Consider the following 279,650-nt stretch of genomic DNA (forward strand, 5'->3'; position numbering starts at 1 on the left):
GGCGTATTGGGGTTACATCCACTAGCGGGGTATCACAGTGAGCGGGAGATCACAGCGGGCAGTACTGGAGGGGAGCACAGGGGCGAATTGGGGTTACAATCACCAGCGGGGTATCACAGTGAGCGGGAGATCACAGCGGGCAGTACTGGAGGGGAGCACAGGGGCGTATTGGGATTACAATCACCAGCGGGGTATCACAGTGAGCGGCAGATCACAGCGGGCAGTACTGGAGGGGAGAACAGGGGCGTATGGGGGTTACAATCACTAGCGGGGTATCACAGTGAGCGGGAGATCACAGCGGGCAGTACTGGAGGGGAAAACAGGGGCGTATCGGGGTTACAATCACTAGCGGGGTATCACAGTGAGCGGGAGATCACAGCGGGCAGTACTGGAGGGGAGCACAGGGGCGTATTGGGGTTACAATCACCAGCGGGGTATCACAGTGAGCGGGAGATCACAGCGGGCAGTACTGGAGGGGAGCACAGGGGCGTATTGGGGTTACAATCACCAGCGGGAGATCACAGTGAGCGGGAGATCACAGTGAGCAGTACTGGAGGGGAGCACAGGGGCGTATCGGGGTTACAATCACCAGCGGGGTATCACAGTGAGCAGGAGATCACAGCGGGCAGTACTGGAGGGGAGAACGGGCGTATTGGGGTTACAATCACTAGCGGGGTATCACAGTGAGCGGGAGATCACAGCGGGGCAGTACTGGAGGGGAGAACAGGGGCGTATTGGGGTTACAATCACCAGCGGGGTATCACAGTGAGCGGGAGATCACAGCGGGCAGTACTGGAGGGGAGAACAGGGGCGTATGGGGGTTACAATCACCAGCGGGGTATCACAGTGAGCGGGAGATCACAGCGGGCAGTACTGGAGGGGAGAACAGGGGCGTATGGGGGTTACAATCACCAGCGGGGTATCACAGTGAGCGGGAGATCTCAGCGGGCAGTACTGGAGGGGAGAACAGGGGCGTATTGGGGTTACAATCACCAGCGGGGTGTCACAGTGATCAGGAGATCACAGCGGGCAGAACTGGAGGGGAGAACAGGGGCGTATGGGGGTTACAATCACTAGCGGGATATCACAGTGAGCGGGAGATCACAGCGGGCAGTACTGGAGGGGAGAACAGGGGCGTATTGGGGTTACAATCACCAGCGGGGTATCACAGTGAGCGGGAGATCACAGCGGGCAGTACTGGAGGGGAGAACAGGGGCGTATTGGGGTTACAATCACCAGCGGGGTATCACAGTGAGCAGGAGATCACAGCAGGCAGTACTGGAGGGGAGCACAGGGGCGAATTGGGGTTACAATCACCAGCGGGGTATCACAGTGAGCGGGAGATCACAGCGGGCAGTACTGGAGGGGAGCACAGGGGCGTATTGGGATTACAATCACCAGCGGGGTATCACAGTGAGCGGCAGATCACAGCGGGCAGTACTGGAAGGGAGAACAGGGGCGTATGGGGGTTACAATCACTAGCGGGGTATCACAGTGAGCGGGAGATCACAGCGGGCAGTACTGGAGGGGAAAACAGGGGCGTATCGGGGTTACAATCACTAGCGGGGTATCACAGTGAGCGGGAGATCACAGCGGGCAGTACTGGAGGGGAGCACAGGGGCGTATTGGGGTTACAATCACCAGCGGGGTATCACAGTGAGCGGGAGATCACAGCGGGCAGTACTGGAGGGGAGCACAGGGGCGTATTGGGGTTACAATCACCAGCGGGAGATCACAGTGAGCGGGAGATCACAGTGAGCAGTACTGGAGGGGAGCACAGGGGCGTATCGGGGTTACAATCACCAGCGGGGTATCACAGTGAGCAGGAGATCAAAGCGGGCAGTACTGGAGGGGAGCACAGGGGCGTATTGGGGTTACAATCACTAGCGGGGTATCACAGTGAGCGGGAGATCACAGCGGGGCAGTACTGGAGGGGAGAACAGGGGCGTATTGGGGTTACAATCACCAGCGGGGTATCACAGTGAGCGGGAGATCACAGCGGGCAGTACTGGAGGGGAGAACAGGGGCGTATGGGGGTTACAATCACCAGCGGGGTATCACAGTGAGCGGGAGATCACAGCGGGCAGTACTGGAGGGGAGAACAGGGGCGTATGGGGGTTACAATCACTAGCGGGGTATCACAGTGAGCGGGAGATCTCAGCGGGCAGTACTGGAGGGGAGAACAGGGGCGTATTGGGGTTACAATCACCAGCGGGGTGTCACAGTGATCAGGAGATCACAGCGGGCAGAACTGGAGGGGAGAACAGGGGCGTATGGGGGTTACAATCACTAGCGGGATATCACAGTGAGCGGGAGATCACAGCGGGCAGTACTGGAGGGGAGAACAGGGGCGTATTGGGGTTACAATCACCAGCGGGGTATCACAGTGAGCGGGAGATCACAGCGGGCAGTACTGGAGGGGAGAACAGGGGCGTATTGGGGTTACAATCACTAGCGGGGTATCACAGTGAGCGGGAGATCACAGCGGGGCAGTACTGGAGGGGAGAACAGGGGCGTATTGGGGTTACAATCACCAGCGGGGTATCACAGTGAGCGGGAGATCACAGCGGGCAGTACTGGAGGGGAGAACAGGGGCGTATGGGGGTTACAATCACCAGCGGGGTATCACAGTGAGCGGGAGATCACAGCGGGCAGTACTGGAGGGGAGAACAGGGGCGTATGGGGGTTACAATCACCAGCGGGGTATCACAGTGAGCGGGAGATCTCAGCGGGCAGTACTGGAGGGGAGAACAGGGGCGTATTGGGGTTACAATCACCAGCGGGGTGTCACAGTGATCAGGAGATCACAGCGGGCAGAACTGGAGGGGAGAACAGGGGCGTATGGGGGTTACAATCACTAGCGGGATATCACAGTGAGCGGGAGATCACAGCGGGCAGTACTGGAGGGGAGCACAGGGGCGTATGGGGGTTACAATCACTAGCGGGATATCACAGTGAGCGGGAGATCACAGCGGGCAGTACTGGAGGGGAGAACAGGGGCGTATGGAGGTTACAATCACCAGCGGGGTATCACAGTGAGCGGGAGATCACAGCGGGCAGTACTGGAGGGGAGCACAGGGGCGTATGGGGGTTACAATCACCAGCGGGGTATCACAGTGAGCGGGAGATCACAGCGGGCAGTACTAGAGGGAAGAACAGGGGCGTATTGGGGTTACAATAACCAGCGGGGTATCACAGTGAGCGGGAGATCACAGCGGGCAGTACTGGAGGGGAGCACAGGGGCGTATTGGGGTTACAATCACTAGCGGGATATCACAGTGAGCAGGAGATCTCAGCGGGCAGTACTGGAGGGGAGCACAGGGGGCGTATTGGGGTTACAATCACCAGCGGGAGATCACAGCGGGCAGTACTGGAGGGGAGAACAGGGGTGTATTGGGGTTACAATCACTAGCGGGGTATCACAGTGAGCGGGAGATCACAGCGGGCAGTACTGGAGGGGAGAACAGGGGCGTATTGGGGTTACAATCACCAGCGGGGTGTCACAGTGATCAGGAGATCACAGCGGGCAGTACTGGAGGGGAGCACAGGGGCGTATGGGGGTTACAATCACCAGCGGGGTATCACAGTGAGCAGGAGATCTCAGCGGGCAGTACTGGAGGGGAGAACAGGGGCGTATTGGGGTTACAATCACCAGCGGAGTATCACAGTGATCAGGAGATCACAGCGGGCAGTACTGGAGGGGAGCACAGGGGCGTATTGGGGTTACAATCACCAGCGGGGTGTCACAGTGATCAGGAGATCACAGCGGGCAGAACTGGAGGGGAGAACAGGGGCGTATGGGGGTTACAATCACCAGCGGGGTATCGCAGTGAGCGGGAGATCACAGCGGGCAGTACTGGAGGGGAGAACAGGGGTGAATTGGGATTACAATCACCAGCGGGGTGTCACAGTGATCAGGAGATCAGAGCGAGCAGAACTGGAGGGGAGCACAGGGGCGTATCGGGGTTACAATCACTAGCGGGGTATCACAGTGAGCGGGAGATCACAGCGGGCAGTACTGGAGGGGAGAACAGGGGTGAATTGGGATTACAATCACCAGCGGGGTGTCACAGTGAGCAGGAGATCACAGCGGGCAGTACTGGAGGGGAGCACAGGGGCGTATGGGGGTTACAATCACCAGCGGGAGATCACAGCGGACAGTACTAGATGGAAGAACAGGGGCGTATTGGGGTTACAATCACCAGCGGGGTATCACAGTGAGCGGGAGATCACAGCGGGCAGTACTGGAGGGGAGCACAGGGGCGTATTGGGGTTACAATCACCAGCGGGAGATCACAGCGGGCAGTACTGGAGGGGAGCACAGGGGCGTATTGGGGTTACAATCACCAGCGGGGTATCACAGTGATCAGGAGATCACAGCGGGCAGTACTGGAGGGGAGCACAGGGGCGTATTGGGGTTACAATCACCAGCGGGGTATCACAGTGATCAGGAGATCACAGCGGGCAGTACTGGAGGGGAGCACAGGGGCGTATGGAGGTTACAATAACCAGCGGGGTATCACAGTGAGCGGGAGATCACAGCGGGCAGTACTGGAGGGGAGCACAGGGGCGTATTGGGGTTACAATAATCAGCGGGGTATCACAGTGAGCGGGAGATCACAGCGGGCAGTACTGGAGGGGAGAACAGGGGTGAATTGGGGTTACAATCACCAGCGGGGTATCACAGTGAGCGGGAGATCACAGCGGGCAGTACTGGAGGGGAGAACGGGTGAATTGGGGTTACAATCACCAGCGGGGTGTCACAGTGAGCGGGAGATCACAGCGGGCAGTACTGGAGGGGAGCACAGGGGCGTATTGGGGTTACAATCACCAGCGGGGTATCACAGTGAGCGGGAGATCACAGCAGGCAGTACTGGAGGGGAGAACAGGGGTGAATTGGGATTACAATCACCAGCGGGGTGTCACAGTGAGCAGGAGATCACAGCGGGCAGTACTGGAGGGGAGCACAGGGGCGTATGGGGGTTACAATCACCAGCGGGAGATCACAGCGGGCAGTACTGGAGGGGAGCACAGGGGTGTATTGGGGTTACAATCACCAGCGGGGTATCACAGTGATCAGGAGATCACAGCGGGCAGTACTGGAGGGGAGCACAGGGGCGTATTGGGGTTACAATAACCAGCGGGAGATCACAGCGGGCAGTACTGGAGGGGAGAACAGGGGCGTATGGAGGTTACAATAACCAGCGGGGTATCACAGTGAGCGGGAGATCACAGCGGGCAGTACTGGAGGGGAGCACAGGGGCGTATTGGGGTTACAATAATCAGCGGGGTATCACAGTGAGCGGGAGATCACAGCGGGCAGTACTGGAGGGGAGAACAGGGGTGAATTGGGGTTACAATCACCAGCGGGGTATCACAGTGAGCGGGAGATCACAGCGGGCAGTACTGGAGGGGAGAACAGGGGTGAATTGGGGTTACAATCACCAGCGGGGTGTCACAGTGAGCGGGAGATCACAGCGGACAGTACTGGAGGGGAGAACAGGGGCGTATTGGGGTTACAATAATCAGCGGGGTATCACAGTGAGCGGGAGATCACAGCGGGCAGTACTGGAGGGGAGAACAGGGGTGAATTGGGGTTACAATCACCAGCGGGGTATCACAGTGAGCGGGAGATCACAGCGGGCAGTACTGGAGGGGAGAACAGGGGTGAATTGGGGTTACAATCACCAGCGGGGTGTCACAGTGAGCGGGAGATCACAGCGGGCAGTACTGGAGGGGAGCTGTGAGGTAAATCCTGGGATATGAAGAGGAATTATGACTAGAAGTCATAATTGCTCTCATCACTCCCTGGCAGTGCCCCCCTCCCTTCTTGTGCTCAAATGTCCAGCATCTGTGAAGGTGTCACATCCCACTTACACCTCCAACAGCCATCTCCTCTGATATGGAGATGAGATGATGTGCGGACAATGGACACAGGATGGCTCCCTGCCGTCACCCTGTAACAAGAGTTGTATCTCATTAGCAAGGCTTGGAAGTAGCCAGACAGAACGACTCCAGTAAAAAATGGTTCATATCTCGCAAGCCATATCTCCGATAAATATGGCAACCATAAAAATGGTGTTTGCGCAGGCGGACGATGCTGGCACACCTTTTTTATGGAAGGGGGAGCTTGGGAAATACCCCAGGCGTGATATCAGCCATATGGGAACTCGTAGACAGGTCATGAGTCCCCTCGTTCTGTGGCTAAATTCATAACTGTCACAATGAGAGCATTGGCGTCCGCCTACGACGCTCCCAGGCAAAGTTATGGCCAATATCCCCTTTGCTGGATAATTCTGATCCATGCAGGGGGAGTGGCAGTGCTTCCCTGTGAGGTCACTAAGGTAGGAGGGGACCTGGATCTGCCCAGGTTGATAACCCTACTTCGGCCATTTTCCAGTGTTCTTCTGCTCGGGGGCCTGGTTGGGAAAGACCTGTGAGGAAGAATCCTAGAACCCTGGTCTACAGCGCCCCCCTGTGGCCAGACACACAAGGTAACTGATTGAATTTGCATACCTGTTTGTAAACCATGCTTTATCTGTAACTGTACTCTGACATAACTGTATATTCTGTAGATTCCCTATTGTATATATTGTAGTTTCTAGTGTGCTTTAGGCGATTAAATTATATAATTAATCTTGGGCTGTTCTGTTATCTCGATCTTGAATCCCACGTCTGTGTGTTCGGCTAATAGTTACCGTGAAGCGGTTGGTGGCAGCGAGTTGTGCCAAGGATTATTGTGGGGAGGCCAGTGAGATTCGGGAAGATATTATATATTCCGCCCGCGGAGGTCGGGGGAATATATACCTTACTCTCACCGGGGACCCTTCAATAATCGGCATAAGTAGTATAGCGGCCTCCTTGCTTATTGTCGGGCAATTCCATAATTGGCCTGACTATAAGAGGGGCGCTAGAGAGCGCGTCACGTGCTCTGTCTGTCGGTCGGGAGGTATAAAGTAGGGGTGACCCCCACTTGTTACCCCCCGATTGTGACGTACTGGTAGCCAGCGCGGGGGATTTCTGAGTGACCCCCCCGGTGGTTCGTGACATATTGGTGGCAAGCGGTGGGATCGAGATAATAGTGTGTGTGAGTGTGAGACCCATACTCCCAGACACTAAAGACTGCCTGCAGCAGCTGTGGCTGCTGGGGTCTTCAGACCAGCTCAACACTAGAGTGTCAGAGTGCAGATACTGTAAGGTGTGTGGAGGCATCAGGTGTCAGTTCTGTGTCAGTGACCAAAGTCTGCAACAATGGCTGATAGCACCAGGAGCAAAGCCAAAGGAATGGCCGATGTTGAGGCCAGAGACGATGAGGAGGTTGTCCACGAGCCCTCCAGGAGCTCGACGCCAGAAAGCCGTTCTGCCGAGGACATTGCACAACCTGGCACTGCTGGACAAGATGAGGAGGAGCTCGCCCAAGGTTCCTCAACGAGCCAGATGCCAGCCCTCCGCTCTGCAATGGACAGTGAAGCACCAGGCTCCGCAGCGGGCCGCAGATCACCACGTGCCATTCCACCGAGCCTGGGAGGCTCGGATAGCCTTCTTCAAATGGCTATGGCCCTTCTCCAGGCTGGAGACCGGGATACCTACGAGATACTCATGGCAGAGCGCAGGGCAGAGCGGCAGGCAGCGCGTGAAGAGCGCCAGGCAGAGCGTGAGGCTGCGGAGCGACGGCAACAGGCAGACCGTGACCACCAGCTGCAGCTAGCTCAGCTCCGGCCCTCATCAGCCACACGTGACCTTCAAGACACCAAACTTCCAAAGGTCCGTGTTGAGGACTTCCTAGTGCTGGAGAAGGATGGAGACTTGGACTCTTTCTTGACTGCTTTTGAACGGACTTGCCTGCAGCACCATCTGGACAAGGACCAGTGGGCCAAATACCTGACCCCCCGTTTAAGGGGTAAGGCCCTGGATATCCTTGGGGACTTGCCTGCTGAGGCAGATCAGGGCTACGACACCATCAAGCGGGCCCTGATCCAACAGTACAACCTCACCCCAGAGTCCTACCGCAAGAAGTTCCGGAGCCTACAGAAGGGACCAAAGGACTCCTGGGCTGACCACCGGCGGGCACTTGCCCGAGCTGCCGACCACTGGACCCAAGGCCTGCAGCTTTCCACCGGACCGGAGATCCTGGACTTGTTCATCACGGAGCAACTCTTGTGGAACTGCCCTGAGGATCTCCGCCAGTTCATCCGAGACCAGAAGCCAAAGGGGTCCACGGCTACAGCTGCCCTTGCCGATGACTACACCAACAACCGGGCCCCTGAGGCCAGGAGAGCGGCCACCAGCAGCACCTGGAGAGGGGGTAAAATGAATTCTGCGACTGCCCCACCTGCCCCTAGACTGCAGGGGGTGTCCCCCTCAACTCCCCTCTCCAGGCCCGTGGCGGAACCAAGACGGTGCCACCAGTGCAACCTACCTGGACACTTCAAGGCCATGTGCCCTCAGCGTCCCAAGGCCCCGGCTCCGTCCCCGTCCCAAGGGCCGCCCAAGGTGTATTGTGTGGGTGGGGGTGGTGGTAGGTCCCTGGACAGCTTCCAACCTGTCACCGTCGGCCAGTCTGTGACCATAGGACTGCGAGACAGCGCCTCGGAGGTGACTCTGGTGCGGCCTGAGATGGTGTCCCCCCAAGACTTGATCCCTGGAAAAACCCTTGCTGTCTCCGGGATTGGAGGCACTGACCCGGCGCTGCCTGTTGCTGACATTTATGTGGACTGGGGCGCAGGGCGAGGGGTGAGGGAGGTGGGGGTAACTGATCGGATCCCTGCAAACGTGCTACTTGGGACAGATTTGGGGCAAATAACCTCCCAGTTTGGCCCCGCCCCAAAGGCTGAACCTTCAGCCAGTGCTGACGTGCCTCCGGACAATGTTAATGTGTTATCTATGAATGATGTAAGGGAGGAGGGAGTGAACTCTGATATTTCTGCTTGCATAGACACCATAGACACACACTCAGCTGCAGCTGTGACAGGGGAGGGGGTCAGAGGAAGGTGTGACCATGCCTCTACAAGTAACCAGCCTGTGAGCTGGGATCTGTTGCCCTCTGCAGGGATAAGCAGAGAGCAGGGTGCTGCAGGGGGAGGACCAGTGTGTGGGGTGGGGGCTACCACAGCAAATGTGGGGTCCCCAGAGATTTCACAGCGGGGTTCTGTTGCTGCAGAGGGGGAACAGGCAGGTGAGATTGGGGCCGGTCCAGGAGCGGAAGTGCTCCCAGGTAAGATCTCGGTGCAGGGTTCCCCCACAACCGGGGTGTCAGGAAGCCAGGTAGGTCTGCCTGAACCGGCGACTTGGTCAGGAACGGAGGAGGAGCAGGCACGACCCACGGTCGCAGCGGCTGTGGCCGCTGTCACCCGCAGTGGGAGTGCTGGAAGCCAAGGGGCCTCCCGGAGGTCCGATAGCTCTTCCCCTTCTGACCAAGTGGCAGCCGAGTCAGGTGGAGGCCAGGACACAGGTCCCGGGGTACTGACCGAAGATGTGACAGTCTCGTCGATTCTGGCCACATCTGGTCAGGGGTTTCAGGCAGCGTTAGAAGCTGACGACAGCCTGAAAGCTCTAAAGGAGCAGGCGGCACAGCCTCCCTCGGACTCGGACCCGGAGCGAGTGGTCTGGGACCAAGGACGGCTGTACCGGGCCACGGTCCAGCAGGGTTCACCGGAGGCGTGGCCCAGGGACCGACAGTTGGTGGTACCCTATCCGTTCCGGACGGAGTTGTTGCGGATCGCACATGAGATTCCGATGGCCGGACACCTAGGGATCGCTAAGACCAAGGCCAGGTTAAACCAGCATTTCTACTGGCCAAAAATGGGGGCCGATGTGGCTGCCTACTGCCGTTCGTGTGAAACCTGTCAGAGAGTGGGGAAGGCGGGGCCACACCCCAAAGCCCCACTAGTATCTCTGCCAATCATCGATGAGCCTTTCAGGAGGGTGGCTGTGGATCTGGTCGGCCCGCTGGCCATCCCCAGCAGCTCCGGGAAACGCTTCATACTGACGGTAGTTGACTATGCCACCCGGTACCCAGAAGCAGTGGCCTTGTCGTCCATTCGGGCTGACAAGGTGGCCACCGCATTGCTGGAGATTTTCTCCCGAGTGGGTTTTCCCCAGGAAATGCTCACCGACCGGGGGACCCAATTCATGTCCCAGCTGATGGAGACCCTCTGTAAGCAAGTCCAGGTGCGACATCTGGTGGCCAGCCCGTACCATCCACAGACTAATGGCCTGTGCGAGCGGTTCAATGGCACCTTAAAGCAGATGCTTAAGATGTTGGTCGACTCCCATGGGCGTGACTGGGAGCGGTATCTCCCACACCTGTTATTTGCTTACCGGGAGGTTCCACAGGCCTCAACAGGATTCTCACCGTTTGAGCTCCTGTACGGGCGACGTGTGCGGGGCCCCCTGGCTCTGGTGAAAGAGGCTTGGGAAGGGGATTTGGCCACCCCTGGAGTGTCGGTTATCGAGTATGTCATGCGCTTCCGGGACAAAATGCAGGCCTTGACGCAACTGGTACACGACAATATGGCTCAAGCCCAGGCCGATCAGAAGCGTTGGTACGACCAGAACGCTTGTGAGAGGACCTACCAAGTGGGTCAAAAGGTGTGGGTACTGGTCCCCGTACCACAGGACAAGCTTCAGGCAGCCTGGGAAGGCCCATACCTCGTGTACCAGCAGCTCAACCCTGTAACGTACCTGGTCACCCTGGACCCTGCCCGTGGAAGGCGGAAGCCCTTCCATGTGAACATGATGAAGGCACATCATGAGCGGGAGGCATGTGCGCTCCCCGTGTGCAACCTGCCCGAGGAGGGAGAAGCGGAAACCCTCTTGGATATGCTAGCCCAGGTTAGGGCAGGCGGATCCATTGAGGATGTGGAGGTTGGCCACCAGCTCTTGGAGGACCAACGGTCCCAGCTGTGGGCCACCCTACACCCCTTCCGGGGGTTGTTTACCAACCAGCCCGGAAGGACTGACTTGGCTGTCCATCACGTGGACACTGGGGATCATCCCCCGATCCGGCGTTCAGCATATCGGGTCTCCCTGGAGGTGCAGCAACACATGCGCCAGGAGATTGACGAGATGCTGAACCTGGGGGTGATCCAGGCATCCAACAGCGCTTGGGCCTCGCCTGTAGTCCTCGTCCCTAAGAAGGACCGAACCACTCGGTTCTGCGTGGACTACAGGGGGCTCAATGCTGTCACGGTCGCCGATGCGTACCCAATGCCACGCATCGATGACCTGCTCGATCAGTTGGCCGGGGCTCAGTACCTGACCATCATGGACCTGAGCCGGGGATATTGGCAGATCCCCCTGACTCGCAAGGCCAGGGAACGCTCTGCCTTTATTACCCCATTTGGACTGTACGAGTCCACGGTGATGCCATTCGGGATGAGGAATGCCCCTGCCACTTTCCAGCGGATGGTCAACACCCTGCTCAAGGGACTTGAAGGGTACGCGGCCGCGTACCTGGATGACATTGCCGTCTTCAGTCCCACCTGGGAGGACCACCTAGAGCATCTAGCACAGGTGCTCAGGCGGATCCACCGGGCAGGTTTGACCATCAAGCCGGGAAAGTGTCAGCTGGCCATGAGCGAGGTCCAGTACCTCGGTCACCGGGTAGGTGGGGGAACGCTGAAGCCCGAGCCTGAGAAAGTGGAGGCCATCGCATCCTGGCCCACCCCCAGGACCAAGAAGCAGGTGATGTCCTTCTTGGGGACCGCTGGGTACTATAGGAGGTTTGTTCCATGCTATAGTAGCCTGGCAAAGCCCTTGACGGACCTCACCAAGAAGAAGCTGCCCTCTGCAGTCGATTGGACAGTGGACTGCGAGACAGCCTTCCGGGCCCTAAAGGACGCCCTGTCCAGCCCGCCCGTGCTACAGGCAGCCGACTTCACGCGGCCGTTTGTAGTACAGACCGACGCCAGTGACTTCGGCCTCGGTGCGGTGCTCAGCCAGGTGGACTCTGCGAGCCAAGAGCACCCAGTCTTGTACCTGAGCAGGAAGCTGTTACCAAGGGAAGTGGCCTATTCTACAATGGAGAAGGAGTGCCTGGCCATAGTGTGGGCCCTGCAGCGTCTGCAACCCTATCTATACGGGCGCCACTTCATCGTGGAGACGGACCACAATCCCCTCAGCTGGTTGCACACCGTCTCTGGGACGAATGGGCGATTGTTGCGATGGAGCCTTGCGCTCCAGCACTACGACTTCACCATTCGCCACAAAAGGGGCCGTGACCACGGTAACGCAGACGGGCTGTCCCGACAAGGAGAGGTCGCGGACGGGCGCACGGGGGAACACCGGAGTGTGCTGCCCCCTAGCGCCCTCAAAAGGGGGGAGGTGTGAGGTAAATCCTGGGATATGAAGAGGAATTATGACTAGAAGTCATAATTGCTCTCATCACTCCCTGGCAGTGCCCCCCTCCCTTCTTGTGCTCAAATGTCCAGCATCTGTGAAGGTGTCACATCCCACTTACACCTCCAACAGCCATCTCCTCTGATATGGAGATGAGATGATGTGCGGACAATGGACACAGGATGGCTCCCTGCCGTCACCCTGTAACAAGAGTTGTATCTCATTAGCAAGGCTTGGAAGTAGCCAGACAGAACGACTCCAGTAAAAAATGGTTCATATCTCGCAAGCCATATCTCCGATAAATATGGCAACCATAAAAATGGTGTTTGCGCAGGCGGACGATGCTGGCACACCTTTTTTATGGAAGGGGGAGCTTGGGAAATACCCCAGGCGTGATATCAGCCATATGGGAACTCGTAGACAGGTCATGAGTCCCCTCGTTCTGTGGCTAAATTCATAACTGTCACAATGAGAGCATTGGCGTCCGCCTACGACGCTCCCAGGCAAAGTTATGGCCAATATCCCCTTTGCTGGATAATTCTGATCCATGCAGGGGGAGTGGCAGTGCTTCCCTGTGAGGTCACTAAGGTAGGAGGGGACCTGGATCTGCCCAGGTTGATAACCCTACTTCGGCCATTTTCCAGTGTTCTTCTGCTCGGGGGCCTGGTTGGGAAAGACCTGTGAGGAAGAATCCTAGAACCCTGGTCTACAGCGCCCCCCTGTGGCCAGACACACAAGGTAACTGATTGAATTTGCATACCTGTTTGTAAACCATGCTTTATCTGTAACTGTACTCTGACATAACTGTATATTCTGTAGATTCCCTATTGTATATATTGTAGTTTCTAGTGTGCTTTAGGCGATTAAATTATATAATTAATCTTGGGCTGTTCTGTTATCTCGATCTTGAATCCCACGTCTGTGTGTTCGGCTAATAGTTACCGTGAAGCGGTTGGTGGCAGCGAGTTGTGCCAAGGATTATTGTGGGGAGGCCAGTGAGATTCGGGAAGATATTATATATTCCGCCCGCGGAGGTCGGGGGAATATATACCTTACTCTCACCGGGGACCCTTCAATAATCGGCATAAGTAGTATAGCGGCCTCCTTGCTTATTGTCGGGCAATTCCATAATTGGCCTGACTATAAGAGGGGCGCTAGAGAGCGCGTCACGTGCTCTGTCTGTCGGTCGGGAGGTATAAAGTAGGGGTGACCCCCACTTGTTACCCCCCGATTGTGACGTACTGGTAGCCAGCGCGGGGGATTTCTGAGTGACCCCCCCGGTGGTTCGTGACAGGAGCACAGGGGCGTATTGGGGTTACAATCACCAGCGGGGTATCACAGTGAGCGGGAGATCACAGCAGGCAGTACTGGAGGGGAGAACAGGGGTGAATTGGGATTACAATCACCAGCGGGGTGTCACAGTGAGCAGGAGATCACAGCGGGCAGTACTGGAGGGGAGCACAGGGGCGTATTGGGGTTACAATCACCAGCGGGGTATCACAGTGAGCGGGAGATCACAGCAGGCAGTACTGGAGGGGAGAACAGGGGCGTATTGGGGTTACAATCACCAGCGGGGTATCACAGTGAGCGGGAGATCACAGCGGGCAGTACTGGAGGGGAGCACAGGGGCGTATGGGGGTTACAATCACTAGCGGGGTATCGCAGTGAGCGGGAGATCACAGCGGGCAGTACTGGAGGGGAGCACAGGGGCGTATTGGGGTTACAATCGCCAGCGGGAGATCACAGTGATCAGGAGATCACAGTGGGCAGTACTGGAGGGGAGCACAGAGGCGTATTGGGGTTACAATCACCAGCGGGAGATCACAGTGATCAGGAGATCACAGTGGGCAGTACTGGAGGGGAGCACAGGGGCGTATTGGGGTTACAATCACCAGCGGGAGATCACAGTGGGCAGTACTGGAGGGGAGCACAGGGGCGTATTGGGGTTACAATCACCAGCGGGAGATCACAGCGGGCAGTACTGGAGGGGAGCACAGGGGCGTATTGGGGTTACAATCACCAGCGGGAGATCACAGTGAGCGGGAGATCACAGTGGGCAGTACTGGAGGGGAGAACAGGGGCGTATGGGGGTTACAATCACCAGCGGGAGATCACAGTGAGCGGGAGATCACAGCGGGCAGTACTGGAGGGGAGAACAGGGGCGTATGGGGGTTACAATCACCAGCGGGAGATCACAGTGAGCGGGAGATCACAGTGGGCAGTACTGGAGGGGAGAACAGGGGCGTATGGGGGTTACAATCACCAGCGGGAGATCACAGTGAGCGGGAGATCACAGCGGGCAGTACTGGAGGGGAGCACAGGGCCGTATGGGGGTTACAATCACCAACGGGGTGTCACAACCACCGGGGGGTCACTCAGAAATCCCCCGCGCTGGCTACCAGTACGTCACAATCGGGGGGTAGCAAGGGGGGGTTACCCCTCCTTTATACCTCCCGACCGACAGACAGAGCACGTGACGCGCTCTCTAGCGCCCCTCTTATAGTCAGGCCAATTATGGAATTGCCCGACAATAAGCAAGGAGGCCGCTATACTACTTATGCCGATTATTGAAGGGTCCCCGGTGAGAGGAGGGTATATATTCCCCCGACCTCCGCGGGCGGAATATATAAAATCTCCCCGAATCTCACTGGCCTCCCCACAATAATCCTTGGCACAACTCGCTGCCACCAACCGCTTCACGGTAACTATTAGCCGAACACACAGACGTGGGATTCAAGATCGAGATAACAGAACAGCCCAAGATTAATTATATAATTTAATCGCCTAAAGCACACTAGAAACTACAATATATACAATAGGGAATCTACAGAATATACAGTTATGTCAGAGTACAGTTACAATCAAAGCATGGGTTACAAACAGGCATACACAGTTCAATCAGTTACCTTGTTGCGTCTGGCCACAGGGGGGCGCTGTAGACCAGGTTTCCAGGAACTCCCACAGATGTTTCCTACACGTGCCCCCAGCGAGAAGAACCCTGGAAAATGGCCGAAGTAGGGTTATCAACCTGGGCAGATCCAGGTCCCCTCCTACCTTAGTGACCTCACAGGGAAGCACTGCCACTCCCCCTGCATGGATCAGAATTATCCAGCAAAGGGGATTTTGGCTATAACTTTGCCTGGGAGCGTCGTAGGCGGACGCCAACGCTCTCATTGTGACAGTTATGAATTTAGCTACAGAACGAGGGGACTCATGACCTGTCTGCCAGTTCCCCATTGGCTGATATCACGCCTGGGGCATTTCCCAATGTCCTGTTCCCATAAAAAGGGGGTGCCGGCATCGTCCACATGCGGAGACACCATTTTTATGGTTGCCATATTTATCGGAAATATGGCTTGCGAGATATGAACCATTTTTTACTGGAGTCGTTCTGTCTGGCTATTTCCATAGCCTTGCTAACTAGCTAGCAGCTCCTACTACAGGGTGACGGCAGGGAGTCATCCTGTGTCCATTGTCCTAAAGCCACCTAATTTCCATATCACAGGACATGGCCATGGATTTGTTGCTAAACCAGTTGTGTGAAGGAAAGGGGGGGTGACACCAGGAGAGGGCTTCCTGACATGACTTGAATGTCATGATTTATCGTCATATCTCCGGATTTACCTCACACGGGGTATCACAGTGAGCGGGAGATCACAGCGGGCAGTACTGGAGGGGAGCACAGAGGCGTATTGGGGTTACAATCACCAGCGGGAGATCACAGTGAGCGGGAGATCACAGTGGGCAGTACTGGAGGGGAGAACAGAGGCGTATTGGGGTTACAATCACTAGCGTGGTATCACAGTGAGCGGGAGATCACAGCGGGCAGTACTGGAGGGGAGAACAGGGGCGTATTGGGGTTATAATCACCAGCGGGAGATCACAGTGAGCGGGAGATCACAGCGGGCAGTACTGGAGGGGAGAACAGGGGCGTATGGAGGTTACAATCACCAACGGGGTATCACAGTGAGGGGGAGATCACAGCGGGCAGTACTGGAGGGGAGCACAGAGGCGTATTGGGGTTACAATCACCAGCGGGAGATCACAGTGAGCGGGAGATCACAGTGGGCAGTACTGGAGGGGAGAACAGGGGCGTATTGGGGTTATAATCACCAGCGGGAGATCACAGTGAGCGGGAGATCACAGCGGGCAGTACTGGAGGGGAGCACAGGGGCGTATGGAGGTTACAATCACCAACGGGGTATCACAGTGAGGGGGAGATCACAGCGGGCAGTACTGGAGGGGAGCACAGAGGCGTATTGGGGTTACAATCACCAGCGGGAGATCACAGTGAGCGGGAGATCACAGTGGGCAGTACTGGAGGGGAGAACAGGGGCGTATGGAGGTTACAATCACCAGCGGGAGATCACAGTGAGCGGGAGATCACAGCGGGCAGTACTGGAAGGGAGAACAGGGGCGTATTGGGGTTACAATCACTAGCGGGGTGTCACAGTGAGCGGGAGATCACAGCGGGCAGTACTGGAGGGGAGCACAGGGGCATATTGGGGTTACAATCACTAGCGGGGTATCACAGTGAGCGGAAGATCACAGCGGGCAGTACTGGAGAGGAGCACAGGGGCGTATTGGGGATACAATCACTAGCAGGGTATCACAGTGAGCGGGAGATCACAGCGGGCAGTACTGGAGGGGAGCACAGGGGCGTATTGGGGTTACAATCACCAGTGGGGTGTCACAGTGAGCGGGAGATCACAGCGGGCAGTACTGGAGGGGAGCACAGGGGCATATTGGGGTTACAATCACTAGCGGGGTATCACAGTGAGCGGGAGATCACAGTGGGCAGTACTGGAGGGGAGAACAGGGGCGTATGGGGGTTACAATCACCAGCGGGAGATCACAGTGAGCGGGAGATCACAGCGGGCAGTACTGGAGGGGAGCACAGGGCCGTATGGGGGTTACAATCACCAACGGGGTATCACAGTGAGGGGGAGATCACAGCGGGCAGTACTGGAGGGGAGCACAGAGGCGTATTGGGGTTACAATCACCAGCGGGAGATCACAGTGAGCGGGAGATCACAGTGGGCAGTACTGGAGGGGAGAACAGAGGCGTATTGGGGTTACAATCACTAGCGGGGTATCACAGTGAGCGGGAGATCACAGCGGGCAGTACTGGAGGGGAGAACAGGGGCGTATTGGGGTTATAATCACCAGCGGGAGATCACAGTGAGCGGGAGATCACAGCGGGCAGTACTGGAGGGGAGCACAGGGGCGTATGGAGGTTACAATCACCAACGGGGTATCACAGTGAGGGGGAGATCACAGCGGGCAGTACTGGAGGGGAGCACAGAGGCGTATTGGGGTTACAATCACCAGCGGGGTATCACAGTGAGCGGGAGATCACAGCGGGCAGTACTGGAGGGGAGAACAGGGGCGTATGGAGGTTACAATCACCAGCGGGAGATCACAGTGAGCGGGAGATCACAGTGGGCAGTACTGGAGGGGAGAACAGGGGCGTATGGAGGTTACAATCACCAGCGGGAGATCACAGTGAGCGGGAGATCACAGCGGGCAGTACTGGAAGGGAGAACAGGGGCGTATTGGGGTTACAATCACTAGCGGGGTGTCACAGTGAGCGGGAGATCACAGCGGGCAGTACTGGAGGGGAGCACAGGGGCATATTGGGGTTACAATCACTAGCGGGGTATCACAGTGAGCGGAAGATCACAGCGGGCAGTACTGGAGAGGAGCACAGGGGCGTATTGGGGATACAATCACTAGCAGGGTATCACAGTGAGCGGGAGATCACAGCGGGCAGTACTGGAGGGGAGCTGTCACAAACCACCGGGGGGGTCACTCAGAAATCCCCCGCGCTGGCTACCAGTACGTCACAATCGGGGGGTAACAAGTGGGGGTCACCCCTACTTTATACCTCCCGACCGACAGACAGAGCACGTGACGCGCTCTCTAGCGCCCCTCTTATAGTCAGGCCAATTATGGAATTGCCCGACAATAAGCAAGGAGGCCGCTATACTACTTATGCCGATTATTGAAGGGTCCCCGGTGAGAGTAAGGTATATATTCCCCCGACCTCCGCGGGCGGAATATATAATATCTTCCCGAATCTCACTGGCCTCCCCACAATAATCCTTGGCACAACTCGCTGCCACCAACCGCTTCACGGTAACTATTAGCCGAACACACGGACGTGGGATTCAAGATCGAGATAACAGAACAGCTCAAGATTAATTATATACTTTAATCAGCCTAAAGCACACTAGAAACTACAATATATACAATAGGGAATCTACAGAATATACATATGTCAGAGTACAGTTACAGATAAAGCATGGGTTACAAACAGGTATGCAATTCAATCAGTTACCTTGTGCGTCTGGCCACAGGGGGGCGCTGTAGACCAGGTTTCTAGGAACTCCCACAGATGTTTCCTGCACGTGACCCCAGCGAGAAGAACCTTGGAAAATGGCCGAAGCAGGGTTATCAACCTGGGCAAATCCAGGTCCCCTCCTACCTTAGTGACCTCACAGGGAAGCACTGCCACTCCCCCTGCATGGATCAGAATTATCCAGCAAAGGGGATATTGGCCATAACTTTGCCTGGGAGCGTCGTAGGCGGACGCCAATGCTCTCATTGTGACAGTTATGAATTTAGCTACAGAACGAGGGGACTCATGACCTGTCTACGAGTTCCCATATGGCTGATATCACGCCTGGGGTATTTCCCAAGCTCCCCCTTCCATAAAAAAGGTGTGCCAGCATCGTCCGCCTGCGCAAACACCATTTTTATGGTTGCCATATTTATCGGAGATATGGCTTGCGAGATATGAACCATTTTTTACTGGAGTCGTTCTGTCTGGCTACTTCCAAGCCTTGCTAATGAGATACAACTCTTGTTACAGGGTGACGGCAGGGAGCCATCCTGTGTCCATTGTCCGCACAACATCTCATCTCCATATCAGAGGAGATGGCTGTTGGAGGTGTAAGTGGGATGTGACACCTTCACAGATGCTGGACATTTGAGCACAAGAAGGGAGGGGGGCACTGCCAGGGAGTGATGAGCGATTATGACTTCTAGTCATAATTCCTCTTCATATCCCAGGATTTACCTCACACCTCCCCCCTTTTGAGGGCGCTAGGGGGCAGCACACTCCGGTGTTCCCCCGTGCGCCCGTCCGCGACCTCTCCTTGTCGGGACAGCCCGTCTGCGTTACCGTGGTCACGGCCCCTTTTGTGGCGAATGGTGAAGTCGTATTGCTGGAGCGCAAGGCTCCATCGCAACAATCGCCCATTCGTCCCAGAGACGGTGTGCAACCAGCTGAGGGGATTGTGGTCCGTCTCCACGATGAAGTGGCGCCCGTATAGATAGGGTTGCAGACGCTGCAGGGCCCACACTATGGCCAGGCACTCCTTCTCCATTGTAGAATAGGCCACTTCCCTTGGTAACAGCTTCCTGCTCAGGTACAAGACTGGGTGCTCTTGGCTCGCAGAGTCCACCTGGCTGAGCACCGCACCGAGGCCGAAGTCACTGGCGTCGGTCTGTACTACAAACGGCCGCGTGAAGTCGGCTGCCTGTAGCACGGGCGGGCTGGACAGGGCGTCCTTTAGGGCCCGGAAGGCTGTCTCGCAGTCCATTGTCCAATCGACTGCAGAGGGCAGCTTCTTCTTGGTGAGGTCCGTCAAGGGCTTTGCCAGGCTACTATAGCATGGAACAAACCTCCTATAGTACCCAGCGGTCCCCAAGAAGGACATCACCTGCTTCTTGGTCCTGGGGGTGGGCCAGGATGCGATGGCCTCCACTTTCTCAGGCTCGGGCTTCAGCGTTCCCCCACCTACCCGGTGACCGAGGTACTGGACCTCGCTCATGGCCAGCTGACACTTTCCCGGCTTGATGGTCAAACCTGCCCGGTGGATCCGCCTGAGCACCTGTGCTAGATCCTCTAGGTGGTCCTCCCAGGTGGGACTGAAGACGGCAATGTCATCCAGGTACGCGGCCGCGTACCCTTCAAGTCCCTTGAGCAGGGTGTTGACCATCCGCTGGAAAGTGGCAGGGGCATTCCTCATCCCGAATGGCATCACCGTGGACTCGTACAGTCCAAATGGGGTAATAAAGGCAGAGCGTTCCCTGGCCTTGCGAGTCAGGGGGATCTGCCAATATCCCCGGCTCAGGTCCATGATGGTCAGGTACTGAGCCCCGGCCAACTGATCGAGCAGGTCATCGATGCGTGGCATTGGGTACGCATCGGCGACCGTGACAGCATTGAGCCCCCTGTAGTCCACGCAGAACCGAGTGGTTCGGTCCTTCTTAGGGACGAGGACTACAGGCGAGGCCCAAGCGCTGTTGGATGCCTGGATCACCCCCAGCTCCAGCATCTCGTCAATCTCCTGGCGCATGTGTTGCTGCACCTCCAGGGAGACCCGATATGCTGAACGCCGGATCGGGGGATGATCCCCAGTGTCCACGTGATGGACAGCCAAGTCAGTCCTTCCGGGCTGGTTGGTAAACAACCCCCGGAAGGGGAGTAGGGTGGCCCACAGCTGGGACCGTTGGTCCTCCAAGAGCTGGTGGCCAACCTCCACATCCTCAATGGATCCGCCTGCCCTAACCTGGGCTAGCATATCCAAGAGGGTTTCCGCTTCTCCCTCCTCGGGCAGGTTGCACACGGGGAGCGCACATGCCTCCCGCTCATGATGTGCCTTCATCATGTTCACATGGAAGGGCTTCCGCCTTCCACGGGCAGGGTCCAGGGTGACCAGGTACGTCACAGGGTTGAGCTGCTGGTACACGAGGTATGGGCCTTCCCAGGCTGCCTGAAGCTTGTCCTGTGGTACGGGGACCAGTACCCACACCTCTTGACCCACTTGGTAGGTCCTCTCACAAGCGTTCTGGTCGTACCAACGCTTCTGATCAGCCTGGGCTTGAGCCATATTGTCGTGTACCAGTTGCGTCAAGGCCTGCATTTTGTCCCGGAAGCGCATGACATACTCGATAACCGACACTCCAGGGGTGGCCAAATCCCCTTCCCAAGCCTCTTTCACCAGAGCCAGGGGGCCCCGCACACGTCGCCCGTACAGGAGCTCAAACGGTGAGAATCCTGTTGAGGCCTGTGGAACCTCCCGGTAAGCAAATAACAGGTGTGGGAGATACCGCTCCCAGTCACGCCCATGGGAGTCGACCAACATCTTAAGCATCTGCTTTAAGGTGCCATTGAACCGCTCGCACAGGCCATTAGTCTGTGGATGGTACGGGCTGGCCACCAGATGTCGCACCTGGACTTGCTTACAGAGGGTCTCCATCAGCTGGGACATGAATTGGGTCCCCCGGTCGGTGAGCATTTCCTGGGGAAAACCCACTCGGGAGAAAATCTCCAGCAATGCGGTGGCCACCTTGTCAGCCCGAATGGACGACAAGGCCACTGCTTCTGGGTACCGGGTGGCATAGTCCACTACCGTCAGTATGAAGCGTTTCCCGGAGCTGCTGGGGATGGCCAGCGGGCCGACCAGATCCACAGCCACCCTCCTGAAAGGCTCATCGATGATGGGCAGAGATACCAGTGGGGCTTTGGGGCGTGGCCCCGCCTTCCCCACTCTCTGACAGGTTTCACACGAACGGCAGTAGGCAGCCACATCGGCCCCCATTTTTGGCCAGTAGAAATGCTGGTTTAACCTGGCCTTGGTCTTAGCGATCCCTAGGTGTCCGGCCATCGGAATCTCATGTGCGATCCGCAACAACTCCGTCCGGAACGGATAGGGTACCACCAACTGTCGGTCCCTGGGCCACGCCTCCGGTGAACCCTGCTGGACCGTGGCCCGGTACAGCCGTCCTTGGTCCCAGACCACTCGCTCCGGGTCCGAGTCCGAGGGAGGCTGTGCCGCCTGCTCCTTTAGAGCTTTCAGGCTGTCGTCAGCTTCTAACGCTGCCTGAAACCCCTGACTAGATGTGGCCAGAATCGACGAGACTGTCACATCTTCGGTCAGTACCCCGGGACCTGTGTCCTGGCCTCCACCTGACTCGGCTGCCACTTGGTCAGAAGGGGAAGAGCTATCGGACCTCCGGGAGGCCCCTTGGCTTCCAGCACTCCCACTGCGGGTGACAGCGGCCACAGCCGCTGCGACCGTGGGTCGTGCCTGCTCCTCCTCCGTTCCTGACCAAGTCGCCGGTTCAGGCAGACCTACCTGGCTTCCTGACACCCCGGTTGTGGGGGAACCATGCACCGAGATCTTACCTGGGAGCACTTCCGCTCCTGGACCGGCCCCAATCTCACCTGCCTGTTCCCCTCCTGCAGCAACAGAACCCCGCTGTGAAATCTCTGGGGACCCCACATTTGCTGTGGTAGCCCCCACCCCACACACTGGTCCTCCCCCTGCAGCACCCTGCTCTCTGCTTATCCCTGCAGAGGGCAACAGATCCCAGCTCACAGGCTGGTTACTTGTAGAGGCATTGTCACACCTTTCTCTGACCCCCTCCCCTGTCACAGCTGCAGCTGTGTGTGTGTCTATGGTGTCTGTGCAAGCAGAAATATCAGAGTTCACTCCCTCCTCCCTTACATCATTCATAGATAACACATTAACATTGTCCGGAGGCACGTCAGCACTGGCTGAAGGTTCAGCCTTTGGGGCGGGGCCAAACTGGGAGGTTATTTGCCCCAAATCTGTCCCAAGTAGCACGTTTGCAGGGATCCGATCAGTTACCCCCACCTCTCTCACCCCTCGCCCCGCGCCCCAGTCCACATAAATGTCAGCAACAGGCAGCGCCGGGTCAATGCCTCCAATCCCGGAGACAGCGAGGGTTTTTCCAGGGATCAAGTCTTGGGGGGACACCATCTCAGGCCGCACCAGAGTCACCTCCGAGGCGCTGTCTCGCAGTCCTATGGTCACAGACCGGCCGACGGTGACAGGTTGGAAGCTGTCCAGGTACCTACCACCACCCCCACCCACACAATACACCTTGGGCGGCCCTTGGGACGGGGACGGAGCCGGGGCCTTGGGACGCTGAGGGCACATGGCCTTGAAGTGTCCAGGTAGGTTGCACTGGTGGCACCGTCTTGGCTCTGCCACGGGCCTGGAGAGGGGAGTTGAGGGGGACACCCCCTGCAGTCTAGGGGCAGGTGGGGCAGTCGCAGAGTTCATCTTACCCCCTCTCCAGGTGCTGCTGGTGGCTGCTCTCCTGGCTTCAGGAGCCCGATTGTTGGTGTAGTCATCTGCCAGGGCAGCTGTAGCCGTGGATCCCTTTGGCTTCTGGTCTCGGATGAACTGGCGGAGATCCTCAGGGCAGTTCCACAAGAGTTGCTCCGTGATGAACAAGTCCAGGATCTCCGGTCCGGTGGAAAGCTGCAGGCCTTGGGTCCAGTGGTCGGCAGCTCGGGCAAGTGCCCGCCGGTGGTCAGCCCAGGAGTCCTTTGGTCCCTTCTGCAGCGTCCGGAACTTCTTGCGGTAGGACTCCGGGGTGAGGTTGTACTGTTGGATCAGGGCCCGCTTGATGGTGTCGTAGCCCTGATCCGCCTCAGCAGGCAAGTCCCCAAGGATATCCAGGGCCTTACCCCTTAAACGGGGGGTCAGGTATTTGGCCCACTGGTCCTTGTTCAGATGATGCTGCAAGCAAGTCCGTTCAAAAGCAGTCAAGAAAGAGTCCAAGTCTCCATCCTTCTCCAGCACTGGGAAGTCCTCAACACGGACCTTTGGAAGTTTGGTGTCTGGAAGGTCACGGGTGGCTGATGAGGGCCGGAGCTGAGCTAGCTGCAGCTGGTAGTTACGCTCTGCCTGGCGCTCTTCACGCGCTGCTTGCCGCTCACGCTCGGCCATGAGTTCCTTGTAGCCCTCCCGGTCTCCAGCCTGGCGTAGGGCCATAGCCATTTGAAGAAGGCTATCCGAGCCTCCCAGGCTCGGTGGAATGGCACGTGGTGATCTGCGGCCCGCTGCGGAGCCTGGTGCTTCACTGTCCATTGCAGAGCGGAGGGCTGGCATCTGGCTCGTTGAGGACCCTTGGGCGAGCTGCTCCTCATCTTGTCCAGCAGTGCCCGGTTGTGCAATGTCCTCTGCAGAGCTGTTTTCTGGCGTCGAGCTCCTGGAGGACTCGTGGACAACCTCCTCATCGTCTCTGGCCTGAGCATCGGCCATTCCTTTGGCTTTGCTCCTGGTGCTCTCAGCCATTCTTGCAGACTTTTGGTCACTGACACAGAACTGACACCTGATGCCTCCACACACCTTACAGTATCTGCACTCTGACACTCTAGTGTTGAGCTAGTCTGAAGACCCCAGCAGCCACAGCTGCTGCAGGCAGTCTTTAGTGTCTGGGAGTATGGGTCTCACACTCACACACACTATTATCTCGATCCCACCGCTATGCCACCAATATGTCACAAACCACCGGGGGGGTCACTCAGAAATCCCCCGCGCTGGCTACCAGTACGTCACAATCGGGGGGTAACAAGTGGGGGTCACCCCTACTTTATACCTCCCGACCGACAGACAGAGCACGTGACGCGCTCTCTAGCGCCCCTCTTATAGTCAGGCCAATTATGGAATTGCCCGACAATAAGCAAGGAGGCCGCTATACTACTTATGCCGATTATTGAAGGGTCCCCGGTGAGAGTAAGGTATATATTCCCCCGACCTCCGCGGGCGGAATATATAATATCTTCCCGAATCTCACTGGCCTCCCCACAATAATTCTTGGCACAACTCGCTGCCACCAACCGCTTCACGGTAACTATTAGCCGAACACACAGACGTGGGATTCAAGATCGAGATAACAGAACAGCCCAAGATTAATTATATAATTTAATCGCCTAAAGCACACTAGAACTACAATATATACAATAGGGAATCTACAGAATATACATATGTCAGAGTACAGTTACAGATAAAGCATGGGTTACAAACAGGTATGCAAATTCAATCAGTTACCTTGTGCGTCTGGCCACAGGGGGGCGCTGTAGACCAGGTTTCTAGGAACTCTCACAGATGTTTCCTGCACGTGCCCCCAGCGAGAAGAACCTTGGAAAATGGCCGAAGCAGGGTTATCAACCTGGGCAAATCCAGGTCCCCTCCTACCTTAGTGACCTCACAGGGAAGCACTGCCACTCCCCCTGCATGGATCAGAATTATCCAGCAAAGGGGATATTGGCCATAACTTTGCCTGGGAGCGTCGTAGGCGGACGCCAATGCTCTCATTGTGACAGTTATGAATTTAGCTACAGAACGAGGGGACTCATGACCTGTCTACGAGTTCCCATATGGCTGATATCACGCCTGGGGTATTTCTCAAGCTCCCCCTTCCATAAAAAAGGTGTGCCAGCATCGTCCGCCTGCGGAGACACCATTTTTATGGTTGCCATATTTATCGGAGATATGGCTTGCGAGATATGAACCATTTTTTACTGGAGTCGTTCTGTCTGGCTACTTCCAAGCCTTGCTAATGAGATACAACTCTTGTTACAGGGTGACGGCAGGGAGTCATCCTGGGTCCATTGTCCTCACATCATCTCATCTCCATATCAGAGGAGATGGCTGTTGGAGGTGTAAGTGGGATGTGACACCTTCACAGATGCTGGACATTTGAGCACAAGAAGGGAGGGGGGCACTGCCAGGGAGTGATGAGAGCAATTATGACTTCTAGTCATAATTCCTCTTCATATCCCAGGATTTACCTCACAGGAGCACAGGGGCGTATTGGGGTTACAATCACCAGTGGGGTGTCACAGTGAGCGGGAGATCACAGCGGGCAGTACTGGAGGGGAGCACAGGGGCATATTGGGGTTACAATCACTAGCGGGGTATCACAGTGAGCGGAAGATCACAGCGGGCAGTACTGGAGAGGAGCACAGGGGCGTATTGAGGATACAATCACTAGCAGGGTATCACAGTGAGCGGGAGATCACAGCGGGCAGTACTGGAGGGGAGAACAGGGACGTATTGGGGTTACAATCACCAGCGGGGTATCACAGTGAGCAGGAGATCACAGCGGGCAGTACTGGAGGGGAGCACAGGGGCGTATTGGGGAAACAATCACCAGCGGGGTATCACAGTGAGCAGGAGATCACAGCGGGCAGTACTGGAGAGGAGAACAGGGGCGTATTGGGGTTACAATCACCTGCGGGAGTTCACAGTGAGCGGGAGATCACAGCGGGCAGTACTGGAGGGGAGAACAGGGGCGTATTGGGGTTACAATCACTAGCGGGGTATCACAGTGAGCGGGAGATCACACCGGGCAGTACTGGAAGGGAGAACAGGGGCGTATTGGGGTTACAATCACTAGCGGGGTATCACAGTGAGCGGGAGATCACAGCGGACAGTACTGGAGGGGAGAACAGGGACGTATTGGGGTTACAATCACCAGCGGGGTATCACAGTGAGCGGGAGATCACAGCAGGCAGTACTGGAGGGGAGAACAGGGGCGTATTGGGGTTACAATCACTAGCGGGGTATCACAGTGAGCGGGAGATCACAGCGGGTAGTACTGGAAGGGAGAACAGGGGCGTATTGGGGTTACAATCACTAGCGGGGTATCACAGTGAGCGGGAGATCACAGCGGGCAGTACTGGAGGGGAGAACAGGGGCGTATTGGGGTTACAATCACCAGCGGGGTATCACAGTGAGCGGGAGATCACAGCGGGCAGTACTGGAGGGGAGAACAGGGGCGTATTGGGGTTACAATCACTAGCGGGGTATCACAGTGAGCGGGAGATCACAGCGGACAGTACTGGAGGGGAGAACAGGGGCGTATTGGGGTTACAATCACCAGCGGGGTATCACAGTGAGCGGGAGATCACAGCGGGCAGTACTGGAGAGGAGCACAGGGGCGTATTGGGGATACAATCACTAGCAGGGTATCACAGTGAGCGGGAGATCACAGCGGGCAGTACTAGAGGGGAGAACAGGGGCGTATTGGGGTTACAATCACCAGCGGGGTGTCACAGTGAGCGGGAGATCACAGCGGGCAGTACTGGAGGGGAGCACAGGGGCATATTGGGGTTACAATCACTAGCAGGGTATCACAGTGAGCGGGAGATCACAGCGGACAGTACTGGAGGGGAGAACAGGGGCGTATTGGGGTTACAATCACCAGCGGGGTATCACAGTGAGCGGGAGATCACAGCGGGCAGTACTGGAGAGGAGCACAGGGGCGTATTGGGGATACAATCACTAGCAGGGTATCACAGTGAGCGGGAGATCACAGCGGACAGTACTGGAGGGGAGAACAGGGGCGTATTGGGGTTACAATCACCAGCGGGGTATCACAGTGAGCGGAAGATCACAGCGGGCAGTACTGGAGAGGAGCACAGGGGCGTATTGGGGATACAATCACTAGCAGGGTATCACAGTGAGCGGGAGATCACAGCGGGCAGTACTGGAGGGGAGAACAGGGGCGTATTGGGGAAACAATCACCAGCGGGGTATCACAGTGAGCAGGAGATCACAGCGGGCAGTACTGGAGGGGAGCACAGGGGCGTATTGGGGTTACAATCACCTGCGGGAGATCACAGTGAGCGGGAGATCACAGCGGGCAGTACTGGAGGGGAGAACAGGGGCGTATTGGGGTTACAATCACTAGCGGGGTATCACAGTGAGCGGGAGATCACACCGGGCAGTACTGGAAGGGAGAACAGGGGCGTATTGGGGTTACAATCACTAGCGGGGTATCACAGTGAGCGGGAGATCACAGCGGACAGTACTGGAGGGGAGAACAGGGGCGTATTGGGGTTACAATCACCAGCGGGGTATCACAGTGAGCGGGAGATCACAGCAGGCAGTACTGGAGGGGAGAACAGGGGCGTATTGGGGAAACAATCACCAGCGGGGTATCACAGTGAGCGGGAGATCACAGCGGGCAGTACTGGAAGGGAGAACAGGGGCGTATTGGGGTTACAATCACTAGCGGGGTATCACAGTGAGCGGGAGATCACAGCGGGCAGTACTGGAGGGGAGAACAGGGGCGTATTGGGGTTACAATCACTAGCGGGGTATCACAGTGAGCGGGAGATCACAGCGGGCAGTACTGGAAGGGAGAACAGGGGCGTATTGGGGTTACAATCACTAGCGGGGTGTCACAAACCACCGGGGGGGGTCACTCAGAAATCCCCCGCGCTGGCTACCAGTACGTCACAATCGGGGGGTAACAAGTGGGGGTCACCCCTCCTTTATACCTCCCGACCGACAGAGCACGTGACGCGCTCTCTAGCGCCCCTCTTATAGTCAGGCCAACTATGGAATTGCCCGACAATAAGCAAGGAGGCCGCTATACTACTTATGCCGATTATTGAAGGGTCCCCGGTGAGAGTAGGGTATATATTCCCCCGACCTCCGCGGGCGGAATATATAAAATCTCCCCGAATCTCACTGGCCTCCCCACAATAATCCTTGGCACAACTCGCTGCCACCAACCGCTTCACGGTAACTATTAGCCGAACACACAGACGTGGGATTCAAGATCGAGATAACAGAACAGCCCAAGATTAATTATATAATTTAATCAGCCTAAAGCACACTAGAAACTACAATATATACAATAGGGAATCTACAGAATATACATATGTCAGAGTACAGTTACAGATAAAGCATGGTTTACAAACAGGCATACACAGTTCCAGCAGTTACCTTGTGCGTCTGGCCACAGGGGGGCGCTGTAGACCAGGTTTCCAGGAACTCCCTCACAGGTCTTTCCCAACCAGGCCCCCGAGCAAAAGAACACTGGAAAATGGCCGAAGTAGGGTTATCAACCTGGGCAAATCCAGGTCCCCTCCTACCTTAGTGACCTCAGAGGGAGCACTGCTCCACCCCTGGCTGGAGTTATGGACAAAATCCACAACATGGAATATGGCCATAACTTTGCCTGGGAGCGTCGTAGGCGGACGCCAATGCTCTCATTGTGACAGTTATGAATTTAGCTACAGAATGAGAGGACTCATGACTTGTCTACTAGTTCCCCATTGGCTGATATCACGCCTGGGGTATTTCCCAAGCTCCCGCTCCCATAAAAAGGGTGTGCCAGCATCGTCCGCATGCGGAGACACCATTTTTATGGTTGCCATATTTATCGGAAATATGGCTTGCGAGATATGAACCATTTTTTACTGGAGTCGTTCTGTCTGGATACTTCCAAGCTTGCTAATTAGATAGCAGCTCCTACCACAGGGTCACGGCAGGGAGTCCTCCTGTGTCCATTGTTCCCACATCATCTCATCTCCATATCACAGGAGATGGCCATGGAGGTGTAACACCTTCACAGATGCTGGACATTGAGAACAAGAAGGGAGGGGGGCACTGCCAGGGAGTGATGAGCGATTATGACTGGAAGTCATAATTCATCTTCATATCCCGGGATTTGCCTCACACGGGGTATCACAGTGAGCGGGAGATCACAGCGGGCAGTACTGGAAGGGAGAACAGGGGCGTATTGGGGTTACAATCACTAGCGGGGTATCACAGTGAACGGGAGATCACAGCAGGCAGTACTGGAAGGGAGAACAGGGGCGTATTGGGGTTACAATCACTAGCGGGGTATCACAGTGAGCGGGAGATCACAGCAGGCAGTACTGGAGGGGAGAACAGGGGCGTATTGGGGTTACAATCACCAGCGGGGTATCACAGTGAGCGGGAGATCACAGCGGGCAGTACTGGAGGGGAGAACAGGGGCGTATTGGGGTTACAATCACTAGCGGGGTATCACAGTGAGCGGGAGATCACAGCGGACAGTACTGGAGGGGAGAACAGGGGCGTATTGGGGTTACAATCACCAGCGGGGTATCACAGTGAGCGGGAGATCACAGCGGGCAGTACTGGAAGGGAGCGCAGGGGCGTATTGGGGTTACAATCACCAGCGGGGTATCACAGTGAGCGGGAGATCACAGCGGACAGTACTGGAGGGGAGAACAGGGGCGTATTGGGGTTACAATCACCAGCGGGGTATCACAGTGAGCGGGAGATCACAGCGGACAGTACTGGAGGGGAGAACAGGGGCGTATTGGGGTTACAATCACTAGCGGGGTATCACAGTGAGCGGGAGATCACAGCGGGCAGTACTGGAAGGGAGAACAGGGGCGTATTGGGGTTACAATCACTAGCGGGGTATCACAGTGAGCGGGAGATCACAGCAGGCAGTACTGGAGAGGAGAACAGGGGCGTATTGGGGTTACAATCACCAGCGGGGTATCACAGTGAGCGGGAGATCACAGCGGGCAGTACTGGAGGGGAGAACAGGGGCGTATTGGGGTTACAATCACTAGCGGGGTATCACAGTGAGCGGGAGATCACAGCGGACAGTACTGGAGGGGAGAACAGGGGCGTATTGGGGTTACAATCACCAGCGGGGTATCACAGTGAGCGGGAGATCACAGCGGGCAGTACTGGAAGGGAGCACATCTCTGGAGTATAATACTGGAGGAACTCAGGATCAGGAATGTAATATACTCGAGAGCTGCACTCACTATTCTGGCAGTCACCAGCAGAATAGTGAGTGCAGCTCTGGAGTATAATACAGGAGGTAACTCAGGATCAGTAATGTATGTACACAGTGACTGCACCAGCAGAATAGTGAGTGCAGCTCTGGAGTATAATACAGGAGGTAACTCAGGATCAGTAATGTAATGTATGTACACAGTGACTGCACCAGCAGAATAGTGAGTGCAGCTCTGGAGTATAATACAGGAGGTGACTCGGGATCAGTAATGTATGTACAGAGTGACTGCACCAGCAGAATAGTGAGAGCAGCTCTGGAGTATAATACAGGAGGTGACTCGGGATCAGTAATGTATGTACACAGTGACTGCACCAGCAGAATAGTGAGAGCAGCTCTGGAGTATAATACAAGAGGTGACTCGGGATCAGTAATGTATGTACACAGTGACTGCACCAGCAGAATAGTGAGTGCAGCTCTGGAGTATAATACAGGAGGTAACTCAGGATCAGTAATATATGTACACAGTGACTGCACCAGCAGAATAGTGAGTGCAGCTCTGGAGTATAATACAGGAGGTAACTCAGGATCAGTAATATATGTACACAGTGACTGCACCAGCAGAATAGTGAGAGCAGCTCTGGAGTATAATACAGGAGGTAACTCAGGATCAGTAATGTATGTACACAGTGACTGCACCAGCAGAATAGTGAGAGCAGCTCTGGAGTATAATACAAGAGGTGACTCGGGATCAGTAATGTATGTACACAGTGACTGCACCAGCAGAATAGTGAGTGCAGCTCTGGAGTATAATACAGGAGGTAACTCAGGATCAGTAATATATGTACACAGTGACTGCACCAGCAGAATAGTGAGTGCAGCTCTGGAGTATAATACAGGAGGTAACTCAGGATCAGTAATATATGTACACAGTGACTGCACCAGCAGAATAGTGAGAGCAGCTCTGGAGTATAATACAAGAGGTGACTCGGGATCAGTACATCTGTTCTCATCTTCTTATCTGTTCTCCTCTTTCTCCCTAAGTCTCTCCCACTTTCTTTTCCCTTCTCTTTCTCTGGCTCAGTTTCTTTTTCCATCCCTTCTTCTCTCGGGGGGATTCTTAAATTTTTTGTCTTTCCCAGTTCTCATCTCTCTTTCCCTCTCTTCCGCTCTGGCAGTCTCTTGCATTCCCTATTGCTCCCACTCGGGAAGTGTCTTATATTTCCGGTCCCTCTCACACCTCTGGTCTCTCAGTGCCTCTCCTATATTTCCGGTCTCTCTCTCACACCTCTGGTCTCTCAGTCCCTCTCCTATATTTCCGGTCTCTCACACCTCTGGTCTCTCAGTCCCTCTCCTATATTTCCGGTCTCTCTCACACCTCTGGTCTCTCAGTCCCTCTCCTATATTTCCGGTCTCTCTCACACCTCTGGTCTCTCAGTGCCTCCCCTATATTTCCGGTCTCTCTCACACCTCTGGTCTCTCAGTGCCTCTCCTATATTTCCGGTCTCCCTCACACCTCTGGTCTCTCAGTGCCTCTCCTATATTTCCGGTCTCTCTCACACCTCTGGTCTCTCACTCCCTCTCCTATATTTCTGGTCTCTCTCACACCTCTGGTCTCTCAGTGCCTCTCCTATATTTCTGGTCCCTCTCACACCTCTGGTCTCTCTGTCCCTCTCCTATATTTCCGGTCTCCCTCACACCTCTGGTCTCTCAGTGCCTCTCCAATATTTCCTGTCTCTCTCACACCTCTGGTCTCTCTGTCCCTCTCCTATATTTCCTGTCTCTCTCACACCTCTGGTCTCTCAGTGCCTCTCCTATATTTCTGGTCTCTCTCACACCTCTGGTCTCTCAGTCCCTCTCCTATATTTCCGTTGTCTCTCTCTCACACCTCTGGTCTCTCAGTGCCTCTCCTATATTTCTGGTCCCTCTCACACCTCTGGTCTCTCAGTCCCTCTCCTATATTTCCGGTCCCTCTCACACCTCTGGTCTCTCAGTGCCTCTCCTATATTTCCGGTCTCCCTCTCACACCTCTGGTCTCTCAGTCCCTCTCTTATATTTCCGGTCTCCCCCTCACACCTCTGGTCTCTCAGTCCCTCTCCTATATTTCCGGTCTCTCCCTCACACCTCTGGTCTCTCAGTCCCTCTCCTATATTTCCGGTCTCTCTCACACCTCTGGTCTCTCAGTCCCTCTCCTATATTTCCGGTCTCTCCCTCACACCTCTGGTCTCTCAGTGCCTCTCCTATATTTCCGTTCTCTCTCTCACACCTCTGGTCTCTCAGTCCCTCTCCTATATTTCCGGTCTCTCTCTCTCTCACACCTCTGGTCTCTCAGTGCCTCTCCTATATTTCCGGTCTCTCCCTCACACCTCTGGTCTCTCAGTGCCTCTCCTATATTTCCGTTCTCTCTCTCACACCTCTGGTCTCTCAGTGCCTCTCCTATATTTCTGGTCTCTCTCTCACACCTCTGGTCTCTCAGTCCCTCTCCTATATTTCCGGTCTCTCTCACACCTCTGGTCTCTCAGTCCCTCTCCTATATTTCCGGTCTCCCCCTCACACCTCTGGTCTCTCAGTCCCTCTCCTATATTTCCGGTCTTTCCCTCGCACCTCTGGTCTCTCAGTCCCTCTCCTATATTTCCGGTCTCTCTCACACCTCTGGTCTCTCAGTCCCTTTCCTATATTTCCGGTGTCTCTCACACCTCTGGTCTCTCAGTCCCTCTCCTATATTTCCGGTCTCTCCCTCACACCTCTGGTCTCTCAGTGCCTCTCCTATATTTCCGTTCTCCCTCTCACACCTCTGGTCTCTCAGTGCCTCTCCTATATTTCCGTTCTCTCTCTCACACCTCTGGTCTCTCAGTCCCTCTCCTATATTTCCGGTCTCTCTCTCTCTCACACCTCTGGTCTCTCAGTGCCTCTCCTATATTTCCGGTCTCTCCCTCACACCTCTGGTCTCTCAGTGCCTCTCCTATATTTCCGGTCTCTCCCTCACACCTCTGGTGTCTCAGTGCCTCTCCTATATTTCCGGTCTCTCCCTTACACCTCTGGTCTCTCAGTCTCTCTTCTATATTTCCGGTCTCTCTCTCTTACACCTCTGGTCTCTCAGTGCCTCTCCTATATTTCCGTTCTCTCTCTCACACCTCTAGTCTCTCTGTGCCTCTCCTATATTTCCGGTCCTTCTCACACCTCTGGTCTCTCAGTCCCTCTCCTATATTTCTGGTCTCTCTCACACCTCTGGTCTCTCAGTGCCTATCTTATATTTCCGGTCTCTCTCACACCTCTGGTCTCTCAGTCCCTCTCCTATATTACCGGTCTCTCTCTCTCTTACACCTCTGGTCTCTCAGTGCCTCTCCTATATTTCCGTTCTCTCTCTCACACCTCTTGTCTCTCTGTGCCTCTCCTATATTTCCGGTCCCTCTCCTATATTTTCGGTCTCTCTCACACCTCTGGTCTCTCAGTCCCTCTCCTATATTTTTGGTCTCTCTCACACCTCTGGTCTCTCAGTGCCTATCTTATATTTCCGGTCTCTCTCACACCTCTGGTCTCTAAGTCCCTCTCCTATATTACCGGTCTCTCTCACACACCTCTGGTCTCTCAGTCCCTCTCCTATATTACCGGTCTCTCTCTCTTACACCTCTGGTCTCTCAGTGCCTCTCCTATATTTCCGTTCTCTCTCTCACACCTCTGGTCTCTCTGTGCCTCTCCTATATTTCCGGTCCCTCTCCTATATTTTCGGTCTCTCTCACACCTCTGGTCTCTCAGTCCCTCTCCTATATTTCTGGTCTCTCTCACACCTCTGGTCTCTCAGTGCCTATCTTATATTTCCGGTCTCTCTCACACCTCTGGTCTCTCAGTCCCTCTCCTATATTACCGGTCTCTCTCTCACACCTCTGGACTCTCAGTCCTATTACCGGTCTCTCAGCGCCTCTCCTATATTTCCCATCTCCCTCTCACACCTCTGGTCTCTCAGTCCCTCTCCTATATTACTGGTCTCCCTCTCTCACACCTCTAGTTTCTCTGTGCCTCTCCTATATTTCCGGTCTCTCTCACACCTCTAGTTTCTCTGTGCCTCTCCTATATTTCCGATCTCTCTCACACCTCTGGTTTCTCAGTGCCTTTCCTATATTTCCGTTCTCTCTCACACCTCTGGTCTCTCAATGCCTCTCCTATATTTCCGGTCTCTCTCACACCTCTGGTCTCTCAGTGCCTCTCCTATATTTCCGGTCTCTCTCACACCTCTGGTCTCTCAGTGCCTCTCCTATATTTCCGGTCTCTCTCACACCTCTGGTCTCTCAGTCCCTCTCCTATATTTCCGTTCTCTCTCACACCTCTGGTCTCTCAGTGCCTTTCCTATATTTCCGTTCTCTCTCACACCTCTGGTCTCTCAGTGCCTCTCCTATATTTCCGGTCTCTCTCACACCTCTGGTCTCTCAGTCCCCCTCCTATATTTCTGGTCTCTCTCACACCTCTGTGTTATGATCCGGAACCATGGAAGACCACCACAAATCATTGGCAAAAGGTGACAAGAGCATTGGCAACTAATCTGGCCGCCATCCCCTTACTAACCATCACAACTAGAAGTAGCCGAGGGGTGAACTAACATCCTGGGCACCGCGAACCCAGCCGGAGAACTAACTATTCTAATGGTAGGAAAGATGAATAACTCTCTGCCTCACAAAATAGACAAGAATAGCAAGCCCCCCACATTCAAAGACTGCGATGATATAGGAAAAACACAATACACAGGTAGATGACAGGATTAGCAAAAGGTGAGGCCCCCGCTGACTAAAATAGGAAAGGACAGGAAAGGGACTGATGGTGGCCAGAGAAAAACCCTGCAAAATACCAACTTCCTGATAGTACAAAAGGCCCTCAGACCGCACGATCTGAACTCCGTCCTATACCAGGTGCCCTTGTCATACCAATGAACAGAAAACAAGAATCATAACAAAGTCAACAAGCCACAAACACATGGACCCAAAGGAGCTATACTCCACACAGAACTGCAGGGAGTTCCTCAACAATCCACTGAGGGGGAAAATCCCTGCAAGCAAATAAACTGAAACCAACCACAGCAAATGACAAACCCAGATAAACAAAAGAACCAGACAATAAATAAAGAGCAAGCACTTATCTGGGGAAGATGTGGTGTAGAGCAGGATTAAGCAGGCTGGAGATACAAAGAACAACTGACATCCGGCAACAGCCTGCAATCAGACCAGGATTTAAATAAGCAGAGAGTTAGCAAAGGAAACACCCACTGCACAACACACCTGGTCCAAGTCCAAACCATTCCTGGCCACCAGAGGGAGCCTCCCAGCAGCCAAAACATAACTAACATTCACAACACCTCTGGGCTCAGTCCCTCTTCTATATTTACGGTCTCCCTCTCACACCTCTGCTCTCAGTCCCTCTCCTATATTACTGGTCCCTCTCACACCTCTGGTCTCTCAGTCCCTCTCCTATATTTCCGGTCTCTCTCACACCTCCGGTCTCTCAGTGCCTCTCCTATATTTCCGGTCTCTCTCACACCTCCGGTCTCTCAGTGCCTCTCCTATATTTCCGGTCTCTCACACCTCTGGTCTCTCAGTCCCTCTCCTATATTTCTGGTCTCTCTCACACCTCCGGTCTCTCAGTGCCTCTCCTATATTTCCGGTCTCTCACACCTCTCCTATATTTCTGGTCTCTCTCACACCTCTGGTCTCTCAGTCCCTCTCCTATATTTCTGGTCTCTCTCACACCTCCGGTCTCTCAGTGCCTCTCCTATATTTCTGGTCTCTCTCACACCTCTGGTCTCTCAGTGCCTCTCCTATATTTCCGGTCTCCCTCTCACACCTCTGGTCTCTCAGTGCCTCTCCTATATTTCCGGTCTCTCACACCTCTCCTATATTTCTGGTCTCTCTCACACCTCTGGTCTCTCAGTGCCTCTCCTATATTTCCGGTCTCCCTCTCACACCTCTGGTCTCTCAGTGCCTCTCCTATATTTCCGGTCTCTCTCACACCTCTGGTCTCTCAGTGCCTCTCCTATATTTCCAGTCTCCCTTTCACACCTCTGGTCTCTCAGTCCCTCTCCTATATTTCCGGTCTTTTTCACATCTCTGGTCTCTCAGTCCCTCTCCTATATTACCGGTCTCCCTCTCACACCTCTAGCCTGTCAGTCCCTCTCTTATATTACCGGTCTCCCTCACACCTCTGGTCTCTCAGTCCCTCTTCTAGATTTCCGGTCTCTCTCTCTCACACCTCTGGTCTCTCCGTCCCTTTCCTATATTTCCGGTTTCTCACACACCTCTGGCCTCTCAGTCCCTTTTCTATATTTTTGGTCTTTCTCTCCCATACCTCCCAACCGTCCTGGATTCTGCGGGACTGTCCCAATTTGAGGGCTCTCTATTGCAGTCCTGCGGCTCACAGCTGATGTCCCAGCTCCCCCACTCAGTGCAGTGAATAAATTAAATTAAATTCTCAACCAGACCGGGACTCGAACTCGTGAACTCATTGTCCATAGGCAGCAGCTCTACCTCTGAGCCACTGCTTCTAATGAAAGACATAGGCTGATTTGGTAATCTTAACCTCTGTATTGCAGTAGAGAAACTAGAAGCAAATTATTAAGCTACAAGGATGAATAAATGAATGAATGGATGGATTCATGATAGATAGATGCTAGATAATAGACAGTGGGATAGATATATAATACAGTCATGGCCAAAAGTTTTGAGAATGCTACAAATATTAATTTTTACAAAGTCTACTGTTTAAGTTTTTCTAATGGCAATTTGCATATAGTCCAGAATGTCATAAAGAGTGATCAGCTTAACAGCAATTACTTGCAAAGTCAATATTGGTAAGAAAATGAACTTCAACCCCCAAAACACATTTCAACGTCATTGCATTCCTGCCTTAAAAGGAGCAGCTAACATTGTTTTAGTGATTGTTCCAGTAACACAGGTGTGGGTGTTGATGAGGACAGGGCTGGCGATCAATCAGTCGTGATTAAGTAAGAATGACACCACTGGACACTTTAAAAGAAGGCTGGTGCTTGGTATCATTGTTTCTCTTCAGTTAACCATGGTTCTCTCTAAAGAAACACGTACAGCCATCATTGCTCTGCACAAAAATGGCCTAACAGGGAAGAGTATCGCAGCTACAAAGATTGCACCTCAGTCACCAATCTATCGCATCATCAAGAACTTCAAGGAGAGAGCTTCCATTGTTGCCAAAAAGGCTCCAGGGTGCCCAAGAAGGACCAGCAAACGCCAGGACCGTATCTTAAAACTGTTTCAGCTGCGGGATGGGACTACCAGCAGTGGCGAGCTAGCGCAGCAATGGCAGCAGGCTGGTGTGAGGGCTTCTGCACGCACTGTGAGACGGAGACTGCTTGACCAAGGCCTGGTTTCAAGGAGGGCAGCAAAGAAGCCACTTCTCTCCAGAAAAAACATCAGGGACCGACTGATATTCTGCAAAAGGTACAGGGAGTGGACTGCTGAGGACTGGGGGAAAGTCATTTTCTCAGATGAATCCCCTTTTGGATTGTTTGGGACATCTGGAAAACAGCTTATTAGGAGAAGAAGAGGTGAACGCTACCACCAGTCTTGTCTCATGCCAACTGTTAAGCATCCGGAAACCACTCATGTGTGGGGTTGCTTCTCAGCCAAGGGAATCGCACCACTCACAGTCTGGCCTAAAAACACAGCCATGAATAAAGAATGGGACCAGAATGTCCTCCAAGAGCAACTTCTCCCAACTGTCCAAGAGCAGGCGCCCAACAATGCCTTTTCCAGCATGATGGAGCACCTTGCCATAAAGCAAAGGGGATCACTAAATGGCTCATGGAACAAAACATAGAGATTTTGGGTCCATGGCCTGGAAACTCCCCAGATCTTAATCCCATTGAGAACTTGGGCAATCATCAAGAGACGGGTGGACAAACAAAAACCAACAAATTCTGGCAAAATGCAAGCATTGCTTATGCAAGAATGGACAGCGATCAGTCAGGATTTGCTCCAGAAGATGATTGAGAGCTGCCGGGGAGAATTGCAGAGGTCCTGAAGAAGAAGGGTCAACAGCTCAAATATTGACTTGCTGCATTAACTCATTCTAACTGTCAATAGAAGCTTCTGGTCTCATAATATGATTGCAATTATATTTCTGTATGTGATGTAAACATCAGACAAACACAATTAAAAACCAGAGGGCAACAGATCATGGGAAAGAAGGGAATTTTGTTACTTACCGTAAATTCCTTTTCTTCTAGCTCCTATTGGGAGACCCAGACGATTGGGTGTATAGTACTGCCTCCGGAGGCCACACAAAGCATTACACTAAAAAGTGTAAGGCCCCTCCCCTTCTGGCTATACACCCCCAGTGGGATCACTGGCTCACCAGTTTTAGTGCAAAAGCAAGAAGGAGGAAAGCCAATAACTGGTTTAAACAAATTCACTCCGAAGTAACGTCGGAGAACTGAAAACCATTCAACATGAACAACATGTGTACCCGAAAAACAACCAAAAATCCCGAAGGACAACAGGGCGGGTGCTGGGTCTCCCAATAGGAGCTAGAAGAAAAGGAATTTACGGTAAGTAACAAAATTCCCTTCTTCTTCGGCGCTCCATTGGGAGACCCAGACGATTGGGACGTCCAAAAGCTGTCCCTGGGTGGGTAAAGAAATACCTCATGTTAGAGCTGCAAAGACAGCCCTCCCCTACGGGGAGGCAACTGCCGCCTGCAGGACTCTTCTACCTAGGCTGGCGTCCGCCGAAGCATAGGTATGCACCTGATAATGTTTGGTGAAAGTGTGCAGACTCGACCAGGTAGCTGCCTGGCACACCTGTTGAGCCGTAGCCTGGTGTCGTAATGCCCAGGACGCACCCACGGCTCTGGTAGAATGGGCCTTCAGCCCTGATGGAACCGGAAGCCCAGCAGAACGGTAGGCTTCAAGAATTGGTTCTTTGATCCATCGAGCCAGGGTGGCTTTGGAAGCCTGCGACCCTTTGCGCTTACCAGCGACAAGGACAAAGAGTGCATCCGAGCGGCGCAGGGGCGCCGTACGGGAAATGTAGATTCTGAGTGCTCTCACCAGATCCAACAAATGTGAATCCTTTTCATACCGATGAACTGCATGCGGATAAAAGGAAGGCAAGGAGATATCCTGATTAAGATGAAAAGAGGATACCACCTTAGGGAGAAACTCCTGAATGGGGCGCAGCACTACCTTGTCCTGGTGGAACACCAGGAAAGGAGCCTTGGATGACAGCGCTGCTAGTTCGGACACTCTCCGAAGAGACATGACCGCTACCAGAAAGGCCACTTTCTGTGAGAGTCGAGAAAGTGACACATCCCTCAGAGGCTCGAAGGGCGGCTTCTGGAGAGCAACAAGGACCTTGTTTAGATCCCACGGATCTAACGGCCGCCTGTACGGAGGTACGATATGACAAACCCCCTGCAGGAACGTGCGCACCTGAGAAAGTCGTGCTAGACGCTTCTGAAAAAACACGGATAGTGCCGAGACTTGCCCTTTAAGGGAGCCGAGCGACAAGCCCTTTTCCAACCCAGATTGCAGGAAGGAAAGAAAGACAGGTAACGCGAATGGCCAGGGAGATACTCCTTGTGCAGAGCACCAGGATAAGAAAATCTTCCACGTTCTGTGGTAGATCTTAGCGGAAGTGGACTTCCTAGCCTGTCTCATGGTGGCCACGACACCTTGGGATAATCCTGAAGACGCTAGGATCCAGGACTCAATGGCCACACAGTCAGGTTCAGGGCCGCAGAATTCCGATGGAAAAACGGCCCTTGGGACAGTAAGTCTGGACGGTCTGGTAGTGCCCACGGTTGGCCGACCGTGAGATGCCACAGATCCGGGTACCACGACCTCCTCGGCCAGTCTGGGGCGACGAGTATGACGCGGCCGCAATCGGATCTGATCTTGCGTAACACTCTGGGCAAGAGTGCCAGAGATGGAAACACATAAGGGAGCCGGAACTGCGACCAATCTTGCACTAAGGCGTCTGCCGCCAGAGCTCTTTGATCGCGAGACCGCGCTATGAAGGTCGGGACCTTGTTGTTGTGCCGAGACGCCATTAGGTCGACGTCCGGCACCCCCCAGCGGCGGCAGATTTCCTGAAACACGTCCGGGTGAAGGGACCATTCCCCTGCGTCCATGCCCTGGCGACTGAGGAAGTCTGCTTCCCAGTTTTCTACGCCCGGGATGTGAACTGCTGATATGGTGGATGCTCTTTCCTCTACCCACATCAGAATCCGCCTGACTTCCCGGAAGGCTTGCCGACTGCGTGTCCCTCCTTGGTGGTTGATGTATGCCACCGCTGTGGAGTTGTCCGACTGAATTCGGATCTGCTTTCCTTCCAGCCACTGCTGGAAGGCTAATAGGGCAAGATACACTGCCCTGATCTCCAGAACATTGATCTGAAGGGTGGACTCCTGCTGAGTCCACGTCCCTTGAGCCCTGTGGTGGAGAAAAACTGCTCCCCACCCTGACAGACTCGCGTCTGTCGTGACCACTGCCCAGGATGGGGGCAGGAATGATCTTCCCTGCGATAATGAGGTGGAAAGAAGCCACCATAGCAGAGAATCCTTGGCCGTCTGAGAAAGGGAGACTTTCCTGTCTAGGGAAGTTGTCCTCCCGTCCCATTGGCGGAGAATGTCCCATTGAAGTGGACGCAGATGAAACTGCGCGAACGGGACTGCCTCCATTGCTGCCACCATCTTCCCTAGGAAGTGCATGAGGCGCCTTAAGGGGTGCGACTGACCCTGAAGGAGAGACTGCACCCCTGTCTGTAGAGACCGCTGCTTGTCCAGCGGAAGCTTCACTATCGCTGAGAGAGTATGAAACTCCATGCCAAGATACGTTAGTGATTGAGTCGGTGCCAGGTTTGACTTTGAAAAGTTGATGATCCACCCGAAAGTCTGGAGAGTCTCCAGCGCAACATTCAGGCTGTGTTGGCATGCCTCTTGAGAGGGTGCTTTGACAAGTAGATCGTCCAAGTAAGGGATCACCGAGTGTCCCTGGGAATGCAAGACTGCTACCACTGCCGCCATGACCTTGGTGAAAACCCGTGGGGCTGTCGCCAGACCAAATGGCAGAGCTACGAACTGGAGATGGTCGTCTCCTATCACGAAACGTAGAAAACGTTGGTGCTCTGTAGCAATCGGCACGTGGAGATAAGCATCTTTGATGTCTATTGATGCAAGGAAATCTCCTTGAGACATTGAGGCAATGACAGAGCGGAGGGATTCCATCCGGAACCGCCTGGCGTTCACATGCTTGTTGAGCAGCTTTAGGTCCAGAACAGGACGGAACGAGCCGTCCTTTTTTGGAACCATGAAGAGATTGGAGTAAAAACCTTGCCCTTGTTCCTGCAGAGGAACAGGGATCACCACTCCTTCTGCTTTTAGTGAGCACACCGCCTGCAGAAGGGCATCTGCTCGGTCGGGATGTGGGGAGGTTCTGAAGAACCGAGGCGGAGGACGAGAACTGAATTCTATCCTGTACCCGTGAGACAAAATGTCTGCTACCCACCGGTCTTTGACCTGTGGCAGCCAAATGTCGCAAAAGCGGGAGAGCCTGCCACCGACCGAGGATGCGGAGGGCTGAGGCCGAAAGTCATGAGGCAGCCGCCTTGGAAGCGGTTCCTCCGGTTGCTTTCTTGGGGCGTGACTGAGCCCGCCAGGAATCTGAGCTCCTATGCTCCTTCTGAGTCCCTTTGGACGAGGAGAATTGGGTCTTGCTGGAGCCTCGAAAGGACCGAAACCTCGACTGCCACTTCCTCTGTTGAGGTTTGCTTGATCTGGGCTGGGGTAAGGAGGAGTCCTTACCCTTGGATTGCTTAATGATTTCAGCCAATTGTTCACCCAACAGTCTATCCACAGATAGCGGCAAGCTGGTTAAACATTTTTTGGAAGCAGAATCCGCTTTCCATTCCTTTAACCACAAGGCTCTGCGCAAGACAACAGAGTTGGCAGACGCAATTGAGGTACGGCTCGTAGAGTCCAGGACAGCGTTGATAGCGTAAGTCGCAAACGCAGACATTTGCGAGGTTAGGGACGCTACTCGCGGCACTGCTGGACATATGATAGAGTCCACCTGTGCCAGGCCAGCTGAAATAGCTTGGAGTGCCCACACGGCCGCGAATGCTGGAGCAAACGACGCGCCAATAGCTTCATAGACAGACTTTAACCAAAGGTCCATCTGTCTGTCATTGGCATCTTTAAGTGAAGCCCCATCTTCCACTGCAACTATGGATCTAGCTGCAAGCCTGGAAATTGGGGGATCCACCTTTGGACACTGGGTCCAGCGTTTGACCACGTCAGGGGGAAAGGGATAACGTGTATCCTTAAGACGTTTGGAGAAACGCTTATCTGGGTAGGCATGGTGTTTCTGGACTGATTCTCTGAAGTCAGCGTGGTCCAGAAAAGTACTCAGTTTAGGCTTGGGATACCTGAAATGGAACTTCTCCTGCTGTGCAGCTGCCTCCTCTGCAGAAGGGGCTGGGGGAGAAATATCCAACAGTCTATTGATGGCCGCTATAAGGTCATTTACCATGGCGTCACCATCAGGAGTATCCAGATTGAGAGCGGTTTCAGGATTAGACTCCTGATCACCCTCCTCTGTCTCATCATGTAGAGACTCTTCTCGCTGAGACCCTGATCCACGTGATGACGTGGGGGGTCTCTCCCAGCGAGCTCGCTTAGGCTGCCTGGGACTGTCATCTGAATCAGAGCCGTCAGGCTGAGATGCCTGGGACCCCCTTGAAGCACTGATTAACTCCAACTGAGGGGGACCGGGGAACATTGCCGCAGCAGTGTCCATGGTCTGAGTAACTGGCCTGGCCTGCAAGGTCTCTAGGATTTTTGTCATAGTGACAGACATCTTGTCAGCAAAAACTGCAAACTCTGTCCCCGTCACCGGGACAGGGGTCACCGGCGACTCTGCCTGGGCCACTACCACCATAGGCTCCGGCTGACGAAGTGGCACAGGGACCGAACATTGCACACAATGGGGGTCATTGTAACCTGCCGGTAGATTAGCCCCACAAGCGGCACAAGCAGCGTTCACAGCCTGTGTCTTGGCACCCTTGCGTTTTGCAGATGACATGTTGTCGTCTCCTCAGAGCAATAGGGGTATACAGCCAAGAAGCAACCTTACAGTGCAATATATATAGATATATCTGGTACAGGAAAAAGTACACCAATACAACACTGTGGCACTAGTGGGGCCAGCACTAATGTGCTGCTTACCGCCCGCTTAACGCGGGTGTGTGGTCGCCAGAAATCCCTTGTCTGGGTCTCCCAGAGCCTGTGTCCGTTCCCCAGCCAGACTGCATGCAGGAATGGCTGCCGGCGTCCTGTGGAGGGGGGGGCGGGCCCTGGGCGTGCACAGACAAAAAGCGGGAAACCTGCGTCCCACTGTGCCCAGTGAGAGGGCTGGAGCATGTAAATAAGGCTCCAGCCCTCGGCGCTGACGATTGCACAACGCCTGTCCCATTCCCTGAGTGACAGGGAGGGGGCGGGAACGAAGCGGAGCTAGGCCGCAAAAGCCGGGGACTAGATTTATAAGCGCCGCCGTCGTAAAAGCACGGTCGGCGCTAAGTCCCCGGCGCACTACAAGTCCCAGCCGCGCCGCCGCTCCCGGAGCGGCCGGCGCGGTAGTTCCCAACACATAAAGTCACTCAGCTAAGCTGCAGTGACTCAAACCCCAGCGCGCAGCGCTACTGTCCCCGGCGCACTAGCACACCCAGCAAGTCTGGAGTGTGCGCGGCCAGTCCATAGGGGGACACAGAGTACCTGAATGTTGCAGGGCCTTGTCCCTGAACGGTACCCCGGCTCCTTATCCAGCAGGTTCAATGGGTCTGTGGACGGAGCCCGGCCTCAGGGCTTGGAGGCCGGTAAGATCCCACTTCCTCAGAGCCCCTCAGGGGGATGGGGAAGGAAAACAGCATGTGGGCTCCTGCCTCCGTACCCGCAATGGGTACCTCAACCTTACAAACCGCAAGTGGGGTGAGAAGGGAGCATGCTGGGGGCCCTATATGGGCTCTCTTTTCTTCCATCCGATATAGTCAGCAGCTGCTGCTGACTAAACAGTGGAGCTATGCGTGGATGTCTGACCTCCTTCACACAAAGCAGAAAACTGGTGAGCCAGTGATCCCACTGGGGGTGTATAGCCAGAAGGGGAGGGGCCTTACACTTTTTAGTGTAATTGCTTTGTGTGGCCTCCGGAGGCAGTGCTATACACCCAATCGTCTGGGTCTCCCAATGGAGCGCCGAAGAAATAGCATTGTGGTGTCATTCTCAAACTTTTTGCCATGACTGTAGATTATATAATAGATACATGATTGATAGATGGATAGATAGATACATGGATGGATGGATAGATACAGTTAGGTCCAGAAATATTTGGACAGTGACACAAGTTTTCTTATTTTAGCTGTTTACAAAAACATGTTCAGAAATACAATTCTATATATAATATGGGCTGAAAGTGCACACTCCCAGCTGCAATATGAGAGTTTTCACATCCAAATCGGAGAAAGGGTTTAGGAATCATAGCTCTGTAATGCATAGCCTCCTCTTTTTCAAGGGACCAAAAGTAATTGGACAAGGGACTCTAAGGGCTGCAATTAACTCTGAAGGCGTCTCCCTCGTTAACCTGTAATCAATGAAGTAGTTAAAAGGTCTGGGGTTGATTACAGGTGTGTGGTTTTGCATTTGGAAGCTGTTGCTGTGACCAGACAACATGCAGACTAAGGAACTCTCAATTGAGGTGAAGCAGAACATCCTGAGGCTGAAAAAAAGAAAAAATCCATCAGAGAGATAGCAGACATGCTTGGAGTAGCAAAATCCACAGTCGGGTACATTCTGAGAAAAAAGGAATTGACTGGTGAGCTTGGGAACTCAAAAAGGCCTGGGCGTCCACGGATGACAACAGTGGTGGATGATCGCCGCATACTTTCTTTGGTGAAGAAGAACCCGTTCACAACATCAACTGAAGTCCAGAACACTCTCAGTGAAGTAGGTGTATCAGTCTCTAAGTCAACAGTAAAGAGAAGACTCCATGAAAGTAAATACAAAGGGTTCACATCTCGATGCAAACCATTCATCAATTCCAAAAATAGACAGGCCAGAGTTACATTTGCTGAAAAACACCTCATGAAGCCAGCTCAGTTCTGGAAAAGTATTCTATGGACAGATGAGACAAAGATCAACCTGTACCAGAATGATGGGAAGAAAAAAGTTTGGAGAAGAAAGGGAACGGCACATGATCCAAGGCACTCCACATCCTCTGTAAAACATGGTGGAGGCAACGTGATGGCATGGGCATGCATGGCTTTCAATGGCACTGGGTCACTTGTGTTTATTGATGACATAACAGCAGACAAGAGTAGCCGGATGAATTCTGAAGTGTACCGGGATATACTTTCAGCCCAGATTCAGCCAAATGCCGCAAAGTTGATCGGACGGCGCTTCATAGTACAGATGGACAATGATCCCAAGCATACAGCCAAAGCTACCCAGGAGTTCATGAGTGCAAAAAAGTGGAACATTCTGCAATGGCCAAGTCAATCACCAGATCTTAACCCAATTGAGCATGCATTTCACTTGCTCAAATCCAGACTTAAGACGGAAAGACCCACAAACAAGCAAGACCTGAAGGCTGCGGCTGTAAAGGCCTGGCAAAGCATTAAGAAGGAGGAAACCCAGCGTTTGGTGATGTCCATGGGTTCCAGACTTAAGGCAGTGATTGCCTCCAAAGGATTCGCAACAAAATATTGAAAATAAAAATATTTTGTTTGGGTTTGGTTTATTTGTCCAATTACTTTTGACCTCCTAAAATGTGGAGTGTTTGTAAAGAAATGGGACAATTCCTACAATTTCTATTAGATATTTTTGTTCAAACCTTCAAATTAAACGTTACAATCTGCACTTGAATTCTGTTGTAGAGGTTTCATTTCAAATCCAATGTGGTGGCATGCAGAGCCCAACTCGCCAAAATTGTGTCCAAATATTTCTGGACCTAACTGTAGATACATGGATACATAGATGGATAAATAAATGGATAGATAGATACATAGAGGGATAGATACATGATCGATAGGTAGATGGATGGATAGATAGATACATGGATAGATAGATAGATGTATAGATAGAGGGTTACTTCCCTCGTATCTGGAACCCATCCACAAGAGTGGGGACAGGTATGACCCTTCCAACTACAGAGGCATATGTGTCAGCAGTAACTTGGGAAAACTGTTCAACAACATCCTGAACAAGAGGATCCTCAGTTTCTATACTGAGCACAATGTTCTCAGAAAAAGCCAAGCAGGGTTCGTGCCAAACCACCGCACCACGGACCACATCTACAGTCTGCACAGTCTCATTCAGAGCCACGTCCACAATACAAAGCACGGGAAGATATACGCCTGTTTTGTAGACTTTAAAAAGGCCTTTGACTCAGTGTGGCACCCGGGCTTGTTCTTGAAACTGCTGGAGAGCGGAATAGAAGGAAAGACCTACAATGTCATCAAAAGCTCCTACACTGAGAACCTCTGCAGTGTGAGTGTGAACGGTAGAAGAACGGCTTATTTCCAGCAGAGCCGAGGAGTCAGACAGGGCTGCAGCCTAAGGGAGGCTTTACACGTTGCGACATCGCTTCCGAAATATCGTCGGGGTCACATCGTTAGTGACATCGCAACGTGTAAATCCTAGGTGCGACGATAAACGATTAAAAGCGTCGAAAATCGCTGATCTGTGTAGCGTCGTTCATTTTCATAATGTCGGGTCGACCGCAGGTACGATGTTGTTTGTCGTTCCTGCAGCTCCACACGTCGCTGTTTAAACCCGCAGGAGCGACAAACATCTCCTTACGTGCGTCCCGACGGCAATGCGGAAGGGAGAAGGTGGGCGGGATGTTATGTCCCGCTCATCTCCGTCCCTCCACTTCTATTGGCCGGCCGATTAGTGACGTCGCGGTGAAGTCGCTGTGACGCTGAACGCATCTTCCCCTTGAAGGAGGGATTGTTCGGCGGTCACAGTGACGTCGCCGAGCAGGTATGTGTGTGTGACGCTGCAGTAGCGATAATGTTCGCTACGGCAGCAATCACCACATATCACATGTGCGACGGGGGCGGGTACTATCGCGCTTGGCATTGCTAGCCGATGCTAGCGATGTTGCAACGGGTAAAGTACCCCTTAGTCCAATGCTCTTCAATATCTACATCAATGAGCGGCTACTGCTCTGGAATCTTCACCTGCTCCAGGTCTCACACTCCATGACGCCCAGGTGAAATTCTTGCTCTATGCAGATGACCTACTGCTGGTGTCACCAACCGAGAAAGGTCTCCAAGACAACCTACAAATCTTGGAGAAATTCAGCTCCACATGGGCACTACCTAAAGAAAACCAACATCATGGTGTTCCAGAAAAGAAAAGGAAGATTTGACCAGCATCCTTCATTTGTCCCAAACAGCTGCACTCTAACAGGAACAGACAAATACACCTACTTGGGCCTGGAAATTCACCAGTCAGGGAGCTTCAAAAAAGCCATAGAGACCCTGAAAAACCTTTTATGCCATCTGACGTACTGAATCATCTGAAGCCACCAGTGAGGGTCTGGCTAAAAATCTTTGATTCCATCATCGCCCCAATCCTCCTGTACGGCAGCGAAGTCTGGGGCCCTCACACTTACCCAGATTGGTCAAGGTGGGATTCCAGCCCAACAGAAATATTCCACCTGGAATTCTGTAAGCCCCTTCTCCAGGTCCATCGAAGCACCTCCAATAGCGCCTGTCGAGCTGAGCTGGGCAGATTCCCTCTACACCTAGCAGCTCTGAAGAGGTCACTATCATTTCAGGCTCACCTACAGAGCAGCAATCCAAGCTCCCATCACCACAAAGCTCTGATATATATACGTGGTCCAGATGAACCAGGACCCCGGGCACAGCTCTCCCAAACCCAACTGGACAAAATAACCAATCACAGCAGCCTGACAAGAACCAGAATCAGGAAGATGGTAGACGAGGGCCAGGAGAGGTATGTCAGTGACTGGAGGACCGACATCAACACCTCACAGAAACTGACCACGTACCAGAGGCTACAGAGAGACTACAGACTGGCCCCATATCTGGAGAAACTCCCGGATCCCAGAGACCGCAGGACCCTGAGCCGATATAGACTCAGTGCCCACAGTCTAGCCATCGAATCCGGCCGACACAAGCAGAGCTACAAGCCCAGGGAGGACAGACTGTGCCAACACTGTGACCTGGAGGCCGTGGAGGATGAAACCCACTTCCTGCTACACTGCACCAAGTACTCAGCAGTGAGGGACACTCACTTCAGGAGACTCTCCCATCTCTTCCCGGATTTCAGCTCCATGAAGGAGGAAGAGAAAATATATATCCTGCTGGGGGAAGAAGAGAGCGCAGTGGAGATAGCAGCGCAGTATGTGAGCGAATGCCATAGACTTCCAGAAAGAGAACTATGATAAGTCATGGACTTCCATAGCCCCCCATCCCAGATGTGGCCCCCCAATCCCCACCCTGGATATGCCCCAACCACCATTACTACAGTCCCCACCCTGGATATGCCCCATCATAAGCCATGGACTTCCATAGCCCCCCATCCCAGATGTGGCCCCCCAATCCCCACCCTGGATATGCCCCAACCACCGTTACCACAGTCCCCACCGTGGATATGCCCCATCATAAGCCATGGACTTCCATAGCCCCCCATCACAGATGTGGCCCCACAGTCCCCACCCTGGATGTGCCCCATCCATCCATACTACAGTCCCCACCCTGGATGTGCACCATCATAAGCCATGGACTTCCATAGCCCCCATCCCAGATGTGCCCCCTCAGTCCCCACCCTGGATGTGCCCCATCCATCCATACTACAGTCCCCACCCTGGATATGCCCCATCATAAGCCATGGACTTCCATAGCCCCCATCCCAGATGTGCCCCCACAGTCCCCACCCTGGAGGTGCCCCATCCATCCTTCCTACAGTCCCCACCCTGGATGTGCACCATCATAAGCCCTGGACTTCCATAGCCCCCATCCCAGATGTGCCCCCTCAGTCCCCACCCTGGATGTGCCCCATCCATCCATTATTATTATTATTATTTATTTATAGAGCACCATTGATTCCATGGTGCTGTACATGAGAAGGGGGTTACATACAAAATACATGTACAAGTTACAGTAGACAGACTAGTACAGAGGGAAGAGGGCCCTGCCCTTGCGGGCTTACATTCTATAGGATTATGGGGAGGAGACAGTAGGTGGGGTGTAGGTGGGGCGGCAGCTCCGCACGGTGGTGGGGCGGCAGCTCCGCACGGTGGTGGGGCGGCAGCTCCGCACGGTGGTGGGGCGGCAGCTCCGCACGGTGGTGGGGCGGCAGCTCCGCACGGTGGTGGGGCGGCAGCTCCGCATGGTGGTGGGGCGGCAGCTCCGCACGGTGGTGGGGCAGTGGCGTCATTGTAGATTATAGGCATTTCTGAACAGATGAGTCTTTAGGTTCCGTTTGAAGTTTGCAAGTGTAGTAGATAATCTGACGTGTTGAGGCAGTGAGTTCCAGAAGACTGGGGATGTTCGGGAGAAGTCTTGGAGACGGTTGCATGAGGAGCGAATGAGAGAGGAGGATAGAAGGAGATCTTGGGAGGACCGGAGATTACGTTTTGGAGTGTAGCGAGAGATTAGTTCAGAGATATATGGAGGAGACAAGTTGTGGATGGCTTTGTAAGTCAGTATTAGTAGTTTGAATTGGATACGATGGAAGATTGGGAGCCAGTGAAGGGACATGCAGAGAGGAGAAGCGGGGTGGTAGTGAGGCGAGAGGTGGATCAGTCGGGCAGCAGCATTAAGGATGGACTGGAGAGGGGCGAGCGTGTTAGCAGGGAGGCCACATAGGAGGATGTTGCAGTAGTCGAGGCGGGAGATTATGAGAGCATGCACTAGCATTTTTGTAGATTGAGAATTGATGAAGGGACGGATTCTGGAAATATTTTTGAGTTGAAGACGACAGGAGGTGGTGAGGGATTGAATGTGTGGTATGAAGGACAAGGCAGAGTCAAAGGTCACTCCGAGGCACCGAACTTTGGGTGCTGGGGAGAGCGTGATGTTATTTATTGTAATAGATAGATCAGGTGGAGAGTGTAGGGGAGATGGAGGAAAGATGATCAGCTCAGTTTTGGCCACATTGAGCTTTAGGAAGCGAGAGGAAAAGAAGGAAGATATAGCAGATAGGCACTCTGGGATTCTGGACAGCAGAGAAGTGACATCTGGACCAGAGAGGTAGATCTGAGTGTCATCGGCATATAGGTGGTACTGGAAGCCATGGGACTTTATGAGTTGTCCCAGGCCAAATGTATAGATAGAAAAAAGTAATGGTCCCAGGACAGAGCCTTGAGGGACACCAACAGAGAGAGGACGGGATGAAGAGGTTGTGTGGGAGTGGGAGACAGTAAAAGTGCGGTTGGAGAGGTATGAAGAGATCCAAGAGAGGGCGAGGTCTCTGACACCGAGGGAAGAGAGGATCTGTAGTAGCAGGGAGTGGTCAACGGTATCGAAGGCTGAGGATAGGTCTAGAAGTAGGAGTATAGAGAAGTGCTTGTTAGCTTTGGCAGTAAGTAAGTCATTTGTGATTTTTGTCAGGGCAGTTTCAGTGGAATGATGTGGACGGAAGCCGGACTGTAGGTTGTCAAAGTGAGAGTTAGAGGAGAGGTGGGAGGAGAGTTCAGCATGGACGTGCTGTTCCAGGAGTTTTGAGGCGAATGGGAGTAGCGATATGGGGCGATAGCTGGCAGCAGAGGTTGGGTCGAGGGAAGGTTTCTTTAGGATAGGTGTGACTGTTGCATGTTTAAAGGCAGAAGGGAAGGTACCAGTTGTTAAAGATAGGTTGAAGAGATGGGTTAAGGCTGGAATTAGGATAGTGGTGAGGTTGGGGAGGAGGTGGGTTGGGATGGGATCACGTGCGCAGGTGGTGAGGTGCGCTTTTGAGAGAAGATGTGCAAGCTCTTCTTCGGTGATAGTGGAGAGGAAGTTTATGGGGGAGGAGCAGTGGTCTGTTATATGAAGGGGTTGTGGTGGTTGAGCAGAAAAGACTTGTCTGGTTTGGTCGATCTTTTCTTTGAAATATGTGGCAAATTCTTCTGCGGAAATGAGGGAGGTTGGAGGGGGCAGTGGTGGGCGAAGGAGGGAGTTGAAAGTATTGAAGAGCTGTTTGGGGTTGTGTGTTAAAGAGGATATGAGGTTTCCATCCATACTACAGTCCCCACCCTGGATATGCCCCATCATAAGCCATGGACTTCCATAGCCCCCATCCCAGATGTGCCCCCTCAGTCCCCACCCTGGATGTGCCCCATCCATCCATACTACAGTCCCCACCCTGGATATGCCCCATCATAAGCCATGGACTTCCATAGCCCCCATCCCAGATGTGCCCCCTCAGTCCCCACCCTGGATGTGCCCCATCCATCCATACTACAGTCCCCACACTGGATGTGCCCCATTATAAGCCATGGACTTCCATAGCCCCCCATCCCAGATGTGCCCCCACAGCCCCCACCCTGGATGTGCCCCATCCATCCATACTACAGTCCCCACCCTGGATATGCCCCATCATAAGCCATGGACTTCCATAGCCCCCATCCCAGATGTGCCCCCACAGCCCCCACCCTGGATGTGCCCCATCCATCCTTCCTACAGTCCCCACCCTGGATATGCCCCATCATAAGCCATGGACTTCCATAGCCCCCATCCCAGATGTGCCCCCTCAGTCCCCACCCTGGATGTGCCCCATCCATACTACAGTCCCCACCCTGGATATGCCCCATCATAAGCCATGGACTTCCATAGCCCTCATCCCAGATGTGCCCCCACAGTCCCCACCCTGGATGTTCCCCATCCATACTACAGTCCCCACCCTGCATATGCCCCATCATAAGCCATGGACTTCCATAGCCCCCATCCCAGATGTGCCCCCACAGTCCCCACGCTGTATGTGCCCCATCCATCCTTACTACAGTCCCTGCCCTGGATATGCCCCATCATAAGCCATGGACTTCCATAGCCCCCACCCTAGATGTGCCCCCACAGTCCCCACCCTGGATGTACCCCATCCATTCTTCCTACAGTCCCCACCCATCATCGTCCTAGTGTACACTTGCTTTGGCAAAACTAATTTGTATTTGGTCCTGCCAATAAAGCTGATTTGATTTAATAGATAGATGGATAGATACTGCATCTCTTTGTAGGTGAAGGAAAGAAGGAAATATTTTTTTTTTTTCTCACCACCTTGGATTCAAACCTGCAACTTTCAAACATGTGTCCAGCAGCCTCCTAGCTTTTACTAGCTTCTATAGATGAGCCTACAATGCAGCCTCTTACACAGCAGATTACACAGGACACAGAGCTCCATTGTACAGAGCAGCGTCTCTGTGTCCTATATTCTAGGGGGAGAGGAAAAGAGATTTTTTTTCTTCTAATAAAATTACTAAAAATAATTAAAAAAAAATAGAATATTGTAATTTTATTACATTTTTTTTATAAAATAATAAACATCACAAAACAGCAAATGACATGGACATATTTGGTGTCCCTGTAATCGTAACAACCCGAACTACACAGTGATCAGATTATTTATGGGGATCGGTAAATGGCGTAAAAAAATGGCAAAATTTATCATTTTTCTTTTTAAAACCCATAAAAAATGTGATAAAAATGTATTGTTGAGGCCGTGTTCACACGTAGCGTAAATGCTGCGTTTTTTTCTGCCACTGTCCGCACCACGAGCGCAATAACAATCTCCTCTGATTATTGCGTGTTTGCGGTATTTTTTATGCATTGTCCCCCTATTTGATACATGTTTGGGGCAGATGTGAATCCAGAAGCTTATAAAGGAAAAAAAAAACAAAACCGCAGAGTTCAGCGGCGTCTTTACACGCACCAAAAACGCATTAAATAATGGAGAAAAGGCAGAAAAAATGCAGCAAAAATGGATTGTATAGTTTGGTGCAGACAGCGGCAGAAACAAAAAACACAAGATTTATGCAGTGTGGCCTTTATCAAAACCGGGCCATCAGATGGATTGTCACAGTAAGTTCTATCGTTACAATACAAGGGGATACGTCTACATGTATTGTGCAAGAGCCTGAAAGAGCCGACATGTAGGAGATAAGACAAGAAGGAGAATGGGAAAAAAACAAAATGTTATACAGTATAGACCAAAAGTTTGGAAACAGCTTCTCATCTCTAGAACAACTGTTAAGAGGAGGCTTTGTGCAGCAGCCTTCATGGTAAAATAGCTGCTAGGAAACCACTGCTAAGGACAGGCAACAAGCAGAAGAGACTTGTTTGGGTAAAGAACACAAGGAATGGACATTAGACCAGTGGAAATCTGTGCTTTGGTCTGATGAGTCCAAATTTGAGATCTTTGGATCCAACCACCGTGTCTTTGTAGAAAAGGTGAATGGATGGACTCTACATGGCTGGTTCCCACCGAGAAGCATGGTGGAGGAGGTGTGATGGTGTGGGGGGGCTTTGCTGGTGACACTGTTGGGGATTTATTCAAAATTGAAGACATACTGAACCAGCATGGCTACCACAGCATCTTGCAGCGGCGTGCTATTCCATCCGGTTTGCGTTTAGTTGAACCATCATTTATTTTTCAACAGGACAAAGACCCCAAACACAACTCCAGGCTGTGTAAGGGCTATGTGACTAAGAAGGAGAGTGATGGGGTGCTACGCCAGATGACCTGGCCTCCACAGTCACTAGACCTGAACCCAATCGAGATGTTTGGGGTGAGCTGGACCGCAGAGTGAAGGCAAAAGGGCCAACAAGTGCTAAGCATCTCTGGGAACTCAATCAAGACTGTTGGAAAACCATTTCCGGTGACTACCTCTTGAAGCTCATCAAGAGAATGCCAAGAGTGTGCAAAGTAGTAATCAAAGCAAAAGGTGGCTACTCTGAAGAACCTAGAATATAAGACATATTGTCAGATGTTTCACACTTTTTTGTTAAGTATTTCATTCCACACGTGATAATTCATAGTTTTGATGCCTTCAATGTGAATCTACAATTTTCAGAGTCCTGAAAATAAAGAAAACTCTTTGAATGAGGTGTCTCCAAACTTTTGGTCTGTACAGTATATAGCCTGGTCATAAACAGACCAAAGGAAAAAGGCAAGGAAGAAGAAAAGAAAAAGAGAAAAAAACGGGAGAAAAGAGAAGAGAAGAAAAAAAGGAGAGGGAGGGAACACTACTACTCCTACACTTAATAAGAAATGATTTACTATGGAACCTCACAAATATAATCGGACTAGAGTAAGGAGGTATAAAAGGGATGAGATCAAGGATGCCGGGCCTACATGCCAGTCTCATACCTACGGTTCAAACCGCGGGGCTCCAGCGTATCTAAAATGTGGATCCACTTGGCTTCCTTTTCCAAGAGGCGTCTAACTCTATCGCCGCCTCTGCGATGGATGTCAATGTGATCAATCTCTTGAAATCTTAATTGAGAGATCTATGATGTCGGCCTGGACTAAATTATTCTTAAGAATCGGGGAATCAAAATAAGGGGGATTTTGGAACTCAGTGATATGTGAATCAGCTGAGCGCAAAATAGGCCAATGACGTAAAGAGTAGTCATAAATGGTACATTCTCTAAATGGGCTATAGTCAGCAGTGGGGACCGCAGGGATCTGTACAGGGAGCAGTGGGGGCCGCAGGGATCTGTGCTTGGACCGATTCTTTTTACTCTCTTTATTAATGACCTTGTGGATGGGATTGATAGTACAGTGTCAGTCTTTGCCGATGACACCAAACTATGTAGGATATTAAAAACTGACCTGGATAGTACAATATTACAAAAAGATCTGGATAAGATGTCAGAATGGGCAGATACTTGGCAAATGAGATTTAATGTTGATAAATGTAAAGTAATGCACCTAGGACGGAGTAATCCTATAGCTGCGTATACATTAAATGGAAGTAAACTCGGGATACAGAACAGGAGAAGGACTTGGGTATTCTCATTACAAATAAGCTGAGCAGCAGCATCAATGTCAGGCAGCAGCTGCTAAAGCAAACAAGATTTTAGGGTGTATAAAAAGAGAGATTAGATCCCGTGATCCCAACGTAGTGTTACCCCTCTATAAATCACTTGTAAGGCCACATCTGGAATACGGGATCCAGTTTTGGGCTCCACATTTTAAAAAGGACATTCAGAAGTTACAGTCACTTCAAAGGTGGGCAACTAAACTATTACAAGGAATGGAGGCCTCCCATATGATGAGGAATGGAGGCCACCTGTATGATGAGTAATGGAGGCCGCCCGTATGATGGGTAATGGAGGCCTCCCGTATGATGGGTAATGGAGGCCGCCCATATGATGACAGGTTGAAAAAGTTAGATATGTTTAGCTTAGAAAAAAGACGTCTCAGAGGAGATCTCATTTATATGTATAAATACATGTGTGGTCAATATAAAGGACTGGCACATGACTTATTTCTTCCAAAGACAGTACTAAGGACCAGGGGCACTCACTGCGAGTGGAAGAAAAGCGATTCCGACACCTAAATAGGAAAGGGTTCTTTACAGTTAGAGCGGTCAGACTGTGGAATACACTACCACAAGAGGTAGTAATGGCAGATACTATAACAGCTTTTAAAAAAGGGCTGGATGATTTCCTCAGTACACAAAACATTGTTGGTTATAAATGACTTAGTGACTAAATGTAGAACTGGTGGAGGAAGGTTGAACTAGATGGACCTAGGTCTTTTTTCAACCTAAGTAACTATGTAACTATGTAAAATTATACGTTTCAACATTGGTGAGAACGGATGATAGGTGTTAATAAAAGGGGTCTGACTCTGTGATTCACGTGATCTGACTGACGTGGAAGTGTAACGCCTGCCTGGATCCACAGACTCAGATAGATGGGCTGTAAAGGGGAGGCTAGAGGGAAGCCACTTACCAAGCAGGACCCCCAGAACCCTGAAACCCTTTAACCCCTATACAGGGATTTGGAATTACACAGGACCCTGGAGATCACTACCCGTGGAAGGCTGCAGTCCGATGAGAGTAGTAGTCAGGCAGGGTCAAACCAGGAATAGCGGAACAGGGACAGAATCGGCAGGCAGTGACGTAGTCAGCAAACGTAGCAGAGGTCAGATCAGGTACAAAAACAGTAGGCAGAAGGGTAGTCAAAAACACGCAGAAGTCAACACAGGAATCACCAACAGAATAGGACGTAACAGGAGCCAGGAAAATCAGAACTATATCTGGCAGTGATCATGTGACAGGAGGGGAAATAAGAAGGGTGTGGTGTCTTCCCATTGGCTGTAGCTGAACGCTGGCAACTTCAGCTGGAAGACACATGCCACCCACAGTCAGCCAGCGGTACTGCAGATCCCAAGCAAACCCAGCCCAGTGGATGATCGGAGCCTGCGCCCACTGGTGCCGCTGGCATCGACTTCTCTCCCATCACCAGCACCATCCATGGTAGGAAAACGGCGTCGCCTGGCGATCGGAGCAGAAGTCGCTGGAGCAGACTTCGGCGGTGACGTAACAGGAAGTTTCAGTTGTAGCAATCTGTGATGGATAACCCCTTTGCATAGATTTGTTACTCATCTCCTCGTGTCTCTTAAGTTTCTGGTCTTTTCCAGAGACAAGTCTGTCTACACGCATGTGCTGAGAGATGGGTAAAGCACGTGTCATGTCTCGGGTGATTGCTTGTATAATACAACACACTATTCTTATCTGTTGGTTTTGAATATATGTCTGTGGTGAGAACTCCATCTTCCTGTTTAAGGACCGTACAATCTAGAAAGTTGATCCGAAATTCATCATGATGTATTGCGAAGGAAAGGCCGGGCATGAAGGTGTTAATTTCTAAAAAGAAAGTTTGTAAGGAATTGAAGTCACCATCCCAAATTAGGAAAATGTCATCAATATATCTACGCCACACCCGGGCATGTCTGATGACCAATGGATGTGAATGGATATACCTTTCCTCAAAAAAAGTCATGGAGATGTTACCATAAGGGGGCGCTACGCTGGATCTTTTCGCATTTTGCATTGATTTATTAACCATTGTCCGGGAACAGAATTCTATTCTTTTCCAGGATCAGTTCTACATCTAGCGGCGGGGGACCGCTATGGGATCCAACGTAGGAGTAGCACTGCATGGAGGTGACTTATATCGTTTTGTTCCCTCCCTCTCCTTTTTTTCTTCTCTTTTTCTTTTCTTCTTCCTTGCCTTTTTCCTTTGGTCTGTTTATGACCAGGCCATATATAACATTTTGGTTTTTTTCCCTTTCTTCTTGTCTTAGCTCCTACATGTCGGCTCTTTCAGGCTCTTGCACAATACATGTAGACGTTCTCACTCCTTATGTCTCCTCAGGTCTCACACTTCCGGTCTCTCCTCAGGTCTCACACTTCCGGTCTCTCCTCAGGTCTCACACTTCCGGTCTCCTCAGGTCTCACACTTCCGGTCTCTCCTCAGGTCTCACACTTCCGGTCTCTCCTCAGGTCTCACACTTCCGGTCTCTCCTCAGGTCACTCACTTCCGGTCTCCCCCCCAGGTCTCTCACACTTCCGGTCTCCCCCCCCCCTGGTCTCTCACACTTACTGTCCCCCCCCAGGTCTCTCACACTTCCGGTCCCCCCAAGGTCTCTCACACTTCCGGTCTCCCCCCTCCCCCCGGGTCTCTCACACTTCCGGTCTCTTTTCGGGTCTCACACTTCCGGTCTGTTATCCAGTTACTTCCGATCTCCGTCCCTCTCACTTCCGGTCCCGTCTCTCGTACTTCCCGTCGTGCTTTGCGGCTCTTGACAAGTCGGATCCAAGATGGCGTAGAAAGTAATGACAGGTAGGAGCCGACCCCCCGCCGTCCCTGGCCGTGCCCGGCCCCAGCACGTCCCGCCGCTCCGCCCGCACTCCCGGCGTCACCCGCAGCCCGTACACAGCCGCCAGCTCCGCGGGAGGCAGCGGGGAGGCCTTCAGTGCGCGGTCCGCCCGTCTGTTTACATTCTCGGCCTGCAGGACTAGGAGAGTACCCGGCGCCGGGGACAGAGCGGGCCCGGAGCACAGGACGAAAGCGGGCGGCCTGGGAGCTGCAGCGGCCGCCGGGGAGGAGGTGCGGGTGAGCGGGCCGGGCTCCGGGGGAGACGTTATATAACGGGGGCGGCGGAGCCGGGACGGAGTGGGAGAACCGGGTAGAGGACAGGGAGGAGAGAGGAGAGATGATAGAGAGATCCGGGGAGAGGAGAGAGGACGGAGAGAAGAGGGAGGAGAGAGGATAGAGAGATCCGGGGAGAGGAGAGAGGACGGGGAGAAGAGGGAGGAGAGAGGATAGAGAGATCCGGGGAGAGGCGAGAGGACGGAGAGATCCAGGGAGAGGAGAGAGGACGGAGAGATCCGGGGAGAGGAGAGAGGACGGAGAGATCCGGGGAGAGGAGAGAGGACGGAGAGATCCGGGGAGAGGAGAGAGGACGGAGAGATCCGGGGAGAGGAGAGAGGACGGAGAGATCCGGGGAGAGGAGAGAGGACGGAGAGATCCGGGGAGAGGAGAGAGGACGGAGAGATCCGGGGAGAGGAGAGAGGACGGAGAGATCCGGGGAGAGGAGAGAGGACGGAGAGATCCGGGGAGAAGAGGGAATACGGAGAGATCCGGGGAGAAGAGGGAATACGGAGAGATCCGGGGAGAAGAGGGAATACGGAGAGACCCGGGGAGAAGAGGGAATACGGAGAGACCCGGGGAGAAGAGGGAATACGGAGAGATCCGGGGAGAAGAGGGAATACGGAGAGATCCGGGGAGAAGAGGGAATACGGAGAGATCCGGGGAGAAGAGGGAATACGGAGAGATCCGGGGAGAAGAGGGAATACGGAGAGATCCGGGGAGAAGAGGGAATACGGAGAGATCCGGGGAGAAGAGGGAATACGGAGAGACCCGGGGAGAAGAGGGAATACGGAGAGACCCAGGGAGAGGAGAGAGGACGGAGAGATCCGGGGAGAGGAGAGAGGACGGAGAGATCCGGGGAGAAGAGGGAATACGGAGAGATCCGGGGAGAAGAGGGAATACGGAGAGATCCGGGGAGAAGAGGGAATACGGAGAGATCCGGGGAGAAGAGGGAATACGGAGAGACCCGGGGAGAAGAGGGAACACGGAGAGACCCGGGGAGAAGAGGGAATACGGAGAGACCCGGGGAGAAGAGGGAATACGGAGAGACCCGGGGAGAAGAGGGAATACGGAGAGACCCGGGGAGAAGAGGGAATACGGAGAGACCCGGGGAGAAGAGGGAATACGGAGAGACCCGGGGAGAAGAGGGAATACGGAGAGACCCGGGGAGAAGAGGGAACACGGAGAGACCCGGGGAGAAGAGGGAATACGGAGAGACCCGGGGAGAAGAGGGAATACGGAGAGACCCGGGGAGAAGAGGGAATACGGAGAGACCCGGGGAGAAGAGGGAATACGGAGAGACCCGGGGAGAAGAGGGAATACGGAGAGACCCGGGGAGAAGAGGGAATACGGAGAGACCCGGGGAGAAGAGGGAATACGGAGAGACCCGGGGAGAAGAGGGAATACGGAGAGACCCGGGGAGAAGAGGGAATACGGAGAGACCCGGGGAGAAGAGGGAATACGGAGAGATCCGGGGAGAAGAGGGAATACGGAGAGACCCGGGGAGAAGAGGGAGGACGGAGAGACCCGGGGAGAAGAGGGAACACGGAGAGACCCGGGGAGAAGAGGGAACACGGAGAGACCCGGGGAGAAGAGGGAACACGGAGAGACCCGGGGAGAAGAGGGAATACGGAGAGACCCGGGGAGAAGAGGGAATACGGAGAGACCCGGGGAGAAGAGGGAATACGGAGAGATCCGGGGAGAAGAGGGAATACGGAGAGACCCGGGGAGAAGAGGGAATACGGAGAGACCCGGGGAGAAGAGGGAATACGGAGAGATCCGGGGAGAAGAGGGAATACGGAGAGACCCGGGGAGAAGAGGGAATACGGAGAGACCCGGGGAGAAGAGGGAACACGGAGAGACCCGGGGAGAAGAGGGAATACGGAGAGACCCGGGGAGAAGAGGGAATACGGAGAGACCCGGGGAGAAGAGGGAATACGGAGAGACCCGGGGAGAAGAGGGAATACGGAGAGACCCGGGGAGAAGAGGGAATACGGAGAGACCCGGGGAGAAGAGGGAACACGGAGAGACCCGGGGAGAAGAGGGAATACGGAGAGACCCGGGGAGAAGAGGGAATACGGAGAGATCCGGGGAGAAGAGGGAATACGGAGAGACCCGGGGAGAAGAGGGAATACGGAGAGACCCGGGGAGAAGAGGGAATACGGAGAGATCCGGGGAGAAGAGGGAATACGGAGAGACCCGGGGAGAAGAGGGAATACGGAGAGACCCGGGGAGAAGAGGGAATACGGAGAGATCCGGGGAGAAGAGGGAATACGGAGAGACCCGGGGAGAAGAGGGAATACGGAGAGACCCGGGGAGAAGAGGGAATACGGAGAGACCCGGGGAGAAGAGGGAATACGGAGAGACCCGGGGAGAAGAGGGAACACGGAGAGACCCGGGGAGAAGAGGGAACACGGAGAGACCCGGGGAGAAGAGGGAAACACGGAGAGACCCGGGGAGAAGAGGGAACACGGAGAGACCCGGGGAGAAGAGGGAACACGGAGAGACCCGGGGAGAAGAGGGAACACGGAGAGACCCGGGGAGAAGAGGGAACACGGAGAGACCCGGGGAGAAGAGGGAACACGGAGAGACCCGGGGAGAAGAGGGAACACGGAGAGACCCGGGGAGAAGAGGGAACACGGAGAGACCCGGGGAGAAGAGGGAACACGGAGAGACCCGGGGAGAAGAGGGAACACGGAGAGACCCGGGGAGAAGAGGGAACACGGAGAGACCCGGGGAGAAGAGGGAATACGGAGAGACCCGGGGAGAAGAGGGAATACGGAGAGACCCGGGGAGAAGAGGGAATACGGAGAGACCCGGGGAGAAGAGGGAATACGGAGAGACCCGGGGAGAAGAGGGAATACGGAGAGACCCGGGGAGAAGAGGGAATACGGAGAGACCCGGGGAGAAGAGGGAATACGGAGAGACCCGGGGAGAAGAGGGAATACGGAGAGACCCGGGGAGAAGAGGGAATACGGAGAGACCCGGGGAGAAGAGGGAATACGGAGAGACCCGGGGAGAAGAGGGAATACGGAGAGACCCGGGGAGAAGAGGGAATACGGAGAGACCCGGGGAGAAGAGGGAATACGGAGAGACCCGGGGAGAAGAGGGAATACGGAGAGACCCGGGGAGAAGAGGGAATACGGAGAGACCCGGGGAGAAGAGGGAATACGGAGAGACCCGGGGAGAAGAGGGAATACGGAGAGACCCGGGGAGAAGAGGGAATACGGAGAGACCCGGGGAGAAGAGGGAATACGGAGAGACCCGGGGAGAAGAGGGAATACGGAGAGACCCGGGGAGAAGAGGGAATACGGAGAGACCCGGGGAGAAGAGGGAATACGGAGAGACCCGGGGAGAAGAGGGAATACGGAGAGACCCGGGGAGAAGAGGGAATACGGAGAGACCCGGGGAGAAGAGGGAATACGGAGAGACCCGGGGAGAAGAGGGAATACGGAGAGACCCGGGGAGAAGAGGGAATACGGAGAGACCCGGGGAGAAGAGGGAATACGGAGAGACCCGGGGAGAAGAGGGAATACGGAGAGACCCGGGGAGAAGAGGGAATACGGAGAGACCCGGGGAGAAGAGGGAATACGGAGAGACCCGGGGAGAAGAGGGAATACGGAGAGACCCGGGGAGAAGAGGGAATACGGAGAGACCCGGGGAGAAGAGGGAATACGGAGAGACCCGGGGAGAAGAGGGAATACGGAGAGACCCGGGGAGAAGAGGGAATACGGAGAGACCCGGGGAGAAGAGGGAATACGGAGAGACCCGGGGAGAAGAGGGAATACGGAGAGACCCGGGGAGAAGAGGGAATACGGAGAGACCCGGGGAGAAGAGGGAATACGGAGAGACCCGGGGAGAAGAGGGAATACGGAGAGACCCGGGGAGAAGAGGGAATACGGAGAGACCCGGGGAGAAGAGGGAATACGGAGAGACCCGGGGAGAAGAGGGAATACGGAGAGACCCGGGGAGAAGAGGGAATACGGAGAGACCCGGGGAGAAGAGGGAATACGGAGAGACCCGGGGAGAAGAGGGAATACGGAGAGACCCGGGGAGAAGAGGGAATACGGAGAGACCCGGGGAGAAGAGGGAATACGGAGAGACCCGGGGAGAAGAGGGAATACGGAGAGACCCGGGGAGAAGAGGGAATACGGAGAGACCCGGGGAGAAGAGGGAATACGGAGAGACCCGGGGAGAAGAGGGAATACGGAGAGACCCGGGGAGAAGAGGGAATACGGAGAGACCCGGGGAGAAGAGGGAATACGGAGAGACCCGGGGAGAAGAGGGAATACGGAGAGACCCGGGGAGAAGAGGGAATACGGAGAGACCCGGGGAGAAGAGGGAGGACGGAGAGACCCGGGGAGAAGAGGGAACACGGAGAGACCCGGGGAGAAGAGGGAGGACGGAGAGACCCGGGGAGAAGAGGGAGGACGGAGAGACCCGGGGAGAAGAGGGAGGACGGAGAGACCCGGGGAGAAGAGGGAACACGGAGAGACCCGGGGAGAAGAGGGAACACGGAGAGACCCGGGGAGAAGAGGGAACACGGAGAGACCCGGGGAGAAGAGGGAACACGGAGAGACCCGGGGAGAAGAGGGAACACGGAGAGACCCGGGGAGAAGAGGGAGGACGGAGAGACCCGGGGAGAAGAGGGAATACGGAGAGACCCGGGGAGAAGAGGGAATACGGAGAGACCCGGGGAGAAGAGGGAACACGGAGAGACCCGGGGAGAAGAGGGAACACGGAGAGACCCGGGGAGAAGAGGGAACACGGAGAGACCCGGGGAGAAGAGGGAACACGGAGAGACCCGGGGAGAAGAGGGAACACGGAGAGACCCGGGGAGAAGAGGGAACACGGAGAGACCCGGGGAGAAGAGGGAACACGGAGAGACCCGGGGAGAAGAGGGAACACGGAGAGACCCGGGGAGAAGAGGGAACACGGAGAGACCCGGGGAGAAGAGGGAACACGGAGAGACCCGGGGAGAAGAGGGAACACGGAGAGACCCGGGGAGAAGAGGGAACACGGAGAGACCCGGGGAGAAGAGGGAACACGGAGAGACCCGGGGAGAAGAGGGAACACGGAGAGACCCGGGGAGAAGAGGGAACACGGAGAGACCCGGGGAGAAGAGGGACAGGGGAGGGAGAACCGGGGAGAGGAAGAAGATTCAGGGAGATGAGCTGGGACACGGAGGGGGAGAACCATGGAGAGGAAGAGGCGCGAGGATGGAGAGAAGGGGAGAACCTGTGAGAGATGACGCTAACAGCAGAGAACCAGGGGGAGACGAGGCAGAACTGGGGAGAGGGGCCGGGACACAGTGGGAGTATGTATATTGGGGGGTAGAAGTGATGTGTGATTAGTGGGATATATTGGGGGTATTAGTGATGTGCGAGCACATCTGCCGTGGGAGGTTCATCCTCCGTGCGAGCGACCCTGCCCTGGGCTGTTGTCCCCGTGCGAGCGGTCCTGTTCTGCAGGGTTTGTCACCGTGCGAGCAATCCTGGCCTGCGGGATTTGTCCCTGTGGGAGCGCTCCTGTCCTTGGGGGGGTTTATCCCCGTGCGAGCGCTCCTGTCCTCGGTGGGGGGGGTTCGTCCCTGTGCGAGCGGTCCTGTCCTGCGGGGTCTGACCCCGTGCAAGCGGTCCTGTCCCGGGGGGGGGGGGGGGGTGTTGTCCCTGTGTGAGCGGTCCTGTCCTACGGGATTTGTCCCTGTGTGAGCGGTCTTGTCCTTGAAGGGGGGGGGGGGAGTTTGTCCCGGTGCGAGCGATCCTGCCCTGCGGGGGGTCGTCTCAGAGCCGGCGGCGCTGCCCTGCAGGGGGCGTCTCACAGCGGGCGGCCCTGCCCTGCGGGGGGCGTCTCAGAGCGGGCGGCCCTGCCTGCGGGGGGCATCTCAGAGCGGGCGGCCCTGCCCTGCGGGGGGCGTCTCAGAGCGGGGGGCGGCCCTGCCCTGCGGGGGGCGTCTCAGAGCGGGGGGCGGCCCTGCCCTGCGGGGGGCGTCTCAGAGCGGGGGGCGTCTCAGAGCGAGGGGCGTCTCAGAGCGGGCGGCCCTGCCCTGCGGGGTTTGTCCCCGTGCGAGCGCTCCTCCCCTGCGGGGTTTGTCCCCGTGCGAGCGCTCCTGCCCTGCGGGGTTTGTCCCCGTGCGAGCGGTCCTGTCCTCAGGGGGGGGGGTTTGTTCCCGTGCGAGCGGTCCTGTCCTCGGGGGTTTGTCCCCGTACGGGCGCTTCTGTCCGGGGGGTTTCGTCTTCGTGCGAGATGCTCTACCCTGCGGGGTTCGTCTCCGTGCGAGATGCTCTACCCTGCGGGGTTCGTCTCCGTGCGAGCGGTCCTGTCCTGCGGGGTTCGTCCTCGTGCGAGCGGTCCTACCCTGCAGGATTCGTCCTCGTGCGAGCGGTCCTACCCTGCAGGATTCGTCCTCGTGCGAGCGGTCCTGCCCTGCGGGGTTCGTCCTCGTGCGAGCGGTCCTGCCCTGCGGGATTCGTCCTCGTGTGAGCGGTCCTGTGCTGTGGGATTCGTCCTCGTGTGAGCGGTCCTGCGCTGTGGGATTCGTCCTCGTGTGAGCGGTCCTGCCCTGCGGGCTTTGTCCCTGTGTGAGCGATCCTGTCCTGCGGGGTCCGTTCCCGTGTGAGCGCTCCTGTCCTCGGGGAGGGGGGGGCGCGTCCCTGTGTGAGCGGTCCTGTCCGGGCTTTGTCCCTGTGTGAGCTATCCTGTCCTGCGGGGTTCGTCCTGATGCGATCGGTCCTGTCCTGCAAGCTCCGTCACCGTGCGAGCCCTCCTGTCCTCGAGGTGGGGGGGTTGTCTGCGCGTGAGCTTTCCTGTCCTGCAGGGTTCGTCTTCGTGCGAGCGGTCTTGCCCTTGGGGGGTCGTCCCAGTGAGTGGTCCTGTCCTATGGGATTTGTCCTCGTGTGAGCGGTCCTGTCCTGTGGGATTCTTCCCGGTGTGAGCGGTCCTGCCCGGGGTGGGGGGGTTCATCCCCATGTGGGCGCCTCTGCCCTGTGGGGGGTCGTCTCCGTGCGAGCGGTCCTGCCCTTCGGGGTTCGTCCTCGTGCGAGCGGTCCTGCCCTGCGGGGTTCGTCCTCGTGCGAGCGGTCCTGCCCTGCGGGGTTCGTCCTCGTGCGAGCGGTCCTGCCCTGCGGGGTTCGTCCTCGTGCGAGCGGTCCTGCCCTGCGGGGTTCGTCCTCGTGCGAGCGGTCCTGCCCTGCGGGGTTCGTCCTCGTGCGAGCGGTCCTGCCCTGCGGGGTTCGTCCTCGTGCGAGCGGTCCTGCCCTGCGGGGTTCGTCCTCGTGCGAGCGGTCCTGCCCTGCGGGGTTCGTCCTCGTGCGAGCGGTCCTGCCCTGCGGGGTTCGTCCTCGTGCGAGCTGTCCTGTCCTGCGGGATTCGTCCTCGTGCGAGCTGTCCTGTGCTGTGGGATTCGTCCTCGTGCGAGCTGTCCTGTCCTGCGGGATTCGTCCTCGTGCGAGCTGTCCTGTGCTGTGGGATTCGTCCTCGTGTGAGCGGTCCTGCGCTGTGGGATTCGTCCTCGTGTGAGCGGTCCTGCGCTGTGGGATTCGTCCTGGTGTGAGCGGTCCTGCGCTGTGGGATTCGTCCTGGTGTGAGCGGTCCTGCGCTGTGGGATTCGTCCTGGTGTGAGCGGTCCTGCGCTGTGGGATTCGTCCTCGTGTGAGCGGTCCTGCGCTGTGGGATTCGTCCTCGTGCAGGCGGTCCTGTCCTGCGGGGTCCGTTCCCGTGTGAGCGGTCCTGTCCTCGGGGAGGGGGGGGCGCGTCCCTGTGTGAGCGGTTCTGTTTTGCGGGCTTTATCCCTGTGTGAGCGATCCTGTCCTGCGGGGTTCGTCCTGATGCGATCGGTCCTGTCCTGCAAGCTCCGTCACCGTGCGAGCCCTCCTGTCCTCGGGGCGGGGGGTTGTCTGCGTGTGAGCTTTCCTGTCCTGCAGGGTTCGTCTTCGTGCGAGCGGTCTTGCCCTTGGGGGGTCGTCCCAGTGAGTGGTCCTGTCCTATGGGATTTGTCCCCGTGTGAGCGGTCCTGTCCTGTGGGATTCTTCCCGGTGTGAGCGGTCCTGCCCGGGGTGGGGGGGTCGTTCCCATGTGGGCGCCTCTGTTCTGCGGGGTTCGTCAACGTGCGAGCGGTCCTGTCCTGTGGGATTCGTCCTCGTGTGAGCGGTCCTGTCTTGCGGGGTTCATCCTCGTGTGAGCGCTCTTGTCATGCGGGGTTCGTCCCCGTGCGAGCGCTCTTCTCCTGCGGGTTTCGTCTCCGTGCGAGCAGCTTGGCCCTGCGGAATTCGTCCTCGTGTGAGCGGTCCTGCCCTGTGGGGTTCGTCCTCGTGTGAGCGGTCCTGCCCTGTTGGGTTCGTCCTCGTGTGAGCGGTCCTGCCCTGCGGGGTTCGTCCTCGTGTGAGCGGTCCTGCGCTGTGGGATTCGTCCTCGTGCAGGCGGTCCTGTCCTGCGGGGTCCGTTCCCGTGTGAGCGGTCCTGTCCTTGGGGAGGGGGGGGCGCGTCCCTGTGTGAGAGCGGTCCTGTCCTGCGGGGTCCGTTCCCGTGTGAGCGGTCCTGTCCTCGGGGAGGGGGGGGCGCGTCCCTGTGTGAGCGGTTCTGTTTTGCGGGCTTTATCCCTGTGTGAGCGATCCTGTCCTGCGGGGTTCGTCCTGGTGCGATCGGTCCTGTCCTGCAAGCTCCGTCACCGTGCGAGCCCTCCTGTCCTCGGGGCGGGGGGTTGTCTGCGTGTGAGCTTTCCTGTCCTGCAGGGTTCGTCTTCGTGCGAGCGGTCTTGCCCGTGGGGGGTCGTCCCAGTGAGTGGTCCTGTCCTATGGGATTTGTCCCCGTGTGAGCGGTCCTGTCCTGTGGGATTCTTCCCGGTGTGAGCGGTCCTGCCCGGGGTGGGGGGGTTCGTTCCCATGTGGGCGCCTCTGTTCTGCGGGGTTCGTCAACGTGCGAGCGGTCCTGTCCTGTGGGATTTGTCCTCGTGTGAGCGGTCCTGTCTTGCGGGGTTCATCCTCGTGTGAGCGCTCTTGTCCTGCGGGGTTCGTCCCCGTGCGAGCGCTCCTGCCCTGCGGGGTTCGTCCCCGTGCGAGCGCTCTTCTCCTGCGGGTTTTGTCTCCGTGCGAGCAGCTCGGCCCTGCGGAATTCGTCCTCGTGTGAGCGGTCCTGCCCTGTGGGGTTCGTCCTCGTGTGAGCGGTCCTGCCCTGCGGGGTTCGTCCTCGTGTGAGCGGTCCTGCTCTGCGGGGTTCGTCCTCGTGTGAGCGGTCCTGCCCTGCGGGGTTCGTCCTCGTGTGAGCGGTCCTGCCCTGCGCGGTCGTCCCTGTGCAGGCGGTCCTGTCCTGCGGGGTTCGTCCAGGTGCGATCGGTCCTGTCCTGCAAGCTCCGTCACCGTGCGAGCCCTCCTGTCCTCGGGGTGGGGGGGTTGTCTGCGTGTGAGCTTTCCTGTCCTGCAGGGTTCGTCTTCGTGCGAGCGGTCTTGCCCTTGGGGGGTCGTCCCAGTGAGCGGTCCTGCCCTGCAGGGTTTGTCCTCGTGTGAGCGGTCCTGTCCTGTGGGATTCTTCCCGGTGTGAGCGGTCCTGCCCGGGGTGGGGGGGTTCGTCCCCATGTGGGCGCCTCTGTTCTGCGGGGTTCGTCTCTGTGCGAGCGGTCTAGTCCTGCGGGGGTGCGTCCCCGTGCAAGCGCTCCTGCCCTGAGGGTGGCATCTCCGTTCGTGCGGCCCTGCCGGGTGCGTCTCCGTGTAAGCGGCTCTTCCCTGCGGGGGGCGTCTCTGTATGAGCGGCTCTGCCCTGCGCTGTGTGTCTCTGTGCGAGCGGTCCTGCCCTGCGGGGTGCGTCTCCGTGCGGGCGGTCCTGCCCTGCGGGGTGCGTCTCCGTGCGGGCGGTCCTGCCCTGCGGGGGTGCGTCTCCGTGCGGGCGGTCCTGCCCTGCGGGGTGCGTCTCCGTGCAAGCGGCTCTTCCCTGCGGGGGGCGTCTCTGTATGAGCGGCTCTGCCCTGCGCTGTGTGTCTCTGTGCGAGCGGCTCTGTCCTGCGGGGTGCGTCTCCGTGCGGGCGGTCCTGCCCTGCGGGGTGCCGTCTCCGTGCGGATGGTCCTGCCCTGCGGGATGCGTCTCCGTGCAGGCGGTCCTGCCCTGGGGGGGCGTCTGCGTGCGGGCGGTCCTACCCTGCGGGGGGCGTCTGCGTGCAAGCGGCTCGGCCCTGTGGGATTCGTCCTCGTGTGAGCGCTCCTGTCTTGCAGGGTTCATCCTCGTGTGGGCTTTCCTGTCCTGTGAGGTTTGTCCCCATGCGAGCGATTCTGCCCTGGGGGCTTCGTCCCTGTGTGAGCGGTCCTGTCCTGGGGGGTTCGTCCCAGTGCGAGCGCTCCTGTCCTGGGGGGGTTCGTCCCAGTGCGAGCGCTCCTGTCCTGTGAGGTTTGTCCCCATGCGAGCGATTCTGCCCTGGGGGCTTCGTCCCTGTGTGAGCGCTCCTGTCCTGGGGGGTTCGTCCAGTGCGAGCGCTCCTGTCCTGGGGGTTCGTCCCAGTGCGAGCGCTCCTGTCCTGTGAGGTTTGTCCCCATGCGAGCGATTCTGCCCTGGGGGCTTCGTCCCTGTGTGAGCGGTCCTGTCCTGGGGGGTTCGTCCCAGTGCGAGCGCTCCTGTCCTGGGGGGTTCGTCCCAGTGCGAGCGCTCCTGTCCTGGGGGGTTCGTCCCAGTGCGAGCGCTCCTGTCCTGGGGGGTTCGTCCCAGTGCGAGCGCTCCTGTCCTGGGGGGTTCGTCCCAGTGCGAGCGCTCCTGTCCTGGGGGGTTCGTCCCAGTGCGAGCGCTCCTGTCCTGGGGGGTTCGTCCCAGTGCGAGCGCTCCTGTCCTGGGGGGTTCGTCCCAGTGCGAGCGCTCCTGTCCTGGGGGTTCGTCCCAGTGCGAGCGCTCCTGTCCTGGGGGGTTCGTCCCAGTGCGAGCGCTCCTGTCCTGGGGGTTCGTCCCAGTGCGAGCGCTCCTGTCCTGGGGGTTCGTCCCAGTGCGAGCGATTCTGCCCTGGGGGCTTCGTCCCTGTGTGAGCGGTCCTGTCCTGGGGGTTCGTCCCAGTGCGAGCGCTCCTGTCCTGGGGGGTTCGTCCCAGTGCGAGCGCTCCTGTCCTGTGAGGTTTGTCCCCATGCGAGCGATTCTGCCCTGGGGGCTTCGTCCCTGTGTGAGCGCTCCTGTCCTGGGGGGTTCGTCCCAGTGCGAGCGCTCCTGTCCTGGGGGGTTCGTCCCAGTGCGAGCGCTCCTGTCCTGTGAGGTTTGTCCCCATGCGAGCGATTCTGCCCTGGGGGCTTCGTCCCTGTGTGAGCGGTCCTGTCCTGGGGGGTTCGTCCCAGTGCGAGCGCTCCTGTCCTGGGGGGTTCGTCCCAGTGCGAGCGCTCCTGTCCTGGGGGGTTCGTCCCAGTGCGAGCGCTCCTGTCCTGGGGGTTCGTCCAGTGCGAGCGCTCCTGTCCTGGGGGGTTCGTCCCAGTGCGAGCGCTCCTGTCCTGGGGGGTTCGTCCCAGTGCGAGCGCTCCTGTCCTGGGGGGTTTCGTCCCAGTGCGAGCGCTCCTGTCCTGGGGGGTTCGTCCCAGTGCGAGCGCTCCTGTCCTGGGGGGTTCGTCCCAGTGCGAGCGCTCCTGTCCTGGGGGGTTCGTCCCAGTGCGAGCGCTCCTGTCCTGGGGGGTTCGTCCCAGTGCGAGCGCTCCTGTCCTGGGGGGTTCGTCCCAGTGCGAGCGCTCCTGTCCTGGGGGGTTCGTCCCAGTGCGAGCGCTCCTGTCCTGGGGGTTCGTCCCAGTGCGAGCGCTCCTGTCCTGGGGGGTTCGTCCCAGTGCGAGCGCTCCTGTCCTGGGGGGTTCGTCCCAGTGCGAGCGCTCCTGTCCTGGGGGGTTCGTCCCAGTGCGAGCGCTCCTGTCCTGGGGGGTTCGTCCCAGTGCGAGCGCTCCTGTCCTGGGGGGTTCGTCCCAGTGCGAGCGCTCCTGTCCTGGGGGGTTCGTCCCAGTGCGAGCGCTCCTGTCCTGGGGGGTTCGTCCCAGTGCGAGCGCTCCTGTCCTGGGGGGTTCGTCCCAGTGCGAGCGCTCCTGTCCTGGGGGGTTCGTCCCAGTGCGAGGCGCTCCTGTCCTGGGGGGTTCGTCCCAGTGCGAGCGCTCCTGTCCTGGGGGGTTCGTCCCAGTGCGAGCGCTCCTGTCCTGGGGGGTTCGTCCCAGTGCGAGCGCTCCTGTCCTGGGGGGTTCGTCCCAGTGCGAGCGCTCCTGTCCTGGGGGGTTCGTCCCAGTGCGAGCGCTCCTGTCCTGGGGGGTTCGTCCAGTCGAGCGCTCCTGTCCTGTGGGGGTTCGTCCAGTGCGAGCGCTCCTGTCCTGGGGGGTTCGTCCCAGTGCGAGCGCTCCTGTCCTGGGGGGTTCGTCCCAGTGCGAGCGCTCCTGTCCTGGGGGGTTCGTCCCAGTGCGAGCGCTCCTGTCCTGGGGGGTTCGTCCCAGTGCGAGCGCTCCTGTCCTGGGGGGTTCGTCCCAGTGCGAGCGCTCCTGTCCTGGGGGGTTCGTCCCAGTGCGAGCGCTCCTGTCCTGGGGGGTTCGTCCCAGTGCGAGCGCTCCTGTCCTGGGGGGTTCGTCCCAGTGCGAGCGCTCCTGTCCTGGGGGGTTCGTCCCAGTGCGAGCGCTCCTGTCCTGGGGTTCGTCCAGTGCGAGCGCCCCTGTCCTGCGGGCTTCGTCCCAGTGCGAGCGCCCCTGTCCTGCGGGCTTCGTCCCAGTGCGAGCGCCCCTGTCCTGCGGGCTTCGTCCCAGTGCGAGCGCCCCTGTCCTGCGGGCTTCGTCCCAGTGCGAGCGCCCCTGTCCTGCGGGCTTCGTCCCAGTGCGAGCGCCCCTGTCCTGCGGGCTTCGTCCCAGTGCGAGCGCCCTGTCCTGCGGGCTTCGTCCCAGTGCGAGCGCCCCTGTCCTGCGGGCTTCGTCCCAGTGCGAGCGCCCCTGTCCTGCGGGCTTCGTCCAGTGCGAGCGCCCCTGTCCTGCGGGCTTCGTCCCAGTGCGAGCGCCCTGTCCTGCGGGCTTCGTCCAGTGCGAGCGCCCCTGTCCTGCGGGCTTCGTCCAGTGCGAGCGCCCCTGTCCTGCGGGCTTCGTCCCAGTGCGAGCGCCCCTGTCCTGCGGGCTTCGTCCCAGTGCGAGCGCCCCTGTCCTGCGGGCTTCGTCCCAGTGCGAGCGCCCCTGTCCTGCGGGCTTCGTCCCAGTGCGAGCGCCCTGTCCTGCGGGCTTCGTCCCAGTGCGAGCGCCCCTGTCCTGCGGGCTTCGTCCCAGTGCGAGCGCCCCTGTCCTGCGGGCTTCGTCCCAGTGCGAGCGCCCCTGTCCTGCGGGCTTCGTCCCAGTGCGAGCGCCCCTGTCCTGCGGGCTTCGTCCCAGTGCGAGCGCCCCTGTCCTGCGGGCTTCGTCCCAGTGCGAGCGCCCCTGTCCTGCGGGCTTCGTCCCAGTGCGAGCGCCCCTGTCCTGCGGGCTTCGTCCCAGTGCGAGCGCCCCTGTCCTGCGGGCTTCGTCCCAGTGCGAGCGCCCCTGTCCTGCGGGCTTCGTCCCAGTGCGAGCGCCCCTGTCCTGCGGGCTTCGTCCCAGTGCGAGCGCCCCTGTCCTGCGGGCTTCGTCCAGTGCGAGCGCCCCTGTCCTGCGGGCTTCGTCCCAGTGCGAGCGCCCCTGTCCTGCGGGCTTCGTCCCAGTGCGAGCGCCCCTGTCCTGCGGGCTTCGTCCCAGTGCGAGCGCCCCTGTCCTGCGGGCTTCGTCCCAGTGCGAGCGCCCCTGTCCTGCGGGCTTCGTCCCAGTGCGAGCGCCCCTGTCCTGCGGGCTTCGTCCCAGTGCGAGCGCCCCTGTCCTGCGGGCTTCGTCCCAGTGCGAGCGCCCCTGTCCTGCGGGCTTCGTCCCAGTGCGAGCGCCCCTGTCCTGCGGGCTTCGTCCCAGTGCGAGCGCCCCTGTCCTGCGGGCTTCGTCCCAGTGCGAGCGCCCCTGTCCTGCGGGCTTCGTCCCAGTGCGAGCGCCCCTGTCCTGCGGGCTTCGTCCCAGTGCGAGCGCCCCTGTCCTGCGGGCTTCGTCCCAGTGCGAGCGCCCCTGTCCTGCGGGCTTCGTCCCAGTGCGAGCGCCCCTGTCCTGCGGGCTTCGTCCCAGTGCGAGCGCCCCTGTCCTGCGGGCTTCGTCCCAGTGCGAGCGCCCCTGTCCTGCGGGCTTCGTCCCAGTGCGAGCGCCCCTGTCCTGCGGGCTTCGTCCCAGTGCGAGCGCCCCTGTCCTGCGGGCTTCGTCCCAGTGCGAGCGCCCCTGTCCTGCGGGCTTCGTCCCAGTGCGAGCGCCCCTGTCCTGCGGGCTTCGTCCCAGTGCGAGCGCCCCTGTCCTGCGGGCTTCGTCCCAGTGCGAGCGCCCCTGTCCTGCGGGCTTCGTCCCAGTGCGAGCGCCCCTGTCCTGCGGGCTTCGTCCCAGTGCGAGCGCCCCTGTCCTGCGGGCTTCGTCCCAGTGCGAGCGCCCCTGTCCTGCGGGCTTCGTCCCAGTGCGAGCGCCCCTGTCCTGCGGGCTTCGTCCCAGTGCGAGCGCCCCTGTCCTGCGGGCTTCGTCCCAGTGCGAGCGCCCCTGTCCTGCGGGCTTCGTCCCAGTGCGAGCGCCCCTGTCCTGCGGGCTTCGTCCCAGTGCGAGCGCCCCTGTCCTGCGGGCTTCGTCCCAGTGCGAGCGCCCCTGTCCTGCGGGCTTCGTCCCAGTGCGAGCGCCCCTGTCCTGCGGGCTTCGTCCCAGTGCGAGCGCCCCTGTCCTGCGGGCTTCGTCCCAGTGCGAGCGCCCCTGTCCTGCGGGCTTCGTCCCAGTGCGAGCGCCCCTGTCCTGCGGGCTTCGTCCCAGTGCGAGCGCCCCTGTCCTGCGGGCTTCGTCCCAGTGCGAGCGCCCCTGTCCTGCGGGCTTCGTCCCAGTGCGAGCGCCCCTGTCCTGCGGGCTTCGTCCCAGTGCGAGCGCCCCTGTCCTGCGGGCTTCGTCCCAGTGCGAGCGCCCCTGTCCTGCGGGCTTCGTCCCAGTGCGAGCGCCCCTGTCCTGCGGGCTTCGTCCCAGTGCGAGCGCCCCTGTCCTGCGGGCTTCGTCCCAGTGCGAGCGCCCCTGTCCTGCGGGCTTCGTCCCAGTGCGAGCGCCCCTGTCCTGCGGGCTTCGTCCCAGTGCGAGCGCCCCTGTCCTGCGGGCTTCGTCCCAGTGCGAGCGCCCCTGTCCTGCGGGCTTCGTCCCAGTGCGAGCGCCCCTGTCCTGCGGGCTTCGTCCCAGTGCGAGCGCCCCTGTCCTGCGGGCTTCGTCCCAGTGCGAGCGCCCCTGTCCTGCGGGCTTCGTCCCAGTGCGAGCGCCCCTGTCCTGCGGGCTTCGTCCCAGTGCGAGCGCCCCTGTCCTGCGGGCTTCGTCCCAGTGCGAGCGCCCCTGTCCTGCGGGCTTCGTCCCAGTGCGAGCGCCCCTGTCCTGCGGGCTTCGTCCCAGTGCGAGCGCCCCTGTCCTGCGGGCTTCGTCCCAGTGCGAGCGCCCCTGTCCTGCGGGCTTCGTCCCAGTGCGAGCGCCCCTGTCCTGCGGGCTTCGTCCCAGTGCGAGCGCCCCTGTCCTGCGGGCTTCGTCCCAGTGCGAGCGCCCCTGTCCTGCGGGCTTCGTCCCAGTGCGAGCGCCCCTGTCCTGCGGGCTTCGTCCCAGTGCGAGCGCCCCTGTCCTGCGGGCTTCGTCCCAGTGCGAGCGCCCCTGTCCTGCGGGCTTCGTCCCAGTGCGAGCGCCCCTGTCCTGCGGGCTTCGTCCCAGTGCGAGCGCCCCTGTCCTGCGGGCTTCGTCCCAGTGCGAGCGCCCCTGTCCTGCGGGCTTCGTCCCAGTGCGAGCGCCCCTGTCCTGCGGGCTTCGTCCCAGTGCGAGCGCCCCTGTCCTGCGGGCTTCGTCCCAGTGCGAGCGCCCCTGTCCTGCGGGCTTCGTCCCAGTGCGAGCGCCCCTGTCCTGCGGGCTTCGTCCCAGTGCGAGCGCCCCTGTCCTGCGGGCTTCGTCCCAGTGCGAGCGCCCCTGTCCTGCGGGCTTCGTCCCAGTGCGAGCGCCCCTGTCCTGCGGGCTTCGTCCCAGTGCGAGCGCCCCTGTCCTGCGGGCTTCGTCCCAGTGCGAGCGCCCCTGTCCTGCGGGCTTCGTCCCAGTGCGAGCGCCCCTGTCCTGCGGGCTTCGTCCCAGTGCGAGCGCCCCTGTCCTGCGGGCTTCGTCCCAGTGCGAGCGCCCCTGTCCTGCGGGCTTCGTCCCAGTGCGAGCGCCCCTGTCCTGCGGGCTTCGTCCCAGTGCGAGCGCCCCTGTCCTGCGGGCTTCGTCCCAGTGCGAGCGCCCCTGTCCTGCGGGCTTCGTCCCAGTGCGAGCGCCCCTGTCCTGCGGGCTTCGTCCCAGTGCGAGCGCCCCTGTCCTGCGGGCTTCGTCCCAGTGCGAGCGCCCCTGTCCTGCGGGCTTCGTCCCAGTGCGAGCGCCCCTGTCCTGCGGGCTTCGTCCCAGTGCGAGCGCCCCTGTCCTGCGGGCTTCGTCCCAGTGCGAGCGCCCCTGTCCTGCGGGCTTCGTCCCAGTGCGAGCGCCCCTGTCCTGCGGGCTTCGTCCCAGTGCGAGCGCCCCTGTCCTGCGGGCTTCGTCCCAGTGCGAGCGCCCCTGTCCTGCGGGCTTCGTCCCAGTGCGAGCGCCCCTGTCCTGCGGGCTTCGTCCCAGTGCGAGCGCCCCTGTCCTGCGGGCTTCGTCCCAGTGCGAGCGCCCCTGTCCTGCGGGCTTCGTCCCAGTGCGAGCGCCCCTGTCCTGCGGGCTTCGTCCCAGTGCGAGCGCCCCTGTCCTGCGGGCTTCGTCCCAGTGCGAGCGCCCCTGTCCTGCGGGCTTCGTCCCAGTGCGAGCGCCCCTGTCCTGCGGGCTTCGTCCCAGTGCGAGCGCCCCTGTCCTGCGGGCTTCGTCCCAGTGCGAGCGCCCCTGTCCTGCGGGCTTCGTCCCAGTGCGAGCGCCCCTGTCCTGCGGGCTTCGTCCCAGTGCGAGCGCCCCTGTCCTGCGGGCTTCGTCCCAGTGCGAGCGCCCCTGTCCTGCGGGCTTCGTCCCAGTGCGAGCGCCCCTGTCCTGCGGGCTTCGTCCCAGTGCGAGCGCCCCTGTCCTGCGGGCTTCGTCCCAGTGCGAGCGCCCCTGTCCTGCGGGCTTCGTCCCAGTGCGAGCGCCCCTGTCCTGCGGGCTTCGTCCCAGTGCGAGCGCCCCTGTCCTGCGGGCTTCGTCCCAGTGCGAGCGCCCCTGTCCTGCGGGCTTCGTCCCAGTGCGAGCGCCCCTGTCCTGCGGGCTTCGTCCCAGTGCGAGCGCCCCTGTCCTGCGGGCTTCGTCCCAGTGCGAGCGCCCCTGTCCTGCGGGCTTCGTCCCAGTGCGAGCGCCCCTGTCCTGCGGGCTTCGTCCCAGTGCGAGCGCCCCTGTCCTGCGGGCTTCGTCCCAGTGCGAGCGCCCCTGTCCTGCGGGCTTCGTCCCAGTGCGAGCGCCCCTGTCCTGCGGGCTTCGTCCCAGTGCGAGCGCCCCTGTCCTGCGGGCTTCGTCCCAGTGCGAGCGCCCCTGTCCTGCGGGCTTCGTCCCAGTGCGAGCGCCCCTGTCCTGCGGGCTTCGTCCCAGTGCGAGCGCCCCTGTCCTGCGGGCTTCGTCCCAGTGCGAGCGCCCCTGTCCTGCGGGCTTCGTCCCAGTGCGAGCGCCCCTGTCCTGCGGGCTTCGTCCCAGTGCGAGCGCCCCTGTCCTGCGGGCTTCGTCCCAGTGCGAGCGCCCCTGTCCTGCGGGCTTCGTCCCAGTGCGAGCGCCCCTGTCCTGCGGGCTTCGTCCCAGTGCGAGCGCCCCTGTCCTGCGGGCTTCGTCCCAGTGCGAGCGCCCCTGTCCTGCGGGCTTCGTCCCAGTGCGAGCGCCCCTGTCCTGCGGGCTTCGTCCCAGTGCGAGCGCCCCTGTCCTGCGGGCTTCGTCCCAGTGCGAGCGCCCCTGTCCTGCGGGCTTCGTCCCAGTGCGAGCGCCCCTGTCCTGCGGGCTTCGTCCCAGTGCGAGCGCCCCTGTCCTGCGGGCTTCGTCCCAGTGCGAGCGCCCCTGTCCTGCGGGCTTCGTCCCAGTGCGAGCGCCCCTGTCCTGCGGGCTTCGTCCCAGTGCGAGCGCCCCTGTCCTGCGGGCTTCGTCCCAGTGCGAGCGCCCCTGTCCTGCGGGCTTCGTCCCAGTGCGAGCGCCCCTGTCCTGCGGGCTTCGTCCCAGTGCGAGCGCCCCTGTCCTGCGGGCTTCGTCCCAGTGCGAGCGCCCCTGTCCTGCGGGCTTCGTCCCAGTGCGAGCGCCCCTGTCCTGCGGGCTTCGTCCCAGTGCGAGCGCCCCTGTCCTGCGGGCTTCGTCCCAGTGCGAGCGCCCCTGTCCTGCGGGCTTCGTCCCAGTGCGAGCGCCCCTGTCCTGCGGGCTTCGTCCCAGTGCGAGCGCCCCTGTCCTGCGGGCTTCGTCCCAGTGCGAGCGCCCCTGTCCTGCGGGCTTCGTCCCAGTGCGAGCGCCCCTGTCCTGCGGGCTTCGTCCCAGTGCGAGCGCCCCTGTCCTGCGGGCTTCGTCCCCGTGCGAGCGCCCCTGTCCTCGGGGAGGGGGGGGCGCGTCCCTGTGTGAGCGGTCCTGCCCTGCGGGGTTCGTCCTCGTGTGAGCGGTCCTGTCCTCGGGGAGGGGGGGGGCGCGTCCCTGTGTGAGCGGTCCTGTCCTCGGGGAGGGGGAGGCGCGTCCCTGTGTGAGCGGTCCTGTCCTGCGGTCTTTGTCCCTGTGTGAGCGCTCCTGTCCTGCAGGGACCGTTCCCGTGTGAGCGGTCCTGTCTTCGGGGAGGGGGGGGCGCGTCCCTGTGTGAGCGGTCCTGTTTTGCGGGCTTTATCCCTGTGTGAGCGATCCTGTCCTGCGGGGTTCGTCCCGGTGCGATCGGTCCTGTCCTGCAAGCTCCGTCACCGTGCGAGCCCTCCTGTCCTCGGGGTGGGGGGGTTGTCTGCGTGTGAGCTTTCCTGTCCTGCAGGGTTCGTCTTCGTGCGAGCGGTCTTGCCCTTGGGGGGTCGTCCCAGTGAGTGGTCCTGTCCTATGGGATTTGTCCCCGTGTGAGCGATCCTGTCGTCCCCATGTGGGCGCCTCTGTTCTGCGGGGTTCGTCTCTGTGCGAGCGGTCTAGTCCTTGGGGAGGGGGGGGGGGGCGCGTCCCTGTGTGAGCGGTCCTGTCCTGCGGGCTTTGTCCCTGTGTGAGCGGTCCTGTCCTGTGGGATTCGTCCTCGTGTGAGCGGTCGTGTCCTCGGGGAGGGGGGGGGGCGCGTCCCTGTGTGAGCGGTCCTGTCCTGCGGGCTTTGTCCCTGTGTGAGCGATCCTGTCCTGCGGGGTCCGTTCCCGTGTGAGCGGTCCTGTCCTCGGGGAGGGGGGGGGGCGCGTCCCTGTGTGAGCGGTCCTGTCCTGCGGGCTTTGTCCCTGTGTGAGCGATCCTGTCCTGCGGGGTTCGTCCAGGTGCGATCGGTCCTGTCCTGCAAGCTCCGTCACCGTGCGAGCCCTCCTGTCCTCGGGGTGGGGGGGTTGTCTGCGTGTGAGCTTTCCTGTCCTGCAGGGTTCGTCCTCGTGCGAGCGGTCTTGCCCTTTGGGGGTCGTACCTGTGAGTGGTCCGGTCCTATGGGATTTGTCCCCGTGTGAGCGGTCCTGTCCTGTGGGATTCTTCCCGGTGTGAGCGGTCCTGCCCGGGGTGGGGGGGTTCGTCCCCATGTGGGCGCCTCTGTTCTGCGGGGTTCGTCTCTGTGCGAGCGGTCTAGTCCTGCGGGGGTGCGTCCCCGTGCAAGCGCTCCTGCCCTGAGGGTGGCATCTCCGTTCGTGCGGCCCTGCCGGGTGCGTCTCCGTGCAAGCGGCTCTTCCCTGCGGGGGGCGTCTACGTGCGAGCGGCTCTGTCCTGCGGGGTGCGTCTCTGTGCGAGCGGCTCTGTCCTGCGGGGTGCGTCTCCATGCGGGCGGTCCTGCCCTGCGCTGTGTGTCTCTGTGCGAGCGGCTCTGCCCTGCGGGGTGCGTCTCCGTGCGGGCGGTCCTGTCCTGCGGGTTGCGTCTCCGTGCAGGCGGTCCTGCCCTGCGGGGGCGTCTGCGTGGGAGCGGGTCAGCCCTGTGGGATTCGTCATCGTGCGAGCGGTCCTGTCCTATGGGATTCGTCCTCGTGTGAGCGCTCCTGTCTTGCAGGGTTCATCCTCGTGTGGGCTTTCCTGTCCTGTGGGGTTTGTCCCCATGCGAGCGATTCTGCCCTGGGGGCTTCGTCCCTGTGCGAGCGGTCCTATCCTGCAAGGGCCGTCCCCATGCGAGCGCTCCTGTCCTCGGGATGGGGGTGGGGAGGCTTGTCTGCGTATGAGCTTTCCTCTCCTGCAGGGTTTGTCTTCATGCGAGCTGTCTTGCCCTGGGGGATTCGTCCCTGTGCGAGCGCTCCTGTCCTGGGGGGGTTCGTCCCCCCGTGCGAGCGGTCCTGTCCTCGGAGGGTGGGGGCGCGTGTGCGAGCGCTCCTGTCCTGCGGGCTTCGTCCCAGTGCGAGCGCTCCTGTCCTGCGGGGTTTGTCCCCGTGCCAGCGGTCCTGCCCTGCGGGGTTTGTCCCCGTGCCAGCGGAACTGCCCTGCGGGGTTTGTCCCCGTGCGAGCGGTCCTGTCCTGCGGGGTTTGTCCCCGTGCGAGCGGTCCTGTCCTGCGGGCTTCGTCCCAGTGCGAGCGGTCCTGCCCTGCGGGGTTTGTCCCAGTGCGAGCGCTCCTGTCCTGCGGGCTTCGTCCCAGTGCGAGCGCTCCTGTCCTGCGGGCTTCGTCCCAGTGCGAGCGCTCCTGTCCTGCGGGCTTCGTCCCAGTGCGAGCGCTCCTGTCCTGCGGGCTTCGTCCCAGTGCGAGCGCTCCTGTCCTGCGGGCTTCGTCCCAGTGCGAGCGCTCCTGTCCTGCGGGCTTCGTCCCAGTGCGAGCGCTCCTGTCCTGCGGGCTTCGTCCCAGTGCGAGCGCTCCTGTCCTGCGGGCTTCGTCCCAGTGCGAGCGCTCCTGTCCTGCGGGCTTCGTCCCAGTGCGAGCGCTCCTGTCCTGCGGGCTTCGTCCCAGTGCGAGCGCTCCTGTCCTGCGGGCTTCGTCCCAGTGCGAGCGCTCCTGTCCTGCGGGCTTCGTCCCAGTGCGAGCGCTCCTGTCCTGCGGGCTTCGTCCCAGTGCGAGCGCTCCTGTCCTGCGGGCTTCGTCCCAGTGCGAGCGCTCCTGTCCTGCGGGCTTCGTCCCAGTGCGAGCGCTCCTGTCCTGCGGGCTTTGTCCCAGTGGGAGCGATCCTGTCCTGCGGGCTTCGTCCCTGTGCGAGCGATCCTGTCCTGCGGGCCTTCGTCCCTGTGCGAGCGATCCTGTCCTGCGGGCTTCGTCCCCGTGCGAGCCCTCCTGTCCTCGGGATGGGGGTGGGGAGGCTTGTTTGCGTGTGAGCTTTCCTGTCCTGCAGGGTTCGTCTTCATGCGAGCGGTCTTGCCCTGGGGGATTCGTCCCCCCGTTCAAGCGATCCTGTCCTGCGAGGTTCGTCTCCGTGCAAGCGGTCCTGTTATACGGGATTTGTCCCTGTTTGAGTGGTCCTGTCCTTCAGGATTTTTCCCCGTGCGAGCGGTCCTGTCCTGCGGGGTTCGTCCCCGTGCAAGCGGTCCTGTCCTCGGGGGGAGGGTGTTGGGGGGGGGGACGACCCTGTGCGATCAGTTCTGCCTTTTCGGGGTTTGTCCCCGTGCGAGCGGTCCTGCCCTGCGGGGTTTGTCCCCGTGCGAGCGGTCCTGCCCTGCGGGGTTTGTCCCCGTGCGAGCGGTCCTGCCCTGTGGGGTTTGTCCCCGTGCGAGCGGTCCTGCCCTGCGGGGTTTGTCCCCGTGCGAGCGGTCCTGCCCTGCGAGGTTTGTCCCCGTGCGAGCGCTCCTGTCCTGCGGGCTTCGTCCCAGTGCGAGCGCTCCTGTCCTGCGGGCTTCGTCCCAGTGCGAGCGCTCCTGTCCTGCGGGCTTCGTCCCAGTGCGAGCGCTCCTGTCCTGCGGGCTTCGTCCCAGTGCGAGCGCTCCTGTCCTGCGGGCTTCGTCCCAGTGCGAGCGCTCCTGTCCTGCGGGCTTCGTCCCAGTGCGAGCGCTCCTGTCCTGCGGGGTGGGGGGGTTGTCTGCGTGTGAGCTTTCCTGTTTTGCAGGGTTCGTCTTCATGCGAGCGGTCTTGCCCTGGGGGATTCGTCCCCCCGTGCGAGCGGTCCTGTCCTGCGGGGTTCGTCCCCGTGCAAGCGGTCCTGTCCTCGGGGGGAGGGTGTTGGGGGGGGGGGGGGGCGACCCTGTGTGATCAGTTCTGCCTTTTCGGGGTTTGTCCCCGTGCGAGCGGTCCTGCCCTGCGGGGTTTGTCCCCGTGCGAGCGCTCCTGCCCTGCGGGGTTTGTCCCCGTGCGAGCGGTCCTGCCCTGCGGGGTTTGTCCCCGTGCGAGCGCTCCTGCCCTGGGGGGTTTGTCCCCGTGCGAGCGCTCCTGTCCTGCGGGGTTTGTCCCCGTGCGAGCGCTCCTGTCCTGCGGGGTTTGTCCCCGTGCGAGCGCTCCTGTCCTGCGGGGTTTGTCCCCGTGCGAGCGCTCCTGCCCTTCGGGGTTTGTCCCCGTGCGAGTGCTCCTGCCCTGCGGGGTTTGTCCCCGTGCGAGCGCTCCTGCCCTGCGGGGTTTGTCCCCGTGCGAGCGCTCCTGCCCTGCGGGGTTTGTCCCCGTGCGAGCGCTCCTGCCCTGCGGGGTTTGTCCCCGTGCGAGCGCTCCTGCCCTGCGGGGTTTGTCCCCGTGCGAGTGCTCCTGCCCTGCGGGTTTCGTCTCTGTGCGAGGGGCTCGGCCCTGCAGGATTCGTCCTCATGTGAGTGGTCCTGTTCTGCGGGTTTCGTCTCCGTGCGAGCGGTCCTGTCCTGTGGGGTTCGTCCTCGTGTGAGCGGTCCTGTCCTGCGGGGTTCATCCACGTGTGAGCCCTCCTGTCCTGTGGGGTCCGTTCCCGTGAGAGCGGTCCTGTCCTCGGAGGGGCGGGGGGGGGGGGCGCGTCCCTGTGTGAGCGATCCTCTCCTGCGGGATTCGTCCCCGTGGAAGCGGTCCTGTCCTGCAAAGTCCGTCCCCGTGCGAGCCCTCCTGTCCTCGGGGTGGGGGGGTTGTCTGCGTGTGAGCTTTCCTGTCCTGCAGGGTTCGTCTTCGTGCGAGCGGTCTTGCCCTGGGGGGGGTCATTCCCATGCGAGCGGTGCTGTCCTATGGGATTTGTCCCTGTGTGAACGGTCCTGTCCTGGGGGGTTCGTCTCCATGCGAGCGGCCCTGCCCTGTGGGAGGCGTCTCTATGGGAGTTTCCCTGCCGGGGTTCACTCCTCCTTATATACAGCCCCGCCCTGTTGATGACCTCACTCATACCCTGTGATGATGTCATTGTGTGTACATGTGACCCTGCGGTTCCTCCTGGCAGGCGCTCTGTCCTGAGTCATGGCAGACAGAAGATTGGCTCATCCGTGTGAACAAGCATGTGACTCCTTCCGGAGACTGGACTACGAGGCGGCCGTGAAGCACTGCACAGAATGTCTGCTGACCATCGGCCACTACAAGACCCCTGCGGCCCACCCCTCCCAGATCACCCCCATCACCCGCATCAAGATCGAGAGCCTGCTCTACCGCATCGCCTCATTCCTGCAACTGGTGAGTGCACGCTGCGGGGAGGGGCTCTGTGAGTGCACGCTGCGGGGAGGGGCTCTGTGAGTGCAGGCTGCGGGGAGGGGCTCTGTGAGTGCAGGCTGCGGGGAGGGGCTCTGTGAGTGCAGGCTGCGGGGAGGGGCTCTGTGAGTGCACGCTGCGGGGAGGGGCTCTGTGAGTGCACGCTGCGGGGAGGGGCTCTGTGAGTGCACCTTACAGGAGAGGGGCTGTGTGAGTGATGGGGTGAGTGCACGCTTCGGCAGGGGCTGTGTGAGTGATGGGGTGAGTGCACGCTTCGGTAGGGGCTGTGTGAGTGGGTGAGTGCATGCATCAGGGGAGGGGCTGTGTGAGTGACGGGAGAGTGCACGATTCGGGGGGTTGTGTGAGTGGGTGAGTGCATGCATCGGGGGAGGGGCTGTGTGAGTGACTGGGTGAGTGCAGAATTCGGGGGGTTGTGTGAGTGGGTGAGTGCATGCATCGGGGGAGGGGCTGTGTGAGTGACGGGAGAGTGCACGATTCGGGGGGTTGTGTGAGTAGGTGAGTGCATGCATCGGGGGAGGGGCTGTGTGAGTGACTGGGTGAGTGCAGAATTCGGGGGGTTGTGTGAGTGGGTGAGTGCATGCATCGGGGGAGGGGCTGTGTGGGTGAGTGCAGAATTCGGGGGGTTGTGTGAGTGGGTGAGTGCATGCATCGGGGGAGGGGCTGTGTGAGTGACGGGAGAGTGCAGCCTCCCCTGCCTCTGACGATGTTCATTCAGTTGTTTACTTTTGTATAAAAAGCCGATCACAGACGGCACAAATCTAAAGTGAGTGCAAACGGCGACTTTCTGGCTTTAAGAAACACTAACAAATATATCCTGAAAACTTAATGTGCAGCCAGTAACGGTGACTCTTCAAGACCAAACGGGGGAAAATTATGGAATCACTCAATTATGAGGAAAAAATTATGGAATCACCCTGTACATTTTCATTCCCAAAACTAACACCTACATCAAATAAGATCTGCTCGTTAGTCTGCATCTAAAAAGGAGTGATCACACCTCGGAGAGCTGCTGCACAAAGTGGACTGTCATGTATCATGGCTCGAACACGAGAGATGTCAATTGAAACAAAGGAGAGGGTAAATCATCACGCAATGTTGCAAAAGATGTTGGTTGTTCAGTCAGCTGTCTAAAATCTGGACCAAATACAAACAACATGGGAAGGTTGTTAAAGGAAAACATACTGGTAGACCAAGAAAGACAGCAAAGCGTCAAGACAAGAAACTTAGAGCAATATGTCTCCAAAACAGAAAATGCACAACAAAACAAATGAGGAATGAATGGGAGGAAACTGGAGTCAATGTCTTTGACCGAACTGTAAGAAACCGCCTAAAGGAAATGGGATTTACATACAGAAAAGCTAAACAATAAAAAGATGACTGCCTGAAGAGAACATATAAATTTCCACAGTCATTGATGATATGGGGATGCATGTCAGATAAAGGCACTGGGGAGATGGCTGTCATTACATCTTCAATAAATACCCAAGTTTACATGGACATATTGGAGAATTTTTTTATCCCATCAATTGAAAGGATGTTTGGGGATGAAATCATTTATCAAGATGATAATGCATCCTGCCACAGAGCAAAAACTGTGAAAACATTTCTTGAAAGAAAACACATAAGGTCAATGTCATGGCTGCAAATAGTCCGGATCTCAATCCAATTGAAAATCTTTGGTGGAAGTTGAAGAAAATGGTCCATGACAAGATCCAACCTGCAAAGCTGATCTGCAACAGCAATCAGAGAACGCTGGAGCCAGACTGATGAAAAGTCTGTCTGTCACTCATTATATCCATGCCTCAGAGACTACAGCTGTTATAAAAGCCAGAGGTGGTGCCACAACATACTACTCATGGACTATAGGAGGGTTCTTCTGTTTGTTTTTCATGATTCCATATTTTCCCCCATTACCGGCTGCACATTATGTTTTCATCATTTTTTTAGTGTTTCTTGAAGCCAGAAAGTTGACAATTGAAATGACTTTAGTTTTCTGCCTTCTGTGACCTGCTTTTTCTACACAAAAGTAAAGAAGTAAATAAGCATCCTCAGAGCCGGGGGAGGCCGTCCTCTCTGCCGGGGGAGGCCGTCCTCTCTGCCGGGGGAGGCCGTCCTCTCTGCCGGGGGAGGCCGTCCTCTCTGCCGGGGGAGGCCGTCCTCTCTGCCGGGGGAGGCCGTCCTCTCTGCCGGGGGAGGCCGTCCTCTCTGCCGGGGGAGGCCGTCCTCTCTGCCGGGGGAGGCCGTCCTCTCTGCCGGGGGGGAGGCCGTCCTCTCTGCCGGCGGGGGGAGGCCGTCCTCTCTGCCGGCGGGGGGAGGCCGTCCTCTCTGCCGGGGGGGGGAGGCCGTCCTCTCTGCCGGGGGGGAGGCCGTCCTCTCTGCCGGGGGGGGGAGGCCGTCCTCTCTGCCGGGGGGGGGGGAGGCCGTCCTCTCTGCCGGGGGGGGAGGCCGTCCTCTCTGCCGGGGGGGGGGAGGCCGTCCTCTCTGCCGGGGGGGGGGGAGGCCGTCCTCTCTGCCGGGGGGGGGAGGCCGTCCTCTCTGCCGGGGGGGGGGAGCCCGTCCTCTCTGCCGGGGGGGGGAGGCCGTCCTCTCTGCCGGGGGGGGAGGCCGTCCTCTCTGCCGGGGGGGGAGGCCGTCCTCTCTGCCGGGGGGGGAGGCCGTCCTCTCTGCCGGGGGGGGAGGCCGTCCTCTCTGCCGGGGGGGGGAGGCCGTCCTCTCTGCCGGGGGGGGAGGCCGTCCTCTCTGCCGGGGGGGGGAGGCCGTCCTCTCTGCCGGGGGGGGAGGCCGTCCTCTCTGCCGGGGGGGGAGGCCGTCCTCTCTGCCGGGGGGGGGGAGGCCGTCCTCTCTGCCGGGGGGGGAGGCCGTCCTCTCTGCCGGGGGGGGAGGCCGTCCTCTCTGCCGGGGGGGGAGGCCGTCCTCTCTGCCGGGGGGGGAGGCCGTCCTCTCTGCCGGGGGGGGAGGCCGTCCTCTCTGCCGGGGGGGGAGGCCGTCCTCTCTGCCGGGGGGGGGAGGCCGTCCTCTCTGCCGGGGGGGGAGGCCGTCCTCTCTGCCGGGGGGTGTAGATACAGGGGGCGACATCGGCTCTCACTAATTCTCTCTCTTCTATTTTGTAGAAAAACTATGATCAGGCTGATGAAGACTGTAAGCTGGGTAAGTGTGCGCTGCCTGCTGACTGTCTCCACTGCTCCCCAGCACGGGGGAGACTCTGCTTTCTGTACATGTCAGGAGCTGTTGTAGAGCCTACCTGCTGACTGTCTCCTCTGTCCCTGCAGTGCTGGGGTCAGGAGTTGTAGAGCCTACCTGCTGACTGTCTCCTCTGTCCCTGCAGTGCTGGGGTCAGGAGTTGTTGTAGAGGCTACCTGCTGACTGTCTCCTCTGTCCCTGCAGAGCTGGGATCAGGAGCTGTTGTAGAGCCTACCTGCTGACTGTCTCCTCTGTCCCTGCAGTGCTGGGGTCAGGAGTTGTTGTAGAGCCTACCTGCTGACTGTCTCCTCTGTCCCTGCAGTGCTGGGGTCAGGAGTTGTTGTAGAGCCTCCCTGCTGACTGTCGCCTCTGTCCCTGCAGTGCTGGGGTCAGGAGTTGTTGTAGAGCCTACCTGCTGACTGTCTCCTCTGTCCCTGCAGTGCTGGGGTCAGGAGTTGTAGAGCCTACCTGCTGACTGTCTCCTCTGTCCCTGCAGTGCTGGGGTCAGGAGTTGTTGTAGAGCCTCCCTGCTGACTGTCGCCTCTGTCCCTGCAGTGCTGGGGTCAGGAGCTGTTGTAGAGCCTCCCTGCTGACTGTCTCCCCTGTCCCTGCAGTGCTGGGGTCAGGAGTTGTTGTAGAGCCTCCCTGCTGACTGTCTCCTCTGTCCCTGCAGTGCTGGGGTCAGGAGCTGTTGTAGAGTGCTGGGGTCAGGAGTTGTTGTAGAGGCTTCCTGCTGACTGTCTCCTCTGTCCCTGCAGTGCTGGGGTCAGGAGTTGTTGTAGAGCCTCCCTGCTGACTGTCTCCTCTGTCCCTGCAGTGCTGGGGTCAGGAGTTGTTGTAGAGCCTCCCTGCTGACTGTCTCCTCTGTCCCTGCAGTGCTGGGGTCAGGAGCTGTTGTAGAGTGCTGGGGTCAGGAGTTGTTGTAGAGGCTTCCTGCTGACTTTCTCCCCTGTCACTGCAGTGCTGGAGTCAGGAGTTGTAGAGCCTCCCTGCTGACTGTCTCCTCTGTCCCTGCAGTGCTGGGGTCAGGAGTTGTTGTAGAGCCTCCCTGCTGACTGTCTCCTCTGTCCCTGCAGTGCTGGGGTCAGGAGTTGTTGTAGAGCCTCCCTGCTGACTGTCTCCCCTGTCCCTGCAGTGCTGGGGTCAGGAGCTGTTGTAGAGCCTACCTGCTGACTGTCTCCTCTGTCCCTGCAGTGCTGGGGTCAGGAGTTGTTGTAGAGGCTCCCTGCTGACTGTCTCCTCTGTCCCTGCAGTGCTGGGGTCAGGAGTTGTTGTAGAGGCTCCCTGCTGACTGTCTCCTCTGTCCCTGCAGTGCTGGGGTCAGGAGTTGTTGTAGAGGCTCCCTGCTGACTGTCTCCTCTGTCCCTGCAGTGCTGGGGTCAGGAGTTGTTGTAGAGGCTCCCTGCTGACTGTCTCCTCTGTCCCTGCAGTGCTGGGGTCAGGAGTTGTTGTAGAGCCTCCCTGCTGACTGTCTCCTCTGTCCCTGCAGTGCTGGGGTCAGGAGTTGTTGTAGAGGTTCCTGCTGACTGTCTCCTCTGTCCCTGCAGTGCTGGGGTCAGGAGCTGTTGTAGCAGCTTCCTGCTGACTGTCTCCTCTGTCCCTGCAGTGCTGGGGTCAGGAGCTGTTGTAGAGGCTCCCTGCTGACTGTCTCCTCTGTCCCTGCAGTGCTGGGGTCAGGAGTTGTAGAGCCTCCCTGCTGACTGTCTCCTCTGTCCCTGCAGTGCTGGGGTCAGGAGTTGTTGTAGAGCCTACCTGATGACTGTCTCCTCTGTCCCTGCAGTGCTGGGGTCAGGACTTGTTGTAGAGCCTACCTGCTGACTGTCTCCTCTGTCGCTGCAGTGCTGGGGTCAGGAGTTGTAGAGGCTCCTGCTGACTGTCTCCTCTGTCCCTGCAGTGCTGGGGTCAGGAGTTGTTGTAGAGCCTACCTGCTGACTGTCTCCTCTGTCCCTGCAGTGCTGCGGTCAGGAGTTGTTGTAGAGGCTCCCTGCTGACTGTCTCCTCTGTCCCTGCAGTGCTTGGGATAGGAGTTGTTGTAGAGGCTCCCTGCTGACTGTCTCCTCTGTCCCTGCAGTGCTGGGGTCAGGAGTTGTTGTAGAGCCTCCCTGCTGACTGTCTCCTCTGTCCCTGCAGTGCTGGGGTCAGGAGTTGTTGTAGAGGTTCCTGCTGACTGTCTCCTCTGTCCCTGCAGTGCTGGGGTCAGGAGCTGTTGTAGCAGCTTCCTGCTGACTGTCTCCTCTGTCCCTGCAGTGCTGGGGTCAGGAGCTGTTGTAGAGGCTCCCTGCTGACTGTCTCCTCTGTCCCTGCAGTGCTGGGGTCAGGAGTTGTAGAGCCTCCCTGCTGACTGTCTCCTCTGTCCCTGCAGTGCTGGGGTCAGGAGTTGTTGTAGAGCCTACCTGATGACTGTCTCCTCTGTCCCTGCAGTGCTGGGGTCAGGACTTGTTGTAGAGCCTACCTGCTGACTGTCTCCTCTGTCGCTGCAGTGCTGGGGTCAGGAGTTGTAGAGGCTCCTGCTGACTGTCTCCTCTGTCCCTGCAGTGCTGGGGTCAGGAGTTGTTGTAGAGCCTACCTGCTGACTGTCTCCTCTGTCCCTGCAGTGCTGCGGTCAGGAGTTGTTGTAGAGGCTCCCTGCTGACTGTCTCCTCTGTCCCTGCAGTGCTGGGGTCAGGAGCTGTTGTAGAGGCTACCTGCTGACTGTCTCCTCTGTCCCTGCAGTGCTGGAATCAGGAGTTGTTGTAGAGCCTACCTGCTGACTGTCTCCTCTGTCCCTGCAGTGCTGGGGTCAGGAGTTGTTGTAGAGCCTACCTGCTGACTGTCTCCTCTGTCCCTGCAGTGCTGGGGTCAGGAGTTGTTGTAGAGCCTACCTGCTGACTGTCTCCTCTGTCCCTGCAGTGCTGGGGTCAGGAGCTGTTGTAGAGGCTCCCTGCTGACTGTCTCCTCTGTCCCTGCAGTGCTGGGGTCAGGAGCTGTTGTAGAGGCTACCTGCTGACTGTCTCCTCTGTCCCTGCAGTGCTGGGGTCAGGAGTTGTTGTAGAGGTTCCTGCTGACTGTCTCCTCTGTCCCTGCAGTGCTGGGGTCAGGAGTTGTAGAGCCTACCTGCTGACTGTCTCCTCTGTCCCTGCAGTGCTGGGGTCAGGAGTTGTTGTAGAGCCTACCTGCTGACTGTCTCCTCTGTCCCTGCAGTGCTGGGGTCAGGAGTTGTTGTAGAGGCTTCCTGCTGACTGTCTCCTCTGTCCCTGCAGTGCTGGGGTCAGGAGCTGTTGTAGAGGCTTCCTGCTGACTGTCTCCTCTGTTCCTGCAGTGCTGGGGTCAGGAGTTGTAGAGCCTACCTGCTGACTGTCTCCTCTGTCCCTGCAGTGCTGGGGTCAGGAGTTGTTGTAGAGCCTACCTGCTGACTGTCTCCTCTGTCCCTGCAGTGCTGGGGTCAGGAGTTGTTGTAGAGCCTACCTGCTGACTGTCTCCTCTGTCCCTGCAGTGCTGGGGTCAGGAGTTGTTGTAGAGCCTACCTGCTGACTGTCTCCTCTGTCCCTGCAGTGCTGGGGTCAGGAGTTGTTGTAGAGGCTTCCTGCTGACTGTCTCCTCTGTCCCTGCAGTGCTGGGGTCAGGAGCTGTTGTAGAGGCTTCCTGCTGACTGTTTCCTCTGTCCCTGCAGTGCTGGGGTCAGGAGTTGTAGAGCCTACCTGCTGACTGTCTCCTCTGTCCCTGCAGTGCTGGGGTCAGGAGTTGTTGTAGAGCCTACCTGCTGACTGTCTCCTCTGTCCCTGCAGTGCTGGGGTCAGGAGTTGTTGTAGAGCCTACCTGCTGACTGTCTCCTCTGTCCCTGCAGTGCTGGGGTCAGGAGTTGTTGTAGAGCCTACCTGCTGACTGTCTCCTCTGTCCCTGCAGTGCTGGGGTCAGGAGTTGTTGTAGAGCCTACCTGCTGACTGTCTCCTCTGTCCCTGCAGTGCTGGGGTCAGGAGTTGTTGTAGAGCCTACCTGCTGACTGTCTCCTCTGTCCCTGCAGTGCTGGGGTCAGGAGTTGTTGTAGAGGCTTCCTGCTGACTGTCTCCTCTGTCCCTGCAGTGCTGGGGTCAGGAGCTGTTGTAGAGGCTTCCTGCTGACTGTTTCCTCTGTCCCTGCAGTGCTGGGGTCAGGAGTTGTTGTAGAGGCTTCCTGCTGACTGTCTCCTCTGTCCCTGCAGTGCTGGGGTCAGGAGTTGTAGAGCCTACCTGCTGACTGTCTCCTCTGTCCCTGCAGTGCTGGGGTCAGGAGTTGTTGTAGAGCCTACCTGCTGACTGTCTCCTCTGTCCCTGCAGTGCTGGGGTCAGGAGTTGTTGTAGAGGCTTCCTGCTGACTGTCTCCTCTGTCCCTGCAGTGCTGGGGTCAGGAGCTGTTGTAGAGGCTCCCTGCTGACTGTCTCCTCTGTTCCTGCAGTGCTGGAATCAGGAGTTGTTGTAGAGCCTCCCTGCTGACTGTTTCCTCTGTTCCTGCAGTGCTGGGGTCAGGAGTTGTTGTAGAGCCTCCCTGCTGACTGTCTCCTCTGTCCCTGCAGTGCTGGGGTCAGGAGTTGTTGTAGAGGCTACCTGCTGACTGTGTCCTCTGTCCCTGCGGTGCTGGGGTCAGGAGTTGTTGTAGAGCCTCCCTGCTGACTGTCTCCTCTGTCTCTGCAGTGCTGGGGTCAGGAGTTGTTGTAGAGGTTCCTGCTGACTGTCTCCTCTGTCCCTGCAGTGCTGGGGTCAGGAGGTGTTGTAGAGGCTACCTGCTGACTGTCTCCTCTGTCCCTGCAGTGCTGGGGTCAGGAGTTGTTGTAGAGTCTCCTGCTGACTGTCTCCTCTGTCCCTGCAGTGCTGGGGTCAGGAGCTGTTGTAGAGGTTCCTGCTGACTGTCTCCTCTGTCCCTGCAGTGCTGGGGTCAGGAGTTGTTGTAGAGGCTCCCTGCTGACTGTCTCCTCTGTCCCTGCAGTGCTGGGGTCAGGAGTTGTTGTAGAGGCTCCCTGCTGACTGTCTCCTCTGTCCCTTCAGTGCTGGGGTCAGGAGTTGTTGTAGAGGCTCCTGCTGACTGTCTCCTCTGTCCCTGCAGTGCTGGGGTCAGGAGTTGTTGTAGAGCCTCCCTGCTGACTGTCTCCTCTGTTCCTGCAGTGCTGGGGTCAGGAGTTGTTGTAGAGCCTACCTGCTGACTGTCTCCTCTGTCCCTGCAGTGCTGGGGTCAGGAGTTGTTGTAGAGCCTACCTGCTGACTGTCTCCTCTGTCCCTGCAGTGCTGGGGTCAGGAGTTGTTGTAGAGCCTACCTGCTGACTGTTTCCTCTGTCCCTGCAGTGCTGGGGTCAGGAGTTGTTGTAGAGCCTACCTGCTGACTGTCTCCTCTGTTCCTGCAGTGCTGGGGTCAGGAGTTGTAGAGGTTCCTGCTGACTGTCTCCTCTGTCCCTGCAGTGCTGGGGTCAGGAGTTGTTGTAGAGCCTACCTGCTGACTGTCTCCTCTGTTCCTGCAGTGCTGGGGTCAGGAGTTGTTGTAGAGCCTACCTGCTGACTGTCTCCTCTGTCCCTGCAGTGCTGGGGTCAGGAGTTGTTGTAGAGCCTACCTGCTGACTGTCTCCTCTGTTCCTGCAGTGCTGGGGTCAGGAGTTGTTGTAGAGCCTACCTGCTGACTGTCTCCTCTGTCCCTGCGGTGCTGGGGTCAGGAGTTGTAGAGCCTCCCTGCTGACTGTCTCCTCTGTCCCTGCAGTGCTGGGGTCAGGAGTTGTTGTAGAGCCTCCCTGCTGACTGTCTCCTCTGTCCCTGCAGTGCTGGGGTCAGGAGTTGTTGTAGAGCCTACCTGGTGACTGTCTCCTCTGTCCCTGCAGTGCTGGGGTCAGGAGTTGTTGTAGAGCCTACCTGCTGACTGTCTCCTCTGTCCCTGCAGTGCTGGGGTCAGGAGTTGTTGTAGAGCCTACCTGCTGACTGTCTCCTCTGTCCCTGCAGTGCTGGGGTCAGGAGGTGTTGTAGAGGCTCCCTGCTGACTGTCTCCTCTGTCCCTGCAGTGCTGGGGTCAGGAGTTGTTGTAGAGGCTTCCTGCTGACTGTCTCCTCTGTCCCTGCAGTGCTGGGGTCAGGAGTTGTTGTAGAGCCTACCTGCTGACTGTCTCCTCTGTCCCTGCAGTGCTGGGGTCAGGAGTTGTTGTAGAGGCTCCCTGCTGACTGTCTCCTCTGTCCCTGCAGTGCTGGGGTCAGGAGTTGTAGAGGCTCCCTGCTGACTGTCTCCTCTGTCCCTGCAGTGCTGGGGTCAGGAGTTGTTGTAGAGGCTCCCTGCTGACTGTTTCCTTTGTCCCTGCAGTGCTGGGGTCAGGAGTTGTTGTAGAGCCTACCTGCTGACTGTCTCCTCTGTCCCTGCAGTCCTGGGGTCAGGAGTTGTTGTAGAGGCTACCTGCTGACTGTCTCCTCTGTCCCTGCAGTGCTGGGGTCAGGAGGTGTTGTAGAGGCTTCCTGCTGACTGTCTCCTCTGTCCCTGCAGTGCTGGGGTCAGGAGTTGTTGTAGAGGCTACCTGCTGACTGTCTCCTCTGTCCCTGCAGTGCTGGGGTCAGGAGTTGTTGTAGAGGTTCCTGCTGACTGTCTCCTCTGTCCCTGCAGTGCTGGGGTCAGGAGTTGTAGAGCCTACCTGCTGACTGTCTCCTCTGTCCCTGCAGTGCTGGGGTCAGGAGTTGTTGTAGAGCCTACCTGCTGACTGTCTCCTCTGTCCCTGCAGTGCTGGGGTCAGGAGTTGTTGTAGAGGCTTCCTGCTGACTGTCTCCTCTGTCCCTGCAGTGCTGGGGTCAGGAGCTGTTGTAGAGGCTTCCTGCTGACTGTCTCCTCTGTTCCTGCAGTGCTGGGGTCAGGAGTTGTAGAGCCTACCTGCTGACTGTCTCCTCTGTCCCTGCAGTGCTGGGGTCAGGAGTTGTTGTAGAGCCTACCTGCTGACTGTCTCCTCTGTCCCTGCAGTGCTGGGGTCAGGAGTTGTTGTAGAGCCTACCTGCTGACTGTCTCCTCTGTCCCTGCAGTGCTGGGGTCAGGAGTTGTTGTAGAGCCTACCTGCTGACTGTCTCCTCTGTCCCTGCAGTGCTGGGGTCAGGAGTTGTTGTAGAGGCTTCCTGCTGACTGTCTCCTCTGTCCCTGCAGTGCTGGGGTCAGGAGCTGTTGTAGAGGCTTCCTGCTGACTGTTTCCTCTGTCCCTGCAGTGCTGGGGTCAGGAGTTGTAGAGCCTACCTGCTGACTGTCTCCTCTGTCCCTGCAGTGCTGGGGTCAGGAGTTGTTGTAGAGCCTACCTGCTGACTGTCTCCTCTGTCCCTGCAGTGCTGGGGTCAGGAGTTGTTGTAGAGCCTACCTGCTGACTGTCTCCTCTGTCCCTGCAGTGCTGGGGTCAGGAGTTGTTGTAGAGCCTACCTGCTGACTGTCTCCTCTGTCCCTGCAGTGCTGGGGTCAGGAGTTGTTGTAGAGCCTACCTGCTGACTGTCTCCTCTGTCCCTGCAGTGCTGGGGTCAGGAGTTGTTGTAGAGCCTACCTGCTGACTGTCTCCTCTGTCCCTGCAGTGCTGGGGTCAGGAGTTGTTGTAGAGGCTTCCTGCTGACTGTCTCCTCTGTCCCTGCAGTGCTGGGGTCAGGAGCTGTTGTAGAGGCTTCCTGCTGACTGTTTCCTCTGTCCCTGCAGTGCTGGGGTCAGGAGTTGTTGTAGAGGCTTCCTGCTGACTGTCTCCTCTGTCCCTGCAGTGCTGGGGTCAGGAGTTGTAGAGCCTACCTGCTGACTGTCTCCTCTGTCCCTGCAGTGCTGGGGTCAGGAGTTGTTGTAGAGCCTACCTGCTGACTGTCTCCTCTGTCCCTGCAGTGCTGGGGTCAGGAGTTGTTGTAGAGGCTTCCTGCTGACTGTCTCCTCTGTCCCTGCAGTGCTGGGGTCAGGAGCTGTTGTAGAGGCTCCCTGCTGACTGTCTCCTCTGTTCCTGCAGTGCTGGAATCAGGAGTTGTTGTAGAGCCTCCCTGCTGACTGTTTCCTCTGTTCCTGCAGTGCTGGGGTCAGGAGTTGTTGTAGAGCCTCCCTGCTGACTGTCTCCTCTGTCCCTGCAGTGCTGGGGTCAGGAGTTGTTGTAGAGGCTACCTGCTGACTGTGTCCTCTGTCCCTGCGGTGCTGGGGTCAGGAGTTGTTGTAGAGCCTCCCTGCTGACTGTCTCCTCTGTCTCTGCAGTGCTGGGGTCAGGAGTTGTTGTAGAGGTTCCTGCTGACTGTCTCCTCTGTCCCTGCAGTGCTGGGGTCAGGAGGTGTTGTAGAGGCTACCTGCTGACTGTCTCCTCTGTCCCTGCAGTGCTGGGGTCAGGAGTTGTTGTAGAGTCTCCTGCTGACTGTCTCCTCTGTCCCTGCAGTGCTGGGGTCAGGAGCTGTTGTAGAGGTTCCTGCTGACTGTCTCCTCTGTCCCTGCAGTGCTGGGGTCAGGAGTTGTTGTAGAGGCTCCCTGCTGACTGTCTCCTCTGTCCCTGCAGTGCTGGGGTCAGGAGTTGTTGTAGAGGCTCCCTGCTGACTGTCTCCTCTGTCCCTTCAGTGCTGGGGTCAGGAGTTGTTGTAGAGGCTCCTGCTGACTGTCTCCTCTGTCCCTGCAGTGCTGGGGTCAGGAGTTGTTGTAGAGCCTCCCTGCTGACTGTCTCCTCTGTTCCTGCAGTGCTGGGGTCAGGAGTTGTTGTAGAGCCTACCTGCTGACTGTCTCCTCTGTCCCTGCAGTGCTGGGGTCAGGAGTTGTTGTAGAGCCTACCTGCTGACTGTCTCCTCTGTCCCTGCAGTGCTGGGGTCAGGAGTTGTTGTAGAGCCTACCTGCTGACTGTTTCCTCTGTCCCTGCAGTGCTGGGGTCAGGAGTTGTTGTAGAGCCTACCTGCTGACTGTCTCCTCTGTTCCTGCAGTGCTGGGGTCAGGAGTTGTAGAGGTTCCTGCTGACTGTCTCCTCTGTCCCTGCAGTGCTGGGGTCAGGAGTTGTTGTAGAGCCTACCTGCTGACTGTCTCCTCTGTTCCTGCAGTGCTGGGGTCAGGAGTTGTTGTAGAGCCTACCTGCTGACTGTCTCCTCTGTCCCTGCAGTGCTGGGGTCAGGAGTTGTTGTAGAGCCTACCTGCTGACTGTCTCCTCTGTTCCTGCAGTGCTGGGGTCAGGAGTTGTTGTAGAGCCTACCTGCTGACTGTCTCCTCTGTCCCTGCGGTGCTGGGGTCAGGAGTTGTAGAGCCTCCCTGCTGACTGTCTCCTCTGTCCCTGCAGTGCTGGGGTCAGGAGTTGTTGTAGAGCCTCCCTGCTGACTGTCTCCTCTGTCCCTGCAGTGCTGGGGTCAGGAGTTGTTGTAGAGCCTACCTGGTGACTGTCTCCTCTGTCCCTGCAGTGCTGGGGTCAGGAGTTGTTGTAGAGCCTACCTGCTGACTGTCTCCTCTGTCCCTGCAGTGCTGGGGTCAGGAGTTGTTGTAGAGCCTACCTGCTGACTGTCTCCTCTGTCCCTGCAGTGCTGGGGTCAGGAGGTGTTGTAGAGGCTCCCTGCTGACTGTCTCCTCTGTCCCTGCAGTGCTGGGGTCAGGAGTTGTTGTAGAGGCTTCCTGCTGACTGTCTCCTCTGTCCCTGCAGTGCTGGGGTCAGGAGTTGTTGTAGAGCCTACCTGCTGACTGTCTCCTCTGTCCCTGCAGTGCTGGGGTCAGGAGTTGTTGTAGAGGCTCCCTGCTGACTGTCTCCTCTGTCCCTGCAGTGCTGGGGTCAGGAGTTGTAGAGGCTCCCTGCTGACTGTCTCCTCTGTCCCTGCAGTGCTGGGGTCAGGAGTTGTTGTAGAGGCTCCCTGCTGACTGTTTCCTTTGTCCCTGCAGTGCTGGGGTCAGGAGTTGTTGTAGAGCCTACCTGCTGACTGTCTCCTCTGTCCCTGCAGTCCTGGGGTCAGGAGTTGTTGTAGAGGCTACCTGCTGACTGTCTCCTCTGTCCCTGCAGTGCTGGGGTCAGGAGGTGTTGTAGAGGCTTCCTGCTGACTGTCTCCTCTGTCCCTGCAGTGCTGGGGTCAGGAGTTGTTGTAGAGGCTTCCTGCTGACTGTCTCCTCTGTCCCTGCAGTGCTGGGGTCAGGAGTTGTTGTAGAGCCTACCTGCTGACTGTCTCCTCTGTCCCTGCAGTGCTGGGGTCAGGAGTTGTTGTAGAGGCTCCCTGCTGACTGTCTCCTCTGTCCCTGCAGTGCTGGGGTCAGGAGTTGTAGAGGCTCCCTGCTGACTGTCTCCTCTGTCCCTGCAGTGCTGGGGTCAGGAGTTGTTGTAGAGGCTCCCTGCTGACTGTTTCCTTTGTCCCTGCAGTGCTGGGGTCAGGAGTTGTTGTAGAGCCTACCTGCTGACTGTCTCCTCTGTCCCTGCAGTGCTGGGGTCAGGAGTTGTTATAGAGGCTACCTGCTGACTGTCTCCTCTGTCCCTGCAGTGCTGGGGTCAGGAGTTGTTGTAGAGCCTCCCTGCTGACTGTCTCCTCTGTCCCTGCAGTGCTGGGGTCAGGAGCTGTTGTAGCAGCTTCCTGCTGACTGTCTCCTCTGTCCCTGCAGTGCTGGGGTCAGGAGTTGTTGTAGAGCCTACCTGCTGACTGTCTACTCTGTCCCTGCAGTGCTGGGGTCAGGAGTTGTTGTAGAGCCTACCTGCTGACTGTCTCCTCTGTCCCTGCAGTGCTGGGGTCAGGAGTTGTTGTAGAGGCTCCCTGCTGACTGTCTCCTCTGTCCCTGCAGTGCTGGGGTCAGGAGTTGTTGTAGAGCCTACCTGCTGACTGTCTCCTCTGTTCCTGCAGTGCTGGGGTCAGGAGTTGTTGTAGAGCCTCCCTGCTGACTGTCTCCTCTGTTCCTGCAGTGCTGGGGTCAGGAGTTGTTGTAGAGCCTACCTGCTGACTGTCTCCTCTGTCCCTGCAGTGCTGGGGTCAGGAGCTGTTGTAGAGTGCTGGGGTCAGGAGTTGTTGTAGAGCCTACCTGCTGACTGTCTCCTCTGTCCCTGCAGTGCTGGGGTCAGGAGTTGTTGTAGAGCCTACCTGCTGACTGTCTCCTCTGTTCCTGCAGTGCTGGGGTCAGGAGTTGTTGTAGAGCCTACCTGCTGACTGTCTCCTCTGTCCCTGCAGTGCTGGGGTCAGGAGTTGTTGTAGAGCCTACCTGCTGACTGTCTCCTCTGTTCCTGCAGTGCTGGGGTCAGGAGTTGTTGTAGAGCCTACCTGCTGACTGTCTCCTCTGTCCCTGCGGTGCTGGGGTCAGGAGTTGTAGAGCCTCCCTGCTGACTGTCTCCTCTGTCCCTGCAGTGCTGGGGTCAGGAGTTGTTGTAGAGCCTCCCTGCTGACTGTCTCCTCTGTCCCTGCAGTGCTGGGGTCAGGAGTTGTTGTAGAGCCTACCTGCTGACTGTCTCCTCTGTCCCTGCAGTGCTGGGGTCAGGAGTTGTTGTAGAGCCTACCTGCTGACTGTCTCCTCTGTCCCTGCAGTGCTGGGGTCAGGAGTTGTTGTAGAGCCTACCTGCTGACTGTCTCCTCTGTCCCTGCAGTGCTGGGGTCAGGAGGTGTTGTAGAGGCTCCCTGCTGACTGTCTCCTCTGTCCCTGCAGTGCTGGGGTCAGGAGTTGTTGTAGAGGCTTCCTGCTGACTGTCTCCTCTGTCCCTGCAGTGCTGGGGTCAGGAGTTGTTGTAGAGCCTACCTGCTGACTGTCTCCTCTGTCCCTGCAGTGCTGGGGTCAGGAGTTGTTGTAGAGGCTCCCTGCTGACTGTCTCCTCTGTCCCTGCAGTGCTGGGGTCAGGAGTTGTAGAGGCTCCCTGCTGACTGTCTCCTCTGTCCCTGCAGTGCTGGGGTCAGGAGTTGTTGTAGAGGCTCCCTGCTGACTGTTTCCTTTGTCCCTGCAGTGCTGGGGTCAGGAGTTGTTGTAGAGCCTACCTGCTGACTGTCTCCTCTGTCCCTGCAGTGCTGGGGTCAGGAGTTGTTGTAGAGGCTCCCTGCTGACTGTCTCCTCTGTCCCTGCAGTGCTGGGGTCAGGAGTTGTAGAGGCTCCCTGCTGACTGTCTCCTCTGTCCCTGCAGTGCTGGGGTCAGGAGTTGTTGTAGAGGCTCCCTGCTGACTGTTTCCTTTGTCCCTGCAGTGCTGGGGTCAGGAGTTGTTGTAGAGGCTCCCTGCTGACTGTCTCCTCTGTCCCTGCAGTGCTGGGGTCAGGAGGTGTTGTAGAGGCTTCCTGCTGACTGTCTCCTCTGTCCCTGCAGTGCTGGGGTCAGGAGTTGTTGTAGAGGCTTCCTGCTGACTGTCTCCTCTGTCCCTGCAGTGCTGGGGTCAGGAGTTGTTGTAGAGCCTACCTGCTGACTGTCTCCTCTGTCCCTGCAGTGCTGGGGTCAGGAGTTGTTGTAGAGGCTCCCTGCTGACTGTCTCCTCTGTCCCTGCAGTGCTGGGGTCAGGAGTTGTAGAGGCTCCCTGCTGACTGTCTCCTCTGTCCCTGCAGTCCTGGGGTCAGGAGTTGTTGTAGAGGCTCCCTGCTGACTGTCTCCTCTGTCCCTGCAGTGCTGGGGTCAGGAGTTGTTGTAGAGGCTTCCTGCTGACTGTCTCCTCTGTCCCTGCAGTGCTGGGGTCAGGAGTTGTTGTAGAGGCTCCCTGCTGACTGTTTCCTTTGTCCCTGCAGTGCTGGGGTCAGGAGTTGTTGTAGAGCCTACCTGCTGACTGTCTCCTCTGTCCCTGCAGTCCTGGGGTCAGGAGCTGTTGTAGAGTCTCCCTGCTGACTGTCTCCTCTGTCCCTGCAGTGCTGGGGTCAGGAGTTGTTGTAGAGGCTACCTGCTGACTGTCTCCTCTGTCCCTGCAGTGCTGGGGTCAGGAGTTGTTGTAGAGCCTACCTGCTGACTGTCTCCTCTGTCCCTGCAGTGCTGGGGTCAGGAGTTGTTGTAGAGCCTACCTGCTGACTGTCTCCTCTGTCCCTGCAGTGCTGGGGTCAGGAGTTGTTGTAGAGGCTCCCTGCTGACTGTCTCCTCTGTCCCTGCAGTGCTGGGGTCAGGAGTTGTTGTAGAGCCTACCTGCTGACTGTCTCCTCTGTCCCTGCAGTGCTGGGGTCAGGAGTTGTTGTAGAGGCTCCCTGCTGACTGTCTCCTCTGTTCCTGCAGTGCTGGGGTCAGGAGTTGTTGTAGAGCCTCCCTGCTGACTGTCTCCTCTGTTCCTGCAGTACTGGGGTCAGGAGTTGTTGTAGAGCCTACCTGCTGACTGTCTCCTCTGTCCCTGCAGTGCTGGGGTCAGGAGCTGTTGTAGAGTGCTGGGGTCAGGAGTTGTTGTAGAGCCTACCTGCTGACTGTCTCCTCTGTCCCTGCAGTGCTGGGGTCAGGAGTTGTTGTAGAGCCTACCTGCTGACTGTCTCCTCTGTCCCTGCAGTGCTGGGGTCAGGAGTTGTTGTAGAGCCTACCTGCTGACTGTCTCCTCTGTTCCTGCAGTGCTGGGGTCAGGAGTTGTTGTAGAGCCTACCTGCTGACTGTCTCCTCTGTCCCTGCAGTGCTGGGGTCAGGAGTTGTTGTAGAGCCTACCTGCTGACTGTCTCCTCTGTTCCTGCAGTGCTGGGGTCAGGAGTTGTTGTAGAGCCTACCTGCTGACTGTCTCCTCTGTCCCTGCGGTGCTGGGGTCAGGAGTTGTAGAGCCTCCCTGCTGACTGTCTCCTCTGTCCCTGCAGTGCTGGGGTCAGGAGTTGTTGTAGAGCCTCCCTGCTGACTGTCTCCTCTGTCCCTGCAGTGCTGGGGTCAGGAGTTGTTGTAGAGCCTACCTGCTGACTGTCTCCTCTGTCCCTGCAGTGCTGGGGTCAGGAGTTGTTGTAGAGCCTACCTGCTGACTGTCTCCTCTGTCCCTGCAGTGCTGGGGTCAGGAGTTGTTGTAGAGGCTCCCTGCTGACTGTCTCCTCTATCCCTGCAGTGCTGGGGTCAGGAGCTGTTGTAGAGCCTACCTGCTGACTGTCTCCTCTGTCCCTGCAGTGCTGGGGTCAGGAGTTGTTGTAGAGGCTCCCTGCTGACTGTCTCCTCTGTCCTTGCAGTGCTGGGGTCAGGAGTTGTTGTAGAGCCTCCCTGCTGACTGTCTCCTCTGTCCCTGCAGTGCTGGGGTCAGGAGTTGTTGTAGAGGCTCCTGCTGACTGTCTCCTCTGTCCCTGCAGTGCTGGGGTCAGGAGTTGTTGTAGAGCCTACCTGCTGACTGTCTCCTCTGTCCCTGCAGTGCTGGGGTCAGGAGTTTTTGTAGAGGCTTCCTGCTGACTGTCTCCTCTGTCCCTGCAGTGCTGGGGTCAGGAGTTGTTGTAGAGGCTCCCTGCTGACTGTCTCCTCTGTCCCTGCAGTGCTGGGGTCAGGAGTTGTTGTAGAGGCTCCCTGCTGACTGTCTCCTCTGTCCCTGCAGTGCTGGGGTCAGGAGTTGTAGAGGCTCCCTGCTGACTGTCTCCTCTGTCCCTGCAGTGCTGGGGTCAGGAGTTGTTGTAGAGCCTACCTGCTGACTGTCTCCTCTGTCCCTGCAGTGCTGGGGTCAGGAGCTGTTGTAGAGGCTTCCTGCTGACTGTCTCCTCTGTCCCTGCAGTGCTGGGGTCAGGAGTTGTTGTAGAGGCTCCCTGCTGACTGTCTCCTCTGTCCCTGCAGTGCTGGAGTCAGGAGTTGTAGAGCCTCCCTTCTGACTGTCTCCTCTGTCCCTGCAGTGCTGGGGTCAGGAGTTGTTGTAGAGCCTCCCTGCTGACTGTCTCCTCTGTCCCTGCAGTGCTGGGGTCAGGAGTTGTTGTAGAGCCTACCTGCTGACTGTCTCCCCTGTCCCTGCAGTGCTGGGGTCAGGAGTTGTTGTAGAGCCTCCCTGCTGACTGTCTCCCCTGTCCCTGCAGTCCTGGGGTCAGGAGGTGTTGTAGAGGCTCCCTGCTGACTGTCTCCTCTGTCCCTGCAGTGCTGGGGTCAGGAGCTGTTGTAGAGCCTACCTGCTGACTGTCTCCTCTGTCCCTGCAGTGCTGGGGTCAGGAGCTGTTGTAGCAGCTTCCTGCTGACTGTCTCCTCTATCCCTGCAGTGCTGGGGTCAGGAGTTGTTGTAGAGCCTACCTGCTGACTGTCTCCTCTGTCCCTGCAGTGCTGGAGTCAGGAGTTGTTGTAGAGCCTACCTGCTGACTGTCTCCTCTGTCCCTGCAGTGCTGGGGTCAGGAGTTGTTGTAGAGCCTACCTGCTGACTGTCTCCTCTGTCCCTGCAGTGCTGGAGTCAGGAGTTGTTGTAGAGCCTACCTGCTGACTTTCTCCTCTGTCCCTGCAGTGCTGGGGTCAGGAGGTGTTGTAGAGGCTCCCTGCTGACTGTCTCCTCTGTCCCTGCAGTGCTGGGGTCAGGAGCTGTTGTAGAGCCTACCTGCTGACTGTCTCCTCTGTCCCTGCAGTGCTGGGGTCAGGAGTTGTTGTAGAGGCTCCCTGCTGACTGTCTCCTCTGTCCCTGCAGTGCTGGGGTCAGGAGTTGTTGTAGAGGCTCCCTGCTGACTGTCTCCTCTGTCCCTGCAGTCCTGGGGTCAGGAGTTGTTGTAGAGGCTCCTGCTGACTGTCTCCTCTGTCCTTGCATTCCTGGGGTCAGGAGCTGTTGTAGAGCCTATCTGCTGACTGTCTCCTCTGTCCCTGCAGTTCTGGGGTCAGGAGTTGTTGTAGAGCCTACCTGCTGACTGTCTCCTCTGTCCCTGCAGTGCTGGGGTCAGGAGTTGTTGTAGAGGCTTCCTGCTGACTGTCTCCTCTGTCCCTGCAGTGCTGGGGTCAGGAGTTGTTGTAGAGCCTACCTGCTGACTGTCTCCTCTGTCCCTGCAGTTCTGGGGTCAGGAGCTGTTGTAGAGCCTCCCTGCTGACTGTCTCCTCTGTCCCTGCAGTGCTGGGGTCAGGAGTTGTTGTTGAGGCTCCCTGCTGACTGTCTCCTCTGTCCCTGCAGTGCTGGGGTCAGGAGTTGTTGTAGAGGCTCCCTGCTGACTGTCTCCTCTGTCCCTGCAGTGCTGGGGTCAGGAGTTGTTGTAGAGGTTCCCTGCTGACTGTCTCCTCTGTCCCTGCAGTGCTGGGGTCAGGAGTTGTTGTAGAGCCTACCTGCTGACTGTCTCCTCTGTCCCTGCAGTCCTGGGGTCAGGAGGTGTTGTAGAGGCTCCTGCTGACTGTCTCCTCTGTCCCTGCAGTGATGGGGTCAGGAGTTGTTGTAGAGGCTTCCTGCTGATTGTCTCCTCTGTCCCTGCAGTGCTGGGGTCAGGAGCTGTTGTAGAGCCTACCTGCTGACTGTCTCCTCTGTCCCTGCAGTGCTGGGGTCAGGAGCTGTTGTAGCAGCTTCCTGCTGACTGTCTCCTCTGTCCCTGCAGTGCTGGGGTCAGGAGCTGTTGTAGAGGCTCCCTGCTGACTGTCTCCTCTGTCCCTGCAGTGCTGGGGTCAGGAGTTGTTGTAGAGCCTACCTGATGACTGTCTCCTCTGTCCCTGCAGTGCTGGGGTCAGGAGTTGTTGTAGAGCCTACCTGCTGACTGTCTCCTCTGTCCCTGCAGTGCTGGGGTCAGGAGTTGTTGTAGAGGTTCCTGCTGACTGTCTCCTCTGTCCCTGCAGTGCTGGGGTCAGGAGTTGTTGTAGAGGTTCCTGCTGACTGTCTCCTCTGTCCCTGCAGTGCTGGGGTCAGGAGTTGTTGTAGAGGCTTCCTGCTGACTGTCTCCTCTGTCCCTGCAGTGCTGGGGTCAGGAGTTGTTGTAGAGGTTCCTGCTGACTGTCTCCTCTGTCCCTGCAGTGATGGGGTCAGGAGTTGTTGTATAGGCTTCCTGCTGACTGTTTCCTCTGTCCCTGCAGTGATGGGGTCAGGAGTTGTTGTAGAGGCTTCCTGCTGACTGTCTCCTCTGTCTCTGCAGTGCTGGGGTCAGGAGTTGTTGTAGAGGTTCCTGCTGACTGTCTCTTCTGTCCCTGCAGTGCTCGGGTCAGGAGTTGTTGTAGAGGTTCCTGCTGACTGTCTCCTCTGTCCCTGCAGTGCTGGGGTCAGGAGTTGTTGTAGAGGTCCCTGCTGACTGTCTCCTCTGTCCCTGCAGTGCTGGGGTCAGGAGTTGTTGTAGAGCCTACCTGCTGACTGTCTCCTCTGTTCCTGCAGTGCTGGGGTCAGGAGTTGTTGTAGAGCCTACCTGCTGACTGTCTCCTCTGTCCCTGCAGTGCTGGGGTCAGGAGTTGTTGTAGAGGCTCCTGCTGACTGTCTCCTCTGTCCCTGCAGTGCTGGGGTCAGGAGTTGTTGTAGAGGCTCCTGCTGACTGTCTCCTCTGTCCCTGCAGTGCTGGGGTCAGGAGTTGTTGTAGAGGCTTCCTGATGACTGTCTCCTCTGTCCCTCATGTGCTGGGGTCAGGAATTGTTGTAGAGCCTACCTGCTGACTGTCTCCTCTGTCCCTGCAGTGCTGGGGTCAGGAGTTGTTGTAGAGCCTCCCTGCTGACTGTCTCCTCTGTCCCTGCAGTGCTGGGGTCAGGAGTTGTTGTAGAGCCTACCTGCTGACTGTCTCCTCTGTCCCTGCAGTGCTGGGGTCAGGAGTTGTTGTAGAGCCTACCTGCTGACTGTCTCCTCTGTCCCTGCAGTGCTGGGGTCAGGAGCTGTTTTAGAGGCTACCTGCTGACTGTCTCCTCTGTCCCTGCAGTGCTGGGGTCAGGAGTTGTTGTAGAGGCTCCTGCTGACTGTCTCCTCTGTCCCTGCAGTGCTGGGGTCAGGAGTTGTTGTAGAGCCTACCTGCTGACTGTCTCCTCTGTCCCTGCAGTGCTGGGGTCAGGAGTTGTTGTAGAGGCTTCCTGCTGACTGTCTCCTCTGTCCCTGCAGTGCTGGGGTCAGGAGTTGTTGTAGAGGCTACCTGCTGACTGTCTCCTCTGTCCCTGCAGTGCTGGGGTCAGGAGTTGTTGTAGAGCCTCCCTGCTGACTGTCTCCTCTGTCCCTGCAGTGCTTGGGTCAGGAGTTGTTGTAGAGGCTACCTGCTGACTGTCTCCTCTGTCCCTGCAGTCCTGGGGTCAGGAGTTGTTGTAGAGGCTACCTGCTGACTGTCTCCTCTGTCCCTGCAGTGCTGGGGTCAGGAGTTGTTGTAGAGCCTCCCTGCTGACTGTCTCCTCTGTCCCTGCAGTGCTGGGGTCAGGAGTTGTTGTAGAGCCTCCCTGCTGACTGTCTCCCCTGTCCCTGCAGTGCTGGGGTCAGGAGTTGTTGTAGAGCCTCCCTGCTGACTGTCTCCTCTGTCCCTGCAGTGCTGGGGTCAGGAGCTGTTGTAGAGCCTACCTGCTGACTGTCTCCTCTGTCCCTGCAGTGCTGGGGTCAGGAGTTGTTGTAGAGCCTACCTGCTGACTGTCTCCTCTGTCCCTGCAGTGCTGGGGTCAGGAGTTGTTGTAGAGCCTACCTGCTGACTGTCTCCTCTGTCCCTGCAGTGATGGGGTCAGGAGTTGTTGTAGAGGTTCCTGCTGACGGTCTCCTCTGTCCCTGCAGTGCTGGGGTCAGGAGTTGTAGAGCCTCCCTGCTGACTGTCTCCTCTGTCCCTGCAGTGCTGGAGTCAGGAGTTGTTGTAGAGCCTACCTGCTGACTGTCTCCTCTGTCCCTGCAGTGCTGGGGTCAGGAGGTGTTGTAGAGGCTCCCTGCTGACTGTCTCCTCTGTCCCTGCAGTGCTGGGGTCAGGAGGTGTTGTAGAGGTTCCTGCTGACTGTCTCCTCTGTCCCTGCAGTGCTGGGGTCAGGAGTTGTTGTAGAGCCTACCTGCTGACTGTCTCCTCTGTCCCTGCAGTGCTGGGGTCAGGAGTTGTTGTAGAGGCTCCCTGCTGACTGTCTCCTCTGTCCCTGCAGTGCTGGGGTCAGGAGTTGTTGTAGAGGCTCCCTGCTGACTGTCTCCTCTGTCCCTGCAGTCCTGGGGTCAGGAGCTGTTGTAGAGCCTACCTGCTGACTGTCTCCTCTGTCCCTGCAGTCCTGGGGTCAGGAGCTGTTGTAGAGCCTACCTGCTGACTGTCTCCTCTGTCCCTGCAGTGCTGGGGTCAGGAGTTGTTGTAGAGGCTTCTTGCTGACTGTCTCCTCTGTCCCTGCAGTGCTGGGGTCAGGAGGTGTTGTAGAGGCTCCCTGCTGACTGTCTCCTCTGTCCCTGCAGTGCTGGGGTCAGGAGTTGTTGTAGAGGCTCCCTGCTGACTGTCTCCTCTGTCCCTGCAGTGCTGGGGTCAGGAGTTGTTGTAGAGGCTACCTGCTGACTGTCTCCTCTGTCCCTGCAGTGCTGGGGTCAGGAGCTGTTGTAGAGTCTCCCTGCTGACTGTCTCCTCTGTCCCTGCAGTGCTGGGGTCAGGAGTTGTTGTAGAGGTTCCTGCTGACTGTCTCCTCTCTCCCTGCAGTGCTGGGGTCAGGAGTTGTTGTAGAGCCTACCTGCTGACTGTCTCCTCTGTCCCTGCAGTGCTGGGGTCAGGAGTTGTAGAGGCTCCCTGCTGACTGTCTCCTCTGTCCCTGCAGTGCTGGGGTCAGGAGTTGTTGTAGAGCCTACCTGCTGACTGTCTCCTCTGTCCCTGCAGTGCTGGGGTCAGGAGTTGTTGTAGAGGCTCCCTGCTGACTGTCTCCTCTATCCCTGCAGTGCTGGGGTCAGGAGCTGTTGTAGAGCCTCCCTGCTGACTGTCACCTGTGTCCCTGCAGTGCTGGGGTCAGGAGTTGTTGTAGAGGCTCCCTGCTGACTGTCTCCTCTATCCCTGCAGTGCTGGGGTCAGGAGTTGTTGTAGAGCCTACCTGCTGACTGTCTCCTCTGTCCCTGCAGTGCTGGGGTCAGGAGTTGTTGTAGAGGCTCCCTGCTGACTGTCTCCTCTGTCCCTGCAGTGCTGGGGTCAGGAGTTGTTGTAGAGGCTCCCTGCTGACTGTCTCCTCTGTCCCTGCAGTGCTGGGGTCAGGAGTTGTTGTAGAGGCTACCTGCTGACTGTCTCCTCTGTCCCTGCAGTGCTGGGGTCAGGAGTTGTTGTAGAGGCTCCCTGCTGACTGTCTCCTCTGTCCCTGCAGTGCTGGGGTCAGGAGTTGTTGTAGAGGCTCCCTGCTGACTGTCTCCTCTATCCCTGCAGTGCTGGGGTCAGGAGTTGTTGTAGAGCCTACCTGCTGACTGTCTCCTCTGTCCCTGCAGTGCTGGGGTCAGGAGCTGTTGTAGCAGCTTCCTGCTGACTGTCTCCTCTATCCCTGCAGTGCTGGGGTCAGGAGTTGTTGTAGAGCCTACCTGCTGACTTTCTCCTCGGTCCCTGCAGTGCTGGGGTCAGGAGGTGTTGTAGAGGCTCCCTGCTGACTGTCTCCTCTGTCCCTGCAGTGCTGGGGTCAGGAGCTGTTGTAGAGCCTACCTGCTGACTGTCTCCTCTGTCCCTGCAGTGCTGGGGTCAGGAGTTGTTGTAGAGGCTCCCTGCTGACTGTCTCCTCTGTCCCTGCAGTGCTGGGGTCAGGAGTTGTTGTAGAGGCTCCCTGCTGACTGTCTCCCCTGTCACTGCAGTGCTGGGGTCAGGAGTTGTTGTAGAGGCTACCTGCTGACTGTCTCCTCTGTCCCTGCAGTGCTGGGGTCAGGAGTTGTTGTAAAGGCTTCCTGCTGACTGTCTCCCTTGTCACTGCAGTGCTGGGGTCAGGAGTTGTTGTAGAGGCTCCCTGCTGACTGTCTCCCCTGTCACTGCAGTGCTGGGGTCAGGAGTTGTTGTAGAGGCTACCTGCTGACTGTCTCCTCTGTCCCTGCAGTGCTGGGGCCAGGAGTTGTTGTAGAGCCTACCTGCTGACTTTCTCCTCTGTCCCTGCAGTGCTGGGGTCAGGAGGTGTTGTAGAGGCTCCCTGCTGACTGTCTCCTCTGTCCCTGCAGTGCTGGGGTCAGGAGCTGTTGTAGAGCCTACCTGCTGACTGTCTCCTCTGTCCCTGCAGTGCTGGGGTCAGGAGTTGTTGTAGAGGCTCCCTGCTGACTGTCTCCCCTGTCACTGCAGTGCTGGGGTCAGGAGTTGTTGTAGAGGCTACCTGCTGACTGTCTCCTCTGTCCCTGCAGTGCTGGCGTCAGGAGTTGTTGTAGAGGCTCCCTGCTGACTGTCTCCCCTGTCACTGCAGTGCTGGGGTCAGGAGTTGTTGTAGAGGCTCCCTGCTGACTGTCTCCTCTGTCCCTGCAGTGCTGGGGTCAGGAGTTGTTGTAGAGGCTCCCTGCTGACTGTCTCCTCTATCCCTGCAGTGCTGGGGTCAGGAGTTGTTGTAGAGCCTACCTGCTGACTGTCTCCTCTGTCCCTGCAGTGCTGGGGTCAGGAGCTGTTGTAGCAGCTTCCTGCTGACTGTCTCCTCTATCCCTGCAGTGCTGGGGTCAGGAGTTGTTGTAGAGCCTACCTGCTGACTTTCTCCTCTGTCCCTGCAGTGCTGGGGTCAGGAGGTGTTGTAGAGGCTCCCTGCTGACTGTCTCCTCTGTCCCTGCAGTGCTGGGGTCAGGAGCTGTTGTAGAGCTTACCTGCTGACTGTCTCCTCTGTCCCTGCAGTGCTGGGGTCAGGAGTTGTTGTAGAGGCTCCCTGCTGACTGTCTCCTCTGTCCCTGCAGTGCTGGGGTCAGGAGTTGTTGTAGAGCCTCCCTGCTGACTGTCTCCCCTGTCACTGCAGTGCTGGGGTCAGGAGTTGTTGTAGAGGCTACCTGCTGACTGTCTCCTCTGTCCCTGCAGTGCTGGGGTCAGGAGTTGTTGTAGAGGCTCCCTGCTGACTGTCTCCCCTGTCACTGCAGTGCTGGGGTCAGGAGTTGTTGTAGAGGCTACCTGCTGACTGTCTCCTCTGTCCCTGCAGTGCTGGGGCCAGGAGTTGTTGTAGAGCCTACCTGCTGACTTTCTCCTCTGTCCCTGCAGTGCTGGGGTCAGGAGGTGTTGTAGAGGCTCCCTGCTGACTGTCTCCTCTGTCCCTGCAGTGCTGGGGTCAGGAGCTGTTGTAGAGCCTACCTGCTGACTGTCTCCTCTGTCCCTGCAGTGCTGGGGTCAGGAGTTGTTGTAGAGGCTCCCTGCTGACTGTCTCCTCTGTCCCTGCAGTGCTGGGGTCAGGAGTTGTTGTAGAGGCTTCCTGCTGACTGTCTCCTCTGTCCCTGCAGTGCTGGGGTCAGGAGTTGTTGTAGAGGTTCCTGCTGACTGTCTCCTCTGTCCCTGCAGTGATGGGGTCAGGAGTTGTTGTAGAGGCTTCCTGCTGACTGTTTCCTCTGTCCCTGCAGTGATGGGGTCAGGAGTTGTTGTAGAGGCTTCCTGCTGACTGTCTCCTCTGTCTCTGCAGTGCTGGGGTCAGGAGTTGTTGTAGAGGTTCCTGCTGACTGTCTCTTCTGTCCCTGCAGTGCTCGGGTCAGGAGTTGTTGTAGAGGTTCCTGCTGACTGTCTCCTCTGTCCCTGCAGTGCTGGGGTCAGGAGTTGTTGTAGAGGTCCCTGCTGACTGTCTCCTCTGTCCCTGCAGTGCTGGGGTCAGGAGTTGTTGTAGAGCCTACCTGCTGACTGTCTCCTCTGTTCCTGCAGTGCTGGGGTCAGGAGTTGTTGTAGAGCCTACCTGCTGACTGTCTCCTCTGTCCCTGCGGTGCTGGGGTCAGGAGTAGTAGAGCCTCCCTGCTGACTGTCTCCTCTGTCCCTGCAGTGCTGGGGTCAGGAGTTGTTGTAGAGGCTCCCTGCTGACTGTCTCCTCTGTCCCTGCAATGCTGGGGTCAGGAGTTGTTGTAGAGCCTCCCTGCTGAGTGTCTCCCCTGTCACTGCAGTGCTGGGGTCAGGAGTTGTTGTAGAGGCTACCTGCTGACTGTCTCCTCTGTCCCTGCAGTGCTGGGGTCAGGAGTTGTTGTAGAGGCTCCCTGCTGACTGTCTCCCCTGTCACTGCAGTGCTGGGGTCAGGAGTTGTTGTAGAGGCTACCTGCTGACTGTCTCCTCTGTCCCTGCAGTGCTGGGGCCAGGAGTTGTTGTAGAGCCTACCTGCTGACTTTCTCCTCTGTCCCTGCAGTGCTGGGGTCAGGAGGTGTTGTAGAGGCTCCCTGCTGACTGTCTCCTCTGTCCCTGCAGTGCTGGGGTCAGGAGCTGTTGTAGAGCCTACCTGCTGACTGTCTCCTCTGTCCCTGCAGTGCTGGGGTCAGGAGTTGTTGTAGAGGCTCCCTGCTGACTGTCTCCTCTGTCCCTGCAGTGCTGGGGTCAGGAGTTGTTGTAGAGGCTTCCTGCTGACTGTCTCCTCTGTCCCTGCAGTGCTGGGGTCAGGAGTTGTTGTAGAGGTTCCTGCTGACTGTCTCCTCTGTCCCTGCAGTGCTGGGGTCAGGAGTTGTTGTAGAGGTTCCCTGCTGACTGTCTCCTCTGTCCCTGCAGTGCTGGGGTCAGGAGTTGTTGTAGAGGCTTCCTGCTGACTGTCTCCTCTGTCCCTGCAGTGCTGGGGTCAGGAATTGTTGTAGAGCCTACCTGCTGACTGTCTCCTCTGTCCCTGCAGTGCTGGGGTCAGGAGTTGTTGTAGAGCCTCCCTGCTGACTGTCTCCTCTGTCCCTGCGGTGCTGGGGTCAGGAGTTGTTGTAGAGGCTTCCTGCTGACTGTCTCCTCTGTCCCTGCAGTGCTGGGGTCAGGAGTTGTTGTAGAGGCTCCTGCTGACTGTCTCCTCTGTCCCTGCAGTGCTGGGGTCAGGAGTTGTTGTAGAGCCTACCTGCTGACTGTCTCCTCTGTCCCTGCAGTGCTGGGGTCAGGAGTTGTTGTAGAGCCTACCTGCTGACTGTCTCCTCTGTCCCTGCAGTGCTGGGGTCAGGAGCTGTTTTAGAGGCTACCTGCTGACTGTCTCCTCTGTCCCTGCAGTGCTGGGGTCAGGAGTTGTTGTAGAGGCTCCTGCTGACTGTCTCCTCTGTCCCTGCAGTGCTGGGGTCAGGAGTTGTTGTAGAGCCTACCTGCTGACTGTCTCCTCTGTCCCTGCAGTGCTGGGGTCAGGAGTTGTTGTAGAGGTTCCTGCTGACTGTCTCCTCTGTCCCTGCAGTGCTGGGGTCAGGAGTTGTTGTAGAGGTTCCTGCTGACTGTCTCCTCTGTCCCTGCAGTGCTGGGGTCAGGAGTTGTTGTAGAGGCTTCCTGCTGACTGTCTCCTCTGTCCCTGCAGTGCTGGGGTCAGGAGTTGTTGTAGAGGCTACCTGCTGACTGTCTCCTCTGTCCCTGCAGTGCTGGGGTCAGGAGTTGTTGTAGAGCCTCCCTGCTGACTGTCTCCTCTGTCCCTGCAGTGCTGGGGTCAGGAGTTGTTGTAGTGGCTACCTGCTGACTGTCTCCTCTGTCCCTGCAGTCCTGGGGTCAGGAGTTGTTGTAGAGGCTACCTGCTGACTGTCTCCTCTGTCCCTGCAGTGCTGGGGTCAGGAGTTGTTGTAGAGCCTCCCTGCTGACTGTCTCCTCTGTCCCTGCAGTGCTGGGGTCAGGAGTTGTTGTAGAGGTTCCTGCTGACTGTCTCCTCTGTCCCTGCAGTCCTGGGGTCAGGAGTTGTATAGGCTTCCTGCTGACTGTCTCCTCTGTCCCTGCAGTGCTGGGGCCAGGAGTTGTTGTAGAGGTTCCTGCTGACTGTCTCCTCTGTCCCTGCAGTGCTGGGGTCAGGAGTTGTTGTAGAGCCTCCCTGCTGACTGTCTCCTCTGTCCCTGCAGTGCTGGGGTCAGGAGTTGTTGTAGAGGCTCCTGCTGACTGTCTCCTCTGTCCCTGCAGTCCTGGGGTCAGGAGTTGTATAGGCTTCCTGCTGACTGTCTCCTCTGTCCCTGCAGTGCTGGGGTCAGGAGTTGTTGTAGAGGTTCCCTGCTGACTGTCTCCTCTGTCCCTGCAGTGCTGGGGTCAGGAGTTGTTGTAGAGGCTTCCTGCTGACTGTCTCCTCTGTCCCTGCAGTGCTGGGGTCAGGAGTTGTTGTAGAGCCTCCCTGCTGACTGTCTCCTCTGTCCCTGCAGTGCTGGGGTCAGGAGTTGTTGTAGAGGTTCCTGCTGACTGTCTCCTCTGTCCCTGCAGTGCTGGGGTCAGGAGTTGTTGTAGAGGCTTCCTGCTGACTGTCTCCTCTGTCTCTGCAGTGCTGGGGTCAGGAGTTGTTGTAGAGGCTTCCTGCTGACTGTCTCCTCTGTCCCGGCAGTGCTGGGGTCAGGAGTTGTTGTAGAGGTCCCTGCTGACTGTCTCCTCTGTCCCTGCAGTGCTGGGGTCAGGAGTTGTTGTAGAGGTTCCTGCTGACTGTCTCCTCTCTCCCTGCAGTGCTGGGGTCAGTAGTTGTTGTAGAGGTTCCTGCTGACTGTCTCCTCTGTCCCTGCAGTGCTGGGGTCAGTAGTTGTTGTAGAGGCTTCCTGCTGACTGTCTCCTCTGTCCCTGCAGTGCTGGGGTCAGGAGTTGTTGTAGAGGCTTCCTGCTGACTGTCTCCTCTGTCCCTGCAGTGCTGGGGTCAGGAGTTGTTGTAGAGGTTCCTGCTGACTGTCTCCTCTCTCCCTGCAGTGCTGGGGTCAGTAGTTGTTGTAGAGGTTCCTGCTGACTGTCTCCTCTGTCCCTGCAGTGCTGGGGTCAGGAGTTGTTGTAGAGGCTCCCTGCTGACTGTCTCCTCTGTCCCTGCAATGCTGGGGTCAGGAGTTGTTGTAGAGGCTCCTGCTGACTGTCTCCTCTGTCCCTGCAGTGCTGGGGTCAGGAGTTGTTGTAGAGGTTCCTGCTGACTGTCTCCTCTGTCCCTGCAGTGCTGGGGTCAGGAGTTGTTGTAGAGGTTCCTGCTGACTGTCTCCTCTCTCCCTGCAGTGCTGGGGTCAGTAGTTGTTGTAGAGGTTCCTGCTGACTGTCTCCTCTGTCCCTGCAATGCTGGGGTCAGGAGTTGTTGTAGAGGCTTCCTGCTGACTGTCTCCTCTTTCCCTGCAGTGCTGGGGTCAGGAGTTGTAGAGGTTCCTGCTGACTGTCTCCTCTGTCCCTGCAGTGCTGGGGTCAGGAGTTGTTGTAGAGGCTTCCTGCTGACTGTCTCCTCTGTCCCTGCAGTGCTGGGGTCAGTAGTTGTTGTAGAGGCTTCCTGCTGACTGTCTCCTCTGTCCCGGCAGTGCTGGGGTCAGGAGTTGTTGTAGAGGCTTCCTGCTGACTGTCTCCTCTGTCCCTGCAGTGCTGGGGTCAGGAGTTGTTGTAGAGGTTCCTGCTGACTGTCTCCTCTCTCCCTGCAGTGCTGGGGTCAGTAGTTGTTGTAGAGGTTCCTGCTGACTGTCTCCTCTGTCCCTGCAATGCTGGGGTCAGGAGTTGTTGTAGAGGCTTCCTGCTGACTGTCTCCTCTGTCCCTGCAGTGCTGGGGTCAGGAGTTGTTGTAGAGGTTCCTGCTGACTGTCTCCTCTGTCCCTGCAGTGCTGGGGTCAGGAGTTGTTGTAGAGGCTTCCTGCTGACTGTCTCCTCTCTCCCTGCAGTGCTGGGGTCAGGAGTTGTTGTAGAGGCTCCTGCTGACTGTCTCCTCTGTCCCTGCAGTGCTGGGGTCAGGAGTTGTTGTAGAGGCTCCTGCTGACTGTCTCCTCTGTCTCTGCAGTGCTGGGGTCAGGAGTTGTTGTAGAGGCTCCCTGCTGACTGTCTCCTCTGTCCCTGCAGTGCTGGGGTCAGGAGTTGTTGTAGAGGCTCCTGCTGACTGTCTCCTCTGTCCCTGCAGTGCTGGGGTCAGGAGTTGTTGTAGAGGTTCCTGCTGACTGTCTCCTCTGTCCCTGCAGTGCTGGGGTCAGGAGTTGTTGTAGAGGCTCCTGCTGACTGTCTCCTCTGTCCCTGCAGTGCTGGGGTCAGTAGTTGTTGTAGAGGCTTCCTGCTGACTGTCTCCTCTGTCCCTGCAGTCCTGGGGGTCAGGAGTTGTTGTAGAGGTTCCTGCTGACTGTCTCCTCTGTCCCTGCAGTGCTGGGGTCAGGAGTTGTTGTAGAGGCTTCCTGCTGACTGTCTCCTCTGTCCCTGCAGTGCTGGGGTCAGGAGTTGTAGAGGTTCCTGCTGACTGTCTCCTCTGTCCCTGCAGTGCTGGGGTCAGGAGTTGTTGTAGAGGCTACCTGCTGACTGTCTCCTCTGTCCCTGCAGTGCTGGGGTCAGGAGTTGTTGTAGAGGCTTCCTGCTGACTGTCTCCTCTGTCCCTGCAGTGCTGGGGTCAGGAGTTGTTGTAGAGGCTCCCTGCTGACTGTCTCCTCTGTCCCTGCAGTGCTGGGGTCAGGAGTTGTTGTAGAGGCTTCCTGCTGACTGTCTCCTCTGTCCCTGCAGTGCTGGGGTCAGGAGTTGTAGAGCCTACCTGCTGACTGTCTCCTCTCTCCCTGCAGTGCTGGGGTCAGGAGTTGTTGTAGAGGCTACCTGCTGACTGTCTCCTCTATCACTGCAGTGCTGGGGTCAGGAGTTGTTGTAGAGGCTTCCTGCTGACTGTCTCCTCTGTCACTGCAGTGCTGGGGTCAGGAGTTGTTGTAGAGGCTTCCTGCTGACTGTCTCCTCTGTCACTGCAGTGCTGGGGTCAGGAGTTGTTGTAGAGGCTTCCTGCTGACTGTCTCCTCTGTCACTGCAGTGCTGGGGTCAGGAGTTGTTGTAGAGGCTTCCTGCTGACTGTCTCCTCTGTCACTGCAGTGCTGGGGTCAGGAGTTGTTGTAGAGGCTTCCTGCTGACTGTCTCCTCTGTCCCTGCAGTGCTGGGGTCAGGAGTTGTTGTAGAGGTTCCTGCTGACTGTCTCCTCTGTCACTGCTGTGCTGGGGTCAGGAGTTGTAGAGCCTACCTGCTGACTGTCTCCTCTGTCCCTGCAGTGCTGGGGTCAGGAGTTGTTGTAGAGGCTCCTGCTGACTGTCTCCTCTGTCCCTGCAGTGCTGGGGTCAGGAGTTGTTGTAGAGGTTCCTGCTGACTGTCTCCTCTGTCCCTGCAGTGCTGGGGTCAGGAGTTGTTGTAGAGGCTCCTGCTGACTGTCTCCTCTGTCCCTGCAGTGCTGGGGTCAGGAGTTGTTGTAGAGGTTCCTGCTGACTGTCTCCTCTGTCCCTGCAGTCCTGGGGTCAGGAGTTGTTGTAGAGCCTACCTGCTGACTGTCTCCTCTGTCCCTGCAGTGCTGGGGTCAGGAGTTGTTGTAGAGCCTCCCTGCTGACTGTCTCCTCTGTCCCTGCAGTGCTGGGGTCAGGAGTTGTTGTAGAGGTTCCTGCTGACTGTCTCCTCTGTCCCTGCGGTGCTGGGGTCAGGAGCTGTTGTAGAGGCTTCCTGCTGACTGTCTCCTCTGTCCCTGCGGTGCTGGGGTCAGGAGTTGTTGTAGAGGCTTCCTGCTGACTGTCTCCTCTGTCCCTGAAGTCCTGGGGTCAGAAGTTGTTGTAGAGGCTTCCTGCTGACTGTCTCCTCTGTCCCTGCAGTGCTGGGGTCAGGAGTTGTTGTAGAGGTTCCTGCTGACTGTCTCCTCTGTCCCTGCAGTGCTGGGGTCAGGAGTTGTTGTAGAGGCTCCTGCTGACTGTCTCCTCTGTCCCTGCAGTGCTGGGGTCAGGAGTTGTTGTAGAGGCTTCCTGCTGACTGTCTCCTCTGTCCCTGCAGTGCTGGGGTCAGGAGTTGTTGTAGAGGCTCCTGCTGACTGTCTCCTCTGTCCCTGCAGTGCTGGGGTCAGGAGTTGTTGTAGAGGCTCCCTGCTGACTGTCTCCTCTGTCCCTGCAGTGCTGGGGTCAGGAGTTGTTGTAGAGGCTTCCTGCTGACTGTCTCCTCTGTCCCTGCAGTGCTGGGGTCAGTAGTTGTTGTAGAGGTTCCTGCTGACTGTCTCCTCTGTCCCTGCAGTGCTGGGGTCAGGAGTTATTGTAAAGGTTCCTGCTGACTGTCTCCTCTGTCCCTGCAGTGCTGGGGTCAGGAGTTGTTGTAGAGGCTTCCTGCTGACTGTCTCCTCTGTCCCTGCAGTGCTGGGGTCAGGAGTTGTTGTAGAGGCTTCCTGCTGACTGTCTCCTCTGTCCCTGCAGTGCTGGGGCCAGGAGTTGTTGTAGAGGTTCCTGCTGACTGTCTCCTCTTTCCCTGCAGTGCTGGGGTCAGGAGTTGTTGTAGAGGCTCCTGCTGACTGTCTCCTCTGTCCCTGCAGTGCTGGGGTCAGGAGTTGTTGTAGAGGCTCCCTGCTGACTGTCTCCTCTGTCCCTGCAGTGCTGGGGTCAGGAGTTGTTGTAGAGGCTCCTGCTGACTGTCTCTTCTGTCCCTGCAGTGCTGGGGTCAGGAGTTGTTGTAGAGGTTCCCGCTGACTGTCTCCTCTGTCCCTGCAGTCCTGGGGTCAGGAGTTGTTGTAGAGCCTACCTGCTGACTGTCTCCTCTGTCCCTGCAGTGCTGGGGTCAGGAGTTGTTGTAGAGGCTTCCTGCTGACTGTCTCCTCTGTCCCTGCAGTGCTGGGGTCAGGAGTTGTTGTAGAGGATTCCTGCTGACTGTCTTCTCTGTCCCTGCAGTGCTGGGGTCAGGAGTTGTTGTAGAGGTTCCTGCTGACTGTCTCCTCTGTCCCTGCAGTGCTGGGGCCAGGAGTTGTTGTAGAGGTTTCTGCTGACTGTCTCCTCTTTCCCTGCAGTGCTGGGGTCAGGAGTTGTTGTAGAGGCTCCTGCTGACTGTCTCCTCTGTCCCTGCAGTGCTGGGGTCAGGAGTTGTTGTAGAGGCTCCCTGCTGACTGTCTCCTCTGTCCCTGCAGTGCTGGGGTCAGGAGTTGTTGTAGAGGCTCCTGCTGACTGTCTCCTCTGTCCCTGCAGTGCTGGGGTCAGGAGTTGTTGTAGAGGTTCCCGCTGACTGTCTCCTCTGTCCCTGCAGTCCTGGGGTCAGGAGTTGTTGTAGAGCCTACCTGCTGACTGTCTCCTCTGTCCCTGCAGTGCTGGGGTCAGGAGTTGTTGTAGAGGCTTCCTGCTGACTGTCTCCTCTGTCCCTGCAGTGCTGGGGTCAGGAGTTGTTGTAGAGGATTCCTGCTGACTGTCTTCTCTGTCCCTGCAGTGCTGGGGTCAGGAGTTGTTGTAGAGGTTCCTGCTGACTGTCTCCTCTGTCCCTGCAGTGCTGGGGTCAGGAGTTGTTGTAGAGGTTTCTGCTGACTGTCTCCTCTGTCCCTGCAGTGCTGGGGTCAGGAGTTGTTGTAGAGGCTCCCTGCTGACTGTCTCCTCTGTCCCTGCAGTGCTGGGGTCAGGAGTTGTTGTAGAGGCTTCCTGCTGACTGTCTCCTCTGTCACTGCAGTGCTGGGGTCAGGAGTTGTTGTAGAGGCTTCCTGCTGACTGTCTCCTCTGTCCCTGCAGTGCTGGGGTCAGGAGTTGTTGTAGAGGTTCCTGCTGACTGTCTCCTCTGTCACTGCTGTGCTGGGGTCAGGAGTTGTAGAGCCTACCTGCTGACTGTCTCCTCTGTCCCTGCAGTGCTGGGGTCAGGAGTTGTTGTAGAGGCTCCTGCTGACTGTCTCCTCTGTCCCTGCAGTGCTGGGGTCAGGAGTTGTTGTAGAGGTTCCTGCTGACTGTCTCCTCTGTCCCTGCAGTGCTGGGGTCAGGAGTTGTTGTAGAGGCTCCTGCTGACTGTCTCCTCTGTCCCTGCAGTGCTGGGGTCAGGAGTTGTTGTACAGGTTCCTGTTGACTGTCTCCTCTGTCCCTGCAGTGCTGGGGTCAGGAGTTGTTGTAGAGGCTTCCTGCTGACTGTCTCCTCTGTCCCTGCAGTGCTGGGGTCAGGAGTTGTTGTAGAGGTTCCTGCTGACTGTCTCCTCTGTCACTGCTGTGCTGGGGTCAGGAGTTGTAGAGCCTACCTGCTGACTGTCTCCTCTGTCCCTGCAGTGCTGGGGTCAGGAGTTGTTGTAGAGGCTCCTGCTGACTGTCTCCTCTGTCCCTGCAGTGCTGGGGTCAGGAGTTGTTGTAGAGGTTCCTGCTGACTGTCTCCTCTGTCCCTGCAGTGCTGGGGTCAGGAGTTGTTGTAGAGGCTCCTGCTGACTGTCTCCTCTGTCCCTGCAGTGCTGGGGTCAGGAGTTGTTGTACAGGTTCCTGTTGACTGTCTCCTCTGTCCCTGCAGTGCTGGGGTCAGGAGTTGTTGTAGAGGCTCCCTGCTGACTGTCTCCTCTGTCCCTGCAGTGCTGGGGTCAGGAGTTGTTGTAGAGGTTCCTGCTGACTGTCTCCTCTGTCCCTGCAGTGCTGGGGTCAGGAGTTGTTGTAGAGGCTCCTGCTGACTGTCTCCTCTGTCCCTGCAGTGCTGGGGTCAGGAGTTGTTGTAAAGGCTCCCTGCTGACTGTCTCCTCTGTCCCTGCAGTCCTGAGGTCAGGAGTTGTTGTAGAGGTTCCTGCTGACTGTCTCCTCTGTCCCTGCAGTGCTGGGGTCAGGAGTTGTTGTAGAGGCTTCCTGCTGATTGTCTCCTCTGCCCCTGCAGTGCTGGGGTCAGGAGTTGTTGTAGAGGCTTCCTGCTGACTGTCTCCTCTGTCCCTGCAGTGCTGGGGTCAGGAGTTGTTGTAGAGCCTACCTGCTGACTGTCTCCTCTGTCTCTGCAGTGCTGGGGTCAGGAGTTGTTGTAGAGGTTCCTGCTGACTGTCTCCTCTGTCCCTGCAGTGCTGGGGTCAGGAGTTGTTGTAGAGGCTTCCTGCTGATTGTCTCCTCTGCCCCTGCAGTGCTGGGGTCAGGAGTTGTTGTAGAGGCTCCCTGCTGACTGTTTCCTCTGTCCCTGCAGTGCTGGGGTCAGGAGTTGTTGTAGAGGCTCCCTGCTGACTGTCTCCTCTGTCCCTGCAGTGCTGGGGTCAGGAGTTGTTGTAGAGGCTCCCTGCTGACTGTCTCCTCTGTCCCTGCAGTGCTGGGGTCAGGAGTTGTTGTAGAGGCTCCCTGCTGACTGTCTCCTCTGTCCCTGCAGTGCTGGGGTCAGGAGTTGTTGTAAAGGTTCCTGCTGACTGTCTCCTCTGTCCCTGCAGTGCTGGGGTCAGGAGTTGTTGTAGAGGTTCCCGCTGACTGTCTCCTCTGTCCCTGCAGTGCTGGGGTCAGGAGTTGTTGTAGAGGTTCCTGCTGACTGTCTCCTCTGTCCCTGCAGTGCTGGGGTCAGGAGTTGTTGTAGAGGTTTCTGCTGACTGTCTCCTCTGTCCCTGCAGTGCTGGGGTCAGGAGTTGTTGTAGAGGCTTCCTGCTGACTGTCTCCTCTGTCCCTGCAGTGCTGGGGTCAGGAGTTGTTGTAGAGGTTCCTGCTGACTGTCTCCTCTGTCCCTGCAGTGCTGGGGTCAGGAGTTGTTGTAGAGGTTCCCTGCTGACTGTCTCCTCTGTCCCTGCAGTGCTGGGGTCAGGAGTTGTTGTAGAGCCTCCCTGCTGACTGTCTCCTCTGTCCCTGCAGTGCTGGGGTCAGGAGTTGTTGTAGAGGCTCCCTGCTGACTGTCTCCTCTGTCTCTGCAGTGCTGGGGTCAGGAGTTGTTGTAGAGGCTTCCTGCTGACTGTCTCCTCTGTCCCTGCAGTGCTGGGGTCAGGAGTTGTTGTAGAGGTTCCTGCTGACTGTCTCCTCTGTCCCTGCAGTGCTGGGGTCAGGAGTTGTTGTAGAGGTTCCTGCTGACTGTCTCCTCTGTTACTGCAGTGCTGGGGTCAGGAGTTGTTGTAGAGCCTACCTGCTGACTGTCTCCTCTGTCCCTGCAGTGCTGGGGTCAGGAGTTGTTGTAGAGGCTTCCTGCTGACTGTCTCCTCTGTCCCTGCAGTGCTGGGGTCAGGAGTTGTTGTAGAGGCTCCTGCTGACTGTCTCCTCTGTCCCTGCAGTGCTGGGGCCAGGAGTTGTTGTAGAGGTTCCTGCTGACTGTCTCCTCTGTCCCTGCAGTGCTGGGGCCAGGAGTTGTTGTAGAGGTTCCTGCTGACTGTCTCCTCTTTCCCTGCAGTGCTGGGGTCAGGAGTTGTTGTAGAGGCTCCTGCTGACTGTCTCCTCTGTCCCTGCAGTGCTGGGGTCAGGAGTTGTTGTAGAGGTTCCTGCTGACTGTCTCCTCTGTCACTGCTGTGCTGGGGTCAGGAGTTGTAGAGCCTACCTGCTGACTGTCTCCTCTGTCCCTGCAGTGCTGGGGTCAGGAGTTGTTGTAGAGGCTCCTGCTGACTGTCTCCTCTGTCCCTGCAGTGCTGGGGTCAGGAGTTGTTGTAGAGGTTCCTGCTGACTGTCTCCTCTGTCCCTGCAGTGCTGGGGTCAGGAGTTGTTGTAGAGGTTCCTGCTGACTGTCTCCTCTGTCCCTGCAGTGCTGGGGTCAGGAGTTGTTGTAGAGGCTCCTGCTGACTGTCTCCTCTGTCCCTGCAGTGCTGGGGTCAGGAGTTGTTGTACAGGTTCCTGTTGACTGTCTCCTCTGTCCCTGCAGTGCTGGGGTCAGGAGTTGTTGTAGAGGCTTCCTGCTGACTGTCTCCTCTGTCCCTGCAGTGCTGGGGTCAGGAGTTGTTGTAGAGGTTCCTGCTGACTGTCTCCTCTGTCACTGCTGTGCTGGGGTCAGGAGTTGTAGAGCCTACCTGCTGACTGTCTCCTCTGTCCCTGCAGTGCTGGGGTCAGGAGTTGTTGTAGAGGCTCCTGCTGACTGTCTCCTCTGTCCCTGCAGTGCTGGGGTCAGGAGTTGTTGTAGAGGTTCCTGCTGACTGTCTCCTCTGTCCCTGCAGTGCTGGGGTCAGGAGTTGTTGTAGAGGCTCCTGCTGACTGTCTCCTCTGTCCCTGCAGTGCTGGGGTCAGGAGTTGTTGTACAGGTTCCTGTTGACTGTCTCCTCTGTCCCTGCAGTGCTGGGGTCAGGAGTTGTTGTAGAGGCTCCCTGCTGACTGTCTCCTCTGTCCCTGCAGTGCTGGGGTCAGGAGTTGTTGTAGAGGTTCCTGCTGACTGTCTCCTCTGTCCCTGCAGTGCTGGGGTCAGGAGTTGTTGTAGAGGCTCCTGCTGACTGTCTCCTCTGTCCCTGCAGTGCTGGGGTCAGGAGTTGTTGTAAAGGCTCCCTGCTGACTGTCTCCTCTGTCCCTGCAGTCCTGAGGTCAGGAGTTGTTGTAGAGGTTCCTGCTGACTGTCTCCTCTGTCCCTGCAGTGCTGGGGTCAGGAGTTGTTGTAGAGGCTTCCTGCTGATTGTCTCCTCTGCCCCTGCAGTGCTGGGGTCAGGAGTTGTTGTAGAGGCTTCCTGCTGACTGTCTCCTCTGTCCCTGCAGTGCTGGGGTCAGGAGTTGTTGTAGAGCCTACCTGCTGACTGTCTCCTCTGTCTCTGCAGTGCTGGGGTCAGGAGTTGTTGTAGAGGTTCCTGCTGACTGTCTCCTCTGTCCCTGCAGTGCTGGGGTCAGGAGTTGTTGTAGAGCCTCCCTGCTGACTGTCTCCTCTGTCCCTGCAGTGCTGGGGTCAGGAGTTGTTGTAGAGGCTTCCTGCTGACTGTCTCCTCTGTCCCTGCAGTGCTGGGGTCAGGAGTTGTTGTAGAGGCTCCCTGCTGACTGTCTCCTCTGTCCCTGCAGTGCTGGGGTCAGGAGTTGTTGTAGAGGCTTCCTGCTGATTGTCTCCTCTGCCCCTGCAGTGCTGGGGTCAGGAGTTGTTGTAGAGGCTCCCTGCTGACTGTTTCCTCTGTCCCTGCAGTGCTGGGGTCAGGAGTTGTTGTAGAGGCTCCCTGCTGACTGTCTCCTCTGTCCCTGCAGTGCTGGGGTCAGGAGTTGTTGTAGAGGCTCCCTGCTGACTGTCTCCTCTGTCCCTGCAGTGCTGGGGTCAGGAGTTGTTGTAGAGGCTCCCTGCTGACTGTCTCCTCTGTCCCTGCAGTGCTGGGGTCAGGAGTTGTTGTAAAGGTTCCTGCTGACTGTCTCCTCTGTCCCTGCAGTGCTGGGGTCAGGAGTTGTTGTAGAGGTTCCCGCTGACTGTCTCCTCTGTCCCTGCAGTGCTGGGGTCAGGAGTTGTTGTAGAGGTTCCTGCTGACTGTCTCCTCTGTCCCTGCAGTGCTGGGGTCAGGAGTTGTTGTAGAGGTTTCTGCTGACTGTCTCCTCTGTCCCTGCAGTGCTGGGGTCAGGAGTTGTTGTAGAGGCTTCCTGCTGACTGTCTCCTCTGTCCCTGCAGTGCTGGGGTCAGGAGTTGTTGTAGAGGTTCCTGCTGACTGTCTCCTCTGTCCCTGCAGTGCTGGGGTCAGGAGTTGTTGTAGAGGTTCCCTGCTGACTGTCTCCTCTGTCCCTGCAGTGCTGGGGTCAGGAGTTGTTGTAGAGCCTCCCTGCTGACTGTCTCCTCTGTCCCTGCAGTGCTGGGGTCAGGAGTTGTTGTAGAGGCTCCCTGCTGACTGTCTCCTCTGTCTCTGCAGTGCTGGGGTCAGGAGTTGTTGTAGAGGCTTCCTGCTGACTGTCTCCTCTGTCCCTGCAGTGCTGGGGTCAGGAGTTGTTGTAGAGGTTCCTGCTGACTGTCTCCTCTGTCCCTGCAGTGCTGGGGTCAGGAGTTGTTGTAGAGGTTCCTGCTGACTGTCTCCTCTGTTACTGCAGTGCTGGGGTCAGGAGTTGTTGTAGAGCCTACCTGCTGACTGTCTCCTCTGTCCCTGCAGTGCTGGGGTCAGGAGTTGTTGTAGAGGCTTCCTGCTGACTGTCTCCTCTGTCCCTGCAGTGCTGGGGTCAGGAGTTGTTGTAGAGGCTCCTGCTGACTGTCTCCTCTGTCCCTGCAGTGCTGGGGCCAGGAGTTGTTGTAGAGGTTCCTGCTGACTGTCTCCTCTGTCCCTGCAGTGCTGGGGCCAGGAGTTGTTGTAGAGGTTCCTGCTGACTGTCTCCTCTTTCCCTGCAGTGCTGGGGTCAGGAGTTGTTGTAGAGGCTCCTGCTGACTGTCTCCTCTGTCCCTGCAGTGCTGGGGTCAGGAGTTGTTGTAGAGGCTCCCTGCTGACTGTCTCCTCTGTCCCTGCAGTGCTGGGGTCAGGAGTTGTTGTAGAGGCTCCTGCTGACTGTCTCCTCTGTCCCTGCAGTGCTGGGGTCAGGAGTTGTTGTAGAGGTTCCCGCTGACTGTCTCCTCTGTCCCTGCAGTGCTGGGGTCAGGAGTTGTTGTAGAGGTTCCCGCTGACTGTCTCCTCTGTCCCTGCAGTCCTGGGGTCAGGAGTTGTTGTAGAGCCTACCTGCTGACTGTCTCCTCTGTCCCTGCAGTGCTGGGGTCAGGAGTTGTTGTAGAGCCTCCCTGCTGACTGTCTCCTCTGTCCCTGCAGTGCTGGGGTCAGGAGTTGTTGTAGAGGTTCCTGCTGACTGTCTCCTCTGTCCCTGCGGTGCTGGGGTCAGGAGCTGTTGTAGAGGCTTCCTGCTGACTGTCTCCTCTGTCCCTGCGGTGCTGGGGTCAGGAGTTGTTGTAGAGGCTTCCTGCTGACTGTCTCCTCTGTCCCTGAAGTCCTGGGGTCAGAAGTTGTTGTAGAGGCTTCCTGCTGACTGTCTCCTCTGTCCCTGCAGTGCTGGGGTCAGGAGTTGTTGTAGAGGTTCCTGCTGACTGTCTCCTCTGTCCCTGCAGTGCTGGGGTCAGGAGTTGTTGTAGAGGCTCCTGCTGACTGTCTCCTCTGTCCCTGCAGTGCTGGGGTCAGGAGTTGTTGTAGAGGCTTCCTGCTGACTGTCTCCTCTGTCCCTGCAGTGCTGGGGTCAGGAGTTGTTGTAGAGGCTCCTGCTGACTGTCTCCTCTGTCCCTGCAGTGCTGGGGTCAGGAGTTGTTGTAGAGGCTCCCTGCTGACTGTCTCCTCTGTCCCTGCAGTGCTGGGGTCAGGAGTTGTTGTAGAGGCTTCCTGCTGACTGTCTCCTCTGTCCCTGCAGTGCTGGGGTCAGTAGTTGTTGTAGAGGTTCCTGCTGACTGTCTCCTCTGTCCCTGCAGTGCTGGGGTCAGGAGTTATTGTAAAGGTTCCTGCTGACTGTCTCCTCTGTCCCTGCAGTGCTGGGGTCAGGAGTTGTTGTAGAGGCTTCCTGCTGACTGTCTCCTCTGTCCCTGCAGTGCTGGGGTCAGGAGTTGTTGTAGAGGCTTCCTGCTGACTGTCTCCTCTGTCCCTGCAGTGCTGGGGCCAGGAGTTGTTGTAGAGGTTCCTGCTGACTGTCTCCTCTTTCCCTGCAGTGCTGGGGTCAGGAGTTGTTGTAGAGGCTCCTGCTGACTGTCTCCTCTGTCCCTGCAGTGCTGGGGTCAGGAGTTGTTGTAGAGGCTCCCTGCTGACTGTCTCCTCTGTCCCTGCAGTGCTGGGGTCAGGAGTTGTTGTAGAGGCTCCTGCTGACTGTCTCCTCTGTCCCTGCAGTGCTGGGGTCAGGAGTTGTTGTAGAGGTTCCCGCTGACTGTCTCCTCTGTCCCTGCAGTCCTGGGGTCAGGAGTTGTTGTAGAGCCTACCTGCTGACTGTCTCCTCTGTCCCTGCAGTGCTGGGGTCAGGAGTTGTTGTAGAGGCTTCCTGCTGACTGTCTCCTCTGTCCCTGCAGTGCTGGGGTCAGGAGTTGTTGTAGAGGATTCCTGCTGACTGTCTTCTCTGTCCCTGCAGTGCTGGGGTCAGGAGTTGTTGTAGAGGTTCCTGCTGACTGTCTCCTCTGTCCCTGCAGTGCTGGGGTCAGGAGTTGTTGTAGAGGTTTCTGCTGACTGTCTCCTCTGTCCCTGCAGTGCTGGGGTCAGGAGTTGTTGTAGAGGCTTCCTGCTGACTGTCTCCTCTGTCCCTGCAGTGCTGGGGTCAGGAGTTGTTGTAGAGGTTCCCGCTGACTGTCTCCTCTGTCCCTGCAGTCCTGGGGTCAGGAGTTGTTGTAGAGCCTACCTGCTGACTGTCTCCTCTGTCCCTGCAGTGCTGGGGTCAGGAGTTGTTGTAGAGGTTCCTGCTGACTGTCTCCTCTCTCCCTGCAGTGCTGGGTTCAGGAGTTGTTGTAGAGGCTCCTGCTGACTGTCTCCTCTGTCCCTGCAGTGTTGGGGTCAGGAGTTGTTGTAGAGGCTCCTGCTGACTGTCTCCTCTGTCCCTGCAGTGCTGGGGTCAGGAGTTGTTGTAGAGGTTCCTGCTGACTGTCTCCTCTGTCCCTGCAGTGCTGGGGTCAGGAGTTGTTGTAGAGCCTACCTGCTGACTGTCTCCTCTGTCCCTGCAGTGCTGGGGTCAGGAGCTGTTGTAGAGGCTTCCTGCTGACTGTCTCCTCTGTCCCTGCAGTGCTGGGGTCAGGAGTTGTAGCGGTTCCTGCTGACTGTCTCCTCTGTCCCTGCAGTGATGGGGTCAGGAGTTGTTGTAGAGGTTCCTGCTGACTGTCTCCTCTGTCCCTGCAGTGCTGGGGTCAGGAGTTGTTGTAGAGGCTCCTGCTGACTGTCTCCTCTGTCCCTGCAGTGCTGGGGCCAGGAGTTGTTGTAGAGGTTCCTGCTGACTGTCTCCTCTGTCCCTGCAGTGCTGGGGCCAGGAGTTGTTGTAGAGGTTCCTGCTGACTGTCTCCTCTTTCCCTGCAGTGCTGGGGTCAGGAGTTGTTGTAGAGGCTCCTGCTGACTGTCTCCTCTGTCCCTGCAGTGCTGGGGTCAGGAGTTGTTGTAGAGGCTCCCTGCTGACTGTCTCCTCTGTCCCTGCAGTGCTGGGGTCAGGAGTTGTTGTAGAGGCTCCTGCTGACTGTCTCCTCTGTCCCTGCAGTGCTGGGGTCAGGAGTTGTTGTAGAGGTTCCCGCTGACTGTCTCCTCTGTCCCTGCAGTGCTGGGGTCAGGAGTTGTTGTAGAGGTTCCCGCTGACTGTCTCCTCTGTCCCTGCAGTCCTGGGGTCAGGAGTTGTTGTAGAGCCTACCTGCTGACTGTCTCCTCTGTCCCTGCAGTGCTGGGGTCAGGAGTTGTTGTAGAGCCTCCCTGCTGACTGTCTCCTCTGTCCCTGCAGTGCTGGGGTCAGGAGTTGTTGTAGAGGTTCCTGCTGACTGTCTCCTCTGTCCCTGCGGTGCTGGGGTCAGGAGCTGTTGTAGAGGCTTCCTGCTGACTGTCTCCTCTGTCCCTGCGGTGCTGGGGTCAGGAGTTGTTGTAGAGGCTTCCTGCTGACTGTCTCCTCTGTCCCTGAAGTCCTGGGGTCAGAAGTTGTTGTAGAGGCTTCCTGCTGACTGTCTCCTCTGTCCCTGCAGTGCTGGGGTCAGGAGTTGTTGTAGAGGTTCCTGCTGACTGTCTCCTCTGTCCCTGCAGTGCTGGGGTCAGGAGTTGTTGTAGAGGCTCCTGCTGACTGTCTCCTCTGTCCCTGCAGTGCTGGGGTCAGGAGTTGTTGTAGAGGCTTCCTGCTGACTGTCTCCTCTGTCCCTGCAGTGCTGGGGTCAGGAGTTGTTGTAGAGGCTCCTGCTGACTGTCTCCTCTGTCCCTGCAGTGCTGGGGTCAGGAGTTGTTGTAGAGGCTCCCTGCTGACTGTCTCCTCTGTCCCTGCAGTGCTGGGGTCAGGAGTTGTTGTAGAGGCTTCCTGCTGACTGTCTCCTCTGTCCCTGCAGTGCTGGGGTCAGTAGTTGTTGTAGAGGTTCCTGCTGACTGTCTCCTCTGTCCCTGCAGTGCTGGGGTCAGGAGTTATTGTAAAGGTTCCTGCTGACTGTCTCCTCTGTCCCTGCAGTGCTGGGGTCAGGAGTTGTTGTAGAGGCTTCCTGCTGACTGTCTCCTCTGTCCCTGCAGTGCTGGGGTCAGGAGTTGTTGTAGAGGCTTCCTGCTGACTGTCTCCTCTGTCCCTGCAGTGCTGGGGCCAGGAGTTGTTGTAGAGGTTCCTGCTGACTGTCTCCTCTTTCCCTGCAGTGCTGGGGTCAGGAGTTGTTGTAGAGGCTCCTGCTGACTGTCTCCTCTGTCCCTGCAGTGCTGGGGTCAGGAGTTGTTGTAGAGGCTCCCTGCTGACTGTCTCCTCTGTCCCTGCAGTGCTGGGGTCAGGAGTTGTTGTAGAGGCTCCTGCTGACTGTCTCCTCTGTCCCTGCAGTGCTGGGGTCAGGAGTTGTTGTAGAGGTTCCCGCTGACTGTCTCCTCTGTCCCTGCAGTCCTGGGGTCAGGAGTTGTTGTAGAGCCTACCTGCTGACTGTCTCCTCTGTCCCTGCAGTGCTGGGGTCAGGAGTTGTTGTAGAGGCTTCCTGCTGACTGTCTCCTCTGTCCCTGCAGTGCTGGGGTCAGGAGTTGTTGTAGAGGATTCCTGCTGACTGTCTTCTCTGTCCCTGCAGTGCTGGGGTCAGGAGTTGTTGTAGAGGTTCCTGCTGACTGTCTCCTCTGTCCCTGCAGTGCTGGGGTCAGGAGTTGTTGTAGAGGTTTCTGCTGACTGTCTCCTCTGTCCCTGCAGTGCTGGGGTCAGGAGTTGTTGTAGAGGCTTCCTGCTGACTGTCTCCTCTGTCCCTGCAGTGCTGGGGTCAGGAGTTGTTGTAGAGGTTCCCGCTGACTGTCTCCTCTGTCCCTGCAGTCCTGGGGTCAGGAGTTGTTGTAGAGCCTACCTGCTGACTGTCTCCTCTGTCCCTGCAGTGCTGGGGTCAGGAGTTGTTGTAGAGGTTCCTGCTGACTGTCTCCTCTCTCCCTGCAGTGCTGGGTTCAGGAGTTGTTGTAGAGGCTCCTGCTGACTGTCTCCTCTGTCCCTGCAGTGTTGGGGTCAGGAGTTGTTGTAGAGGCTCCTGCTGACTGTCTCCTCTGTCCCTGCAGTGCTGGGGTCAGGAGTTGTTGTAGAGGTTCCTGCTGACTGTCTCCTCTGTCCCTGCAGTGCTGGGGTCAGGAGTTGTTGTAGAGCCTACCTGCTGACTGTCTCCTCTGTCCCTGCAGTGCTGGGGTCAGGAGCTGTTGTAGAGGCTTCCTGCTGACTGTCTCCTCTGTCCCTGCAGTGCTGGGGTCAGGAGTTGTAGCGGTTCCTGCTGACTGTCTCCTCTGTCCCTGCAGTGATGGGGTCAGGAGTTGTTGTAGAGGTTCCTGCTGACTGTCTCCTCTGTCCCTGCAGTGCTGGGGTCAGGAGTTGTTGTAGAGGCTCCTGCTGACTGTCTCCTCTGTCCCTGCAGTGCTGGGGTCAGGAGTTGTTGTAGAGGCTCCTGCTGACTGTCTCCTCTGTCCCTGCAGTGCTGGGGTCAGGAGTTGTTGTAGAGGCTTCCTGCTGACTGTCTCCTCTGTCCCTGCAGTGCTGGGGTCAGGAGTTGTTGTAGAGGCTTCCTGCTGACTGTCTCCTCTGTCCCTGCAGTGCTGGGGTCAGGAGTTGTTGTAGAGGCTCCTGCTGACTGTCTCCTCTGTCTCTGCAGTGCTGGGGTCAGGAGTTGTTGTAGAGGCTCCTGCTGACTGTCTCCTCTGTCTCTGCAGTGATGGGGTCAGGAGTTGTTGTAGAGGTTCCTGCTGACTGTCTCCTCTGTCCCTGCAGTGCTGGAGTCAGGAGTTGTTGTAGAGGCTCCTGCTGACTGTCTCCTCTGTCCCTGCAGTGCTGGGGTCAGGAGTTGTTGTAGAGGCTCCTGCTGACTGTCTCCTCTGTCCCTGCAGTGCTGGGGTCAGGAGTTGTTGTAGAGGTTCCTGCTGACTGTCTCCTCTGTCCCTGCAGTGCTGGGGTCAGGAGTTGTTGTAGAGGTTCCTGCTGACTGTCTCCTCTGTCCCTGCAGTGCTGGGGTCAGGAGTTGTTGTAGAGGCTCCCTGCTGACTGTCTCCTCTGTCTCTGCAGTGCTGGGGTCAGGAGTTGTTGTAGAGCCTACCTGCTGACTGTCTCCTCTGTCCCTGCAGTCCTGGGGTCAGGAGTTGTTGTAGAGGTTCCTGCTGACTGTCTCCTCTGTCCCTGCAGTGCTGGGGTCAGGAGTTGTTGTAGAGGCTCCTGCTGACTGTCTCCTCTGTCCCTGCAGTGCTGGGGTCAGGAGTTGTTGTAGAGGTTCCTGCTGACTGTCTCCTCTGTCTCTGCAGTGCTGGGGTCAGGAGTTGTTGTAGAGGCTCCCTGCTGACTGTCTCCTCTGTCCCTGCAGTGCTGGGGTCAGTAGTTGTTGTAGAGGCTCCCTGCTGACTGTCTCCTCTGTCCCTGCAGTGCTGGGGTCAGGAGTTGTTGTAGAGGTTCCTGCTGACTGTCTCCTCTGTCCCTGCAGTGCTGGGGTCAGGAGTTGTTGTAGAGGCTCCTGCTGACTGTCTCCTCTGTCCCTGCAGTGCTGGGGTCAGGAGTTGTTGTAGAGGTTCCTGCTGACTGTCTCCTCTGTCCCTGCAGTGATGGGGTCAGGAGTTGTTGTAGAGGCTCCCTGCTGACTGTCTCCTCTGTCCCTGCAGTGCTGGGGTCAGGAGTTGTTGTAGAGGTTCCTGCTGACTGTCTCCCCTGTCCCTGCAGTGCTGGAGTCAGGAGTTGTTGTAGAGGCTCCTGCTGACTGTCTCCTCTGTCCCTGCAGTGCTGGGGTCAGGAGTTGTTGTAGAGGCTCCTGCTGACTGTCTCCTCTGTCCCTGCAGTGCTGGGGTCAGGAGCTGTTGTAGAGGCTTCCTGCTGACTGTCTCCTCTGTCCCTGCAGTGCTGGGGTCAGGAGTTGTTGTAGAGGCTCCTGCTGACTGTCTCCTCTGTCCCTGCAGTGCTGGGGTCAGGAGTTGTTGTAGAGGCTCCCTGCTGACTGTCTCCTCTGTCCCTGCAGTGCTGGGGTCAGGAGTTGTTGTAGAGGCTCCCTGCTGACTGTCTCCTCTGTCCCTGCAGTGCTTGGTCAGGAGTTGTTGTAGAGGCTCCCTGCTGACTGTCTCCTCTGTCCCTGCAGTGCTGGGGTCAGGAGCTGTTGTAGAGGCTTCCTGCTGACTGTCTCCTCTGTCCCTGCAGTGCTGGGGTCAGGAGTTGTAGAGCCTACCTGCTGACTGTCTCCTCTGTCACTGCAGTGCTGGGGTCAGGAGTTGTTGTAGAGGTTCCTGCTGACTGTCTCCTCTGTCCCTGCAGTGCTGGGGTCAGGAGTTGTTGTAGAGGCTCCTGCTGACTGTCTCCTCTGTCCCTGCAGTGCTGGGGTCAGGAGTTGTTGTAGAGGTTCCTGCTGACTGTCTCCTCTGTCCCTGCAGTGCTGGGGTCAGGAGTTGTTGTAGAGGTTCCTGCTGACTGTCTCCTCTGTCCCTGCAGTGCTGGGGTCAGGAGTTGTTGTAGAGGTTCCTGCTGACTGTCTCCTCTGTCCCTGCAGTGCTGGGGTCAGGAGTTGTTGTAGAGGTTCCTGCTGACTGTCTCCTCTGTCACTGCAGTGCTGGGGTTAGGAGTTGTTGTAGAGGTTCCTGCTGACTGTCTCCTCTCTCCCTGCAGTGCTGGGGTCAGGAGTTGTTGTAGAGGCTACCTGCTGACTGTCTCCTCTGTCCCTGCAGTGCTGGGGTCAGGAGTTGTTGTAGAGGTTCCTGCTGACTGTCTCCTCTGTCCCTGCAGTGCTGGGGTCAGGAGTTGTTGTAGAGGCTCCCTGCTGACTGTCTCCTCTGTCCCTGCAATGCTGGGGTCAGGAGTTGTTGTAGAGGCTCCTGCTGACTGTCTCCTCTGTCCCTGCAGTGCTGGGGTCAGGAGTTGTTGTAGAGGTTCCTGCTGACTGTCTCCTCTGTCCCTGCAGTGCTGGGGTCAGGAGTTGTTGTAGAGGTTCCTGCTGACTGTCTCCTCTGTCCCTGCAGTGCTGGGGTCAGGAGTTGTTGTAGAGGTTCCTGCTGACTGTCTCCTCTGTCCCTGCAGTGCTGGGGTCAGGAGTTGTTGTAGAGGCTCCTGCTGACTGTCTCCTCTGTCCCTGCAGTGCTGGGGTCAGGAGTTGTTGTAGAGGTTCCTGCTGACTGTCTCCTCTGTCCCTGCAGTGCTGGGGTCAGGAGTTGTTGTAGAGGCTTCCTGCTGACTGTCTCCTCTGTCCCTGCAGTGCTGGGGTCAGGAGTTGTTGTAGAGGTTCCTGCTGACTGTCTCCTCTGTCCCTGCAGTGCTGGGGTCAGGAGTTGTTGTTGAGGCTCCCTGCTGACTGTCTCCTCTGTCCCTGCAGTGCTGGGGTCAGGAGTTGTTGTAGAGGCTTCCTGCTGACTGTCTCCTCTGTCCCTGCAGTGCTGGGGTCAGGAGTTGTTGTAGAGGTCCCTGCTGACTGTCTCCTCTGTCCCTGCAGTGCTGGGGTCAGGAGTTGTTGTAGAGGCTTCCTGCTGACTGTCTCCTCTGTCCCTGCAGTGCTGGGGTCAGGAGTTGTTGTAGAGGCTACCTGCTGACTGTCTCCTCTGTCCCTGCAGTGCTGGGGTCAGGAGTTGTTGTAGAGGCTTCCTGCTGACTGTCTCCTCTGTCCCTGCAGTGCTGGGGTCAGGAGCTGTTGTAGAGGTTCCTGCTGACTGTCTCCTCTGTCGCTGCAGTGCTGGGGTCAGGAGTTGTTGTAGAGGTTCCTGCTGACTGTCTCCTCTGTCCCTGCAGTGCTGGGGTCAGGAGTTGTTGTAGAGGCTTCCTGCTGACTGTCTCCTCTGTCCCTGCAGTGCTGGGGTCAGGAGTTGTTGTAGAGGCTTCCTGCTGACTGTCTCCTCTGTCCCTGCAGTGCTGGGGTCAGGAGTTGTTGTAGAGGTTCCTGCTGACTGTCTCCTCTGTCCCTGCAGTGCTGGGGTCAGGAGTTGTTGTAGAGGCTTCCTGCTGACTGTCTCCTCTGTCCCTGCAGTGCTGGGGTCAGGAGTTGTTGTAGAGGCTACCTGCTGACTGTCTCCTCTGTCCCTGCAGTGCTGGGGTCAGGAGTTGTTGTAGAGGCTTCCTGCTGACTGTCTCCTCTGTCCCTGCAGTGCTGGGGTCAGGAGTTGTTGTAGAGCCTACCTGCTGACTGTCTCCTCTATCCCTGCAGTGCTGGGGTCAGGAGCTGTTGTAGAGGCTCCTGCTGACTGTCTCCTCTGTCCCTGCAGTGCTGGGGTCAGGAGTTGTTGTAGAGGTTCCTGCTGACTGTCTCCTCTGTCCCTGCAGTGATGGGGTCAGGAGTTGTTGTAGAGGCTCCCTGCTGACTGTCTCCTCTGTCCCTGCAGTGCTGGGGTCAGGAGTTGTTGTAGAGGTTCCTGCTGACTGTCTCCCCTGTCCCTGCAGTGCTGGAGTCAGGAGTTGTTGTAGAGGCTCCTGCTGACTGTCTCCTCTGTCCCTGCAGTGCTGGGGTCAGGAGCTGTTGTAGAGGCTTCCTGCTGACTGTCTCCTCTGTCCCTGCAGTGCTGGGGTCAGGAGTTGTTGTAGAGGCTACCTGCTGACTGTCTCGTCTGTCCCTGCAGTGCTGGGGTCAGGAGTTGTTGTAGAGGTTCCTGCTGACTGTCTCCTCTGTCCCTGCAGTGCTGGGGTCAGGAGTTGTAGAGCCTACCTGCTGACTGTCTCCTCTGTCACTGCAGTGCTGGGGTCAGGAGTTGTTGTAGAGGTTCCTGCTGACTGTCTCCTCTGTCACTGCAGTGCTGGGGTCAGGAGTTGTTGTAGAGGCTTCCTGCTGACTGTCTCCTCTGTACCTGCAGTGCTGGGGTCAGGAGTTGTTGTAGAGGTTCCTGCTGACTGTCTCCTCTGTCACTGCAGTGCTGGGGTCAGGAGTTGTTGTAGAGGTTCCTGCTGACTGTCTCCTCTGTCACTGCAGTGCTGGGGTCAGGAGTTGTTGTAGAGGTTCCTGCTGACTGTCTCCTCTCTCCCTGCAGTGCTGGGGTCAGGAGTTGTTGTAGAGGCTACCTGCTGACTGTCTCCTCTGTCCCTGCAGTGCTGGGGTCAGGAGTTGTTGTAGAGGTTCCTGCTGACTGTCTCCTCTGTCCCTGCAGTGCTGGGGTCAGGAGTTGTTGTAGAGGCTCCTGCTGACTGTCTCCTCTGTCCCTGCAATGCTGGGGTCAGGAGTTGTTGTAGAGGCTCCTGCTGACTGTCTCCTCTGTCCCTGCAGTGCTGGGGTCAGGAGTTGTTGTAGAGGTTCCTGCTGACTGTCTCCTCTGTCCCTGCAGTGCTGGGGTCAGGAGTTGTTGTAGAGGTTCCTGCTGACTGTCTCCTCTGTCCCTGCAGTGCTGGGGTCAGGAGTTGTTGTAGAGGTTCCTGCTGACTGTCTCCTCTGTCCCTGCAGTGCTGGGGTCAGGAGTTGTTGTAGAGGCTCCTGCTGACTGTCTCCTCTGTCCCTGCAGTGCTGGGGTCAGGAGTTGTTGTAGAGGTTCCTGCTGACTGTCTCCTCTGTCCCTGCAGTGCTGGGGTCAGGAGTTGTTGTAGAGGCTTCCTGCTGACTGTCTCCTCTGTCCCTGCAGTGCTGGGGTCAGGAGTTGTTGTAGAGGTTCCTGCTGACTGTCTCCTCTGTCCCTGCAGTGCTGGGGTCAGGAGTTGTTGTAGAGGCTCCCTGCTGACTGTCTCCTCTATCCCTGCAGTGCTGGGGTCAGGAGTTGTTGTTGAGGCTCCCTGCTGACTGTCTCCTCTGTCCCTGCAGTGCTTGGGTCAGGAGCTGTTGTAGAGGCTCCCTGCTGACTGTCTCCTCTGTCACTGCAGTGCTGGGGTCAGGAGTTGTTGTAGAGGCTCCTGCTGACTGTCTCCTCTGTCCCTGCAGTGCTGGGGTCAGGAGTTGTTGTAGAGCCTACCTGCTGACTGTCTCCTCTGTCCCTGCAGTGCTGGGGTCAGGAGTTGTTGTATAGGCTCCTGCTGACTGTCTCCTCTGTCCCTGCAGTGCTGGGGTCAGGAGTTGTTGTAGAGGTTCCTGCTGACTGTCTCCTCTGTCCCTGCAGTGCTGGGGTCAGGAGTTGTTGTAGAGGTTCCTGCTGACTGTCTCCTCTGTCCCTGCAGTGCTGGGGTCAGGAGTTGTTGTAGAGGTTCCTGCTGACTGTCTCCTCTGTCCCTGCAGTGCTGGGGTCAGGAGTTGTTGTAGAGGTTCCTGCTGACTGTCTCCTCTGTCCCTGCAGTGCTGGGGTCAGGAGTTGTTGTAGAGGCTTCCTGCTGACTGTCTCCTCTGTCACTGCAGTGCTGGGGTCAGGAGTTGTTGTAGAGGTCCCTGCTGACTGTCTCCTCTGTCCCTGCAGTGCTGGGGTCAGGAGTTGTTGTAGAGGTTCCTGCTGACTGTCTCCTCTGTCCCTGCAGTGCTGGGGTCAGGAGTTGTTGTAGAGGTCCCTGCTGACTGTCTCCTCTGTCCCTGCAGTGCTGGGGTCAGGAGTTGTTGTAGAGGCTTCCTGCTGACTGTCTCCTCTGTCCCTGCAGTGCTGGGGTCAGGAGTTGTTGTAGAGCCTACCTGCTGACTGTCTCCTCTCTCCCTGCAGTGCTGGGGTCAGGAGTTGTTGTAGAGGTTCCTGCTGACTGTCTCCTCTGTCACTGCAGTGCTGGGGTCAGGAGTTGTTGTAGAGGTTCCTGCTGACTGTCTCCTCTGTCCCTGCAGTGCTGGGGTCAGGAGTTGTTGTAGAGGCTCCCTGCTGACTGTCTCCTCTGTCTCTGCAGTGCTGGGGTCAGGAGTTGTTGTAGAGGCTCCCTGCTGACTGTCTCCTCTGTCCCTGCAGTGCTGGGGTCAGGAGTTGTTGTAGAGGTTCCTGCTGACTGTCTCCTCTGTCCCTGCAGTGCTGGGGTCAGGAGTTGTTGTAGAGGCTTCCTGCTGACTGTCTCCTCTGTCCCTGCAGTGCTGGGGTCAGGAGTTGTTGTACAGGCTTCCTGCTGACTGTCTCCTCTGTCTCTGCAGTGCTGGGGTCAGGAGTTGTTTGTAGAGGTTCCTGCTGACTGTCTCCTCTGTCCCTGCAGTGCTGGGGTCAGGAGTTGTTGTAGAGCCTACCTGCTGACTGTCTCCTCTGTCACTGCAGTGCTGGGGTCAGGAGTTGTTGTAGAGCCTACCTGCTGACTGTCTCCTCTGTCCCTGCAGTGCTGGGGTCAGGAGTTGTAGAGGCTTCCTGCAGTGCTGGGGTCAGGAGTTGTTGTAGAGGCTCCCTGCTGACTGTCTCCTCTGTCCCTGCAGTGCTGGGGTCAGGAGTTGTTGTAGAGGTTCCTGCTGACTGTCTCCTCTGTCCCTGCAGTGCTGGGGTCAGGAGTTGTTGTAGAGGCTTCCTGCTGACTGTCTCCTCTGTCCCTGCAGTGCTGGGGTCAGGAGTTGTTGTACAGGCTTCCTGCTGACTGTCTCCTCTGTCTCTGCAGTGCTGGGGTCAGGAGTTGTTTGTAGAGGTTCCTGCTGACTGTCTCCTCTGTCCCTGCAGTGCTGGGGTCAGGAGTTGTTGTAGAGCCTACCTGCTGACTGTCTCCTCTGTCCCTGCAGTGCTGGGGTCAGGAGTTGTTGTAGAGCCTACCTGCTGACTGTCTCCTCTGTCCCTGCAGTGCTGGGGTCAGGAGTTGTAGAGGCTTCCTGCTGACTGTCTCCTCTGTCACTGCAGTGCTGGGGTCAGGAGTTGTTGTAGAGGTTCCTGCTGACTGTCTCCTCTGTCCCTGCAGTGCTGGGGTCAGGAGTTGTTGTAGAGGTCCCTGCTGACTGTCTCCTCTGTCCCTGCAGTGCTGGGGTCAGGAGTTGTTGTAGAGGCTTCCTGCTGACTGTCTCCTCTGTCCCTGCAGTGCTGGGGTCAGGAGTTGTTGTAGAGCCTACCTGCTGACTGTCTCCTCTGTCCCTGCAGTGCTGGGGTCAGGAGTTGTTGTAGAGGCTTCCTGCTGACTGTCTCCTCTGTCCCTGCAGTGCTGGGGTCAGGAGTTGTTGTAGAGGCTCCCTGCTGACTGTCTCTTCTGTCCCTGCAGTGCTGGGGTCAGGAGTTGTTGTAGAGGCTTCCTGCTGACTGTCTCCTCTGTCACTGCAGTGCTGGGTTCAGGAGTTGTTGTAGAGGTTCCTGCTGACTGTCTCCTCTGTCCCTGCAGTACTGGGGTCAGGAGTTGTTGTAGAGGTCCCTGCTGACTGTCTCCTCTGTCACTGCAGTGCTGGGTTCAGGAGTTGTTGTAGAGGTTCCTGCTGACTGTCTCCTCTGTCCCTGCAGTACTGGGGTCAGGAGTTGTTGTAGAGCCTACCTGCTGACTGTCTCCTCTGTCTCTGCAGTGCTGGGGTCAGGAGTTGTTGTAGAGGTTCCTGCTGACTGTCTCCTCTGTCCCTGCAGTGCAGGAGTCAGGAGTTGTTATAGAGCCTACCTGCTGACTGTCTCCTCTGTCCCTGCAGTGCTGGGGTCAGGAGCTGTTGTAGAGCCTCCCTGCTGACTGTCTCCTCTCTCCCTGCAGTGCTGGGGTCAGGAGTTGTTGTAGAGCCTACCTGCTGACTGTCTCCTTTGTCCCTGCAGTGCTGGGGTCAGGAGTTGTAGAGGCTTCCTGCTGACTGTCTCCTCTGTCCCTGCAGTGCTGGGGTCAGGAGTTGTAGAGGCTTCCTGCTGACTGTCTCCTTTGTCCCTGCAGTGCTGGGGTCAGGAGTTGTTGTAGAGGTTCCTGCTGACTGTCTCCTCTGTCCCTGCAGTGCTGGGGTCAGGAGTTGTTGTAGAGGCTCCCTGCTGACTGTCTCCTCTGTCCCTGCAGTGCTGGGGTCAGGAGTTGTTGTAGAGGTTCCTGCTGACTGTCTCCTCTGTCTCTGCAGTGCTGGGGTCAGGAGTTGTTGTAGAGGCTTCTGCTGACTGTCTCCTCTGTCCCTGCAGTGCTGGGGTCAGGAGTTGTTGTAGAGGCTCCCTGCTGACTGTCTCCTCTGTCCCTGCAGTGCTGGGGTCAGGAGTTGTTGTAGAGGCTCCCTGCTGACTGTCTCCTCTGTCCCTGCAGTGCTGGGGTCAGGAGTTGTTGTAGAGGCTCCCTGCTGACTGTCTCCTCTGTCCCTGCAGTGCTGGGGTCAGGAGTTGTTGTAGAGGTTCCCTGCTGACTGTCTCCTCTGTCTCCTCTGTCACTGCAGTGCTGGGTTCAGGAGTTGTTGTAGAGGTTCCTGCTGACTGTCTCCTCTGTCCCTGCAGTGCTGGGGTCAGGAGTTGTTGTAGAGGCTCCCTGCTGACTGTCTCCTCTGTCCCTGCAGTGCTGGGGTCAGGAGTTGTTGTAGAGGCTCCCTGCTGACTGTCTCCTCTGTCCCTGCAGTGCTGGGGTCAGGAGTTGTTGTAGAGGTTCCCTGCTGACTGTCTCCTCTGTCCCTGCAGTGCTGGGGTCAGGAGTTGTTGTAGAGGCTCCCTGCTGACTGTCTCCTCTGTCCCTGCAGTGCTGGGGTCAGGAGTTGTTGTAGAGGCTCCTGCTGACTGTCTCCTCTGTCCCTGCAGTGCTGGGGTCAGGAGTTGTTGTAGAGGCTCCTGCTGACTGTCTCCTCTGTCCCTGCAGTGCTGGGGTCAGGAGTTGTTGTAGAGGTTCCTGCTGACTGTCTCCTCTGTCCCTGCAGTGCTGGGGTCAGGAGTTGTTGTAGAGGCTTCCTGCTGACTGTCTCCTCTGTCCCTGCAGTGCTGGGGTCAGGAGTTGTTGTAGAGGCTTCCTGCTGACTGTCTCCTCTGTCCCTGCAGTGCTGGGGTCAGGAGTTGTTGTAGAGGCTCCTGCTGACTGTCTCCTCTGTCCCTGCAGTGCTGGGGTCAGGAGTTGTTGTAGAGGCTCCTGCTGACTGTCTCCTCTGTCCCTGCAGTGCTGAGGTCAGGAGTTGTTGTAGAGGCTTCCTGCTGACTGTCTCCTCTGTCCCTGCAGTGCTGGGGTCAGGAGTTGTAGAGGCTTCCTGCTGACTGTCTCCTCTGTCCCTGCAGTGCTGGGGTCAGGAGTTGTTGTAGAGGCTCCCTGCTGACTGTCTCCTCTGTCACTGCAGTGCTGGGGTCAGGAGTTGTTGTAGAGGCTTCCTGCTGACTGTCTCCTCTGTCACTGCAGTGCTGGGTTCAGGAGTTGTTGTAGAGGTTCCTGCTGACTGTCTCCTCTGTCCCTGCAGTGCTGGGGTCAGGAGTTGTTGTAGAGGCTCCTGCTGACTGTCTCCTCTGTCCCTGCAGTACTGGGGTCAGGAGTTGTTGTAGAGCCTACCTGCTGACTGTCTCCTCTGTCCCTGCAGTGCAGGAGTCAGGAGTTGTTATAGAGCCTACCTGCTGACTGTCTCCTCTGTCCCTGCAGTGCTGGGGTCAGGAGTTGTTGTAGAGGCTCCCTGCTGACTGTCTCCCCTGTCCCTGCAGTGCTGGGGTCAGGAGTTGTTGTAGAGCCTACCTGCTGACTGTCTCCTCTGTCCCTGCAGTGCTGGGGTCAGGAGTTGTTGTAGAGGCTTCCTGCTGACTGTCTCCTCTGTCCCTGCAGTGCTGGGGTCAGGAGTTGTTGTAGAGGCTCCCTGCTGACTGTCTCCTCTGTCCCTGCAGTGCTGGGGTCAGGAGTTGTTGTAGAGGCTCCCTGCTGACTGTCTCCTCTGTCCCGGCAGTGCTGGGGTCAGGAGTTGTTGTAGAGGCTTCCTGCTGACTGTCTCCTCTGTCCCTGCAGTGCTGGGGTCAGGAGTTGTTGTAGAGGCTCCTGCTGACTGTCTCCTCTGTCCCTGCAGTGCTGGGGTCAGGAGTTGTTGTAGAGGTTCCTGCTGACTGTCTCCTCTGTCCCTGCAGTGCTGGGGTCAGGAGTTGTAGAGGCTTCCTGCTGACTGTTTCCTTTGTCCCTGCAGTGCTGGGGTCAGGAGTTGTTGTAGAGCCTACCTGCTGACTGTCTCCTCTGTCCCTGCAGTGCTGGGGTCAGGAGTTGTTGTAGAGGCTCCTGCTGACTGTCTCCTCTGTCCCTGCAGTGCTGGGGTCAGGAGTTGTTGTAGAGCCTCCCTGCTGACTGTCTCCTCTGTCCCTGCAGTGCTGGGGTCAGGAGTTGTTGTAGAGCCTACCTGCTGACTGTCTCCTCTGTCCCTGCAGTGCTGGGGTTAGGAGTTGTTGTAGAGTCTCCCTGCTGACTGTCTCCTCTGTCCCTGCAGTGCTGGGGTCAGGAGTTGTAGAGGCTCCCTGCTGACTGTCTCCTCTGTCCCTGCAGTGCTGGGGTCAGGAGCTGTTGTAGAGCCTACCTGCTGACTGTCTCCTCTGTCCCTGCAGTGCTGGGGTCAGGAGTTGTTGTAGAGGCTCCCTGCTGACTGTCTCCTCTGTCCCTGCAGTGCTGGGGTCAGGAGTTGTTGTAGAGCCTACCTGCTGACTGTCTCCTCTGTCCCTGCAGTGCTGGGGTCAGGAGTTGTTGTAGAGGCTCCCTGCTGACTGTCTCCTCTGTCCCTGCAGTCCTGGGGTCAGGAGCTGTTGTAGAGCCTACCTGCTGACTGTCTCCTTTGTCCCTGCAGTGCTGGGGTCAGGAGTTGTTGTAGAGGCTTCCTGCTGACTGTCTCCTCTGTCCCTGCAGTGCTGGGGTCAGGAGCTGTTGTAGCAGCTTCCTGCTGACTGTCTCCTCTATCCCTGCAGTGCTGGGGTCAGGAGTTGTTGTAGAGGCTCCCTGCTGACTGTCTCCTCTGTCCCTGCAGTGCTGGGGTCAGGAGTTGTTGTAGAGCCTACCTGCTGACTGTCTCCTCTGTCCCTGCAGTGCTGGGGTCAGGAGTTGTTGTAGAGCCTCCCTGCTGACTGTCTCCTCTGTCCCTGCAGTGCTGGGGTCAGGAGTTGTTGTAGAGCCTCCCTGCTGACTGTCTCCCCTGTCCCTGCAGTGCTGGGGTCAGGAGTTGTTGTAGAGCCTCCCTGCTGACTGTCTCCTCTGTCCCTGCAGTGCTGGGGTCAGGAGCTGTTTTAGAGGCTACCTGCTGACTGTCTCCTCTGTCCCTGCAGTGCTGGGGTCAGGAGTTGTTGTGGAGGTTCCTGCTTACTGTCTCCTCTGTCCCTGCAGTGCTGGGGTCAGGAGTTGTTGTAGAGGTTCCTGCTGACTGTCTCCTCTGTCCCTGCAGTGCTGGGGTCAGGAGTTGTTGTAGAGGCTCCCTGCTGACTGTCTCCTCTGTCCCTGCAGTGCTGGGGTCAGGAGTTGTTGTAGAGGCTCCCTGCTGACTGTCTCCTCTGTCCCGGCAGTGCTGGGGTCAGGAGTTGTTGTAGAGGCTTCCTGCTGACTGTCTCCTCTGTCCCTGCAGTGCTGGGGTCAGGAGCTGTTGTAGAGCCTACCTGCTGACTGTCTCCTCTGTCCCTGCAGTGCTGGGGTCAGGAGGTGTTGTAGAGGCTTCCTGCTGACTGTCTCCTCTGTCCCTGCAGTGCTGGGGTCAGGACTTGTTGTAGAGCCTCCCTGCTGATTGTCTCCTCTGTCCCTGCAGTGCTGGGGTCAGGAGCTGTTGTAGAGCCTCCCTGCTGACTGTCTCCTCTGTCCCTGCAGTGCTGGGGTCAGGAGGTGTTGTAGAGGCTTCCTGCTGACTGTCTCCTCTGTCCCTGCAGTGCTGGGGTCAGGAGTTGTTGTAGAGGCTTCCTGCTGACTGTCTCCTCTGTCCCTGCAGTGCTGGGGTCAGGAGTTGTTGTAGAGCCTACCTGCTGACTGTCTCCTCTGTCCCTGCAGTGCTGGGGTCAGGAGTTGTTGTAGAGGCTCCCTGCTGACTGTTTCCTTTGTCCCTGCAGTGCTGGGGTCAGGAGTTGTTGTAGAGGCTCCCTGCTGACTGTCTCCTCTGTCCCTGCAGTGCTGGGGTCAGGAGTTGTTGTAGAGGCTCCCTGCTGACTGTTTCCTTTGTCCCTGCAGTGCTGGGGTCAGGAGTTGTTGTAGAGCCTACCTGCTGACTGTCTCCTCTGTCCCTGCAGTCCTGGGGTCAGGAGCTGTTGTAGAGCCTCCCTGCTGACTGTCTCCTCTGTCCCTGCAGTGCTGGGGTCAGGAGTTGTTGTAGAGCCTCCCTGCTGACTGTCTCCTCTGTCCCTGCAGTGCTGGGGTCAGGAGTTGTTGTAGAGCCTCCCTGCTGACTGTCTCCCCTGTCCCTGCAGTGCTGGGGTCAGGAGTTGTTGTAGAGCCTCCCTGCTGACTGTCTCCCCTGTCCCTGCAGTGCTGGGGTCAGGAGTTGTTGTAGAGCCTACCTGCTGACTGTCTCCTCTGTCCCTGCAGTGCTGGGGTCAGGAGTTGTTGTAGAGGCTCCCTGCTGACTGTCTCCCCTGTCCCTGCAGTGCTGGGGTCAGGAGTTGTTGTAGAGCCTACCTGCTGACTGTCTCCTCTGTCCCTGCAGTGCTGGGGTCAGGAGTTGTTGTAGAGGTTCCTGCTGACTGTCTCCTCTGTCCCGGCAGTGCTGGGGTCAGGAGTTGTTGTAGAGGCTTCCTGCTGACTGTCTCCTCTGTCCCTGCAGTGCTGGGGTCAGGAGTTGTTGTAGAGGCTCCTGCTGACTGTCTCCTCTGTCCCTGCAGTGCTGGGGTCAGGAGTTGTTGTAGAGGTTCCTGCTGACTGTCTCCTCTGTCCCTGCAGTGCTGGGGTTAGGAGTTGTTGTAGAGTCTCCCTGCTGACTGTCTCCTCTGTCCCTGCAGTGCTGGGGTCAGGAGTTGTAGAGGCTCCCTGCTGACTGTCTCCTCTGTCCCTGCAGTGCTGGGGTCAGGAGCTGTTGTAGAGCCTACCTGCTGACTGTCTCCTCTGTCCCTGCAGTGCTGGGGTCAGGAGTTGTTGTAGAGGCTCCCTGCTGACTGTCTCCTCTGTCCCTGCAGTCCTGGGGTCAGGAGCTGTTGTAGAGCCTACCTGCTGACTGTCTCCTTTGTCCTTGCAGTGCTGGGGTCAGGAGTTGTTGTAGAGGCTTCCTGCTGACTGTCTCCTCTGTCCCTGCAGTGCTGGGGTCAGGAGTTGTTGTAGAGGTTCCTGCTGACTGTCTCCTCTGTCCCTGCAGTGCTGGGGTCAGGAGTTGTTGTAGAGGTTCCTGCTGACTGTCTCCTCTGTCCCTGCAGTGCTGGGGTCTGGAGTTGTTGTAGAGGCTCCCTGCTGACTGTCTCCTCTGTCCCTGCAGTGCTGGGGTCAGGAGTTGTTGTAGAGGCTCCTGCTGACTGTCTCCTCTGTCCCTGCAGTGCTGGGGTCAGGAGTTGTTGTAGAGGTTCCTGCTGACTGTCTCCTCTGTCCCTGCAGTGCTGGGGTCAGGAGTTGTTGTAGAGGCTACCTGCTGACTGTCTCCTCTGTCCCTGCAGTGCTGGGGTCAGGAGTTGTTGTAGAGGCTCCCTGCTGACTGTCTCCTCTATCCCTGCAGTGCTGGGGTCAGGAGCTGTTGTAGAGGCTACCTGCTGACTGTCTCCTCTGTCCCTGCAGTGCTGGGGTCAGGAGCTGTTGTAGCAGCTTCCTGCTGACTGTCTCCTCTATCCCTGCAGTGCTGGGGTCAGGAGCTGTTGTAGAGCCTACCTGCTGACTGTCTCCTCTGTCCCTGCAGTGCTGGGGTCAGGAGCTGTTGTAGCAGCTTCCTGCTGACTGTCTCCTCTGTCCCTGCAGTGCTGGGGTCAGGAGTTGTTGTAGAGGTTCCTGCTGACTGTCTCCTCTGTCCCTGCAGTGCTGGGGTCAGGAGTTGTTGTAGAGGCTACCTGCTGACTGTTTCCTCTGTCCCTGCAGTGCTGGGGTCAGTAGTTGTTGTAGAGGCTCCCTGCTGACTGTCTCCTCTGTCCCTGCAGTGCTGGGGTTAGGAGTTGTTGTAGAGCCTACCTGCTGACTGTCTCCTCTGTCCCTGCAGTGCTGGGGTCAGGAGTTGTTGTAGAGCCTCCCTGCTGACTGTCTCCTCTGTCCCTGCAGTGCTGGGGTCAGGAGTTGTTGTAGAGGCTTCCTGCTGACTGTCTCCTCTGTCCCTGCAGTGCTGGGGTCAGGAGTTGTTGTAGAGCCTACCTGCTGACTGTCTCCTCTGTCCCTGCAGTGCTGGGGTCAGGAGTTGTTGTAGAGGTTCCTGCTGACTGTCTCCTCTGTCCCTGCAGTGCTGGGGTCAGGAGTTGTTGTAGAGGCTACCTGCTGACTGTTTCCTCTGTCCCTGCAGTGCTGGGGTCAGTAGTTGTTGTAGAGGCTCCCTGCTGACTGTCTCCTCTGTCCCTGCAGTGCTGGGGTTAGGAGTTGTTGTAGAGCCTACCTGCTGACTGTCTCCTCTGTCCCTGCAGTGCTGGGGTCAGGAGTTGTTGTAGAGCCTCCCTGCTGACTGTCTCCTCTGTCCCTGCAGTGCTGGGGTCAGGAGTTGTTGTAGAGGCTTCCTGCTGACTGTCTCCTCTGTCCCTGCAGTGCTGGGGTCAGGAGTTGTTGTAGAGCCTACCTGCTGACTGTCTCCTCTGTCCCTGCAGTGCTGGGGTCAGGAGTTGTTGTAGAGGTTCCTGCTGACTTTCTCCTCTGTCCCTGCAGTGCTGGGGTCAGGAGTTGTTGTAGAGCCTACCTACTGACTGTCTCCTCTGTCCCTGCAGTGCTGGGGTCAGGAGTTGTTGTAGAGCCTCCCTGCTGACTGTCTCCTCTGTCCCTGCAGTGCTGGGGTCAGGAGCTGTTGTAGAGGCTCCCTGCTGACTGTCTCCTCTGTCCCTGCAGTGCTGGGGTCAGGAGTTGTTGTAGAGGCTCCTGCTGACTGTCTCCTCTGTCCCTGCAGTGCTGGGGTCAGGAGTTGTTGTAGAGGCTCCCTGCTGACTGTCTCCTCTGTCCCTGCAGTGCTGGGGTCAGGAGTTGTTGTAGAGCCTACCTGCTGACTGTCTCCTCTGTCCCTGCAGTGCTGGGGTCAGGAGTTGTTGTAGAGGCTTCCTGCTGACTGTCTCCTCTGTCCCTGCAGTGCTGGGGTCAGGAGTTGTTGTAGAGGCTTCCTGCTGACTGTGTCCTCTGTCCCTGCGGTGCTGGGGTCAGGAGTTGTAGAGGCTTCCTGCTGACTGTCTCCTCTGTCCCTGCAGTGCTGGGGTCAGGAGTTGTTGTAGAGGTTCCTGCTGACTGTCTCCTCTGTCCCTGCAGTGCTGGGGTCAGTAGTTGTTGTAGAGGCTCCCTGCTGACTGTCTCCTCTGTCCCTGCAGTGCTGGGGTCAGGAGTTGTAGAGGTTCCTGCTGACTGTCTCCTCTGTCCCTGCAGTGCTGGGGTCAGGAGTTGTTGTAGAGGCTTCCTGCTGACTGTCTCCTCTCTCCCTGCAGTGCTGGGGTCAGGAGTTGTTGTAGAGCCTCCCTGCTGACTGTCTCCTCTGTCCCTGCAGTGCTGGGGTCAGGAGTTGTTGTAGAGGCTTTCTGCTGACTGTCTCCTCTGTCCCTGCAGTGCTGGGGTCAGGAGTTGTTGTAGAGGCTTCCTGCTGACTGTCTCCTCTGTCCCTGCAGTGCTGGGGTCAGGAGTTGTTGTAGAGCCTACCTGCTGACTGTCTCCTCTGTCCCTGCAGTGCTGGGGTCAGGAGTTGTTGTAGAGGTTCCTGCTGACTTTCTCCTCTGTCCCTGCAGTGCTGGGGTCAGGAGTTGTTGTAGAGCCTACCTGCTGACTGTCTCCTCTGTCCCTGCAGTGCTGGGGTCAGGAGTTGTTGTAGAGCCTACCTGCTGACTGTCTCCTCTGTCCCTGCAGTCCTGGGGTCAGGAGTTGTTGTAGAGGCTTCCTGCTGACTGTGTCCTCTGTCCCTGCAGTGCTGGGGTCAGGAGCTGTTGTAGCAGCTTCCTGCTGACTGTCTCCTCTATCCCTGCAGTGCTGGGGTCAGGAGCTGTTGTAGAGCCTACCTGCTGACTGTCTCCTCTGTCCCTGCAGTGCTGGGGTCAGGAGTTGTTGTAGAGCCTACCTGCTGACTGTCTCCTCTGTCCCTGCAGTGCTGGGGTCAGGAGTTGTTGTAGAGGCTTCCTGCTGACTGTCTCCTCTGTCCCTGCAGTCCTGGGGTCAGGAGTTGTTGTAGAGGCTTCCTGCTGACTGTGTCCTCTGTCCCTGCAGTGCTGGGGTCAGGAGCTGTTGTAGCAGCTTCCTGCTGACTGTCTCCTCTGTCCCTGCAGTGCTGGGGTCAGGAGTTGTTGTAGAGCCTACCTGCTGACTGTCTCCTCTATCCCTGCAGTCCTGGGGTCAGGAGCTGTTGTAGAGGCTCCTGCTGACTGTCTCCTCTGTCCCTGCAGTGCTGGGGTCAGGAGCTGTTGTAGAGGCTCCTGCTGACTGTCTCCTCTATCCCTGCAGTGCTGGGGTCAGGAGTTGTTGTAGAGGCTACCTGCTGACTGTCTCCCCTGTCACTGCAGTGCTGGGGTCAGGAGTTGTTGTAGAGGCTCCCTGCTGACTGTCTCCCCTGTCACTGCAGTGCTGGGGTCAGGAGTTGTTGTAGAGGCTACCTGCTGACTGTCTCCTCTGTCCCTGCAGTGCTGGGGCCAGGAGTTGTTGTAGAGCCTACCTGCTGACTTTCTCCTCTGTCCCTGCAGTGCTGGGGTCAGGAGTTGTTGTAGAGGCTCCCTGCTGACTGTCTCCCCTGTCACTGCAGTGCTGGGGTCAGGAGTTGTTGTAGAGGCTACCTGCTGACTGTCTCCTCTGTCCCTGCAGTGCTGGGGCCAGGAGTTGTTGTAGAGCCTACCTGCTGACTTTCTCCTCTGTCCCTGCAGTGCTGGGGTCAGGAGTTGTTGTAGAGGCTCCCTGCTGACTGTCTCCCCTGTCACTGCAGTGCTGGGGTCAGGAGTTGTTGTAGAGCCTACCTGCTGACTGTCTCCTCTGTCCCTGCAGTGCTGGGGTCAGGAGTTGTTGTAGAGGTTCCTGCTGACTGTCTCCTCTGTCCCTGCAGTGCTGGGGTCAGGAGTTGTTGTAGAGGTTCCCTGCTGACTGTCTCCCCTGTCACTGCAGTGCTGGGGTCAGGAGTTGTTGTAGAGGCTCCTGCTGACTGTCTCCTCTGTCCCTGCAGTGCTGGGGTCAGGAGTTGTTGTAGAGGTTCCTGCTGACTGTCTCCCCTGTCACTGCAGTGCTGGGGTCAGGAGTTGTTGTAGAGGCTACCTGCTGACTGTCTCCTCTGTCCCTGCAGTGCTGGGGTCAGGAGTTGTTGTAGAGCCTACCTGCTGACTTTCTCCTCTGTCCCTGCAGTGCTGGGGTCAGGAGTTGTTGTAGAGGCTCCCTGCTGACTGTCTCCTCTGTCCCTGCAGTGCTGGGGTCAGGAGCCGTTGTAGCAGCTTCCTGCTGACTGTCTCCTCTGTCCCTGCAGTGCTGGGGTCAGGAGTTGTTGTAGAGGCTCCCTGCTGACTGTCTCCTCTGTCCCTGCAGTGCTGGGGTCAGGAGTTATTGTAGAGCCTACCTGCTGACTGTCTCCTCTGTCCCTGCAGTGCTGGGGCCGGGCCGCTCACAGTTGGACGCCTCCGTGCACGCCGTGCTGTGCTGTCTGCACCTGGAGGGGAAACTGCAGATCGTGTCCAGTGTATTATCCAAGACCCTCATCGGAGAACCGCTGGTAAGAAGGAAATGGTGGTACTCCCATTAATGGGGGTCTCTGCAGCCTGGCCGGGGGTCCAAAGCTCCGTATCTGCCCACCGGAGTCTGACATTACCGAAAAGGGGGGGGGGGCACCGGATCCCCGTCATCTGTGGAGGGGCTGGGGGTCGTCCTCTGATGGCTGCCGTCTCATGTCCTCTCTATCTTCCTCCAGAACGGGATGGTGACCAAGGACCTGTCCCGGCTCAAGACGCTGCTGGCGGAGATCGAGGTAAGGAAGGCTGGCGCTCGGGGTTCCGGGCATGATGGGGGTTGTTGTTATGATCCGGTAACCGTGGAAAATTACCGTGAAAAAAACACCAAGAAACAGGAGTAGTTGCAACCTGGGCTGACCGCAATCCCCTGACCATCAGACTACACTAGAAGTAGCTGTGGAGCGTTCCTAAACACCTAGAAACCTCGTCACAGCCGGAGAAACTACACCTCACATATAGAAATGAGGAGATCTACCTTGCCTCAGAGAAGTCCCCAAAGGAGTAGCAAGCCCCCCACATATAGAGATTACGGTGATGTAGGAAAATACTCAGTGTGAGGATTATGCTGAAATATATTGTGGCAGTTATGACAGAGGTCAGTACAGCTGTCACTGTACATATCCCCCACTTACCCCCCCTTACAGCGCAGCCAGGAGAACACACATCCCACCGCTGCCACCAATATGTCAGGAAAAGGGGGGAGGAAGAGGAAGTTACACCCCTCCTTTCCACCCGACAGACCGAGCACGTGACGCGCTCTCTAGCGCCCCTCTTATAGTCAGGCCAATTATGGAATTGCCCGACAATAAGCCAGGAGGCCGCTATTCTACTATGCAGAGTATTGAAGGGTTCCCGGTGAGAGTAAGGTATATATTCCCCTGACTCCCGCAAGCGGAATATATCTAATTCTCCCCAGATCTCACTGGTTGCCCCACAATGATCCGTGGCATAAACTCGCTGCCACCAACCGATTACGATAACTATTACGCCGAGCTCACAGACGTGGAATTCAGGATCAAGGTAACAGACCAGCCCCAAGATTAAATTATATAAGTTTAATCGCCGTAAGGGCACACTAGATACTACAATATATACAATACAGAATTTACTATATATGTTTGTGTGTGTGTGTGTGTGTGTGTGTGTGTGTGTGTGTGTATATATATATGTATATGTATGTATGTATGTATGTATGTATGTATGTGTGTGTGTGTGTGTGTGTGTGTGTGTGTGTGTGTGTGTATGTATATATGTGTGTGTGTGTGTGTGTATATATATGTATATGTATGTATGTGTGTGTGTGTGTGTATGTATATATGTGTGTGTGTGTGTGTGTGTGTGTGTGTCAGATAATACATGGTCACAAACAGAGTCAGATCAAGCAGTTACCTTATGCGTCTGGCCACAGGGGGGCGCCGTTCGACCAGGGTTTCATGGATTTTCTCACATGTGTATAGTACGCATGACCCCCGAGTAAAGACAATGCGCAGACCCCTGCACCTACTTTTATCTGTTCTGTCTTGGGCTGGGAATTCCCTCCCCCTCGTGACATCTTCCTGGCTGGGAATTCCCTCCCCCTCGTGACATCTTCCTGGCTGGGAATTCCCTCCCCCTCGTGACATCTTCCTGGCTGGGAATTCCCCCCCCCTCGTGACATCATCCTGGCTGGGAATCCCCCCCCCTCGTGACATCATCCTGGCTGGGAATCCCCCCCCCTCGTGACATCTTCCTGGCTGGGAATCCCCCCCCCTCGTGACATCTTCCTGGCTGGGAATCCCCCCCCCTCGTGACATCATCCTGGCTGGGAATCCCCCCCCCTCGTGACATCATCCTGGCTGGGAATTCCCTCCCCCTGCTGCTGGCTGAGAATAATCTAACGTTATATTTCCCAGCCTAGCTTTGCCCCTGAGCTTCTCACATGGACGATATGACCCTCATTTTTGTCGTCGTAAATTGATCTCTGTTTTGATAGGAAATATGAGAGTCCTGCGGGCTTCCTGTGGCCAGTTATTAATAATGGGGGGCTACGCCCATCATACAGTTTTGTCGAAATATGTGTTACGTGCGTCTGGCTCCCAATATCGAAACTCTTTTGACGGGGCCGAATCGCCTGGAGGAGACGATTGAAGTTAGATTGTAACCCTGGAGCTCCCCTTCCACCTCCTGTGTAGGGCAATTCACTCCGCAGGGGGTTTCCTGGCTCAAGAGCTGTTGTAATTGGATTTTGACACCTTTCCAGTTGCTGATTTCTGGCAGAGCAGGATGTGTCTTCTCCTGGCTGTGCTGCAAGGGGGTTAAGTGGGGTATTACGATAACTATGTACTATGTACAGTGACAGCCAACTGACCTCTGTCATAACTCCCACAATATATTTCAGCATAATCCTCACACTCAGGAAAAATAGATTAAGCAAAGGTGAGGCCCAACTAACTAGATACAAAGGAAAGGAACTGATTGTGGTCAGTGCAAAATCCCTGTAGAAAAATACCAATCCTCTGATAGTAAAAATGGCCCTGGAGGTCATACGACCTCACCCCCACTATATCAGGTACTCTAGTAAATAATGGGAGAACAAAATACCAAAAAGAACACAATGCAGATTATCAAGTTAGACAGGGAGAAACGCATTTTTCCTGCAGCAGAGCCAGCACAGGGCGAACATCCGTGCTCACGACACAAGAGAAACCAAACTTCACCTGCAAGAAAACAGATACAAAGCAAAACAAGGAAAAACAACTGCCGAAAGTGTAAACCAGGAGGCAAGGCAAAAGCTGAACACTTATCTGCAGAAGACTTTCCTAGGCATACAGGGAAGGACAGAAGTCCAAGCCAGGAACAGAGACAGGGAATATACAATTCTAATGGGCGCAAAAAAGGCAGAAAGTGCTCTCCTATATACACCAGACTTGTCTGCAATAGGACGTCCCCAATTAACACAGACACCTGTGTGAGTCACAGGCTCAGATTCAGCTCCACTACCATTGCTGGCCACCAGAGGGAGCTTCAGAACAGCACCCACACAGACGACATTCACAACAGGTTCTAGTGGGGAACAGATGATGCCCCCTGACGCCACGCTTGGCCTCCTTGTTCTCGTCGCTCAGCCCCCTTTAGTCACCATCCCCCAACGCCTCACCCGGTGCCTTTTAGTTGCCTCCTAGCCCCCTCTAGTCTCTGCCGTGCCCAGCCCCTTTAGTAACAGCCCCTGATACCTTGCCCGGTCCCCTTTGGATGCCACCCCTAACTCCTCCCTCAGCTCCCTATAGTTGCCATAGCACCCGACCCCCTTTAGTCACCACCCCTAACACCTCCCTTGGCCCTCTTTGGTCGCGCCTGGCCCTCTTTGGTCGCTGACGCTGCTCCTCTCTTCACAGAATGTCGCCGCCTCTGTTCAGACCGGTTTCCACATGGAGGATTTGGAAGACGGTAAGACGTCCTGCACTGGTCTCTCCACAGGGGGCGGTGGTTGTACTGGGAGCGCAGCCCCTCCCGGGAAGACGCCTGGGGACAGGGGAACAGGGGTCACTACAGGTCAGGGGACCTCACTGTGGCCTCCAACAAGCATGATGGGATAGAAAAGCTGGGGGCGGGGCCACCCCTCTAATCATATGCAAATGAGATGCGACTGCACTGACTCTGCCTCTTATACTGCCCCAGGTACACAGGATGGATGGCAGTTCAGACCCCCGCCCCGCGGTGTCACCAGCAGTGAGGAGTACACACTGTGCAAGAGGTGAGTGTTGCTCTGCAATCCAACCACACTGACGACACAGTGAGCACAGCTCCGGAGTATAATGCATGGGCACAGTGACTGCACCAGCAGAATAGTGAGTGCAGCTCCAGAGTATAATGCATGGACACTGACTGCACCAGGAGAATAGTGAGTGCAGCTCTGGAGTATAATACAGGAGGTAACTCAGGATCAGTAATGTATGTACACAGTGACTGCACCAGCAGAATAGTGAGTGCAGCTCTGGAGTATAATGCATGGGCACAGTGACTGCACCAGCAGAGTAGTGCGTGCAGCTCTGGAGTATAATGCATGGGCACAGTGACTGCACCAGCAGAATAGTGCGTGCAGCTCTGGAGTATAATACAGGAGGTAACTCAGGATCAGTAATGTATGTACACAGTGACTGCACCAGCAGAATAGTGAGTGCAGCTCTGGAGTATAATGCATGGGCACAGTGACTGCACCAGCAGAGTAGTGCGTGCAGCTCTGGAGTATAATGCATGGGCACAGTGACTGCACCAGCAGAATAGTGCGTGCAGCTCTGGAGTATAATACAGGAGGTAACTCAGGATCAGTAATGTATGTACACAGTGACTGCACCAGCAGAATACTGAGTGCAGCTCTGGAGTATAATGCATGGGCACAGTGACTGCACCAGCAGAGTAGTGAGTGCAGCTCCGGAGTATAGTGCATGGGCACAGTGACTGCACCAGCAGAATAGTGAGTGCAGCTCTGGAGAATAATGCATAGACACTGACTGCACCAGCAGAATTGTGAGTGCAGCTCTGGAGTATAATACAGGAGGTGACTCAGGATCAGTAATGTATGTACACAGTGACTGCACCAGCAGAATAGTGAGTGCAGCTCTGGAGTATAATACAGGAGGTGACTCAGGATCAGTAATGTATGTACACAGTGACTGCACCAGCAGAATAGTGAGTGCAGCTCTGGAGTATAATACAGGAGGTAACTCCGGATCAGTAATGTATGTACACAGTGACTGCACCAGCAGAATAGGGAGTGCAGCTCTGGAGTATAATACAGGAGGTAACTCAGGATCAGTAATGTATGTACACAGTGACTGCACCAGCAGAATAGTGAGTGCAGCTCTGGAGTATAATGCATGGGCACAGTGACTGCACCAGCAGAATAGTGCGTGCAGCTCTGGAGTATAATACAGGAGGTAACTCAGGATCAGTAATGTATGTACACAGTGGCTGCACCAGCAGAATACTGAGTGCAGCTCTGGAGTATAATGCATGGGCACAGTGACTGCACCAGCAGAGTAGTGAGTGCAGCTCCGGAGAATAATGCATAGACACTGACTGCACCAGCAGAATTGTGAGTGCAGCTCTGGAGTATAATACAGGAGGTGACTCAGGATCAGTAATGTATGTACACAGTGACTGCACCAGCAGAATAGTGAGTGCAGCTCTGGAGTATAATACAGGAGGTGACTCAGGATCAGTAATGTATGTACACAGTGACTGCACCAGCAGAATAGTGAGTGCAGCTCTGGAGTATAATACAGGAGGTAACTCAGGATCAGTAATGTATGTACACAGTGACTGCACCAGCAGAATAGTGAGTGCAGCTCTGGAGTATAATACAGGAGGTAACTCAGGATCAGTAATGTATGTACACAGTGACTGCACCAGCAGAATAGTGAGTGCAGCTCTGGAGTATAATACAGGAGGTACCTCAGGATCAGTAATGTATGTACACAGTGACTGCACCAGCAGAATAGTGAGTGCAGCTCTGGAGTATAATACAGGAGGTAACTCAGGATCAATAATGTAATGTGCACAGTGACTGCACCAGCAGAATAGTGAGTGCAGCTATGGAGTATAATACAGGAGGTAACCAGGATCAGTAATGTAATGTATGTACACAGTGACTGCACCAGCAGAATAGTGAGTGCAGCTCTGGAGGATAATACAGGAGGTAACTCAGGATCAATAATGTAATGTGCACAGTGACCTCACCAGCAGAATAGTGAGTGCAGCTCTGGAGTATAATACAGGAGGTAACTCAGGATCAGTAATGTAATGTATGTACACAGTGACTGCACCAGCAGAATAGTGAGTGCAGCTCTGGAGTATAATACAGGAGGTAACTCAGGATCAGTAATGTATGTACACAGTGACCTCACCAGCAGAATAGTGAGTGCAGCTCTGGAGCAGGTCCGGTGTATACCTATATATTGAGCTGGCGCCTCTCCCCGCTGCAGGTTCTTGGAGCAGGGCATCTGCCGGTACGGCGCTCAGTGTACCTCGGCGCACTCGCAGGAGGAGCTGGAGGAGTGGCAGAAGCGGTACGCCTCGCGCCTCATCCGGCTGAAGCAGCAGAAGGAGAACACGCAGTGCTCGGGCAGCTACATGGAGTCGCTGATTGAGAAGTGGATGAATTCCCTGTCTCCTGAGCGAGTGGTGAGTGTGAGCGGAGAGCGCTGCTCCTGGGCTTGTGTGCAGAGCAGCGCAGAGTATTTCAGGATTCCCGCTTCCTCCTCAGCTCAGTGAGTGTGTGGACGGAGTACATGTGGAGTACAGCCCGGACCTGTCTGTGACCGTTGCCACCAAGAAGTCTCAGCAGACGTGGACGTTCCTCCTGTCGTGTAAGGTAAGAGCGCGGTCGTGTGAGCTCGCTGAATGCTTCTCTGTCGCCTCTTCTCTGAGCTGCCATCTTTCTGTGTCCCCCCCAGCCGGCGCGGACGCTGCAGCGCGTGGCTCTGCTGTACGACGCGCACCGGCCTCACTTCAGCATCGTGGCAATATCCGCCGGGGACGGGAAGACGCAGGCGGCACAGGAGGTGCCCGACAGCTGCCAGGAGTGGGTCGGGGAGCAGATGTCTCAGAACGGCCTGGACCACTGCCTGTACAAGGTGGTCATCACCTTCACCACCGAGATATTCGGCACCTTCCGCCAGACCCTGGTGTTCGACTTCGGGGTGGAGCCCGTGCTGATGCAGAGGATCATGGTGGACGCTGCTTCAACTGAAGGTGATCAGCCTCAGAGCTGCAATCAGACTTCTGCCTATCTGTAATGTAATATTGGGGTCTCGCCTTGTCAGTGCCACCTCCGGGTATCCCCAGAACTGAAGGAGATCAGCCTCAGAGCTGCAATCAGACTTCTGATTATCTGTAATGTAATATTGGGGTCTCGCCTTGTCAGTGCCATCTCCGGGTATCCCCAGAACTGAAGGTGATCAGCCTCAGAGCTGCAATCAGACTTCTGATTATCTGTAATGTAATATTGGGGTCTCGCCTTGTCAGTGCCACCTCCGGGTATCCCCAGAACTGAAGGGGATCAGCCTCAGAGCTGCAATCAGACTTCTGATTATCTGTAATGTAATATTGGGGTCTCGCCTTGTCAGTGCCATCTCCGGGTATCCCCAGAACTGAAGAACCCCTCAACCACACTGTGCGATAAAGGCAAGCAAAGTATGAATGCAGCTCTGCAGCAAAAGCATCTCCAACAGCGTACTATAACAAAGCTCGCTCTGTACATGTACAGGAACCAAGCAGAATTCTGAGTGCAGCTCTGGGTGACGTGACTGGAGTGTGTGTGTGTTATATCTCCTCCCATGCAGTGCAGGAAAGCTTGCTCAGTTTAGGCAAACACCAGCAGGGGGCAGTGGTGATATGTCATGTCCAAGAGTCATTAAACCAGCAGCAGAGTAGCAGAATTGTGAGTGCAGCTCTGGGTTTAAGTGGAGCTGATGCATTTCACCTCCTCCCATGCAGTACAGGAAAGCTTGCTCAGTTTAGACACTCTCCAGCAGGGGGAAGTGGGGATCTGTCAGGCAGCAGGAGAGTAGCAGAATTGTGAGTGCAGCTCTGGGTTTAAGTGGAGCTGATGCATTTCACCTCCTCCCATGCAGTACAGGAAAGCTTGCTCAGTTTAGACACTCTCCAGCAGGGGGCAGTGGGGATCTGTCAGGCAGCAGGAGAGTAGCAGAATTGTGAGTGCAGCTCTGGGTTTAAGTGGAGCTGATGCATTTCACCTCCTCCCATGCAGTACAGGAAAGCTTGCTCAGTTTAGACACTCTCCAGCAGGGGGCAGTGGGGATCTGTCAGGCAGCAGCAGAGTAGCAGAATTGTGAGTGCAGCTCTGGGTGTGAGTGGAGCATTTCACCTCCTCCCATGCAGTACAGGAAAGCTTGCTCAGTTTAGAAACACACCAGCAGGGGGCAGTGGGGATCTGTCAGGCAGCAGCAGAGTAGCAGAATTGTGAGTGCTGCTCTGGGTGTGAGTGGAGCTGATGCATTTCACCTCCTCCCATGCAGTACAGGAAAGCTTGCTCAGTTTAGACACTCTCCAGCAGGGGGCAGTGGGGATCTGTCAGGCAGCAGCAGAGTAGCAGAATTGTGAGTGCAGCTCTGGGTGTGAGTGGAGCATTTCACCTCCTCCCATGCAGTACAGGAAAGCTTGCTCAGTTTAGAAACACACCAGCAGGGGGCAGTGGGGATCTGTCAGGCAGCAGGAGAGTAGCAGAATTGTGAGTGCAGCTCTGGGTGTAAGTGGAGCTGATACATTTCACCTCCTCCCATGCAGTACAGGAAAGCTTGCTCAGTTTAGACACTCTCCAGCAGGAGGCAGTGGGGATCTGTCAGGCAGCAGCAGAGTAGCAGAATTGTGAGTGCTGCTCTGGGTGTGAGTGGAGCTGATGCATTTCACCTCCTCCCATGCAGTAGAGGAAAGCTTGCTCAGTTTAGACACTCTCCAGCAGGGGGCAGTGGGGATCTGTCAGGCAGCAGCAGAGTAGCAGAATTGTGAGTGCAGCTCTGGGTGATGCTGACGCCGCTGGTCTCTGCTTCCCCCTCAGATCTGGAATACTTGATGCAGGCCCGGCAGCAGCTGCTCACCACGGCCAAGCGCTGGGACTCCTTGTCTAAGACCATCGTAGAGTTTGAGCCCAATGAGACTACTGAGCTGGAGCGGAGCCTCCTGGGCCGGTACCAGATCCCCCTCTCCGCCGACCAGCTGTTTACACAGTCCGTGCTGGACAAGGCGCTGACCCGCACCAACTACCAGTCCCGCCTGCACGACCTGCTGTACATCGAGGAGATCGCCCAGTACAAGGAAGTCAGCAAGTAAGTACACCCCCTCCCGGGTACGGCACGGAGCGGACCCCAGTGTCAGCCATTAACCCCTCCTGTCCCTGCAGGTTTAACATCAAGGTGCCGCTGCAGCTGGTGGCGAGCTTCATGCTGACGGGGGTCTCCGGCGGAGCCAAATACGCCCAGAACGGGCAGCTTTTCGGACGCTTTAAGCTCACTGAGACCCTGTCTGAGGACACCCTGGCCGGCCGACTGGTGATGACCAAAGTCAACGCCGTGTACCTGCTGCCGGTCTCCAAAGAGAAGTCCGCACAGAGCCACGGAAGCAAGGAGAAGGTGTACGAGGCCGTGATTGAGGAGAAGACCAAGGACTACATCTTCCTGAGGATATGCAAGGACTGCTGCGAGGAGCTGCGGCTGCGGGCCGACCGGGAGATGCAGGTGAGGGGGGACGAGAAACTGCCCTGGGGCAGCAGTCACCTCCAGAGCTGCGCTCCAACCGGGAGATGCAGGTGAGGGGCCGAGAAACCACCCAGGGGCTGCAGTCACCTCCAGAGCTGCGCTCCAACCGGGAGATGCAGGTGAGGGGCCGAGGAGAGGGGCCGAGAAACCACCCAGGGGCTGCAGTCACCTCTAGAGCTGCGCCCCAGCCGGGAGATGCAGGTGAGGGGCCGAGAAACCACCCAGGGGCTGCAGTCACCTCTAGAGCTGCGCTCCAACCGGGAGATGCAGGTGAGGGGGGACGAGAAACTGCCCAGGGGCAGCAGTCACCTCCAGAGCTGCGCTCCAACCGGGAGATGCAGGTGAGGGGCCGAGAAACCACCCAGGGGCTGCAGTCACCTCCAGAGCTGCGCTCCAACCGGGAGATGCAGGTGAGGGGGGACGAGAAACTGCCCAGGGGCAGCAGTCACCTCCAGAGCTGCGCTCCAACCGGGAGATGCAGGTGAAAGGCAGAGAAACCGCCCAGGGGCTAAAATCGCCTCCAGAGCTGCACCCCAAACAGGAGATGCAGGTGATGAGCCGAGGAGGGGCGCTGAGAGATCACCCAGGTGCTTCAGTCACCTCCAGAGCTGTGCCCCAGCTGGGAGATGCAAGTGAGGGGGTGACTGAAGGATAAGACAATGTAACAGCAGAAAAACGACTGCAGCCCTGGAGGTGACTGGAGAATAAGACACAATGTAACAGCATAATAGTGACCGCAGCTCTGGAGGTGACTGGAGGGTAAGACATGATGTAACAGCAGAATAGTGAGTGCAGCTCTGCAGGTGACTAGAGAATATGACACGTAACAGCAGAAAAGCGACTGCAGCCCTGGAGGTCACTGGAGAATAAGACACAATGTAACAGCAGAATACGGAGCGCAGCTCTGAAGGTGACTGGAGGGTAAGAGATGATGTAACAGTAGAACAGTGACTGCAGCTCTGGAAGTGACTAGAGAAGACATGATGTAACAGCATGTTGCTTCCTCTGACCCGGCCTCGCCTGCGTCGCATCCTCTGACCCGGCCTCGCCTGCGTCGCATCCTCTGACCCGGCCTCGCCTGCGTCGCATCCTCTGACCCGGCCTCGCCTGCGTCACATCCTCTGACCTGGCCTCGCCTGCGTCACATCCTCTGACCCGGCCTCGCCTGCGTCGCGTCCTCTGACCCGGCTTCGCCTGCGTCGCGTCCTCTGACCCGGCTTCGCCTGCGTCGCGTCCTCTAATCCATGCGTCACCCACGTTGCGTCCTCTGATTTGGGTGTCACGTTCTCTGACCCATGCGTCGCCCGCGTCACATCCTCTGACCCGCGCGTCGCATCCTCTGACCTGTGCGTTGCCCATGTTGTGGCCTCTGACTTGCGTGTCTCGCTTCCATGTTGCGACCTCTGACCCTCGGTCTTGCTCCTGTGTTGCGACCTCTGACCCTCGGTCTTGCTCCTGTGTTGCGACCTCTGACCCTCGGTCTTGCTCCTGTGTTGCGGCCTCTGACCCCCGGTCTTGCTCTTGTGTTGCGGCCTCTGACCCCCGGTCTTGCTCCTGTGTTGCGGCCTCTGACCCCCGGTCTTGCTCCTGTGTTGCGGCCTCTGACCCCCGGTCTTGCTCCCGTGTTCCGGTCTCTGACCCCGGCCTAGCCCCCCGTGTTCCGGCCTCTGACCCCGGCCTCGCCGGCGTGTTCTCCGGCCTCTGACCCCGGCCTCGCCCCCGTGTTCTCCGGCCTCTGACCCCGGCCTCGCCCCCGTGTTCTCCGGCCTCTGACCCCGGCCTCGCCCCCGTGTTCTCCGGCCTCTGACCCCGGCCTCGCCCCCGTGTTCTCCGGCCTCTGACCCCGGCCTCGCCCCCGTGTTCTCCGGCCTCTGACCCCGGCCTCGCCCCCGTGTTCTCCGGCCTCTGACCCCGGCCTCGCCCCCGTGTTCTCCGGCCTCTGACCCCGGCCTCGCCCCCGTGTTCTCCGGCCTCTGACCCCGGCCTCGCCCCCGTGTTCTCCGGCCTCTGACCCCGGCCTCGCCCCCGTGTTCTCCGGCCTCTGACCCCGGCCTCGCCCCCGTGTTCTCCGGCCTCTGACCCCGGCCTCGCCCCCGTGTTCTCCGGCCTCTGACCCCGGCCTCGCCCCCGTGTTCTCCGGCCTCTGACCCCGGCCTCGCCCCCCTGTTCTCCGGCCTCTGACCCCGGCCTCGCCCCCCTGTTCTCCGGCCTCTGACCCCGGCCTCGCCCCCCTGTTCTCCGGCCTCTGACCCCGGCCTCGCCCCCCTGTTCTCCGGCCTCTGACCCCGGCCTCGCCCCCCTGTTCTCCGGCCTCTGACCCCGGCCTCGCCCCCCTGTTCTCCGGCCTCTGACCCCGGCCTCGCCCCCGTGTTCTCCGGCCTCTGACCCCGGCCTCGCCCCCGTGTTCTCCGGCCTCTGACCCCGGCCTCGCCCCCGTGTTCTCCGGCCTCTGACCCCGGCCTCGCCCCCGTGTTCTCCGGCCTCTGACCCCGGCCTCGCCCCCGTGTTCTCCGGCCTCTGACCCCGGCCTCGCCCCCGTGTTCTCCGGCCTCTGACCCCGGCCTCGCCCCCGTGTTCTCCGGCCTCTGACCCCGGCCTCGCCCCCGTGTTCTCCGGCCTCTGACCCCGGCCTCGCCCCCGTGTTCTCCGGCCTCTGACCCCGGCCTCGCCCCCGTGTTCTCCGGCCTCTGACCCCGGCCTCGCCCCCGTGTTCTCCGGCCTCTGACCCCGGCCTCGCCCCCGTGTTCTCCGGCCTCTGACCCCGGCCTCGCCCCCGTGTTTTCCGGCCTCTGACCCCGGCCTCGCCCCCGTGTTCTCCGGCCTCTGACCCCGGCCTCGCCCCCGTGTTGCGGCCTCTGACCCCGGCCTCGCCCCCGTGTTGCGGCCTCTGACCCCGGCCTCGCCCCCGTGTTCTCCGGCCTCTGACCCCGGCCTCGCCCCCGTGTTGCGGCCTCTGACCCCGGCCTCGCCCCCGTGTTGCGGCCTCTGACCCGTGCGTCTCCTTTCCCCCAGGTTGAGCTCCAGTTCCAGCTGAACCGGCAGCCGCTATGTGAGATGCACTTCGCCTTGGACAGGATCCGGGATAACGGGATTCTCTTTCCAGATCTGAGCGTCACTCCCCCGATCCCCTGGAGCCCCAACAGGTAAATCACTGAAGTGTCCTGCCTGACCCCATACTGGTTACCTGCGCTGATACATTGTAACAGATTTGCACTGAGGAGGTTCATGAGGAGGCACCGAGCTTCTCACTGAGCCAGGAGCTGAGCTTCAGTTACTGAAGGCTGATCTGGCCCTTTAATTGTGCCCGTACAGTGCCCCGGCTGCCCCCGCAGCGAGCACCAGATATCGGCACCAGATCAGTGGAGGGGTAGTCTTGGTTGTGGGTGCACCATTGGTGTCAGGTCTTTATTTTTGGTGGCAGCGACTTTGGCACGAGACTTTCCGAAACACAACAATGTGGGCACAACTTACTGCCAACCGCGGGCTGCAGAGGGAGGAGGACCTGGCCTGGCAGTCAGAGGGTTAGGAGTCCAAGGGCCAGGAGCAGCATGGGGGGCTGTCCAGGGACCAGAAGTAGTGAGGGGCCATCCAGGAGTGAGGCGAGGGGACCATCAAGGGCCAGGAGCAGCCTGGGGGGCTGTCTATGGACCAGAAGTAGTGAGGGGCCATCCAGGAGTGGGGCGAGGGGACCATCAAGGGCCAGGAGCAGCATGGGGGGCTGTCTATGGACCAGAAGTAGTGAGGGGCCATCCAGGGGGACCATCAAGGGCCAAGAGCCACATGAGGCGCTGTCTATGGACCAGAGGTACTGAGGGTCCATCCAGGAGCAGGGCGAGGGGACCATCAACGGCCAGGAGCAGCATGGGGGTCTGTCTATGGACCAGAAGTAGTGAGGTGCCATCCAGGGGGACCATCAAGGGCCAGGAGCCACATGGGGGTCTGTCTATGGACCAGAAGTACTGAGGGGCCATCCAGGAGCGAGGCGAGGGGACCATCAACGGCCAGGAGCAGCATGGGGGTCTGTCTATGGACCAGAAGTAGTGAGGGGCCATCCAGGGGGACCATCAAGGGCCAGGAGCCACATGGGGGGCTGTTTATGGACCAGAAGTAGTGAGGGGCCATCCAGGAGCGAAGCGAGGGGACCATCAAGGGCCAGGAGCCACATGGGGGGCTGTCTATGGACCAGAAGTAGTGAGGGGCCATCCAGGAGCGGGGCGAGGGGACCATCAAGGGGCAGGAGCCACATGGGGGGCTGCCTATGGACCAGAAGTAGTGAGGGGCCATCCAGGAGCGGGGCGAGGGGACCATCGAAGGCCAGGAGCAGCATGGGGGGCTGTCTATGGATCAGAAGTAGTGAGGAGCCATCCAGGGGGACCATCAAGGGCCAGGAGCCACATGGGGGGCTGTCTATGGACCAGAAGTAGTGAGGGGCCATCCAGGGGGACCATCAAGGGCCAGGAGCCACATGGGGGTCTGTCTATGGACCAGAAGTACTGAGGGGCCATCCAGGAGCGAGGCGAGGGGACCATCAACGGCCAGGAGCAGCATGGGGGTCTGTCTATGGACCAGAAGTAGTGAGGGGCCATCCAGGGGGACCATCAAGGGCCAGGAGCCACATGGGGGGCTGTCTATGGACCAGAAGTAGTGAGGGGCCATCCAGGAGCGAGGCGAGGGGACCATCAAGGGCCAAGAGCCACATGGGGGGCTGTCTATGGACCAGAAGTAGTGAGGGGCCATCCAGGAGCGGGGCGAGGGGACTATCAAGGGCCAGGAGCAGCCTGGGGGGCTGTCTATGAACCAGAATTAGTGAAGGGCCATCCAGGAGTGGGGCGAGGGGACCATCAAGGGCCAGGAGCCACATGGGGGGCTGTCTATGGACCAGAAGTAGTGAGGGGCCATCCAGGAGCGAGGCGAGGGGACCATCAAGGGGCAGGAGCCACATGGGGAGCTGTCTATGGACCAGAATTAGTGAGGGGCCATCCAGGAGTGGGGCGAGGGGACCATCAAGGGCCAGGAGCCACATGGGGGGCTGTCTATGGACCAGAAGTAGTGAGGGGCCATCCAGGAGCGAGGCGAGGGGACCATCAAGGGGCAGGAGCCACATGGGGAGCTGTCTATGGACCAGAAGTAGTGAGGGGCCATCCAGGAGCGGGGCGAGGGGACCATCAACGGCCAGGAGCAGCATGGGGGGCTGTCTATGGACCAGAAGTAGTGCGAGTCCATCCAGGAGCGGGGTGAGGGGACCATCAAGGGCCAGGAGCAGCCTGGGGGGCTGTCTATGGACCAGAAGTAGTGAGGGGCCATCCAGGGGGACCATCAAGGGCCAGGAGCCACATGGGGGGCTGTCTATGGACCAGAAGTAGTGAGGGGCCATCCAGGAGCGAAGCGAGGGGACCATCAAGGGCCAGGAGCCACATGGGGGGCTGTCTATGGACCAGAAGTAGTGAGGGGCCATCCAGGAGCGAGGCGAGGGGACCATCAAGGGCCAGGCGCAATAAGAGGGGCTGTTCAGGAGCTAGGGGCCATCCAGGGGCAGGAGCGGGTCATGGGTTCAGGAATAAGAAGGGCCTTTCAACGGTGGGGGCAGAAATCCGTCAGGTCTCCTCGATTGTGAAGTTGTTACTTGGCTGTTCTCCTACTTTTGCCCCTTCATATTAATGTCCCCACCTCCCATCTTCCCCTTCCCAGTCTTCCCCTCCTCTTCCTCATCCCCATCTTCCCCTCCTCCTCCCCTCTGTCTTATCTTCTTCCTCCTTCTCCCCTTCCTCCTCCCCTCTGTCTGCCTCCTCCTCCCCTGACTTCCCTCCCTCCTCCTCCCCTCTGTCTGCCTCCTCCTCCCCTGACTTCCCTCCCTCCTCCTCCCCTCTGTCTACCTCCTCCTCCCCTGACTTCCCTCCCTCCTCCTCCCCTGACTTCCCTCCCTCCTCCCCTGACTTCCCTCCCTCCTCCTCCCCTGACTTCCCTCCCTCCTCCTCCCCTGACTTCCCTCCCTCCTCCTCCCCTGACTTCCCTCCCTCCTCCTCCCCTGACTTCCCTCCCTCCTCCTCCCCTGACTTCCCTCCCTCCTCCTCCCCTCTGTCTCCCTCCTCCTCCCCTGACTTCCCTCCCTCCTCCTCCCCTGACTTCCCTCCCTCCTCCTCCCCTGACTTCCCTCCCTCCTCCTCCCCTGACTTCCCTCCCTCCTCCTCCCCTGACTTCCCTCCCTCCTCCTCCCCTGACTTCCCTCCCTCCTCCTCCCCTGACTTCCCTCCCTCCTCCTCCCCTGACTTCCCTCCCTCCTCCTCCCCTGACTTCCCTCCCTCCTCCTCCCCTGACTTCCCTCCCTCCTCCTCCCCTGACTTCCCTCCCTCCTCCTCCCCTGACTTCCCTCCCTCCTCCTCCCCTGACTTCCCTCCCTCCTCCTCCCCTGACTTCCCTCCCTCCTCCTCCCCTGACTTCCCTCCCTCCTCCTCCCCTGACTTCCCTCCCTCCTCCTCCCCTGACTTCCCTCCCTCCTCCTCCCCTGACTTCCCTCCCTCCTCCTCCCCTGACTTCCCTCCCTCCTCCTCCCCTGACTTCCCTCCCTCCTCCTCCCCTGACTTCCCTCCCTCCTCCTCCCCTGACTTCCCTCCCTCCTCCTCCCCTGACTTCCCTCCCTCCTCCTCCCCTGACTTCCCTCCCTCCTCCTCCTCCCATCTGTCTCCCTCCTCCTCCCCTGACTTCCCTCCCTCCTCCTCCTCCCATCTGTCTCCCTCCTCCTCCCCTGACTTCCCTCCCTCCTCCTCCTCCCATCTGTCTCCCTCCTCCTCCCCTTTGTCTCCCTCCTCCTCCCCTTTGTCTCCCTCCTCCTCCCCTGACTTCCCTCCCTCCTCCTCCCCTCTGTCTCCCTCCTCCTCCCCTGACTTCCCTCCCTCCTCCCCTGACTTCCCTCCCTCCCTCCTCCCCTGACTTCCCTCCCTCCTCCCCTGACTTCCCTCCCTCCTCCTCCCCTGACTTCCCTCCCTCCTCCTCCCCTGACTTCCCTCCCTCCTCCTCCCCTGACTTCCCTCCCTCCTCCTCCCCTGACTTCCCTCCCTCCTCCTCCCCTGACTTCCCTCCCTCCTCCTCCCCTGACTTCCCTCCCTCCTCCTCCCCTCCATCTCCCTCCTCCTCCCCTGACTTCCCTCCCTCCTCCTCCTCCCATCTGTCTCCCTCCTCCTCCCCTTTGTCTCCCTCCTCCTCCCCTTTGTCTCCCTCCTCCTCCCCTTTGTCTCCCTCCTCCTCCCCTGACTTCCCTCTCTCCTCCTCCCCTCTGTCTCCCTCCTCCTCCCCTCTGTCTCCCTCCTCCTCCCCTTTGTCTCCCTCCGCCTCCCCTTTGTCTCCCTCCTCCTTCCCTTTGTCTCCCTCCTCCTCCCCTTTGTCTCCCTCCTCCTCCCCTTTGTCTCCCTCCTCCTCCCCTTTGTCTCCCTCCTCCTCCCCTTTGTCTCCCTCCGCCTCCCCTCTGTCTCCCTCCGCCTCCCCTCTGTCTCCCTCCGCCTCCCCTCTGTCTCCCTCCGCCTCCCCTCTGTCTCCCTCCGCCTCCCCTCTGTCTCCCTCCGCCTCCCCTCTGTCTCCCTCCGCCTCCCCTCTGTCTCCCTCCGCCTCCCCTCTGTCTCCCTCCGCCTCCCCTCTGTCTCCCTCCGCCTCCCCTCTGTCTCCCTCCGCCTCCCCTCTGTCTCCCTCCGCCTCCCCTCTGTCTCCCTCCGCCTCCCCTCTGTCTCCCTCCGCCTCCCCTCTGTCTCCCTCCGCCTCCCCTCTGTCTCCCTCCGCCTCCCCTCTGTCTCCCTCCGCCTCCCCTCTGTCTCCCTCCGCCTCCCCTCTGTCTCCCTCCGCCTCCCCTCTGTCTCCCTCCGCCTCCCCTCTGTCTCCCTCCGCCTCCCCTCTGTCTCCCTCCGCCTCCCCTCTGTCTCCCTCCGCCTCCCCTCTGTCTCCCTCCGCCTCCCCTCTGTCTCCCTCCGCCTCCCCTCTGTCTCCCTCCGCCTCCCCTCTGTCTCCCTCCGCCTCCCCTCTGTCTCCCTCCGCCTCCCCTCTGTCTCCCTCCGCCTCCCCTCTGTCTCCCTCCGCCTCCCCTCTGTCTCCCTCCGCCTCCCCTCTGTCTCCCTCCGCCTCCCCTCTGTCTCCCTCCGCCTCCCCTCTGTCTCCCTCCGCCTCCCCTCTGTCTCCCTCCGCCTCCCCTCTGTCTCCCTCCGCCTCCCCTCTGTCTCCCTCCGCCTCCCCTCTGTCTCCCTCCGCCTCCCCTCTGTCTCCCTCCGCCTCCCCTCTGTCTCCCTCCGCCTCCCCTCTGTCTCCCTCCGCCTCCCCTCTGTCTCCCTCCGCCTCCCCTCTGCCTCCCTCCGCCTCCCCTTTGTCTCCCTCCTCCTCCCCTGACTTCCCTCCCTCCCTCCTCCCCTGACTTCCCTCCCTCCTCCTCCCCTGACTTCCCTCCCTCCTCCTCCCCTGACTTCCCTCCCTCCTCCTCCCCTGACTTCCCTCCCTCCTCCTCCTCCCATCTGTCTCCCTCCTCCTCCCCTTTGTCTCCCTCCTCCTCCCCTTTGTCTCCCTCCGCCTCCCCTTTGTCTCCCTCCTCCTCCCCTTTGTCTCCCTCCTCCTCCCCTTTGTCTCCCTCCTCCTCCCCTTTGTCTCCCTCCGCCTCCCCTTTGTCTCCCTCCTCCTCCCCTTTGTCTCCCTCCTCCTCCCCTTTGTCTCCCTCCTCCTCCCCTTTGTCTCCCTCCTCCTCCCCTTTGTCTCCCTCCTCCTCCCCTTTGTCTCCCTCCTCCTCCCCTTTGTCTCCCTCCTCCTCCCCTTTGTCTCCCTCCTCCTCCCCTTTGTCTCCCTCCGCCTCCCCTCTGTCTCCCTCCGCCTCCCCTCTGTCTCCCTCCGCCTCCCCTCTGTCTCCCTCCGCCTCCCCTCTGTCTCCCTCCGCCTCCCCTCTGTCTCCCTCCGCCTCCCCTCTGTCTCCCTCCGCCTCCCCTCTGTCTCCCTCCGCCTCCCCTCTGTCTCCCTCCGCCTCCCCTCTGTCTCCCTCCGCCTCCCCTCTGTCTCCCTCCGCCTCCCCTCTGTCTCCCTCCGCCTCCCCTCTGTCTCCCTCCGCCTCCCCTCTGTCTCCCTCCGCCTCCCCTCTGTCTCCCTCCGCCTCCCCTCTGTCTCCCTCCGCCTCCCCTCTGTCTCCCTCCGCCTCCCCTCTGTCTCCCTCCGCCTCCCCTCTGTCTCCCTCCGCCTCCCCTCTGTCTCCCTCCTCCTCCCCTGACTTCCCTCCCTCCTCCTCCCCTCTGTCTCCCTCCTCCTCCCCTCTGTCTCCCTCCTCCTCCCCTCTGTCTCCCTCCTCCTCCCCTCTGTCTCCCTCCTCCTCCCCTGACTTCCCTCCCTCCTCCTCCCCTCTGTCTCCCTCCTCCTCCCCTGACTTCCCTCCCTCCTCCTCCCCTGACTTCCCTCCCTCCTCCTCCCCTCCTTCCCCTCTGTGTTCCCTTCCCCCTCCTCCCTCCCGTCTTCCCTTCCTCTTTCTCGTCCCCCCCCCGTGTCCCCTCTGTGGTGTCTTCTCCCCTGTCCCCCGCTGATGGTGACCTTTCTCCTTCTCTACAGACAGTGGGACGAACTGTTAGACCCCCGGCTGAACGCCAAACAGAAAGAAGCCATTCTGGCCATCACCACCCCACTGTCCGTGCAGCTGCCCCCCATCCTAATCATCGGCCCCTACGGCACCGGCAAGACCTTCACCCTGGCCCAGGCTGTCAAGCACATCCTAAAACAGCAGGACACCAGGTAAGAGCTCCCACAGCGCCCCCATAAGGAGAGCAGGACGTGTGGGGCTGCCCACCCTGCCGACTCTCCCGTCGACGCCCGCCTGCTTCACTGCTGCCCCACCGACTCCCCTGCCGATGCCCGCCCGCTTCACTGCTGACGCCTGCCTCACCGACTGCCCTGCCGACTCCCGCCTGCCCCGCCGACGCCCGCCCCTCCGACGCCCGCCTCACTGCTGCCCCACCGACTCCCCTGCCGATGCCCGCCCGCTTCACTGCTGACGCCTGCCTCACCGACTGCCCTGCCGACTCCCGCCTGCCCCGCCGACGCCCGCCCCTCCGACGCCCGCCTCACTGCTGCCCTGCCGACTCCCGCCCGCACCTCCGACGCCCGCCTCACTGCTGCCCCACCGACTCCCCTGCCGATGCCCGCCCGCTTCACTGCTGACGCCTGCCTCACCGACTACCCTGCCAACTCCCGCCTGCCCCGCCGACTCCCCCCGCCGACGCCTGCCTCACTGCTGCCCCACCGACTACCCTGCCAACTCCCACCCGCCTCCCCTGCCGACGCCCGCCCCACCGACTCCCCTGTTGTTCGCCCCCTCACCCCTGCTGCTCTCTTGTCGCCCGCCTCCTACCGTCTTGTCGCCCACTCGCAGTGATGCCCCTCCTCCCTCGTCACCCACCCCTCCCCGCTTGTTGCCCGCCCTCAGTGACGCCCCTCCCCTCTTGTCGCCCGCCTGCAGTGACGCCCGTTTTCTCTCTTCCGCAGGGTCCTGATTTGCACCCATTCTAACAGCGCTGCCGACCTTTACATCAAGGATTACTTACACCCCTATGTGGAAACAGGGAACCCCCAGGCCCGGCCGCTCAGGTACCCTCAGCCTGCAGTGTAAAGCATGGCGGCTTCCTCCTGTTATCTCCGTCAGTGATAGACGCTGATGCCGCTCCTCTGTTTCCAGGGTCTACTTCAGAAACCGCTGGGTGAAGACGGTGCACCCGGTGGTCCACCAGTACTGCCTGATCTCCAGCACACACTCCACCTTCCAGATGCCTCAGCGGGAGGACGTGTTGCGGCACCGCGTGGTGGTGGTGACCCTCAGCACATCGCAGTATCTCTGCCAGCTGGATCTGGAGCCCGGTGAGTGGAGACTGCGGAGGAGCTGCGTACACGAACTTGTGAGGGCTGCGCGCAGAGCTGCACAGGGCTGCGCGCAGAGCTGCATCGGGCCGCGTGCTCCAGCCACACGCAGAGCTGCATCGGGCCGCGTGCTCCGGCCTCACGCAGAGCTGCATCGGGCAGCGTGCTCCGGCCTCACGCAGAGCTGCATCGGGCCGCGTGCTCCGGCCTCACGCAGAGCTGCACCGGGCCCGCGTGCTCCGGCCACGCGCAGAGCTGCACCGGGCCCGCGTGCTCCGGCCACGCGCAGAGCTGCACCGGGCCCGCGTGCTCCGGCCACACGCTGAGCTGCATCGGGCCACGTGCTCCGGCCTCACGCAGAGCTGCACCGGGCCGCGTGCTCCGGCCACGCGCAGAGCTGCACCGGGCCGCGTGCTCCGGCCACGCGCAGAGCTGCACCGGGCCGCGTGCTCCGGCCACGCGCAGAGCTGCACCGGGCCGCGTGCTCTGGCCACACGCAGAGCTGCACCGGGCCGCGTGCTCCAGCCACACGCAGAGCTGCACCGGGCCGCGTGCTCCGGTCATACGCAGATAGCGGGGGGAGGGGTCGGCTGCAGCGCGGCACTCATGTGCAGATTCTTGCGTTGCAGGCTTTTTTACCCACATCCTATTGGATGAAGCAGCACAAGCCATGGAATGTGAGACCATCATGCCTCTGGCGCTGGCCAGTAAGAGCACGCGGATCGTCCTGGCCGGGGATCACATGCAGGTGAGTGGATCTCTCCTCCACACTCCAGGCGGTGTCAGTGTGCACGCGGTCGGCTCTCACCCCTCTTCTCTCCTACAGCTCAGCCCGTTCGTGTACAGCGAGTTCGCCCGAGAGCGGAACCTGCATGTGTCGCTGTTAGACCGCCTGTACGAGCACTACCCGCCAGACTTCCCCTGCCGCATCCTGCTGTGCGAGAACTACCGCTCCCACGAGGCCATCATCAAGTAAGTGCCCGGCCACAGAGCTGACCATCTACTGAGGGGGCGCTCTCCTCCAACTCCACACATGCTGTGTATCTGATCCTATGCGTGTCACGTTCTGTACTCCAGTCAGATCCAGAGCTGCGTCACGTCCTGTACCCCGGTCACATCCAGAGCTGCGTCACGTCCAGGGCTGCATCTGTCCTTGTGTAATGACTCTCAGCTATCGGGGGTCCGTCCAGCCCCCGGCGTTACATTGCCTCCACCCCGTCTCGCTGGCTGCTGCCCCCCATAATGTGATATAACAGCACAGACTGTTCTCGCGGTGACGCTCGCGCTAATGTACAAGGTGTCGACGCGTCTGTGAATTATCAGCACAGATGATTGCACGGAGATGAAATTCACAGCTGCGGCCGCGGATCAGCATCGACCCTCCGCACCGCAGCTCCGCTCTACACACGCCAGCGAATATAGGTCACCCCCCCATCATCCGCACCCAGGTATGCCACCGAGCTGTACCCCCAGAGCTATTCTTACTGTTATTCACTCCTGTATTATATTCCAGAGCTGCACTCACTATTCTGCTGGTGCAGTCACTGTGTACATACATTACTGATCCTGAGTTACCTCCTGTATTATACTCCAGAGCTGCACTCACTATTCTGCTGGTGCAGTCACTGTGTACATACATTACTGATCCTGAGTCACCTCCTGTATTATACTCCAGAGCTGCACTCACTATTCTGCTGGTGCAGTCACTGTGTACATACATTACTGATCCTGAGTTACCTCCTGTATTATACTCCAGAGCTGCACTCACTATTCTGCTGGTGCAGTCACTGTGTACATACATTACATTACTGATCCTGAGGTACCTCCTGTATTATACTCCAGAGCTGCACTCACTATTCTGCTGGTGCAGTCACTGTGTACATACATTACATTACTGATCCTGAGTTACCTCCTGTATTATACTCCAGAGATGCACTCACTATTCTGCTGGTGCAGTCACTGTGTACATACATTACATTACTGATCCTGAGGTACCTCCTGTATTATACTCCAGAGCTGCACTCACTATTCTGCTGGTGCAGTCACTGTATACATACATTACTGATCCTGAGTTACCTCCTGTATTATCCTCAGAGCTGCACTCACTATTCTGCTGGTGCAGTCACTGTCTACATACATTACATTACTGATCCTGAGTTACCTCCTGTATTATCCTCCAGAGCTGCACTCACTATTCTGCTGGTGCAGTCACTGTGTACATACATTACTGATCCTGAGTTACCTCCTGTATTATATTCCAGAGCTGCACTCACTATTCTGCTGGTGCAGTCACTGTGTACATACATTACATTACTGATCCTGAGTTACCTCCTGTATTATCCTCAGAGCTGCACTCACTATTCTGCTGGTGCAGTCACTGTCTACATACATTACATTACTGATCCTGAGTTACCTCCTGTATTATCCTCCAGAGCTGCACTCACTATTCTGCTGGTGCAGTCACTGTGTACATACATTACTGATCCTGAGTTACCTCCTGTATTATATTCCAGAGCTGCACTCACTATTCTGCTGGTGCAGTCACTGTGTACATACATTACATTACTGATCCTGGGTTACCTCCTGTATTATACTCCAGAGCTGCACTCACTATTCTGCTGGTGCAGTCACTGTGTACATACATTACTGATCCTGAGTTACCTCCTGTATTATCCTCAGAGCTGCACTCACTATTCACTATTCTGCTGCTGCAGTCACTGTGTACATACATTACTGATCCTGAGTTACCTCCTGTATTATACTCCAGAGCTGCACTCACTATTCTGCTGGTGCAGTCACTGTGTACATACATTACTGATCCCGAGTCACCTCCTGTATTATCCTCAGAGCTGCACTCACTATTCTGCTGGTGCAGTCACTGTGTACATACATTACTGATCCTGAGTTACCTCCTGTATTATACTCCAGAGCTGCACTCACTATTCTGCTGGTGCAGTAACTGTGTACATACATTACTGATCCTGAGTTATCTCCTGTATTATCCTCAGAGCTGCACTCACTATTCTGCTGGTGCAGTCACTGTGTACATACATTACTGATCCTGAGTTACCTCCTGTATTATACTCCAGAGCTGCACTCACTATTCTGCTGGTGCAGTCACTGTGTACATACATTACTGATCCTGAGTTACCTCCTGTATTATACTCCAGAGCTGCACTCACTATTCTGCTGGTGCAGTCACTGTGTACATACATTACTGATCCTGAGTTACCTCCTGTATTATACTCCAGAGCTGCACTCACTATTCTGCTGGTGCAGTAACTGTGTACATACATTACTGATCCTGGGTTACCTCCTGTATTATACTCCAGAGCTGCACTCACTATTCTGCTGGTGCAGTCACTGTGTACATACATTACTGATCCTGAGTTACCTCCTGTATTATACTCCAGAGCTGCACTCACTATTCTGCTGGTGCAGTAACTGTGTACATACATTACTGATCCTGAGTTACCTCCTGTAGATCTTTTATTATAAAAGTAAAAAAACATAACAATAAGAGAAACATAACAAAATATCAAATCAGAAAAGCTGCATGTAACTGAGCCCTGGTTCAGCCGCTCGCTCTCTCCACACACACATTATCACATACAACCCTCCTATATACACAATAATAACTAATGACATCACTGACTTCTGGTCCAGCTGCCAAAGAAAATAGCAAACATAAAACAGGAAAGAAAATAAATAGCCTGTACGGCAAATTTTTTTTTTTTTTCTTTATATACACACGCGTAAACATAAATAAAATCAATACTGACTATATACAAAACTAAATCTATAAACGAACCCCCCACTCCAGACCACCATCCCCACCCCTGCGCCGACCTGAGAGCTGGTCCTGCGTCTCATGCTTCAGTCCATGTCCAACGTCCTTGGACCAGATCAGGCAGCGCCAGTGTGTAACCCAAACCTCAATGTCCCAAAGTCCCAAAAGATGAACCCACCTCCCCCCTCCTGCCACCACCCAACCTAACACCTACACCCCTATCTATATACACAATATATACAATATATACAAACCAACAACAAATCAACAAACAAAACAAACAATCAACAAAGCCCAGGTTCGGCGCCTGCAGCCCTACATCACTGTATACTGCTCAAAACAAAAATCTAGGGTGTCAGCAGCAGCCCCCCACCAGGAAAGGAGAGGAGTAGACTAAGGCACACTAAAAGAAAAGCCCCTCCAGAGGAGAGCCGCCCTCCGCGCGCCCAGTCTCTCATACTCCAGAGAGCGCACCTTCACCAGGTCACCGAGTATGGTCCTAAACACATCATCCACTGGGAGGATTTTCCGTTGCGTCGATACTAAGCACCGTGCGTTCCACATGTGATACCTAACCACTACGCTAACTAGAAATAAAGTGCAGCGGTCCCGACCACCCAGGTCTCTGAACGCTCCATAGGCCCATTCCGCATAGGAGAGACCGGCCAGCCGAGGCCAGCCAATGGAGGCGCCCACCCTGTTGTATACCTCTGTGTTAAAGGGACAACGAAGCAGGAAATGGTCCATGCTTTCCAGCACAGTACCACACTGCTCTCGAGGACAATTCCTATCCTCAGAGCTCCTACACTTCAGATTGTCCCTCACACACAGTTTCCCATGGAAGCAGCGCCAAGCCAAGTCCCAAAACTTCGAGGGGATTCTGATAGAATTTAAAAGATGCAAACCCACCCCAAAATCCCGACTTGGGCAGTCTCTGAGCGCCAGAGGCCTCTGGAAATGGGTCAACAGAACCCTTTTGTCAAGGAGCTTCCTTGGCAGAGTCCTAATCTCCCACATTCCCAGTCCCCACCGGCGAATTACCTTCAGAACCAGGGTAGCATAAGCCGGAAGATGTCCATGCGGTGTGCGAAGATCCTTCACTTGCCCTCCTGTCTCCCATTCCTGGAAGAAAGGCTGAAACCATCCACTACAGGAGAATACCCACGGAGGAGCCCTATCTTTCCAGAGGTTTGCAATATTGATCTTAATGAAGGTATTCACAAGGAATACCACAGGGTTGACCATACCCAACCCTCCTAGTCTCCTCGTACGGTAAGTAACCTCCCTCTTGATCAGGTTCAGTCTATTCCCCCATAACATCTGGAAGAACAAACTGTAGATCCGAGTCCAGAGAGGCTCCGGCAAGATGCACACGCTGCCCAGATAGATGAGTAAAGGGAGCAGGTAAGTTTTGATCAGGTTTACCCTTTCCCTTAGGGTCAAAGACCAACCCTTCCATTGGTTGACCTTCTGAGTGGCGATCTCTAGCCTGCTTTCCCAATTTTGTTTGGGGTAATCCCCCTGGCCAAATTCGATGCCAAGAACTTTTGCAGAAACTTTGGGTCCTGGAAGGGTGTCCGGGAGATCAAAACCAGGATCTCCTCCTCCCAGCCAGAGACTCTCACACTTATCCCGGTTGATCTTGGACCCAGATGCCTCAGAGTAGCGATTTACCTCTGACATCAGCCACTCTGCCTCCCCATCCGAGGAAACAAAAATGGTGACGTCATCAGCATACGCCACCACCCTTAGAGTGGATTCCGGTGCCGTCCGGTCCATCTCGACCCCTGCCAACGGTCCACTCTCCACCCTCCGAAGGAAAGGATCAATCGCAAACACGTACAGCAGGGGGCTTAAGGGACAACCCTGGCGAACACCAGAACCAACCTCAAAAGAGCTGCCAATCCAACCGTTCACAAGCGGGAAACTCTCTGCCCCAGCGTACAAGGTCTTAAGCCAATCAACAAACCTCCCCGGCAGGCCATACCTCAGAAGGACAGACCAGAGGTACTCATGATTAACCCGATCAAACGCTTTTGCCTGATCCAGGGACAGCATGTACCCCTTCCAGTGGCCAGCCCTACCCTGCTCCACTGCCTCTCGGACACAGAGCACAGCACTAAATGTACTGCGGCCCGGAACAGAGCAATGCTGGGCCCCTGAAAGGAGCTGGGGTGCAAACTTCACCAGCCGATTAAACAGCACCTTTGCCAAAACCTTCCTGTCTGCATTGAGAAGCGCTATGGGACGCCAATTCTCAATGCAAGACGGATCCTTACCCTTTGACAAGATGATCAGGGCAGACCTCCTCATTGACTTCGGCAGAGTGCCCAAGGAAAGACACTCATTGAATACCTCAGTCAAGAGGGGAACCAAGGCGTCCTTAAAGGTCTTGTAGAACTCAGATGTTAAGCCATCTGGACCTGGCGATTTCTTTAGGGCTAGCCCTTCAATCGCCAACCTAACTTCCTCTTCCGTGATCATCTCCGTCAAAACATCAAGAGAAGGGTCTACCCCTGGTTCGGGGACAGCTTCAGCCAGGAAAGCCGACATCTCATCCCAGTCTAGATCCCTCTTCCCCAAGAGGTGCGAGTAGAAGGATCTGACGACCTCCAGGATCCCTGATCTGGATCTCCTCAGGGACCCTGTACTGTCAATCAGTCCTGTGACAACTTTACTATTCACTGACATCTTGAAGTTCCTGTAAGGGTCGGGCGAGCGGTACTTCCCATAATCCCTCTCAAAAACCAAAGATGCGTGCCTATCATACTGACACCTCCTCAGCAAAGATTTCACTCTGGAGATCTCCTCACGGCTACCTCCAGCTGAGACAAGATGCTCGAGTTTCCTCCTCAGGCCCTGGTACAGGCGGTACCTGTCCAGACTCCTGAGGCTTGAGAGCTGGCGGAAGAATCTCGCCACCCTTTCCTTGAACATCTCCCACCACTCTGACTTACTACTACAAAGATCCAGTAAGGGTACCTGGCTCTGAAGAAAATCCTCAAAGGACTGTCTTATCTCCGCTTCTTCCAAGAGAGACGAATTCAGCCTCCAAAAGCCTCTTCCCATCCGGGGGGTCTCTGTAACATTCAGAGAAAACAAAATTAAACAGTGGTCGGAGAACTCCACCTCAACAACAGATACTGCTGAAGAGACGGCTTCCTCCTTTAAATAAAACCTGTCTATTCTGGACCTACAATTACCTCTATGATAGGTGAACCCCTCGTGGCCCGGGGTGTGCCGGATGTGGACATCCACCAGGCGAGCCTCACTAGCTATACTATTAAGAGCGACACTATCATAAGTCAGCTTGCCTCTGGCACCTCCTCTATCTCGGGGTCTCGTGACAGTGTTGAAATCCCCTCCAAAGACAACCTGCCGACTCGTAAAAAGGTAGGGCTTGATCCTCATAAAGAGACACTTCCGGTCCCACTTAGATTGGGGACCATAGATATTAATGAGCCGGAGCTCCTGTCCCTTCAGGAGGACATCTAAGATCAGGCACCTCCCCATTTCTAACTCAATAACCCGTCGGCATTCTACCGGTGCGGTAAAGAGGACCGCCACTCCGCTATACGGCTCGGCTGCAAGAGACCAATAAGAGGGCCCGAGTCTCCACTCCCTTTTGGCTTTAAACACCTCCGCTGTGTTTGACAGCCTGGTCTCTTGCAAAAAGAAAATGTCAGCTTCAACCCGGCTGAAAAAATCAAAGGCCGCAAATCTAGCCGTATTTGACTTAATGCTGGCGACATTAATGGACGCCAGCGTCAACGGAGTGGGTACCGCCATCATTGGTGATTGAGTTAGACGGCTTTCTTTTTCCCGCTCCCCTTCCTATCTTCTGCCTCCGAGGAGGAATCCTTCCCCCTCTTGAGGGACACAGATACGTCCATTCCCACACTCTTGCTTCTATTATCGTCCTCGTCTCCGGACTCTGGGCCAGTCCCTCCCCCCGTGGACCTGGCATCCCCAGGAGAAGGAGACTCGGCGCCTCCTGTAAGCACCGCCGAGGCCGGAACCTCACCCTCGTCTTCCTCTTCAGAGGAAGAGGTGTCCTCAAGGGCTTGGAACTGGTTAGAGAGACCCACCAGAGGGGAGTCGGCTTTACCTTCCTTGGGTACCTTAGTCAGAGCAGGAGAAGATGTTACATCTCCCTTGTTTTTCTTTTTCCTGGTGCCGCGCTTACGCTTTTCCTGTAGCCACTGCCTATTATCCTCATCCATACTTTCATAATGGGAGGATTCTGAGGAAGTGGCATTTTCCTCCCTGTGGATCCTCCTGGCCTCCTCATCCAACTCATTGTCCCTCGGGGCCTCAGCAGCAGGCCTGGCATCCAGAGCAGGGGTCACCCTAGTTGGCCGGGGCTCGCCCACCTGCCTCTCCTGTCTGCGCTTATCTAGACGCCTCAGCTGGGCAGGCGTCTTTTGCCTGCTTTTCCTCCCTGGCCCCTCAGCTCCTTCACCTCTGCCAGTCCCTTCCCCAGCAGAATCTGCCTCTCGACTTTTTCCCACCGGGGTCCTGACTGTATTAGCAAAGGAGCGAGGACAACGGCTGAACGGATGACCTAACTCACCACACAGGTGGCACCTAATCTCCCTACAAGATGCGGCGAGATGGCCGACATCCCCACACAATGCACATTTCTGCACAGTGCAATTTGCACTAAAGTGTGTGGGGTCGCCACACTTGTGACAGAGCTTCGGTTGCCCCTGGTAGTGGACCAGGATACGATCCCTACCCAGGAAGGCAGATGATGGGATGTGGGCAACCGTACCACCTGAACGCTTAAGTTTTACCAAAAACGTCCAGGCCCCTGACCAGATACCAAACTCGTCTCGGTTTTTCTTCGGCATTTCCACCACCTCCCCGTACCGACTAAGCCACGTCATGATGTCAAAACAAGAGAGCGACTCGTTACAAGTCATCACGGTCACTCTCTTGACCTGGTTTTGGCGAGACACTGCCTGAACGTCAAAGTCTCGCCAGCCAGGCTCGTTCTTTACCAGCTCATAATTCGACCAGAAGAGCTCAAGCCCCTCCGGCCGAACAAAGCTGATATCAAACTCGGTCGTGCCATAGAAATGTAAGAAAGCGTAGATGTCATTCGCCTTGAAGCCCATCCCCAGCAGGAGCTCCACAACTTTTTTCCGTGGAAGACACGCATCACTGCCCCTCCACTGAAGATGGACCACATTCCTACGCACACGGGCCGGCCCGGCTGTCGGGAGGGACCACACAGTATCCCCCTCTCTTTGCTCTCGGAAGGCCCCGAGGCCATGCCTCTCTATCCAAAAGGATAGATCAACCTCTCGACCCTCTACATTTAGTGATCTCTCACCCCTCTTTAGAGCCTCCAGGAGGCGCCGTTGCAATATGCCGTCCACAGAGGCCGGAGACGAGGAGGACGCCCTGGTTCCCCCAGCGGTGACACTGGCATAACTCCTGACAGGTGCTGCCACTACCGGGGGGACAACTGGACCAGTAATTACCTCATCATTACCCACCTCCATCTCACCATCCATCATACCAGCACCCTCACCAATATTCACACCCTCAGACTTTTCCTCACTTGCCCCCACCACCACATTCACACCTGCTGAACCAGTACCTTGAGTGGGTGACATGTTAACCTCAGCATCATCGGGCACAAGGGGCTCAGCCACCTCCATAGAACTGGAGGCGCCCTCACCCCTGGTCTTATGAGTGCCCTCCGCGTCATCAGTTAGTGACTTCTGAGCAGGGCGCCGCTGATCCTTAGCTGTTGTGAGGTGCCGCTGATCCTCACTATCAGTATCCGGTTGACCAGCGGCACCAACACAGAACAGAGGCTTCGTGGGAGGACTGGGATTCTCAGCCCCAGCAGCCCCCTCACACTGCCGCCGCTTCTCAACTGAGTGATCAGCGGCAACAGTATTTAGAGGCGCCGAGGCTTCCGCAGCTGCCCCCGACACTGGGCTGCCCCCCCTCCCACAGGGGAGCGCACCACAGTATCGCGGCCTGACCGAATGCCCGCCGCCGGGCCGCCCTCACTGTCCAGCCTCTCGGCTGATGCATCCCCTGCTACGTCCCCACTACTACAAGCAGAAACGCAGCTCTGTGCCTCGCTACCTCGCTTTGTGATCTCCCCGCGCCTTTGCACCGAATCCACAGCAGGACCCGGGCTGGGCTGGGCAACGGGGCTTATACAGCAAGCTGACCCTGCGGCCGGCTCTGGGGGTACAGGGAGGGGGGCATACACGTAGCTTACCGTTTCTTGCGGCTTTGGCTTGTTCTTTTTCGCCTTGCTGTTGCCCCCAGGTGCCTCCTCTGGTAGATCATCACCAAGGTGGAAGTTCTGGAGGCACACTGGGGACTCCAGCAGCTTGATCTCCGCCATTAGCGCCCCTCCCTGGCTGCTGTGGTCACTGTCCTCCCCAGAGCCAGCAGGACCGCGACTAGATGGCACTGCCGCCTGTCCCGCAGGAAGCTCGCTGCACGTGGCCTGCGGGTGGCTCTGCAGGCTGCCAGGTGGGGCTTTCTGCTGGTCATCATCATCATCATCTACCTGGCTCTCAGGCTGCAGCCCCATCAGCCTCTGCTCTCTGTTATCAGCCATCTGCCGGAACCGGTCCTCACTCATTAGTTTTTCTTTAAACGGTCCACTTTTTTCTCTAATAAATGCTTTTCTCACCTCCAATTCATTAATTTCCTGCTTTAAGCTGTTAATTTCTGCCAGGAGCTTGGTCTTCCGGGCCCTGGAGGCTGTGGCAGCTTTGGCGCTTGTGCAGCGCAGCTCCTCCCGGAGTCTCCTGATGGTCTTGCTAGCCTCTTCATACTCACGGAGATGATTCATGACCCGGGAGCCATAGGTGGACACAGACTCCCGGGGTCGCTGCGAACCCCATCCCTCCTCAGCAAGGTCGGCCTCACCTCCGTGAGTACTCGGCTCTCCTCCGGAAGGACGGCTATCATGCACACTTGCAGGCATTTCCTCTATGCTGGAAGCCTTGCAGCTTCTCGGGGTCTCCACAGACCCGGGGGGAGTAGGAGCCACATTACTGCGACTCCTGGTGAAGGGCCTCACCCCTGACTCCTCAGATGAGCAGGCCGGTTGCTGGCTTTTCTTGATCCCCGCCGGCCTGGTTCGGGGAACAGAAGCAGGGGTCTTGGCTCCATCGCCCATGCCCAGCAACCCGCTCCCTCCCTGGGGAGGAGAGAGCAGGTCCCTGGTGGAGAGGTCTTCCTTCTCAGGAGCTCAGGAGCACACACCAGGATCAAAAGCGACCACACCTCAATTACCACAGTGAGCAGCAGCTGAGCAGAGCTGCACTCACTATTCTGCTGGTGCAGTCACTGTGTACATACATTACTGATCCCGAGTCACCTCCTGTATTATCCTCCAGAGCTGCACTCACTATTCTGCTCTTCCTTTCTGGTACCTCGCCTTCGTGCAGAGCGCCTGTTGCTTGTAGTGCTGTTTTGTGTACGCAGGATTCGTGCTGCGCTGGTGCTGTTTTGTCGGCGGCTGGTGTAAATCCTCTGCGCAGCGTTAACCCCTGTGCTGCTGCAGGACGGTGTACAGGCTCCGCCCCTCCATACACAGCATATCGCTTTTATGTCTTCCAGTTACACGTCGGATCTGTTTTATGAGGGGAAGCTGATGGCGAGCGGCAAACAGCCGGCCCACAAGGACTTCTACCCCCTGACCTTCTTCACCGCGCGAGGGGAGGATGTGCAGGAGAAGAACAGCACCGCCTTCTACAACAACGCCGAGGTACGCGGGCACCAGCATGGCTACCGGGAAATCGCGTGTATGGCCCAGGGCCTGCAAAATGCACGCCGCGCTCATGAAACCCCCCTGCGCTGTACGCCGTGCTCATGAGACCCCCCCCCCCCTGCGCTGTACGCCGTGCTCATGAGACCCCCCCCCCCTGCGCTGTACGCCGTGCTCATGAGACCCCCCCCTGCGCTGTACGCCGTGCTCATGAGACTTCCCCCCTGCGCTGTACGCCGTGCTCATGAGACCCCCCCCCTGCGCTGTACGCCGTGCTCATGAGACCCCCACTGCGCTGTACACCTTGCTCATGAGACCCCCCTGCGCTGTACACCGTGCTCATGAGACCCCCCCTGCGCTGTACACCGTGCTCATGAGACCCCCCCTGCGCTGTACACCGTGCTCATGAGACCCCCCTGCGCTGTACACCGTGCTCATGAGACCCCCCCCCTGCGCTGTACACCGTGCTCATGAGACCCCCCCTGCGCTGTACACCGTGCTCATGAGACCCCCCCCTGCGCTGTACACCGTGCTCATGAGACCCCCCCTGCGCTGTACACCGTGCTCATGAGACCCCCCCTGCGCTGTACACCGTGCTCATGAGACCCCAGCTGTCCCTGGGCCCCAGTGTACTCCATATTATTTGATCAACCCCCTACCAAATCCAGCACTTTGCGTTCCCCCTGTTTTCCCCGTGCTCCTCCATGCACTTTCTCCTTTGCTTTTCCCCAGTTCCCGTTCTGTTTTCACCACAGGCGGTGCTTGCTGGTCCCACCTCTGCTCCCCCTGCACTCACCGGTCCCTCCTCGCTTTCCCTGCACTCACGGGTCCCTCCTCGCTTTCCCTGCACTCACCGGTCCCTCCTCGCTTTCCCTGCACTCACGGGTCCCTCCTCGCTTTCCCTGCACTCACGGGTCCCTCCTCGCTTTCCCTGCACTCACGGGTCCCTCCTCGCTTTCCCTGCACTCACCGGTCCCTCCTCGCTTTCCCTGCACTCACGGGTCCCTCCTCGCTTTCCCTGCACTCACCGGTCCCTCCTCGCTTTCCCTGCACTCACCGGTCCCTCCTCGCTTTCCCTGCACTCACCGGTCCCTCCTCGCTTTCCCTGCACTCACCGGTCCCTCCTCGCTTTCCCTGCACTCACCGGTCCCTCCTCGCTTTCCCTGCACTCACCGGTCCCTCCTCGCTTTCCCTGCACTCACCGGTCCCTCCTCGCTTTCCCTGCACTCACCGGTCCCTCCTCGCTTTCCCTGCACTCACCGGTCCCTCCTCGCTTTCCCTGCACTCACGGGTCCCTCCTCGCTTTCCCTGCACTCACCGGTCCCTCCTCGCTTTCCCTGCACTCACCGGTCCCTCCTCGCTTTCCCTGCACTCACCGGTCCCTCCTCGGCTTTCCCTGCACTCACCGGTCCCTCCTCGCTTTCCCTGCACTCACCGGTCCCTCCTCGCTTTCCCTGCACTCACCGGTCCCTCCTCGCTTTCCCTGCACTCACGGGTCCCTCCTCGCTTTCCCTGCACTCACGGGTCCCTCCTCGCTTTCCCTGCACTCACGGGTCCCTCCTCGCTTTCCCTGCACTCACGGGTCCCTCCTCGCTTTCCCTGCACTCACCGGTCCCTCCTCGCTTTCCCTGCACTCACGGGTCCCTCCTCGCTTTCCCTGCACTCACGGGTCCCTCCTCGCTTTCCCTGCACTCACGGGTCCCTCCTCGCTTTCCCTGAACTCACGGGTCCCTCCTCGCTTTCCCTGCACTCACGGGTCCCTCCTCGCTTTCCCTGCACTCACGGGTCCCTCCTCGCTTTCCCTGCACTCACGGGTCCCTCCTCGCTTTCCCTGCACTCACGGGTCCCTCCTCGCTTTCCCTGCACTCACGGGTCCCTCCTCGCTTTCCCTGCACTCACGGGTCCCTCCTCGCTTTCCCTGCACTCACGGGTCCCTCCTCGCTTTCCCTGCACTCACGGGTCCCTCCTCGCTTTCCCTGCACTCACGGGTCCCTCCTCGCTTTCCCTGAACTCACGGGTCCCTCCTCGCTTTCCCTGCACTCACGGGTCCCTCCTCGCTTTCCCTGCACTCACGGGTCCCTCCTCGCTTTCCCTGCACTCACGGGTCCCTCCTCGCTTTCCCTGCACTCACGGGTCCCTCCTCGCTTTCCCTGCACTCACGGGTCCCTCCTCGCTTTCCCTGCACTCACGGGTCCCTCCTCGCTTTCCCTGCACTCACGGGTCCCTCCTCGCTTTCCCTGCACTCACGGGTCCCTCCTCGCTTTCCCTGCACTCACCGGTCCCTCCTCGCTTTCCCTGCACTCACCGGTCCCTCCTCGCTTTCCCTGCACTCACCGGTCCCTCCTCGCTTTCCCTGCACTCACCGGTCCCTCCTCGCTTTCCCTGCACTCACCGGTCCCTCCTCGCTTTCCCTGCACTCACCGGTCCCTCCTCGCTTTCCCTGCACTCACCGGTCCCTCCTCGCTTTCCCTGCACTCACCGGTCCCTCCTCGCTTTCCCTGCACTCACGGGTCCCTCCTCGCTTTCCCTGCACTCACCGGTCCCTCCTCGCTTTCCCTGCACTCACCGGTCCCTCCTCGCTTTCCCTGCACTCACCGGTCCCTCCTCGCTTTCCCTGCACTCACCGGTCCCTCCTCGCTTTCCCTGCACTCACCGGTCCCTCCTCGCTTTCCCTGCACTCACCGGTCCCTCCTCGCTTTCCCTGCACTCACCGGTCCCTCCTCGCTTTCCCTGCACTCACCGGTCCCTCCTCGCTTTCCCTGCACTCACCGGTCCCTCCTCGCTTTCCCTGCACTCACCGGTCCCTCCTCGCTTTCCCTGCACTCACCGGTCCCTCCTCGCTTTCCCTGCACTCACCGGTCCCTCCTCGCTTTCCCTGCACTCACCGGTCCCTCCTCGCTTTCCCTGCACTCACCGGTCCCTCCTCGCTTTCCCTGCACTCACCGGTCCCTCCTCGCTTTCCCTGCACTCACCGGTCCTTCCTCGGCTTTCCCTGCACTCACCGGTCCCTCCTCGCTTTCCCTGCACTCACCGGTCCTTCCTCGGCTTTCCCTGCACTCACCGGTCCCTCCTCGGCTTTCCCTGCACTCACGGGTCCCTCCTCGCTTTCCCTGCACTCACCGGTCCCTCCTCGCTTTCCCTGCACTCACCGGTCCCTCCTCGCTTTCCCTGCACTCACCGGTCCCTCCTCGCTTTCCCTGCACTCACCGGTCCCTCCTCGCTTTCCCTGCACTCACCGGTCCTTCCTCGGCTTTCCCTGCACTCACCGGTCCCTCCTCGCTTTCCCTGCACTCACCGGTCCTTCCTCGGCTTTCCCTGCACTCACGGGTCCCTCCTCGCTTTCCCTGCACTCACGGGTCCCTCCTCGTTTTCCCTGCACTCACGGGTCCCTCCTCGCTTTCCCTGCACTCACGGGTCCCTCCTCGCTTTCCCTGCACTCACGGGTCCCTCCTCGCTTTCCACCAGATGTCATGCTGACTGGTCTCCCTCTCGGCTTTCTGACGCGCTCACCGATCGCCCCCTGGGCTTTTCCCCCAGACACCCCTCCTCTCGGCTTTCTCCCGCACTTGCTGGTGCCCCCTATTTGCTTTCCCCACCATTCCCTTCTCAGCTTTCTCCCCCAAGTTCCCCTCTCGGCTTTCTCCCCCCCCCCACCCCCAAGTACCCCTTCCGCACCCCCCCCCCAACCCCCAACAGTCCCAACCTCCGCTCCCCCTCTCACACCAACCACCCCCCTCTCTTGCCAGTCCCCCCTGCACTCCTTCCCTTGCTTGCCGGTCCCCACTCTGCTTCCCCTCCACCCTCACCGGTTTCTCCTTCGACCCCCCCCCCTTCTCACCATCCCCCCCCTCCGCTCCCCCCCCTTCTCATCATCCCCCCCCCTCTGCTCTCCCCCCTTCTCATCATCCCCCCCTCCGCTCCCCATCCTCCGCTCCCCATCCTCCGCTCCCCTTCCTCCGCTCCCCTTCCTCCGCTCCCCTTCCTCCGCTCCCCTTCCTCCGCTCCCCTTCCTCCGCTCCCCATCCTCCGCTCCCCATCCTCCGCTCCCCATCCTCCGCTCCCCATCCTCCGCTCCCCTTCCTCCGCTCCCCTTCCTCCGCTCCCCTTCCTCCGCTCCCCTTCCTCCGCTCCCCTTCCTCCGCTCCCCTTCCTCCGCTCCCCATCCTCCGCTCCCCTTCCTCCGCTCCCCTTCCTCCGCTCCCCTTCCTCCGCTCCCCCCCCCTCTGCTCCCCCCCCTCTGCTCCCCTCCTTCTCTCACTGCCCCCCCCCCCTTCCTCCCCTCACCAGCCCCCACCCCCCTCACGTGTGTTTTCCCACTTTCAGCCTGTGTTCTCTGTCTGCAGGTGTTTGAGGTGGTGGAGCGCGTGGAGGAGTTGAGGAGGAAGTGGCCGGTGGCGTGGGGGAAGCTGGATGACGGCAGCATCGGGGTGGTGACGCCCTACGCTGATCAGGTGTTCCGGATCCGGGCCGAGCTGCGGAAGAAGCGGCTGTCGGAGGTCAGCGTGGAGCGTGTGCTGAACGTCCAGGGTGAGTGCCATAGTTAGGCCAGGCGGAGGGCGTGCCCCGGAGGGTGATGGGGCTGGGGGGGCGTCGCTGGCAGGGTGATGGGGGGGTAAGCCGCCCTCTTACCGCCTGCCGGTTCTCACCCTGCAGGGAAGCAGTTCCGGGTCCTGTTCCTCAGCACAGTCCGCACCCGCCACACCTGCAAACACAAGCAGACGCCCATCAAGCGCAAGGAGCAGCTGCTGGAGGACTCCACCGAGGACCTGGACTACGGCTTCCTGTCCAACTACAAGCTGCTGAACACGGCCATCACCCGGGCACAGTCCTTGGTGGCCGTGGTGGGAGACCCCATCGCCCTGTGCTCCATTGGCCGGTGCAGGTAGGACCCTCCGGTCACATGGTGTGGTCTCTGCTCTGGTCGGGGGTCCTCTGTAACACCTCCTGTCATCCGCAGAAAGTTCTGGGAGCAGTTCATTATGATCTGCCACGAGAACCGGAGTCTTCACGGCATCACCTTCGAGCAGATCAAATCCCAACTCGAGGCCTTAGAGCTGAAGAAGACCTACGTCCTAAACCCGCTGGCGCCAGAGTTCATCCCGCGGGCGCTGCGGCAGCAGACCACGGCCAACGCCGCCAAACAGCAGCAGTCACCGCCAAAGGTACCGCATCCGCGTGCAGCGCGCAGTCACTGACCGCAAGTAATGTAATGTGTTCACACCAGTAACCTGCCGCTGCTTGTATCTCCAGGGCAAAGGGCTTCACAATCAGAGCGAGCACTTTCAAGGAGATGCAATGGGTAAGTGTGCGGCATGAGCTGCAGTGTAAAGCATGGAGGAGGTCCGGAGCTTACACCAGCCATGACTCCAGTCTCACTCCTGTGTTGTCCTCTGTTTCCTCCAGTTCAACCCAATCCCTCGGTGCTGATCGGCAATCCCATCCGGGCGTACACCCCACCCATGGGGCCGCACACCAACATGGGCAAATCTCCCAGCCCCGTGCAGAGGATAGACCCCCACACCGGCACCAGCATCCTCTACGTGCCCGCCGTCTACGGGGGCAACATGGTCATGTCCGTGCCTTTACCCGTGAGTATGACCCCAGGGGTGTTATTGGAGCCGCGCCGAGTCCGGCCTCTGCGTCCCCCCGGAGCCGCGCCGAGTCCGGCCTCTGCGTCCCCCCGGAGCCGCGCCGAGTCCGGCCTCTGCGTCCCCCCGGAGCCGCGCCGAGTCCGGCCTCTGCGTCCCCCCGGAGCCGCGCCGAGTCCGGCCTCTGCGTCCCCCCGGAGCCGCGCCGAGTCCGGCCTCTGCGTCCCCCCGGAGCCGCGCCGAGTCCGGCCTCTGCGTCCCCCCGGAGCCGCGCCGAGTCCGGCCTCTGCGTCCCCCCGGAGCCGCGCCGAGTCCGGCCTCTGCGTCCCCCCGGAGCCGCGCCGAGTCCGGCCTCTGCGTCCCCCCGGAGCCGCGCCGAGTCCGGCCTCTGCGTCCCCCCGGAGCCGCGCCGAGTCCGGCCTCTGCGTCCCCCCGGAGCCGCGCCGAGTCCGGCCTCTGCGTCCCCCCGGAGCCGCGCCGAGTCCGGCCTCTGCGTCCCCCCGGAGCCGCGCCGAGTCCGGCCTCTGCGTCCCCCCGGAGCCGCTCTTCCTTGTCTGTTGGCAGTGTGTTAGCATTGGTGCTATAGGCCCTGCTTTCCGTCGTGGCTGATACGTGGCACCACCACTCTCTTGTACGCTCAGCTGACAGCCTCTTCTCTCTTTCCAGGTTCCGTGGCCACCCAACTACCAGAGTCGTTTTTCCGTGGACCCGCGGCTGATGACGCACCCGGCCATGGCCTATAACATGAACCTCCTGCAGGGCCACGGCCGCGGCTCTCCCATCCCATTCGGCCTTGGCCACCACTCACCAGTCAACGTCGGTCAGCAGCTCCCGCACACGGACAAAGAGCAGCACGAGCACAGCCGCAACGGTGGGTACCGCTATCATACCGTCACCGCTGAGGTCTGCTACACGGGACCAGTGCAGACCAGACATCCTCAGTATACAGACCTCAGCTGCTGCAGAACACCTTTCTGAATACTCAAAGTAACCCCCCTATATACACTGCGATCCCTCCTATCTAATATTCACTGTGTCAGTCCTGATTATCCCCCTATATACGGTGGCGGACGCTGTGAGCCCCCTTTTATCCGTGCTTAACCCCTTGTCTCCCTCCTGTCCTCCAGGTAAAGGTGAGAACAATCCTGCAGCCGATATGAATAAGCAGCGGACCCCTGAGAAGAAGCCCCCGGACTGTAAACCGGTAATTTCCGTGCTGCCGCCCTGCACTGTTCTCACCGCCTCTTGCACCCGTTATTGTAGGGGGGCGGGGCTTTACTCTTGCACATGCTCAGTGCTCTCCGACGCTCTCTGGGGGGTCATGGGGGCGGAGCTTTACTCTTGCACATGCTCAGTGCTCTCCGACGCTCTCTGGTGGGTCATGAGGGCGGGGCTTTACTCTTGCACATGCTCAGTGCTCTCTGCCGCCCTATGGTGGGTCGTGGGGGTGATGAGTGACGGGTTTCTGTTTTCCAGGTTGACTTGGACCCCAATGCACAGACGAGGAGTCCGGAGTCCCGCGCCAACCTGGCCTTCCCCAACCCCAAATATCATCGTAAAGAAAATCCTACCCAGAGGCCGATGAACATCCACCTGACGCCCCCGCACCCACAGTACCCCATGCCCAGCCGCCACTTCCCCCACGTGCCCCCTCTACAGCGGCCGCAGTTCACCCTCCAACAGCAGAACCACCTGTCGGAGCTGCAGAATCAGATCCCCCCTCCGCAGGGAGCGGTGGTTCCCCCGCACAATCACCTGATGCAGCAGCAGCCTCCCCCGCCAGCCTCCCAGCTGTCCCCCGCCTTCCAGCCCAACCAGTCTTTCTTCAATACCCCCATCCCCCACCGGCCTCCGTCGCCCGGTGTAGACGGCATGATCCCGGAGCAGCCGCCGCCGGCCGCCATGCTGCAGGACGTCAACAACCCGCTACGCTCTGTGGCCCATAACAACCATCTAATGTCATCGCACCTCAACACCTACATGGAGGACGGACCCCCAGCCATGAGCGCGGGGGAGGCTCTGGGTGAGTGCCAGGCAGTGTGGGATGGGTCCTGACTACCACGTGCAGTCTCTGACTACTCTTCTGTGCTGCAGCAGATCGTCTGCACGGGAACGCAGCGCTGGAGACGCTGAGACAGCAGCAGACGCGGATCCAGCAGTGGAACGAGCACAACGCCCTCCTGAGCCAGGCCAACATGGCGTACCCGCACCACCCCCACCTCCAGGCAATGGGACTGGCCCAGCAGCAGCTCATCAGGCCGGGCTGGAAGATCCCAAGCAGCGGAGAGGAGGAGCCGGAGATCACGTATTCTAGGTGCTGCGCTCCGCTCTGCTCCCTGGACGCCGGGGGATGGGCTCCGATCCCGGGGGGGCACGCCGGGGGAGGGGCTCCGCTCCCGGGGGATGGGGACGCCGGGGGATGGGCTCCGCTCTCGGGAGTGGGATGCTGGGGGATGGGCTCCGCTCCCAGGAGGGGGACGCCGGGGGATGGGCTCCTCTCCCAGGAGGGGGACACCGGGGGATGGGCTCCGATCCCAGGGGGCACGCAGGGGGATGGGCTCTGCTCCCAGGAGGGGGACGCCGGGGGATGGGCTCCGCTCCCGGGGGATGGGGACGCCGGGGGATGGGCTCCGCTCCCGGGAGTGGGACGCCGGGGGATGGGCTCCGCTCCCGGGAGTGGGACGCCGGGGGATGGGCTCCAATCCCGGGGGGCACGCCGGGGGATGGGCTCCAATCCCGGGGGGCACGCCGGGGGATGGGCTCCAATCCCGGGGGGCACGCCGGGGGATGGGCTCCGCTCCCAGGAGGGGGACGCCGGGGGATGGGCTCCGCTCCTGGGGGATGGGGACACCGGGGGATGGGCTCCTCTCCCAGGAGGGGGACACCGGGGGATGGGCTCCTCTCCCAGGAGGGGGACACCGGGGGATGGGCTCTGCTCCCAGGAGGGGGGACGCCGGGGGGATGGGCTCTGCTCCCAGGAGGGGGATGCCAGGGGATGGGCTCTGCTCCCAGGAGGGGGACGCCGGGGGATGGGCTCCGCTCCCAGGAGGGGGACGCCGGCGGATGGGCTCCTGCTTCATTTCCGCTGTCTTTCTCCCCCCAGGTTCCAGGAGTTTCTGCGGGAGCTTTCGCAGCACGAGCAGAGCGGCGGTGATAATCGGGATGTGACGGAGATGCCCCCACCCCAGTCCAGACTGTTACAGTACCGGCAGGTCCAGTCCCGGAGCCCCCCAGCCCTGGCCTCCCCCTCCTCCAACCACACCGGCCACTTCCCCAACTTCAGCGAGAACAGCCGAGAAATGGACATGAGCGCCAGCCCGGCGTACCCGCAGCATGTGGCCAGTGTGTACAGCAGCCCCTACACCGTGCCCTCCGAGCACATGACGCCCCCGCCACCCATGAAGTACCTGCAGCACGACGGCTCCTGGGCCTATGCCAACCTGCAGCAGAACCCGATGATGGGGCAGGGCTTTCACTACGGCATGCCCCCGCTACAGCACCGACCGCCACAGAACCCCTTCATCCATGTACAGAACCACCAGCCCCCCGCTGGTCAGGAAACATTTCACCCGGCCGCGTCCCGCGCGGTGTCCGCCTCTTCACTCCACAACCTAGAAGAGGTAAGATCATCCATGAGGCGGGTAGGAAGGTTGCTGGGGCTTGGTGGTGTATGACATATCGCCTGCTGGGCTCGGTGGTGTATGACATATCGCCTGCCGGGCTTGGTGGTGTATGACATATCGCCTGCCGGGCTCTGTGGTGTATCACATATCGCCTGCCAGGCTCGGTGGTGTATGACATATCGCCTGCCGGGCTCGGTGGTGTATCACATATCGCCTGCCGGGCTCGGTGGTGTATGACATATCGCCTGCCGGGCTTGGTGGTGTATGACATATCGCCTGCCGGGCTTGGTGGTGTATGACATATCGCCTGCCGGGCTCGGTGGTGTATGACATATCGCCTGCCGGGCTCGGTGGTGTATGACATATCGCCTGCCGGGCTCGGTGGTGTATGACATATCGCCCGCTGGGCTCGGTGGTGTATCACACATCGCCCGCTGGGCTCGGTGGTGTATCACATATCGCCCGCTGGGCTCGGTGGTGTATCACACATCGCCCGCTGGGCTCGGTGGTGTATCCCGCGTCCCCCTCCGGGCTCGGTGGTGTATCCCGCGTCCCCCTCCGGGCTCGGTGGTATATCCCGCGTCCCCCTCCGGGCTCGGTGGTGTATTACATATCGCTTGCTGGGCTCAGTGGTGTATCACATATCGCTTGCTGGGCTCGGTGGTGTATCCCGCGTCCCCCTCCGGGCTCGGTGGTGTATCCCGCGTCCCCCTCCGGGCTCGATGGTGTATCCCGCGTCCCCCTCCGGGCTCGGTGGTGTATCCCGCGTCCCCCTCCGGGCTCGGTGGTGTATCCCGCGTCCCCCTCCGGGCTCGGTGGTGTATCCCGCGTCCCCCGCCGTTACCCCACTTTTGATCCACAATTATTTTTTTTTTTTTCAGTATGAACCTCGAGGGCCCGGGCGGCCGCTTTACCAAAGAAGAATCTCTGCCAGCTCGGCGCTCGCCGGCCCGGAAGAATTAGTCTCTTGTCCAGAACCCGTCAGTCAATGTAAAGAAATCCAAGACCCCAGCAAACCCCCCTCATATAACTACTCATCTCCCGAGCTCTGGGTCAGTGCTGCCTCGTCAGTCCCGTACCAGAACATTCCGTGTAACGGCGCCAACCCCTCCGCAACACCCCGAGACATGCTAGGTAGGTGCGGGCAATACCACACAGCCTGCAGGTCAGGTGAGGTATTGCAGCCTGGCTCCATGGAGGTGGTTGAGCTGCAGTACCGCACATGACCTGAGGACGGGGGTGGCGTTTTTTGTAGAGGACTGTGGCTCAATGTTTGTTTCTGTCTGTTATCGATTTCCTCCCGTCATTAAAGGGAAGGTGCCACAAAAAAAATAACTGAAAAAAAATATAAATGATTAATGTTATGTCTTCTTTAAATATTATCATTTGTTTTCTTCGGCGCTCCATTGGGAGACCCAGACGATTGGGTGTATAGCTACTGCCTCCGGAGGCCACACAAAGCAATTACACTAAAAAGTGTAAGGCCCCTCCCCTTCTGGCTATACACCCCCAGTGGGATCACTGGCTCACCAGTTTTCTGCTTTGTGCGAAGGAGGTCAGACATCCACGCATAGCTCCACTGTTTGTAGTCAGCAGTAGCTGCTGACTATATCGGATGGAAGAAAAGAGGGCCCATATGGGGCCCCCAGCATGCTCCCTTCTCACCCCGCTTGCGGTTTGTAAGGTTGAGGTACCTATTGCTGGTACGGAGGCTGGAGCCCACATGCTGTTTTCCTTCCCCATCCCCCTGAGGGGCTCTGAGGAAGTGGGATCTTACCGGCCACCAAGCCCTGAGGCCGGGCTCCATCCACAGACCCATAGAACCTGCTGGATGTGGAGCGGGAGTGCCGTTCAGGGACAAGGCCCTGCAACTTTCAGGTACTCTGTGTCCCCGTATGGCAGGCCACGCACACCCCAGGCTTGCTGGGTGTGCTAGTGCGCCGGGGACTGTAGCGCTGTGCGCTGGGCTTATAGTCCCCGCAGATTACTGGGGGACTTTATGTGTGTGGATCGCCGCGCCGACCGCCCCTGGAGCGGCGGCGCAGCTGCGACTTGTAGTGCGCCGGGGACGCGCCGACCGCGCTTTTACGGCGGCGGCGCTTCTAACTTTAGTCCCCGGCTTTCTGCGGCCTAGCTCCGCTTCGTTAACGCCCCCCACCCTGTCAATCAGGGTAGGGGAGAGACGTTGTTCAATCGGCAGCGCCGAGGGCTGGAGCACGATTTACATGCTCCAGCCCTCTCAGTGAGCACAGTAGGACACAGGCTTCGCGCCTTTTCACTGTGCACGCCCTAGGCCCGCCCCCAGGCTTGCAGCTCCCCAGGACGCCGGCAGCCATTATACACATGCAGTCTGGCTGGAGAACAGACGCAGGCTCTGGGGGACCCAGGCTAGGGGTTTCTGGCGACCACACACCCGCGCTAAGCGGGCGGTAAGCAGCACATACGTGCGGCCCCACTAGTGCCACAGTGTTATATTTTTCGCTGTACCATAGACACTGCTGTGTCTAGATATATTTATATACTGCACTGTAAGGTCGCTTCTTGGCTGTACACCCTATATTGCTTTGAGGAGACAACAGCATGTCATCCGCAAAACGCAAGGGTGCCAAGGCACGGGCTGTATACACTGCTTGTACAGCATGTGGGGCTAATCTACCAGCAGGCTCCAACGACTCTCATTGTGTGCAATGTTCAGTCCCAGTGGCACTTCGTCAGCCAGAGCCTATTGTGGTGGTAGCCCAGGCAGAGACGCCTGTGAACCCTGCCCCGGTGACGGGGACAGAATTTGCAGTCTTTGCTGATAAAATGTCTGTGACTATGACAAAAATCCTGGAGACCTTGCAGTCCAGGCCAGTTGCTCAGACCATAGACACTGCTGTGTCTATGTTCCCTGGTCCCCCTCAGTTGGAACTAATCCGTACTTCAAGGGGGTCCCAGGCATCACAGGCTGAGGGCTCTGACTCCGATGACAGTCCCAGTCCGCCTAAGCGAGCTCGCTGGGAGAGACCCTCCACGTCATCACGCGGATCAGGGTCTCAGCGAGAAGGGTCTCTATATGATGACTCAGAGGTGGGTGATCAGGAGTCTTGTCCTGACGCCGCACTCAATTTGGATACGCCAGATGGTGACGCCATGGTAAATGACCTTATAGCGGCCATCAATAGGCTGTTGGATATTTCTCCCCCAGCCCCTTCTGCAGAGGAGGCAGCTGCCCAGCAGGAGAAATTCCATTTCCTGTATCCCAAGCGTAAATTGAGTACTTTTCTGGACCACTCTGACTTCAGAGAATCCATCCAGAAACACAATACTTATCCGGACAAGCGTTTTTCTAAACGCCTTAAGGATACACGTTATCCTTTTCCCCCTGACGTGGTCAAACGCTGGACCCAGTGTCCAAAAGTGGACCCCCCAATCTCCAGGCTTGCGGCTAGATCCATAGTTGCAGTGGAGGATGGGGCTTCACTTAAAGATGCCAATGACAGACAGATGGACCTTTGGTTGAAATCTGTCTATGAAGCTATTGGCGCGTCGTTTGCTCCAGCATTCGCGGCCGTGTGGGCACTCCAAGCTATTTCAGCTGGTTTGGCACAGGTGGACTCTTTCATACGTCCAGCAGTGCCGCAAGTGGCGTCCCTAACTACGCAAATGTCTGCGTTTGCGACCTACGCTATCAATGCGGTACTGGACTCTACGAGCCGTACCTCAATGGCATCCGCCAACTCTGTAGTTTTGCGCAGAGCCTTGTGGTTAAAGGAATGGAAAGCAGATTCTGCTTCTAAAAAATGTTTAACCTGCTTGCAATTATCTGGAGACAGACTGTTTGGTGAGCAATTGGCGGAAATCATTAAACAGTCCAAAGGTAAGGACTCCTCCTTACCCCAGCCCAGATCAAGCAAACCTCCACAGAGGAAGTGGCAGTCAAAGTTTCGGTCCTTTCGAGGCTCGGGCAAGCCCCAATTCATCTCGTCCAAAGGGACTCAGAAAGAGCAAAGGAGCTCAGATTCCTGGCGGGCTCACTCACGCCCCAAGAAAGCAACCGGAGGTACCGCTTCCAAGGCGGCTGCCTCATGACTTTCGGCCGCCTCCCTCCGCATCCTCGGTCGGTGGCAGGCTCTCCCGCTTTTGCGACATTTGGCTGCCACAGGTCAAAGACCGGTGGGTAACAGACATTTTGTCTCACGGGTACAGGATAGAGTTCAGTACTCGGCCTCCGCCTCGGTTCTTCAGAACTTCCCCACATCCCGACCGAGCAGATGCCCTTCTGCAGGCGGTGAATTCTCTAAGAGCAGAAGGAGTGGTGGTCCCTGTTCCTCTTCAGGAACAAGGACAAGGTTTTTACTCCAATCTCTTTGTGGTGCCAAAAAAGGACGGCTCATTCCGTCCTGTTCTGGACCTAAAACTGCTCAACAAGCATGGCCAGGCGGTTCCGGATGGAATCCCTCCGCTCAGTCATTGCCTCAATGTCTCAAGGAGATTTCCTAGCATCAATAGACATCAAGGATGCTTATCTCCACGTGCCGATTGCTACAGAGCACCAACGCTTTCTACGCTTCGTGATAGGAGACGACCATCTTCAGTTCGTAGCTCTGCCATTTGGTCTAGCGACAGCCCCACGGGTGTTCACCAAGATCATGGCGGCAGTGGTAGCAGTCTTGCACTCTCAGGGACACTCTGTGATCCCTTACTTGGACGATCTACTGGTCAAGGCACCCTCTCAAGAGGCATGCCAACTCAGCTTGACTGTTGCACTGGAGACTCTCCAGACGTTCGGGTGGATCATCAACTTCTCAAAGTCAAATCTGTCACCGACCCAATCACTAACGTATCTTGGCATGGAGTTTCATACTCTCTCAGCGATAGTGAAGCTTCCGCTGGACAAGCAGAGGTCACTACAGACGGGGGTGCAGGCTCTCCTTCAGAGTCAGTCGCACTCCTTAAGACGCCTCTTGCACTTCCTCGGGAAGATGGTGGCGGCAATGGAGGCGGTTCCGTTTGCGCAGTTTCATCTGCGCCCACTTCAATGGGACATTCTCCGCCAATGGGACGGGAAGTCAACATCCCTGGACAGGAAAGTCTCCCTTTCCCAGACGGCCAAGTACTCTCTGCAGTGGTGGCTTCTTCCCACCTCATTATCACAGGGAAGATCCTTCCTACCACCGTCTTGGGCGGTGGTCACGACAGACGCGAGTCTGTCAGGGTGGGGAGCAGTTTTTCTCCACCACAGGGCTCAGGGTACGTGGACTCAGCAGGAGTCCACCCTTCAGATCAATGTTCTGGAAATCAGAGCAGTGTATCTTGCCCTACTAGCCTTCCAGCAGTGGCTGGAAGGAAGGCAGATCCGAATTCAGTCGGACAACTCCACGGCGGTGGCATACATCAACCACCAAGGGGGGGACACGCAGTCGGCAAGCCTTCCAGGAAGTCCGGCGGATTCTGATGTGGGTGGAAGCCACGGCCTCCACCATATCCGCAGTTCACATCCCCGGCGTAGAAAACTGGGAAGCAGACTTCCTCAGTCGCCAGGGCATGGACGCAGGGGAATGGTCCCTTCACCCAGACGTGTTTCAGGAAATCTGTCGCCGCTGGGGGATGCCGGACGTCGACCTCATGGCGTCCCGGCACAACAACAAGGTCCCAACCTTCATGGCACGGTCTCGCGATCAAAGAGCGCTGGCGGCAGACGCCCTAGTGCAAGATTGGTCGCAGTTCCGGCTCCCTTATGTGTTTCCACCTCTGGCACTCTTGCCCAGAGTGCTACGCAAGATCAGATCCGATTGCAGCCGCATCATACTCGTCGCCCCAGACTGGCCGAGGAGGGCGTGGTATCCGGATCTGTGGCGTCTCACGGTCGGCCAACCGTGGGCACTACCAGACCGACCAGACTTACTGTCCCAAGGGCCGTTTTTTCCATCGGAATTCTGCGGCCCTGAACCTGACTGTGTGGCCATTGAGTCCTGGATCCTAGCGTCTTCAGGATTGTCCCAAGGGGTCGTTGCCACCATGAGACAGGCTAGGAAGCCCACGTCCGCTAAGATCTACCACAGAACGTGGAGGATATTCTTATCCTGGTGCTCTGCTCAGGGAGTGTCTCCCTGGCCATTTGCATTGCCTACCTTTCTTTCTTTCCTGCAATCTGGGTTAGAAAAAGGTTTGTCGCTCAGCTCCCTTAAAGGTCAGGTCTCGGCGCTATCCGTCTTTTTTCAGAAGCGTCTAGCACGACTTCCTAAGGTGCGCACGTTCCTACAGGGGGTTTGCCATATCGTACCCCCGTACAAGCGGCCGTTAGATCCATGGGATCTGAACAGGGTACTAGTTGCCCTCCAGAAGCCGCCCTTCGAGCCTCTGAGGGAGGTTTCACTTTCTAGACTATCACAGAAAGTGGCTTTTCTGGTAGCGATCACATCTCTTCGGAGAGTGTCTGAGCTGGCAGCGCTATCATCCAAGGCTCCCTTCCTGGTCTTCCACCAGGACAAGGTAGTGCTGCGCCCCATTCAGGAGTTTCTCCCGAAGGTGGTATCCTCTTTTCATCTTAATCAGGATATCTCTTTGCCTTCGTTTTGTCCTCATGCAGTTCATCGGTATGAGAAGGATTTACATTTGTTAGATCTGGTGAGAGCACTCAGAATCTACATTTCCCGCACGGCGCCCTTGCGCCGTTCGGATGCACTCTTTGTCCTTGTTGCTGGTAAGCGCAAAGAGTCGCAGGCTTCCAAAGCCACCCTGGCTCGATGGATCAAAGAACCAATTCTTGAAGCCTACCGTTCTGCTGGGCTTCCGGTTCCATCAGGGCTGAAGGCCCATTCTACCAGAGCCGTGGGTGCGTCCTGGGCATTACGACACCAGGCTACGGCTCAACAGGTGTGCCAGGCAGCTACCTGGTCGAGTCTGCACACTTTCACCAAACATTATCAGGTGCATACCTATGCTTCGGCGGACGCCAGCCTAGGTAGAAGAGTCCTGCAGGCGGCAGTTGCCTCCCCGTAGGGGAGGGCTGTCTTTGCAGCTCTAACATGAGGTATTTCTTTACCCACCCAAGGACAGCTTTTGGACGTCCCAATCGTCTGGGTCTCCCAATGGAGCGCCGAAGAAGAAGGGAATTTTGTTACTTACCGTAAATTCCTTTTCTTCTAGCTCCTATTGGGAGACCCAGCACCCGCCCTGTTGTCCTTCGGGATTTTTGGTTGTTTTTCGGGTACACATGTTGTTCATGTTGAACGGTTTTCAGTTCTCCGAGGTTACTTCGGAGTGAATTTGTTTAAACCAGTTATTGGCTTTCCTCCTTCTTGCTTTTGCACTAAAACTGGTGAGCCAGTGATCCCACTGGGGGTGTATAGCCAGAAGGGGAGGGGCCTTACACTTTTTAGTGTAATTGCTTTGTGTGGCCTCCGGAGGCAGTGCTATACACCCAATCGTCTGGGTCTCCCAATAGGAGCTAGAAGAAAAGGAATTTACGGTAAGTAACAAAATTCCCTTCTTTAATGGAGCAAAATATGAAAAAATAATTTATGTTCCACTTTTAAACACTAGGGGGAGCAGCTGCTAAAAAACAAGTGTAAAACTAGCCTGGATTACAACTGCTGTAAAAGTGGGCGGGGCCTGCTGTCCTGTGTGTGATGTCACTCCTCCCCCTCCCCTTCTGGGGGTTTCCAAAAGGAGGATGAAGTTTAGGATCACAGCGCGGAGCCATTTTATTGGTGACTGCAAAGTGATCCTGACTTGTTGAAAGTGTTACCAAGGACGGCTGCATAGTGCTCCACTGTATGCTGTGCCTCATATATACAGTGTGCAAGGATATAGCAGAGCTGTGTCAGCGTGTGATTTCTCTGCTTTGAGTATAACGGCGGGGTGCGGTGATCTGCAGCCAGGCATTGTACTATAGATGTTAGGCTGCAATCACCGTTCCCAGCCCCAGGTACTCCTCCCATCCCGGAAATCCGGCCCCTCCTGTGATCCTGGTGTATTGGCAGCTGCTCCTTCCACCGCTGAGTACAGTGACAGGTGGAGCTGCCGGTGATCACAGCTAATGTCAGCTGCGACCACCACCCTGCCACATGTACTAACCTCATTCCTGGATCTTCACTCCCAGCAGCATCTCCTATCATATTTGTGTCTAGAATGTACGGGCTTCTTCAAGGTCCTGACTGCAGCCCGTACATTCTAGTGTCTTCAGTAGTGAGTCTGTTACAATGTATGGGCTGCAGTCAGGTCCTAGGAGGAGCCCGTATATCTGAAATCCTCAGTATTATACACCTGGAAGGAGCCTGTACATTCTAGTGTCTTCAGTAGTGAGTCTGTTACAATGTACGGGCTGCAGTCAGGTCCTAGGAGGAGCCCGAATATCTGAAATCCTCAGTAATATACACCTGGAAGGAGCCTGTACATTCTAGTGTCTATAGTATATAGTAGTGAGTCTGTTACAATGTATGGGCTGCAGTCAGGTCCTAGAAGGAGCCCGAATATCTGAAATCCTCAGTAATATACACCTGGAAGGAGCCTGTACATTCTAGTGTCTTCAGTAGTGAGTCTGTTACAATGTACGGGCTGCAGTCAGGTCCTAGGAGGAGCCCGAATATCTGAAATCCTCAGTAATATACACCTGGAAGGAGCCTGTACATTCTAGTGTCTTCAGTAGTGAGTCTGTTACAATATACGGGCTGCAGTCAGGTCCTAGAAGGAGCCCGTATATCTGAAATCCTCAGTAATATACACCTGGAAGGAGCCTGTACATTCTAGTGTCTTCAGTAGTGAGTCTGTTACAATGTACGGGCTGCAGTCAGGTCCTAGAAGGAGCTCGTACATCTGAAATCCTCAGTAATATACACCTGGAAGGAGCCTGTACATTCTAGTGTCTTCAGTAGTGAGTCTGTTACAATGTATGGGCTGCAGTCAGGTCCTAGGAGGAGCCTGTACATCTGAAATCCTCAGTAATATACACCTGGAAGGAGCCTGTACATTCTAGTGTCTTCAGTAGTGAGTCTGTTACAATGTACGGGCTGCAGTCAGGTCCTAGGAGCCCGAATATCTGAAATCCTCAGTAATATACACCTGGAAGGAGCCTGTACATTCTAGTGTGTTCAGTACTGAGTCTGTTACAATGTATGGGCTGCAGTCAGGTCCTAGGAGGAGCCCGTATATCTGAAATCCTCAGTAATATACACCTGGAAGGAGCCTGTACATTCTAGTGTCTTCAGTACTGAGTCTGTTACAATGTACGGGCTGCAGTCAGGTCCTAGGAGGATCCCGTATATCTGAAATCCTCAGTAATATACACCTGGAAGGAGCCTGTACATTCTAGTGTCTATAGTATATAGTAGTGAGTCTGTTACAATGTACGGGCTGCAGTCAGGTCCTAGGAGGAGCCCGAATATCTGAAATCCTCAGTAATATACACCTGGAAGGAGCCTGTACATTCTAGTGTCTTCAGTAGTGAGTCTGTTACAATGTACGGGCTGCAGTCAGGTCCTAGGAGGAGCCCGAATATCTGAAATCCTCAGTAATATACACCTGGAAGGAGCCTGTACATTCTAGTGTCTTCAGTAGTGAGTCTGTTACAATGTACGGGCTGCAGTCAGGTCCTAGAAGGAGCTCGTACATCTGAAATCCTCAGTAATATACACCTGGAAGGAGCCTGTACATTCTAGTGTCTTCAGTAGTGAGTCTGTTACAATGTACGGGCTGCAGTCAGGTCCTAGGAGGAGCCCGAATATCTGAAATCCTCAGTAATATACACCTGGAAGGAGCCTGTACATTCTAGTGTCTTCAGTAGTGAGTCTGTTACAATGTACGGGCTGCAGTCAGGTCCTAGGAGGAGCCTGTACATCTGAAATCCTCAGTAATATACACCTGGAAGGAGCCTGTACATTCTAGTGTCTTCAGTAGTGAGTCTGTTACAATGTACGGGCTGCAGTCAGGTCCTAGGAGCCCGAATATCTGAAATCCTCAGTAATATACACCTGGAAGGAGCCTGTACATTCTAGTGTGTTCAGTACTGAGTCTGTTACAATGTATGGGCTGCAGTCAGGTCCTAGGAGGAGCCCGTATATCTGAAATCCTCAGTAATATACACCTGGAAGGAGCCTGTACATTCTAGTGTCTATAGTATATAGTAGTGAGTCTGTTACAATGTACGGGCTGCAGTCAGGTCCTAGGAGGAGCCCGAATATCTGAAATCCTCAGTAATATACACCTGGAAGGAGCCTGTACATTCTAGTGTCTTCAGTAGTGAGTCTGTTACAATGTACGGGCTGCAGTCAGGTCCTAGGAGGAGCCCGAATATCTGAAATCCTCAGTAATATACACCTGGAAGGAGCCCGTACATTCTAGTATCTTCAGTACTGAGTCTGTTACAATGTACGGGCTGCAGTCAGGTCCTAGGAGGAGCCCGTATATCTGAAATCCTCAGTAATATATACCTGGAAGGAGCCCGTACATTCTAGTGTCTTCAGTACTGAGTCTGTTACAATGTACGGGCTGCAGTCAGGTCCTAGAAGGAGCCCGTGCATCTGAAATCCTCAGTATTATACACCTGGAAGGAGCCCGTACATTCTAGTGTCTTCAGTACTGAGTCTGTTACAATGTATGGGCTGCAGTCAGGTCCTAGGAGGAGCCCGTACATCTGAAATCCTCAGTAATATACACCTGGAAGGAGCCTGTACATTCTAGTGTCTTCAGTAGTGAGTCTGTTACAATGTACGGGCTGCAGTCAGGTCCTAGGAGGAGCCCGTATATCTGAAATCCTCAGTAATATACACCTGGAAGGAGCCCGTACATTCTAGTGTCTTCAGTAGTGAGTCTGTTACAATGTACGGGCTGCAGTCAGGTCCTAGGAGGAGCCCGTACATCTGAAATCCTCAGTATTATACACCTGGAAGGAGCCCGTACATTCTAGTGTCTTCAGTAGTGAGTCTGTTACAATGTACGGGCTGCAGTCAGGTCCTAGGAGGAGCCCGAATATCTGAAATCCTCAGTAATATACACCTGGAAGGAGCCCGTACATTCTAGTGTCTTCAGTAGTGAGTCTGTTACAATGTACGGGCTGCAGTCAGGTCCTAGGAGGAGCCCGAATATCTGAAATCCTCAGTAATATACACCTGGAAGGAGCCTGTACATTCTAGTGTCTTCAGTAGTGAGTCTGTTACAATGTACGGGCTGCAGTCAGGTCCTAGGAGGAGCACGAATATCTGAAATCCTCAGTAATATACACCTGGAAGGAGCCCGTACATTCTAGTGTCTTCAGTACTGAGTCTGTTACAATGTACGGGCTGCAGTCAGGTCCTAGGAGGAGCACGAATATCTGAAATCCTCAGTAATATACACCTGGAAGGAGCCCGTACATTCTAGTGTCTTCAGTACTGAGTCTGTTACAATGTACGGGCTGCAGTCAGGTCCTAGAAGGAGCCCGTACATCTGAAATCTTCAGTAATATACACCTGGAAGGAGCCTGTACATTCTAGTGTCTTCAGTAGTGAGTCTGTTACAATGTACGGGCTGCAGTCAGGTCCTAGAAGGAGCCCGAATATCTGAAATCCTCAGTAATATATACCTGGAAGGAGCCTGTACATTCTAGTGTGTTCAGTACTGAGTCTGTTACAATGTACGGGCTGCAGTCAGGTCCTAGGAGGAGCCCGTATATCTGAAATCCTCAGTAATATACACCTGGAAGGAGCCTGTACATTCTAGTGTCTTCAGTACTGAGTCTGTTACAATGTACGGGCTGCAGTCAGGTCCTAGAAGGAGCCCGTACATCTGAAATCCTCAGTAATATACACCTGGAAGGAGACTGTACATTCTAGTGTCTTCAGTACTGAGTCTGTTACAATGTACGGGCTGCAGTCAGGTCCTAGGAGGAGCCCGAATATCTGAAATCCTCAGTAATATACACCTGGAAGGAGCCCGTACATTCTAGTGTCTTCAGTAGTGAGTCTGTTACAATGTATGGGCTGCAGTCAGGTCCTAGAAGGAGCCCGTACATCTGAAATCCTCAGTAATATACACCTGGAAGGAGCCCGTACATTCTAGTGTCTTCAGTACTGAGTCTGTTACAATGTATGGGCTGCAGTCAGGTCCTAGAAGGAGCCCGTATATCTGAAATCCTCAGTAATATACACCTGGAAGGAGCCCGTACATTCTAGTGTGTTCAGTAGTGAGTCTGTTACAATGTACGGGCTGCAGTCAGGTCCTAGGAGGAGCCCGTACATCTGAAATCCTCAGTAATATACACCTGGAAGGAGCCTGTACATTCTAGTTTCTTTGTCGCTCCATTGGGAGACCCAGACAATTGGGGTGTATAGGCTATGCCTCCGGAGGCCGCACAAAGTATTACACTTAAAAGTGTAAAGCCCCTCCCCTTCTGCCTATACACCCCCCGTGCTCCCACGGGCTCCTCAGTTTTTATGCTTTGTGCGAAGGAGGCAGACATGCAAGCACAGCTCCATAGAGTGGTCAGCAGCAGCTGCTGACCATGTCGGATGGAAGAAAAGTGGGCCCATATAGGGCCCCCAGCATGCTCCCTTCTCACCCCACTCTTGTCGGCGGTGTTGTTAAGGTTGAGGTATCCATTGCGGGTACGGAGGCTGGAGCCCACATGCTGTTTTCCTTCCCCATCCCCCTTAGGGCTCTGGGCGAAGTGGGATCCTATCGGTCTCCAGGCACTGAGACCGTGCTTCATCCGCAACTCCTGTGGAGCCTGCTGGATAGGAGCCGGGTATCGTTCAGGGACATGGCCCTGCTACTTGGAGGTACTCTGTGTCCCCGTGGGGACCGAGCACAGCAACACTCCAGCATTGCTGGGTGTGCTAGTGCACCGGGGACCGCGGCGCTGACCGGGTTAAATGTGCCATTACACACTCAGCGTCGCTGAGTGTGTTTATGTAGGGGGACTACTGCGCTGACCGCCGCCGCCATGTTTAACACTGAGGCGCGGCTGGGACTTGTAGTGCGCCGGGGACTTCCGCGCGGCCGCGCTTTTACGGCGGCCGCGCTTATTACTCGAGTCCCCGGCTTTTTGCGGCCTAGTCTTTCTTCCTCCCGCCCACAGCCCTGACAAGCAGGGGAAGGGCGGGACGCTGTACGGACGAGCAGCAATGAGGGCTGGAGCATGCTTTGCATACTCCACCCCCCTCACTGTGCACAGTGAGGCTCCAGTTCCCGCACTCTCTGGGTCACGCCCACGGCTCCCTCCTCTCCTCAGGACGCCGGCAGCCATTCCTGTCAGCTCCTTGAACGCTGCAGAGGGGGACAAATTCTGACAGACCCAGGCAGGGACTCTGGTGGCCTCACAACCGCTTTAAGCGGGTGGTATGCAGCACCTGTGGTGCTAGCCCCATTGTGCAGGAGTGTAATTTTAAATTATATGTTTATACGATATACTTTACACTGTATGGTGCACAGTTCATTCTGGATATATATATTGTGTTGCTCAGGGAAGACAACAGCATGGCGCCCATAAAAGGCAGGAGTGCCAAACACAGGCTTACTATGCTGCCTGCGCCGCATGTACGACCCCGCTACCGGCAGGATCCACTGAGCAATCCAGACCGGTATCTCAGCACAGGGGCACTGTTCAATCATTGCTCCCTGGCCCCCCCTCAGTTGGACCAGCAAGGTCCCCCCGGGGTGTCTCATAGATCCCAGGGTGAGGTCTCTGATACAGACCCCAGCCCCTGACCGACTAAGCGAGCTCGCTGGGAAATTCCCTCGACATCTGCATATTGGTCAGGGTCTCAGCGGGGGGAATCTCTGGATGATGAAGCGGAGACAGCTGATCAGGATTCTGATCCTGAGGCCGCTCTCAATCTTGATACGCCTGACGGGGACGCCATAGTGAACGATCTTATTGCGTCCATCAATCAAAGTTGGATATTTCTCCCTCAGCTCCTCCGGTGGAGGAGTCAGCTTCTCAGCAGGAGAAATTCCGTTTCAGGTTTCCCAAGCGTACACCGAGTATGTTTCTGGACCACTCTGATTTCAGAGAGGCAGTCCAGAATCACCGTGCCTGTCCTGATAAGCGTTTTTTTCTAAGCGCCTTAAGGATTCACGTTATCCTTTTCCCCCTGACGTGGTCAAAGGTTGGACTCAGTGTCCCAAGGTGGATCCTAGACTGGCGGCTAGATCCATACTTGCAGTGGAAGATGGGGCTTCACTCAAAGATGCCACTCACAGGCAGATGGAGCTCTGGTTGAAATCCATCTATGAAGCTATTGGCGCTTCTTTTGCCCCAGCATTTGCAGCCGTATGGGCGCTACAAGCTATCTCAGCAGGTCAAGCGCAAATTGACGCAGCCACACAGACGTCGGCATTTGCGTCTTACGCTATTAATGCTGTCCTGGACTCTGCGAGCCGTACGGCGGTTGCATCCGCCAATTCGGTGGTACTCCGCAGGGCCTTGTGGCTACGGAAATGGAAGGCAGATTCTGCTTCCAAAAAAGCGCTTAACCAGTTTGCCAATTTCTGGCGACCGATTGTTTGGCGAACGTTTGGATGAAATCATCAAACAATCCAAGGGAAAGGATACATCCTTACCCCAGCCCAAACCGAACATACCCCAACAGAGGAGGGGGCAGTCGAGGTTTCGGTCCCTTCGGGGCGCGGGCAGGTCTCAGTTCTCCTCGTCCAAAAGGCCTCGGAAAGATCAAGGGAACTCCGATTCATGGCGGTCTAAGTCACGTCCTAAAAAGACCACCGGAGGTGCCGCTACCAAAGCGGCTTCTTCATGGCTTTCAGCCTCCTCAATCCGCATCCTCGGTCGGTGACAGGCTCTCCCGCTTTTGCGACACCTGGCTGCCAAGGGTAAAAGACCGTTGGGTGAGAGACATTCTGTCTCACGGTTACAAGTTAGAGTTCGCCTCTCGTCCCCCGACTCGATTCTTCAGGTCATCCCCGCCTCCCGAGCGAGCCGAGGCTCTTCTGCAGGCGCTGGGCACTCTGAGGGCAGAAGGAGTGGTGGTCCCTGTTCCTCTTCAGCAACAGGGTCAAGGTTTTTTCTCCAACCTGTTTGTGGTTCCAAAGAAGGACGGGTCTTTCCGTCCTGTCCTGGACACGTAACTGCTCAACAAACACGTAAAGACCAGGTGGTTCCGGTTGGAATCCCTCCGCTCCGTCATCGCCTCAATGTCCCAAGGAGATTTCCTTGCATCGATCGATATCGAAGATGCTTATCTCCACGTACCGATTGCTCCAGAGCACCAACGCTTCTTGCGCTTCAACATAGGAGACGAACACCTGCAGTTCGTGGCACTGCAGTTCGGCCTGGCTACAGCCCCACGGGTTTTCACCAAGGTCATGGCTACTGTAGTAGCGGTCCTCCACTCTCAGGGTCACTCGGTGATCCCTTACTTGGACGATCTGCTGATCAAGGCACCCTCTCAAGGGGCATGCCAACACAGCCCCGACGCTTCTCTGGAGGCTCTCCAGAGTTTCGGGTGGATCATCAATTTTCCAAAGTCAAATCTGACACCAGCCCAATCGCTGACATATCTTGGCATGGAGTTTCATACCCTATCAGCGATAGTGAAGCTTCCGCTGATCAAGCAGCGTTCACTACAGAAAGGGGTGCAATCTCTCCTTCAAGGTCAGGCACACCCCTTGAGGCGCCTCATGCACTTCCTGGGGAAGATGGTGGCAGCAATGGAGGCAGTCCCTTTCGCGCAGTTTCACCTGCGTCCTCTTCATTGGGACATCCTACGCAAATGGGACAGGAAGCCAACGTCCCTCGACAGGAACATCTCCCTCTCTCAGGCAACCAAAGCTTCCTTTCGGTGGTGGCTTCTTCCCACTTCATTATCGCATGGGAATTCCTTCCTACCCCCATCCTGGGCGGTGGTCACGACGGACGCGAGTCTGTCAGGGTGGGGAGCAGTCTTTCTCCACCACAGGGCTCAGGGTACGTGGACTCAGCAAGAGTCCTCGCTTCAGATCAATGTTCTGGAGATCAGGGCAGTGTATCTTGCCCTAAAAGTGTTCCAGCAGTGGCTGGAAGGCAAGCAGATCCGAATTCAGTCGGACAACTCCACAGTGGTGGCTTACATCAACCACCAAGGCGGAACACGCAGCCGGCAAGCCTTCCAGGAAGTCCGGTGGATTTTGATGTGGGTGGAAGCCACGGCCTCCACCATCTCCGCAGTTCACATCCCGGGCGTGGAAAACTGGGAAGCAGACTTTCTCAGTCGCCAGGGCATGGACGCAGGGGAATGGTCCCTTCACCCGGACGTGTTTCAGGAGATCTGTTGCCCCTGGGGGATGCCGGACGTCGACCTAATGGCGTCCCGGCACAACAACAAGGTCACGGCATTCATGGCACGATCTCGCGATCACAGAGCTCTGGCGGCAGACGCCTTAGTTCAGGATTGGTCGCAGTTTCAACTCCCTTATGTGTTTCCTCCGCTGGCACTGTTGCCCAGAGTGTTACGCACGATCAGGTCAGACTGCCGCCGCGCCATCCTCGTCGCTCCAGACTGGCCGAGGAGGTCGTGGTACCCGGATCTGTGGCATCTCACGGTCGGCCAAACGTGGGCACTACCAGACCGACCAGACTTGCTGTCTCAAGGGCCGTTTTTCCATCTGAATTCTGCGGCCCTCAACCTGACTGTGTGGCCATTGAGTCCTGGATCCTAGCGTCTTCAGGGTTATCTCAAGAGGTCATTGCCACTATGAGACAAGCTAGGAAACCAACGTCCGCCAAGATCTACCACAGGACGTGGACAATTTTCCTGTCATGGTGCTCTGCTCGGGGTATTTCTCCCTGGCCTTTTGCCTTGCACACTTTTCTGTCCTTCCTTCAATCTGGACTGGAAAAGGGTTTGTCGCTCGGCTCCCTTAAGGGACAAGTCTCAGCGCTCTCTGTGTTTTTCCAGAAGCGCCTAGCCAGGCTTCCACAGGTACGCACGTTCCTGCAGGGGGTTTGTCACATCGTCCCTCCTTACAAGCGGCCGTTAGAACTCTGGGATCTGAACAGGGTGCTGATGGTTCTTCAGAAACCACCATTCGATCCAATGAGGGATATTTATCTCTCACGCCTTTCGCAGAAAGTGGTTTTTCTAGTAGCAGTCACTTCACTTCGGAGAGTGTCTGAGCTAGCAGCGTTGTCGTGCAAAGCCCCTTTCCTGGTGTTTCACCAGGACAAGGTGGTTCTGCGTCCGGTTCCGGAATTTCTCCCTAAGGTGGTATCCCCCTTTCATCTCAATCAGGATATCTCCTTACCCTCTTTTTGTCCTCATCCAGTTCACCAATGTGAAAAGGATCTGCACCTGTTAGATCTGGTGAGAGCACTCAGACTCTACATTTCTCGTACGGCGCCCCTGCGCCGCTCGGATGCACTCTTTGTCCTTGTCGCTGGCCAGCGTAAAGGGTCACAGGCTTCCAAATCAACCCTGGCTCGGTGGATCAAGGAACCAATTCTCGAAGCTTACCGTTCTGCTGGGCTTCCGGTTCCCTCAGGGCTCTAGGCCCATTCTACCAGAGCCGTGGGCGCGTCCTGGGCTTGAGGCACCAGGCTACGGCTCAGCAGGTGTGTCAGGCGGCTACCTGGTCGAGCCTGCACACTTTCACGAAACACTATCAGGTGCATACCTATGCTTCGGCGGATGCCAGCCTAGGTAGACGAGTCCTTCAGGCGGCGGTTGCTCACCTGTAGGAAGGGGCCGTTTTACGGCTCTATTATGAGGTATTATTTTACCCACCCAGGGACTGCTTTTGGACGTCCCAATTGTCTGGGTCTCCCAATGGAGCGACAAAGAAGAAGGGAATTTTGTTTACTTACCGTAAATTCCTTTTCTTCTAGCTCTAATTGGGAGACCCAGCACCCGCCCCTGTTTTTTTGTGTACACATGTTGTTCATGTTGAATGGTTTCAGTTCTCCGATATTCCTTCGGATTGAAGTTACTTTAAACCAGTTTATAATTTTTTTTCCTCCTTCTTGCTTTTGCACCAAAACTGAGGCGCCCGTGGGAGCACGGGGGGTGTATAGGCAGAAGGGGAGGGGCTTTACACTTTTAAGTGTAATACTTTGTGCGGCCTCCGGAGGCATAGCCTATACACCCCAATTGTCTGGGTCTCCCAATTGGAGCTAGAAGAAAAGGAATTTACGGTAAGTAAACAAAATTCCCTTCGTCTTCAGTAGTGAGTCTGTTACAATGTACGGGCTGCAGTCAGGTCCTAGGAGGAGCCCGTACATCTGAAATCCTCAGTAATATACACCTGGAAGGAGCCTGTACATTCTAGTGTCTTCAGTACTGAGTCTGTTACAATGTACGGGCTGCAGTCAGGTCCTAGGAGGAGCCTGTACATCTGAAATCCTCAGTAATATACACCTGGAAGGAGCCTGTACATTCTAGTGTCTTCAGTACTGAGTCTGTTACAATGTACGGGCTGCAGTCAGGTCCTAGGAGGAGCCCGTATATCTGAAATCCTCAGTATTATACACCTGGAAGGAGCCTGTACATTCTAGTGTCTTCAGTAGTGAGTCTGTTACAATGTATGGGCTGCAGTCAGGTCCTAGGAGGAGCCCGTATATCTGAAATCCTCAGTAATATACACCTGGAAGGAGCCTGTACATTCTAGTGTCTTCAGTACTGAGTCTGTTACAATGTACGGGCTGCAGTCAGGTCCTAGGAGGAGCCCGTTGTGAGGGAAACCCTGGGATATGAAGAGGAATTATGATTTCCAGTCATAATCGCTCTCATCACTCCCTGGCAGTGCCCCTCCCTTCTTGGTCTCAATGTCCAACATCTGGGAAGGTGTCACATCCCAGCAACACATCCCATGGCCATCTCCTGTGATATGGAGATTAGATGATCTGGGAACAGTGGACACAGGATGACCCCCTGCCGTCACCCTGTAACAAGAGTTTGTATCTCATTTTAAGGCTATGGAACTATCCAGACAGAACGACTCCAGTAAAAAATGGTTCATATCTCGCAAGCCATATTTCCGATAAATATGGCAACCATAAAAATGGTGTTTCCGCATGCGGACGATGCTGGCACACCTTTTTTTATGGGAGCGGGAGCTTGGGAAGTACCCCAGGCGTGATATCAGCCAATGGGGAACTAGTAGACAAGTCATGAGTCCTCTCGTTCTGTAGCTAAATTCATAACGGTCACAATGAGAGCGTTGGTGTCCGCCTACGACGCTCCCAGGCAAAGTTATGGCCCATATTCCATGTTGTGGATATTATCCATAACTCCAGCCAGGGGTGGAGCAGTGCTCCCTCTGAGGTCACTAAGGTAGGAGGGGACCTGGATTTGCCCAGGTTGATAACCCTACTTCGGCCATTTTCCAGTGTTCTTTTGCTCGGGGGTCTGGTCAGGGAAGACCTGTGAGGGAGATCCTGGAAACCTGGTCCACGGCGCCCCCCTGTGGCCAGACGCACAAGGTAACTGCTGGAACTGTGTGTGCCTGTTTGTAAACCATGCTTTATCTGTAACTGTACTCTAACCTATGTATATTCTGTAGATTCCCTATTGTATATATTGTAGTTTCTAGTGTGCTTTAGGCTGATTAAATTATATAATTAATCTTGGGCTGTTCTGTTATCTCGATCTTGAATCCCACGTCTGTGTGCTCGGCTAATAGTTACCGTAAATCGGTTGGTGGCAGCGAGTTGTGCCAAGGATTATTGTGGGGAGGCCAGTGAGATTCGGGGAGATTTTATATATTCCGCCCGCGGAGGTCGGGGGAATATATACCCTACTCTCACCGGGGACCCTTCAATAATCGGCATAAGTAGTATAGCGGCCTCCTTGCTTATTGTCGGGCAATTCCATAATTGGCCTGACTATAAGAGGGGCGCTAGAGAGCGCGTCACGTGCTCTGCCTGTCGGTCGGGAGGTATAAAGGAGGGGTGACCCCCACTTGTTACCCCCCGATTGTGACGTACTGGTAGCCAGCGCGGGGGATTTCTGAGTGACCCCCCCGGTGGTTCGTGACATATTGGTGGGAGCGGTGGGATCGAGCTAATAGTGTGTGTGAGTGTGAGACCCATACTCCCAGACACTAAAGACTGCCTGCAGCAGCTGTGGCTGCTGGGGTCTTCAGACCAGCTCAACACTAGAGTGTCAGAGTGCAGATACTGTGCGGTGTGTGGAGGTGTGAGGCAAATCCTGGGATATGAAGACGAATTATGATTTCCAGTCATAATCGCTCTCATCACTCCATGGCCGTGCCCCCTCCCTTCTTGTTCTCAATGTCCAACATCTTGGAAGGTGTCACATCCTAGCAACACATCCCATGGCCATCTCCTGTGATATGGAGATTAGATGATGTGGGAACAATGGACACAGGATGACTCCCTGCCGTGACCCTGTGGTAGGGGCTGCTATCTAATTAGCAAGGCTATGGAAGTATCCAGACAGGACGACTCCAGTAAAATATGGTTCATATCTCACAAGCCATATTTCCGATAAATATGGCAACCATAAAAATGGTGTTTGCGCATGCGGACGATGCTGGCACACCTTTTTTATGGGAGCGGGAGCTTGGGAAGTACCCCAGGCGTGATATCAGCCAATGGGGAACTAGTAGACAAGTCATGAGTCCTCTCGTTCTGTAGCTAAATTCATAACTGTCACAATGAGAGCGTTGGCGTCCGTCTACGACGCTCCCAGGCAAAGTTATGGCCAATATCCCATTTCTGGATAATTCTGACTCAAAGCGGGGGGAGTGGCAGTGCTTCCCTGTGAGGTCACTAAGGTAGGAGGGGACCTGGATTTGCCCAGGTTGATAACCCTACTTCGGCCATTTTCCAGTGTTCTTTGGCTGGGGGTCACGTGTAGGAAACATCTGTGGGAAGGATCCTAGAAACCTGGTCTACAGCGCCCCCCTGTGGCCAGACGCACAAGGTAACTGCTGGAACTGTGTATGCCTGTTTGTAAACCATGCTTTATCTGTAACTGTACTCTGACCTATGTATATTCTGTAGATCCCCTATTGTATATATTGTAGTTTCTAGTGTGCTTTAGGCTGATTAAATTATATAATTAATCTTGGGCTGTTCTGTTATCTCGATCTTGAATCCCACGTCTGTGTGTTCGGCTAATAGTTACCGTAAATCGGTTGGTGGCAGCGAGTTGTGCCAAGGATTATTGTGGGGAGGCCAGTGAGATTCGGGGAGGTTTTATATATTCCGCCCGCGGAGGTCGGGGGAATATATACCCTACTCTCACCGGGGACCCTTCAATAATCGGCATAAGTAGTATAGCGGCCTCCTTGCTTATTGTCGGGCAATTCCATAATTGGCCTGACTATAAGAGGGGCGCTAGAGAGCGCGTCACGTGCTCTGTCTGTCGGTCGGGAGGTATAAAGGAGGAGTGACCCCCACTTGTTACCCCCCGATTGTGACGTACTGGTAGCCAGCGCGGGGGATTTCTGAGTGACCCCCCCGGTGGTTCGTGACAGGAGGCATCAGGTGTCAGTTCTGTGTCAGTGACCAAAGTCTGCAAGAATGGCTGAGAGCACCAGGAGCAAAGCCAAAGGAATGGCCGATGCTCAGGCCAGAGACGATGAGGAGGTTGTCCACGAGTCCTCCAGGAGCCCGACGCCAGAGAACAGCTCTGCAGAGGACATCGCACAACCTGGCACTGCTGGACAAAATGAGGAGGAGCTCGCCCAAGGGTCCTCAACGAGCCAGATGCCAGTCCTCCGCTCTGAAATGGACAGTGAATCACCTGGCTCTGCAGCATGCCGCAGATCACCACTTGCCAATCCCTCCGGCCTGAGAGGTGCAGAGGCCCTCCTTCAAGCTGCCTTGGCCAGGCTTATGGCTGGAGACCGGGATACCTACGAGATACTCATGGCCGAGCGTGAGCGACAGGCAGCGCGTGACGCTGAGGCTGCGGAGCGGCAAGCAGCGCGTGACACTGAGGCTGCGGAGCGGCAAGCAGCGCGTGAGGCTGCGGAGCGGCAGGCAGCGCGTGAAGAGCGAGAGCGACAGGCAGACCGTGACCACCAGCTGCATCTAGCCAAGCTCCAGCCCTCATCAGCCACACGTGACCTTCAAGACACCAAACTTCCAAAGGTCCGTGTTGAGGACTTCCCAGTGCTGGAGAAGGATGGAGACTTGGACTCTTTCCTGACTGCTTTTGAACGGACTTGCTTGCAGCACCATCTGGACAAGGACCAGTGGGCCAAATACCTGACCCCCCGTTTAAGGGGTAAGGCCCTGGAAATCCTTGGGGACTTGCCTGCTGAGGCAGATCAGGGCTACGACACAATCAAGCGGGCCCTGATCCAACAGTACAACCTCACTCCGGAGTCCTACCGCAAGAAGTTCCGGACCCTGCAGAAGGGACCAAAGGACTCCTGGGCTGACCACCGGCGGGCACTTGCCCGAGCTGCCGACCACTGGACCCAAGGCCTGCAGCTTTCCACCGGACCGGAGATCCTGGACTTGGTCATCACGGAGCAACTCTTGTGGAACTGCCCTGAGGATCTCCGCCAGTTCATCCGAGACCAGAAGCCAAAGGGGTCCACGGCTACAGCTGCCCTGGCCGATGACTACACCAACAATCGGACTCCTGAGGCCAGGAGAGCGGCCACCAGCAGCACCTGGAGAGGGGGTAAGATGAATTCTGCGACTGCCCCACCTGCCCCTAGACTGCAGGGGGTGTCCCCCTCAACTCCCCTCTCCAGGCCCGTGGCAGAACCAAGACGGTGCCACCAGTGCAACCTGCCTGGTCACTTCAAGGCCATGTGCCCTCAGCGTCCCAAGGCCCCGGCTCCGTCCCCGTCCCAAGGGCCGCCCAAGGTGTATTGTGTGGGTGGGGGTGGTGGTAGGTCCCTGGACAGCTTCCAACCTGTCACCGTCGGCCGGTCTGTGACCATAGGACTGCGAGACAGCGCCTCGGAGGTGACTCTGGTGCGGCCTGAGATGGTGTCCCCCCAAGACTTGGTACCTGGAAAAACCCTCGCTGTCTCCGGGATTGGAGGCATTGACCCGGCGCTGCCTGTTGCTGGCATTTATTTGGACTGGGTCGCAGGGCGAGGGGTGAGGGAGGTGGGGGTAACTGATCGGATCCCCGCAAACGTGTTACTTGGGACAGATTTGGGGCAGATAACCTCCAGCCAGTACTGACATGCCTCCGGACAATGTTAATGTGTTATCTATGAATGATGTAAGGGAGGAGGGAGTGAACTCTGATTTTTCTGCTTGCATAGACACACACACAGCTGCAGCTGTGACAGGAGGGGAGGGGGTCAGAGAAAGGTGGGACAATGCCTCTACAAGTAATCAGCCAGTGAGCTGGGATCTGTTGCCCTCTGCAGGGATAAGCAGAGAGCAGGGTGCTGCAGGGGGAGAACCAGTGTGTGGGGTGGGGGCTACCACAGCAAATGTGGGGTCCCCAGAGATTTCACAGCGGGGTTCTGTTGCTGCAGGGGGGGAACAGGCAGGTGAGATTGGGGCTGGTCCCGGAGCGGAAGTGCTCCCAGGTAAGATCTCGGTGCAGGGTTCCCCCACAGCCGGGGTGTCAGGAAGCCAGGTAGGTCTGCCTGAACCGGCGACTTGGTCAGGAACGGAGGAGGAGCAGGCACGACCCACGGTCGCAGCGGCTGTGGCCGCTGTCACCCGCAGTGGGAGTGCTGGAAGCCAAGGGGCCTCCCGGAGGTCCGATAGCTCTTCCCCTTCTGACCAAGTGGCAGCCGAGTCAGGTGGAGGCCAGGACACAGGTCCCGGAGTACTGACCGAAGATGTGACAGTCTCGTCGATTCTGGCCACATCTAGTCAGGGATTTCAGGCAGCGTTAGAAGCTGACGACAGCCTGAAAGCTCTAAAGGTGCAGGCGGCACAGCCTCCCTCGGACCCGGAGCGAGTGGTCTGGGACCAAGGACGGCTGTACCGGGTCACGGTCCAGCAGGGTTCACCGGAGGCGTGGCCCAGGGACCGACAGTTAGTGGTACCCTATCCATTCCGGACGGAGTTGTTGCGGATCGCACATGAGATTCCGATGGCCGGACACCTAGGGATCGCTAAGACCAAGGCCAGGTTAAACCAGCATTTCTACTGGCCAAAAATGGGGGCCGATGTGGCTGCCTACTGCCGTTCGTGTGAAACCTGTCAGAGAGTGGGGAAGGCAGGGCCACACCCCAAAGCCCCACTGGTATCTCTGCCCATCATCGATGAGCCTTTCAGGAGGGTGGCTGTGGATCTGGTCGGCCCGCTGGCCATCCCCAGCAGCTTCGGGAAACGCTTCATACTGACGGTAGTGGACTATGCCACCCGGTACCCAGAAGCAGTGGCCTTGTCGTCCATTCGGGCTGACAAGGTGGCCACCGCATTGCTGGAGATTTTCTCCCGAGTGGGTTTTCCCCAGGAAATGCTCACGGACCGGGGGACCCAATTCATGTCCCAGCTGATGGAGGCCCTCTGTAAGCAAGTCCAGGTGCGACATCTGGTGGCCAGCCCGTACCATCCACAGACTAATGGCCTGTGCGAGCGGTTCAATGGCACCTTAAAGCAGATGCTTAAGATGTTGGTCGACTCCCACGGGCGTGACTGGGAGCGGTATCTCCCATACCTGTTATTTGCTTACCGGGAGGTTCCACAGGCCTCAACAGGATTCTCACCGTTTGAGCTCCTGTACGGGCGACGTGTGCGGGGCCCCCTGGCTCTGGTGAAAGAGGCTTGGGAAGGGGATTTGGCCACCCCTGGAGTGTCGGTTATCGAGTATGTCATGCGCTTCCGGGACAAAATGCAGGCCTTGACGCAACTGGTACACGACAATATGGCTCAAGCCCAGGCCGATCAGAAGCGTTGGTACGACCAGAACGCTTGTGAGAGGACCTACCAAGTGGGTCAAAAGGTGTGGGTACTGGTCCCCGTACCACAGGACAAGCTTCAGGCAGCCTGGGAAGGCCCATACCTCGTGTACCAGCAGCTCAACCCTGTGACGTACCTGGTCACCCTGGACCCTGCCCGTGGAAGGCGGAAGCCCTTCCATGTGAACATGATGAAGGCACATCATGAGCGGGAGGCGTGTGCGCTCCCCGTGTGCAACCTGCCCGAGGAGGGAGAAGCGGAAACCCTCTTGGATATGCTAGCCCAGGTTAGGGCAGGCGGATCCATTGAGGATGTGGAGGTTGGCCACCAGCTCTTGGAAGACCAACGGTCCCAGCTGTGGGCCACCCTACACCCCTTCCGGGGGTTGTTTACCAACCAGCCCGGAAGGACTAACTTGGCTGTCCATCACGTGGACACTGGGGATCATCCCCCAATCCGGCGTTCAGCATATCGGGTCTCCCTGGAGGTGCAGCAACACATGCGCCAGGAGATTGACGAGATGCTGAAGCTGGGGGTGATCCAGGCATCCAACAGCGCTTGGGTCTCGACTGTAGTCCTCGTCCCTAAGAAGGACCGAACCACTCGGTTCTGCGTGGACTACAGGGGGCTCAATGCTGTCACGGTCGCCGATGCGTACCCAATGCCACGCATCGATGACCTGCTCGATCAGTTGGCCGGGGCTCAGTACCTGACCATCATGGATCTGAGCCGGGGATATTGGCAGATCCCCCTGACTCGCAAGGCCAGGGAACGCTCTGCCTTTATTACCCCATTTGGACTGTACGAGTCCACGGTGATGCCATTCGGGATGAGGAATGTCCCTGCCACTTTCCAGCGGATGGTCAACACCCTGCTCAAGGGACTTGAAGGGTACGCGGCCGCGTACCTGGATGACATTGCCGTCTTCAGTCCCACCTGGGAGGACCACCTAGAGCATCTAGCACAGGTGCTCAGGCGGATCCACCAGGCAGGTTTGACCATCAAGCCGGGAAAGTGTCAGCTGGCCATGAGCGAGGTCCAGTACCTCGGTCACCGGGTAGGCGGGAGAACACTGAAGCCCGAGCCTGAGAAAGTGGAGGCCATCGCATCCTGGCCCACCCCCAGGACCAAGAAGCAGGTGATGTCCTTCTTAGGGACCGCCGGGTACTATAGGAGGTTAGTTCCACGCTATAGTAGCCTGGCAAAGCCCTTGACGGACCTCACCAAGAAGAAGCTGCCCTCTGCAGTCGATTGGACAATGGACTGCGAGACAGCCTTCCAGGCCCTAAAGGACGCCCTGTCCAGCCCGCCTGTGCTACAGGCAGCCGACTTCACGCAGCCGTTTGTAGTACAGACTGACGCCAGTGACTTCGGCCTCAGTGCGGTGCTCAGCCAGGTGGACTCTGCGAGCCAAGAGCACCCAGTCTTGTACCTGAGCAGGAAGCTGTTACCAAGGGAAGTGGCCTATTCCACGATGGAAAAGGAATGCCTAGCCATAGTGTGGGCTCTGCAGCGTCTGCAACCCTATCTATACGGGCGCCACTTCATCGTGGAGACGGACCACAATCCCCTCAGCTGGTTGCACACCGTCTCTGGGACGAATGGGCGATTGTTGCGATGGAGCCTTGCGCTCCAGCAATACAACTTCACCATTCGCCACAAAAGGGGCCGTGACCACGGTAACGCAGACGGGCTGTCCCGACAAGGAGAGGTCGCGGACGGGCGCACGGGGGAACACCGGAGTGTGCTGCCCCCTAGCGCCCTCAAAAGGGGGGAGGTGTGAGGGAAACCCTGGGATATGAAGAGGAATTATGATTTCCAGTCATAATCGCTCTCATCACTCCATGGCAGTGCCCTCCCTTCTTGTTCTCAATGTCCAGCATCTGGGAAGGTGTCACATCCCAGCAACACATCCCATGGCCATCTCCTGTGATATGGAGATTAGATGACCTGGGAACAATGGACACAGGATGACCCCCTGCCGTCACCCTGTAACAAGAGTTGTATCTCATTATAAGGCTATGGAACTATCCAGACAGAACGACTCCAGTAAAAAATGGTTCATATCTCGCAAGCCATATTTCCGATAAATGTGGCAACCATAAAAATGGTGTTTTCGCATGCGGACGATGCTGGCACACCTTTTTTTATGGGAGCGGGAGCTTGGGAAGTACCCCAGGCGTGATATCAGCCAATGGGGAACTAGTAGACAAGTCATGAGTCCTCTCGTTCTGTAGCTAAATTCATAACTGTCACAATGAGAGCGTTGGCGTCCGCCTACGACGCTCCCAGGCAAAGTTATGGCCCATATTCCATGTTGTGGATATTGTCCATAACTCTAGCCAGGGGTGGAGCAGTGCTCCCTCTGAGGTCACTAAGGTAGGAGGGGACCTGGATTTGCCCAGGTTGATAACCCTACTTCGGCCATTTTCCAGCGTTCTTTTGCTCGGGGGCCTGGTCAGGGAAGACCTGTGAGAGAGATCCTGGAAACCTGGTCCACGGCGCCCCCCTGTGGCCAGACGCACAAGGTAACTGCTGGAACTGTGTATGCCTGTTTGTAAACCATGCTTTATCTGTAACTGTGCTCTGACCTATGCACTGTATATATTCTGTAGATCCCCTATTGTATATATTGTAGTTTCTAGTGTGGCTTCGGCCGATTAAATTATATAATTAATCTTGGGCTGTTCTGTTATCTCGATCTTGAATCCCACGTCTGTGTGCTCGGCTAATAGTTACCGTAAATCGGTTGGTGGCAGCAAGTTGTGCCAAGGATTATTGTGGGGAGGCCAGTGAGATTCGGGGAGATTTTATATATTCCGCCCGCGGAGGTCGGGGGAATATATACCCTACTCTCACCGGGGACCCTTCAATAATCGGCATAAGTAGTATAGCGGCCTCCTTGCTTATTGTCAGGCAATTCCATAATTGGCCTGACTATAAGAGGGGCGCTAGAGAGCGCGTCACGTGCTCTGCCTGTCGGTCGGGAGGTATAAAGGAGGGGTGACCCCCACTTGTTACCCCCCGATTGTGACGTACTGGTAGCCAGCGCGGGGGATTTCTGAGTGACCCCCCCGGTGGTTCGTGACACCCGTATATCTGAAATCCTCAGTAATATACACCTGGAAGGAGCCCGTACATTCTAGTGTCTTCAGTAGTGAGTCTGTTACAATGTACGGGCTGCAGTCAGGTCCTAGGAGGAGCCCGTACATCTGAAATCCTCAGTAATATACACCTGGAAGGAGCCTGTACATTCTAGTGTCTTCAGTAGTGAGTCTGTTACAATGTACGGGCTGCAGTCAGGTCCTAGAAGGATCTCGTATATCTGAAATCCTCAGTAATATACACCTGGAAGGAGCCTGTACATTCTAGTGTCTTCAGTAGTGAGTCTGTTACAATGTATGGGCTGCAGTCAGGTCCTAGAAAGAGCCCGTACATCTGAAATCCTCAGTAATATACACCTGGAAGGAGCCTGTACATTCTAGTGTCTTCAGTAGTGAGTCTGTTACAATGTATGGGCTGCAGTCAGGTCCTAGGAGGAGCCCGTATATCTGAAATCCTCAGTAATATACACCTGGAAGGAGCCTGTACATTCTAGTGTCTTCAGTAGTGAGTCTGTTACAATGTACGGGCTGCAGTCAGGTCCTAGGAGGAGCCCGTATATCTGAAATCCTGAGTAATATACACCTGGAAGGAGCCCGTACATTCTAGTGTCTTCAGTAGTGAGTCTGTTACAATGTACTGGCTGCAGTCAGGTCCTAGGAGGAGCCCGTACATCTGAAATCCTCAGTAATATACACCTGGAAGGAGCCCGTACATTCTAGTGTCTTCAGTAGTGAGTCTGTTACAATGTATGGGCTGCAGTCAGGTCCTAGAAAGAGCCCGTACATCTGAAATCCTCAGTAATATACACCTGGAAGGAGACTGTACATTCTAGTGTCTTCAGTAGTGAGTCTGTTACAATGTATGGGCTGCAGTCAGGTCCTAGGAGGAGCCCGTACATCTGAAATCCTCAGTAATATACACCTGGAAGGAGCCCGTACATTCTAGTGTCTTCAGTAGTGAGTCTGTTACAATGTACGGGCTGCAGTCAGGTCCTAGAAGGAGCCCGTATATCTGAAATCCTCAGTAATATATACCTGGAAGGAGCCTGTACATTCTAGTGTCTTCAGTAGTGAGTCTGTTACAATGTATGGGCTGCAGTCAGGTCCTAGAAGGAGCCCGAATATCTGAAATCCTCAGTAATATACACCTGGAAGGAGCCCGTACATTCTAGTGTCTTCAGTACTGAGTCTGTTACAATGTACGGGCTGCAGTCAGGTCCTAGGAGGAGCCCGTACATCTGAAATCCTCAGTAATATACACCTGGAAGGAGCCCGTACATTCTAGTGTCTTCAGTAGTGAGTCTGTTACAATGTACGGGCTGCAGTCAGGTCCTAGGAGGAGCCCGTATATCTGAAATCCTCAGTAATATACACCTGGAAGGAGCCTGTACATTCTAGTGTCTTCAGTAGTGAGTCTGTTACAATGTACGGGCTGCAGTCAGGTCCTAGGAGGAGCCCGTACATCTGAAATCCTCAGTAATATACACCTGGAAGGAGCCTGTACATTCTAGTGTCTTCAGTAGTGAGTCTGTTACAATGTACGGGCTGCAGTCAGGTCCTAGGAGGAGCCCGTATATCTGAAATCCTCAGTAATATACACCTGGAAGGAGCCTGTACATTCTAGTGTCTTCAGTACTGAGTCTGTTACAATGTATGGGCTGCAGTCAGGTCCTAGGAGGAGCCCGTATATCTGAAATCCTCAGTAATATACACCTGGAAGGAGCCCGTACATTCTAGTGTCTTCAGTAGTGAGTCTGTTACAATGTACGGGCTGCAGTCAGGTCCTAGGAGGAGCCCGCGCATTCTAGGCTCCACCCTCCTGTCAGCCCACTTGACTAGCGCTGAGCACAGAGTGAGTGACAGGAGGAAAGTGGAACGCACAGCAAACGCGAAGTGCTCCACAAAGATGGCGGCGGTCTGGGTGTTTATACTTGACACCAATCTCTCCTTCACCCCCCATATACAATCTCTTGCCCGCTCCTGCCGCTTGCACCTCAAGAACATCTCTAGAATCCGCCCCTTTCTCACAATGGAAACGACAAAAACCCCCACCGTGGCCCTGATCCACTCCCGCCTCGACTACTGTAACTCTCTATTAATCGGTCTCCCAACCGCTACTCAGATGCCTCTGCGCTGTGCCAGCCATTGCACTGGCTGCCCATACATCACAGGATCCAATTCACACTGCTTGTTCTCACCCACAAAGCTCTCCACAGTGCAGCACCCCCCTACACTCCACCCTCCTCTATATCACCACAAAGCTCTCCACAGTGCAGCACCCCCTACATCTCCACCCTCCTCTATATCACCACAAAGCTCTCCACAGTGCAGCACCCCCTACATCTCCACCCTCCTCTCTATCACCACAAAGCTCTCCACAGTGCAGCACCCCCTACATCTCCACCCTCCTCTATATCACCACAAAGGTCTCCACAGTGCAGCACCCCCTACATCTCCACCCTCCTCTATATCACCACAAAGCTCTCCACAGTGCGGCCCCCCCCCTACATCTCCACCCTCCTCTGTATCACCACAAAGCTCTCCACAGTGCAGCACCCCCTACATCTCCACCCTCCTCTGTATCACCACAAAGCTCTCCACAGTGCAGCACCCCCTACATCTCCACCCTCCTCTATATCACCACAAAGCTCTCCACAGTGCAGCACCCCCTACATCTCCACCCTCCTCTATATCACCACAAAGCTCTCCACAGTGCAGCACCCCCTACATCTCCACCCTCCTCTATATCACCACAAAGCTCTCCACAGTGCAGCACCCCCTACATCTCCACCCTCCTCTCTATCACCACAAAGCTCTCCACAGTGCAGCACCCCCTACATCTCCACCCTCCTCTCTCTCACCACAAAGCTCTCCACAGTGCAGCACCCCCTACATCTCCACCCTCCTCTCACCACAAAGCTCTCCACAGTGCGGCACCCCCTACATCTCCACCCTCCTCTCTCTCTATCACCACAAAGCTCTCCACAGTGCAGCACCCCCTACATCTCCACCCTCCTCTCACCACAAAGCTCTCCACAGTGCAGCACCCCCTACATCTCCACCCTCCTCTCACCACAAAGCTCTCCACAGTGCGGCACCCCCTACATCTCCACCCTCCTCTCACCACAAAGCTCTCCACAGTGCAGCACCCCCTACATCTCCACCCTCCTCTCTATCACCACAAAGCTCTCCACAGTGCAGCACCCCCTACATCTCCACCCTCCTCTCACCACAAAGCTCTCCACAGTGCAGCACCCCCTACATCTCCACCCTCCTCTCACCACAAAGCTCTCCACAGTGCGGCACCCCCTACATCTCCACCCTCCTCTCTATCTATCACCACAAAGCTCTCCACAGTGCAGCACCCCCTACATCTCCACCCTCCTCTCACCACAAAGCTCTCCACAGTGCAGCACCCCCTACATCTCCACCCTCATCTCTATCACCACAAAGCTCTCCACAGTGCAGCACCCCCTACATCTCCACCCTCCTCTCTGTCTATCACCACAAAGCTCTCCACAGTGCAGCACCCCCTACATCTCCACCCTCCTCTTGTCTATCACCACAAAGCTCTCCACAGTGCAGCACCCCCTACATCTCCACCCTCCTCTTGTCTATCACCACAAAGCTCTCCACAGTGCGGCACCCCCTACATCTCCACCCTCCTCTCTATCTATCACCACAAAGCTCTCCACAGTGCAGCACCCCCTACATCTCCACCCTCCTCTTGTCTATCACCACAAAGCTCTCCACAGTGCAGCACCCCCTACATCTCCACCCTCCTCTCTATCACCACAAAGCTCTCCACAGTGCAGCACCCCCTACATCTCCACCCTCCTCTCACCACAAAGCTCTCCACAGTGCGGCACCCCCTACATCTCCACCCTCCTCTCTATCACCACAAAGCTCTCCACAGTGCAGCACCCCCTACATCTCCACCCTCCTCTCACCACAAAGCTCTCCACAGTGCGGCACCCCCTACATCTCCACCCTCCTCTATATCACCACAAAGCTCTCCACAGTGCAGCACCCCCTACATCTCCACCCTCCTCTCACCACAAAGCTCTCCACAGTGCGGCACCCCCTACATCTCCACCCTCCTCTCACCACAAAGCTCTCCACAGTGCGGCACCCCCCTACATCTCCACCCTCCTCTCTATCACCACAAAGCTCTCCACAGTGCAGCACCCCCTACATCTCCACCCTCCTCTCTGTCTATCACCACAAAGCTCTCCACAGTGCGGCACCCCCTACATCTCCTCCCTCCTCTCTGTCTATCACCACAAAGCTCTCCACAGTGCAGCACCCCCTACATCTCCTCCCTCCTCTCTGTCTATCACCACAAAGCTCTCCACAGTGCGGCACCCCCTACATCTCCTCCCTCCTCTCTGTCTATAACCACAAAGCTCTCCACAGTGCAGCACCCCCTACATCTCCACCCTCCTCTTACCACAAAGCTCTCCACAGTGCGGCACCCCCCTACATCTCCACCCTCCTCTTACCACAAAGCTCTCCACAGTGCGGCACCCCCCTACATCTCCACCCTCCTCTCACCACAAAGCTCTCCACAGTGCGGCACCCCCTACATCTCCACCCTCCTCTCACCACAAAGCTCTCCACAGTGCAGCACCCCCTACATCTCCACCCTCCTCTCACCACAAAGCTCTCCACAGTGCAGCACCCCCTACATCTCCACCCTCCTCTCTCTCACCACAAAGCTCTCCACAGTGCAGCACCCCCTACATCTCCACCCTCCTCTCACCACAAAGCTCTCCACAGTGCGGCACCCCCCTACATCTCCACCCTCCTCTCTCTCTATCACCACAAAGCTCTCCACAGTGCAGCACCCCCTACATCTCCACCCTCCTCTCACCACAAAGCTCTCCACAGTGCGGCACCCCCTACATCTCCACCCTCCTCTCACCACAAAGCTCTCCACAGTGCAGCACCCCCTACATCTCCACCCTCCTCTCTGTCTATCACCACAAAGCTCTCCACAGTGCAGCACCCCCTACATCTCCACCCTCCTCTCTGTCTATCACCACAAAGCTCTCCACAGTGCAGCACCCCCTACATCTCCACCCTCCTCTCTATCACCACAAAGCTCTCCACAGTGCAGCACCCCCTACATCTCCACCCTCCTCTCACCACAAAGCTCTCCACAGTGCGGCACCCCCTACATCTCCACCCTCCTCTCTATCACCACAAAGCTCTCCACAGTGCAGCACCCCCTACATCTCCACCCTCCTCTCTGTCACCACAAAGCTCTCCACAGTGCAGCCCCCCCTACATCTCCACCCTCCTCTCTATCTATCACCACAAAGCTCTCCACAGTGCAGCACCCCCTACATCTCCACCCTCCTCTCTATCTATCACCACAAAGCTCTCCACAGTGCGGCACCCCCTACATCTCCACCCTCCTCTCACCACAAAGCTCTCCACAGTGCAGCACCCCCTACATCTCCACCCTCCTCTCTCTCTATCACCACAAAGCTCTCCACAGTGCAGCACCCCCTACATCTCCACCCTCCTCTCTCTCTATCACCACAAAGCTCTCCACAGTGCAGCACCCCCTACATCTCCACCCTCCTCTCACCACAAAGCTCTCCACAGTGCAGCACCCCCTACATCTCCACCCTCCTCTCTCTCTATCACCACAAAGCTCTCCACAGTGCAGCACCCCCTACATCTCCACCCTCCTCTCACCACAAAGCTCTCCACAGTGCGGCACCCCCTACATCTCCACCCTCCTCTCTCTCTATCACCACAAAGCTCTCCACAGTGCAGCACCCCCTACATCTCCACCCTCCTCTCACCACAAAGCTCTCCACAGTGCGGCACCCCCTACATCTTCACCCTCCTCTCTATCACCACAAAGCTCTCCACAGTGCAGCACCCCCTACATCTCCAGCCTCCTCTCACCACAAAGCTCTCCACAGTGTGGCACCCCCTACATCTCCACCCTCCTCTCACCACAAAGCTCTCCACAGTGCAGCACCCCCTACATCTCCACCCTCCTCTCACCACAAAGCTCTCCACAGTGCGGCACCCCCTACATCTCCACCCTCCTCTCTGTCTATCACCACAAAGCTCTCCACAGTGCGGCACCCCCTACATCTTCACCCTCCTCTCTATCACCACAAAGCTCTCCACAGTGCAGCACCCCCTACATCTCCACCCTCCTCTCTATCTATCACCACAAAGCTCTCCACAGTGCAGCACCCCCTACATCTCCACCCTCCTCTCTATCACCACAAAGCTCTCCATAGTGCAGCACCCCCTACATCTCCTCCCTCCTCTCTATCTATCACCACAAAGCTCTCCACAGTGCAGCACCCCCTACATCTCCACCCTCCTCTCTATCACCACAAAGCTCTCCACAGTGCGGCACCCCCTACATCTCCACCCTCCTCTCTATCACCACAAAGCTCTCCATAGTGCAGCACCCCCTACATCTCCTCCCTCCTCTCTGTCTATCACCACAAAGCTCTCCACAGTGCAGCACCCCCTACATCTCCACCCTCCTCTCACCACAAAGCTCTCCACAGTGCAGCACCCCCTACATCTCCACCCTCCTCTCTATCACCACAAAGCTCTCCACAGTGCGGCACCCCCTACATCTCCACCCTACTCTCTATCTATCACCACAAAGCTCTCCACAGTGCAGCACCCCCTACATCTCCACCCTCCTCTCTGTCACCGCAAAGCTCTCCACAGTGCAGCACCCCCTACATCTCCACCCTCACTCATCTCACCACAAAGCTCTCCACAGTGCAGCACCCCCTACATCTCCACCCTCCTCTATATCACCACAAAGCTCTCCACAGTGTGGCACCCCCTACATCTCCACCCTCCTCTCTGTCTATCACCACAAAGCTCTCCACAGTGCAGCACCCCCTACATCTCCACCCTCATCTCTATCACCACAAAGCTCTCCACAGTGCAGCACCCCCTACATCTCCACCCTCCTCTCTATCACCACAAAGCTCTCCACAGTGCAGCACCCCCTACATCTCCACCCTCCTCTCACCACAAAGCTCTCCACAGTGCGGCACCCCCTACATCTCCACCCTCCTCTCTGTCTATCACCACAAAGCTCTCCACAGTGCGGCACCCCCTACATCTCCACCCTCCTCTGTCTATCACCACAAAGCTCTCCACAGTGCAGCACCCCCTACATCTCCACCCTCCTCTCTATCACCACAAAGCTCTCCACAGTGCAGCACCCCCTACATCTCCACCCTCCTCTTACCACAAAGCTCTCCACAGTGCGGCACCCCCTACATCTCCACCCTCCTCTCACCACAAAGCTCTCCACAGTGCAGCACCCCCTACATCTCCACCCTCCTCTCTATCACCACAAAGCTCTCCACAGTGCGGCACCCCCTACATCTTCACCCTCCTCTCTATCTATCACCACAAAGCTCTCCACAGTGCAGCACCCCCTACATCTCCACCCTCCTCTCTGTCTATCACCACAAAGCTCTCCACAGTGCGGCACCCCCTACATCTCCACCCTCCTCTCTATCTATCACCACAAAGCTCTCCACAGTGCAGCACCCCCTACATCTCCACCCTCCTCTCACCACAAAGCTCTCCACAGTGTGGCACCCCCTACATCTCCACCCTCCTCTCACCACAAAGCTCTCCACAGTGCGGCACCCCCCTACATCTCCACCCTCCTCTCTATCACCACAAAGCTCTCCACAGTGCGGCACCCCCTACATCTTCACCCTCCTCTCTATCACCACAAAGCTCTCCATAGTGCAGCACCCCCTACATCTCCACCCTCCTCTCTATCACCACAAAGCTCTCCACAGTGCAGCACCCCCTACATCTCCACCCTCCTCTCTATCACCACAAAGCTCTCCATAGTGCAGCACCCCCTACATCTCCTCCCTCCTCTCTGTCTATCACCACAAAGCTCTCCACAGTGCAGCACCCCCTACATCTCCACCCTCCTCTCTGTCTATAACCACAAAGCTCTCCACAGTGCAGCACCCCCTACATCTCCACCCTCCTCTCTATCACCACAAAGCTCTCCACAGTGCGGCACCCCCTACATCTCCACCCTCCTCTCTATCACCACAAAGCTCTCCACAGTGCGGCACCCCCTACAGCTCCACCCTCCTCTCACCACAAAGCTCTCCACAGTGCGGCACCCCCCTACATCTCCACCCTCCTCTCTATCACCACAAAGCTCTCCACAGTGCAGCACCCCCTACATCTCCACCCTCCTCTCTGTCTATCACCACAAAGCTCTCCACAGTGCAGCACCCCCTACATCTCCACCCTCCTCTCTGTCTATCACCACAAAGCTCTCCACAGTGCGGCACCCCCTACATCTCCAGCCTCCTCTCTATCACCACAAAGCTCTCCACAGTGCAGCACCCCCTACATCTCCACCCTCATCTCTATCACCACAAAGCTCTCCATAGTGCAGCACCCCCTACATCTCCACCCTCCTCTCTATCACCACAAAGCTCTCTACAGTGCGGCACCCCCTACATCTCCACCCTCCTCTCTATCACCACAAAGCTCTCCACAGTGCAGCACCCCCTACATCTCCACCCTCCTCTCTGTCACCGCAAAGCTCTCCACAGTGCAGCACCCCCTACATCTCCACCCTCACTCATCTCACCACAAAGCTCTCCACAGTGCAGCACCCCCTACATCTCCACCCTCCTCTATATCACCACAAAGCTCTCCACAGTGTGGCACCCCCTACATCTCCACCCTCCTCTCTGTCACCACAAAGCTCTCCACAGTGCAGCACCCCCTACATCTCCACCCTCCTCTGTATCACCACAAAGCTCTCCACAGTGCAGCACTCCCTACATCTCCACCCTCCTCTCTATCACCACAAAGCTCTCCACAGTGCAGCACCCCCTACATCTCCACCCTCCTCTCACCACAAAGCTCTCCACAGTGCAGCACCCCCTACATCTCCACCCTCCTCTCTATCACCACAAAGCTCTCCACAGTGCGGCACCCCCTACATCTCCACCCTCCTCTCTGTCTATCACCACAAAGCTCTCCACAGTGCGGCACCCCCTACATCTCCACCCTCCTCTGTCTATCACCACAAAGCTCTCCACAGTGCAGCACCCCCTACATCTCCACCCTCCTCTCTATCACCACAAAGCTCTCCACAGTGCAGCACCCCTACATCTCCACCCTCCTCTCTGTCTATCACCACAAAGCTCTCCACAGTGCAGCACCCCCTACATCTCCACCCTCCTCTTACCACAAAGCTCTCCACAGTGCGGCACCCCCTACATCTCCAGCCTCCTCTCTATCACCACAAAGCTCTCCACAGTGCAGCACCCCCTACATCTCCACCCTCCTCTCTATCACCACAAAGCTCTCCACAGTGCGGCACCCCCTACATCTCCACCCTCCTCTCTATCTATCACCACAAAGCTCTCCACAGTGCAGCACCCCCTACATCTCCACCCTCCTCTCTGTCACCGCAAAGCTCTCCACAGTGCAGCACCCCCTACATCTCCACCCTCCTCTCACCACAAAGCTCTCCACAGTGCGGCACCCCCTACATCTCCAGCCTCCTTTCTATCACCACAAAGCTCTCCACAGTGCAGCACCCCCTACATTTCCACCCTCATCTCTATCACCACAAAGCTCTCCACAGTGCAGCACCCCCTACATCTCCACCCTCCTCTCGATCACCACAAAGCTCTCCACAGTGCAGCACCCCCTACATCTCCACCCTCCTCTCACCACAAAGCTCTCCACAGTGCGGCACCCCCTACATCTCCACCCTCCTCTCTGTCTATCACCACAAAGCTCTCCACAGTGCAGCACCCCCTACATCTCCACCCTCCTCTCTGTCTATCACCACAAAGCTCTCCACAGTGCAGCACCCCCTACATCTCCACCCTCCTCTCTGTCTATCACCACAAAGCTCTCCACAGTGCGGCACCCCCTACATCTCCAGCCTCCTCTCTATCACCACAAAGCTCTCCACAGTGCAGCACCCCCTACATCTCCACCCTCATCTCTATCACCACAAAGCTCTCCACAGTGCAGCACCCCCTACATTTCCACCCTCCTCTCTATCACCACAAAGCTCTCCACAGTGCAGCACCCCCTACATCTCCACCCTCCTCTCACCACAAAGCTCTCCACAGTGCAGCACCCCCTACATCTCCACCCTCCTCTCTGTCTATCACCCCACCCGTTCTCTACGCTCTGCAAATGACTTTCGACTAACATCCACACTAATTCGAACCTCCCACTCCCGGATCCAAGACTTCTTCCGAGCTGCACCAATCCTCTGAAACGCTCTACCCCAAGAAGTTAGGACGAATCACAACTTACTGAGCTTCAGACGCTGCCTAAAAACGCATCTTTTTAGGGCGGCCTATCACACTCCCTGATCAAATCCAATTCACACAGTCCCTCTATAACCTCTCACAACATAACCCCACGTCACACTCCATGGCACCCAAATGCATCTCAAGGCTCGGGCCCACTGGTCCTGGCGGCCATTATCTATCCCCCATTTCTTCGGCGCTCCATTGGGAGACCCAGACGATTGGGTGTATAGCACTGCCTCCGGAGGCCACACAAAGCATTACACTAAAAAGTGTAAGGCCCCTCCCCTTCTGGCTATACACCCCCAGTGGGATCACTGGCTCACCAGTTTTCTGCTTTGTGCGAAGGAGGTCAGACATCCACGCATAGCTCCACTGTTTAGTCAGCAGTAGCTGCTGACTATGTCGGATGGAAGAAAAGAGGGCCCATATACGGCCCCCAGCATGCTCCCTTCTTACCCCACTTGTGGTTTGTAAGGTTGAGGTACCCATTGCGGGTACGGAGGCTGGAGCCCACATGCTGCTTTCCTTCCCCATCCCCCTGAGGGGCTCTGTGGAAGTGGGATCTTACCGGCCCCCAAGCCCTGAGGCCGGGCTCCATCCACAGACCCAGTGAACCTGATGGATACGGAGCTGTGTACCATTCAGGGACAAGGCCCTGCAACTTTCAGGTACTCTGTGTCCCCGTACAGGCGGGCACGCACACACCAGACTTGCTGGGTGTGTTAGTGCGCCGGGGACAGTAGCGATGTACGCTGGGGTTTGAGTCACAGCAGCTTAGCTGTGTGACTTCATGTGCTGGGAACTACCGCGCCGGCCACTCTCGGAGCGGAGGCGCGGCTGGGACTTGTAGTGCGCCGGGGACTTAGCGCCGACCGCGCTTTTACGGCGGCGGCGCTTATAAATTTAGTCCCCGGCTTTTGCGGCCTAGCTCCGCTTCGTTCCCGCCCCCTCCCTGTCAATCAGGGAAGGGGAGAGACGCTGTACGATTACTCAGCGCCGAGGGCTGGAGCCTTATTTACATGCTCCAGCCCTCTCACTTGGCACAGTGGGACGCAGGTTTCCCGCTTTTGGTCTGGCACGCCCAGGGCCCGCCCCCCCCTCCACAGGACGCCGGCAGCCATTCCTGCATGCAGTCTGGCTGGAGGACGGACACAGGCTCTGGGAGACCCAAGACTAGGGATTTCTGGCGACCACACACCCGCGTTTAGCGGGCGGTAAGCAGCACTTTAGTGCTGGCCCCTCTAGTGCCACAGTGTGTATTGATGTACTTTTTCCTGAACCAGATATATATATATATACTGCACTGTACGGTCGCTTCTTGGCTGTATACCCTATATTGCTCTGGGAAGACAACAACATGTCATCCACAAAACGCAAGGGTGCCAAGGCACGGGCTGTATACACTGCTTGTACAGCATGTGGGGCTAATCTACCAGCAGGCTCCAACGACTCTCATTGTGTGCAATGTTCAGTCCCAGTGGCACTTCGTCAGCCAGAGCCTATGGTGGTAGTAGCCCAGGCAGAGACGCCTGTGAACCCTGCCCTGGTGACGGGGACAGAATTTGCAGTCTTTGCTGATAAAATGTCTGTGACTATGACAAAAATCCTGGAGACCTTGCAGTCCAGGCCAGTTGCTCAGACCATGGACACTGCTGTGCCTATGTTCCCCGGTCCCCCTCAGTTGGAACTAATCCGTACTTCAAGGGGGTCCCAGGCATCACAGGCTGAGGGCTCTGACTCCGATGACAGTCCCAGGCCGCCTAAACGAGCTCGCTGGGAAAGACCCTCCACGTCATCACACTGCTCAGGGTCTCAGCGAGAAGGGTCTCTATATGATGAGACAGAGGTGGGTGATCAGGAGTCTGGTCCTGACACCGCACTCAATTTGGATACGCCAGATGGTGACGCCATGGTAAATGACCTTATAGCGGCCATCAATAGGCTGTTGGATATTTCTCCCCCAGCCCCTTCAGCAGAGGAGGCAGCTGCCCAGCAAGAGAAATTCCATTTCCTGTATCCCAAGCGTAAATTGAGTACTTTTCTGGACCACTCTGACTTCAGAGAATCAATCCAGAAACACCATGCTTATCCGGACAAGCGTTTTTCCAAACGTCTGAAGGATACACGTTATCCTTTTCCCCCTGACGTGGTCAAACGCTGGACCCAGTGTCCAAAAGTGGATCCCCCAATCTCCAGGCTTGCAGCTAGATCCATAGTTGCAGTGGAGGATGGGGCTTCACTTAAAGATGCCAATGACAGACAGATGGACCTTTGGTTGAAATCTGTCTATGAAGCTATTGGCGCGTCGTTTGCTCCAGCATTCGCGGCCGTGTGGGCGCTCCAAGCTATTTCAGCTGGTCTGGCACAGGTGGACTCTTTCATACGTCCAGCAGTGCCGCAAGTGGCGTCTTTAACTACGCAAATGACTGCGTTTGCGACCTACGCTATTAATGCGGTACTGGACTCTACGAGCCGTACCGCAATGGCTTCCGCCAACTCTGTAGTTTTGCACAGAGCCTTGTGGTTAAAGGAATGGAAAGCAGATTCTGCTTCTAAAAAATGTTTAACCAGCTTGCCATTATCTGGAGACAGACTGTTTGGTGAGCAATTGGCGGAAATCATTAAACAGTCCAAAGGTAAGGACTCTTCCTTACCCCAGCCCAGATCAAGCAAACCTCAACAGAGGAAGTGGCAGTCAAAGTTTCGGTCCTTTCGAGGCTCGGGCAAGCCCCAATTCTCCTCGTCCAAAGGGACTCAGAAAGAGCAAAGGAGCTCTGATTCCTGGCGGGCTCACTCACGCCCCAAGAAAGCAACCGGAGGTACCGCTTCCAAGGCGGCTGCCTCATGACTTTCGGCCGCCTCCCTCCGCATCCTCGGTCGGTGGCAGGCTCTCCCGCTTTTGCGACATTTGGCTGCCACAGGTCAAAGACCGGTGGGTAACAGACATTTTGTCTCACGGGTACAGGATAGAGTTCAGTTCTCGTCCTCTGCCTCGGTTCTTCAGAACTTCCCCACATCCCGACCGAGCAGATGCCCTTCTGCAGGCGGTGAATTCTCTAAGAGCAGAAGGAGTGGTGGTCCCTGTTCCTCTTCAGGAACAAGGACAAGGTTTTTACTCCAATCTCTTTGTGGTGCCAAAAAAGGACGGCTCATTCCGTCCTGTTCTGGACCTAAAACTGCTCAACAAGCATGTGAACGCCAGGCGGTTCCGGATGGAATCCCTCCGCTCAGTCATTGCCTCAATGTCTCAAGGAGATTTCCTAGCATCAATAGACATCAAAGATGCTTATCTCCTCGTGCCGATTGCTACAGAGCACCAACGTTTTCTACGCTTCGTGATAGGAGACGACCATCTTCAGTTCGTAGCTCTGCCATTTGGTCTGGCAACAGCCCCACGGGTGTTCACCAAGGTCATGGCGGCAGTGGTAGCAGTCTTGCACTCTCAGGGACACTCTGTGATCCCTTACTTGGACGATCTACTTGTCAAGGCACCCTCTCAGGAGGCATGCCAACTCAGCCTGAATGTTGCACTGGAGACTCTCCAGACGTTCGGGTGGATCATCAACTTCTCAAAGTCAAATCTGTCACCGACCCAATCGCTAACGTATCTTGGCATGGAGTTTCATACTCTCTCAGCGATAGTGAAACTTCCGCTGGACAAGCAGAGGTCACTACAGACTGGGGTGCAGGCTCTCCTTCAAAGTCAGTCGCACTCCTTAAGACGCCTCATGCACTTCCTCAGGAAGATGGTGGCGGCAATGGAGGCGGTTCCGTTTGCGCAGTTTCATCTGCGCCCGCTTCAATGGGACATTCTCCGCCAATGGGACGGGAAGTCAACATCCCTGGACAGGAAAGTCTCCCTTTCCCAGACGGCCAAAGACTCTTTGCAGTGGTGGCTTCTTCCCACCTCATTATCACAGGGAAGATCCTTCCTACCACCGTCCTGGGCGGTGGTCACGACAGACGCGAGTCTGTCAGGGTGGGGAGCAGTTTTTCTCCACCACAGGGCTCAGGGTACGTGGACTCAGCAGGAGTCCACCCTTCCGATCAATGTTCTGGAGATCAGAGCAGTGTATCTTGCCCTACTAGCCTTCCAGCAGTGGCTGGAAGGAAAGCAGATCCGAATTCAGTCGGACAACTCCACAGCGGTGGCATACATCAACCACCAAGGGGGGACTCGCAGTCGGCAAGCCTTCCAGGAAGTCCGGCGGATTCTGATGTGGGTGGAAGCCACGGCCTCCACCATATCCGCAGTTCACATCCCCGGCGTAGAAAACTGGGAAGCAGACTTCCTCAGTCGCCAGGGCATGGACGCAGGGGAATGGTCCCTGCACCCGGAAGTGTTTCAGGAAATCTGTCGCCGCTGGGGAAGGCTGGACGTCGACCTAATGGCGTCCCGGCACAACAACAAGGTCCCAACCTTCATGGCACGGTCTCGCGATCACAGAGCTCTGGCGGCAGACGCCTTAGTGCAAGATTGGTCGCAGTTCCGGCTCCCTTATGTGTTTCCACCTCTGGCACTCTTGCCCAGGGTGCTACGCAAGATCAGATCCGACTGCAGCCGCGTCATACTCGTCGCCCCAGACTGGCCAAGGAGGGCGTGGTATCCGGATCTGTGGCGTCTCACGGTCGGCCAACCGTGGGCACTACCAGACCGACCAGACTTACTTTCCCAAGGGCCGTTTTTCCATCGGAATTCCGCGGCCCTGAACCTGACTGTGTGGCCATTGAGTCCTGGATCCTAGCGTCTTCAGGATTATCCCAAGGGGTCGTTGCCACCATGAGACAGGCTAGGAAGCCCACGTCCGCTAAGATCTACCACAGAACGTGGAGGATATTCTTATCCTGGTGCTCTGCTCAGGGAGTGTCTCCCTGGCCATTTGCATTGCCTACCTTTCTTTCTTTCCTGCAATCTGGGTTAGAAAAAGGTTTGTCGCTCGGCTCCCTTAAGGGGCAAGTCTCGGCGCTATCCGTCTTTTTTCAGAAGCGTCTAGCACGACTCTCTAAGGTGCGCACGTTCCTGCAGGGGGTTTGTCATATCGTACCCCCGTACAAACGACCGTTAGATCCATGGGACCTGAACAGGGTGCTAGTTGCCCTCCAGAAGCCGCCCTTCGAGCCTCTGAGGGAGGTTTCACTTTCTAGACTGTCACAGAAAGTGGCTTTTCTGGTAGCGATCACATCTCTTCGGAGAGTGTCTGAGCTGGCAGCGCTGTCATCCAAGGCTCCCTTCCTGGTCTTCCACCAGGACAAGGTAGTGCTGCGCCCCATTCAGGAGTTTCTCCCGAAGGTGGTATCCTCTTTTCATCTTAATCAGGATATCTCTTTGCCTTCTTTTTGTCCTCATGCAGTTCATCGGTATGAGAAGGATTTACATTTGTTAGATCTGGTGCGAGCACTCAGAATCTACATTTCCCGCACGGCGCCCCTGCGCCGTTCGGATGCACTCTTTGTCCTTGTCGCTGGTAAGCGCAAGGGGTCGCAGGCTTCTAAGGCCACCCTGGCTCGATGGATCAAAGAACCAATTCTTGAGGCCTACCGTTCTGCTGGGCTTCCGGTTCCATCAGGGCTGAAGGCCCATTCTACCAGAGCCGTGGGTGCGTCCTGGGCATTGCGACACCAGGCTACGGCTCAACAGGTGTGCCAGGCAGCTACCTGGTCGAGTCTGCACACTTTCACCAAACATTATCAGGTGCATACCTATGCTTCGGCGGACGCCAGCCTAGGTAGAAGAGTCCTGCAGGCGGCAGTTGCCTCCCCGTAGGGGAGGGCTGTCTTTGCAGCTCTAACATGAGGTATTTCTTTACCCACCCAGGGACAGCTTTTGGACGTCCCAATCGTCTGGGTCTCCCAATGGAGCGCCGAAGAAGAAGGGAATTTTGTTACTTACCGTAAATTCCTTTTCTTCTAGCTCCTATTGGGAGACCCAGCACCCGCCCTGTTGTCCTTCGGGATTTTTGGTTGTTTTTCGGGTACACATGTTGTTCATGTTGAATGGTTTTCAGTTCTCCGAGGTTACTTCGGAGTGAATTTGTTTAAACCAGTTATTGGCTTTCCTCCTTCTTGCTTTAGCACTAAAACTGGTGAGCCAGTGATCCCACTGGGGGTGTATAGCCAGAAGGGGAGGGGCCTTACACTTTTTAGTGTAATGCTTTGTGTGGCCTCCGGAGGCAGTGCTATACACCCAATCGTCTGGGTCTCCCAATAGGAGCTAGAAGAAAAGGAATTTACGGTAAGTAACAAAATTCCCTTCTTCCGTGAGATGGCTGGATTGTCATTGTTAATGAGCACTTGTACCTTGCCCCCCCCCATTGTAGAGTGTAAGCTCTCACGGGCAGGGTTGTCTTTTTTTTTCCCTCTAAATATTGTATTTTCTATAACTGTTACTTGTTTGTATATGATCCTCCTGAATTGTACAGCGCTGCGGAATATGTTGGCGCTATATAAATAAAGATTATTATTATTAACCCTTCGTTTTGTTTCTCCAGTTGCTCCACAGAAAATGGCGAAGCCTCCAGACGAGCACCTGAAGGCGGAGAACCTGCAGATGTCCAACTCCTTCAACTACAACGTCCTGCAGCACCTGGGCCAGTTCCCCCCGCTCATGCCCAACAAGCAGATTGTAGAACCCAACGGAGGCAGCGGCGGTGCCCCACCCAATGCCGCCAACAAGCCCACCATGTCCTACGCTAGTGCCCTGCGAGCCCCCCCAAAGCCCAAGCCCCCGCCCGAACAGGCAAAAAAGAATAGCGACCCCCTGTCTTTATTTCAGGAACTTAGTTTAGGGGGCTCATCAGGTAACAACGGCTTCTATTCCTATTTTAAGTAGAACCCTACCCCCAAACTTTTTTTTTTTTTTTTTTTTTTTTTTAGTTTTTCTTCATTTTTATCCTTTTTTTTTGTGTTTTTGCTTTTATTCGTTTTTATACCTTTGTTTTGTAGATAGACGCTGTTTTAGCTTTGGAGTAAACTAAACTATAGCCTCACTGTCATTTTAACTTTTAATTTTTTATTCTAACTTTTTTTTTTTTCCTTGTATGGGTGTGCATAAAAAAAACGAAAAAACACAAAAAAAAAACAAATGCGTCCTAGTCTGTGTCTGCAGCTATTATGCACACAGAATTAACGGCTCAATCTCTGCTGCCAGAAAAGTTTCAATATTATTCAATTTTTTTTAATGATTTTAAAACTATAAAAAAGATTTTTTTTTTTTTTTTTTAAATCCAATTTTAAAAATATAAAAAAATGAAAAAAAAAAACAAAAAATTGACGCGGACACAAAGTGACGCAAACAAAAAAATCTGCGTGAATGTGTATTACATAAATATACATCTGTAACAGATCTGCAACGGTCAATAAAGGACCCTTACCCTCCCCACCCCCTCAACAAAAAAAAAAAAAATTTATTTTCTTTCCTTTTACTGTGGGGCCGTTTTTACGTATAAATTTTTTTTTTCAATGTGTCATAAATGTCGCATTACATTTAGCCGCTTCAATGATTATATCTTTAAGAAAAAAAATAAAGGAAAAAAAACATTTAAAAAAAATGTAAAAAAATTTAAGAAAAAAATATTAAAATTTTGTCAAAGTTGTATTTAAAAAAAATAAAATAATGTAAGTAGTCTTTACATTTATTCAATGGACGCTGACATCCAATACGGGGTTTCTGTACCAGAAATTGCCGGTTATTGTAAAATCTTACTGCATTTTTCTTTTTTTTTTTTTTTCTATTCCCTCATTACTATATTTTCATTTTTTTACCTTTTTTTTTTCTTGTGTGCCGTGATGCAGACTTTTATTTTTTTAAGGTCTAGTTTGAAATTTTATTTATTTTCTTTCTTTAGGTCTAGTTTTATTTATTTATTTTTTTTTTCTTCAGGTTTTTATTTTTTCTATCTAGTTTCATTTAGGTCTTTTATTTTTCTTAGGTCTGGTTTTATTTTTTTTAAATTAACTTTTTTAGGTCGTTTTATTTTTTTATTACCTTTTTTAGGTCTACTTTTTTTACTTTTTTTTTTTTATTTTGTTTTAAATCTAGTTTCATTTTCTCGGGTTATTTTTACTTAGGGTTTTTTGGGGTTTTATATATTTTTTCGGTCTAGTTTTAGGTTTGATTTTCTATTTTCTTTTTTGTTTTAGGTCTAGTTTCATTTTTGTTTTTTGTTTTTTTTTTTTACTTTTAGGTCTGTTTTTTGGGGGTCTTTTTGGTCTACTTTTTTATTTTATTTTTTCATTTTTGTTTGTTTATTAAACTTTTTGGGGTCTTTTTTTTATTTTAAGCTTTAATTTTATTACTTTTTTAGATCGATTTTCTTTTTTAGGTCTAGTTTTTCTTTTTTTCTTAGGTTTTATTTTTTTAGGTCTAGTGTTTTTGTTATTTTTTTGGCGCGGGGGTGGGGACTTTTTAAACAAATTACAAATGTATATAATGGATTTTTTGGGAAAAAACTCAAATTAATACAACACAGGTTATCACTCCAGATAGAGAGGTGATGGCCTCATGTGCCGATATAATTAATATCGAGGGCGAGTGATGACTATCGGGCGCTTTTAATGCTATTTATACCTTGGCGGAAGCTTTTTATTTTTTTGGTACCGACCTTTCTGGAAATCTGCGGTGACATTTTTCTACGGCGAATTGTTTCAATCGGGGGGAGAGCAAAATAAATTAAAAATGATAAAACAAGGCCTAAGAAACCCATTTCCTTTTTTTTTTTTTTTTTTTTGTAGCATGTTTTTTTCTCTTCACATAATTGGATGCAGAGTATAACATATTTTATTTTTTTTGCATTTTTATTTTTTTTTTTCTATACACTTAGCTTTTGGGTTTGTTACCTCTACGAGGCGACTCACAGGCGGACGATGCGGCGACTTTCATTTTAATTGTGCAAAAACAAGCAAAAAAAAATGAAAAAAAAAAAAAGAAAAATTATATAAATAAAAAATGTATAAATAATCCGAAATGGAGGCGAGATCCGTTTTCTGTCCGGCAGCGTCACACTTGTAGCTCATTGGTTGCAATGATTTGATAGAATTTTTTTTTTTTTTTTTTTTTCGTATCCACATCATGACTCTGATTTTTGGGTGCTCAGTAGATTTAATACCGATTTTCCAGGAGACGGCAGCCGTGTGGATTTCTTTTCTCTGTGCATGCATAAATGTTTGTAATCCGGCTTTAATCTTTCCTGCCCCCCTCCCCCACCACCCTCCACCTTCAGTGATACTGGGAAAAAAAAATCAACTATAAAAAAAGAAATTAAAAAAAAATGAAAAAAAAAAAGAAAAATATAACTTGTTCCGCTTCCAGTTTTTTCCTTTTTCTTTTTCTTTTTTTCTTTTCTTTTCTTTTCTCCCGTACATATTTTGGTACATTATTTGATGTTTACATTAAAATGTGACATTATTCAAGAAACAAGGTTTGTTCTGGTTTATTGGAGCAGCTGCGTGGTTAGAGGACATTGAAACAGCGCCACCTTCATAAACGGGTTGTTAGCGGTACTGCTGCTCAGCCATACTGAGCTGCAATACCCGACATGACCCATGGATGGGCATGGTGCTGTTTTACAAGACTGCGGGCACAGCCTCAACTGAACGTATGGTGCTATGCCTGAACAATCAACACTGTGCCGGGAGTCGGACCCCCCTCAATCTCCGATACAGCCCTGGATAAGGTATGGTGGGACTGTCATGGCTGTCTCTATTTTTGGAGACTAGTGATGGATTTAGGGGTGGGATCCCTCATTTCCATCTGGGACTCTACATTTAATCGTGGTTTAATTTCTTTCAGTGCATCATGGGTTAATGTCACTTTTGTTGTCCAGCAGTTCCTAGCTGAATTTCAGCTACTTTGTAGCCCCTTCAGTTATAAGTAGAGGTATTTCCCAGCAATCCTCGCTGAAGATAGAAATCCATTGTATTCTGGCCGCCTTGGTAGAAGGTCCTGTAAAGTAGTCTTCCAGTAGTCAAACGTTCTACTTTGTTGTTGCCGTTATCCCCTGTTTGTCTTACCTTTCCTTGTGTAATATTAGTGCAGTGGTGGGGCTTTCCCAGCAGCTCTTGCTGAAGATACAAACCCATTGTATACTGGCCCCCTTGGTGGAAGGAGCTGAGGAGTGTTCCAGTAGTCGGACTTTATCCTTTTTCTTTGTCGCTCTATTGGGAGACCCAGACAATTGGGGTGTATAGGCTATGCCTCTGGAGGCCGCACAAAGTATTACACTCAAAAGTGTTAAGCCCCTCCCCTTCTGCCTATACACCCCCCGTGCTCCCACGGGCTCCTCAGTTTTTTGCTTTGTGCGAAGGAGGTCAGACACGCACGCACAGCTCCACAGATTAGTCAGCAGCAGCTGCTGACCATGTCGGATGGAAGAAAAGTGGGCCCATATAGGGCCCCCAGCATGCTCCCTTCTCACCCCACTCTTGTCGGCGGTGTTGTAAGGTTGAGGTATCCATTGCGGGTACGGAGGCTGGAGCCCACATGCTGTTTTCCTTCCCCATCCCCCTCAGGGCTCTGGTGGAAGTGGGATCCTATCGGTCTCCAGGCACTGAGACCGTGCTTCATCCACAACTCCTGTGGAGCCTGCTGGATAGGAGCCGGGTATCGTTCAGGGACATGGCCCTGCTACTTGGAGGTACTCTGTGTCCCCGTGGGGACCGCGCACAGCAACACTCCAGCTTTGCTGGGTGTGCTAGTGCACCGGGGACCGCGGCGCTGACCGGGTTAATATGTGCCATTACACACTCAGCGTTGCTGAGTGTGTTTATGTATAGGGACTGCCGCACTGACCGCCGCTGCCATGGAAACACTGCGGCGCGGCTGAGACTTGTAGTGCGCCGGGGACTTCCACGCCGGCCGCGCTTTTACAGCGGCCGCGTTTATTACTAGAGTCCCCGGCTTTTTGCGGCCTAGTTTCCTTTCCTCCCGCCCACAGCCCTGACAGGCAGGGGAAGTTCGGGACGCTGCACAGAACGAGCAGCACTGAGGGCTGGAGCATGCTTTGCATACTCCACCCCCCTCACTGTACACAGTGCAGGCACCAGTTCCCGCTCTTTCTGGGTCACGCCCACGGCTCCCTCCTCTCCTCAGGACGCATTCCTGTCAGCTCCTCGGACGCTGCAGAGGGGGACAAAATCTGGGAGACCCAGGCAGGGACTCTGGTGGCCTCACAACCGCTTTAAGCGGGTGGTAAGCAGCACCTGTGGTGCTAGCCCCATTGTGCAGTAGTGTAACATTATATGTTTATTTTACACTGTATGGTGCACAGTTGATTTCTGGCTATATACCCTATTGTGTTGCTCAGGGAAGATAATAGCATGGCGCCCACGAAAGGCAGGGGTGCCAAAACACAGGCTTATTATGTTGCCTGCGCCGCATGTACGACCCCGCTACCGGCAGGTTCCACTGACCCTCATTGTGTGCACTGTTCGGCCCCTGTGGCACTTACTCAGCCAGAGCCTCTGCTAGGGGGGGCCCAGGGGGAGCCACCTGCTAACACTGTTCAGGTGACAGGGACGGAGTTTGCAAAACTCTCTGAGACTATGGCTAAGATACTGGAAGCCTTGCAGTCCAGGCCGGTATCTCAGCACAGGGACTCTGTTGAATCTTTGTTCCCTGGCCCACCTCAGCTGGACCAACAATGTCCTCCCGGGGTATCTCATGGATCCCAGACTGAGGGTTCTGACACAGACCCCAGCCCCAGACCGACTAAGCGAGCTCGCTTAGATTTTCCCTCGACATCATCATATTGTTCAGGGTCTCAGCGAGGGGAATCGCTGGTTGATGACGCGGAAGTAGCTGATCAGGATTCTGATCCTGAGGCCGCTCTCAATCTTGATACTCCGGACGGGGACGCCATAGTGAACGACCTTATTGCGTCCATCAATCGTATGTTGGATATTTCTCCCTCAGCTCCTCCGGTGGAGGAGTCGGCTTCCCAGCAGGAGAAATTCCGTTTCAGGTTTCCCAAGCGTACACAGAGTATGTTTCTGGACCACTCTGATTTCAGAGAGGCAGTCCAGAATCACCATGCTTGTCCAGATAAGCGTTTTTCTAAGCGCCTTAAGGATACACGTTATCCCTTTCCCCCTGACGTGGTCAAGGGTTGGACTCAGTGTCCCAAAGTGGATCCTCCAATCTCCAGACTGGCAGCTAGATCCATACTTGCAGTGGAAGATGGGGCTTCACTCAAAGATGCCACTGACAGGCAGATGGAGCTCTGGTTGAAATCCATCTATGAAGCTATCGGCGCTTCTTTTGCCCCAGCATTCGCAGCCGTATGGGCGCTACAAGCTATCTCAGCAGGTCAAGCGCAAATTGACGCAGCCACACGCACGTCCGCGCCACAGGTGGCGTCCATAACCACTCAGACGTCGGCATTTGCGTCTTACGCTATTAATGCTGTCCTGGACTCTGCGAGCCGTACGGCGGTTGCAGCCGCCAATTCGGTGGTACTCCGCAGGGCCTTGTGGCTACGGGAATGGAAGGCAGATTCTGTTTCCAAAAAGCGCTTAACCAGTTTGCCAATTTCTGGCGAACGATTGTTTGGCGAGCGTTTGGATGAAATCATCAAACAATCCAAGGGAAAGGATACATCCTTACCCCAGCCCAAACCGAACATACCCCAACAGAGGAAGGGGCAGTCGAGGTTTCGGTCCTTTCGGGGCGCGGGCAGGTCCCAATTCTCCTCGTCCAAAAGGCCTCAGAAAGATCAAAGGAACTCTGATGCATGGCGGTCTAAGTCACGTCCTAAACAGACCACCGGAGGTGCCGCTACCAAAGCGGCTTCCTCATGACTTTCGGCATCCTCACTCCGCATCCTCGGTCGGTGGCAGGCTCTCCCGCTTTTGCGACACCTGGCTGCCACGGGTAAAAGACCGTTGGGTGAGAGACATTCTGTCTCACGGTTACAAGATAGAGTTCACCTCTCGTCCCCCGACTCGATTCTTCAGGTCATCCCCGCCTCCCGAGCGAGCCGAGGCTCTTCTGCAGGCGCTGGGCACTCTGAAGGCAGAAGGAGTGGTGGTCCCTGTTCCTCTTCAGCAACAGGGCCACGGTTTTTACTCCAACTTGTTTGTGGTCCCAAAGAAGGACGGGTCTTTCCGACCTGTCCTGGACCTGAAACTTCTCAACAAACACGTAAAGACCAGGCGGTTCCGGATGGAATCCCTCCGCTCCGTCATCGCCTCAATGTCCCAGGGAGATTTCCTTGCATCGATCGATATCAAAGATGCTTATCTCCACGTACCGATTGCTCCAGAGCACCAGCGCTTCTTGCGCTTCGCCATAGGAAACGAACACCTGCAGTTCGTGGCACTGCCGTTCGGCCTGGCAACAGCCCCACGGGTTTTCACCAAGGTTATGGCTACTGTAGTAGCGGTCCTCCACTCTCAGGGTCACTCGGTGATCCCGTACTTGGACGATCTGTTGATCAAGGCACCCTCTCTAGAGGCATGCCAACACAGCCTCGACGCTACCCTGGAGACTCTCCAGAGTTTCGGGTGGATCATCAATTTTCCAAAGTCAAATCTGACACCGGCCCAATCGCTGACATACCTTGGCATGGAGTTTCATACCCTCTCAGCGATAGTGAAGCTTCCGCTGATCAAGCAGCGGTCACTACAGACAGGGGTACAATCTCTCCTTCAAGGTCGGTCACACACCTTGAGGCGCCTCATGCACTTCCTGGGGAAGATGGTGGCAGCAATGGAGGCAGTTCCTTTCGCGCAGTTTCACCTGCGTCCTCTTCAATGGGACATCCTACGCAAATGGGACAGGAAGCCGACGTCCCTCGACAGGAACGTCTCCCTCTCGCAGGCGACCAAAGCTTCCCTTCGGTGGTGGCTTCTTCCCACTTCATTATCGAAAGGGAAATCCTTCCTACCCCCATCCTGGGAGGTGGTCACGACGGACGCGAGTCTGTCAGGGTGGGGAGCGGTTTTTCTCCACCACAGGGCTCAGGGTACGTGGACCCAGCAAGAGTCCTCGCTTCAGATCAATGTTCTGGAAATACGGGCAGTGTATCTTGCCCTGAAAGTGTTCCAGCAGTGGCTGGAAGGCAAGCAGATCAGAATTCAGTCAGACAATTCCACAGCGGTGGCATACATCAACCACCAAGGCGGCACACGCAGGCGGCAAGCCTTCCAGGAAGTCCGGCGGATTCTGCTGTGGGTGGAAGCCACGGCCTCCACCATCTCTGCAGTTCACATTCCAGGCGTGGAAAACTGGGAAGCAGATTATCTCAGTCGCCAGGGCATGGACGCAGGGGAATGGTCCCTTCACCCGGACGTGTTTCAGGAGATCTGTTGCCGCTGGGGGGTGCCGGACGTCGACCTCATGGCGTCCCGGCACAACAACAAGGTACCGGCGTTCATGGCACGGTCTCAAGATCCCAGAGCTCTGGCGGCAGACGCCTTAGTTCAGGATTGGTCGCAGTTTCAGCTCCCTTATGTGTTTCCTCCGCTGGCACTGTTGCCCAGAGTGTTACGCAAGATCAGGGCCGACTGCCGCCGCGTCATCCTCGTCGCTCCAGACTGGCCGAGGCGGTCGTGGTACCCGGATCTGTGGCATCTCACGGTCGGCCAACCGTGGGCACTACCAGACCGACCAGACTTGCTATCTCAAGGGCCGTTTTTCCATCTGAATTCTGCGGCTCTCAACCTGACTGTGTGGCCATTGAGTCCTAGATCCTAGCGTCTTCAGGGTTATCTCAAGACGTCATTGCCACTATGAGACAAGCTAGGAAACCAACGTCCGCCAAGATCTACCACAGGACGTGGAAAATATTCCTGTCATGGTGCTCTGCTCTGGGTTTTTCTCCCTGGCCTTTTGCCTTGCACACTTTTCTGTCCTTCCTTCAATCTGGACTGGAAAAGGGTTTGTCGCTCGGCTCCCTTAAGGGACAAGTCTCAGCGCTCTCTGTGTTTTTCCAGAAGCGCCTAGCCAGACTTCCACAGGTACGCACGTTCCTGCAGGGGGTTTGTCACATCGTTCCTCCTTACAAGCGGCCGTTAGAACCCTGGGATCTGAACAGGGTGCTGATGGTTCTTCAGAAACCACCATTCGAGCCAATGAGAGATATTTCTCTCTCACGCCTTTCGCAGAAAGTGGTTTTTCTAGTAGCAGTCACTTCACTTCGGAGAGTGTCTGAGCTAGCAGCGTTGTCGTGCAAAGCCCCTTTCCTGGTGTTTCACCAGGACAAGGTGGTTCTGCGTCCGGTTCCGGAATTTCTCCCTAAGGTGGTATCCCCCTTTCATCTCAATCAGGATATCTCCTTACCTTCTTTTTGTCCTCATCCAGTTCACCAATGTGAAAAGGATTTGCACTTGTTAGATCTGGTGAGAGCACTCAGACTCTACATTTCTCGTACGGCGCCCCTGCGCCGCTCGGATGCACTCTTTGTCCTTGTCGCTGGCCAGCGTAAAGGGTCACAGGCTTCCAAATCAACCCTGGCTCGGTGGATCAAGGAGCCAATTATCGAAGCTTACCGTTCGGCTGGGCTTCCGGTTCCATCAGGGCCGAAGGCCCATTCTACCAGAGCCGTGGGTGCGTCCTGGGCTTTGAGGCACCAGGCTACGGCTCAGCAGGTGTGTCAGGCGGCTACCTGGTCGAGCCTGCACACTTTCACGAAGCACTATCAGGTGCATACCTATGCTTCGGCGGATGCCAGCCTAGGTAGACGAGTCCTTCAGGCGGCGGTTGCCCACCTGTAGGAAGAGGCCGTTTTACGGCTCTCTTACGAGGTATTATTTTACCCACCCAGGGACTGCTTTTGGACGTCCCAATTGTCTGGGTCTCCCAATAGAGCGACAAAGAAGAAGGGAATTTTGTTTACTTACCGTAAATTCCTTTTCTTCTAGCTCTAATTGGGAGACCCAGCACCCGCCCCTGTTTTTTTGTGTACACATGTTGTTCATGTTGAATGGTTTCAGTTCTCCGATATTCCTTCGGATTGAAGTTACTTTAAACCAGTTTATAATTCTTTTTCCTCCTTCTTGCTTTTGCACCAAAACTGAGGAGCCCGTGGGAGCACGGGGGGTGTATAGGCAGAAGGGGAGGGGCTTAACACTTTTGAGTGTAATACTTTGTGCGGCCTCCGGAGGCATAGCCTATACAACCCAATTGTCTGGGTCTCCCAATTAGAGCTAGAAGAAAAGGAATTTACGGTAAGTAAACAAAATTCCCTTCTTTTTGCTGTTTTCCCGTTTGTCTTGCCTTGTGTCTTTCCTTGTGTAATATTAGTGCATTGGTGGGGCTTTCCCAGTAGTCCTTGCTGAAGATACAAACCCATGATATACAGGCTACCTTGGTGGAAGGAGCTGAGAAGGAGAGTTCCAGTAGTTGGACTTTATTCTTTTTGTTGCCATTTCCCCCTTTTTGTCTTACCTTTCCTTCTGTCGTATTAGTGCAGATTGGGGCTAGCTTCCTTCACCTGCCAACACACCAGCCAGGGCATCTATATGGTCTTCCCAGGGTCTCAGCTGCTGCTTGGTAACAGCTGTGGAGCTAGGAGAGTAGGAACAGCTACAAGTAAGGATTTACCCCTCTCAGTAGAGCTAGGGCCCACCGGTGTTATTGTGTCCCCGGTAGTCCCCTTTCTTGTTGTATTGTTTGCTGTATTTTTGTAGTGCGTCAGATATCTGTTGGTCTCAACGCGCCCACCGTGTGTAAGCGGGACATTATCTTCAACCCGTATTTTCCCTGTGGCTCAGGCTGCAGCGCTTGCACACCTGATGCAGACCATCTCCCAGGAGGGATCTGCGCACCCACGTTATGCAGCGGCTGCAACATATTGCAGGGTTTCTGGTGTCGCCGCACAACAAAGACCCAACATAGCCCTCCCGGATACGTTTTCTAGTGGGAGGGAAAAGAAAAAAAAATTTGTGTAAAAGAACAGAAAGTCCTCAGTGGTTGATACCTTTTAATGGTAACTGAAAAGATGGTAATAATTGCAAGCTCTCGAGACTACTCAGGTCTCTTCATCAGACATGCTATAACACAAAATCTGAAGAGTCACATATTTATACACAACAGGACTTAGAACGGGGCAGTAAAAAAAATAAAAAAACAAGTTATATAAAACAGAACTATCTCTATGGCGGGGGACAAACTGTTGTGGCCATAAATATTGCTGCAGTTCAGTGTGAAAGTTTTATTGTCCTCTGATAAGGGTCTGGTCCAGGCTGTGATGGCCTTGGATGCTTATTGTCCTCTGATCAGGGTCTGGTCCAGGCTGTGACGCCCCCGGATGCTTATTGTCCTCTGATCAGGGTCTGGTCCAGGCTGTGATGCGCTCGGATGCTTATTGTCCTCTGATCAGGGTCTGGTCCGGGCTGTGATGCCCCCGGATGCTTATTGTCCTCTGATAAGGGTCTGGTCCGGGCTGTGACGCGCTCGGATGCTTATTGTCCTCTGATAAGGGTCTGGTCCGGGCTGTGACGCGCTCGGATGGTCAGAGGAGCACATCTCTTAACTTATGTAAAAAGACATGAATCCATGAGACACATTCATTCCTGCTCTGAATGTGTCACCGCTCATCATAAGTTAGTACACCCATAGTCTCCTGTCTCTCTGGGACTTGAAATTTCCTTTCAATACCAGCAATTTCATGTCCATGATGCTGTGGTTGGGGTTACAGAAATGTTTGGCCACAGGTAGATCCATCCTTTTTTCTCTAATTGTGTGGCGGTGAGAATTCATCCTTGTCCTCAGCTGTTGTCCGGTCTCGCCTACATACAGATCCCCAGTTGGACATTTGGTACATATAATTAAGTACACCCCATTGGTTGTGGTGCAGCTGAAGGTACCTGGGATCTTGTAGTCCTGATGTGATCTGGGGATCTTTATCTTGTCCGTTGTCGATATTAATGGACATGTCTTACATTTTTTCTGGTTGCAGGGAAATGTTCCTGTTGTTGTTGGAGAGGACAGGGAGCTTCTGACAATGATGCTTCTTAGATTCGGGGGCTCCTAAAACACAGAAGTGGGGGGTCTGGAAAAATAGATTGTAACCGGGCATCTTTTTGCAGTAATGGTTGTAGTTTCCGTGCAGCTCCTCTTAACACCTCCAGATGTGGATTGTAGGTGACTACAAGAGGGACCCGGGTGTTTTCTTCTTTAGTTTTATAATGTAGGAGATGGTTTCTTGATATTCTGGTGGCTCTTGTCATCTGGTTTTCAATTGTTCTTGGGTGGTAGCCTTGATTCAGAAAGGTCTTTCTGAGGCCCTCAAGGTGATTGTCTCTATCTGTAGTGCTTGAACATATCCGATTGTACCTGATGGCCTGACTGTACACTATAGAGTTTTTTATGTGTTTTGGGTGAAAACTGTCCCATTTTAGTTATGTTGGACGGTCAATTGGCTTCTTGTACAGGGATGTCTCTTTCATTGTTCCGTAGTTTAATGATGGTGTCCAAGAAGTTGCTTTCAGTGCAGGAGTAGCTGAGTGTTAGGTTGATTGTGGGATGAAACTGATTAAAGTGTTCATGGAAGGTCTTCAGCTGCTCCTCAGACTCTGTCCAGATGATTAAAATATCATCAATGTAACGGTAGTAGGCCAGAGGCCTGATAGGACAAGAGGATAAAAAGTCACTCTCAAGCTTGGCCATGAAAAGATTTGCATATTGTGGTGCCATTTTGCTTCCCATTGCAGTCCCAGTCTCCTGTAGATACATGTCATTGTCAAATGCAAAGTAATTATGGGTGAGGATGAATTTTGTAAGCTTCACCACAGAATCTGCATCAATTCCTGTATTTTCCAGGAAGACTTTGCAAGCATTTAATCCATCCTGGTGTGGAATATTCGAGTACAAGGATTCCACATCCATGGTGGCAAGGATGGTTCCCTCTGGAAGAGGACCTATTGCTGGTAGTTTTCTCAATAGGTCAGTAGTGTCCTGGATGTAGCTGGTTGTATCCCTTACCAAGGGTTTAAGGATACCCTCTACCCATCCAGAGACTTCTTCAGTGAGGGTGCCCACACATGAAATGATGGGTCTTCCAGATTTGTGAATTTTGGGAAGCAGAATGTGCCTATTCTTGGACTCACCGGTATGAGTTCATCAGTTCTTATGGATATGTCAGGCAGACAAGAGGCCAACTTGTTAAGTTCCTTGTAATAGTCCTGTGTAGGGTCAGACTCCAATTTCTTATAGTAGCGTGTGTCCATCAGTTGTCGGTGTGCTTCCTTCATGTAGTCTGATTTGTTCATCACGACTATTGCACCCCCCTTGTCTGCAGGTTTAATGATGATTTCTTTATGGCCCTTCTCTCCTGGGCACTGATGTTGGATGGTCGCCTCCTGTGTGTGTCTAGGAAAGTGGATTTCTTCGGCGCTCCATTGGGAGACCCAGACGATTGGGTGTATAGCTACTGCCTCCGGAGGCCACACAAAGCATTACACTAAAAAGTGTAAGGCCCTTCCCCTTCTGGCTATACACCCCCAGTGGGATCACTGGCTCACCAGTTTTCTGCTTTGTGCGAAGGAGGTCAGACATCCACGCATAGCTCCACTGTTTAGTCAGCAGCAGCTGCTGACTATGTCGGATGGAAGAAAAGTGGGCCCATATGGGGTCCCCAGCATGCTCCCTTCTCACCCCACTTGCGGTTTGTAAGGTTGAGGTACCCATTGCGGGTACGGAGGCTGGAGCCCACATGCTGTTTTCCTTCCCCATCCCCCCTCAGGGCTCTGGGTGAAGTGGGATCTTACAGGTCTCCAGGCACTGAGACCGGGCTCCATCCACAGACCCAGAGAACCTGCTGGATATGGAGCTGAGTATCGTCAGGGGCAGGCCCTGCTACATTAAGGTACTCTGTGTCCCCGGGCAAGCGCGCACACACACACCAGCATTGCTGGGAGTGTTAGTGCGCCGGGGGCAACAGCGCAGAGCGCTCGTGCTATTAGTCACTACAGCTTTGCTGAGTGACTTTATGTATTGGGAACTGCCGCGCCGGCCGTTGCTGGGTGTTTTTTACACTGTGGCGCGGCTGGGACTTGTGGTGCGCCGGGGACTTCCGCGCTGGCCGTGCACATGGACGGCCGCGCTTATTACTCGAGTCCCCGGCTTTGCGGCCTAGTTTTCGTTTCGTTCCCGCCTCCAGCCCTGCCAGTCAGGGGAGAGGCGGGACGCTGTACAGACAGTCAGCGCCGAGGGCTGGAGTCTGCTTTGCATTCTCCAGCCCCCTTCACTGGACACAGTGGGACGCCAGTTTCCCGCTCTTGTCTGGGGCACGCCCACGGCCCGCCCCTCGTCACACGAGCTGGAGAAGGACGCCGGCAGCCATTCCTGCACGCCGTCCGAGCTGGGGAACGGAGACATGCTCTGGGCAACCAACACAGGGCTCTGGCGACCACACACCCGCGTTATAGGCGGGCGGTAAGCAGCACCTGAAGTGCTGACCCCACTAAATACCGAAGTGTCCAATTGTATTTTATGCTTGTATGCTATACACTGCACTGTAGGTCGCTATCTTTGGCTATATGCCCTTCTAGATGGCGAGATAACAGCAGCAGAAAAGCAAGAGTGCTAAGGCACAGGCTTTCTAGGCTGCTTGTATTGCATGTGCTGCAGTGTTCATTTGTACTTATGCTTGTATGCTATACATTGCACTGTACGGTCGCTACTCTGGATTCTCCTAGATGGCTGGACAGCAGCAGCAAAAAAGCATGGGTGCCAAGGCACAGGCTTTATAGGCTGCTTGTATTGCATGTGCTGAAGTGTTTATGCTTGTATGTTGTACATTGCATAGATGACTAGAATACAGCAGCAAAAAAGCAACACAGGCTTTCTATGCTGCTTTTCCTGCAGATACTGTTCCACCGGCAGGTTTCACTGACCCCCATTGTGGGCAATGCTCCCCTGTAGCACTTGGTCAGCCGGGGTCTCTACTAGAAGTGGCCAAAGAAACCACCTGTGAACCCTGTCCAGGGACAGGGACGGAGATTGTCATGGGATGGAGACTTTGCAGTCCAGACAGGCCATGGGCAATCTTGATTAATGCTCCCTGGCCACCCTCATTTGGAACGTACTCAGTACTCCGGGGGGGTCCCAGGCATTCCAGGGTGAAGGCTCTGACACGGACGGCAGTCCCAGACAGCCTAAGCTAGCTCGCTGGGTACGACACTCGGCTTCATCACCGCTCTCAATCCGGATACACCGGATGGGGACGCCATAGTGAATGATCTTATAGCGTCCATCAATGGAATGTTGCATATTTCTCCCTCAGCTCCCCCAGTGGAGGAGTCAGCTTCACAGCAGGAGAAATCCTTTTTCAGTACTCATGCGTAGATTGAGTACTTTTTCTGACCACGCTGACTTCAGAGACGCAGTTCAGAAACACCACGCTTACCAGATAAACGTTTTCTCCAAACGTATTAAGGATGCACGTTATCCCTTTACCCTGATGTGGTACAGCCCTGGACCCAGGGTCCAAAGGTGGATCCCCCAATCTCCAGGCTTGCGGCTAGATCCATAGTTGCAGGGGAGATGGGAATTCACTTAAAGATGCCATTGACAGACAGATGGACCTCTGGTTGAAATCTGTCTGTGAAGCTATCAGCGTGTCGGTTGCTCCGGCATTCGCAGCCGTATGGGCACTCTAAGCTATTTCAGCTGGTCTTGCGCAGCTGGTCTTGAGCACATGTACGTCTGTGCCGCAGGTGGTGTCCTTAACCTCGCAATGTCTGCATTGCGACCTACCCTAGTAATGCTGTCCTGGGGGGACAGTCGAGGTTGGTCCTTCCCAGGCTCGGGCAAGTCCCAATTGTACTCGTCTAAAAGGGCTCAAAAGGCTCAGAGGGGCTCAGATTCCGGCCGGGCTCATTCACGCCCAAGGAAGGCAGCAGGAGGAACCGCTGCCAAGGCGATCTCCTCATGTATTTCAGCTCTCTCTCCCCGCATCCGCGGTTGGTGGCAGAATCTCCCGCTTCTGGGTACATTTAGCTGCCACAGGTCACAGACCGGTGGGTGAGAGACATTGTGTCTCACGTGTACAGGATAGAGCTCTGTTCTCGTCCTCCGGCTCGATTCTTCAGAACTTCACCCCCCCCCACCCCCCCCCACCGAGCCGATGCTCTTCTGCAGGCAGAAGGAGTGGTAATCCCTGTTCCTCTTCAGGAACAAGACACGGTTTTTTCCTCCAATCTTATTGGGGTGCCAAAAAAGGGTGGCTTTTTCCGTTCCGTTCTGGACCTAAAACTGCTCACCAAGCACGTGAAGGCCAGGCGGTTCCGGATGTAACCCTCCGCTCCGTCATTGCCTCAATGTCGCAAGGAGATTTTCCTAGCATCAATAGACATCAGGATGCTTTTCTCCTCGTGCCGATTGCTCCAGAGCACCAGCGTTTGCTACGTTTTGTTATTGAAGACGAGCATCTTCAGTGCGTAGCCCTGCCCTTCGGTCTGGCGACAGCCCTACGGGTTTTCACCAAGTTCAGGGCAGCAGTGGGAGCAGTCCTGCACTCTCAGGGTCACTCTGTGATCCTTACTGGACGATCCACTTGTCAAGGCACCCTCTCAAGAGGCATGCCGACACAGCCTGAACGTGGCGCTGGAGACTCTCCAGAGTTTCGGGTGGATCATCAACTTTTCAAGGTTACATCGGGCACCGACCCAATCGCTGACATATCTGGGCATGGAGTTTCACACTCCCTCAGCGATAGTGAAGCTTCCGCTGGACAAGCAGCGTTCACTACAGACGGGGGTGCAGTCTCTCCTTCAAGGCCAGTCACACCCCTTAAGACGCCTCATGCAGAGGCAGTCACTTTCGCGCAGTTTCACTGCGTCCACTTCAATGGGACATGCTTTGCCAATGGGTTGGGGAGTCGACGTCCCTAGAAAGGAACGTTTCCCTTCTCAGACGGTCAAGGACTCTCACCAGAGGAGTCCATCCTTCAGATCAATGTTCTGGAAATCTGGGCAGTGCATCTTGCCCTGCAAGCCTTCCAGCAGTGGCTGGAAGGAAAACAGATCCGAATTCAGTCGGACAATTCCACAGCGGTGGCAGACATCGCACACCAAGGCGGAACACGCATCGCCAAGCCTACCAGGCAATCCGGCGGATTCTGATGTGGGTGGGGGACAGAGCATCCACCATATCCGCAGTTCACATCCCGGGCGTAGAAAATTGGGAAGCAGACTTCCTCAGTCGCCTGGGCATGGACGCAGGGGAATGGCCTCTGCACCCAGTATGGTGTCAGGAAATCTGTAGCCGCTGGAGGATGCCGGACGTCGACCTAATGGCGTCTCGGCACAACAACAAGGTCCCGATTTTCATGGCGCGGTCTCACGAGCAAAGAGCTCTGGCGGCAGGCGCCCTAGTTCAGGATTGGTCGCAGTTCCAGCTACCCTATGTGTTTCCTACTCTGGCACTGTTGCCCAGAGTGCTACGCAAGCTCAGCTCCGCTTGCCGCCGCGCCATCCTCGTCGTCCCAGACCGACCGAGGAGGTCGTGGTCCCGGATCTGTGGCATCTCACGGTCGGCCAACCGTGGGCACTCTCAGACCGGCCAGACTTACTGTCCCAAGGGCCGTTCTTTACACTGAATTCTACGGCCCTGATCCGGACTGTGTGGCCATCGAGTCCGAGATCCTAGCGTCTTCAGGATTATCTCAAGACGTCATTGCCACCATGAGACGGGCTAGGAAGCCGACGTCTGCCAAAATCTCCCACAAGACGTGGAAGTTATTCTTATCTTGGTGCTCTGCTTAGGGAGTGTCTCCCTGGCCATTTGCATTGTCTCCTTTTTCCCCCCTTCCTGCATCTGGATTGGGAAAAGGTTTGTCGCTCGGCTCCCTTAAAGGACAAGTCGCAGCGCTGTCGGTATTCTTTCAGAAGCGCCTAGTACGACTTCCTCAGGTACGCACGTTCCTGCAGGGGGATTATCACATTGTCCCTCCGTACAAGAGGCCGTCAGACCCATGGGATCTGCACAGGGTATTAATTGCTCTCTAGGAGCCGCCCTTCGAGCCTCTGAGGGTTGTTTTCACTTTCTCGACTTTCACAGAAAGTGGCCTTTCTGGTAGCGGTCACGTCTCTTCGGAGAGTGTCAGAACTAGCAGCGCGGTCATCCAGAGCTCCCTTCCTGGTGTTCACCAAGATAAGGTAGTGCTGCGTCCGATCCCAGAGTTTCTCCCTAAGGTGGTATCCCCTTTTTATCACAATCAGGATATCTCCTTACCTTCCTTTTCTCCATTTCATCGATATGTAATGGCTTTGCATTGTTGGATCTGGTGTAGAGCACCCAGAATCTACATTCCCGCACGGCGCCCCTGCGCCGCTCGGATGCACTCTTTGTCCTTGTCACTGGTCAGCGCAAGGGATCGCAGGCTGCAACATCCACCCTGGCTCAATGGATCAAGGAACCAATCCTTGAAGCCTACCGTTCTACTGGGCTTCCGGTTTCATCAGGGCTGAAGGCCCATTCTACCAGAGCCGTGGGTGCGTCCTGGGCATTACGGCACCAGGCTACGGCTCAACAGGTGTGCCAGGCAGCTACCTGGTCGAGTCTGCACACTTTCACCAAACATTATCAGGTGCATACCTATGCTTCGGCGGACGCCAGCCTAGGTAGAAGAGTCCTGCAGGCGGCAGTTGCCTCCCCGTAGGGGAAGGCTGTCTTGCAGCTCTAACATGAGGTATTTTTTTACCCACCCAGGGACAGCTTTTGGACGTCCCAATCGTCTGGGTCTCCCAATGGAGCGCCGAAGAAGAAGGGAATTTTGTTACTTACCGTAAATTCCTTTTCTTCTAGCTCCTATTGGGAGACCCAGCACCCGCCCTGTTGTCCTTCGGGATTTTTGGTTGTTTTCGGGTACACATGTTGTTCATGTTGAATGGTTTTCAGTTCTCCGATGTTACTTCGGAGTGAATTTGTTTAAACCAGTTATTGGCTTTCCTCCTTCTTGCTTTTGCACTAAAACTGGTGAGCCAGTGATCCCACTGGGGGTGTATAGCCAGAAGGGGAGGGGCCTTACACTTTTTAGTGTAATGCTTTGTGTGGCCTCCGGAGGCAGTAGCTATACACCCAATCGTCTGGGTCTCCCAATAGGAGCTAGAAGAAAAGGAATTTACGGTAAGTAACAAAATTCCCTTCTTTACCGAATGTCTGAAAGTGTCTATATATTTATCCAGATGAGGGTTGCGTCCTGGTGGAGGTGTCCAATCTGATCTTTTCCTGGTTGTCAAGATCCGTCTTCCTTCAGTCTGGGTGGATTCTGAAACATCTGCATCGCTAAAACATTCCCTCAGACGTAGTCTCCTGAAGTAATCTTCCATGTCGCTGCAGAGTTCAGTTTTGTCTAGAGCTTTAGTAGGACAAAATGGGAGGGATACGTTGACCACCTTCAGGGAGGCCTAGAAGTTATACTTCAGGCTCTGCCCTCGTTCTTCTGGGAGTGAGGACCAACGAGTGGGAGATCCCCAGACTTGAGCCTTCTCTCTGCCGACCGACTCTCCAGCTTTACGCTCGGTGAACGGGTTTTTGGCGGCTTTGGCCCTTGTATACGGCAACCCTGATGGCGTCTCGCTCGCGGAGTCTAAATTCTGAAGGCTTCTGCAGGGGACACGGCCAGTGGAGGAGTATTGTTCAGAATTCAGGCTGTGTACATCTCCATCTACACGTCCCAGTTCACCATCACCGCAGACGTGGTTATTGGTGGAAAAACTGAGACTATCTCTGTGCTGGTGAATAGCAGAGCCGGTGTGAATTTGGTGGATTCTTGCTTTGTGCAGATCGGGGCCTGACGCGTAGTGCACTGACGAGATCCATTCCCATCCTGGCGATTGACCCAGCTCGGCTCAGCCAATACCAATGTCTAACATCACCTGCGAGTGGGCTTGGTGCATAGTGAATGTCTGTCCAGCTATGTCTTGGAGGGTCTGCCCACCGCCATCGTCCTGGGACATCCCTGGTCGAAAAGGCATAACCCAGTGATAGACTGGCAGTCTGGGGATGTGGTCAGTTGGGCAGTTACTGTGAAACCAGGGGCCTGTGTGCCACAATATCTGCGGTACTTATCAAAAGCTCGCTACCCTGTCTGCTAGTAACCGCCAAAGTGTCTAAGAAAAAAGAGGGTGCGCTAATCTCACCTCAGGGGAAGAGTAGGCCTCAGGGCAGCCCCTGTAGAGGTAATCGGGGGAGCGTAAGGTGTTGAAAGCATGCAGAGACTCCTCTGTGGTTGTTCTGCCACGAGGTTTTTCTCTACTATCAGGTGCGTGGATGGTAATAACATTTCAGGTCCGGACCTGTGTAAGAATGACCTTGCGTGGGTGTCTGCTAAAAATACCAAGTGGAAACGTGTGTCTGGCTCTTTAGGCTCGAGTTACTGACGTTCTTAACCCTATAGCCGTACGGCTTGAGCTACCTAAACACCCATGACGTACTCCACCGGTCCTTGCTACAGATATGTGTGTTGCCTCCTACAGATAACCGGAGGGGCCTGTTCACATTTGAGGTGAACGATATTACCAGTCCTGAGGCCTCTAATTAAAGAAAGGCTATTGTCACGGTCATCTATTTTTGGAGACTAGGGATGGATTCAGGGGTGGGATCCCTCATTCCCATCTATGACTCTACATTTAATTGTTTTTTCATTTCTTTAAGTGCATCATGGGTTAATATCAGTTTTGTTGTCCAGCAGTTCCTAGCTGAATTTCAGCTACTTTGTAGCCCCTTCAGTTATAAGTAGAGGTATTTCCCAGCAATCCTCGCTGAAGATAGAAATCCATTGTATTCTGGCCGCCTTGGTAGAAGGTCCTGTAAAGTAGTCTTCCAGTAGTCAGACGTTCTACTTTATTGTTGCTGTTATCCCCTGTTTGTCTTACCTTTCCTTGTGCAATATTAGTGCAGTGGTGGGGCTTTCCCAGCAGCTCTTGCTGAAGATACAAATCCATTATATACAGGCCCCCTTGGTGGAAGGAGCTGAGGAGTGTTCCAGTAGTCGGACGTTATCCTTTTTGTTGCTGTTTTCCCGTCTGTCTTGCCTTGTGTCTTTCCTTGTGTAATATTAGTGCAGTGGTGGGGCTTTCCCAGCAGTCCTTGCTGAAAATACAAATCCATTATATACAGGCCCCCTTGGTGGAAGGAGCTAAGGAGAGTTTAAGCTGCTTTCTAGCCCCTTCAGGTATAAGTAGATGTGTTTTCCAGCATTTCTTGCTGAAGATAAAAAAAACATTGTATTCTGGCTGCCTTGGTGGAAGGTCCTGTGAAGGAGTGTTTCAGTGGTCACGTTAAACCTTCTTTGTTGCTGTTTTCCCATGTTTGTCTTACCTTTCCTTGCGTAATATTAGTGCAGCTAGCATCTCCCACCTGCCAACGCACTAGCCAGGACAACTAAACTAAAGGGGTTTCTCAGTGTCTTAGGTTTCAGCTCGGTGACAATTGACTAGACTGTATAGGGCCTGGCTAGGAGAGTAGATACAGCTACAGATGAGGATAGGAGGTGTCACATCTTCTCTTCTTACTAGACTTATATCCACTGTCTACCCCTTATATTGTTTGTTCAACTGTTGTCGTGCATAAGACGCTGCAGGCCTGAGCGTACTTGCCACGCTTGTCATACCCTGCAGCGTGCCCATGTGGAGGACAACACTACTTCATTTTTGTGGGTTGGACCACCTACAATATTTAGTGTTTTTTGGAAGATAACCTTTTAAATATAGTCAGTACATGGCTGGGTTAAGTGTAAAAATAATGCCAGCCTTATACATTCCATGAAGCCACCGGCCACACATTAAATACACGCCACATGGGGCGGCTTCATGAAAACCTTCACAACCGTCTGATGGTCCACCGCCTGTCTGCCGTCTATTAATGACCTCGGGATTCCACCAAATTGGATCATAAGGAAAAGATGATGGGAGTCACACACAAATAATGTGCGCTGTGCGGCAGGTAAATGTAATCCTGTGTATTGTGGAGGGGCAGAGCGCTGTGCGGCAGGTAAATGTAATCCTGTGTATTGTGGAGAGGCAGAGCGCTGTGCGGCAGGTAAATGTAATCCTGTGTATTGTGGAGGAGCAGAGCGCTGTGCGGCAGGTAAATGTAATCCTGTGTATTGTGGAGGAGCAGAGCGCTGTGCGGCAGGTAAATGTAATCCTGTGTATTGTGGAGGAGCAGAGCGCTGTGCGGCAGGTAAATGTAATCCTGTGTATTGTGGAGGAGCAGAGCGCTGTGCGGCAGGTAAATATAATTCTGTGTATTGTGGAGGGGCAGAGCGCTGTGCGGCAGGTAAATGTAATTCTGTGTATTGTGGAGGGGCAGAGCGCTGTGCGGCAGGTAAATGTAATCCTGTGTATTGTGGAGGGGCAGAGCGCTGTGCGGCAGATAAATGTAATCCTGTGTATTGTGGAGGAGCAGAGCGCTGTGCGGCAGGTAAATGTAATTCTGTGTATTGTGGAGGGGTAGAGCGATGTGCGGCAGGTAAATGTCATCCTGTGTATTGTGGAGGAGCAGAGCGCTGTGCGGCAGGTAAATGTCATCCTGTGTATTGTGGAGGAGCAGAGCGCTGTGCGGCAGGTAAATGTAATCCGGTGTATTGTGGAGGAGCAGAGCGCTGTGCGGCAAGGTAAATGTAATCCTGTGTATTGTGGAGAGGCAGAGCGCTGTGCGGCAGGTAAATGTAATCCTGTGTATTGTGGAGGAGCAGAGCGCTGTGCGGCAGGTAAATGTCATCCTGTGTATTGTGGAGAGGCAGAGCGCTGTGCGGCAGGTAAATGCAATCCTGTGTATTGTGGAGGGGCAGAGCGCTGTGCGGCAGGTAAATATATTCCTGTGTATTGTGGACAGGCAGAGCGTTGTGCGGCAGGTAAATGTCATCCTGTGTATTGTGGAGAGGCAGAGCGCTGTGCGGCAGGTAAATGTAATCCTGTGTATTGTGGAGAGGCAGAGCGCTGTGCGGCAGGTAAATGTAATCCTGTGTATTGTGGAGGAGCAGAGCGCTGTGCGGCAGGTAAATGTAATCCTGTGTATTGTGGAGAGGCAGAGCGCTGTGCGGCAGGTAAATGTAATCCTGTGTATTGTGGAGAGGCAGAGCGCTGTGCGGCAGGTAAATGTAATCCTGTGTATTGTGGAGGAGCAGAGCGCTGTGCGGCAGGTAAATGTAATCCTGTGTATTGTGGAGGAGCAGAGCGCTGTGCAGGAGGTAAATGTAATCCTGTGTATTGTGGAGGGGCAGAGCGCTGTGCGGCAAGTAAATGTAATCCTGTGTATTGTGGAGGGGCAGAGCGCTGTGCGGCAGGTAAATGTAATCCTGTGTATTGTGGAGGGGCAGAGCGCTGTGCGGCAGGTAAATGTAATCCTGTGTATTGTGGAGGAGCAGAGCGCTGTGCGGCAGGTAAATGTAATCCTGTGTATTGTGGAGGGGCAGAGCACTGTGCGGCAGGTAAATGTAATCCTGTGTATTGTGGAGGAGCAGAGCGCTGTGCGGCAGGTAAATGTAATCCTGTGTATTGTAGAGGAGCAGAGCACTGTGCGGCAGGTAAATGTAATCCTGTGTATTGTGGAGAGGCAGAGCGCTGTGCGGCAGGTAAATGTAATCCTTTGTATTGTGGAGGAGCAGAGCGCTGTGCAGAAGGTAAATGTAATCCTGTGTATTGTGGAGAGGCAGAGCGCTGTGCGGCAGGTAAATGTAATCCTGTGTATTGTGGAGGGGCAGAGCGCTGTGCGGCAGGTAAATGTAATCCTGTGTATTATGGAGGGGCAGAGCACTGTGCGGCAGGTAAATGTAATCCTGTGTATTGTGGAGGAGCAGAGCTCTGTGCGGCAGGTAAATGTAATCCTGTGTATTGTGGAGGGGCAGAGCGCTGTGCGGCAGGTAACTGTAATCCTGTGTATTGTGGAGGGGCAGAGCGCTGTGCGGCAGGTAAATGTAATCCTGTGTATTGTGGAGGGGCAGAGCCCTGTGCGGCAGGTAAATATAATCCTGTGTATTGTGGAGGAGCAGAGCGCTGTGCAGAAGGTAAATGTAATCCTGTGTATTGTGGAGAGGCAGAGCGCTGTGCGGCAGGTAAATGTAATCCTGTGTATTGTGGAGGGGCAGAGCCCTGTGCGGCAGGTAAATATAATCCTGTGTATTGTGGAGGAGCAGAGCGCTGTGCGGCAGGTAAATGTAATCCTGTGTATTGTGGAGGGGCAGAGCCCTGTGCGGCAGGTAAATATAATCCTGTGTATTGTGGAGGAGCAGAGCGCTGTGCAGAAGGTAAATGTAATCCTGTGTATTGTGGAGAGGCAGAGCGCTGTGCGGCAGGTAAATGTAATCCTGTGTATTGTGGAGAGGCAGAGCGCTGTGCGGCAGGTAAATGTAATCCTGTGTATTGTGGAGGAGCAGAGCGCTGTGCGGCAGGTAAATGTAATCCTGTGTATTGTGGAGGGGCAGAGCCCTGTGCGGCAGGTAAATATAATCCTGTGTATTGTGGAGGAGCAGAGCGCTGTGCAGAAGGTAAATGTAATCCTGTGTATTGTGGAGAGGCAGAGCGCTGTGCGGCAGGTAAATGTAATCCTGTGTATTGTGGAGAGGCAGAGCGCTGTGCGGCAGGTAAATGTAATCCTGTGTATTGTGGAGAGGCAGAGCGCTGTGCGGCAGGTAAATGTAATCCTGTGTATTGTGGAGAGGCAGAGCGCTGTGCGGCAGGTAAATGTAATCCTGTGTATTGTGGAGGAGCAGAGCGCTGTGCGGCAGGTAAATGTAATCCTGTGTATTGTGGAGAGGCAGAGCGCTGTGCGGCAGGTAAATGTAATCCTGTGTATTGTGGAGGAGCAGAGCGCTGTGCGGCAGGTAAATGTAATTCTGTGTATTGTGGAGGGGTAGAGCGATGTGCGGCAGGTAAATGTCATCCTGTGTATTGTGGAGGAGCAGAGCGCTGTGCGGCAGGTAAATGTAATCCTGTGTATTGTGGAGGAGCAGAGCGCTGTGCGGCAGGTAAATGTCATCCTGTGTATTGTGAAGAGGCAGAGCGCTGTGCGGCAGGTAAAAGCAATCCTGTGTATTGTGGAGGGGCAGAGCGCTGTGCGGCAGGTAAATATATTCCTGTGTATTGTGGAGGAGCAGAGCGCTGTGCGGCAGGTAAATGTAATCCTGTGTATTGTGGAGGGGCAGAGCGCTGTGCGGCAGGTAAATGTAATCCTGTGTATTGTGGAGAGGCAGAGCGCTGTGCGGCAGGTAAATGTAATCCTGTGTATTGTGGAGGAGCAGAGCGCTGTGCGGCAGGTAAATGTATTCCTGTGTATTGTGGAGGAGCAGAGCGCTATGTGGCAGGTAAATGTAATCCTGTGTATTGTGGAGAGGCAGAGCGCTGTGCGGCAGGTAAATGTAATCCTGTGTATTGTGGAGGAGCAGAGCGCTATGTGGCAGGTAAATGTAATCCTGTGTATTGTGGAGAGGCAGAGCGCTGTGCGGCAGGTAAATGTATTCCTGTGTATTGTGGAGGGGCAGAGCGCTGTGCGGCAGGTAAATGTAATCCTGTGTATTGTGGAGGAGCAGAGCGCTGTGCGGCAGATAAATGTAATCCTGTGTATTGTGGAGGGGCAGAGCGCTGTGCGGCAGGTAAATGTAATCCTGTCTATTGTGGAGAGGCAGAGCGCTGTGCAGCAGATAAATGTAATCCTGTGTATTGTGGAGGGGCAGAGCGCTGTGCGGCAGATAAATGTAATCCTGTGTATTGTGGAGAGGCAGAGCGCTGTGCGGCAGGTAAATGTAATCCTGTGTATTGTGGAGGGGCAGAGCCCTGTGCGGCAGGTAAATGTAATCCTGTGTATTGTGGAGGAGCAGAGCGCTGTGCGGCAGGTAAATGTAATCCTGTGTATTGTGGAGGAGCAGAGCGCTGTGCGGCAGGTAAATGTAATCCTGTGTATTGTGGAGGGGCAGAGCGCTGTGCGGCAGGTAAATGTAATCCTGTGTATTGTGGAGGGGCAGAGCGCTGTGCGGCAGGTAAATGTAATCCTGTGTATTGTGGAGGGGCAGAGCGCTGTGCGGCAGGTAAATGTAATCCTGTGTATTGTGGAGGAGCAGAGCGCTGTGCGGCAGGTAAATGTCATCCTGTGTATTGTGGAGGAGCAGAGCGCTGTGCGGCAGGTAAATGTAATCCTGTGTATTGTGGAGGAGGAGAGCGCTGTGCAGAAGGTAAATGTAATCCTGTGTATTGTGGAGAGGCAGAGCGCTGTGCGGGAGATAAATGTAATCCTGTGTATTGTGGAGGAGCAGAGCGCTGTGCGGCAGGTAAATGTAATTCTGTGTATTGTGGAGGGGTAGAGCGATGTGCGGCAGGTAAATGTAATCCTGTGTATTGTGGAGGGGCAGAGCGCTGTGCGGCAGGTAAATGTAATCCTGTGTATTGTGGAGGAGCAGAGCGCTGTGCGGCAGGTAAATGTAATCCTGTGTATTGTGGAGGGGCAGAGCGCTGTGCGGCAGGTAAATGTAATCCTGTGTATTGTGGAGGAGCAGAGCGCTGTGCGGCAGGTAAATGTAATCCTGTGTATTGTGCAGAGGCAGAGCGCTGTGCGGCAGGTAAATGTAATCCTGTGTATTGTGGAGGAGCAGAGCGCTGTGCGGCAGGTAAATGTAATCCTGTGTATTGTGCAGAGGCAGAGCGCTGTGCGGCAGGTAAATGTAAAACTGTGTTTTGTGGAGGAGCAGAGCGCTGTGCGGCAGGTAAGTGTAATCCTGTGTATTGTGGAGGGGCAGAGCGCTGTGCGGCAGATAAATGTAATCCTGTGTATTGTGGAGGAGCAGAGCGCTGTGCGGCAGGTAAATGTAATCCTGTGTATTGTGGAGGAGCAGAGCACTGTGCGGCAGGTAAATGTAATCCTGTGTATTGTGGAGAGGCAGAACGCTGTGCGGCAGGTAAATGTTATCCTGTGTATTGTGGAGAGGCAGAGCGCTGTGCGGCAGGTAAATGTAATCCTGTGTATTATGGAGGGGCAGAGCGCTGTGCGGCAGGTAAATGTAATCCTGTGTATTGTGGAGGGGCAGAGCGCTGTGCGGCAGGTAAATGTAATCCTGTGTATTGTGGAGGAGCAGAGCACTGTGCGGCAGGTAAATGTAATCCTGTGTATTGTGGAGAGGCAGAACGCTGTGCGGCAGGTAAATGTTATCCTGTGTATTGTGGAGAGGCAGAGCGCTGTGCGGCAGGTAAATGTAATCCTGTGTATTATGGAGGGGCAGAGCGCTGTGCGGCAGGTAAAGGTAATCCTGTGTACTGTGGAGGGGCAGAGCGCTGTGCGGCAGGTAAATGTAATCCTGTGTATTGTGGAGGGGCAGAGCGCTGTGCTGCAGGTAAATGTAATCCTGTGTATTATGGAGAGGCAGAGCGCTGTGCGGCAGGTAAATGTAATCCTGTGTATTGTGGAGGGGCAGAGCGCTGTGCGGCAGGTAAATGTAAACCTGTGTATTGTGGAGGAGCAGAGCTCTGTGCGGCAGGTAAATGTAATCCTGTGTATTGTGGAGGGGCAGAGCGCTGTGCGGCAGGTAAATGCAATCCTGTGTATTGTGGAGGAGCAGAGCGCTGTGCGGTAGGTAAATGCAATCCTGTGTATTGTGGAGAGGCAGAGCGGTGTGCGGCAGGGAATACAGGTAAATGTATTCCTGTGTACTGTGGAGAGGCAGAGCGCTGTGCAGCAGGTAAATGTAATCCTGTGTATTGTGGAGGAGCAGAGCCCTGTGCGGCAGGTAAATGTAATCCTGTGTATTGTGGAGGGGCAGAGCCCTGTGCGGCAGGTAAATGTAATCCTCTGTATTGTGGAGGGGCAGAGCGCTGTGCGGCAGATAAATGTATTCCTGTGTACTGTGGAGGGGCAGAGCGCTGTGCGGCAGGTAAATGTAATCCTGTGTATTGTGGAGGAGCAGAGCGCTGTGCGGCAGGTAAATGTAATCCTGTGTATTGTGGAGGAGCAGAGCACTGTGCGGCAGGTAAATGTAATCCTGTGTATTGTGGAGAGGCAGAACGCTGTGCGGCAGGTAAATGTTATCCTGTGTATTGTGGAGAGGCAGAGCGCTGTGCGGCAGGTAAATGTAATCCTGTGTATTATGGAGGGGCAGAGCGCTGTACGGCAGGTAAATGTAATCCTGTGTATTGTGGAGGGGCAGAGCGCTGTGCGGCAGGTAAATGTAATCCTGTGTATTGTGGAGGGGCAGAGCGCTGTGCGGCAGGTAAATGTAATCCTGTGTATTGTGGAGGAGCAGAGCACTGTGCGGCAGGTAAATGTAATCCTGTGTATTGTGGAGAGGCAGAACGCTGTGCGGCAGGTAAATGTTATCCTGTGTATTGTGGAGAGGCAGAGCGCTGTGCGGCAGGTAAATGTAATCCTGTGTATTATGGAGGGGCAGAGCGCTGTGCGGCAGGTAAATGTAAACCTGTGTATTGTGGAGGAGCAGAGCTCTGTGCGGCAGGTAAATGTAATCCTGTGTATTGTGGAGGGGCAGAGCGCTGTGCGGCAGGTAAATGCAATCCTGTGTATTGTGGAGGAGCAGAGCGCTGTGCGGTAGGTAAATGCAATCCTGTGTATTGTGGAGAGGCAGAGCGGTGTGCGGCAGGGAATACAGGTAAATGTATTCCTGTGTACTGTGGAGAGGCAGAGCGCTGTGCGGCAGGTAAATGTAATCCTGTGTATTGTGGAGGAGGAGAGCGCTGTGCAGAAGGTAAATGTAATCCTGTGTATTGTGGAGAGGCAGAGCGCTGTGCGGGAGGTAAATGTAATCCTGTGTATTGTGGAGGGGCAGAGCGCTGTGCGGCAGGTAAATGTAATCCTGTGTATTGTGGAGGGGCAGAGCGCTGTGCGGCAGGTAAATGTAATCCTGTGTATTGTGGAGGAGCAGAGCGCTGTGCGGCAGGTAAATGTAATTCTGTGTATTGTGGAGGGGTAGAGCGATGTGCGGCAGGTAAATGTCATCCTATGTATTGTGGAGGAGCAGAGCGCTGTGCGGCAGGTAAATGTAATCCTGTGTATTGTGGAGGGGCAGAGCGCTGTGCGGCAGGTAAATGTAATCCTGTGTATTGTGGAGGAGCAGAGCGCTGTGCGGCAGGTAAATGTAATCCTGTGTATTGTGCAGAGGCAGAGCGCTGTGCGGCAGGTAAATGTAATCCTGTGTATTGTGGAGGAGCAGAGCGCTGTGCGGCAGGTAAATGTAATCCTGTGTATTGTGCAGAGGCAGAGCGCTGTGCGGCAGGTAAATGTAAAACTGTGTTTTGTGGAGGAGCAGAGCGCTGTGCGGCAGGTAAGTGTAATCCTGTGTATTGTGGAGGAGCAGAGCCCTGTGCGGCAGGTAAATGTAATCCTGTGTATTGTGGAGGGGCAGAGCGCTGTGCGGCAGGTAAATGTAATCCTGTGTATTGTGGAGGAGCAGAGCCCTGTGCGGCAGGTAAATGTAATCCTGTGTATTGTGGAGGGGCAGAGCGCTGTGCGGCAGGTAAATGTAATCCTGTGTATTGTGGAGGGGCAGAGCGCTGTGCGGCAGGTAAATGTAATCCTGTGTATTGTGGAGGGGCAGAGCGCTGTGCGGCAGGTAAATGTAATCCTGTGTATTGTGGAGGAGCAGAGCGCTGTGCGGCAGGTAAATGTAATCCTGTGTATTGTGGAGAGGCAGAGCGCTGTGCGGCAGGTAAATGTAATCCTGTGTATTGTGGAGGAGCAGAGCGCTGTGCGGCAGGTAAATGTAATCCTGTGTATTGTGGAGGGGCAGAGCGCTGTGCGGCAGGTCAATGTAATCCTGTGTATTGTGGAGGGGCAGAGCGCTGTGCGGCATGTAAATGTAATCTTGTGTATTGTGGAGGAGCAGAGCGCTGTGCGGCAGGTAAATGTCATCCTGTGTATTGTGGTGCGGCAGAGCACTGTGCGGCAGGTAAATATAATCCTGTGTATTGTGGAGGACGAGAGCGCTGTGCAGAAGGTAAATGTAATCCTGTGTATTGTGGAGAGGCAGAGCGCTGTGCGGCAGGTAAATGTAATCCTGTGTATTGTGGAGAGGCAGAGCGCTGTGCGGCAGGTAAATGTAATCCTGTGTATTGTGGAGGGGCAGAGCGCTGTGCGGCAGATAAATGTAATCCTGTGTATTATGGAGGAGCAGAGCGCTGTGCGGCAGGTAAATGTAATCCTGTGTATTGTGGAGGGGTAGAGCGATGTGCGGCAGGTAAATGTCATCCTGTGTATTGTGGAGGAGCAGAGCGCTGTGCGGCAGGTAAATGTAATCCTGTGTATTGTGGAGGAGCAGAGCGCTGTGCGGCAGGTAAATGTAATCCTGTGTATTGTGGAGGAGCAGAGCGCTGTGCGGCAGGTAAATGTAATCCTGTGTATTGTGGAGAGGCAGAGCGCTGTGCGGCAGGTAAATGTAATCCTGTGTATTGTGGAGAGGCAGAGCGCTGTGCGGCAGGTAAATGTAATCCTGTGTATTGTGGAGGGGCAGAGCGCTGTGTGGCAGGTAAATGTAATCCTGTGTATTGTGGAGGAGCAGAGCGCTGTGCGGCATGTAAATATAATCCTGTGTATTGTGGAGAGGCAGAGCGCTGTGCGGCAGGTAAATGTAATCCTGTGTAATGTGGAGGGGCAGAGCGCTGTGCGGCAGGTAAATGTAATCCTGTGTACTGTGGAGAGGCAGAGCGCTGTGCGGCAGGTAAATGTAATCCTGTGTTTTGTGGAGGGGCAGAGCGCTGTGCGACAGGTAAATGTAATCCTGTGTATTGTGGAGGAGCAGAGCGCTGTGCGGCAGGTAAATGTCATCCTGTGTATTGTGGAGGAGCAGAGCGCTGTGCGGCAGGTAAATGTAATCCTGTGTATTGTGGAGGAGCAGAGCGCTGTGCGGCAGGTAAATGTAATCCTGTGTATTGTGGAGGAGCAGAGCGCTGTGCGGCAGGTAAATGTAATCCTGTGTATTGTGGAGGAGCAGAGCGCTGTGCGGCAGGTAAATGTAATCCTGTGTATTGTGGAGGAGCAGAGCGCTATGCGGCAGGTAAATGTAATTCTGTGTATTGTGGAGGGGCAGAGCGCTGTGCGGCAGGTAAATGTAGTCCTGTGTATTGTGGAGACGCAGAGCGCTGTGCGGCAGGTAAATGTAATCCTGTGTATTGTGCAGAGGCAGAGCGCTGTGCGGCAGGTAAATGTAATCCTGTGTATTGTGGAGGAGCAGAGCGCTGTGCGGCAGGTAAATGTAATCCTGTGTATTGTGGAGGAACAGAGCGCTGTGCGGCAGGTAAATGTAATCCTGTGTATTGTGCAGAGGCAGAGCGCTGTGCGGCAGGTAAATGTAATCCTGTGTATTGTGGAGGAACAGAGCGCTGTGCGGCAGGTAAATGTAATCCTGTGTATTGTGGAGGAGCAGAGCGCTGTGCGGCAGGTAAATGTAATCCTGTGTATTGTGCAGAGGCAGAGCGCTGTGCGGCAGGTAAATGTAATCCTGTGTATTGTGGAGGAACAGAGCGCTGTGCGGCAGGTAAATGTAATCCTGTGTATTGTGCAGAGGCAGAGCGCTGTGCGGCAGGTAAATGTAATCCTGTGTATTGTGGAGGAACAGAGCGCTGTGCGGCAGGTAAATGTAATCCTGTGTATTGTGCAGAGGCAGAGTGCTGTGCGGCAGGTAAATGTAATCCTGTGTATTGTGGAGAGGCAGAGCGCTGTGCGGCAGGTAAATGTAATTCTGTGTATTGTGGAGGAGCAGAGCGCTGTGCGGCAGGTAAATGTAATCCTGTGTATTGTGGAGAGGCAGAGCGCTGTGCGGCAGGTAAATGTAATCCTGTGTATTGTGGAGGGGCAGAGCGCTGTGCGGCAGGTAAATGTAATCCTGTGTATTGTGGAGAGGCAGAGCGCTGTGCGGCAGGTAAATGTAATCCTGTGTATTGTGGAGGGGCAGAGCGCTGTGCGGCAGGTAAATGTAATCCTGTGTATTGTGGAGGGGCAGAGCGCTGTGCGGCAGATAAAGGTAATCCTGTGTATTGTGGAGGGGCAGAGCACTGTGCGGCAGGTAAATGTAAAACTGTGTTTTGTGGAGGAGCAGAGCGCTGTGCGGCAGGTAAATGTAATCCTGTGTATTGTGGAGGAGCAGAGCGCTGTGCGGCAGGTAAATGTAATCCTGTGTATTGTGGAGAGGCAGAGCACTGTGCGGCAGGTAAATGTAAAACTGTGTTTTGTGGAGGAGCAGAGCACTGTGCGGCAGATAAATGTAATCCTGTGTATTGTGGAGAGGCAGAGCGCTGTGCGGCAGGTAAATGTAATCCTGTGTATTGTGGAGGAGCAGAGCGCTGTGCGGCAGGTAAATGTATTCCTGTGTATTGTGGAGGAGCAGAGCGCTGTGCGGCAGGTAAATGTAATCCTGTGTATTGTGGAGGAGCAGAGCGCTGTGCAGCAGGTAAATGTAATCCTGTGTATTGTGGAGGGGCAGAGCGCTGTGCGGCAGGTAAATGTAATCCTGTGTATTGTGGAGAGGCAGAGCGCTGTGCGGCAGGTAAATGTAATTCTGTGTATTGTGGAGGGGTAGAGCGATGTGCGGCAGGTAAATGTCATCCTTTGTATTGTGGAGGAGCAGAGCGCTGTGCGGCAGGTAAATGTAATCCTGTGTATTGTGGAGGAGCAGAGCGCTCTGCGGCAGGTAAATGTAATCCGGTGTATTGTGGAGGAGCAGAGCGCTGTGCGGCAGGTAAATGTAATCCTGTGTATTGTGGAGAGGCAGAGCGCTGTGCGGCAGGTAAATGTAATCCTGTGTATTGTGGAGGGGCAGAGCGCTGTGCGGCAGGTAAATGTAATCCTGTGTATTGTGGAGAGGCAGAGCACTGTGCGGCAGGTAAATGTAATCCTGTGTATTGTGGAGAGGCAGAGCACTGTGCGGCAGGTAAATGTAAAACTGTGTTTTGTGGAGGAGCAGAGCGCTGTGCGGCAGGTAAATGTAATCCTGTGTATTGTGGAGGAGCAGAGCGCTGTGCGGCAGGTAAATGTAATCCTGTGTATTGTGGAGAGGCAGAGCACTGTGCGGCAGGTAAATGTAAAACTGTGTTGTGGAGGAGCAGAGCGCTGTGCGGCAGGTAAATGTAATCCTGTGTATTGTGGAGGAGCAGAGCGCTGTGCGGCAGGTAAATGTAATCCTGTGTATTGTGGAGAGGCAGAGCGCTGTGCGGCAGGTAAATGTAATCCTGTGTATTGTGGAGGAGCAGAGCGCTGTGCGGCAGGTAAATGTAATCCTGTGTATTGTGGAGGGGCAGAGCGCTGTGCGGCAGGTAAATGTAATCCTGTGTATTGTGGAGAGGCAGAGCGCTGTGCGGCAGGTAAATGTAATTCTGTGTATTGTGGAGGGGTAGAGCGATGTGCGGCAGGTAAATGTCATCCTTTGTATTGTGGAGGAGCAGAGCGCTGTGCGGCAGGTAAATGTAATCCTGTGTATTGTGGAGGAGCAGAGCGCTCTGCGGCAGGTAAATGTAATCCGGTGTATTGTGGAGGAGCAGAGCGCTGTGCGGCAGGTAAATGTAATCCTGTGTATTGTGGAGAGGCAGAGCGCTGTGCGGCAGGTAAATGTAATCCTGTGTATTGTGGAGGGGCAGAGCGCTGTGCGGCAGGTAAATGTAATCCTGTGTATTTCGGAGGGGCAGAGCGCTGTGCGGCAGGTAAATGTCATCCTGTGTATTGTGGAGGGGCAGAGCGCTGTGCGGCAGGTAAATGTAATCCTGTGTATTATGGAGGGGCAGAGCGCTGTGCGGCAGGTAAATGTAATCCTGTGTATTGTGGAGGGGCAGACGCTGTGCGGCAGGTAAATGTAATCCTGTGTATTGTGGAGGGGCAGAGCGCTGTGCGACAGGTAAATGTAATCCTGTGTATTGTGGAGGAGCAGAGCGCTGTGCGGCAGGTAAATGTAATCCTGTGTATTGTGGAGGAGCAGAGCGCTCTGCGGCAGGTAAATGTAATCCTGTGTATTGTGGAGGAGCAGAGCGCTGTGCGGCAGGTAAATGTCATCCTGTGTATTGTGGAGAGGCAGAGCGCTGTGCGGCAGGTAAATGCAATCCTGTGTATTGTGGAGGGGCAGAGCGCTGTGCGGCAGGTAAATATATTCCTGTGTATTGTGGAGAGGCAGAGCGCTGTGCGGCAGGTAAATGTAATCCTGTGTATTGTGAAGGAGCAGAGCGCTGTGCGGCACGTAAATGTAATCCTGTGTATTGTGGAGGAGCAGAGCGCTGTGCGGCAGGTAAATGTAATCCTGTGTATTGTGGAGGGGCAGAGCGCTGTGCGGCAGATAAATGTAATCCTGTGTATTGTGAAGGAGCAAAGCGCTGTGCGGCAGGTAAATGTAATCCTGTGTATTGTGGAGGAGCAGAGCGCTGTGCGGCAGGTAAATGTAATCCTGTGTATTGTGAAGGAGCAGAGCGCTGTGCGGCACGTAAATGTAATCCTGTGTATTGTGGAGGAGCAGAGCGCTGTGCGGCAGGTAAATGTAATCCTGTGTATTGTGGAGGAGCAGAGCGCTGTGCGGCAGGTAAATGTAATCCTGTGTATTGTGAAGAGGCAGAGCGCTGTGCGGCAGGTAAATGTAATCCTGTGTATTGTGGAGAGGCAGAGCGCTGTGCGGCAGGTAAATGTAACCCTGTGTATTATGGAGGGGCAGAGCGCTGTGCGGCAGGTAAATGTACTCCTGTGTATTGTGGAGGAGCAGAGCGCTGTGCGGCAGGGAAATGTAATCCTGTGTATTGTGGAGGAGCAGAGAGCTGTGCGGCAGGTAAATGTAATCCTGTGTATTGTGGAGGGGCAGAGCGCTGTGCGGCAGGTAAATGTAATCCTGTGTATTGTGGAGGGGCAGAGCGCTGTGCGGCAGGTAAATGTAATCCTGTGTATTGTGGAGGGGCAGAGCGCTGTGCGGCAGGTAAATGTAATCCTGTGTATTGTGGAGAGGCAGAGCGCTGTGCGGCAGGTAAATGTAATCCTGTGTATTGTGGAGGGGCAGAGCGCTGTGCGGCAGGTAAATGTAATCCTGTGTATTGTGGAGGGGCAGAGCGCTGTGCGGCAGGTAAAGGTAATCCTGTGTATTGTGGAGGAGCAGAGCGCTGTGCGGCAGGGAAATGTAATCCTATGTATTGTGGAGGGGCAGAGCGCTGTGCGGCAGGTAAATGCAATCCTGTGTATTGTGGAGGAGCAGAGCGCTGTACGGAAGGTAAATGCAATCCTGTGTATTGTGGAGAGGCAGAGCGCTGTGCGGCAGGTAAATGTAATCCTGTGTATTGTGGAGGGGCAGAGCCCTGTGCGGCAGGTAAATGTAATCCTGTGTATTGTGGAGGAGCAGAGCGCTGTGCGGCAGGTAAATGTAATCCTGTGTATTGTGGAGGAGCATAGCGCTGTGCGGCAGGTAAATGTAATCCTGTGTATTGTGGAGGGGCAGAGCGCTGTGTGGCAGGTAAATGTAATCCTGTGTATTGTGGAGGGGCAGAGCGCTGTGCGGCAGGTAAATGTAATCCTGTGTATTGTGGAGGGGCAGAGCGCTGTGCGGCAGGTAAATGTAATCCTGTGTATTGTGGAGGAGCAGAGCGCTGTGCGGCAGGTAAATGTCATCCTGTGTATTGTGGTGCGGCAGAGCACTGTGCGGCAGGTAAATATAATCCTGTGTATTGTGCAGAGGCAGAGCACTGTGCGGCAGGTAAATGTAATCCTGTGTATTGTGCAGAGGCAGAGCGCTGTGCGGCAGGTAAATGTAATCCTGTGTATTGTGGAGGAGCAGAGCGCTGTGCGGCAGGTAAATGTAATCCTGTGTATTGTGCAGAGGCAGAGCGCTGTGCGGCAGGTAATTGTAATCCTGTGTTTTGTGGAGGAGCAGAGCGCTGTGCGGCAGGTAAATGTAATCCTGTGTATTGTGGAGGAGCAGAGCGCTGTGCGGCAGGTAAATGCAATCCTGTGTATTGTGGAGGAGCAGAGCACTGTGCGGCAGATAAATGTAATCCTGTGTATTGTGGAGGAGCAGAGCGCTGTGCGGCAGGTAAGTGTAATCCTGTGTATTATGGAGGGGCAGAGCACTGTGCGGCAGGTAAATGTAATCCTGTGTATTGTGGAGGGGCAGAGCGCTGTGCGGCAGGTAAATGTATTCCTGTGTATTGTGGAGAAGCAGAGCGCTGTGCGGCAGGTAAATGTAATCCTGTGTATTGTGGAGGGGCAGAGCCCTGTGCGGCAGGTAAATGTAATCCTGTGTATTGTGGAGGGGCAGAGCGCTGTGCGGCAGGTAAATGTAATCCTGTGTATTGTGGAGGAGCAGAGCGCTGTGCGGCAGGTAAATGTAATCCTGTGTATTGTGGAGGGGCAGAGCCCTGTGCGGCAGGTAAATGTAATCCTTTGTATTGTGGAGGGGCAGAGCGCTGTGCGGCAGGTAAATGTAATCCTGTGTATTGTGGAGGGGCAGAGCCCTGTGCGGCAGGTAAATGTAATCCTGTGTATTGTGGAGGAGCAGAGCGCTGTGCGGCAGGTAAATGTAATCCTGTGTATTGTGGAGGAGCAGAGCGCTGTGCGGCAGGTAAATGCAATCCTGTGTATTGTGGAGGAGCAGAGCGCTGTGCAGCAGGGAATACAGGTAAATGTATTCCTGTGTACTGTGGAGAGGCAGAGCGCTGTGCGGCAGGTAAATGTAATCCTGTGTATTGTGGAGGGGCAGAGCCCTGTGCGGCAGGTAAATGTAATCCTGTGTATTGTGGAGGAGCAGAGCGCTGTGCGGCAGGTAAATGTAATCCTGTGTATTGTGGAGGAGCAGAGCGCTGTGCGGCAGGTAAATGTAATCCTGTGTATTGTGGAGGAGCAGAGCGCTGTGCGGCAGGTAAATGTAATCCTATGTATTGTGGAGGGGCAGAGCGCTGTGCGGCAGGTAAATGCAATCCTGTGTATTGTGGAGGAGCAGAGCGCTGTGCGGCAGGTAAATGTAATCCTGTGTATTGTGGAGAGGCAGAGCGCTGTGCTGCAGGTAAATGTAATCCTGTGTATTGTGGAGAGGCAGAACGCTGTGCGGCAGGTAAATGTAATCCTGTGTACTGTGGAGAGGCAGAGCGCTGTGCGGCAGGTAAATGTAATCCTGTGTATTGTGGAGAGGCAGAGCGCTGTGCGGCAGGTAAATGTAATCCTGTGTATTGTGGAGGGGCAGAGCGCTGTGCGGCAGGTAAATGCAATCCTGTGTATTGTGGAGAGGCAGAGCGCTGTGCGGCAGGTAAATGTAATCCTGTGTATTGTGGAGGAGCAGAGCGCTGTGCGGCAGGTAAATGTAATCCTGTGTATTGTGGAGGAGCAGAGCGCTGTGCGGCAGGTAAATGTAATCCTGTGTATTGTGGAGGAGCAGAGCGCTGTGCGGCAGGTAAATGTAATCCTGTGTATTGTGGAGGGGCAGAGCGCTGTGCGGCAGGTAAATGTAATCCTGTGTATTGTGGAGGGGCAGAGCCCTGTGCGGCAGGTAAATGTAATCCTGTGTATTGTGGAGGAGCAGAGCGCTGTGCGGCAGGTAAATGTAATCCTGTGTATTGTGGAGGAGCAGAGCGCTGTGCGGCAGGTAAATGTAATCCTGTGTATTGTGGAGGGGCAGAGCGCTGTGCGGCAGGTAAATGTAATCCTGTGTATTGTGGAGGAGCAGAGCGCTGTGCGGCAGGTAAATGTAATCCTGTGTATTGTGGAGGGGCAGAGCGCTGTGTGGCAGGTAAATGTAATCCTGTGTATTGTGGAGGGGCAGAGCGCTGTGCGGCAGGTAAATGTAATCCTGTGTATTGTGGAGAGGCAGAGCGCTGTGCGGCAGGTAAATGTAATCCTGTGTATTGTGGAGAGGCAGAGCGCTGTGCGGCAGGTAAATGTAATCCTGTGAATTGTGGAGGGGCAGAGCGCTGTGCGGCAGGTAAATGTAATCCTGTGTATTGTGGAGGGGCAGAGCGCTGTGCGGCAGGTAAATGTAATCCTGTGTATTGTGGAGAGGCAGAGCGCTGTGCGGCAGGTAAATGTAATCCTGTGTATTGTGGAGGAGCAGAGCGCTGTGCGGCAGGTAAATGTAATTCTGTGTATTGTGGAGGGGTAGAGCGATGTGCGGCAGGTAAATGTCATCCTGTGTATTGTGGAGGAGCAGAGCGCTGTGCGGCAGGTAAATGTAATCCTGTGTATTGTGGAGGAGCAGAGCGCTATGTGGCATGTAAATGTAATCCTGTGTATTGTGCAGAGGCAGAGCGCTGTGCGGCAGGTAAATGTAATCCTGTGTATTGTGGAGGAGCAGAGCGCTGTGCGGCAGGTAAATGTAATCCTGTGTATTGTGGAGGGGCAGAACGCTGTGCGGCAGGTAAATGTAATCCTGTGTTTTGTGGAGGAGCAGAGCACTGTGCGGCAGATAAATGTAATCCTGTGTATTGTGGAGGAGCAGAGCGCTGTGCGGCAGGTAAATGTAATCCTGTGTACTGTGGAGAGGCAGAGCGCTGTGCGGCAGGTGAATGTAATCCTGTGTATTGTGGAGGGGCAGAGCGCTGTGCGGCAGGTAAATGTAATCCTGTGTAATGTGGAGGAGCAGAGCGCTGTGCGGCAGGTAAATGTAATCCTGTGTATTGTGGAGGGGCAGACGCTGTGCGGCAGGTAAATGGAATCCTGTGTATTGTGGAGGAGCAGAGCGCTGTGCGCCAGGTAAATGTAATCCTGTGTATTGTGGAGGAGCAGAGCACTGTGCGGCAAGTAAATGTAATCCTGTGTATTGTGGAGAGGCAGAGCGCTGTGCGGCAGGTAAATGTAATCCTGTGTATTGTGGAGGGGCAGAGCCCTGTGCGGCAGGTAAATGTAATCCTGTTTATTGTGGAGGAGCAGAGCGCTGTGCGGCAGGTAAATGTAATCCTGTGTATTGTGGAGGAACAGAGCGCTGTGCGGCAGGTAAATGTAATCCTGTGTATTGTGGAGGGGCAGAGCGCTGTGCGGCAGGTAAATGTAATCCTGTGTATTGTGGAGGGGCAGAGCGCTGTGCGGCAGGTAAATGTAATCCTGTGTATTGTGGAGAGGCAGAGCGCTGTGCGGCAGGTAAATGTAATCCTGTGTATTGTGGAGGAGCAGAGCGCTGTGCGGCAGGTAAATGTAATTCTGTGTATTGTGGAGGGGTAGAGCGATGTGCGGCAGGTAAATGTCATCCTGTGTATTGTGGAGGAGCAGAGCGCTGTGCGGCAGGTAAATGTAATCCTGTGTATTGTGGAGGAGCAGAGCGCTGTGCGGCAGGTAAATGTAATCCTGTGTATTGTGCAGAGGCAGAGCACTGTGCGGCAGGTAAATGTAATCCTGTGTATTGTGGAGGAGCAGAGCGCTGTGCGGCAGGTAAATGTAATCCTGTGTAATGTGGAGAGGCAGAGCGCTGTGCGGCAGGTAAATGTAATCTTGTGTATTGTGGAGGAGCAGAGCGCTGTGCGGCAGGTAAATGTAATCCTGTGTATTGTGGAGGGGCAGAGCGCTGTGCGGCAGGTAAATGTAATCTTGTGTATTGTGGAGGAGCAGAGCGCTGTGCGGCAGGTAAATGTAATCCTGTTTATTGTGGAGGAGCAGAGCGCTGTGCGGCAGGTAAATGTAATCCTGTGTATTGTGGAGAGGCAGAGCGCTGTGCGGCAGGTAAATGTAATCCTGTGTATTGTGGAGGGGCAGAGCGCTGTGCGGCAGGTAAATGTAATCCTGTGTATTGTGGAGGGGCAGAGCGCTGTGCGGCAGGTAAATGTAATCCTGTGTATTGTGGAGGGGCAGAGCGCTGTGCGGCAGGTAAATGTAATCCTGTGTATTGTGGAGGGGCAGAGCGCTGTGCGGCAGGTAAATGTAATCCTGTGTATTGTGGAGAGGCAGAGCGCTGTGCGGCAGGTAAATGTAATCCTGTGTATTGTGGAGGGGCAGAGCTCTGTGCGGCAGGTAAATGTAATCCTGTGTATTGTGGAGGAACAGAGCGCTGTGCGGCAGGTAAATGTAATCCTGTGTATTGTGGAGGGGCAGAGCGCTGTGCGGCAGGTAAATGTAATCCTGTGTATTGTGGAGGGGCAGAGCGCTGTGCGGCAGGTAAATGTAATCCTGTGTATTGTGGAGAGGCAGAGCGCTGTGCGGCAGGTAAATGTAATCCTGTGTATTGTGGAGGAGCAGAGCGCTGTGCGGTAGGTAAATGCAATCCTGTGTATTGTGGAGGAGCAGAGCGCTGTGCGGCAGGTAAATGTAATCCTGTGTATTGTGGAGGGGCAGAGCGCTGTGCGGCAGGTAAATGTAATCCTGGGTTTTGTGGAGGAGCAGAGCGCTGTGCGGCAGGTAAATGTAATCCTGTGTATTGTGGAGGGGCAGAGCGCTGTGCGGCAGGTAAATGTAATCCTGTGTATTGTGGAGGGGCAGAGCGCTGTGCGGCAGGTAAATGTAATCCTGTGTTTTGTGGAGGAGCAGAGCGCTGTGCGGCAGGTAAATGTAATCCTGTGTATTGTGGAGGGGCAGAGCCCTGTGCGGCAGGTAAATGTAATCCTGTTTATTGTGGAGGAGCAGAGCGCTGTGCGGCAGGTAAATGTAATCCTGTGTATTGTGGAGAGGCAGTGCGCTGAGCGGCAGGTAAATGTAATCCTGTGTATTGTGGAGAGGCAGAGCTCTGTGCGGCAGGTAAATGTAATCCTGTGTATTGTGGAGGAGCAGAGCGCTGTGCGGCAGGTAAATGCAATCCTGTGTATTGTGGAGGAGCAGAGCGCTGTGCGGCAAGTAAATGTAATCCTGAGTATTGTGGAGGAGCAGAGCGCTGTGCGGCAGGTAAATGTAATCCTGTGTATTGTGGAGGAGCAGAGCGCTGTGCGGCAGGTAAATGTAATCCTGTGTATTGTGGAGGGGCAGAGCGCTGTGCGGCAGGTAAATGTAATCCTGTATATTGTGGAGAGGCAGAGCGCTGTGCGGCAGGTAAATGTAATCCTGTATATTGTGGAGAGGCAGAGCGCTGTGCGGCAGGTAAATGTAATCCTGTGTATTGTGGAGAGGCAGAGCGCTGTGCGGCAGGTAAATGTAATCCTGTGTATTGTGGAGGGGCAGAGCGCTGTGCGGCAGGTAAATGTAATCCTGTGTATTGTGGAGAGGCATAGCGCTGTGCGGCAGGTAAATGTAATCCTTTGTATTGTGGAGGGGCAGAGAGCTGTGCGGCAGGTAAATGCAATCCTGTGTATTGTGGAGGAGCAGAGCGCTGTGCGGTAGGTAAATGTATTCCTGTGTATTGTGGAGGAGCAGAGCACTGTGCAGCAGGTAAATGTAATCCTGTGTATTGTGGAGGAGCAGAGCACTGTGCAGCAGGTAAATGTAATCCTGTATATTGTGGAGAGGCAGAGCACTGTGCAGCAGGTAAATGTAATCCTGTGTATTGTGGAGGAGCAGAGCGCTGTGCGGCAGGTAAATGTAATCCTGTGTATTGTGGAGGAGCAGAGCGCTGTGCGGCAGGTAAATGTAATCCTGTGTATTGTGGAGGAGCAGAGCACTGTGCGGCAGGTAAATGTAATCCTGTGTATTGTGGAGGGGCAGAGCGCTGTGCGGCAGGTAAATGTAATCCTGTGTATTGTGGAGGAGCAGAGCGCTGTGCGGCAGGTAAATGTATTCCTGTGTATTGTGGAGAGGCAGAGCGCTGTGCGGCAGGTAAATGTAATCCTGTGTATTGTTGAGAGGCAGAGCGCTGTGCGGCAGGTAAATGTAATCCTGTGTATTGTGGAGAGGCATAGCACTGTGCGGCAGGTAAATGTAATCCTGTGTATTGTGGAGGGGCAGAGCGCTGTGCGGCAGGTAAATGTAATCCTGTGTATTGTGGAGGGGCAGAGCGCTGTGCGGCAGGTAAATGTAATCCTGTGTATTGTGGAGGGGCAGAGCGCTGTGCGGCAGGTAAATGTAATCCTGTGTATTGTGGAGGAGCAGAGCGCTGTGCGGCAGGTAAATGTCATCCTGTGTATTGTGGTGCGGCAGAGCTCTGTGCGGCAGGTAAATGTAATCCTGTGTATTGTGGAGGGGCAGAGCGCTGTGCGGCAGGTAAATGTAATCCTGTGTATTGTGGAGGAGCAGAGCGCTGTGCGGCAGGTAAATGTAATCCTGTGTATTGTGGAGAGGCAGAGCGCTGTGCGGCAGGTAAATGTAATCCTGTGTAATGTGGAGGGGCAGAGCGCTGTGCGGCAGGTAAATGTAATCCTGTGTATTGTGGAGGAGCAGAGCGCTGTGCGGCAGGTAAATATAATCCTGTGTATTGTAGAGGAGCAGAGCGCTGTGCAGAAGGTAAATGTAATCCTGTGTATTGTGGAGAGGCAGAGCGCTGTGTGGCAGGTAAATGTAATCCTGTGTATTGTGGAGAGGCAGAGCACTGTGCGGCAGGTAAATGTAATCCTGTGTATTGTGGAGGGGCAGAGCGCTGTGCGGCAGGTAAATGTAATCCTGTGTATTGTAGAGGAGCAGAGCGCTGTGCGGCAGGTAAATATAATCCTGTGTATTGTGGAGGAGCAGAGCGCTGTGCAGAAGGTAAATGTAATCCTGTGTATTGTGGAGAGGCAGAGCGCTGTGCGGCAGGTAAATGTAATCCTGTGTATTGTGGAGAGGCAGAGCGCTGTGCGGCAGGTAAATGTATTCCTGTGTATTGTGGAGGAGCAGAGCGCTGTGCGGCAGATAAATGTAATCCTGTGTATTGTGGAGGGGCAGAGCGCTGTGCGGCAGGTAAATGTAATCCTGTGTATTGTGGAGAGGCAGAGCGCTGTGCGGCAGGTAAATGTAATCCTGTGTATTGTGGAGAGGCAGAGCGCTGTGCGGCAGGTAAATGTAATCCTGTGTATTGTGGAGAGGCAGAGCGCTGTGCGGCAGGTAAATGTAATCCTGTGTATTGTGGAGGAGCAGAGCACTGTGCGGCAGGTAAATGTAATCCTGTGTATTGTGGAGAGGCAGAGCGCTGTGCGGCAGGTAAATGTAATCCTGTGTATTGTGGAGGTGCAGAGCGCTGTGCGGCAGGTAAATGTAATCCTGTGTATTGTGGAGAGGCAGAGCGCTGTGCGGCAGGTAAATGTAATCCTGTGTATTGTGGAGGAGCAGAGCACTGTGCGGCAGGTAAATGTAATCCTGTGTATTGTGGAGAGGCAGAGCGCTGTGCGGCAGGTAAATGTAATCCTGTGTATTGTGGAGAGGCAGAGCGCTGTGCGGCAGGTAAATGTAATCCTGGGTTTTGTGGAGGAGCAGAGCGCTGTGCGGCAGGTAAATGTAATCCTGTGTATTGTGGAGGGGCAGAGCGCTGTGCGGCAGGTAAATGTAATCCTGTGTATTGTGGAGGGGCAGAGCGCTGTGCGGCAGGTAAATGTAATCCTGTGTTTTGTGGAGGAGCAGAGCGCTGTGCGGCAGGTAAATGTAATCCTGTGTATTGTGGAGGGGCAGAGCCCTGTGCGGCAGGTAAATGTAATCCTGTTTATTGTGGAGGAGCAGAGCGCTGTGCGGCAGGTAAATGTAATCCTGTGTATTGTGGAGAGGCAGTGCGCTGAGCGGCAGGTAAATGTAATCCTGTGTATTGTGGAGAGGCAGAGCGCTGTGCGGCAGGTAAATGCAATCCTGTGTATTGTGGAGGAGCAGAGCGCTGTGCGGCAAGTAAATGTAATCCTGAGTATTGTGGAGGAGCAGAGCGCTGTGCGGCAGGTAAATGTAATCCTGTGTATTGTGGAGAGGCAGAGCGCTGTGCGGCAGTTAAATGTAATCCTGTATATTGTGGAGAGGCAGAGCGCTGTGCGGCAGGTAAATGTAATCCTGTATATTGTGGAGAGGCAGAGCGCTGTGCGGCAGGTAAATGTAATCCTGTGTATTGTGGAGAGGCAGAGCGCTGTGCGGCAGGTAAATGTAATCCTGTGTATTGTGGAGGGGCAGAGCGCTGTGCGGCAGGTAAATGTAATCCTGTGTATTGTGGAGAGGCATAGCGCTGTGCGGCAGGTAAATGTAATCCTTTGTATTGTGGAGGGGCAGAGAGCTGTGCGGCAGGTAAATGCAATCCTGTGTATTGTGGAGGAGCAGAGCGCTGTGCGGTAGGTAAATGCAATCCTGTGTATTGTGGAGAGGCAGAGCGGTGTGCGGCAGGGAATACAGGTAAATGTATTCCTGTGTATTGTGGAGGAGCAGAGCACTGTGCAGCAGGTAAATGTAATCCTGTGTATTGTGGAGGAGCAGAGCACTGTGCAGCAGGTAAATGTAATCCTGTATATTGTGGAGAGGCAGAGCACTGTGCAGCAGGTAAATGTAATCCTGTGTATTGTGGAGGAGCAGAGCGCTGTGCGGCAGGTAAATGTAATCCTGTGTATTGTGGAGGAGCAGAGCGCTGTGCGGCAGGTAAATGTAATCCTGTGTATTGTGGAGGAGCAGAGCACTGTGCGGCAGGTAAATGTAATCCTGTGTATTGTGGAGGGGCAGAGCGCTGTGCGGCAGGTAAATGTAATCCTGTGTATTGTGGAGGAGCAGAGCGCTGTGCGGCAGGTAAATGTATTCCTGTGTATTGTGGAGAGGCAGAGCGCTGTGCGGCAGGTAAATGTAATCCTGTGTATTGTTGAGAGGCAGAGCGCTGTGCGGCAGGTAAATGTAATCCTGTGTATTGTGGAGAGGCATAGCGCTGTGCGGCAGGTAAATGTAATCCTGTGTATTGTGGAGGGGCAGAGCGCTGTGCGGCAGGTAAATGTAATCCTGTGTATTGTGGAGGGGCAGAGCGCTGTGCGGCAGGTAAATGTAATCCTGTGTATTGTGGAGGGGCAGAGCGCTGTGCGGCAGGTAAATGTAATCCTGTGTATTGTGGAGGAGCAGAGCGCTGTGCGGCAGGTAAATGTCATCCTGTGTATTGTGGTGCGGCAGAGCTCTGTGCGGCAGGTAAATGTAATCCTGTGTATTGTGGAGGGGCAGAGCGCTGTGCGGCAGGTAAATGTAATCCTGTGTATTGTGGAGGAGCAGAGCGCTGTGCGGCAGGTAAATGTAATCCTGTGTATTGTGGAGAGGCAGAGCGCTGTGCGGCAGGTAAATGTAATCCTGTGTAATGTGGAGGGGCAGAGCGCTGTGCGGCAGGTAAATGTAATCCTGTGTATTGTGGAGGAGCAGAGCGCTGTGCGGCAGGTAAATATAATCCTGTGTATTGTAGAGGAGCAGAGCGCTGTGCAGAAGGTAAATGTAATCCTGTGTATTGTGGAGAGGCAGAGCGCTGTGTGGCAGGTAAATGTAATCCTGTGTATTGTGGAGAGGCAGAGCACTGTGCGGCAGGTAAATGTAATCCTGTGTATTGTGGAGGGGCAGAGCGCTGTGCGGCAGGTAAATGTAATCCTGTGTATTGTAGAGGAGCAGAGCGCTGTGCGGCAGGTAAATATAATCCTGTGTATTGTGGAGGAGCAGAGCGCTGTGCAGAAGGTAAATGTAATCCTGTGTATTGTGGAGAGGCAGAGCGCTGTGCGGCAGGTAAATGTAATCCTGTGTATTGTGGAGAGGCAGAGCGCTGTGCGGCAGGTAAATGTATTCCTGTGTATTGTGGAGGAGCAGAGCGCTGTGCGGCAGATAAATGTAATCCTGTGTATTGTGGAGAGACAGAGCGCTGTGCGGCAGGTAAATGTAATCCTGTGTATTGTGGAGGGGCAGAGCGCTGTGCGGCAGGTAAATGTAATCCTGTGTATTGTGGAGAGGCAGAGCGCTGTGCGGCAGGTAAATGTAATCCTGTGTATTGTGGAGAGGCAGAGCGCTGTGCGGCAGGTAAATGTAATCCTGTGTATTGTGGAGAGGCAGAGCGCTGTGCGGCAGGTAAATGTAATCCTGTGTATTGTGGAGGAGCAGAGCACTGTGCGGCAGGTAAATGTAATCCTGTGTATTGTGGAGAGGCAGAGCGCTGTGCGGCAGGTAAATGTAATCCTGTGTATTGTGGAGGTGCAGAGCGCTGTGCGGCAGGTAAATGTAATCATGTGTAATGTGGAGAGGCAGAGCGCTGTGCGGCAGGTAAATGTAATCCTGTGTATTGTGGAGGAGCAGAGCGCTGTGCGGCAGGTAAATGTAATCCTGTGTATTGTGGAGGAGCAGAGCACTGTGCGGCAGGTAAATGTAATCCTGTGTATTGTGGAGGAGCAGAGCCCTGTGCGGCAGGTAAATGTAATCCTGTGTATTGTGGAGGAGCAGAGCGCTGTGCGGCAGGTAAATGTAATCCTGTGTATTGTGGAGGAGCAGAGCACTGTGTGGCAGGTAAATGTCATCCTGTGTATTGTAGAGGGGCAGAGCGCTGTGCGGCAGGTAAATGTAATCCTGTGAATGGTGGGGGGGCAGAGCGCTGTGCGGCAGGTAAATGTAATCCTGTGTATTGTGGAGGGGCAGAGCGCTGTGCGGCAGGTAAATGTAATCCTGTGTATTGTGGAGGAGCAGAGCACTGTGCGGCAGGTAAATGTAATCCTGTGTATTGTGGAGGGGCAGAGCGCTGTGCGGCAGGTAAATGTAATCCTGTGTATTGTGGAGAGGCAGAGCGCTGTGCGGCAGGTAATGTAATCCTGTGTATTGTGGAGAGGCAGAGCGCTGTGCGGCAGGTAAATGTAATCCTGTGTATTGTGGAGGGGCAGAGCGCTGTGCGGCAGGTAAATGTAATCCTGTGTATTGTGGAGAGGCAGAGCGCTGTGCGGCAGGTAAATGTAATCCTGTGTATTGTGGAGAGGCAGAGCGCTGTGCGGCAGATAAATGTAATCCTGTGTATTGTGGAGGAGCAGAGCGCTGTGCGGCAGGTAATGTAATCCTATGTATTGTGGAGGAGCAGAGCGCTGTGCGGCAGGTAAATATAATCCTGTGTATTGTGGAGGAGCAGAGCGCTGTGCGGCAGGTAAATGTAATGCTGTGTATTGTGAAGGAGCAGAGCGCTGTGCGGCAGGTAAATGTAATCCTGTGTATTGTGGAGGAGCAGAGCGCTGTGCGGCAGGTAAATGTAATCCTGTGTATTGTGGAGGAGCAGAGCGCTGTGCGGCAGGTAAATGTAATCCTGTGTATTGTGGAGAGGCAGAGCGCTGTGCGGCAGGTAAATGTAATCCTGTGTATTGTGGAGGGGCAGAGCGCTGTGCGGCAGGTAAATGAATCCTGTGTATTGTGGAGGAGCAGAGCGCTGTGCGGCAGGTAAATGTAATCCTGTGTATTGTGGAGGAGCAGAGCGCTGAGCGGCAGGTAAATGTAATCCTGTGTATTGTGGAGGAGCAGAGCGCTGTGCGGCAGGTAAATGCAATCCTGTGTATTGTGGAGGGGCAGAGCGCGGTGCTGCAGGTAAATGTAATCCTGTGTATTGTAGAGAGGAAGTGCGCTGAGCGGCAGGTAAATGTAATCCTGTGTATTGTGGAGAGGCAGAGCGCTGTGCGGCAGGTAAATGCAATCCTGTGTATTGTGGAGGAGAAGAGCGCTGTGCGGCAGGGTAAATGTAATCCTGTGTATTGTGGAGGAGCAGAGCGCTGTGCGGCAGGTAAATGTAATCCTGTGTATTGTGGAGAGGCAGAGCACTGTGCAGCAGGTAAATGTAATCCTGTATATTGTGGAGAGGCAGAGCACTGTGCAGCAGGTAAATGTAATCCTGTATATTGTGGAGAGGCAGAGCGCTGTGCAGCAGGTAAATGTAATCCTGTGTATTTGTGGTGGAGCAGAGCGCTTTGCGGCAGGTAAATGTAATCCTGTGTATTGTTGAGGAGCAGAGCGCTTTGCGGCAGGTAAATGTAATCCTTTGTATTGTGGAGAGGCATAGCGCTGTGCGGCAGGTAAATGTAATCCTTTGTATTGTGGAGGGGGCAGAGCGCTGTGCGGCAGGTAAATGCAATCCTGTGTATTGTGGAGGAGCAGAGCGCTGTGCGGTAGGTAAATGCAATCCTGTGTATTGTGGAGAGGCAGAGCGGTGTGCGGCAGGGAATACAGGTAAATGTATTCCTGTGTACTGTGGAGGGGCAGAGCGCTGTGCGACAGGTAAATGTAATCCTGTGTATTGTGGAGGAGCAGAGCGCTGTGCGGCAGGTAAATGTAATCCTGTGTATTGTGGAGGGGCAGAGCCCTGTGCGGCAGGTAAATGTAATCCTGTGTATTGTGGAGGAGCAGAGCGCTGTGCTGCAGGTAAATGTAATCCTGTGTATTGTGGAAAGGCAGAGCGCTGTGCGGCAGGTAAATGTAATCCTGTGTATTGTGGAGGAGCAGAGCGCTGTGCGGCAGGTAAATGTAATCCTGTGTATTGTGGAGGGGCAGAGCGCTGTGCGGCAGGTAAATGTAATCCTGTGTATTGTGGAGGGGCAGAGCGCTGTGCGGCAGGTAAATGTAATCCTGTGTATTGTGGAGGGGCAGAGCGCTGTGCGGCAGGTAAATGTAATCCTGTGTATTGTGGAGGAGCAGAGCGCTGTGCGGCAGGTAAATGTCATCCTGGGTATTGTGGTGCGGCAGAGTGCTGTGCGGCAGGTAAATGTATTCCTGTGTATTGTGGAGGGGCAGAGCGCTGTGCGGCAGGTAAATGTCATCCTGTGTATTGTGGAGAGGCAGAGCGCTGTGCGGCAGGTAAATGTAATCCTGTGTAATGTGGAGAGGCAGAGCGCTGTGCGGCAGGTAAATGTAATCCTGTGTATTGTGGAGAGGCAGAGCGCTGTGCGGCAGGTAAATGTAATCCTGTGTATTGTGGAGGAGCAGAGCGCTGTGCGGCAGGTAAATGTAATCCTGTGTATTGTGGAGAGGCAGAGCGCTGTGCGGCAGGTAAATGTAATCCTGTGTAATGTGGAGGGGCAGAGCGCTGTGCGGCAGGTAAATGTAATCCTGTGTATTGTGGAGGAGCAGAGCGCTGTGCGGCAGGTAAATATAATCCTGTGTATTGTAGAGGAGCAGAGCGTTGTGCAGAAGGTAAATGTAATCCTGTGTATTGTGGAGAGGCAGAGCGCTGTGCGGCAGGTAAATGTAATCCTGTGTATTGTGGAGGAGCAGAGCGCTGTGCGGCAGGTAAATGTAATCCTGTGTATTGTGGAGGGGCAGAGCACTGTGCGGCAGGTAAATGTAATCCTGTGTATTGTGGAGGAGCAGAGCGCTGTGCGGCAGGTACAATAATAATCCTGTGTATTGTGGAGGAGCAGAGCGCTGTGCAGAAGGTAAATGTAATCTGTGTATTGTGGAGGAGCAGAGCACTGTGCGGCAGGTAAATGTAATCCTGTGTATTGTGGAGGAGCAGAGCACTGTGCGGCAGGTAAATGTAATCCTGTGTATTGTGGAGGAGCAGAGCGCTGTGCGGCAGATAAATGTAATCCTGTGTATTGTTTGGAGAGACAGAGCGCTGTGCGGCATGTAAATGTAATCCTGTGTAATGTGGAGGGGCAGACGCTGTGCGGCAGGTAAATGGAATCCTGTGTATTGTGGAGGAGCAGAGCGCTGTGCGGCAGGTAAATGTAATCCTGTGTATTGTGGAGGAGCAGAGCGCTGTGCGGCAGGTAAATGTAATCCTGTGTATTGTGGAGGGGCAGAGCGCTGTGCGGCAGGTAAATGTAATCCTGTGTATTGTGGAGGAGCAGAGCGCTGTGCGGCAGGTAAATGTAATCCTGTGTATTGTGGAGGAGCAGAGCACTGTGCGGCAGGTAAATGTAATCCTGTGTATTGTGGAGGAGCAGAGCCCTGTGCGGCAGGTAAATGTAATCCTGTGTATTGTGGAGAGGCAGAGCACTGTGCGGCAGGTAAATGTAATCCTGTGTAATGTGGAGAGGCAGAGCGCTGTGCGGCAGGTAAATGTAATCCTGTGTATTGTGGAGGAGCAGAGCGCTGTGCGGCAGGTAAATGTAATCCTGTGTATTGTGGAGGAGCAGAGCACTGTGCGGCAGGTAAATGTAATCCTGTGTATTGTGGAGGAGCAGAGCGCTGTGCGGCAGGTAAATGTCATCCTGTGTATTGTAGAGGGGCAGAGCGCTGTGCGGCAGGTAAATGTAATCCTGTGAATTGTGGAGGGGCAGAGCGCTGTGCGGCAGGTAAATGTAATTCTGTGTATTGTGGAGGAGCAGAGCGCTGTGCGGCAGGTTAATGTAATCCTGTGTATTGTGGAGAGGCAGAGCGCTGTGCAGCAGGGAATACAGGTAAATGTATTCCTGTGTATTGTGGAGGAGCAGAGCGCTGTGCTGCAGGTAAATGTAATCCTGTGTATTGTGGAGGGGCAGAGCGCTGTGCGGCAGGTAAATGTAATCCTGTGTATTGTGGAGGAGCAGAGCACTGTGCGGCAGGGAATACAGGTAAATGTATTCCTGTGTATTGTGGAGGAGCAGAGCGCTGTGCTGCAGGTAAATGTCATCCTGTGTATTGTAGAGGGGCAGAGCGCTGTGCGGCAGGTAAATGTAATCCTGTGAATTGTGGAGGGGCAGAGCGCTGTGCGGCAGGTAAATGTAATTCTGTGTATTGTGGAGGAGCAGAGCGCTGTGCGGCAGGTAAATGTAATCCTGTGTATTGTGGAGAGGCAGAGCGCTGTGCGGCAGGGAATACAGGTA

The 279,650-nt window shown here is 56.0% G+C and overlaps 1 protein-coding gene across 1 annotated transcript; it reads left to right on the forward strand.

Annotated features, from left to right (window-relative positions):
• The first annotated feature begins 58,537 nt into the window (after positions 1-58,537).
• Positions 58,538-230,796, forward strand: HELZ (helicase with zinc finger). The gene is made up of 31 exons (XM_075351503.1): positions 58,538-58,571; positions 82,218-82,444; positions 85,591-85,627; positions 144,083-144,207; positions 144,403-144,459; positions 147,598-147,649; positions 147,881-147,956; positions 150,187-150,385; positions 150,468-150,575; positions 150,658-150,955; positions 152,781-153,048; positions 153,123-153,456; positions 156,490-156,620; positions 163,033-163,212; positions 163,963-164,064; positions 164,153-164,331; positions 164,961-165,079; positions 165,158-165,303; positions 175,727-175,874; positions 180,218-180,401; positions 180,528-180,756; positions 180,832-181,036; positions 181,125-181,173; positions 181,278-181,462; positions 182,129-182,333; positions 182,590-182,666; positions 182,939-183,485; positions 183,557-183,776; positions 184,566-185,082; positions 185,967-186,219; positions 229,763-230,796. Exons 2-31 carry the CDS (start codon positions 82,235-82,237, stop codon positions 230,101-230,103), a joined length of 5,781 nt encoding a protein of 1,926 aa, XP_075207618.1. The 5' UTR covers positions 58,538-58,571; positions 82,218-82,234; the 3' UTR covers positions 230,104-230,796.
• Positions 230,797-279,650: the final 48,854 nt, after the last annotated feature.

This window comes from Anomaloglossus baeobatrachus, chromosome 5, assembly GCF_048569485.1.
Source record: "Anomaloglossus baeobatrachus isolate aAnoBae1 chromosome 5, aAnoBae1.hap1, whole genome shotgun sequence".
Taxonomy (NCBI): Eukaryota; Metazoa; Chordata; class Amphibia; order Anura; family Aromobatidae; genus Anomaloglossus; species Anomaloglossus baeobatrachus.

What these genes read in the sequence shown, in the direction of transcription:
- HELZ (XM_075351503.1), top strand. Translation starts at nt 82,235, where the DNA reads ATGGCAGACAGAAGATTGGCTCATCCGTGTGAACAAGCATGTGACTCC. An exon ending in CCAGCTGGATCTGGAGCCCG is followed by an intron (nt 164,332 to 164,960) that starts GTGAGTGGAGAC and finishes CTTGCGTTGCAG; the next exon opens with GCTTTTTTACCCACATCCTA. An exon ending in TGGCCGGGGATCACATGCAG is followed by an intron (nt 165,080 to 165,157) that starts GTGAGTGGATCT and finishes TCTCTCCTACAG; the next exon opens with CTCAGCCCGTTCGTGTACAG.